The sequence below is a fragment of the Scaptodrosophila lebanonensis genome, unplaced genomic scaffold, assembly GCF_003285725.1.
Source record: "Scaptodrosophila lebanonensis strain 11010-0011.00,11010-0021.00 unplaced genomic scaffold, SlebRS2 tig00000098-arrow-pilon, whole genome shotgun sequence".
Taxonomy (NCBI): domain Eukaryota; kingdom Metazoa; phylum Arthropoda; class Insecta; order Diptera; family Drosophilidae; genus Scaptodrosophila; species Scaptodrosophila lebanonensis.
Window position 1 is genome coordinate 129,749 of NW_022060568.1, and position 257,623 is coordinate 387,371.

The following is a 257,623-nucleotide window of genomic DNA, read 5'->3' on the forward strand; positions in this document are numbered from 1 at the left end:
ATAACAGATCTCCAGGAACTGATGGAACTTGGCCGCATCACTTAATCGCACCACCAGATCCTTTTGTGTGAATATATCGCGTCCGAACTCTCCATCACAGTGCTTATGATTGATCTCGATAAAGAGGCGGGCCTCGGCATCGGTGATATAGTAGCTGCGGACGCAAGTACAGCTGCTATAGATGTCCGGATGCAGGTAGTTTAGGTATTTGCACAACAGCTTCAGTTCGATCATGCGCACTGAGCAATATTTCTCTGATTGCCTATATATATAGGGTATTGAGACCTTGCCGAACTGCCACCAGCCAAAGTGACCCTTGATTGACTCCTCGTCGCAGGGCCCCGTATTGGTGACAGACGTTTTGGGTATTGTGATGGATTTCTCGTTGCCCTCGCTGGATATAATAGCACCATTGGCGCGTCCATTGGATGCCAGTGCGGGCACAACTTGCAATGTGCCATTTGGCATCTTTTGATGACGCGACAAATAACTCATTATGTTAGTCTGTCCATTGCCATTGGTCATGGGCGGTTGCATGGCACCGGCTCCACCGCCATTGGCATGCTGCATGGCGGCCTGACGACTCGCCTGTTGGGCGGCCTGTTGCTTCTGCATCTCCTTCATTTTTGCCGCCATTTCACGTATTTCGGCGTCATCCTGACGCTCCTGCTTAACGGGAGTAATGATACTCCCGATACTTGTGCCATGGATCGGCAGCTTCTGACCATTGCCATCCACAACGCTTGTGATCTGTACATCCTCAGTGGCGGAGGCGGACATGGTGGTGACTTGTTTGTTGTGTGGCGGGGCTGTTGCTACTTCTTTCACAGTGCACACTGCTGCTGATGTTGTTGTTGCCTCCTTGCCATCCACAAACACACAAGCACACGCTCACGCTCCAACACACACGAACACCGGTGTTTTTGCTTCTTCTTCTTCTTTGTTGTTTTTTTAATCTTCTGCCAATGATGCAGTTGGTGTTACTGCCGTGGCGCAGCTGTGAAGCTATTGTTGTTGTTGCTGCTTTTGCAGTTTGATTTTGTGTTTCTAATACATTTTGAGTGAATGTGCTAAGGAATAACATGAATTAAACAAAACAGCAACGCACAGAGCACATGCACACACACGCAGGAAGCCAAACAGCAATCGCAAAAAAATTTGGACGCATGTGTTATCGGCTGCAACTCTTTTCTCTCCCCCGCATTTAATACTATGTGGCAACACTGGCCAGCCAACGGGCAAGCCGTGATAGACGCGCTCGCTTCCACCCACGGACACACACACACACTTCACTTAACAAAACCAATGCGTTTGTGTTGTTGTTGCTGCCGCTTTTGGGATTTATTGTATATCGTGCTATTTCTTTCGCGCGCACTTCTTGTTGTTGTTTGTTTTGTTGTTGTTGTCCGCTGTTATTGTTGTTATAGTTGTTGTATATTTTTGTAGCAACTGCGGCAACCGTACAATGTTTTTTATTTGTGCCTTTTGCTTTCGGTATGTTGCGAATTTCTTTTCATGCTCTTAATAACATAATAAAACTACGTATATTATACGCTTATACACTATTTGTTTACACTTACAACAATTGAATATTATCATGGCATTTAATCTTGATACGATTCCAAGATTATTTGTTGTATTTGTTTCGGCTCTGCTAAGGCGCCTGTTATTTTATTTTAGATTATTTATTTATATTTTACACAAACCGCCGACGCGACGACGCTAAAAAAAACGCTCCGTTGTCCGCGCTGCTTTTGGTCTCCGACTATACGACGACGTCCTCCCGTCTTCGCAATACACAAACGAGTGTGATCGTTGTTACGAAAATTATTTCAACGAAGTCAACTGAAAAATGTGTGCGGCACACATACATACACATACAGAGCGCGCGCAGCGTTGACGCCAGCAGCGCAGCAGCTCGGTATATATGGATGTATAAACATACATATCTGTGAATAATACATACACACAAGCCCCGCATGCACATACATACGTGCATATATATATATATATATATATACATATATATAAATGTATACATATATATACATATATGTATGTATATATGAGAAAAGAAAAACAAAATATTCGTAGTCAGTCAAACAGACACTGCAGCGACTACAACAACAACAGTAGTAGCGGTGGCAGAGACGCGACGTCAACGTTCGGTGTCAGCCCAGCGTGCTGTGCTGCCATCCCCCTGTCTTTCCCAACGTCCTTCTGGTCTATCACACCCATCTTTACGAACATGCAACCGAACTTTGCCGAATTGTCGATTTCTGTTGCTCGTGTTGTTGTTGCTTTGTTCGTTGCTCTTGTTGCTGTTGTTTTGCGCCCACCACCTCCGCCCGCTCCTAACACCTTGCAACCCCATTGTGCACTTCTATCGACTAGCTAGCTAGCTAGGCAGACAGCGACAGTGGGGCAACAATTCTGATTTATAGCTAAGAATATATTATTGATAAATTACGGCATGTAGCTACATGCATACATACATATGTTCCCTAATGTCTAATGATTTTCATTTGACTTCGTTTAACCATAAATTTGAATTTTTTTTATTTGTTGTTACTTGAATATTTTTAAAATTGTTTCAACCAATGTCTTAAAAAAAAAAAATACATAATTTGTATCCGCATGTAGAATATGTTTTATGTAAAAGCCGGGACCAATATTAAAAATTAACATTTTAAACAAAAATTATTCCACAGTATAAATAGTTATTACAATAAGTATTAACCAATTTTCTCTTATTATTTTCGACAAATCCATAAGAAGTACAGGGTGCGCCATCTTTTATGTCGGTGTGTAGATATTGAATGGCTTTGTCATTAGTGAACCGATTGACTTGAGTAGACCAGTGTTGAAAACCTCAGTTCAAGAAATTGTACAGAACCAAATTAAATAAAATATCTCATACTTGAAAATCGGTTGTTTATTTTCAGATATTCAGTGTTTACATACCGACATAAAAGATGGCTCACCCTGTATAAAGTTTTCCTTTTTTAAATGTACATTTGCTAAAACAAATGTGTGGCTTCCATTTTTTTATTTCATTTGATCATTATAGTCAAAGGGGTAGTGTCTACAGAAGTAGAAGCTACTTTTGGCCCGACTGTACTTCGGTAGGCGAGAGAATAAATCCCTACCTGAATTCAGGTAGTGAAGTACTTTTAAACACAACTCTCTTTTATAAATAACAAATTATTACCGGATTCTACTCCCGTAATGACTACAACCATTGGCCCACTGTGCAAACGAAGCTTAAGCTATGTACACACACACATAAGCGCGTATGTATTTGTGGCTAGAGCTGCCGATGATGATGAAGAGAAGATGGCAGAGACGCTAACGACGATGAAAATGCCGGACGCTATTCGTTGTTGTTATTATTATTGTTGTTGTGGTTTGTTGCAGCAGCGCGGGTCAAAATGAGCCCGTATATGTATGTATGTATGTGGCTGTGTGTGCGCGTGTGTGTGTGTGCGGGCAGTGACGCTGCAAAGCCAGAGCGGGGGCGTCTCTCTATTTTTGGCAGTGGCTCATATTAACAGCCACACCTCCACCTCCACCTAAACATACATCCCAGCCGCTCACAGAATTCCATCATTGGCATTTTCAGTCGCGGCTTCTTCCTCTTCTACTACCAAAGCACTCGTGTAATGTGCGTTGTGGTACGGTGCTGGGTATCAACAGGGGGAAAATGTAGCTGCCAGCTCTCTCTAGTATAAATACATACATATATACGTATACATACATATGTATATATTTGTGTGTGTGTTTGTAAAAAAGAAGTTTCGTTTTTCGCGCTGTGTGCTCAAAGAAAGGCCCCGTTTCAGGCGGCAGACAGAAGCAGCAGCTGCCTCTGCCGTCGCCATATCAGACAACATAAATACATACATACATACATATGTATGTAAATAACACATTCTTCGCTCTCTCTCTCTCTCTCCCTCTCTTTTGTTTTTCCACTTCGTTATTCTCTTTACTGCCATCGCTTCCTCTCACACACGTCTAAGTCCAGCTTTTCATCTGCTAAAAACGACGTTGGCTAAATTTAGTCAAATTGTGGCACATACATATGTATGTACATACATACATACATACATATGTACATATGTATGTGTAAATGTTTAAAAATAGAAATATTTGTATGTATGTATGTGTATTTGTGGAACTTTTTCTGAGGTCTATACTAATTAGTCAGCTGTGTGGGTCTTCCCATATTCGAGCATTTAAATGTACATATACATATGTACATATGTATATGAGCTCCGCAAGGCTTTCCGCGTTCCCAAAGCACACAAAAGAACACGTTACATAAAAACATTTATACATACAAATGTACATATGTATGTACTATTAGCTTTGTTACTGCATGTGTATCTGTGTGCGCGTAACGGGGCAATCGCAGAGCTCAAAACACACGCACAGATAAGTGTTCCGTTACATCAATAGAAGCGCAGAGGCCCCGTTTCATGCACATACACACATTTGTATAAAGCGTCGCGCATGCACTCATATACATACATACATATGTACGTGGACATCCATATATGTATGAACGTGTAAGTCTATTATGTATATGCATATACATACATAAATAAGGTGGGGTTGAGGGAGAGTAACCCTAGATAATACATACTCTGGAATACAAATGATCTGAATGGGTCAATATTATCATCAGGGGATCTCACATCTACATATGTACACATGTATGTATGTATAAAAATTAAAGTCCTACCGCCGACCTTACCCTTCTACCTAATATCCCAGGCTCGTGGAGGTGGTGGTGAAGAGGGTCTGGGGTTTTCAAGAGGCCCGAATTTGTGCAACATTTTTTAGTTATTTATTTCATGGTATGTATTTAAAAAGCCCAGCCCACATTTTATCTTGACTGAAGTACACTCGATGAAGAAGTTAATATTCGGATTTTGCAATAAACCAAAAAATTACTGAACTATGAGTGATAGTGAACCCATTTATGTATGGTTTGTAATAGACTTGATCTAGATTAGATAACTCTACATATCAAGTATGGTGTCCCTAGCTGGTATGATTCAAAAGTTCCCGATAGACGGAAATTTGTATCGTCATGCTATTCACATACATGTATGTATGTATGTATGTATGTATGTATGTATGTATGTATGTATGTCAAGGGATCGAAGTGTAACATATGTATGTATTTACATTCGGACTTTTTAATAAATTCTTCCGATTAAAGTGTTCCAAAAAAATTTAGTTCAAGATTTGTCATACCCAGCATTTGTAAGTTCATTGAGGATGGCAAAATCAATCTAAATCAGTTATTGTTTTAATTTAGAATTAAACAAGAAAATGGCTAAATATTTACGTTAAGATAGTGTCCTTTTCAATTACTGCTCCTTCTTTATAATTCATAGGATACGTACCGAAACCGAACTTGCCACACCGCTAGATCATATAGCTGTCATACAATTGAATATGAGAATGTTGTAGTCATATCTGATAAATTTTTATCACTCTTAGGTGACCATTTATGACCAATTTGAAAATAAGAAAAAAATGCTCTCTAATAAATCATTAGATTAGGATCAACATATTAGTATATGGAGGAGTAAAGTGTTCACTATGAGGCATAGTAAGAATGTAAAAAGACGAAAATAACTCTAGAGCTCTATTCTAATTATTTTTACAGAAAAGTCAATTTAGTCCGTTAAAATGAAAGGATGTTGGAAATCATCAATAAATTTGCTTGAAATAAGTATTTATGTTATTAGTTGAAGAGCGTAATAGAAGAGCTATTGCCAATTTACCAATGGTGCAAGGAAATAATTATTACATTTGCAGTCGACTCCTGAAAACCATTGCACAGTCCTATTTATATCACGTTTATTTTTCTGTGTCCATACATATTGATTTAATACTGATTGTGAAATCTTATATACAAGTATATACGTACTATCTACACAAAAATACTTAGTATATAGTAAGTATAAAATAAGTAAGATTGTATGTTTTGATATAATCAGCCATCCATCATTGCTATTACAATAAAAGTAGCTGTTGTCGCTAGATGGATGCTAGAGCGCATTATATAATATAATAATATATAAGTATAATAGTCAGGTGGGGTAGGCAAAGACTTTTTCATATACCCACCACATGTATATGTGGGTGTATATACAGGGTGTTTGGCTAACAAACCGTTTATCTCATAGAATGTATCACTCGCTATACTCGTATTACGTAAGTAATATAGAATGGACAAATCTTTAGTAATACAGTAAAGTGGGAATTATTCACGATCATGATTACTATAATTTGTTTTCAGTATTACTCCTTCAAAGTAAAAATAAGTATTCATGACCAAGACGTTTAACGAATCACTATGCATATGAGTTTTTGAACATTTTTAGCATAAATAGAGTCCATATATCTTTATGATTTTATGGTTTTCTCGTTGAAGATATAGCATTATCCCATGTTAGCTTCAAAAGATTGTGAAACAGCCGGAGACTTTGAAGACCTAGAAAAATTTGTTAATGGTGGACCATGGCTATATAATTTTTAGTAGATTTTCCAAGCCGAACGCTTAACGGTAACTTACTAACATGTACATGAGAATGCCCCCTTTTAACCTTACCTAACCATTGAACTATTCGAGTCTTATTTATTGACATAATAAACAAATAAATGAACTAGAACTAAAGGATCTTTGGTAACGGCTCAAATTTTCCGGTTCTGATTTGCTAGCTTCTGTTGGGTTTGTATTTGATTAGGTATGATTATTGCATTTCAATTTCAGGAGCAAATTTGATCAATAAATACAAATTTTAAGTGATCATGGACTCAAATGATTGAATTATCTTTACTTTATCGAGCTGCTCTTATCCTTTCGTGTAAGTAGAGTTTTAGGATTTGTCCTATGCAAGTATGCATGTATTTCCGATCCGTTTTGGCTTAATATTCTACCAACCTTGCCCTTATTTTTGACCAATTTAGATAATTAATTAGATAGACTTTTTCGTATAATTTTAATGGTTACACATTGAATGCCAAAGGACTAATGTTGATTCCAGCAACATAGTTTTCCCTTCCCCCCCCCCGCCCCTACCCTTCCTAACCGTTTCACCTTCCAAACCAATCTTTGACCCTTTGCGCTTTGCTCATAGTTCATTACTTTCTACCTACTCTTTGTTGCCGTTGTCTATTACAACTTTTACAACAACTTTTCTGAATGTTGTTGCTGCCTCAGCTTCTGCTTCTTCTTCAGCTTCATTATCAACGTCGCATCTTTGCTTATCTTCAAGCTGTAGTTGTTGTTGCCGCTGCTGCTGGTGTTGCCATCTCTGCTGACGCTGTAATCTATGCAAATAGTGTGGCCCATTACAGCAACACGAACAACACCAACAACAGCACGTGCTTATTAAAGTTTGCACATACAAGCACACATGCATACACACATACATATGTATGTATAGACGCACATACACACACAAAGACAAATTTACTAGCCTGCTATGCATCTCCGTTTACTCGCTCTCCTTGCATTTCGTTGCAATAGCATTCGTTCGTTCGCTCTCCCTCACTCTCTTGCTTGCTCTCTGTCATTCTTTCCCAGTTGGGCCATTTGTCGGTCGGGGCCTCGCTAACTTGCACTCCTTACCACCCCACCCCAACTCACCCAACCACACACAACACCACACCACTCCACACAACTCTCATGATTGTTGGGCTTTGTGAGTTCCGTCGTCGACGGCGCTGCGGCAGCGTGCGTTGCTCATTTTTTGCTGTGTGTGAAGTATGTATGTATGTACATATGTATGTATTTACATACGTGTGTATTTTGGTTGTTGTTGCTGCTACGTACGTTTTTTTCGCACTTTTTAACACAAATTTTCGTGGGCAGCGACGGCGACGGTGACTTTCGCAATTGTCATTGAAACAGCAACTTTGTAAATAATTACATGTACATGTACACAGACTTCCACACAAAAATACGTACAGACATACATACATATGCATGTATGTATGTTTGTGTGTTTGCTGTCCTTCATATGTACATACATACATATGTATATGTACATGTAGTAGTAGTTATTGTTGTTGTTGTAATTACCAATGGACACCAGCTACGGTGCCCTTCGTTGCTACGTTATTGCTGTTGCTGCCACTCAGTGGCAGCATTGCAGAATAGCGCTGCCACCTGGCTGTGACGTCAGCGGCGTGGGCAGCCCTTGTCTGCAGTTGCTCGCCTCTACACCTCAACACTGTGCGGCATATTTCTTAATCGACACAACTTGACGCCGATGCCAAGTTTTTAGATTATAATCGCTAGAATCTTGAATCTAGAATATATTATATACATACATACATACATACATACATACATACATACATACTTATATTCTCTTCCCTAAGCCTTGAAGAGTATTTAAATATTTACACACATATGTACATTCTTTCTTATATTTCGAATAAATCGTCCTGATCGATGTTGATGATTTTTCGTGAAAATAGGTTTTTGCAACTGAAATTATATTGAGTGCGAGTGGCACACTGGACGTTTCCTGATAAGATTCGGTGACGTTTTTATTATTATATTTTATTAACAAATATTATTAACATTTTATTTGTAAATAAGCTAAATAAACTGTAACAAGTGCAAACATTTATGTGGACGATTGGCCAATTATAATTTTTTTTTACATGACATCAAAAAGAATGTATTGATTTATTGCATTTCTAATCCCTAATACATCTTCCTCACAGCCAAACATCACCGGGGAAGTGGGTCTACTGCATCACACAGGGTTAAAATATTATCATAAGCAATGAGTGTCCCTATGTTGCGCATTAATAAAGTCCCTATAGCCGCACAGCGCCAAATGCCGCGCGAACTTCTGACCCAAACAAACAGCAAAGGCGACGGCGATGACGGTAAAAAGACGCGAGAAAATAAATAAGAATATCATAAAAAATACGAAGAGCGCGCAAAAAGTAAGTAAGGTCTGCGTGTGTATTTATGTATGTATGTATATATGTATATACATACATACATATGTGTGAATGGCATTGGGTGGAGTTGGGTTGTTTTTTGGGTTTGGTTTAATTGATTTGGTTTGGATTGGTACGGATGTTCAGGGCGCTGCCAAGCCTAGCTAAGCAAGAAGACGAGGAAGAAGAATGACAAAGGCGCAAGCTGCACACATATACATATGTATGTATATGTACATATTATGTATGTATGTATACATTTTCAGTTAACCAGCGAAGCAGCCAACGTCGTCGTCATCAAAGTTCGGCATAACCTCACGATTCTGGTTGTCGTCGTTCGGTCTTTGCCTCATATTGTTTTTGTATGTATGCATGTATGTACATACATACATATATAGTATACAATACGCATACATATATGTGTGTATGTATGTACATACATATATTTTTGCTTGGATTGGAATGGCATGAAGATGAATGAGAGATGGGCATGGCCTGTTGTCTGTTGCGGCGTAGCTTCTTCTTCCCAATTACTTGTACATATACAAATATACATATATTATATGAACATACATACATACAAATATACATTCAGATTGGCTTATTTATACACACACACACATACACACACAAGCACAGTTGCCCGTCATTTTTGGGCTATGCGTGTGTATGAATGTTTGTATGTATATTCCCACTGTATGTATTTGGTGCTTTTTTTGTTCGTTGCGCGTTCGTTCGCCGTCGGCAGCGTCGTCGCTGCGCATATTTAAGCGTGTTGCATAGTCTCTTGCGAGGCCCTTGCCAGATGCCAGCCGCAGCGCAAAAGCAAGCATAGAGAGGTAAACGACGACGAAGCGTTGGTCGGTTTGTCGGTCCGTCGGTCGGCTTGTCTGTCCGTCATCCAAACACTGCTGTTAGCTACACACACACACAAACACACTCTCTCTCGCTCTCCCCGTCTTGCTCTCACGACCCATGCCCCCTGCCCCCAGCCGTAGCCTCGTCGTCATCATCGTTGTCGGCAAGCAACACACAAATTCAATTGGCCTCAATAATGAATTAACAAAAAAAATAACAGAAGAAAAAAAACAACAACAAAAGCTACAACAACAACAGAGCAACCACAGAGCATAGCGTGCGAAAAACAGAAAACTGGGCAGGAGGGTGCGGCGACAGCAGAGGGCAAGAGATAAGCGTTTGGTGTAAATTTTTGTGTGTTGCCTTAGCGCCCCTGCATATAAATACATACATACATGTATGTACATATATGTACATATGTACATATGCATGTATGTATACATATATGTACATATAGTACATACATATGTATGTATGTATGTGTGTTAGCATGTTGTACGATAATTTTTGATGAATTTCTAAATTTGTTGTTATGTCGATGTTATACTCTGTACCCGTGAAAGGGTATTCGTCAAATGCGTGTAACCGGCTGTAAGAGGCGTGGTAGACCCCATGTTTACAAAGGTACACAAACATATAGTATATAAAAGCACATGTACATACATATGTATATATACATACATACATATTATCATAAGTAGTATGATCATAGGTGTGGTTTGTTGACAATGCAGAGCAAGTTTATTATACACGTTATCCAGCCTCATCATTTTATACAACTGTTTAAGGAACGATCGGTGTAAAAATCAGTCTTATCAGAATAACTTTTTTACAAGCTATTTAAAAAGCCTCATTGAAGCCTCATTGCATACACACATACATACATATGTATGTACATATGTACATACATACGTATGACAGGCTTTGGCAGTGAACTGTGCAGGGTATGCAAGAGTCGGAGTCGTGTGACTTTAACACTCTACTTGTTTTTGTTTAGCAACTTGTGTGCGCTGCTTTATTAGATTTTTTTGTAAATTTTTTTACTGTTAGATTTTTAAAAATTTTTATATCGTCCCATTCATGTGCGCTTTTCACTACAATCGTCGCCGCTGCTGCTGCTGTCTCTGCCGCCGCCAGCAGCTGCTGCTGAAAAACTTGTTGTGCCTGCTTGTAACGGGGCCTGCCTGGCCTGCCAGCTACAACAGCAACAGTCGTCCAACAATAACAACAACAACAACAGCAGTTTTGGGCTGGTGATTAAAGAGCAGGCGTTGCGCGTGAGTAAGCGAGCACGTTGCGCAAGGCCAGCAACGGCGGCAGTAGAATGGGCATTGGCAGTGGTAGCGGGTATGAGTGTGTTCTGTGTTCGATGAGTGTAGAAGCGGAGCGAAGTGAGATGCAAGGTATTGGTAATGCCAAAGAGAGGGAGTGAGTGAGAGAGAGAGAGAGAGAGAGAGAAAGCGCGCACGAAAGAGAGAGGGAGTGTTCGAGCGCATTAATGAACGGACGAACATGCTGTTATCGCCGTGAGCCTCGCCTGCGCACCCGCAACTGCGTCTTGCGACACACCCACACAGCAGCAGCACCAACGGCAAGAACAACAACAACTATCGTATTTAGTGATTGATGTCTTCATAAACGTAATCCCCACACACACACACACATACATACATACATACATGCATAAGTATTTGTGCCTTGGGGTTGGTGGGTGTCGAGTTTTGTTCGTTTTAGGCGGCTGCTGCTGCTGTTCGACTGGTCTCGTGAACGATTGCATTTGTTTGTGGGTGTGTGTGTGTGTGCTGTAAACTTAACTCGTTTTATTTGGCCAATTCGTTCCTTTAACTTTACTTCACTTTGAATTTATTCTTACATATGTATGTACGTATGTATGTGTGTACACACATACATATGTATATGATATGCTTTCTATATTTACATTACATATGTACATATTTACATACATACATATGTATGTATGTACGTATTTATCAATATATGTTTGCGATTTCATTTTCGTAAGTTCTGCCTAAACAGCGAATAAGACAAGTACAACAACAAACAGACAACCCGTTACGGGATTGAATTGGCGCGCTCGCTCTTACTCATGCCGTCAGAGCGAGTTGGGACGACGCTTACGTCGTCATTGTGTGTCTCTGACTGTTGTTTTTATTGTTGTTATTGCTATCAATGTTATAGCATTGTCCGCTACGCACGCACCTTTAGGGTCGTTCAGTTTCCTACAATAAAACTGTATTACAGTTTTTTGTTGTTGTTTATGTGCGCATTTACCAAAGTGAAACAAAAGGTACACACATACATACATATGTAGCTAAGTATAAGTATTAAGTTCAATATTGAGGTTGAAAAGTCAGAAAAGGAGTTTAATAAATACCTTTAAGGCCCCTGTACTAAAATTTATACATACATACATACATACATATATACATACATACATGTGTACATTTTTCGGCGACAACATTTTTTTTATTCAGACCAACTTTAATCTAAAATCTGCAATTCAATTGATGATGCAATTTTAAAAATATGCATGTATGTACATATACCGTACCGTATACCAAAGTTTAAAAATGCTTTTCGACTGTGAGACAATATTTTAATTTCTATGTTAAAAAATGCACCGTACTTGATATACGACCTTGAGTCGTAGCGCATGTGAGGTGTCTGGTTGGCCGGAAGCGAGCAAAAAAAAAGCGTAGACGTAGGCACGAGCCCAACTTTCTGCAATTGATGACTGACTACGTTGAATGTTTTGTTGCCGTCATTGTCAATGCATTTTTGTTGCTGTTGTTATTGCTGTACTACGTCAAAATGAGGGCTGGCGATTCCATGGGCCAGCTGTTGAATTGACGCATTAATTCAACGTTATATGTATGTATGTATATGTACATAGTATGTACTACATACATACATACACATACATATATACATATGAAAGTGTGTACATATAAATATATACATACAAACATATGTACATATATATACATATGTATGTATACATACATATGCATGTACATATGTACATACATACATACATATATTGCAAGCTTAGACTTATAAGACATTTCAGACGAGCGTAGCCGATGCGAAAATATCAATTGAAGCGCGTCGTCGTGGATGGCGCCAATAAACATTTTCCCATGCACATAAAACACAACAATAACAAATAGCAGCAGCAACAACAACACCAACCATTCGATGCTTCCGCATGCTATAACCAAAAGCACAGTTATAGTGGGCAATGTCTCAGTGTACGCCAGGGAGAGCGAATAAGAATGTGTAAGCGTGTGTGTGTGAGTACAGATAAGAGGCATCCACACTCACCACACACACACAGACATACAAATACATACACCCAACGAACAAGTGTCGGGGCCACATGATACCTTTAGTTTTTAACTTGATATTTGATCGCCTGTCAACAGAGCGAGGCTCACACTAGCGCCATCTACCGGCTCTGTCTGTGTGTGCAACTGAAGTTGCGTGGGCGCAGGCAGCGCTGCTTTTAGCTTTATGTCTGAATGCTGTGTGTGTTTATGTGTATTTCACAAGCAGATTAGAAACAGCACAAAATTTCACAAACGCTGACGCTGTCAGCGACGTCGGCGCACCCAACAAAGCACATTTTTACTTTTATATACATATGTATGTATGTATATGTATTTCTATTACTCTTTTTTACATTTTCGGTGCGGTTGTTTTTGTTGTTATTTCTTTCTTGCCAATTCATGTTGCTAAATTAGCGGCGTGGCAGCTTTTGGCATGTGGGAAGAAGCAGACGTGAAAGAGTTTGCCATGTAGAGAGGGGAAAAAAGAGAGAGGGAGAGACTGACACTTCAGATGATGATGAAGTACAGTTGAGCCATCGCCGCAAGCGGGGCCTGCACGCCTGTTGTGCTGTACTGCTGCTTTGCTGACTAACTGGGTGCAATATGGCGATCAAGATAGAGTTACAGAGCTGCCAGTCCGCCTGTTATTCAGCTTGGGGTGAAGAAAAGTGGCATTCTTAAAAAATAGTGCTAAAATTGTTTTGCTGATTATCCCACCTATGTATGTACATAATATTGTAAAAGTATTCCCTTAAGCTTAGCCTTGTGTTACATTTTTTTTTTTTTAATTTACATGTACATACATATACATATGTATGTATTTCAAAAACAGCATTCGAAAGAATTTCCGAATTTTATTATTTTGGAGTTTTGTTCTACAACAAATAGTTGTATATAAATACTATATTTACATATGTATGTACGTACATACATATGTATATGTATGCTTTAGCTTAGTGAGAATCGACTTTTATACATACATACATATGTAAACGATAGATAATAAGAAAACTAATATAATAAATAAATTATGCAGAATTTTGTCAATATTGTCCACAAGTCGAAGTTAATTATCAAACTTTGATTTAAATTTAATCAGAATTGGTCCAAAACAATTGTACTCCAGTACTACGCCTACAAACTGCTCTTCTTCTTCATTTTGCTTGTGCTATGTATGTGAGCTGATAACAACACATATAAAATAACGGCGGATGTTTATTTGGGTACAGAGTATTTCACTCTCTTGTTTTTCCAGAAAAAGGAATCGGACTGCTTCATTCGTCATAATACAACTGATTATACTCTCTAAGAAAGAATACAAACTATACTGCATTTTAATTGGGGCATCCCAAAGTTTAGATCCAGTATAATAATGATATTTGTATACATATAGCCTGAGCTAAATCTCTTGACGAGTTCTTGACATATAGTTATCAAGGTCACGTCAAGGCCGCAGTTTGCATTCTTTTGATGAGGAATATATGTATGTAGGTCGGGCTTTGGTAAGTGATCTGGCCAGATAGCTGGCTTTGCTATACATCCGCTGGTCAGGTTGCAACTGGATGCTGGGCAAAAAAGGGGAGCTCCCCTATCCTGAAATCAACAAACACCGTGATATTGCAGCACCAAACCTCACACACGGCCTCTCTCATATACATTTAGTTTAACTGAAATGAGTTCGATAAATTCCCCCTCATTCTGGGAAAAAACTGAACGGAAACGGGAAAAGCACGAATTATATACATTCTGTTTATTTATTTTTTAAAATTTTTGTAACTTCACAACTACTGGTATCAAATGGGTCCTTCTTTAAGGAATTTTTTAAGAGTTAATACTGAACAAAATTCGAGAGATTCCTTCGGAAATGGAAAAAATATGTAATATGCTGCAAAAATATGTACAAAAGCACAGATTCGGTTGGTAGATTTTTCAATGTTTTGTACTTCATTTCAAAACTATTGATATCGAAAATGTTTTGTAAGGAATTTAAAAAAACGGCAGCTTTCCTCATTATTTTTGTATTATCCGTCGATTCTCTCAATTGGTGAGTGCGACCCAGTGTGGCAGCCAGCACTGCGGGGAATTCCACTGGGTAATGGACCTTTAATTACATCTTCGTGACGTTGACAACTCTGTATACATACATATGCATGTGTTTCGGAAAGGTTGTGGAATTAGTTGCTTATTTTGCATACGCATGTATAGAGTACATACATATATATGTACATATGTATGTATGTGTGTCAATACTATAGTATTTATATTTGTGCATAACAGCGTGTGGGGCGTACATGCGTTTTTGTTTCTCAGCTGTTCATTGTTACAAGTAGCTGGGCGTGATTCATCAATTCTGCGTATATATGTATGTATGTGTGTGTGTGTGTGTGTGCATGTATATAGTACAGTCATGTGTATATGTATGTACATACTATGTGTATATACACGCCATTGCCGTTGTTAACAATTTGAGCAACGAAACCGGAAATAAAGCTTAATTAACATGCGTGTATGTGCACACTCATACATATACATATTTACATACATATGTATGTACTTATATGTATGTAGTATAGTTGTGCGAATGTGTATTAATAACAAATTAAGCAATGCTGTCAGTTGTAAAATTATGGCCACACACACAGATAGCTTCCACAGAAAGCACCTACCAAATACATACATACATTTTTACATACATATGTATGTATGTAAATAAATGTACACACAACTATACTATACATACATACATACATACATATGGATGTACATACGAGTATTCACTCACATTACTCTTTTCGCATGCATTTGCATTTTCATTTACATGCAAATATCATAGCCTTGAATCACCCACTCTATCATCTGATATGCACGAACATACATACATACATACATATATCTATATATGTCCATATGTATGTATGTGTATATGCCTTATGAATTGCTGGCAAAACTTGCTATTATTTATTGGTTCTGTGAAATTTAGCGCTATGCTGGCATTTCGACTCCAAAAATTTACAAGGCGGTCGAAATTCAGCATATACGGGCCCGGCGCTTTCAACGCAATTTTCAGAATTTCCCATGCCCCTTCCCCCCCTCGGTGGGTCACTACCTATATTACAGAAGCTCAGCATGCCCTCTGCGCTATGATTATGTCCTTAATGCCCATTAGTTAGCCCATATTATCAGATACAAGGTAGTCGTTACTTGATCTCGGAATGATTTTTGTGTCCCTTTTCTCTCCAAATACTGAAGCGGTTGCTCATCATGCTTAGATACCTAATTATTCCAATGACGAATCCATTGGCAGATCGTATCGTATATGTTCTTTTGTAAGTGATAATATCCATTGGGATATTGGGGATGTAGTTTTAGTTTAGCTTCCATAAGACAGCCTCCTGTTCCATTAATCTTGCACTTTTATGGTTTAAATATCTGTCCCTCTTCTCTCCAAATATTGGGCCATTTCCATCAGTTAATGTGAAAAAAAAGCGCTTTCTTTTCTTAACAATATAGTACAGTGAAAACTTTCTTTTGTCCACCCAAGAGGAGTGTCCGCTTAAGGGGATACTTAAATACTTTATACACCGATCGAATGTTGTAAGAAAAAGTGCCCGTCGAAGAGAGTGTCCGGATAAAAGAGGGGTCCATTAGGGGAGTTTTCACTGTATATAAAATATTAAAATGTTTTGATTAAATAAAATATGCATACCAGCTCAATGCATAAATTTGTCGATCTAGATGACATGTCAATGGGTCTACCACCACAATTCTTTTATCCATTAACAATACATTTCATTTGCTTCGTTTAGGTTAATTTTTGATTAAACATACTCATTACCTAATCCGATGTAAAACGTGGAAATACAACTGTACTTCAGCAGCAAAAATATGGGAAAACAGTTTTTCAAAAATGTTATCTCAAAATATAGTAAAAATTTGGATGCCCTTAACAAATTCTTTGGCATTGGTTCTAATTTGTTAACTGGTTTTTGTAGTTAGCCTTTATTTTCACCCGTTACCGAATCATTTGAGCACTTCCTTCTGATGTTTAAGCCTAGGCGAAAATATAGTAGGAGCGAGGATTGGTAAATCTCGTTTTTCTGGCAAGTGCATACAAGTATTCGAAGCTAATGTTATTGATTTTTAAACTTTGCAAACACATTTCGTTTGAATGCTATAAATAGTATACAAGTCTTATATCTGGACAGTTCGTACATATAGTATATACTCGTATAGTATACTACTTGTACTTTCAACTTATTTTGCGCCTCTCTGGGTATCGCTAATATGGATGCCAAATAGCGAGTTGCCAGCTTAGATAAATAAATAAAGAAGCATTAAATATCCATAATACATGTGCATATGTACATATGTAGATAAATATGTGAGCATATAGCCTTGCATACATAGAGACATAAGTACATATAATTTTACGTATTTATAAACGCACATACACTCCGCGCCACTTGAATAAAATTTGCTAACCCACAGTCTTTCTAGGCTTAATATGTGCTTTGTTTGTTCTTCTAAAAAAATTGTAATAATCAAGATTTTGTAGCCAGTCCTGGATTAGATGGTAAGTGATCCCTGCTATGTAGACAGCCAAGGTTATAGGTTTCCTATCTAAAATCGTAGATTTCAAAATACTATAGCGAGAGCTCCTTTATCAAACTCCTTTCTGAAAAGCATATCGATGTCATTCTGCAATGAGCGCGACAAAAACTGAGGCGCTGCGCCTCCCGGACAGCATCGAGTGGAGGCTTCCTCCTTATTTGTAGTCTCTTATTTGCACAGGTTTCCAAATAACACACCGGAATCACGGGAGTCTGATAAATGTTGCTTAAGAAATTAGAAACGTAAATGCGAGGTTTAAGGGTGGGTTATTCGAGTGTCGCGGAGTGTATTTCCGTCTATAATTTATTTAATTTTGCACTACGAATGCGAAGGCAAAGCAAAGAGCGCAATAGTGAAAAGGCAAATAGAAGGCAAGTGAGACACAAAAGCAGCAACAACAACAACGACAGCGGCAACAACAACAACAACAACAAAAACATTAAAACAAATATTGCTTTTTTCTGGTCAAATGCCAAAAAGTCGTTGAACCAACATCGACTCTCGTATGCCGCCGACTGCAAAGCGAACAAAAGAGGCTGCTGGAAAAAGGAAAGGAAAATGCAAATGATAGCTCGCACGAGGGCCCCGTTTAAGGACCCGACACGGATGTCTGCAAATGTCAATTGTTGGCCACTTGTTGCTCATGTGGCGGACTCGATTTGTGCATTTCCAGACGTAGTTGCAAATGGAAAGTCAGGCATGTCCATATGTATATGTTTGTAGAAACTCCACAGATATATACAAAATATGTACAGCTATGGACACGAGAAAAGCACAAGAAATCAATTTATTATTTTATTTATTTTTAATATAATATATATTAATATTAATTTTTAATTCATTTACTGGAAAATCTAAACGCCGAATGTATGTATCTATGCAACAGAAAGCAGAAAGGCGCTGCAGATATGATCAGCGTCACGAAAAGTCATTCTTACTGTCTGTCCATCCGTCTGTATGAGCGCCTGAAACTTTTAAACTACAACAGCCAGGGACGCAAATTTTTGTATGCAGACAAATTATTATAAACCATATATGGCCTCATTCTTTTACCACAAAATACAATGTACCAAAAATACGATCACATATAAAGTTAGTTACAGAATTACGCCGGAATTACTTTATTAATGAATTGCTCGAAAACCATCAACTATTTCATTCGTTCGAAATAGATAACTAGAGTTGTTTTTATACTATTTATTTGTTTCTACTATTTATTTTGCCATGGCTGTATGTGGTTGGCAGCTCTGGGTTATTTTTCACAGGGCAACTGAATGCGATTGCTTTTGAAGACGTTGTCTGCGATCCTTTCTCTGGCATCTATAGCAATTTTATTCTGCCAACTTGGCGCACCGAAACATCACCTGAAACTTGAATATTTATAACTCGGCAAGAGTTCAGACAAAAAAGGTAATTTACTACCTTTTTGGTAGTAACGGCATCTTTCTTCTATTCATTCTTTTACTAAAACAAAAACCCATAGGCATCCAAAAACCAAGTTTGGTTATTTTAGCTCTTATACTTTCTGAGACAGACAGGCGGACATGGCTATATCGACTGGACTTGTCATACTGATCAAGGGTCTGCCACACCTCCTTCTTTAGTGACCCATAGAGCTTTTCAGCTGGCTTCTACCAACTTTTACTTCGGTATAAGTAGTTGAATTCCGGTTCGGGTTCTTTAATATTGATTTCACAAAGCTGCTGAAAAAACATAGACTTCTTCAATGCATGAAAAATCCGAATCCGGCAATTGCCATAAAGATGGAATAAAACGGTATCTATATTTTAAGACATACATTTTTCCTAATTGGCTCACTATCTCGATCGATTCGATTCAAATAGGATCATTGCCTTTAGTATAAAAAGTAAGTACTCCTTTCTGGCTGCGATTTGTCTTAAAAAGTGAAGTTAATTGATTGTCGACCTGAGATTTTTAGAATCTGATAGTATAGCAGTACAGCTACTACACTGTAATGGACAGCTGATGGTGAATGTTCGAGTATCAGTTCTCAATCATTGCTCGAGGCGGCTGAGGGTTTTAAATGCAAGTATAAGCTCAAGGGACTTTGTCAAAATCCTGATGTTACAACCTTCTACAAAAACGTGCAATACTGAGCTGATTTACTTTCGTTCACAAAATCTGCTTACAGTCCAGCTAACAATCAGCTGAGCTTACGAGAAATGGGCTAACCCCGCATTCTATAGTTTTTGCTCATTGTGTTGGAATTCGGCCGATCTGTTGAAAGCAACATTGTACTGCTGCTGTAGCTAGATATGTACATACATATGTATATCGAGGGGCTTTGGTGGTGTAGTGGGAAGGTGACTCGTCTGTATTTAATTTTCTACCTGATGTCTATTTTATTTTAGCTTGACCCATTGGTTTTCTGCGCAGCTTACGTGTTTCTAAGTATTTTTGAAGATCTATGGTCTTGCAATTTGGAGATTAGGGTGGCTTCAATTTATTCGTATAGGGTGTGAGCACAAAAAAAGAGCGGAATGCAAGATCTGATTTCGGGTCATGATCCTGCTGGCAGTTCCATAGCAACAGTTATCTGACTTCCTCCAATATTTGAAGACAAACATGTTGGTCCATTATTTGTTTCATCTCAATATATGTACATAAGTAGAATACTTGTAGTTCCAAAAAAGGAGAGAATCTTGTTTTTCTTCGAAAACTAAACTCTTAATTGCTGCAGTGCTTTTTTTTCCACCACCACTGTATGTGTGCATGTGCATGTATGTATGTATGTATGTATGTGTGACGCATTGAAAAGTTCAAGATATAGCGGCAAATTAAGTCATAAAAATCGTAGATAGAATACAATAAAAACGAACATTTTGGTATCTGAGTACATGCTAATGCACATACATATGTATGTATGTATGTATGTATAAGGTGCTGCGAAATACATGCATATACATACACACATACATACATATGTACATATCTACATACTTATTATAATCTGCAATGATCTGTTTGCGACGCGGCGTCGAGAAACGCGAGACACAGATACACACACACACACATACAGACACATAAGAACAGCAACAGCAACAACCACAGCTCAAAGTCTCTTGATGGGAAAAAAAGGTCAAAGTATCTCAAATATACTTATACAAACATACACACAGACACATGTAGATATAAACAAACAAACAAACAAACACATACAGTTACAATGTGAACGTATTGGCAGCATGACAACAACAACAACAACAACAACAACAACAACAATAACAACAGCAACTTAAACTCACAGCTGCATGGTTATATGCGCGCACACACTCTCACAAACAGTTACACCCATACATACATACACCAACACACGCACAAGTACATACGTACGCACATGTATGTCTGTACGCCAATATACATACATACATATGTATGTATGTATGTATGTTGTGCCACCGGCGCGTCGGCCACCAAAGTGATGGCCACAGCAACGCAACGCGCGGCAGCGAAGGTCGTCGCTGCTGTTGCTGCTGCCAGCGTCGACGTCGACGCCACCAATGGCAGCGCCGTTGGCAGCAAGAGAGTTTCACATAGAAAATCGAGAAAACTGCATTAAATTTTCGTATACAAACACAGGCACACAAACACACACATATAGTACGTACATACATATATAAAAATATATATACATTCAAATATACATATATATATGTATATATATGTATGTATGTTCATGTACAAAAAGATATCTTCGCGAGGGCTGCTTAAGTTGTTAGCAAAGAGATCTTGTCTTTAAAAAATAACGAACAAATTTATTCATTTGAAAAATCAGCAAAAGCTGACAATATTTTCTATATTCCGATTTCAATATTCGAACGGTGCTGAAGAAAACTTCGAGGGCTGTTCGAGGGCATGTTAGATTTGATAAAATTTTACAAAAGCTGATTCGATTGACAATGTACAAGTAGAATAAACCCTAATTTGGAACAATGAATATTACAGAATAACCATTTTGCTATTCGAAGATTCAGAAGAGAGTTATTTATGCTCTAAGTCCGTGAAAAAATAGCTTCTGTCTCAAATGTTGACAAGAACAACGAATTCACTATTCGATAGTTTTAAATAAAAATGTAAGCTGTTAATCAAATGTAGACTATTTAGTAAAAGAAAAGGATATTTTATTTAGAAAACAAAAAAAAAAAAAGTAAAGATTCCAACGCAAGTTTCGCGGGCTGTTTAAGCTGTTAATCAACAAGAACTTTGTTTTAAAACAAAAATATCTTTATTAAGCATATAATAATAAAAGGGGCTTTAATACAAAAAAGTAAGAAAATATAGAATGTTCCAAAGAAAGCTTATTTATTTGTATTTAAAAAAAAACATATGTATATTAAATATATGTATAAACCACATGTATCAATAGCTTGTGTGTTTTTCCCCATTAGTGATAGTGCTCGTGACTCTTATAAGTTTTCTAAAGAGAATAAAAACGATCAATATTGTAGAAGGCCAGATGTGCCAGCTATTAACTCAATAGGTTTAATTTTTGGGATTTCGTTTCAGGCACTCATTGTAGACATTCTCGTTCATACGTGAAGACAAGCAAAAACAATTTTTAACATTGTTACCCAAGGGCGTAGGCAGCTTCTACCAAAGGGGGGGCCAAAAAATTAAAATTTTCATTAAATAATGTACGATGCATTTAAAAAATAACTCATGCATATGATCAAAGAAAAAACTCCAACAAATCCAACTCAGATCCATTTTAAGGCGAAATAGTGCGCCATAATAATGAACGTGTGGTCGACTTTATATGGTAAAATTTTTTCTGCCTACGCCCTTGTTCATTGTAGAAATAGAAATACTTAACTTTTCAAACTTCAAACAATTTCCTGCCCTTGAAAGATTGTAAACTGTTTGGGAAATGCGTAAAACCCTTCAGTGCAGAGCATTAAAATGAAATTATGTGCTTCTAAAAATATCCATTCTAGCTTCAACCCCCACACACATAGCCAAATAAATGGCATTTCTATGTACAGCAATTTATCGATGCTCCCTCGTACATAAGCGTTGTGTTTGTTTGTATGCCGGTTGGTTGTTGGGTCGGTCGGGTTTTTCGACTGTCCGACCGTCCGTCCGTCCGTTCACTCGTTCGCTCAAAAAAGCTACTTACATAAATAAATAAATAAATACATACATATGTACGTACGTATCTGTATGTATCTGTATGTTTGTATGTATATACCCCCATAGATAATAATCCTATAGATACATCAACAATTTAATGTTCTTCGGAGTGTTTTATTTATTTGTTTGTTACGTTGGGCAGCTTTGGCTTTAAGTTTGAAAGCAGATTAAATGCCAGAAAATGCCTTGGCAGGATGCATGGCGGGGGAAGAGGGGGTGCGTGGCTAGATTGGTAGTGGCAAGAGTATCGGAAAGTGTCGACCTGGAAAGCAATTTGAATGCGCGTACCCAAACTATTTACAAAAATCTGAGAAATTTTCTGTTCTACCGTTCAATAGTGTATACTACTCGTACATGCATAGTTAGAGAGAAATCTGATGGGCTGAGAAATACGTTAGCTGCGGTCCTACAGCCCCCCTCTACTTATACTATATGTATACATCTATATGATACAGAAAATTTCTTTCATATAAGTGTACACTATGTATAAAATATATAAATTGTATGTATATTTAACAACAGCACAGCTTCCATAAAAGAAATTACATTTTCGAGCTAAACAAAGGGTTCCATTGCTCGGTCGATTCTAATGCAGTCCAGATGAAAACTCTAAATATTGAACATCAACGGATCCGTTCTGTATCCCTTGACCATTTTTAGTAAAAAAAACAAGTTTTCTTTAAGTGAAATTCTAAACTAAACTTATAAAAATTGATCACTAAGTTTCTTTCAAACTCTATAGCAGCAAAAAGAAACCTCTCCTAGTAAGCTCTTTCCTTAAAGTGAAATTCTAAACTAAACTAATAGAGACACCCCTAAAAAATTGATCACTAAGTTTCTTTCTAACTATATAGTAGTAAAAGGTACAAAACTCCTCTCCTAGTAAGCTCTTTAGGCAGAGGAATATCAGTTATTTCATAGTGTTGAGCAACATGCCTTTCCTACGTCTTTAAATATTATAATTGTATTAAGAATTCTTATTCCTTGCCTTGTAAATGAAGACCTTTCCAGGCGAGAAGTTTGTTGAGAACTTCTTTTTTCTAAGCTCTAAATCCTTCGCTAGTTGGTCCTATTCATTAAATTGTATATCAGGAAACAAATGAGTGGACCTAATAGGTGTTATTAAGAGGTTGCGCTTAAACGAAAAAATAATTTTAATTTATGGAAGAACATACTATTTATCTTGCGGAAACTAAGAGATCGCATTAAAAATGAAAATTTCCCTCATTTATATTAGTATAAACATTTTTTATGCTTCATTATAAATATGTAGCTAGAAGTTAAACCCCTTTCGATGCTGAAAATATAGCACCAACAAATGAGAATTACCTACATTTAATGTATTTACATATTTTGGACTGATCCAGTCAATAACTCGAATGGAAAACAAGAATTTCTTAAAAGCGAACTCTGAAAAGTGAACAGTATGCAGCTAATACTTATAATCTACATAAGGGAATGGATGATCCAATTTTTCGACCTCATTATTTTTGAAAAAGTAATAAAATTCTATTTCAATTCGAGTCTAAAGAAAACTTTAAACAGTATACAAATACTGAAATATAATCGAGATACTTATATCCTAATTATAATAAATTATTAATTGCAATTATTATTAATTAATTATATACATATGTATAACTAGAAGTTCAATGTAGGGAAGTTGAACTGTAAGCATACGTACATATGTATATATGTATGTATGTAGTATGTATGTATATAAGTAGCTCCTACAAATGCAGCCACTGCATGTGGCTGACGACGAACAGGGCGAACGAACCCAAGCCCGAGCCCGAACCTAGACATCTAGCACCTTTTCCATACCTCTCTCACCCCCTTTTATATCCTATATAGCTTGTATACATATACATACATACAAATGTATATACATATGTAGTATGTGTATGGCTATACCCGTCCGTCCATTTAGCTAAATGCTGGCAGGCACAATGACTGGCCGTGGCCACATTTTGGGACAAGACCGGGGCGCTGTTAAAAGGAAGTGTTTATATTTGTGTGTGCGTGTAGCGTGTGTGTGTGTGTGCGTGTGTGTGTGTGTGTGTGTGTGTGGGGAGGGGGTAGAGTGTTAGAGAGTGGTTTGGCCAGAAACGCCATAGCTACGCATAGCGTCATTTTGGCCAGAACTATAACTTTCTCAGTTCCGATGTGCCTGCCCGCTGCAGTTCTCTCGCCATCAAATAAATCCGTCAATGGAGTATGAGGGGTCGATTACATACATACATACATATGTACATATCAAGTATATAAGTATGTTTGTATGTCTGCATGTTTGAAAGCAAATTAAAAATAAATTTCGGTTGGCACTCAGACAAAAAAGCAGAAGAGGAAGAAGAAGAAGAGAAATGAAATGAAAACGAACAGCATTCGAGTACGAAGAGTGAACACGAAGTGCAAAAACCAATGCACGAAGTGTGGAAACTTCCAATTGAAAGTTGATGGGCCCCGCCCCGATTCCACCCACAGCTGCCAGCCGCCCTTGGCTATGTGTGTAACTGTATGTGAGTTTGTGTGTGTGTGTCTGAGCTGCCAAAGTCGTAAGTTGCGCGGCAGCGTCACCGCCTGCCACCGCACCCTGCACCCCGACTACGACGACGACGATGTCGTTGTCGTCTACAAACGTCATCGGCGTCGTTTTCTGCCTCTGCCATGCCTGCCGCCTACCTACCTACCTACTTAGTATATTGTTTGTTGTACGTCACGAAACGAGGCCTCGGCAGGAGACTATGCCATGTTGTGTGTACTTTTTTTTTCTGCTGCTGCCGCTGCTACTTCTGCCGCCGCTGCCGCCATTGCTTTTACGCTTATTTGGGTTTTGCTTGTGCGTTTGTTTTGACGTAAGTATGTGTGTATGTATGTATGTATGTATGCATGTTTGTAAGTATGCCGGTTGTTTGAGACAGAATAGAAACGCTGCGCTCTTGTGCCACATGATTTATGCCCATACACACATACATACATTTGTACATACATATGTATGTACATATGTATGTATGTAAGTCGCTGCTTCAATTGGTTTATTTCTACGCATCGCTCATAAGGTTTCAAATTACTCATTATTTTTCCTAAAATGTCAACTCTTCCAGGAATATACATACATATGTATATGTACATATGTATGTATGTACATATATGCACATATAGTACATATGGATATGTAACCGATACCAATGAGTAACTGCTTACAAATGTTTCTACGAATGTTTGTTCGTATGTTTGTGTGTAAGTTGCAGCACACGTGTCCCCAAGCAAAATCTGATTGCCTGTGCGGGCTAAATGTTATTGCAAAAATTAGGGCGAACTTATTTCATTTATCCATTATTTGTGGAGCAACAATTGTAAGACTTCCAGTTAACAAATTGACGAATTTTCTCTATTAATAAATTTCCGTGCTTTTCTCTGCTTTTGAATTTTTGCGTTTTCCGCCAAAGCCAGTGTTGCTTGCAATCAGTGTTCACATTTTCTTTTTTAATAAATTTCCGTGCTTTTCTCTGCTTTTGAATTTTTGTGTTTGCCGCCAAAGCCAGTGTTGCTTGCAATCAGTGTTCACACATCAGAGAAATGCTTGCAATTACTAACAAAGTGACAGTGCTGCCAACTTTTTTCCAAAAGGAGCGCGTAACCTTTTTTAAAAAAGAAATCGAACAGTGCACAGTGTTGACAATTTAATGACAGCACTGGAGTTAATCAATTACCGAATGCGCGAATTTAGTATTTCAGAAAAGAATCGTGCATGAAAACCTTTCTTCCTTTATTTTTTCAAGATATTGGCTTCAAATTTGGACTTTGAAGAGCTGACAACACTGAAAAGCTAATTTGGTTTTAGCTCTTTGCGACTTTGCTTGACAATCCAGAATTGACGACACTGAAAAATTTAATTTATTAGCTATTTGCAGCTTCTTTCTGATACTGGAGAATCAACAACACTCTAAATATATTTCGTAAGCTTTTTTGACACTTAAGAATTGACATTACCTTTTTTTTTTTTTGTTTTTTTGTGCATTCAAGAGCACTGAAAAAATGATTTCGGATTGAAGTTTTGTTTAAGACAGAAGAATTGACAATGCTAAAAGCATAACTTTCTTAACTATTCGTCACTTTTTCTGAAAACGAGGATTTGCCAACATTGACAATATTTTCATACCATTTGTGCTTTGTTTCGGCCGAAGAATTGGCAACAGTTTAAGGCTATTTTCTCAATTGCTGATATGAAAGAAAGCGTTTGTGTTTAGTTATCAGTATTTTTCATTTTTATTCATAATTGTTTTGCAGGATCAATTATTAATTAATTGTTCTGTTTTGTTTTTGTTTAATTATTGACTTTTAAATATTTGTTTGCTTCGTTTGTTTGTTTACTTTTTAATTATTATGCAGTTTAATGCGAAAGTTTGACGATTTCTTTTAGTGCAACAATTAGCTGCTTTTCTGTTTCTCTTTTTTTAACATATATATTCACTTGTATGTGTGTGTGTGTAAATTTGTATAAACGAACTCGAAGTGAAGTTTGTCGAGTGTCCCCTCTCTTCTGTGTTGTGTAGTGTCTGTCGCTTACGTATGCAATTTGTTATCAATATTAGTTATTTAATATTACAAAAAAAAAAACAACATCTCTTTGCTTCACATACATATGTAAGTATGTACATACATAGATATAGATGTATGTATGTTTGTAGTTCTGTATGGGACAAGTGTCTATAATTTATGTGTTTATACTTATATAGGTTTTGTAATTGGTTTTGCGTTTCTCAATTTTATTGAATACATTCATTTTTCATTTTGTATCTCTCCTATAATTGTTATTATTATTCTTATTAAATTTGTTGTTTTTATATTCGTTTGAATGGTTCTGATTATTGCTTTCGTTTTCTTCTTGTAGTTAATGTTGATGTTTAAAAATCGTTCATAGGGCAGTTCACGTTCTACATACAAACATCGCCTGCAATGGGTTTTACTTTTTTTTTCTTTTTCTTTTCTTTTTTCACATGCACTAAAGTAAGTTTAACAATTTCTAAGCAAAAAAAATTTCATATATAGTAGATCTAATGGCTATGTATATATATTGTTTTTTTTTATTATTATTATTTTTTGTTTACATATAAAGTTCGGTGTCTGTTATATGCCGAATGCGTGTCGACGCGTTTAGAAAGTTGATGATCCATACGCGAGTTTTAGTTGGGAGTAGGAAATCGAATAATCAGCTATACTATATGACGAATAAATAAAGCCGCCAAACTTAATGAGAACAAATATTCGTAAATAGTTGAGCAGACAACAACAAATGGCGGGAGGAGGTTAACTTGTTTGTGAAGTTCGGGAAGGTCATCAAATTAATCATATAAAACATTAACTGATGAAGATTTCGATTTAAGCGTAACAGAACTGCCGTGGGAATATGAATCTAATCCAGAAAGTTATCTAGACGAAGAGCTTTTTATGTCAAAGAGAAAATAAAGATTTCGTTTACGCCTCAGTGAGTATCGGAACAAATAGTTTTAAATATTATATAAAGATTCTTTGCTCACAGCATCCGAAAATGAAATGAATTAAAGTTTTAGTTAAGAAATACGGTTGCCACACATTTTAATTTCGGATTTTTGAAAGCAGAACTCTCAGGGAACAGGTCACTGTAAAGATTATGAGTGGTTTACGCTCTTATTAAGTTTATGCGAGCACGAGAGCAGGAAATCATTTCAAGATATGGACAGAAAATGGCAGGAAACTCTTTATTTTGAACGAATGAAGAGTAAAATGGAGAACTGAAAAGCTTTCCTATAGACTTGATTTTTTCCAACTATTCATCATTTTTAAATGCTTTCTTTTATTAAGGCAATCAGCTGTGCCACTCTCTCATAAAAAATGGAGCACGGATGACAAGCAATTCGAGAAATGACAAGAACAGACAGAAACAAATTGCAGTACCTGTTTGAATATTCTGTATCATTGTATTGGACTCGAAAATGAAAAACCGCGGGTCGTTACTAGCAGTTTTTAAATGAATATTCTTCCAGTATACAGATTTATGTGAAGGGCTGCCTTTAAAATTTCGAACTGGAGAGACTAATTTCATGCAAGATGTGTGCTTTTGAGTCTCGGAAACGTGAACTGAAACCGAGAATACACCTGTGGTTCAGTAGTCTGAGATTCATATACGATCGGAATGACGTCTTTTTTGGAAAACTGGGGGATTACAAAAAAACAGCAGTCCGTAAATACTAGCAGTTTTGGGTTTGCTGATAAATCTTATATGAAATAATAGATGTGATTGGAAAATAGTTTGCCATAACGTTTGACCTTCCGCTCGCCTCCTCAGGAAAGCGCAAAATGGTTTGTTTAGATTCGATTTTCTCACACAATACATACTCGCATTGTGTGCTCGAATTCAGCGTTCAACTGTTAAAAATTTGTTAGTTTTTTTTTAGTTTTTCCTTTAGTTTTAGTTAATTTGCTAGGCATTTCATATTCTTTGGTTCTCTGGCTACTAACTGACAAAAAAAAAAGTACATTATTTATATTTAGTTTAATAACTTGCTCAAAAAAATGCTTCGTTAATGCGCTGTCATGTCTTTAGAAACTATTTTCACTAATCAGTTTTGAGGTTCGATTTATTGTATAATAAATATATTATTAGGTATATGTGTATATAAAAATTGTTTATCCTTTCGCGCTTCTCGCTTGTTATGCTATAAATTTGTTACTTATGCTAAACAAAAAAAATTTATGCGTATTTTTCTTTTGGTTTCCTCTCTGTCTGATGCATTATAAAAAGATTTTAATTCTAGACATTCATTTATGTATGTATACAAAAAAATTGAAATTTATTTATAAAAACCGTATATATAATATTCTCGTTTTGTTAAATATATATTTATTTTGAACCACATTTAAAATGTTATGCAAGTAGGTTTGTGACTTTCATTTCTGTACGTTAAAAAAAAATATAAGTGTGATTGCGCCTTTTTCTCATACTTTTACCAAAAAAAATACAACAAAATTAGCTTGGCTGCTTATGTTTAAATAAAAAAATGTAATTTTTGTTGAGAAAAAAAAGACGATTTGTAATTATTTCTCTCTCAAAAAAAAGTATCTTACATTGGCTTTATAAAAGAATTTGCACCACCATAGCGATAAGTGGCGATATAGGCGCATTATATATGCATGATCTATATAGATGTTGATTATTGAGATATTCCTATTTATTATAGACGAACTTACAGGCTACTAGAGTTTCTAAGACATGCGTGAGTATTATTTTTTAACTTGATTGGTTGTTTTGTAAAGTTCTCGCATAACTATTATCTATGCGATCATGTTTTTTTTTAAATTTCTTTTTTTTTTTGTTTAACTAAGGCCAACTATTTGTTGTTCTTGAGATACCCGATTAGTTAATGGAATGTGCAGACTCTCTATATATACTTGAAATGTCAACTGATGCTTCACTGTACGCGTGAATTGTGAGGGTCCGTCCGGTCCACCCACAACAAAGCAAACAGAACTTTCGAAAATGCAACCAAATCGTCAAATCTGCAAATTAGTGAGTGTATTCATTATTCGGCCTTTCAATTACGTTTCCATTCATGCACGCATTCATTTGAAGATACGCAGAGAATTGTTGTCATAGAATGATAGTTTCGATTCGATCTGTAACATATGGCGATCGTGATGTCCGTAATGTCCAGAGTTCTGCTTGCTTTGGCTTAAGTCCTTTATCTTATCTGTTATCTGTGGTGTTACGACTCGGCATAATAGTTCAGAGTAAACTCTTGTATATTTTGTTGTCATTACTTAATGAGTACCTATAATTGTGCAAATTGTTGTTGTTCTTCTTCTTGTTTTGTTTATTTATATTGTTCATAATTGTTTCGTTCTATAATAGTCAGCACAACCAAGCTGTTCGCAATAACGCTCTTATCTTCAATATATGTTTGGGTTTTTGTGTCTTCATTTTATTGGTTTTATTGTTGTAAATATATATATATATATTTATATATTTATGTATATATATATATATATATATATGTAAATGTAATTCGTTGATGCAACTGCCTTTACATATTGTATTCGTTATACATAAGTCAAAAGGGGGGTTGGATTCTGGGGGGGTGTGTGTATGATGATTTCAAAATAAAACAAAATCGTTTAAAGTTGGTTTGAAGTGTTTATTATAATTTTGTTTGTTTAGTTTAAGTGCCGTATGGGACAGTAATTGCTGTGTGTGGCATAAAATTAGAAAACATAAAACATAATTCTGATATAATAATTCAAGGACAAAATAAAAGTGTCGTACATTTCGAATAGTAGTATAGTATAGAACATATATAATGTATTCAGTGTTTATACAAATTTAAGAAAAATATCATCGCACTGCATTTTAATTTCAGTTGGAAAATGTTCGAATAATTAAATGGGGGAAACTTTCTTATATACGCACCTACACCGTTTCATACTCCTGCTCTATAAATGGTGGCATGATAGTATTACCATATATTGTAGCGGCCTCTGGAGATACAGAAACAAACTCGAAACAAACTAAAAAAAAGGGCAAACTAAATGGGGAATCAACTAAAAAGCGTTTGCTGCGAATCAAATAAATAATAACAAAGGGGGTTAATTAAAATCAAATCAAATATCTGGGTTTTTTAACTTAAAATAGAAGTAGAAAACAAACATTTCAAACAAATTCCGATTTCAGTAAAAACGCATTCAATGGCCACGCCCACTCCTACTCCAAATCCTCCTAGATCTACTTCTCCTCATTCCACTTCTCCTCCGTATCCCACACAAGCCGCTACATTAAAGTTGAGACTGTCTTTACGATTTTCGTGCTTTTTTTCTAGCTTTTCTCTCGTTTTTGTCAGGCATTTATCACTTTGTTTTTCTTCTTACGTTTCTGTATTGTTTTCTGTCGTTCCTCTCATCAGTTAAGGTTTGTAAATCGTAACATGCTCAAGTGAAAAAAAATTGGTTTATGTGGTACACAAAAAAATCGTTATAGCTATGAAAAAAATGATTTGTAATTCCGTCTTGTTTTGGTAGGTCTATACATAGGGCGATACTTTGGCCGATTTGCTGGATGCCTCTGTCGGCCAAAGTGTGCCGCAAACTTCTTTTAGCCTATATACAAAAAAAAAAAAAAAACACATATTCATTACAGCCTGAACTCGAGCATGTTACCTTCTTCATCGTCATCTCGTCATCATAATAATAGTAATATAATAAAAAAACTACACATTCATTTACTGTTTCGTATAAATTATGAAAAAAAATCTTGCTTCGCTTCAGCCATAAATATACATTGTTATGGGGGGCGGCGGGGAAGAAAAAAAACAGAGCTTATGCCTTCCTACTAATGCTATATATATTTGTATATATATATAAATATATGTCGATATAAATATACGAAAAAAAATGTACTGCTTCTAATGTATCTCTAATATAATTCTTTCTTCATCATTAAGTTTAAGAAAAAAAATCTCACTATCAATACCTTATGTGTGGTTTTTCCTTTCCTTTCTTCATAAGTTTATATACGTCTTGTTGTGTGTGTGTGTTGTGTTGTGTATGTCTAATGCTATAGACGCCGGCCTAGTGCTCGGATCGTCGTTGCTATTACAAAAAGAACTTCCTCCAAAAAAAGCACAAAAATGAAAAAATACGACAAACAAAAAGATTACTGAGGAACATTAAACAAAAAAGCGAAAAAAAAACCTCAAAAAAAAGTATTTCCTATGCGAAAACATAAAACAAAAATTGCTATATCGTCGTGCTTCACGTGCACAAAAAAATTGCTGAGAACATATGCTTGCGATGATGTGTTTATGTGCTCCGATGATCCATGGATGATGCGCGTTTACAATATATGTATGTATGTGTGTTTGTTTATATATATATGCAAGTATTATATATCTTTATATATAGGATTTCGTTAAAAAAAACTTGATTCATTTCTTGTGTAATATTATTATAATTTTTTTTTGCATTTTTTAAATCTTTTTTTTTCGTTGGCATTATACGTGCTTCTTCTTCTTCTTTAGAGGTATGCCATATATGTATGTATATATATAGTATAGTATATATATCGTATGAATCGTTTGTTTTTTGTTTGTTTGTTTGTGAGTTGAAATCATTTGCCATTTCGAGGTGATTATTATGTGCGCCAATCATAGGTTTTTGTTATTGCTGTTGAAGTTGAATCCGATGTTGCTGGCAATGTTGCTGTTGATGTGGTTGGCAATGCTGTAATTTTTAAAGCTGATGGCAACACTGCTGGGCTGTATTTGTGTTGCTGATTGGCGTTGGAGTTGCTGTTGTTGCTTATGTTGTTGGTGTTGATGTTGCGTGGCATGTTGAAGTTGCTATGATTGTGTTGCTGGGTGGTGGGCTGTGGGCCGAAGTTGCTAAAATTGTTGGGAACATTGATGTTGCTGATGTCCGTGTGACTGTTGTTGAAGTTGCCGTTGATGTTGCTATTGAAGTTGTTACTGATGTTGCTATTAATGTTGCTATTGATGTTGTTGTTGATGTTGTTGTTGATGTTGCTATTAATGTTGCTGTTGTTGTGGCCATTATGACCACTGTTGCTGATGCTGCTAATGTTGCTCATGCTACTGATGTTGCTTATGTTGCTATAGCTGCTATGATTGCTATGACTGTTGCTGTTGTCAAAATTGTTATACTGTTGCAGTTGTTGACGCAACAAGTTGCCATTAAGTTGCGATTGCAATGGCGATTGTTGTTGTTGTTGATTGGAAGTAGACGCAGCAACAACATTACTGCTCTGGCGTTGTGCATGATTGCTCCAGTTGCTAAAATTGTTTAAGCTGTTGTTGCTACTGCTGTTGCTGTTACTGTTACTGCCGCTGCTGTTGTAGAGCATCTGATAGTTTTGAGCAGCAAGATCGAACAGACGTTGCAGTTGGGCGTTGTTATGCTGATTGAAAATGTTATTGTTGCTGTTGTGAGGGGAATGGTGGCTGCTGTTGCTACCACTGCTGTTGTTTAGCTGCTGGGGGGATTGTTGCTGATGGTACATGATGCTGTTACTGTTGTTATTGTAGTTGAAGCTGCACGCCAGTTGTTGTTGCTGCTGCTGCGGCGACAATTATAAGTAGGGATAATGGTACTTCTTACGGTACAATCCGTCGAGCAAGTCGGCAAAGTTGTCACCTAAAGTTGTTTGAATGCAAAGTTGGTTTTCATTTGTGGGGGGAGCACAAGAGAGAAGCAAAAAAAATATAAATATATTAGTAAGTATGTCGTAAACAGAGCTTTCGAGGCGTCTATTTGAAAAAGTTTCGCTTCAAATTGTATTACGTTCTAGTTTATAACTAATTTAGTCTCTAGGCCATAATTATAATAATCTCACATCTCGCATATCGTTACTGTTCAGTTACATATTGGTTTTAGGTGCTATTTAAAAGAATGTACTAACTTAACTAACTTAGTTATTCTTTTGGTTTCTTCAGTTTAATTTAAGAATATTTAGAGTGGGTGGTGTGTGTGTTTCTTCTCTTGTTTAGTTAACTGTATGGGTTTAGGTGTTAGTGTTTATTGTTGTTGTTGTTTTTGTTGTTGTTGAGGCAAAGATTTTGATAGTTTTAGAGTTTTAAAGTTGTTAGTTGAGGTTTGTTTTTTTTGTTTGTTTCATAACTAAATCCAAGCACAAAATTAATGTCCCCTCATCAATGGATCATCCCTTTTTGTTTGTTCTTTCTTTTACTTTCAGTTTTTGTTCTTGTTTTTTGTTTTGTTTCTCGTAATTTTCGTTTTGTTCGAAGGTTAAGTTTTCAAACCATTTTCAATTGTTTGGCAAGCGTTACACAAAGTCTTTAAATTGAAATTTAATTGTTGTTTACTTTCTTTCATTTATCGTGCCATGTTTTTTTTTTTTGTGTTATTATTATTGGGAAAGTTTTGGGATCAAGGGGTTTGGTTTGGAGGCAAAAATTCTGGGATAATTATTATTCGGTAAGCAAAATAAAAGCGCAGCTTTATGAAGTGTCTGTGTGGGTATGTGTGTGTTGGTGTGGTGTCTGTGTGTAGGTGTCTGAGAGGTAAGTTTCTTATGATCTTGTGTGCTATATATATTATTATATAGTAGATATTTGTATTGGTAGAACACACACAACAGAGTGCGTCAAAAAACATTGCAGGCAAATCATTACAAAGTAAGGCGCTAGTTAAAAGATTCAGTAACACAATTTTTATAAACGCATGAAACAATTTAAGCATTGATCGGGCAATTAAGATGAGCATAGATGGAAGGAGGCTGGGAGGGGTGGGGGGCATACTGGGGATCAAAGCATAACATTCTCCCTAAAAATGTTTGAATGTCTGGAATGAATTATGTACAGAGGGATCAGTAAACTGGTTTCCAAAAAGAGACAAACTAACATAGTTTGTCCAGCAAGAAGATCTTTGAATCTATTCAGGGAGCTAGTTCATTAAAAAATCGATCATTGGTTTTGTTTTCCCTCACATCGTTCGATTAATCGGAAAACCATTTGTTCCCTCTAAGTTATTAAGCTACTTAAAGTTTTGCTGCGCTATTTCGACTGCATTATCGGCGGGGTCACTATTTGTGGGACTGCTTGTGATTAGTGAGTAGCGGCAGGCGAGGTGAGGTGAGGGGATTAGCGGGCACTGCTGTCAAAAAGCAAATTAACTATACAGTTACTTAAACATTTAACACATTTAAATTAAAATTATTAAACGCAATTAATTTGTACTCTTATGCTGTTTGTTTTTTGTTGTTTTGTTTGGTTTGGTTTCTTTAAAGCAAATCAAAGCCTGGCGAAAAAGTTTGCAACTAGTTTTGTAAACTTTTTGGCGCACTGCATTTAAGGAATAATCTGTTGTTTGCTTTTGGTTCTTTAAATCTATAAAACATTTATATATTTGCATAAATATTAGCTGGAAGTACAATTTGTTCTGCTTAAAGCTGGCAGTGGGAACTTTTTCAAATAGCGCTCGAAATTTCTTTATGAATTTTGATTGGTTAAGTGATTGTTTTTCTTTTCTTTTTTTTTTTGAGAGAAAAATAAAATGATTATTGTAGCTAGTAAGTAAGTAGTGAGGATGGAACTGTCTGTCTGTCTGTCTGTTTTTCTTTCTTTTGTTTTGTTGACAGAATGAGTTTGGAAACGAAAAAATGATAGTGGAATAAAAAAAACATGGCACGTATTGAGAAAGTCAATAAACAGCATGAAATTTTTGAGAACTCGCATTGATATTGAAACGAGAAACTGAGGAAACATAAACATATATATATGTTGTATGTATATCGTATATATATGTATGTATATCGATCGAGCTGCGTGTGTTGTATGATGTTGTTGTTGTTGCTGTTGTCATGTTGTTTACAAATACAGAGATAGAGAGAGGCATGTAAATAGTAGTATGTACTATAATGTCTGTATGTTTGTTATGTGCTCGTGTATGTCTGTTGTTCTCTAAACTACTTAAATAGTTAAAAGACTGATTTCTTATGTGCTCTCAAAAAAAAAAAAAAAAAAAAAAAAACAATAACCAACAATTATTGTTATGATTATAAAATAGGCGTAGTAGAGAATAAAAAGGAATAATTACTATCGAGACCAAAGATAGCATCGCAAATAGCATCGAATAATGAGCGTATTTTTTCCATAGCTCCGTCTAAAAAAAATACGAAGAAAAAAAAATTGTACAACTTCATTAGTTGTTGTGGCGCAGCAGTTGGGGTTTTGTATAAATTTTGTCTGTTTTTACAGTTACTTCTTTATTATTTTCTTTTTTTTTTTAATGATTTTTTTTTGTCAACAACAAACTTTTAGTAAAAAAGAAAACATAAACAAAAAGGAAAAAGTTGTAGGCATTGTTATGAACTATGAATTCTTGGGGGTTAATTTTCAGTTCCTTTCTCGGGGTTGGACTGCGCGCAGAGTCCCAGCAAGAATAGTGTGCCCAGAGGCCACACATTTCACAAATTTCCTGAGACTCTGTCACGCTGTCGGCGCCGAGAAATTCAATGTTAGTGCTTTACTACGGCATCGAGACAAATAGAGGTACAGAAAGAGTTTAGATTTCAAACACAAACTACTGGAACACAGAAACGAAGTTTTCTATAGTTTCGAATGAATGTGAATAATGCCTTAAATAAAACCTAAAATATGTACCAATAAACTGATAAGCAATTCTATAACCGAATACCACTTTTAACATAAAATAGTAATTGCCGTCAACCCAGCATTAGACGTGTAGTAAAGCGATTTAGGGATCTTATCATTTGCGAGTATTCCTGCGAATCTCACATTCGACCGATTTTTAGGAGAATTCCAAACAGAATTCAATGAAAGCACAAATGTAGATATTCTGATGCTATAATTAATTGATAATGTCGAAGCTTTCCCTGTCTGTCTGTAATTTTTCGTTTTTCAACGCAATCAAGATCAGTATTGCCTGAATCTCAAACAGACCTTAGTAGAAGAGATCAAAAATGATACTCTTATTCCATAATTGATTAATAAACTTACTCCAACATTTGTTTAAAGAATCCAGTATTTCATTCAAATAACTTCAAATTTGAGAAAGAATACAAAATTAACTGTTTTTAGAAATTTTTCAAAAAAAAATAAATTAAAATATCCCGTTGTCTGCTATTTATTCGATTAGAAGCTACTCTAAGCAGTCTCAACAGGTTTTTGTAAGATTTCAAATGGAGAAGCTCTGAAGTCGGTCGTTAAAGAACTAAACTCATGAAAATTACACGTCTAAGCTGGGGATTGTCCTAACTGCTGAAATAAACTAAAAACAATATACTATAAACTATAAGCAATTGTGACGTTCGTTTTTTTTTTTTTTTTAAATAAAAGGTAGAGATAAAGGTAAACAACAACAACAAAAACGTCTAAAAATAAGATAAGGTTGAACGAAATATCACAACTATGTACAAGTTATTTGTAAAAGATATTAAACAGATATGCAATATAATTAAGTTTTGCTTATTTTCATTAAGTTGTACAACTTGTTTTAAGCTCAGGTGCTCGGTATTCGTATCATTCGTACGATTTATGATTATTATTGAAAAAAAAATGTAAAAAAAAATGCCTTTTATATATGTATGTATATATATGTATGATGTCACAGTAATCATACAGGTAGTTGGCAAGCACATGAAAAAAATTTATGAAAAAAATTGTATACGCATTTGTTCTTCGTTTTCACTGTTCAGGTTCAGTTCAAACATTGAATGAATGATGATAGTACAAACAGTAATTGTATAAAAAAAATTAAAAAAAATTAGACATACTATATGTGTCTCTTTTTTTGATTCTCGAGCGGGCACTTTCACTTAAAAAAAATATGCATAACTGTATTATCGTATATAGATAGAATGCTTTATGCATGAAACACACGCAAAAAAATTATAAAAAAATAGTATTGCTGATATTTGTTTGCTTTGATACTTTGGAACATTTAGCGCTGGAACCGATAAAGGGGTGTGGTAGCTTTTATACTTCTTTTTTTTTTTTTTTTTTTTTTTTTTTTTTTTTTTTGTTAACACATTCCTAAAATTGCTACCGGTTGCTTGGATTAGGCACATTTTTGCGGTAAAAAAAAAAAAAAACAACAGAGATTGCGTTCACTTTTATAGATAAGGAAAAAAAGTTATAAAAAAAAGAGTTACGAGTTACTTGTTTTTGGATATAGCTTTGGACTATTCACCCCGTTATCGTTTCATAGGTGCGCGCATACTTACCACGCGCCACGCCTCCCATTTCTATAGTCTCTCTCTCGAGTTCGAGTTCGATATCGATTGCGCTTGTCAAGCCTGTGAACAAGAAACCTTTAAGGGCGCCCCCAGAATCGCGCAAACACACACACACGCACGCACAAAACTCTCGCTCTCTCTCTCTCAGCACAATTCAATTCATAAATAAAGAAATGAAAAACTGCACACAGAAAAAAAAGTGTAAAAAAAATTCGACTTCTTCCCACTTGGTTGTGATCATCGTTGTTGTTGGAGTGAAAAAAAAAATAAACAAAAATATTGGTTTAGTTTTGTTTTGCGTTTACGTATCGACTTTTTATTTTTCTGTATACTTTTTCTTTGTAAATTTAAAAGTTGTTCTTCTCGTTCCTTTAGCTCTCTCTATAAACAAAACACTTGCGACGACGCTTTCTCGTTTGCTCCTCAAATTCAGATTCCAGATTTTATATGTAGGTATATATATATGTATATATGCATGTGATTTCTGCTCATTAACGCACTACAAACTAAATAATTAAGAGTTAACGCTATTCATAAAGTTAGTCATATACTCAAAATATATATAAATATATATATAGGCTGGATTTATATATATATATTTAAGAAAAGCTGTATGAGATAAATGATGCCATTTACGAAATTCCCTTTTTTCGTTTTGTTTGTTTGATTGTTTTTTTTTTTGAACACTCATGAGTTTAGGATTTTTTGTTTTGGGGAGAAAACAAATAATGCTGCTGCTGCTGCTGTTGTTGTTGTTGTTGGTAGCTGTTGTTGTTGTAATTGTTGCATATGGAAAAATCATAAGGTGGATTGATTCGATTTTCATCGTGTGTGTATATCAGAGAGGCCAGGGGGGGGTGAACAGAAACAGAGAGTAAGCAATGAACAGGCAACGCTTTGCTTCATAACCATTGAAATTTTCAGATGATTTTTCATTCTTTTATTTATGCTTGTTTATTGTTTTCATACTTTTGTCGTTTTTTTTTTTCGTATATTCTTTTTTGCACTATCTTGGAGATTTAAAAAAAAAAACAAAAAACAATTGCACAGTTCTTTTTAGAGGTTTCGCTTTTTGCTTTGTTAGATACTTTTGTTTTGTTTCGTTTCGTTATTTTCGACTCAGTCCATTTATTTTAGTTTTCTGTTATGTCTTGCTTTAATATTACACACAACATTTACGATTTTGTTGTTGTTATATATTATTATATTCAGTTCTGTTGAAAGCGCATTTCGTTCAACAATAATCATTAAAAAAATTGTTATCATTTGTGTAAAATATTCTTCAATTCAATTCATTCGTTTGCTTGCTTGTTTGTTTGTTTGTTTGCTTGTTTGTTGTGGCTTGCCTGACAAACTAGACAACTGTGTACGCTTCCTTATCCTTAACTCAACATTTGTTATCTTTAAGGATATATACTATAAATATATTTGTGTGTGTGTGTGTGAGTGTGTGTGTGTATTACATGTAAAAAAAAGTGAGACACTCCTGAGTTTGTGAGTTCATGTTGTGTCTCTGTGTGTGTGTGTGTAAGTACAATATTTAGACTTTTGTGCTGCTGCTGTTGTTGTTGTTGATGGGGTTTGTGTGTGTTTCTGTTTCTGTTGTTGTTGCAAAGGTCGGCTTGGGGTTTGGGTGCTTAGGATAACAAAAATTACGCATACGCCACATTGGCACAAAACTAAACTAAACGAAAACATAAGCTAGACAAGAAATTTGTTTGCTCTTCTCTCGATCCTTGTTAGTAATTAATAGTTAATTAGTCGACTTATTAATTGTGTTTACAGAAATAAAACAAAAAACAAAAAAATATACAATTCAATAACTTGAATTCAAAATTGAAATGCACATACCAGGTATGTGCAAACGGATTTCATTAATTTACAATCGAAACATTTAAATTTAAAAGCAAGAATTTGCATCACATTGTTGTTGGCGCACGCCGCACACACAATCAAGAAAGAATTGAACAATTTTAATTGAAATTGCAGAAAGCAGAGACTAGTGGCAAATGCTGAACTTTGTTTTGTATTTTCAGTGTTGAATTTATTTTCTTGTTGTTAGAAATTAGAATTTTAAGCCTTGAAGGTTTAAGTTAAATGTCAAATTTATGTATGAATTTGAATTTATTTTCTTGTTGTTAAAAATTAGAAATTTAGGCCTTGAAGGTTTAAGTTAAATGTCAAATTTATGTATGTTTATACATGTATATATAGTCATCGATTGGCCACAAATATATATATATATATATATGTATATATATAGAAATGTGTGTGCCTCTCCCAGCAGCTCTTTATGCGCCACAATTAAATGTGAAACAAAAATAAACAGTAATAACTAACTAAAATAATAAAAAAGCTAACTAAAATTGTAGGTTTTTTCATTTTTGTTTTGTTTGTTAGTGTTTGTTGTTGTTGTTGATTTTTTGTGTGTGATTTCTTCTGCTATTTCTTGTTGTTGTTGTTTGTCAAAAAAATTGCATTTGATTGCTGTATGTACATATATAGATCGACAGATATATACAGATATATATATCTATATGTGTGTAAATATATATGTACATAGATATATATATATATATAATTATTGGTCTGTGTTTGTTGTTGTTGTTTTCTCTAAATAAACTTCGCATCGAAATAGGGATGCGTCTTTTGGAAGCGTTGATTTTTTAAAGATCTACCTCTGTGAACCATGTTATTGAAGCCCGCTGACATGGCACCCGCATTTGGGGCATTCATGTGCAAGTGGGGTGGTGGCGGTGGTGGTGGTGGTACCGGCGGTCCCATGCCCATTTGCGACATAAAGTGCGCCGCCTTCGCCTTTCCATGCTCCTCGGCCAAACGGACCGAGAGCGGCTGGGATCCACCCTCTGGTATGACATTATTGAGCGCCGAGATCGCCTCCTGTGCCTCCTCGCGTTTGTTATAGCTGTTGATGGATTTCAATTTGATTTGTCATGTGTTGTTGTTGTCGGTGGTGGTGGTGGTTGTTGTGGTTGTGGTTGTTTGTGGCGTTAATTATGATGATTGTGTTGTGCGTGTGTGTTGTGTTGTGTGTACATGAAAATGAGAATGATGAGTAAAAGTTGTAGTCGAAATCAAAACAAGAGTTCAAAATAAAATGTTTTATAAAAGTAAAGCTAGAAAATTGGACTTGATGGGCATTTGAGAGGCGAGCAGATGGCATGGAACGGCTATAGGCTGCACACTCAAAGCAATAAAAAAAAGAAGATCGATACTGATCTTTCGAAAGTTATTTATTGGTCGATGCTGATCAGGGCGATAAAAAGTGTCGATCACTAAACGATACTGATCCGTCAACAGATCTTCAACGATCGACACTCTTTTTCTTACTCTAATTCACATACGATCAATAATGATTGACTTATCGATGCTGAGCAGTGCCGCTGATCGATCACTTTGCGGGATATTGATCGCACTCTCAACATGGTGTTAATAAGGGGAAATGAAAAGCTATACATCTAATTATATATAGGAATTTGCTAGACCAGTAAAACTTACCGCACAAATGCCACACCACGTGGCCTGCCAGTGAGCTTATCACGCAAGATGTTTTTCTGCACAATGGAACCGTATTTGCCGAAGATCGTGTCCAGCTGATCGTCAGTTATTGTACGCGGCAGATTGGTGACATACAGATTGGTATCCTTGATCGATTCGCCGCCAGGACGTGCGTATGAAACCTGTGATTGCATGAGTAATAGTTATGATCATGGTTATAAACGGTTCTGATCGGTAATAGTAATATTACTATTTGATACATACCTTTAGCCGTTTGTTGCGCACTGTGATGCCGTTCAAGCTCTTAATAGCACGCTGTGAGTCCATTTCCGATGTGTAGTCCACGAAAGCATACCCAAAACTGTAGCCAGTCTGTGAATATGATCGAGCCGCATTAGCATATTTATGTCTACTATATACATGTATGTATGTTTTTGGGATCTTACCTTATAGTCTCTCATGATTCTGCACGTATTAATGGGACCAATACCGCGAAAGAGTGCATACAGCTCACGATCAGTCATGTCTTGCGGCAAATAGTTAACAATCAGATTCGTGCCATTGACACGCTGATCGTTAACATGATCATCGCTGCCACCGCTGCCAATGGACATGCCGCACAGATTGTTTAACGAATTGTTGCTGGCCGTTGGGGGAACATTGCAAATGTTGCCGCCCAACGAATTGGCGCTACCGCCATTACCGCCAGGGAAATCATTATAGCCGCGCCGAGACGAGGAACTTGTAAATGGAAATTCTGTGTCCTGTGGTGAGAACGCATAACGTGACTGTAATAAATTAACCATACAAAGATATTCTAATGTTGAGAGCAGGCCTCATTAAACGCTGGTTGTTTCAATAGTTTCTTATTTTGGGGTTCGTCCACTCGCAATGCTGATGGATTGGATTCGACTTATTGATTGATGGATTCAATTATAATATCCGACAACTGTACTGAATTGTTCAGAAGATTTGTTTCAATTGGTTACTGCTATAGCAGGTGCAAGCAGCAGCAACAACAATACACAACTCAGTTAACTCGTAAACTCTTATAAAATGAACAATTATCGTCAATATCGTCATCATCATTACGATTATGATTATAATTATGATTAGCATTATTCGAACTCAGAACTGCAGTAAGAAAATCGAATTGAAATTGAAAAGTTTTGCATAGCAAAAATAAATGTGTCAGAGATTAGATTGCTTTTAAATGCGAGAGAGAGAGAGTGGGTCTTTGTATGTGGTGAGTGGTGAGAGTGGAGTGAGGTGTGTTTGGGTGTGTGAGGCGTGCTGAATGTTATGCTAATTAACAGTAGCATGTTAAGTTAACAGCGCACGACGCTGGTGCAGCCTATTTCTTTTAAAATTTTTCATATTTGTTTTTGCAAAATACATTCTTTACAAATTCTCTTGTTGTTGTTGCTTATTTTCTCTTTAGATAAAACTGCAAACAGTTAACGGCATTCAGGCGTTGCATAAAGAAAAAGCAAAAGAGAAACACAAAAATGTGTAAAGAAAAACCGACAAGAAAATGAAAGGAAAACAGTACTTTTAAGCGGCTTATTTGAGCATAGGTGTGTAACTGCGTGTTGTGTTGTGGTGTATGTATATATGTATGTGTTTAAGTATGTACGGGTGTGGGTGTTGGTGTAAATTGTTGATATACACTTTCGGGGGGCGGAGGACTGACTGACTTTGAAAACTAACATGAAAGGCGTAAGCGCTTAAAAGGAAATGGAAGTGTGCAACGCCCATGGCCGCCAAGCCATTGATTTTAAGGTAAAGGGAAGTGCTAGTTAGGAGGTGGGGGTGGGGCATGGGAATTCTTTACATGGTAAGCATGACATTGGGCTTTGGTATTACCACTATTATACTGTAGAAAAGTGCCTCAACTCGTTTATGTGTGCCAAATAAACTAATGGAATACTATTCTAGATTTTCAGGATGTTCGACAGTATGAACCTGGAGATCTTTTCAGTCTTGGATGTTGGAGTCATCAAAACTTGACACATTGGCTCCATTTTTTGATATGATTTTTAAGTTTATGTCAAAACACAAGATTTTAAAAAAGGCTTTGGTCCTATTCGATCAGAATTTAGCATTTGGTAGTAATAAGTGATACGCTGCAAGCCTTTTTTGCATTAGGGGAAACTATTATTTGAAAAAAATCTACATCCCCCATTATATACGCAACAAATTAGTCTTTGTGGGAAATATGTGCAAGTGTTTCAGTTTAGGATAGTTTGATAGTCGAATGCAGCCGTCTAGAGCTATTTGTTTTAATGTTTTCTTTCGTTGCGAATGTTGTATTTATGTTTTGTTGATTTTTAACTGTTTGTTTTATTGTTGTGTTGTTGTTGTTTTAGTTTGCTGTGTTTATTGTTTGTTGTTGTTGACTTTTGTTTGTTTAAAGTTGAATCTTTTCATTAAATGCAAACTTTTATTCTGATATTTATTAAATAAGTAGAATATTTATTCGTTTCGTTACTAAAATTTCAAACAAATTTTTCAGCATCCATTAAAAAACGTTTTCGGAATTCAAGCGTGTGCCCCAGAGCGTTCATGAGACAAACTCAATAACATACAACTATTATAGATAAACTATATATATATAAGAAACAAAGACTTGAATTCGTTGAGTAAACATACAAACAAAATACGAATTTCATTTCAATAAATGCAATATTTTCAAATGTTCCGATTGATTGTTCTTGTTTCTTGGTTTGTTTTTTTTTTTTTAATTTTTATTTTTTTATTTATTGCACATGCAATGAAATTTAATAATAGAATAAAGTTGACTTCTAGTAAGAAAAAGAGTGTTATACGAACCATTCCGGATGGCAGTGAATGGGACATGCCAAATATGCGCCCACCGCTGTTGTTGATTGACGTTGATTGAAGAAAGAAAAGACGGCAGCAATTAGTAATTTATAATGATTGATGTAAAAGTATTTGCAAATTGCAAAAAATAATTATAAATAATAAAGTATTAGGCGCAAGTTTTATACTCAAATTGGTTTTCGATGATTGATTCAAAAAATGTAAATGCATTGATGATTGTTTTGTTGCTTAAAGCTAACCTAGTATTTTACGTAGATCTTACAGATAGACTTAGAATCTAAGCAATCGTTGCTGTTGCTTGATGAATGGACAGGGCTGGAGATAGTTTGGTTTGTTGGGCCCCTTTAAGCCTTTCTTATCAACTTCAAATGCAATGCCCGGCAATCATCAGTGCAATGCAACAACAACAATTGCTCTGTACTCTGAAAATGTGACTTAAGAACTAAACAAGAAATAACGCCATCTCATGGGCGTGGCTAAAATCGTGTGACGACAATTGTGGTATTTTTCAACTATTCATTGAAAAATACAAAAGAGAGAAGATTCAAAAAAAAAAAAGAAGTAAGAAACGGGCATGAATTGAATTGTTGTTTTTGGAATTTCACAACACCGGCTGCACTTTATAGCTGTATGGGGGAAAAACTGGATGGAGCTCTTTTAAACACTTGGCATAATTTTGCCGTTCAATTTAACGCACTTAAAAAAAATATTTCACTGAAAAAAATTCATAATTTTGCACTGAAAAAAAATTTAAAAAAAAATTAAGCCTGTGTGTATGCAACACTTTACAAAAATCGGAGACTTTCGGGCAAATTTATAGGCCACTAAAAAAAATTGTAGATTTAACTTTTGACACTTGAAAAAAATCGAAAAAAAATATGTGGCATGTCTTCCGACTTTCACTTCACTTGTATTTTCAATTCTCTCTATTTTACTTTTCAATTCCCACGTTGACAGTCGAAACAATACGGCTGTTGTTGATTGTAGTTGTGAGTTGAATGTTGAAGATGTACAGATATGTACATTTTAGATTGTAGTAGTATGCTAAGTCTATTTTATGGCATAATGCCTTTAAGCTTAATATTGCATGAGTTATTAAATAAAATGTTTACGAACTTTCAAATTTACTTACAGGCGCTGTTGGCGTTTCTGTTTGATGTTCATTTTGCACCAGAAAAAATTGTATAAAAAAAATTATAAAATAAAATATGTGGTTCGTTTTCTTTAAAGTTCCTGCTTGGCTCGAACCAATATTAAAGGTTCGGGCATGACGTTGCTGTTCTTGTTGATGATGTGCTTGCTCTGAGGCTGCTTTGGCTGTGGAAAAGAGATGATGACTACACAAAATTAAATCAATGGCAAACCAGAGTTAAAGATTATGAGAGCATTACTAGTGGCGTCATCGCCAGCTGCTGTTCTGCCCCATCTTCCTACACACACCATGCTTGCCATTTTGTAGTACTCTTAAAGTTGTTCGAAAAAAAAAAACAAAAACAAAAAAAAACATCAAGCTCATATTTTTAAAGGCAGGGCGCCCATTTGGCTGCCAAGCAAGATATACAAAACAAATCCAATGTCACATGGCTTGGCTTGCAAACAAAGGGAAATAAAACAAAAAAAACTTTAAGGTCACAAAATGGCGTCCGACTCGCAGTCGCTGCACATGATTCATGGATGCTGCTTCATGTGCCCAGTTTGTTGGTCACATGGGGCAAGTTTATTTCATTTTTTATTTCACATTGTTTCAATTGGGTTGCGTACCGGCGACGTTGGGGGGCCTACATTGTCACAGTTCAGCCCGTTGCTGCACGCTGGTCGAAGGAAACGGCTATTCCATTGGTGGATAGCTGCTGGCTAGCTAGCGTCCCGTCTGGGTGGTGTGGGGTGTGGCGCTCCTTCACTCCACTAAGCTCACAACAAAAGGTCAGGTTGGCCATGCCACTTGCCTTTAGGTGATGAGTTGACGTTGACGTCGTGCTAGGTTTTCATCACTATTTCCGTTATTGGTGTGAATTCTGCTGCTGCTGCTGCTGCTGCTGCTACTGTTGATTGTTGACAATTGTGATTGATGTGTGGGGTTATATTCATATGTGTGTTTGTGTGTTTTTTTTTTCGTTTCAAAATTGGATTGAGCTTGTGACAGGACTTTACTGCACGCTCCTGCCACATGCTGTATTGCTGCTGCTGCTTCCATTACATTTTCATATGCCCAGACAATAAAGTGTTGAATTGTATAATAGATAATCGAGGGAAGCTTAAGCCCAATGATAAGTGCTAAATCGTATGCATTACAACTATATAGGCGGCATTTGTACAGACAACCACAGCCATAGCCCTAACTGCTTAGCCACTAACATACACTTCAAGTTGTATGACGTATGTATGTATATTGCTTATGCTATGTTAACTTAACAGCGCACTGTTACGCGTGCACGAGTGCAGCTGCACTTAAACGTCTTGTGTCATTGTATGTCAAGGTCTTGACACAATTTTCACCACAGCACGTGGTCTTTGTTGTTGCTGCTGCTCTTCTCTCTGTTTACATTTTGGCACTCGGCGGTATGTTGATTTAAAGAGGCGTCATTGAGAGGCCCCCCTCATAAAATACTGGCAGGCGCATTGCCAAGTCAAATAAATATGCATGTGTGTATGTAAATAATCTGCATGCAATTTATATTGTGTTTGCTTACCTATTCTTACTATGCACTCGTCTCGCACTTTTAATTAGCGCATGTGTAAGTATGTTATTTATTATATTAGCAACCATAAAAATGTCACTTCTATTGATGAGGTCAGTAGAGTGCATAGTAAGAAATAAAGAGTTCAATGATATTGACATTTGCATGCATAAATTACACATACATAGTTATATTGCAATTATTATTCTGTGACTATTGTTACTATTCTTTAAGGTCTTTCCGCTTCCTCTTCGTAGAGGTGAAATGCGGCAACAATGCCACGGCGAACTCATGCTATACTGCTAACAACATTTTGCTGCATACTTTTGTGCTGATGCTGACCCAAATTCTTGCATTTGTTTTGGCATGAAATGCAATCAAGTTAAGTCATTAGAGCAGAAAAAGGCCATGCGACCATCATCATTGTAAACAATGCTTTCGTGGCCAAGTAACAACAAAGAAAATGGGTCAATTAAACGCCAGCTAGCTACGTTTCTAGGTATAGACTGTACCCACCACACAATTTTATACTCGTATATAAGGTCGATGTAAACTGTAAGCTTATACATAAGTAAAAATTATGTAAACATTTCCTAGACGTTTGTTTGTTTATTGTAAACAGCAAAAAGCAGTCACATTGGTGCACTTAAGCTAATACTTAGTTCCTAACTTAGAGCAGTGTCTGAATGTCGTGTTCAATGGTGGATGAGCAACAAACAAAAGCAACAAATGAGCGTGTTTAACTAATAAGCAAAAGTCTTTGTGGTAGTGGTGGAAGTGTAACTGTTCTTTTTTGCTTTCTATAACATTTACCGGTACATAGTGAGACTGTTTAGGTTGCAAAGGCCGCACGAAAACGTTGTTAGGCCGTTCTATAATCCTGGTGCCACGAATAAAGTTGAGCGCAACGCGTAAAGAGCGTTGCGAGTGTAGAAAATATACAAAAAAAAAAAAAATAAATAACCCAACAGTATTACGGCAATCAACCGATGATCGACTGGATGATCTATATCGATGAATTTCTTGCTCTGTGCAGTGCGGCCAGGCAGGCAGAGCGGTAGGGCGGTCGATCGTTTGGTCGGCTGCAACGGAGGCGGCGGCGGCGGAGGCTGCTGCTGCTGCAAAACTGACTAGGCTTGGCAATTGTTACATGGCTCGTAGATTAAATGCAGTTTCTGTTTCCGTTTCTGTTTTGAGATTTATGATCGCAAGTCTGTTAAATTGATTGCTTGACGTACTTGTTATTGTTGAATGGGATAACATGTGTTTAAGTTAGGATGTTGCTTTTGTTTACAATTTTATCACATATATTTGTTGCAGACGCTGCTCGAAAATTAGGAAAACATTATTTATAAATACATATATACATATAACGTATAACGAATTGTTAGTACGAGGAGAGCGACGCGATGCGAACGAAGCCGAGCGCGTTTCAATTTTTAAATCAGGGCGTGACGTAACGGCGTAACGTGACATTTGACACTTGTGCGTTTTAGGCATTTACTTTGGTTTTGTTGTTGCATTGCAAAATACGCAGACGGAAGCGCATGATGTGCATATGTATGTACATATGTGGGAATGCATGTGTGTGTGTTTGTGGGGTTGAGCGTGACGCATGAAAGTATGCAATGAAATGCACACAGCACACGCAAATGTCAAATGAGCAACGAGACGAAATGTGAAGGGACGAAGTCTACACCACTACATGTTCGTATATGCATGTATTGTTTAACATTTGTGTGTGTGTGTGTGGGGGGGCGTATGGGCGTGTATGTGTGATGAGAGCTAACACTTTATGTTTAAAGTCAAACTAAGGCGTTTAGCGTGCCAGCAAATAAGTAAAGAAAATACATAGTTAATTTAATTGGAATAAAGCACAAACACACAAACATACACACACATATACATATAGACATCCTCCTCATATACTCATGGATGGTATGAATAATAACAAAAGAGCATGTATGTATATTTAGATAAAATATATATAGATATATACATATATAATATTTATGTATGTATAATCAAGCCAGAAAGGGCTTATTGTTAACTGCTTTTTGCTGTTACAATTAACGTAGCATACTTCTAGGTGCCGATGCTTGAAGATCTCTCTAGTTCTTATTTAATTAGATGCCACTACCTTATTTTTCCGCTTCGCCTTCGCTTCTTGTCTAGTTAATAATACTTGTTGTTCTTGTGTCATTGTTGTTGTTGTGTCATTATAATTATTATTAATATTATTATTGGCTGTGGCTGTGGTTGTACGTCGTTGTTATGCCACTTGAAAGGCCTGAAATTATTTTCGTTCGCCTTTTCGTTTTGCTGCTTTGGCATTATTTCAATGCAACGAGTAGGGCAGAAAAAAGAACTAAAAACAAAAACTAAACAATGTATGAGTGGGTGGAGAAAAGGGGGGTGGTGGTTCTGTTGGTAGACGGAGCCAATAGGCTTGTGTTGCTTCAAGTGTATGTGACAGCGAGGCAGCAAATCAATATCAGGAAATGTAGAAAGACTTGGAATCAGAAGTGCAGTCGAATCCCCGACAATTGAGAATTGAAAATATGGATTCGATCTGGTTCCAAATTAATACTAAATGCATTCCTTCATTGCCGCCCTGAATGTCACAAACACCTGCACCAACTGTACAATGGCCCTTCCCCCATATAGTTGAATGCATATTCTTAGGCGCTTTGAAAGTTGGGCTAAAGCATTGTTCACAGAGATTTAAAAAACCATAATAATAGCCTAAGAGTAGGCAGCAAAATTTTGCATTTGGCTGACTGAACTGAGAAAGTTCATGTTTATGTAAGCGGACGATTTTAAATTTCTTAAAATATCGTATAATAATTAATATTCAATCAATACTGGGGTTTGGAACGTAAAAAATTGTCTGGGTTATAAAAAAAAAGTTTCTGGGTTCAATGTAAAAAAAATCTCTGGGTGCGTAAAAAAAAGTTTGTGTCTGGGCCAGAAAAAAAATGTCCACAATCAGGTTTTGGAGTGCTGAGCGTGGAAAAGGGAATGTTTAGTGGGAGTTGTGGGATTTTTTTTTAAGGATTGATTGATTCGGGTTTGGACAGGATCGATGATGCTTGAAAAAAGAAAAACTCAAGTACAAATTTACCTCGCCTTGTTGTAACCGTATGGGGGATAACCACCGTTATTATTGTTACTACCCGAATTATTGTTGCCGTACATATCCTGAGAGTGAGAGCACGAGTACTTTTTTCAAAATACTCTCTGTGCTGCTAAACTGCTTGCTCACTTCTTAGCTTGCTTGCTTGGATTGCTTGATTTATTGGTGATGAGGCGGATGGGATGGATAAGCTTGAGCTTGGTGTCTCTTTAGTGCGCGATCGTTGGCGCTCAGCTGCCTGCTGCTGTTTGTTGTTAGTTAGTGAGATAATTCTGCTCTTCCCTCTCTCTGTCTGTCTGTCTCTTCTCTCACTTGTATGAGTTTTTGGTGTGTGCCTGCCACATGCGCTCACAGAACGCTCGGAGACATTCAAACTTAATGCAAATCGTATGCCAATGGTTTGGTTATGTTGTATGTAATGGGGATTTGATTTAGCCACCTCCTTCCTTCCTGCCACAAGAGTATCAATTGATGTTATGGCGTTGTCTTTTTGTATGCTGTTCTCCCTCTTTCGATCTGTCTCTCTTTCTTTTTGTTTCTTTCTCTTTTTTAGTGAAGCGCTTAGCAGTTTAAGTGGTACTTGTTCTTGTAGATTTTTTTTACAGTTGGTAGTTGTGGCTTTAGTTTGTTGTTGTTAGGTGTAAGGAAATTGGTAAGGAAATTGATGAGAAAATTTGTGGATATATTGTTGTTTGTTGTTGTTTCTGTTGTCGAGAGTAGTTTGTAGGCTGCTCTCATTCGTTTATGCTATTCAGACATAGCATACAACAAATCTAATTAATAAGTTGGCAAAAATAAAAACTGAAATAATAACAGGCGTTGGATAGCAAGAGTAAGTAAGAGAAAGCAAATAATATAAAAGATATTGCGATAGTAATTCAATTAAATCAACAAATCATTATTAAATTAATAATGTTGTTATCTTCTTCTACATGTAGAGTATGTAGAGCTACGGCGATATGACAAAAACGTGACGTGTGCGTGCGTTTGTTTTTAAATTCTCATCCTTCATTTAATATAATGTTATGCGGCGAGTGATTACTCTTTCGTAATAAATGCAGTCAGATAGCAAGACACTTAAGCAGTATTGTCTAATAATTTGTTATACGAGTACATATAAGAAAAACGATTATCAAAATCCCAGCTCCCGAGCAAAGAAACCCAAAGCGATCAAAATCGCTCATCTTAATTGTTTAAACAATTAAATTTCCTTACACGAAGAATCATCGAAAACCAAGTGAACAAAATTGCGCTGTCAGCTAATATTCGAAAGTGCGATATAATTATCGCTTGACATACCTTGCCAGCTTGAAGTTATAATAGGACGACAAAGTCGACGAAGGCGCGAATGTGCTGTAATCAAAATCCATCGTTTCACTATTCATCGAATTTATCACAAAAAGTTTTGGTTTTTTTTTGGTAAGACGCAGAATCACAATATATCTGAGGCACAAGTTAGACTTGACACGAGTAGAACTCAACTGAGTCATGATTGTTCAGATTCGGGCTATTTAAACATTCAAGATGTCACAAGATGTCCCCGAAGTGGGCGGAATGAGCCAGCACCTAGGTAGTGATGGTCTTTGGGCTCCTGGGCTCGGAATACTAGCAAGGTGCGCGTGCCAGACGCGTGCACTACCTGAGCGGCAAGGTGTTTCCTTGATCTACCAGGAAGTGTGCCGAACGGGCGTATTTTTTGGGTGGCTTTGCCGGCTGCAAGCAGACAGCCAAGAAGGCAGGCAGGCAGATGTTTCGCCTTCTCGGAAGCTCAAGCTGGCAAGGTGCTTCGAGATCGCAAGGTGCTAGCTGCATGCTGCTGGACATGTGGAAAAAAGCGAAAGGTGGAAAACTCTGGACACACGCAAGCTGCAAAATTAATTGTCGATTAGTTTTTACTTAGAAGCAAGCTGCAAATAGTCTTCTTTTTTTGCCAAGCTCAGACGATCCAAATATACATAGGCTAGGACCTTAAACTGATACTGCATCGATTGCACCCATCATTTATGTAGCTGCTTATATCCAAGGAACTGAATGTCTTTAATATTATATTCATCAACGCAGTTAAGTCAGTGTCGATTCGATTACTGCCCAATAATATTATGTGTATTTTAATTAAATGTGTTTATTGGTAATCCCAAATCGATTGAGGTAATTACAACTACCATTAATACGACAATAGATGTGACATTAAATTCGCCACTGCTTGAAAACCTATTATCCCTCACAACCCTATAGGAAGCATCTATTCCAAGTAACAAAACACAAAATAGAACGCTTCTTAAATAATAAGAAGACAACAGACACACAAAATTGTGATCACATCCTACCAAAATCAAACATTGTAGAAAGCCTATTCTGTTTTTGGAATTAACCATGAAATTTCAACTACATGATGTTGTCCGTTGATTGAAATCTAATAACTGTAAGATTCAATCTACGCAAAAATGAGAGTCTGTTTGGCAAAATAATGTTTGAATAACTAAAATATTTAACAATAATCTCGAGACGCATTCAATCAGCTGAAGATTTTAATCAATTGATAATTAAATGAGATATGCTTTGGAAATGGAAAGCCAGAAATTCCAGTAATCTAATATTAGAGAACATCAACTATCCGTGTCTATAATATAGTTATGGGTCTTTAATGTTGGGTGACATACTTGGTAAAGATCCGACCGAAACATGCAGCTGCCTTGACCTGAGCCTTGCAAGCTGCAGTATGAAATCTGTAGCCGGCAGGTGAAACACAAATTGACCTTTCGCTGGACGGGCCAACTTAAAACAGCTAACCAGCCAACAATCTTTAAAGGATTTAATTTTTGCAACATATATATATATTTTTTTTAATAATAAAAATGTATGTATGTTTGCAACTTTTGTATTTTAGATGGATTTGTTGTTAAATTTCTAGATTCCTTTATCATACAATCAGTGCATATGTAGGTGTATAATGATGTGCTGCGATTAAAAGTTTTGCACTTTTTATTTTTTATATTTTTCAAAATTATTGCAAAAGATGTATATAATTTTAATTTGAACGTTTAGACTTGAAAACCCCAAGGCATACAAAGTATCTGATCTATAAGTGACAGTTTTGTTTGAAAGCAACCAATACTGATATTTTACTACTTACTACTTATATCTATGCACATAAATCGGTATCAAGCCTGGACTGGAAAACTGGTATTAGAGATTTGAGAGTCGCGTAATCGCAATTGCAATGAGCGCAAGTTCCACTTCAGAAGCGTAGTTGCAAAACGCACAAAGTGTCATAAAGTAACGACGAAAAGAAGGGGAGAAAAATAACAGCTAAAAAGAATCGGGGACATAGCACTTTGGCTCTGGCACTAATGCCATGTGCTAGGGCTGGACAATCTCTACTATGGATGCATGGGTGGTAGATATGGTGGTGGTGGTGGTGTTGTTGTCGCTCCTCTTTTTGTTGTTGTACACGCGTTTGGGTGGGTGGGCACTTGACGGGTCGTGGGTGGGGGTGGGTGGGTTGCTTGATTCGTCCAGGCAGCTGGCTTTTACATATATACCAAGCAAAACGCACACTCTATGTATGTGTATGTCTGCCAGCTGCGCACGATGTGCCCGAAAATACTGTAAATACATACATATATACTTATATGTATATACGTATGTACTCATGGGTCAAAAGAAGAGCTCAATGAGTATATAAGACTGAGAATTGGTGGGCCATACGAAAATGTGGAAAACGGCACAAACATTATTTGCACGCCCTGCTGCCTGTTAGGTGGCATGAGAAAGGTGGCGTATAATCAAAGTACAAATCGTGGCGTCTGCAGAAAATGTACAAGCTTGCTGTTCATGCTAGTGAACGTTGGTGAAAGCAAGAGACACAAATTGAAAAAAAAAATAAAATAAAAGAAAGTCAAATTTTAACTAATCCCTAAACACAGCTCAAGCGGCACGTTATGACAAGCCAGTAACAAAATGCCGGGAAATTTGCACGCTGAAAATATACATAAATACATACATATGTACTTAACTAGAACACATACACATTCTCGCATATGTATTCTTACATATGCAAATGACTTTAGTCAATGTAGCAGCTGATAACAGCAAACTTAATAAACAAACGAGTAGGTGAGAGCGAGTAACTGAGAGCGACCTACTCAATGAATTGTATGTGGTTAGAGCACGAAGCCAACCATGTTGGCAGCATTGCCATATAAGAGCAATTGAGAGCAGCTTATATACATATACTCGAATGTACATACATACACATGCATGTGTATGCTGTGTGTTTATGAGAGCGCAGCAGCGTGAGATCGGCATTGGGCAATTGACAAGAGTGAAGAGGGGTCGCGTCATTGTTGTTGTTTGCACGTAAATACGCCAAGGGTATCCCTGATTAGGATTCCATTTTGTTTTAAGTGTGAATTAAAACTTGATCGAAAAACGGGACAGCACCTTTTGCTACTTTGGTGATTGCTTAAGTGCTGCAAATGATTTGTATATATGTAAAAAATCTACCCTGCTTTCTATGCGCCAATCGCACTCACCATGCGTGCAAAATGCAAATAGAACATATACTGCAAAATGGTGACCCTAGCAACATAGAAAAAATCAGTTTTACAATCTGCCCCTAAGGTGGTTTTGGTTTTACAATTAATGTGCTCTTATTTCGGAAGCTTTGTTGGTCACATTCACACGCTGTTAACAGCTGATCGCGAAAATCGAATCTCGAACAGCCCTATTAAAAAGTTTATGAAAACAAATCTGGAATGCTGCACTTTCAACTGCTAACAATATACAATACGAAGCAATCGATCGACGAGCATTCTGGCAACAGCAGGTATAATCCATACATATGTACATACTATACAAATGTACGTATATATAGAAACAAACAGGGGTAACGCCCGGCAAAGGAAGTGTGGAACGAGTGTCGGGGAGCCAACAAATGCACAAAGCAGAGCAGAGCACAAAAAAAAACAACGCCACACATACAGCTGCAGTTGTGGTGATGTTTTGTAGTGGAGTGGTGGTGGCTGTGAAGCAGCTGCTTGAAAGTGCTGTCTGGCTGTTCTCGTTACTGTGGCTGCTTTTGCTGCTGCTGCTCTACCTGCGTGAGAACGCCGGCTGATGCAGGCAGATAGCAGACGAGAAAGCTCACACACTTACCTACAAAATGCACCTTTTCTTCAATGGAAGATCCGTCATAAAGACGGGCGCGTGTCCCAGCTAATATTGTTTGTATTACACATCGCTTGTCAATTTTATGGACGGCTCCTAATGATAATCAGACATTTTTCATATGTACATACATAGATACTACATGTATGTATGTATGTCTATGTACAATGTACCAGCGAATGGCACGCGCTAGGCAATAAACATTTGCTGACTGCGCTGACTCTTTTTACATCGATAAGGCATTGTGCGTGTGCACACATATGCACATACATTTAAAAATATGTATGTATGTATGTGCATATGTTGGCACGCATCAGTAGATCCGACATCGAATTTAAAAAATAATAATTACAGTTTAAGCCAAAGGGGACAGTTGGGAACAACAAGCTGACTCACATAAGTTGGCAGCGGCTCGTTGCAGTTTCATAGCCAATAAAAAGTCAATAATACCGGCTTGCAGTATTACATGTGACATGCTTCTTTATTTACGAAGATTTGCATCGTTGCTATGTGTAGGTATATTCCCTCCAGATAAAAATAATAACACAAAAACACCGTGGCTGGTGATAATAACAGCTGGCAACACTGTCGACGTCATGTGGCTGGCTGCACAGTCGCATACCGAAAAAGTATTGCCAGTTGCATTTAATAATTACTTTCAAGATATTAATGAAATGGAGAATGAGATATTATTAAAAATCCCTAAAACGACTTAAGCAACTCTCTGTTTAAAAAAATTAAATGTTCCTATACTTTATCCAGGCTAGAAATCTTAACAGATAATCATGTTTTATAAGGCCACATCCATAAATCCGAAATACTAGGATACAAACATATAAAAATATGTCCACACATATGCATGTATGTGAATGCATGTTCGTGCAGCTAAACTAAAAGTTAGATATCGAAAACGAATATCTTGTGTGTTTGCCGTGAGTTTCTCCCGGAAATTCATTGCGGAAATTTCCACTGTTTTTCGGCTAATCACAAAAATGTCCAACGAACAAACTATAGCCTTGTAGAGACAAATGTATGAGAAGACTTTACTGGAAAAATATTTAGACAGGAAGTTCGGGTGCTAGCCAGGTAGCAGCATCGAAATATGTATATACACATGTACATACGTATTATGTATTTCAAGGCCGTATGTACATACTATATGTGCATGTATTCATACATATGTATGTATACGAAGATTAAAAATACAAATTTTAAATATGTACATTCATATGTATGGGAACATTACGGAAAGTAACTGCGCATTATCGTTGAACTTAATGCATTTGCGATGACGCGTACGATGCAAAAACACCCCTTTAAAACAAGCCGGTAAAATTCATATTTAAGAAGTAGGTAGAAAAACATGTACAAAATGGAATACGTGACACACTATTACCAACTGCGACTGTAAACACAACATGACAGCAGCGATAGAGTCTTCATTGCAAGTGTTTTTCGGCATATGTACATTCAATACACATGTGTGTATGCATGTAAATACAAACGTGTTTATACGATATATAAAAAAGCTATGCACTAAACAAAAACAAAAATTTCACTGATTTTCACACAAATTGATCAAAATAAAGAAAACCCACAAATACAAGTACTAGATTTTTTCAAGGTGTTTGTGGCCATTGCCAAACAAACGAACCTACAAATACATATTGTATGTATACAGAGTTATTAGACAATACTGTAAGATGCTTGCTATTAACCGCTTTAGTATAGTTACTGTTGTTGTTTGTTGTTGTTGTAAGAGTGGTACCAAATTACTTACTACAATACAGATGCAGCGAGAGCTTCAAGCACTGTTCAATGTAACGGAGTTATAAAAAAACAGAACATAATACAAAAACCAACCGCATGAATAACGAAAATAAAATACGTTGTGAGTGTGGTACGGCAATGATGGCAAGGCAACGGTAGTAGACAGGCAGAGACGCTTGTACACAAAATTTTACACGCACGCACACACACACACACGCACACATGAAAATGCGGTTCACTCACACGCATTCGTCATCGACGAATACAACAGCAAAAGGCAACGCCAACAACGGCGGCAACGAGTGGAGAGTGGTTTATAAAGCGGGTCGCACGGTAACCGACGAGGAATAAATATGTGAATGCCGAGCTTTGTGTGTATGTGTATGAAAGTGCATGGATGTGTGTGTGTTTTCAGTGAGTACGCGCGTGGATGTTGTTGCTGCGGCCCGACCGTCGTTGCCATTTTTGCTGCTGTTGCCGTTGTTGTTGGTTGGATACATACAGTATGTTGCAAAAATATTTTCCCTATGCCCTGTGATAACACACAAGTTTTAACAGACATTTTTGTGAATAGAATTGACTCATATTTGGTTGAGCCATTAAGAAATAAACAAAAACAAAATTGTGTACTAAGCGTCTACGTTACCATTTGGTAATCGCTGCATCATACTTTTTAAACGCACTTTATAAAGCGCTCTCAGTTTTACAGTGTGTATGTATATTATATGTATATACACACTTATGTATAAATATATGTAGTTGCGCTGCTACTATGCTAATATTTTTCCACTAATATGCATAGCTGAAGTTGGTAGAAAATTGCTTTTTAACTGTAAACATTCACCACATACTGTTAAACGTTGTGAACATGAAGTATACAAAAAAAACTAACACTTATGCAGCGCCGCGAAGTCTACGAAAAAAAAACAACTCATGAAAAAAAAACAGTGTCGCTTGCATTACTTTACATATCAATGCACTTTTACTTAATTTCGTATTAACTTTTGGATAGCTGGCGCTGGACATTAACTTTGACTTCCGTCAGTTGGGCCCAAGCGCGTTTTACAACACCAACAAACAACAACGAAGAAGACATACATAGGAAAAAAAAACAAAACAGCGAGTAACAGCGCAGCCAACGCGCTACGGCTGCCTGCGCTTGCTTGCTACTCGCTACCTTCTCGCCGCACATACATAGATGGATGTAATGTGTATATAACTTGACAAAAAATAAAAAAAAAGGAACCAAAATATAGGCATTTTTCGAACTACATAAAATGCAAGAAATACGCATGTAGTTATAATGATATTTAAAACTTTGCTTGCTTAGCATTAACAAAAGTTGTTTGCGCATTTCACAATGTCTGCGTGTTTTGCTATTTTTCATTTTCTCTTTTTTTCTTTGAAGCTGCTTTATATATTTTTCACGTCACGCTATTGTACAAAGAAATATTCACGTTTGTATGTATATTGTTTTTCTCAACTTTTTCTCGATAGCACATAACGTCTTTGTATTGTTTTATATAAAATTTCGATTAAACGTTTAGGAAATATAGCGCTATTTGTTATTTATTGCATATCAGTAGTGTGGAAAAAATTACCAGAAAAAAAATGTACTGCGCGACGGCGCTACAATTTTCATTCACAGCCGACAAAATGATACTGAAATCCATTCATCATCGATACGCGTAGAGGTAGACATGACGTACGTGCGATTAGTATTTGGTGTATATCGTAGCGTTGAGAAGCGATTTCTACAGGGTTGAGCATCGATACAACATGTATCGAAGTTCCACCACATCGCTAAGAGATTTGGTTAAATTGTTGAGTGAAAACAGCGCCTAATTTTTAAACACGGCTGGAACGCGCCCGAGATGCATGGCTGGTGGCCAGCGCGGTGGCCACTGCTGCTGTTTGTCCTCCTGCACGTATTTCGAGCCAACGGCAGCCTACTGCAGCCGCACAACAGCAGTACCAATGGCAATAGCATCAGCAACTGTTGCCAGCGCCGGTTGTTTTGGCAAAGATCGATGCACAATACCTGCCCACTTGGGATTCTACCACTGCGTGGCACCGTCTATATTCTCTACGATGTAAACATCTCAGAGGGCTTCAACTTGCGACGTGATGTCTACATACGCATGGCTGTTTTTGTGCGGCGCTTGCGTCGGCGTAAGCGTTTCCACAATGTCCGTCTGGTTCTCCCGCCCTGGCCCCGCCTCTATCATTGGCACTCGCACGGCCTGGAACAGAGCAATTTACTATGGCGTAACTTCTTTGATTTGGACAGCCTGCGTCGCTATGCACCTGTTTTGGACTATGATGAGTTTCTATCGGAATATAGCATGTTTGGCATGCCAGCCCTTCCGCGAGTACACATCTCACAGGTGTTCCGCCTGACGCATTACGAGGTGCTGCTGGAGCAGGGTGTGTTTCGCGACAAATACGAGCGTCTATCGCCAGGGGAACAGACATGTAATGAGCACTCTTTCAGTGGTGGGCCGTTGCTGCAGCAACCATTGCTGCATTACGGGCGCTATCACTGCGTGCGCTTCCAGGGCAGTGCTGGACTACTGGAACGAATGCTGCGCGAAGCTTTGGATGAGGATACATCGGGCCCAGAGGATGTGGACGACATGCGTGTTTATGCCGTTCTTAGTGCGGAAACTGTGCTGCACGATCATTGGGGCGATGAGCATTTTTGGCGAGCACGTCGGTCCATGCGTTTTGCTCCAATGCTCAGCAAAGTGGCGTCCGACTTTCGGCGCCTGGCACTCAGCACGACTGACACGTCTGCTGGTGTGCAACGACCTACCATGTGGGAGCTAGAGCGGCCGAAGCGCGATGCACGTGGGGGCGATTACTTGTGCGCTCATTTACGGCGTGGAGATTTTGTAAAGTCCAGAGAGTCGACCACGCCCACACTCAAGTCGGCCGCGCAACAGATAAAGCAGCTGTTGAGGGCCTTTAATGTAACCACCGTGTTTGTGGCTACTGATGCCACGCCCTATGAACTTCTGGAACTTAAGGAGCTGTTTTATAGATTTCGTTTTGTGCACTTTTCGCCTGAGTCTGCGGACCAGCGAAAGCTACTGAAAGATGGCGGTGTGGCCATTGTGGATCAATTGGTTTGTGCATATGCTCGACATTTTGTGGGCACCTACGAGAGTACGTTTACGTATCGTATTTACGAAGAGCGCGAAATTCTGGGCTTCAACAAGGCTAGTACATTCAATACATTCTGCAAGGCCTTGGGCGGTAATTGTGCGCGAAATGCCGTTTGGCCTATTGTATGGGACGACTAGGAAGGAAGGGAAATAAGAAGAACGCGTTGTACTGATTTTCATATTAGCGTTTTCTATTTGTACGTGTTTTGTATAACATGTGACCCAACTCACCTTTAGTTGTAATTACTATGTATTTTTGTGAGATTATTAACTATTCCAAACTCTGCCAAAAAATAATAAAATCGTTGAAAATGTTATCGTTAACGTATTTTTCATTTGTTTTCAAATTAATATAATAATCATAGCAGTCAGCTTTTGTAAGTCACTTCGTTGATTTATCTGGCAACGTTGACAAAACAGCTGCTAATTTGTGTTTCGTACTGCACGTGTTGTCTAAATCAAATTTTATTTTAAAAAATAGTTTAACGCAAAACATTCTAAGTAACACAATAGAAATGGGCAAGAAGAATAAAGATCTTGGCCGTCAATTGATCAAGGACCGTTTTGGTCACACCCCACGTCGCAAGGTGGACAATGAAACAATGGTGCGTAGTTTGTTTAGCTGCTTTGCTAGAGTTGGCTGTTAAATCATAATTCGTATATTGCCTTCTCTTTTAGTTACACACAACAGAATTACAGGATGGTTATGACTGGGGCCGTTTAAATCTTGCCTCTGTCACCGAGGAGTCCTCATTTCACGATTTCTTACGTACCGCCGAATTGGCTGGCACTGAATTCCAAGCTGAGAAGCTAAATATTACATTTGTGAATCCCAAACAGCGTGTGGGACTTCTCAGCAAAACACAGGAACAGCGCATGCATCAGAAGCATCATGAGCACAGAGATCAGTTAAAAATACCGCGTCGTCCCCAATGGACCACAGAAACCACTCCCGAGGATTTGGCAGCCGCCGAAAACGAAAGCTTTCTCAAATGGCGTCGCCAGCTAGCTCTACTACAGGAAGACAATGAAATTCTTATGACACCTTATGAGAAGAATCTAGAATTCTGGCGTCAATTGTGGCGCGTCGTCGAACGCTCGGACGTTGTTGTGCAGATTGTGGATGCACGCAATCCGTTGCTATTTCGCAGTCTTGATCTGGAGCGCTATGTAAAGGAAGTAAATCCAGCAAAAATGAATGTGATTTTGGTAAACAAATCAGACCTGTTGACAGAGGAGCAGCGCAAGCATTGGGCTGAGTATTTTGACTGTGAGGGCGTACGCACAGCCTTTTTCTCAGCCACACTGGCCGAGGAGAATCTCAAGCGTGAGGCGGAGCTGGCCAAAGAGAACGAAGATGGCAAACCATCACTATCGTTGCTTGAATTGCGTGAAGCAGCCGACGAGATACAGCAATCATTGGACGTTTTGGAGCAAACACTAGAGGTCATAGAAAGCAAAATCCAAACTGGTCCCCACACACTGCCCAAGAATAAGAACAGTCCATGTCTGCTGTCGCGTCTGGAGCTTATAGACTTTTTGCGCAACATCTATACGGGACCACGCAATACGGAAGAGCATGTGACCATTGGCATGGTCGGCTATCCAAACGTAGGCAAAAGCAGTACCATAAATGCTTTGATGACACAAAAGAAGGTGTCGGTATCGGCCACGCCGGGCAAGACCAAACGCTTTCAGACGCTCTTTCTTGACCGGGACATATTGCTGTGCGATTGCCCCGGCCTGGTCATGCCCAGCTTTGTCCTAACCAAGGCAGACATGTTGCTTAATGGCATATTGCCCATTGATCAGATGCGCGACCATGTGCCGGCTGTGAATCTTCTCTGCGAGCGCATACCGCGCCATGTGTTGGAGGATAAGTATGGCATTGTGATACCCAAGCCGCTCGAAGGCGATGATCCGAAACGTGCACCCTTTTCTGAGGAGCTACTACTCGCCTATGGCTGTAAGTGACTGAATTATGACCTGCCTGTATATTTTATATTATTGTATATTTAATTTGCAGACAATCGCGGTTTTATGACCTCCAATGGGCAGCCAGATCAGGCACGTTCTGCCCGCTATGTGCTAAAGGATTATGTCAATGGAAAGCTGCTCTATGCCATGGGTCCGCCCTCGGTCGTGCAGTCCGAGTATCACACCTTTCCCGAACGCCAACGCAAGCCCGTCGAAGAATCGAAGCTGCCCAACCAACAGCAGCGCGCTATGCGTGTAAGTTCCTAAATATTCCATAATAGAACGAGTAGAAAGTAGATGTAAATAGTTAACTGTCCCATGTAGGGGAGTACATATTTAGTACTTATAGTGTTGGGATATTTCTATTCTTATTATTATTGCAGACTTGAATACAATATGTCTTCAATAGTTTTTGTGTGTGAGAGAGAAACGTTTTACATAATTCTAATAGCTTAAATAATCTTGTAATTTAATAGATTATTCATCTATTGATTATTCATCCATTATTTGTGATAAGTTTAATGTAGTTACTTTAATTTCTTTTTTCGCTTTGTGGAGCAGCCTATATTGCAGCATATATTATTGTTTTCGTCTCTTTTTAACATTTCCATGCATTCCATTCGCAGATTAACAAGAACATGTCACAGGAGCTGGATAAGCAGTTCTTTGCTACACAGCCAAGCCATGCCCATGTGAAGGGGCGCACCAACTTTCCGCACCTGCGACTGGCCAACAATGGTAACGTTATGGTGAGCAGTAGCGAGGAATCGGCTGAGGCCAAGCCCTGGCGTCATGTGAAGAAGGAACGTCGTGAGAAGCTGCGTCGCAAGTTCGCCCATCTGGACGAGCACTAGATGATATATGCGAAACAGTTAAGTCAAGGCTTTTCGTTTTTTTTGCTCTTGTTATTTAAGCATCGTAATGTTGAGTTAAATTAAAGTAATCTTAGAATAAAGGAATACCATAGGGCGCTTGATAGGTGTTCGAAAAATGTATGCACTTTGAGCGCTGCTGATAAACGAGAAGTGTAAACAAATGCGTGTGTAAACAAAAATTTGCTGGCAACGATTGTCGGGTTGTATTTGGTGTCGGTAGGCGATGGGGCTTTGAGCCCCAAGAAATACGATCGCCTTATTGTATAGAGCGACAAGATCTATCTACAAATTACGTAGAGACAACGACCCACAGTGGTACATATTTCTTCATTGTGCTATGGATTTATTAGTTTGGTCAGATGTTGTCGTTTATTCATACTTTTGCTTAAGAAACATACATTTTTAAGACTCTAAATATATATATTTTTTTAATATCTATAAGATTTTATTTAATGTACAGCCTATGAAAAATTATTGAACTTTTTTTAAAAACATTTCTTTAACAGAATTAAAGTTAATTTTCGAAAATAGCTTTTCGTGTGTGTTTTTTTTTAATATTATTTTATATTTGGGAATCTTTTTATGTTTGGGAATCTTAAGGAGTTTGAAATACGAGTATTGCTTTGATTTGCTCAAAAAATAGAGTAGAAAGAAACATTCCTTAATTGGCTTTATTTTACTGACGGACTTGTTTTCCAGAGCTGTTTTTAGGAGGAGCTTTGTTAATGATCTGTAGTTGTTTTGTTCTATTTATCAAACTTTGATTTGCCTAAAAAATAGTTTGAAACGAGGAGACAATTTATATTTTATGAGGGGTATTATGTATGTCTCTGTAGAGTAATAATATTTCAGCAAAATTTTAAATAAAAAAATAAAAATAAAATTTTTACACGACGAAACGAATTCTAAGAAGTAACCAAACCGTTTTGAATAGGTATTTCCTTAGTTCCGGTCTGACTGGCAAATAATTTGCACACAAAGTCGCTTTCTTTCACAAGTCATGTTGTTATTATTTTATATATACAATACAGGAAATGGGCTTTTAATTAATTAATTAATATACATACATATGTACGTCAAATTTGTGTGCAAATTATTTGCTGTGCTCAGACAAAATACATATGTATGTATTTCTACAAGGAACTTCTTTGGCATTTAGTTTTAAAAGTATTCATGAAAATAAACCAAAATTTGTGTGCAAATTATTTGTTTGTCTGAGCATCAAAACAAACTTCCTTTGCAGAGGGTACTTTCCAAGTCCTGGCCTAAAATGTCGTTAGCCGAGGGACGGTTATAGTTTCAAAGAAACTGAAGTAAAGACGATTTAGCAACCACTGTGCGGCATTCGCGTCATCAGCGGCAACATTGAGAGCAACGAGGCACACTCTTTGGGCTGCCACAGCCAGTCGTTGCCCCATTGCAGACATGAGTGCAGGTGCTGGAGTCGCTTCGGATGGTGTTGCTGCTGCCGTTGTGGCACTGCCAGTTGGGGGCGTAAAGAAATCGTATCATGAGCTGATCGTGCAACGTCGGGGCGCTTTAATGACGATCCAGTTCAACCGTCCGGCCGTTCGGAATGCCTTGCGACGTCGCACAATCTATGAGCTGTTCCGCGCTCTGGATGCGGCCAGCGCTGATCCTGAGGTCAACGTCATCGTCTTGATGGGCAATGCAGAGGCTTTTACAGCCGGCAACGACCTGTCCGATGTGGCTGCAGTGCAGAACAAGGGCTTGGACGCTCTCAACGTCTACTTCCGCGCCAGCAACTATGTGATGAGCTTGCTGGTCAAGCGTATGCTCCTCTGCCGCAAGGTCCTGGTCGCTCTAGTTCAGGGCGTTTGCGTGGGCATGGGCGTGACTTTGTGTGCCCTCTGTGATGTCGTCTATGCCACGGAGACGGCCCAGTTCTGGACTCCGTTCTCCAAGCTGGGCCTTTGCGCCGAACTCGGCTCCAGTTGGACTCTGCCCCATCTGCTGGGGCGCTCGAAGGCGGCGGAACTGCTCCTCTTCGGCACCCGCATGGATGCTCAGATGGCTTTGCAGCACGGCTTCGTGGTGGCTGTCCTGCAGGAGGATCAGCTGCAAGTCCAGTTCTGGCAACGCATGGAGGAGCACGCTCGCCTGCCGGCAGCTTCTTTGTTGGCCACCAAGCGCCTGCTTCAACACCAGTGGCGTCCGAACGTGCTCGCCGCTTTCAGTGAGGAGTGCAAGGAGCTGGCGTCCCTTCGCCGCAGATCCACCTATTTGGGGGAGTTGGCGGCGTTTGCCGGACGCGCTAAACGTTCCCAATTGAAAAGCAAGCTGTGAGCAGAGTGGAAGGGAGAAGGAGGGAAAGAGAGAGCAAGTCGGTCTACAGATCTGCTGCATATATACATTCATACGTAAATCATTTGTAACGAAATTATGCGTACATATGTACGTTCCAAGCGATCGGGCGAAGTAACCGAGAATAAAATCGCTTGGTATTTAAATTTAATGTACGTTTTAATTATAATTATAATCTGGAGTTTACTTTGCAAACGGCATTACTTAGAAGCTGGAAATGAGAAGCACAGAGAACAGCTTTTAAAGAGTTTTTTAAAAATGAAGAGAGAAAGAATGTCACTTCTATTTTCAAAGTACAGGGTATACACTTAAAATGTTTATTTATGGGTGATGTATGTACATATATTAATTGCAACAACAAGTTAATATTAAAGAATAAAAATTAAATGAAGCATACATTGAAATTGAAATTAAATTTAAGCAAGCAGGGAGCCCATTTCAAAAACCAAGGAATATCAATTGTAGTTATGATATCGTAATAAATAAAAATAATGATTGGATAAAACGTGTGAATTTTGCACCGATAGTTCCTATGGCAGCTATAGCATATGTATAATCGACAGAACTCAATAAAACTACTGGCTAGAGCAGAGCATTATAAACAAACAAAAAATATTACATTTGTTAAAAAGCGTTTGGCACTAAGAGTGATGTTTGTTCCTATTATGGCAGGTTTTTGATAAAACCTTAAAGCAAAATGTGGGATTACAGAAGATGCATAAATGCCAAATTTGGTTGAGATAAAGTGATAAACAAAAAATATTTCTTATAATAGCTTTTCGGACCGGCTAATAAATCGTCTCTGTTTCGTTTCTACGATAACATAATATCAAGCTTCCTTCATTTTAGTTTGTACGCCCATTATACATAGTTTCTCGCTTAGCTTTGAATAGTTTAGTAGTACCAATCGAATCGTGTTCAAAGTGGAGGTCACAGGTTTCTCAATGCTGATCTACTATATGGCGCATCGCTGGCAGCTTCAAAATGCGATCTCTGGCAATTTCTTCCCGGTTTATTGGATTGCCTGTTGCTTTGTCAGTCACCCTGTTTTTATACAAGTATAAGTACTTATGTTCATAAGTATATTTGTATGTAGTATGTAATCGTGCTATAAAAAGTGCCAGTTAATCAAGTCTTCTGGCTGCTGCTGCACCCATTGTGCAGTTGTTGCTGTTGTGGTGTTATTATGGAGGTATGGAGGTAAACCCGTTTACAGAATTCGATCGGAGTATGCTATAAATAGCGAGGACGCCGTCTCCCTCCCACTCAGTTGAAAATGGAGCGTTGGCGCGATCGGGTGGCGATAGTAACGGGTGCCAGTGCCGGCATCGGCTGGGCGATAGCGAGAGCCCTCATCGAGGCCGATCTGTATGTGGTGGGCTTGGCGCGTCGCCATGAGCGGATGTTGGAGCTGCGAGACTCGCAACTGGGCAGTGAGGAGCAGCGAAAACGCTTTACAGCGATCGCCTGCGATCTCAGCGACTTGGACTCCATACGAGCCGCCTTCGAGCAGGTGGAAAGATTGCCCTGCAGCCGAGACGGCGTCCACGTGCTGATCAACAATGCGGGCATGGCCAGCTACTCACGTCTGCTGGACGAAGGCAATGAAAAGGCGCTGCAACGCACCATGGACGTCAACCTGATGGGGTCGGTGCATTGTGCCAAGCAGACGTATCGTCTGATGCAGCCGGCCTTGGCTGCTGGACAGGCGTGTCATGTCATTAATGTGTGCAGCCTGCTGGGGCACAGGATTCCCCCCCACATACCTGGCTGTGGCTTCAACCTCTATCCAGTGGCAAAGCATGCATTGCGGGCCCTCAACGAGGTGCTGCGTCGAGAGTTCCAGCCCCATAAACTGCTTTTGCGTCTGTCGGTGAGTGGGAAACGTGATATTTGCCCCAGAGCTAATAAATAATGCTAAAGTCATGCCCGCCCTCCCAGCTGTTAGTTGTATTTTAAGATGGATTCTATTAACTACAAAATAATTCCAAGCTTTTTTTTCTGAGCGTGAGAATTGAAAAACTGAAGAAACTGCAACAACCAGTCATTTTTTCTCACACAACGATGAGATTCTTTCACATACATACAATATGAGATGATGATGAGATATATGTATTGATATATTCGATCCAGTGGCTTGCCAGCACAGTGCCTATTTGGAAAGTCAGCCTATGATAAGAATAATAGACAGACATGCTAGCTTAATTCGTTTGCTTGGTTCAAATTTGAATTCCAAAAAAGAGATTTTAGGCGCTTACATTATTTTAAATAAGTTCTTCACTTACAGGCTTACAGAAATCATGCTTATTGGCCAGATTAAAAAACAGATAGTTTGAATTTGAAATGTTTTAACAGATTTCCCCACATTAACGCCATTTTTTATCAGAATGGGTCGACATTACTTGTACAAACCTCTTCTATACCTTCTACTTAGCTTGGTTGTTATATTTGTTTATCTATTTTTAAAAATCGGTTCTACAAACGGGAATTAGACAGCTGTGGTCTTGGTTCAATATGATTCTCCCAGTCATACTTGTAAGTTATATTTCATTTAATACATATGTATATGTATGTACCTACATATGTAAATTGTTGCGTGTTGACAAGAGTTTTTAATCTTTAGGCTTTGTAGATTTATTGTATGCTGTATTTTAGGCAATAGATAATAATAATAAATACCCATTTTAGTGCAATCAATACATTTCATATGGGCATGTCGGTCGAAATTCCACCTTCAACTAATTAGATTTAAAAAAATGCTACCGTCCAGTCTATGAGAGTTGAACTGAAAACCTTTGAACTGAAAATTTCACACCCAAACTAATTATAAATAAATTATTATTAAATGAAATATTCTCATTTAACGAGTTTTTTTATATTCTAAAATATTTTCATTAAAAACGCATTTTATTTTTTACAGAACATTAGTCCCGGCTTAACGCACACGGAGTTCAGCGAGGCAGCATCCAGGAATAGCGAATCTACGGCAGAGGCTACACCGTCCACCAAACAAACAACTTCGACTTCTGTATCTGTGCCAGAGTTCGGAGGAGCTTGGCTGCAACCGGAGGATGTGGCGCGAGGCGTGCTCTTCATACTCGGCTCCCCCCAGCATGTCAGCGTCGCAGAATTGCTGATGGTACCCACGTGCGAGGAGTACTGAGAACAGGATGACTAATTCTAAATAGCATAAGTGATGGTGTCTGGGACTTCAGATATTCAGATATTTGCTTGGTTGTGCACACAGTAGTTTTAAAATAAAATTTTGAATATACCTTCATATGTGGCATATCGAAAATTTATGTATACACCTGTAGAGTAACTCCAAGACACATACACAACTTTTATATTAAGAGGACCCATAGGGATTGATATGAGTAGCGATCAGGAGTCTAGCAAGAAGGCAGGAGGGCAGCCGAGGAAACAATCGAAAGGGGAACTGGCAGCTCAGTCAGGAGAATGCCAGGAATTGGATTCGGAGTGCAATGTGGTGTCTGAACTGTCAAGGGGTTCCAGCGGCAAGTCCAAAAGCACTTATTCCGAGCACAGGCAGAGCGAGGCGCACGAAGAGCGTCCGGAGAGTGTTGATTGCAAATCACAGGCATGTCGTGCTCCCGATACTGCCGAGGAAATGCACATGGAGGAGCAAGAATTGAGCAGCGCGAATTCCTCAACAGTGGGGAAAGAACATGATGTAGATGACCGGAAGAAGAGGAGGAACAAAAATAAAAATAAGGTGAGAGAGGGAAACGAGAAAAAGGTGCTCAGCAATACCAGTCTTTATGAGGCGAATCGTTTTTGGAAGACCTTCTCCGATGAAGATTTCAGGGACATCAATCCAATGTCGTCAGCGATATGCAACGTGCCAGAACGTTCCTTTTTCACAATCACGACCCTCAGCCACCAACCAATTACCATCGCCAATATACCGCCCAAGACCTTACTGCCCGAACTGCTACGCGATATGATCGAACACAACAAGGGCGCAACCACCCAAATAGTCATCGACTCCATCCATTTCGAGTGTATGCCGACACTTCTGAAATGCTATTCGGTGTGGTTCGCCAATCGGGACTGGCGCCTGACTACGTTCAAGTTTACCGGTGAGGATGTGCCCGCAGAGGGATTCCGGCTCGTTTACGAATGGATGCGTTTCCAGGTAAGACCGACGTACGATACCGTCGTGCCTATGCTGCAGGTGGCGAAGCACCTACAGGTTGATATACTGCAGGACCAGTGCTGGGACTTGCTGGCCGATGAGTCCATACGTGAGAAGCGCGGATTCCACTTATATCTGCAGTCCAAGGGCATGCCGGCTCTGGATGATGTACGAGATCTAATGCTGGCGCGTCTGCGTTTCTACTTCCTGCCCTTGGTCGGCCATGATGATTTCCTGAATCTCGACGTGGAAGACGTTGTCAGTTTGCTGAAGCTCGACACGATTGGCGTCAATTCAGAGGTTGAGGTGTTCTTTTCCGTTTTACGTTGGCTAAATAAGGCGCCGGAGCAACGACAAAAGCATCTCCGCAAGCTGATGGCCTGCGTGCGATTTTGTTTCCTGCCGATGTTCTTCTTGTTCAGTTTGAAGCAGGGATGCAATCGCGAGGACAAACGGGACCTTTTTAAGGCCGATCCTATGCTGCTAGCCTTTCACATGGATCCCCAATCGCAGGACTCCTTGGAGAAGGCCATTGCCTTTGTGGGCGTGCGCTGTCAGTATTCCGATAATGAGGAGTTTTATGCAGTCTGCGGCGAGCATAATATGCACGTCGACTATCCACGTCGCTGGATCAAATACCACAAATGTCTGTACCATACGACGAACATGACATATCCTTTTACCCATAACTTCACGGCGACAGATTTTAGCGACTTCATTGCTTCTATACAGGCGGATTGGGTGGCCGATATGCCGGAGGGGGAATTTGCCATAGACATTAAGGTGGATGAAAATAAGGGAACTAAGGAAGGAAAGAAAAAGAAGAAACGGAAGGCGAAGAAATTCAAAAACATTGAGCCCATTGGACATGATAATGGGTATGCTGATGATGTCGATGCTGGAGCGGGTGATTGTGATGATATGTGGTATGACGGTGGCAGAGGTGGCGGCGAGGGCTAAATCGTTAATAAGACTGCCGGATTAGGCAAAAAACCGCCCGACGCCGCAATATAATATTTTCTCATTAAAGTTTAAAGATCTACCTCAAAATTTCGATGTTATTTTCTTTTCAACCGTTAAAAGGTTGTGCTAGGATTAATGAATATGGGCAGCACTGCACACGTTTCACACACGATTAAGTGGTTTCGCTAACAAAGTCTGCCTGCTATGGCATCCAACAGACTGCTGTTTGAGCATCGACGTTGCCATGTTGTTCCCTGAAATCAGCTGTTGCCTTGCCGGCGCGTGTTTTGCGGCTTTTGTTTAGTCAAATTTCAAGTTGCAATTTATTTACTTGAATAAGTTGTTTATAATAAATGAAATAAATGCAACATACGCGTTTCTTACATAATTTGTGCCTGCGTTTCACGCGTGTTGGCCAGCTGCGTGCAGTGTCGGGGGCATACAAATACAACAGCTTACATTATGCAACGACAACGACGACGGCGACTGCTTTGGTCAACGCTCATGCCTTAGCTAGAGCTCATTATGCCAGCATAGCGGCACGCCGGCCTAGGCGTACGGCACAATCAAAGACCAACAATAATAATACTGGCAGTGGCATCAGCATTGAAGAATTGTGGACGCACTTGGAGAGCTACTACAAACAACATGGGTTGTTGCACTACGAACAATGCCAGCGAGTGTTGGAACTATTGGAAAACAGTTCAGGCGGCAGCAACGGCAACGACAAAGACGGCAACCCCGATGTGCCTGTTCATTTGACTGGCGCCCAGCTGCATTTTCTTCTTGGAGCATGCGTGCCTGAGTTGTTGCCCGCCCAGAGCGCCAACGAGCGTCTGCAGTTGTTTCAGCGTCTGTGGGTTCAGCTGCGACGTCGGGAACAACTTAAGCTTGCACACTATGAAACACAGCTACAGATGTTGCAGCAGAATCAGTTGCCATTGGCCGATCATCGAGCGCTTCTGGCGGACATAGCGGTATTTAATGGGGACGCGGATGCGAGCCTTTACAGGATGCTGCTGGATGTAGCTTGTGCCAATGGCAGCATGCGGCAAGCCACCGAGCTGCTGGCCGAGATGCGCGAGCGTAACTTTGCTCTCACCGAACACAATTTCCATGCGCTGCTACTCGGGCATGCGAGAAACGGAGATCTGAACGGCGTGGAAACGGTGTTAGCCAGCATGCGCGCTGCGAGCATTGCGTCCAATCCCACCACACAGGCACTGCGTATCGTTGCCTATGTGGAGAACGAACAACCAGAGAAGGCCCGTGAGCTGCTCCAAAGCCATAGCGGCAGTTTTAATGTTCCACATCTCCTGCAAATGCTACATAGTGCTCTGCGAACCAAAAACGTGGACAGCGAGCTGCTCGAGCAGTTGGTCCGTGAACTGCCAAAGGATTATGTGAGCAGCGTGGATGTGCCGCCTGCTTTGCGTAGTCTATGCATCGAGTTGCTGCACCATGGCCGGCAGTCGGAGATGATGCAATTGGTGGCGATGCTGCCGGCGCCAAAGTACAACGAGAATCAAAGTGTCGACAGTTATGGTGTCCTGCTTCTGCAGGAGCTGTTTCGGGCACGTGTTCCGCTAGAGCAGACGCTGGACTTTGCGCGTGGCTTGCGCGAACGTGGTCAGAATACGCGTGCTTTGCATCTTGTCGCAGATATGGCGCTACGTCGCCAGCCCGCACTGGCTTTGTCTTTTTTCGAGGCGCTAATTGCGGCCAATGAACAACTGCGTCCCCATTACTTCTGGCCCCTGTTGCTGCATCATCGACAGCGCGATGGCGAAAGCGGTGTGCTCCGCATCCTTGACGAAATGAAACGCCTTCGCGTCGAATGCGATGACGAAACACTGCGGACTTATGTGCTGCCCAATCTCTGGCAGACGCTGCAGGATCCGGTCCAGGGAATGCAGAAGTTGGATGCCTGCGGTGTGCGTGCCTCCCAGGTTCTGGGGCTCGTCCTCGCACAGCTGCTGCAGCAACAACTCATCCTACCAGCAATGGAGCTACTGCAACGCTATCCCACGCGTTTGGAGCTCTCTACGCTGATGCAGCCGCTGACAGCCGTAGCCGTGCATGTTAGGGCGACAAAGCGGTATCAGCAATTCGCTCAACTGCTTCAGGCGCTGACTCAGCATGCCTTGCAGCGCGATGATGACTTTGTGGGCGCGCTTCTGCTGCAGATGTGTGGACCACAGACGCGCCTCCGCCAAGATGCGGCTGCTCTTCAGCGCTTTGTGCACGAGCTGGCACGTTTGGGCTTGCAGCTGTCCCCGTCGGCGGCAGACGCATTGGTAAACATCGCCAGGCAAGCAACCGGCACAGAGGAGGACCTAAACACACTTGCAAAAACGTTGCATAAGATGCGTTTGGATACTCTAAAGCTGAGCAATGAGGTCAGCGGCTCTACTGTCACTGGCACTTCCTTTATCAAACATCCTCGTGATATGACACTGGACGAACTTGAGTGCCATCTAGTCGAACTGGAGGCCAAGCAGCTCAACACACGCGGCGTTCTGCGTCGCCTTCTGCAGCTGTGTGTGCGCGACAACCGTCTAGAGCGTGCTGTGGAAATCAAAGCCAAGTGCGATGAGCTGCGTGTTCAAACAAGCGCCGGTATGTTAGCGGCCATATTCGATCTGTACATCAAGCTAAAGGATCTGAAGCGAGCGGATCAGACAAGGCAGCTGTTGGATCGCACATACCCAGGTAAGATAATACATATAAACGTGCATAGAATCAAATATACAAATGATTACTACTTAAATTGTTACCGTATTGTGCAGGCTTTCTCATTGACGAGCATAAACTTATTGACTATGCGGCGCTGTTGGTTCATGGAGAGCAGCTGGAGGCGGCCAAGGAGCTGCTACAGACACGCGCTTCGAAGCACAGGATTAATGGTGGCGACTATGTTATCAAGAATGTTTGGCAATTGCTGACAAATGTGGCACAACTGGCGGCCAAAACGGCGCCTGCAACGCCGACGACGACGGCAGGAGCGACACGTAATCTTACTTACGAAATCTTTGAGTTCCTACGCCAGCTGGGCTACTGTCAGGCGCACAATGCGCTGCTCGGCCCCATTGTGCGTGAGTGGCTGCTGCGTGGAGACATCGATGCGGCCGTTGTCGAGTTCCAGCGTCTGGCTGCCAAGTACAAGCACACGCCCTTGCAGTACGAGCTGCTGTCGCTGCTGGTGCGATTGAGCAATGGCGATGTCGATGAGCTGGCGCGCTTCGAAGGATGCACTGCTGCCGCTGCACAGCAACACCTGGCCACGGTCACAGCGACGGTGAGTCGGGTGCACGGCACGGCAAATATGAACAGCGCACTGCTGCTGGCTCTGGCCGAATCGGGGACGGAGAAACAGCTGCGGCGATTAGTTATTGATCCGCAGTTCCGCATCAATCACGAGATGTTGCTGAAGAATTGCGAGCATTTAGGTCAGGAGGGGGCGGTGCGGACATTGGTGCGTTTGGGGCGTGGCGTGCGGGGCATGCAGCGCACCATTGATGAGCAACGCATCTACGATCTGCTGTTGGCACAGTTTTCCAAAACGAACAACTATGAGGCAGCGCTGGATCTGTACGAGCGACTGGACGAGGATGATGAGCTGAAAGTGTCGCAGGACTTTCTGCGTAATCTCGTCAGGTTGTTGCAACTGAACAATGTGGATATACCCAGCAATATCGCGCTTCGTGCGCAGATTATATAAGATGTTTATATTAACTGTTTTGTTAAATTCTCTCCATAATTATTATTATTTTTTTTTTAGAAAATTAATTAGCTTTATAATATTAAAGTTGAGCATATTTTTACGAGTTCAGAGCGTATTATTCAATATGTATTCCTTTATGCAACCACCCACTGTATCTGATGCATTTCGGTTGGTCTCTAATGATGAAAATAATTGTTTATCATGCTTCTATGGACTTTTTGAAAAGACAACTGGGAAAAGAAAGAACAAAACAAGAAAGAACAAAACTGAGTTAAGATCCTACCATTATTATATGTACATATGTATAATCATGAACCCATGGAAATCGATACACATTTTAATCTAAACAAGTTAACTTGCCTACATCCTAGTAGGCCTGCCATTCAACCTTCAGTCAGGTGCCAGATAAGGCACACACCTAATTTAAATAACACCTATATATGTATATTATTTAAAAGTTAAAACTTGCAACTTTTCAACGTCCGTTAATGTCGAAATCGAGCCACAATTGTGCGTTCCAAATTTCAGTAACCAACCTCATCCACTCAAGACTCAGGTGAGCATCGAGGACCTCCTCTCAGACATATCCTTCCAGCAATAAAACTGCTGCAGAAGCTCACAGGGGTCGCCCGATACCACAATGGATCAGCAGCCGCTTCAGGAATGCACTGCTGCTGATTCCACAAAGCAATTGGCCATTGACGAGCACACAAACGATGCGAAGCCAACAGAGCGCCTCGCCGGCCAAAATCTATTTGAGTTCATGAATGGTGCCGGCAACGCCGGCACAGACTCCAACACTTCCGCATCCAATAAGACCGGCCTCGTTGGCGATAATGCAAACACAAACACAATTACAGCCACAAACATAAATACAAACGCACGCAAAAATGACACAAACAATACAGACATTGAGTCGAAGGAGCACATGCCCAAGGTCATGCCCAAGGAGGAGGACGCCGCACAACAGTCCACCACAGCCACAAGCGCAGCCATAAGCCCAAACGCAACATCGAATGAGCTTTCCAATCAAGCCACCACCACCATTGATGGCTTAAACAGTGTGGTAGCAATCAGTCATCGCAACGAGTTTGCGAAACTCTTGATGCGGATGGGCGAGGAGGGCGATGGGGATGCCAATCAGATAGTAATGGAGCTGTTGAACACCAAAACGGAGGCCGACAAGACATCGGTTATCGAACGCGTCTCGGAGAATCTCATGCATGTACTGCGCGCTCAGACCTTGATCGATGCTGGCATCATAACTGGCAACGAGCGCTATCGTTGCTTCAAGTCCGTCATACAGAACTATGCGAAGCTCCATGCGGCCAAAAAGTTCATTGAGAAGTTGTCGGGTCTGTCACCCGAACCGGAAGTGGGTGGTGAGCAGAAGATGCTCGCTCGCATGGTGGCCGACGAAGTTCTACAAATACCAGAGCTGCTTCGCCAACTCTGGTCCTCCCTCGAGAAGATGGAGTTCTTCAACGAAGACACAGCCTTCAAGGTCTACTTGGAGGCCCGAACCCATCCACAAGCCAAGATATTGCGCGAACTAATGCTGACTCGCATATCTCGCGTCTTCCTGTGCATCGTCAGCTCCACTTCCTTTCTCGAGTTCAGCGAGCACGAGCTGGTTCATGTCCTCAAGAACTGTTATCTGAGTGTGAACTCTGAAATTGAGGTCAGTAGAAGATCCCAATCAGCCATTGCCCTCGCTTCTTTATTCTCCGCACCTCTTGCAGATCTTTCTCTCGGTCGTGCTGTGGTTGGAACACAACTGGTACGAGCGCAAGTCTCAGGTGGAGCATGTCCTGAGTGGGGTCCGCTTTAGCCTGATGCCCACCTGGTACCTCTCGACCCTGGACCGCACCAACAGATGCAGCCACTTTGCTCGAGTTACCAATATGAAATGCGTTCAAAATCTACTCGACCAAGGTCTTGCGTGAGTATCCCCATGAGGAAAATTTTGGATGCTGTCATTATAAAAACTTTCTCTTCAGAGATGCAATGGCACTGCGTGGGAACATGTCACATTTCTCGTTCACCAAGAAGGTTGAGAAGCCCATGCCACGTGATTGGATTGCCGACCCCGAATGTGGCCATCACCACAAGGTGCATTGCGAGCGCTTCGTCTACCCTACCTATGAGGTGTTCAAACAGTATTTGGTCAAGATAATACGTTGTGCTCCCAACTATTGGCGTACCCTGCGACCGGCACAGGAGATCTATCGCAAGGTGCTCAAGTGCTGTGCTCCTCCGCATTATTACTAAAGACAGTGGTTGATCCTCAAGGAAGTCAGTTTTCCTTTTTAATTAAAAAACAACAACAACAACATTGATAATGATAACAATGACAACAAAAATGAATGTACTACCTAAATATACGTTTAAAATGCTTAAATAAAATTATCGTTATAGCAATTATTCGGTCAAATTGTTTATTAATAATGCGGGAATTGTCTTATCTTAATTGTCTTATTAGCCAAGTTCCGGAACTCTTTGCGGTTTCAGATATATGTACATCCAATTTTTATCAGTATAGCCTGAGAAAGATGTTAAATAAAAACAAGAGAGAACGCTACAGTTGAGCAAGCCCGAAAGTAATACAAGATGCGCTGTACCCAGACAAACTTTTGGCATTGAGTTATACGCCCATAGCAGCAAAAAGAAGAAGAACAGCGAAATTGATGCTGCAGTTTTAGAATAGACCGCTTTGGATGAAATTTGAAACGAAAGTAAATAATTTTATATACTTGTAGATTACTGGCGCCAAGTTTGATTTATGTAGCTTTTGGAATGTGGACAGTGTTGACGGGGAGAGCAGAGAGTCAAAAATGAAAAAAATTAAATTGTGTTGACGGGTCTAGGGTCGTCAACATACCAAGTTTGGTAAATGTGTCCAGGTGCTCAGACGGGCGGACATGTCTAGATCGATTTCTCTTCTTTCTGCCAGTTAAATACTTTGCATTAACCTTATATACCCTTTTCACCCGACAAGTAAAGGGTATATAAACAATCATGGATATCTAGAATAGTCCACAGTTTCGAGGAATATACGAGTGCTTTTCAGCTGCACTCGAACAATTGAAAATGGCTGAATTATAAAGAGCGCAAATATCCCAAAGAACTAGTTTTATTATTATTTTGCCTGGGTTTAAGTAATGTATTTTAGTATATACTGGGTGGATGGTAGGTGGTAGGGTGCACAGGTAATTTCACAATAAACAAAAGTACAGTTGTGTTGCCAATGTCAAAAAGGCATGATCATGGTACCAATGTGTGCCTCAGCTCAAATGTTAACTTAAGAAAACGGCAAAGGTGGAACGTTGAGTATCAGTAGTAGCTTGGCGGAGAACAGCACTTGAGCACCTTGCGATAGATTTCCTGTGCCGGTCGGAGGGTACGCCAATAGTTGGGAGCACAGCGTATGATCTTAACTAAATATTCTTTGAACACCTCATAAGTAGGGTAGACGAAGCGCTCGCAATGCACCTTGTGGTGATGGCCACATTCGGGGTCGGCAATCCAATCACGTGGCATGGGCTTCTCAACCGTCTTGCTAAACGAGAATCGCGACATATTCCCACGCAGTGCCATTGCATCTCTGAAGAGAAAGTTTTTATAATGACAGCATCCAAAATTCTCCTCATGGGGATACTCACGCAAGACCTTGGTCGAGTAGATTTTGAACGCATTTCATATTGGTAACTCGAGCAAAGTGGCTGCATCTGTTGGTGCGGTCCAGGGTCGAGAGGTACCAGGTGGGCATCAGGCTAAAGCGGACCCCACTCAGGACATGCTCCACCTGAGACTTGCGCTCGTACCAGTTGTGTTCCAACCACAGCACGACCGAGAGAAAGATCTGCAAGAGGTGCGGAGAATAAAGAAGCGAGGGCAATGGCTGATTGGGATCTTCTACTGACCTCAATTTCAGAGTTCACACTCAGATAACAGTTCTTGAGGACATGAACCAGCTCGTGCTCGCTGAACTCGAGAAAGGAAGTGGAGCTGACGATGCAAAGGAAGACGCGAGATATGCGAGTCAGCATTAGTTCGCGCAATATCTTGGCTTGTGGATGGGTTCGGGCCTCCAAGTAGACCTTGAAGGCTGTGTCTTCGTTGAAGAACTCCATCTTCTCGAGGGAGGACCAGAGTTGGCGAAGCAGCTCTGGTATTTGTAGAACTTCGTCGGCCACCATGCGAGCGAGCATCTTCTGCTCACCACCCACTTCCGGTTCGGGTGACAGACCCGACAACTTCTCAATGAACTTTTTGGCCGCATGGAGCTTCGCATAGTTCTGTATGACGGACTTGAAGCAACGATAGCGCTCGTTGCCAGTTATGATGCCAGCATCGATCAAGGTCTGAGCGCGCAGTACATGCATGAGATTCTCCGAGACGCGTTCGATAACCGATGTCTTGTCGGCCTCCGTTTTGGTGTTCAACAGCTCCATTACTATCTGATTGGCATCCCCATCGCCCTCCTCGCCCATCCGCATCAAGAGTTTCGCAAACTCGTTGCGATGACTGATTGCTACCACACTGTTTAAGCCATCAATGGTGGTGGTGGCTTGATTGGAAAGCTCATTCGATGTTGCGTTTGGGCTTATGGCTGCGCTTGTGGCTGTGGTGGACTGTTGTGCGGCGTCCTCCTCCTTGGGCATGACCTTGTGCATGTGATCCTTGGGCTCGTTGTCTGTATTATTTGAATCCTTTGTGGTGGTGAATGTGGTTGTGCTTGCATTATCGCCAACGAGGGCTGTCTGAACAAGATTGGTGGCGTCCACATTGGCTGTACTGATTTCTTCCATGAATTCAAAAATATTGTTTTCATCAGCGAGCAGTTGTGGCGATTTCATGTCGCTCTTGTGTTCATCAATGGTCACTTGCTTAGTGGAGTCAGCAGCAACGCCTTTATCGGCTGGCTGCTGATCCATTTTTCTGTTTGGGGACCTCTGTGTGGGGTTTCGGGCACTGGTTGGGAAAATTCATTCACCTGCGAACGCTGCAATGCTCACCTGAGTGGTGAACAGTTGGTTTAGTATCTTGAGCACTGAAATTTGGATTTCGTGGTCGTTTTTTGGGCTTGGCATAAATAAACTTAAAAATGCCCTTGTTATTGATTTTTCGATTAATTTGTTTGAACGTGAAGTACTTGAACGCTTGGCTAGGGCTCTGAATCAGATGCCTAAGCCTACTGAGGGTACACTTTTCCGACATAGTTCTGTGTCTTGTAAAAATGCTTTTGAGTTTGTGTTAATAGCTGTATGGTGACGGTTTGAGGAGACAATTTACGCTTAAAGCGAACCAAAGTTCTCACTCATATGAAATTGTATAAGAATTATCAGGTAGGTTGTCGTTGCACCCACAATCTGAAATGCGGTACTATGTTAAACCCATACCTTCCGAGTCATCTCTTTGCCAACTCACCGTATAAAGTAATGTACAATCGACAGTGAAGAAACCGGCGGCACTGAAGGTAAGACGTTGGTGTACTAGCTGCAGGGAAAATTGGGTGACCTGCAAAGATAAAGGCGTTACTAACAACGGACCATAGCGATGGACTAGCAACGGACCAAGGCGTTGTGATTATCGTTCTCAAGATCCAACTGGATTCGGTGTAAGCTGACGGCCAGGCGTGTTGGCTGGAAAGATTCCGAAACAGTTTAAGTATTTACTGACACATAAAAAATCGTTGTTAAGATCGAGAAATATGATAATGCAAGGAAGACAATTATATCATTATATATGTATTTGGAAACCTATTAATGGGTTTTTATGAAATCTTTTAATATTTCTGCATATATGCGCCTAGCCCGAAGTATTTCTGTAGGGGTCACTATATGATTGGCTTTCTGGGGCTTCGATTCTTTGTCGAGATTTCTCCATTAGTTGCACTTCAGGTTTTATGGTTAAGAGGAAAGCCACACTGCAGCATAGGATAGAAGGGTTGTGGTCTAAGGCAATGCCTACTTTTCTTTTTTCCCACTTCTACAAATTAGAGTAATGCTTACTTACATACTGTGAGGCATTTTCACACATCAGAGCCAGAACCAGGACATTAACTAGATGCGGCGCAGACCAAAGGGTGCTCGCAACAACCTGCAGAAACTCCACCGGTGATGAGGTGAACTTCTTGAAGTTCAGAAAGATCCAATAGCAGTTGGATGTGATGGCTAGAAAGTCGTTGCCTACTTGGAACAGCATAGACAGACCATAGCACCGATTGAGCAGACCGACCAACCTCCACAGGTGCTCATAGAGCTGACGTACCACCAGCAAGCGACGAATGGCAATTAGGCCCACGGCATGGGCATCGCCATCGACGCTTTTAGTCGGCTGTGTCCTTAGTCGCAATTTTTCTAGTACACGGACCATCAGTTCCAGGCGCAGGCGAACGATGAGCACGGCCGTAAAGATCTGAAAGTATCGCAGACCGGAGACTAGCATGGGCAGCAGATAGCAGAACCAGTAAACCGGAAACTCTGGCGTTGATAACAGTATTTTGGTAAGCATTATGAAGCCCTGGCTGATCGCATAGCAACAGAACATAATTGCAGCACGTCGTGTCGTGAGCCGTCGCAGCTTTTTATTCTCTGCACTTACGTTAAGTGCGTCATGGAAGAGGCGATCGATCACTTGGACTTCGGCGTAGAAGTCGCGCTTTGTGGCACGCTTCCACACCGTCTCGAGCAATGCAACAGCGTGAGCGATACGCATTCCCAGCAATTGAATGTCGTCCATTGTGTAGCCCGCATCGTCTGCACTCTTGGTGCTGCACACGTCCTCGCCGAATATCCCATAGGTGGTGTAGACGCTGGCCAAGCCCAGCACTGTCCAGGTATAGAGCTCCAGCCAGCGGGAGCGTTGCAAACGATGCTCATGCTGGCTTATTCGCCAAGCTGTCAGGTTGCACAGTTGGCAGAAGTGGTTTAGAGGCGCCAGCGCGTCTAAAATGTCCATGGCAGTGGCTTGTGAGACACAGTGGCAGTGGCAGGACAGTCAGAAAGTTGATTTCGATTAAGCACAGGTGGCAATAAAAGTTGTGGGCCAATTAATTAGGCATATAAATGCAAGTCATATCGCTTGACTTTAGACCTTGGCCTTGTGACACATGTGTATGCAGGGAACTCTTTTACCTGTAAGCGAATGATTTGACACTTCAGCTCTTTCAGCCTGGGAACTGTTCTGCGAAAGGAAGTCAAGGTCCAACTGACTGCATTAGCTTGTTGAAATACAATCGATGGAAATCTGAGTTAAGTAACTGACCACCACTACTTCTTTTTTACCGTCTACCTATCTAGCTAGGTACTAGAACTGAAGACTGAAAGCTCTGAAAAACCAATACGAAAAGAAGCGATAAGGAGTTGCTTTACAGTCCCAGCCCAATCTAAGCTTAATTAGCGAAGTGTCCTAGATGCTTTGTTTTGGTGACCCCTTTGTCATTAAATAGTAATGTGTCTGCTTACTAAGTATGTAAATGCCCGTAATAATGCCCATTAAAACGATTGCACGATTTGGCAATTTGGTAATAGAACCATCCATTAGACCTATGTACGCGTAAGCTACGAACTGCATTTAATGAAATCCTCAGATTGTGAAGAAAAAGTCTTGTAAAGTCATGAAATGTATTACAGGCAATGAAGTTACGGTTAAAGCCCAGTCCAGCCTAGGCTTATTAAGCAATCTTTAGCTTTCATATTTTAGCAGCCGCTTTGCCATTCTTTTGAATCTGTAGGGTTTCTTAAAAGCTTTATTATCTCCAACTTTACTCATCAGACTAATACTTTCCAAACGGCTTGAAGCATTTTTGCGCAGAATTTCCAAAAATATTTAAGGCTTTACAGGTCTTCCTTTGGTGAGGATTTATTTACTTACTGTCTGGCCGTAGCAGCACCGAAGAAGGACTAATTTCAGCACATACCCATAGTGTAGTGTCTGGTATGGCGAACCATCAATCAGCCATCAATCAACCATCAATCATGCGATCAATCAGCTGGCTGTCCATTCGCGTAAATGAGAAAAAATAATTGAGTGTGTTTCACATAAATACCTTTATTAAGTTTTGTATTTTGTTTTTCTTGGGAATTTCATATTTTTAAATAGTTCTTGAGATAAGCTTGATTTGACTTTTCGTAAAATGTAATACATATATGTATATTAATTTTTTCTTTTGCTTTAACATTTTCCTCTCTTTCATTTCCTTTCCTTTTCTTTGCGTTGCTTTGCTTTCCTTTCACAATACTTTTTTGCTCTTGCCTAGCAGCATATTTTATTTTTTATTTATTTTTTTTTTAACTTTTTTGACTGCCTATAAGTGTGTGTGTGTGTTTGTTTGTGTGGATGTACCTTTCTATTCATTATTCCATTCCGTCTATTGTTTTCCCTCTTGTTGTTGTTGTGTCAGCATCCCTATATCTGTTTTACCAGTCAACAATCTGTGTTTCTGTGTGTGTGTGTGGCATGCTTTGCTTTACTAATCAATATATTTAGTAGTTATACATAGATATATATATATATATATGTATATATTTGTATATGTAGGTATATTTGATTTAAATCGAAGCTGCTAATAATTAAAAGCAAATTCATACACTTATGTTGCAAATTTAACAAACAAATTTTATTTGGGTACATTCAAATACATATGTATATAGTATATATACTCATATATAGATATACGTATATACATATGTTGTTGCTTGGATAAGGCAATGGAAATCTGATTTTTATGATGACGGTGACACATAAAAGAACGTCTCCATATATTCTCTCTTGTAGTAATGTTTCATCGTTTTTTTGTGTGTGTGTGTGTGTTTTTTTAAATAGTTTTACTAATCAACGCAGAAAAGGCAAAATAAATTTGTTGGTTTGTCAATTTTTTGTTGTTGTAGAGTTACAAGAAAACATTCATACGTTCAAGTATAGTAAATATTTGTATTCATATATATGTGTATATATATATAGTTCGATACATATTTAGTTAATGCAATTAAATATTATATGCATCCTCGATTTAGCACTTAACGCAAAAACATATAAATTATTATTAAAATTTTGCTCATTTCATATTCATTTTCAAAAATTTCTTTAAAGATTTTGCAATTCGCTTTTATATGTTTGTAAGTATGCATATACTATATATGTATATACTATATAATTGTTAAAAATTCAAAAGAGTAGAGTGCATTTCCATTTAAAGTTTTCATTTGTTTTATATTTCTGTGAATTAGTTTCAAATCGAATCTTGATTGAAGAATGAAGAATTGGCTCAACCCCACCACTTGACAAGTCCCAGACTAGTTGAAACTAGTTAGCTTCCCTTCTTTGCGCTTCTCAGTCCCAGTTTTGAACCAATTGATGGAACATGTCCAGTTCGAAGGTAAGTACTACATTTGAAATTCTACAAATCACGGCTCAGTACATCACCCATTTTATTGAGGTGTTTCAGACCTTTTGTAAATTATACTTTTCCTTGCACTACTGGTGATTGGCAATATACAATCACTGGGGACCACTGTGCGACTGATTTCTGCGGCACTGTAGGGTTCTGATTAAGCACTTGGCTAAATGAGAACCACTTAGATTTTGTGAATGAGTTGGATCGGCAGAACTTTAGGGCTGCCAAAGAAGATCTAATTGGGACTAGAACTGTATCCTATTTTTTCCATCATTATGGGTTTTCTTTTGCCAATTTCCAATCTTCGATATCATGCACCATACACATACTATACTATATATCAGCGTAATTGCTATTTGAGCACAGAAATTAGAAATCAACATTTTTGAAACACTCACAGATAGTTAATCCTTTAAGCATTATAACTGGATTATCGCATAATTTCGAGCATTACTTTCGTTAGTAATTGCTGTGAGTGTGCTTAGCAAACAAAATGCGAACAATTGTGGTTCAAACATTGTCATAATTATTATATTCGATCTTAATGTCAACTTTCAACTTAACGCTTATACATATAATTTTTGTTTTTTCTATTTATTATTTAAAAAAAAGGCGTTTAATTTTTAAGCTTTTTCAAAGATATTCGCATGGTTTTTGGTTTTTTTTTTGTTGTTTGTTAGCTTAGTGCATAGTTTTTATTATGTTTATGAAATTTGGTTTTAGTTTCTTATAGTTGTTGGACCATTGGCCTTTGAATTTGAATTAAGTTTTGCTTTATAAACATTTATTAATTTCCTTTATTATTAAATATGTAAATCCCTGTCTAAAGCTGTTTTTAATAATCATCAAATAATTATTTTATATATTGTTAAACAAAAAATGCTGTTATTGAATTTCTTTAAGCGAACCCGAATGACAAACTTTAGTTAACACAAATAATGCCCTTGTTTTTGTTTAAAAAATGTGTCTTTTATATGTATATAAAAAAAAACTATCACATACGCGCTTGAATCCTTCAAAAAGTGTATGAATTTTGTATATAATTTGTTATAAGTGGCTTAATTGTTTGTATACCTTTCTTGCATGATATTTATCAAATTTTGCATTGTTTTCACTTTTGAAATTTAGCTTTTTGTTTTTGGTTTTTGTTTTTTTTTTTTTTTTGTAGACTGGACGGTTGCCAGTTTGTTCGACTGTTGCGCCTGGTTTGTTGTTGTTGTTCTTGTTCTTTTTGTTGTTGTTGTTGTTGTTGTATAAAAAGCAAGCAACAAAATATATGTATGTAGTTGTCGAAAATGCAACGAAAAATATTTATTGAATATTCATAGTATTTTACTTCCATTTAATTGCGCTCTATAAAATTGTTTGAGTATGTTTGCGATTTAAATATATGTATGTACTATATGTATATTTATATACACATATATGCATATACATACATACATATATGTATATACGTGTATATATATGTATATATATATATATTAAAAGTCCGTATGTCGAATATCAATTTGCAAATTGTAAGCAAAAGTCGTTTTTATACCATTTTATTTGTTAGTTTTGTTGAGTTTTTAAATGTTCATTATTTTCTCTCATTTCTTTGGACTGTTTTCTGTGGCCCAGAATTGTTGTTGTTTGAATTTGTTGTTCAATATTTATGTGAATTGTGTGCTTTTAGTGGCGTTATTAAATCGTATGTGTTTATGTACTCGTATGTATGGTAGTACTATTTATTATAATTATTAGTATTATTATTTAATATTTGTTTTTGTTTTTTGTATTTTTTTTTTTTGTAAATTTGTTATTCTATGACTATGAAAAAGTAAAAAAAATATAGAAAAATAACCTTCACTTTGTGTACTTCATCTTTTTTTATTACTTTACTTTAGTTGTGTTTCACAAATTCTGTTACGACACCCGATCAATCACTGCACTCCTGACCGACTCCCCAGACCAGCTTAAACCTTATATAGTAATATGTTGTGTAACATCAGCATTAACATCACCATTATCACCAACAACAGACCCATTTTCAACTTCCTTGTAATCGTATCGCATCCTCCTTATTATCATCGTCTTCAAAACACACTTACGAGTATCAATGCTATTTCAGTTTCTTCATACCCCAGACTTCCAAGTTTTCCAGTTCCAGTAGAATTGTATGTATACTCGACCAGAACCAGTCCTAGACTTGCTACAACACTAAGACCCAATTCATGCCCCTTTATAAGTAGTATACAATATGTATACTCTTCGCACCCAAACATCGGTAAGTCGCTATCCCTATCGCTATCGCTATCGCTTACGTTCGTCAGTTTTTCTGCCAGACTTTTGTTTTTCTATATAAAGTGTACGTATATCAACTTGCGTGTATGTACTATAGTTTCTTTATAAATGTACGCTTATCAAAACGTCAATTGGTTTCAGTAAGTCTTTCAGCTGTCGGCATCGATAAAAATAATCACTAAGAATCAAAATTAACAACTTGATCAAAAAAAAAAAAAAAAAAACAATAAAGTGATGAAAAATGAAATCAATACCTAATTTGTAATTAGTAATGCTCTTAAAGGTTTTCTTTCCGTTTTATTTGAATGCTTTGTAAGTATTGTTTGTTAGTTTGGGAGGCACATTTATTTAAGGTTGTAGGTATGTATTTATTTTTATATATTTGTTTTTTGCATTTTAAAAGGTCTATTCTTTTATTGCTTTATATTTTGAAGTTCTTCAAATGCTTTGCCATTCGATTGCATGTTTTATAGTGTTATTGTTCCTTTTAAATTAGACAATTTCATTATCATTTATCATCATATAATTATATACTCTTATTTAGTTTATTATTTATGTGAGTTATTTTCCGAGATTTTCTCGCTTTATTTGGCGTTTTTAAATTTGTTCTTAACACACCGTTTTGTATTATGAGTATTTATGATCTGACCTTTTATCATTTATCGATTGATTTCATTTATTTGAGTTAAAATTCAAATATACGATCTTGTTTCTTAAAATTTGTTCTAGTATAATAAACATGAATTATATATATATTTATGTATACATAATTTTATTCTCAATATATTGTATAATTTTTTAAATGAATACTTCAATTTATTTAAGTTTCTGTTTGTTGTATACTCGTACAATATTTATGCTATGCGGGTTTGAAAACTATTTTGATCTTTGGGTTACTATGCAAGGTAGCTTGATGTTCAATGAAAGCACAAAAGAAACATTGTTTTCATTTTCAATTTGTTGTTCTTTTTTTGTGGCACGTGGCACTTCTTTGGTATATATATGTATGTGTGTGTCAGTATGATTTTTTTTTGTTAAACATTATTTTTGAAAATATACTTGTGTGGCAAGCTTTTGGCTATAATGGCTTGCATCGTTTTCGTAATTAATTTCTTGAAAATAAATATCAATTAATTACTTTCTCGCTTCGTTTTGGAAATGAAGAGCAAAAAGCGCAATAGACGGCATTGGCAAACAAAATGGCGTCATCCATGTGACCCGTTACTCCGCCATATTTAGCTTTTTTGTTTTGTTATTTCCTTTTAATTGTAAACTGTGTTTTCCACACGGCATTTTATTGCATTTCATTTGTTGTTTTCGGTTCTTGTTGTCAAGCTTTCAAAAGCAATTTGCAGCTGTTGTTATTGTTGTTGTCGTCGTTGTCGTCGTCGGCAAGCCTCTTAACGTTGCATTTGCATTTGTAAGCTGAAAACTTGGAAGTCATTGTCGTCGTCGTAGCTGTTGGTGTTGTTGTTGTTGTTGTTGCTGTTTCTGGCTAGCTGCTGGTTAGTCTACTATATAAGATATCGTTCGATACGTTACCCTCAAACCAGCTCGGTGTCCTTCAGAGTTGTTGTTTAAACAGTTTGTGTGTTTTCCCATTATTTGTCGATTACTCGTTGAAAAGTGCTTTTAAATTGTGAGTTTAGCGTAGTTTAGTCGTCGGAAAATGCAATAAACAAGCCCGTGGCCTAGAATTCCAAGCGATAGGCGGAGCAGGAGGTCTCATGATCCTGCAAATTAATTGTGCAACGTGAAGCAGATGGTGAGAGGTCGATGTGATATTTCGCCAAAAGCTCTTCGTTTTCGGCCACCCAATAGCCGAGGACATCGGTATCGTAGGTTGGTATAATGGTCACCTCTGCCAGGCGAAAAAGGATTAATTCTTAAATATTCGATTAAAGCTAAGGATCAGTTAATATCTCTTACCCAATTCCTTATCCTCCCAGGTCTGTTTGGCCTCAAGCAAGGCGTCGTAGACCTGACGACTGGGCTCAGTGCCCGAGAAGACGTAATAGCGTGCACGCACGCGCTTGAAGAACTCAACATGCGAGTAGTAGGAGTTGCCATTGTGCGGTACGTAGGTCAGATCGACATAGACCGGGGCCGGCTTCTTGGCCTTGCTGGGCGATTCGGAGCGCCTGCGCAAGTTTTTCTCGTTGTTGAGACGCGTCTTGGTTGCCACCAATCGGCGTTCCTTCTTCGGTGTGGTGCGTATGTCACCACCCTCGACGGGAAGTGGTGCCGGTGAGGGCAGTCCCAAGGGCTTGCCCCATTCCTCGAGGCGATCCTTGGGTTGTGTACCAGTGGTAAAGGCTGTGCTGCCACCGCTGGTACTGCTTGTTGTTGTAGTGGTAGTAGCGGCTATGCCCGAAGCCGCTGCCGTACCACTTTGATGCAGTGTTGTGGCTGTGGTAGACGCTTCGGCGGCAGTACTAGTGCCACCGCTCGATGGCGTCGTGGTGGTTGTGATGAAGCTCGTCAGTGCTGTCTCGGCTGTGCGCAGCTTCTGCACATCGCTTAGTGGGAAACGCTGACGTTCCGCTGTGCTGCTTACGATGTGCTCTACTTCCTCGGCCTTGGATGGTGAGTAGGAGTACTTGGCGGTCACGGAAGACATTACCTCAGCGCCACGCACTTGCACATGCTCATCAAGTGCCTTTTGGAAGTCCATGTCAGCTTCATGTAGAAATTTGTGCGCCGCATCTGTGGCTGGCTCCACCTCGGTGACGCCGCCGCTGATCACCTGGCGACTGGCCCATGTTTGGCTGGTGCTCTCGACGCTCTCCGATGACTGGCTGGCAGGCGGTGAGTCCGTGTAGGTGCCTGCATGTGTGGCAAGTATGCTGTGTGCAGAGGGCACGCCTCGAATGGGTATGGGTTCTGTGCTCGGCTTCGGCTCAAAACTGTCGGGAAGTGTGCCATAGAATGAAGTGCTCATTGGATCTGTGGCTTTGTGCGGCAATATGGTGCGCGCGGCCGAGTGCTCTTCGCTGCCATATTGTGGCGGTATATCATCTTGACTATCATCGGCATCGAAGTCCGAGCGCTTGCTGACGCCTGAGCTGGAGCGTTGTAGATCGTAGCTTGCGCCACCATGTGAAGATGCTACGCTGCGGGGGGATCCGGGAAGTTCGTCATCGCTCATGTAGGCAGCTGCCAGGCGCTCGTCCTCACTGCCTGGTGTTGATGAACGATGGTAGATGCCGCGCAGCATGGCCACCTCTTTGGGCAGCATCTGGTCGCTTTTCTCGCTCTCACTAGTCGTTCGCGTGGTGGTGACAACAACTTTGTCACAGTCCGGTTCTGAGGAGTCTGTAGTTGTGACCGTTTTTTCCTCGGTAACTATTTCCTTGCCATCCGATGAAATCACTTTAGTTACAGTGGTAATAGTTGTGGTGATAACTTTCTCGGTGCTGCCACTTAGCGCTGTAGTTTTCTCAATACCGCGCAGCTCGTGAAGCTCCGACAAGGCTTCGCCGGATGTGACAAACTCACTGAGCTGTACGGCGGAGTCGACCTCAGAAGCACCTGCATCGGCCACTGTGCTGGTACGTTCGTGTGAGCTTAGTTCAATGCCCGAGGACACTGATTTCAGTTCGTCTTTGGTGACGCGGGGGAATGGCGATGTGGGCTTGGGCGATGACTCTGGCGTCTCCGTGTGCGACTCACGTCCTAACGGTGTTGGTATGGATTGACTTTCAGATGTTAATGCACCAGGACTAGACTTACCGCTTATGTCTTTGGGCGAAAGTGGCCCTGATATTGAAGCAATGCTGGCTGCACTGGACTCACTCTTTGCTGCGGTCGCTGCTGCAGCCGCCGAAGTGGATGTTGCAGTTGCAGTTGATGTCTTAACGCTTGGACTAACCGGAGCTGTGGGTGGCGTCTTGCGATCTGTGGTATCGCTCTCTTCCGTTTGTGTTAGTGTAATGGACTCAATTTTAGTTTTGCTTTCTTCCGTTTTTGAGATTAGGTTGCTAGATGTCGCTGTGGTTGAAGTAAGTGTGGTTTTGGATTCCTCCACATGCTCGGTTTCTTCTTCCTCTAGAGTGGCAATAGTTTCAGCTTCCTCAGATGGTTTGTAGATACTTGTCATCATGATTGTTGCAATAGATTTGGAGCGACCTTCCTTGAGGCTAATGCGGTCCTCTTCATCAGCTTCATCGTCTTCAGGATCGCTATGTGTCTGACGGCTCTCAGACGTGTGACTTAAAACCGATTCACGCCGAGATTCATCTGTACCCACAAATAGTGTCTTTTGAGATGACGTAACACTGGACACTTTCTTTAAACTCTCCTCTGCTGTTTTGGTGGCCTCAACGCTAAAAGTTTCCTTGGCAGAAACAATTTTCTCTGTTGCCAGAAATTCTGCAACCGTTTCTTTCAGGCTTTCTTTGCCATCCTCAGTGGTGGTGCTGGTAACGGTTTCTGATACAGACTTGCTTGCTGTTTGACTGGCAGGTTTCTGGGAATGCTGTAATGTTGTCTGAATTTCACTAACAATAGACTCAGAAGAGCATTCCTCAGATTGTATAAGTAGTTCTTCCACTTGTGAAGCAGTAGTCTTTTCGATTACTTTACTTTCCTCTTTATTAATTGTTGTTGTTGATTTTGTAGCATCTTTATCAGCTACTAGACTGGAGAGGGACTCGCGTCTCGAACCATCCTCAGCCTTAAGGCTACTGCTTAGTGATTCGCTGATTGACTCTTCCTTTAAGTGTGTTTGGCTCACGATGGACTTGGAAACTGTTGCTGTTTGGGATTTTTCTTCTTTTTTGCTTTCTGTCACTGATTTAGTAATTAATTCGTGTTGGAACTCACTTGAAGAGGGGCCCGAATCATCTTTGCCAGAGATTTGGGACTCTTTGGAAGCCTCAGTTGTTGATATCGGAATGCCTACATCTTTACCGCTGGTAACTGATCCTGGGCGAGAGGTATCCTTTGAAGATTCTGGAGTTGGTGATTTTGTATCTGAAGGTGCATCCTTTGCACTGATATGAATGGCAGTTGACTCGGTATGTTTTAGCGTTGTAGGGGATTTTCCGTCCTTTTCCCCTTCATCGTCTTTAGCACTTTTGTGGCTGGCAACAGACGCCGGTCGCGATGTCTCTTTGGATGATATACCAGGTTTCTCCTCTTCGTTTATGCTTATATGACTTGCTGCTGACTCTAGTCTAGATAGAACTGTGTCCTTAGTGCTTATGTGACTGGCTGCTGATTCTGGGCGTGAAGAATCCTTGCTTGTTTCAGCTTTTGATATTTCCCCGCGCAATTGTGCTTTTTCGGACTCTTCTATTTTGTCTTTCTCTTCAATTGATATAGGGCCTGATTTTTGGTCAGGAGATGACTTTTCAGATTCAATATCTACCTTTATCACTTTTATGTCTAAGCCGGTTTCTTTCGTTGGTGTACTTTTTTCAGATATTATTTCTGGAGTACTTGTTGGGGTGTGTTGGGCAACAATTTTATCTGAAGTTTCAGAGCCATCTACTTCAACTGTAGTTGTTTTCAGTTTTTCCTCTAATTGTTTTTCGTCGAAGTCTGGTATAATTTCAGTGATATCTTTTTCCGACTTTAATACTTTTGCAACATCAGCAACAATCTTGAACACTTCCTCTTCACGAGGTGACAGCGGGCGCACGGGCTGATCAGATAAGATAGAAGGCTTTTCAGTTGGTGGAGAGAATCTGTGCTCTTCGTCTTCTTCTTTAATATCATGAAGAATGGGCTCATCACGCTCACAAATCGTTACTGTAAATTCTGGTGAGCCAACGGTTGTTATATGTGTTTCGCGAAGCTCAGAAAATCCACTTAACTCTAAAGAGCTTTTAGCATTGGCATCATCCACAGTCTCGCTTATACTTTCAGTAACTACCTTTGTTGCTTCGGAAACATCTTTTAATAATGCCTCAGACGTAGAAATTACTTTATCCACAATTTGTTCTTTAGTTTCTTGCAGCTTTGTTTCAACTATTTTTTTCACTTCGGTAATTGTTGAAGACGTCTCCGAAATGTTGGTATCAATTAGGGATTCGAGTTTTGTTATTTGTGTTGAGCTTTCTTTGCTCACTTCTTTTATTAATGTTTCCGACGCTTTCGATATTTTTTCATCAACTACTTTCTTTTGTACTGTATCAGTCATCTTTGATATCTTTTCTTCACAAACTGATGTGACAGCATCAGATTTCGATGAAACTTCTTCAATCAAGGATTGTGTTAAGTCCTTTGATTTTTTTGTCAAGCTGTCGACAACTGAAGAAACTTCATCTTTGGTTTCTTGAAGATCAAGAAGGTTGGTGAGACCGGCAGTAATAGATGTACTTTCTTTAGAAATGATATGTTCATGATCTCCTTCACTTGCTTTAAAGAGTTCAAATGCATCATCCACTGGGCTTGATGCTGTTTCCGTTGCAGAAGTCTTTGAAAGTTCAGCAGGCTTTATGGACGTGGTTGGCTGAGAGAAGGCCATTGCTTTGGAAAAGTCACCTTCTGCAACATCTACAGGGCTTGACAACGTTGGCAGTTTTCCTTTTATTTCTCCAGATTCTAAGTTTAAGGATAAATTGGCTTTTTGGATAAAATCTTCAACAAATGCCGGCGCTTCTTCTATCGGTGTCGAAGCAGTTTCACCTAAAACTCGGACCGTTTCTTGACATTGCACTGTTTTTTCACCTTCAGAGACTGAAGCTCGGTGGGACTCATCTTTTATGCTTTCGGCAACTGATTCTGGGCGGGATGTTTCTTTTGATGCAATCGGGGATTTCTCATCCTTTAAGCTTTCAGGCTTCAAAATTTCCGTCACAGACTCACGACCAGAAGATTTCCCTGACTCATCATCAACTTTTTCACTTTCTTTCTTTACACTCTCAGTCACTGATTCCGGTCTGGAGGTTTCCTTGGACGGGCCTAATGATTTATCATCTGTAACGCCATCTAGTTTAACATTTTCAGCGGTAGACTCACGTCGCGAAACATCTTTCGATTTGTCATCAGTCTTTTCGGTTTCATTTTTGACACTTCCGGCTACAGATTCCCGTCGAGAGGCTTCTTCGGATCTTTCTGGCGACTTATCATCTTTAATGCTATCGGGCTTAACACTTTCGGCTACACCCTCAGGTCGAGATGGTTCCTTGGATTTATCATCTGGTATTCCTATCACATCCTTCAAACTTTCGGCAACTGATTCAGGTCGTGACGCGTCCTTTGATGAGGTCTCTTGTTTTTCGTCTTTATCCTCCTCAGACTTAACGATCTCAGTTATAGACTCAGGTTGGGAAGCCTCCTTGGATTTATCATGAGGCCTTTGGTCCTCCTCTTTGACACTTTCGGTTGCAGATTCTGGTCGAGATACTTCTTTGGATGGAACTGGGGACTTTTCATCCTTGGCGATATCAGGCTTAACACTTTCTGCCACTGAATCCCGACGAGACGTTTCCTTTGACTTATCATCAGCCTTTTCTGTCTCGTCCTTCATGCTTTCTGACACCGATTCTGGTCTAGATGATTCTTTTGAGGGAGCTGTCGCCTTTTCATCCTTGGCGCCTTCAGGTTTGACGCCTTCGACCACAGATTCTCGACGGGAAGTAGCGACGGATTTATCGCCAGGCTCTTCTTTCTCGTCCTTTACACTTTCGGCTACAGATTCCGGTCTAGATGGTTCTCTTGATGGGGCTGCGGACTTTTCATCCTTTACGCTTTCAGGTTTCACACTTTCGGCTATCGATTCACGACGTGAAGTTTCCTTTGACTTCTCGTCGGGTTTTACTGTGTCATCTTTGAAACTTTCGACAACAGATTCTGGCCGGGATGCTTCTTTCGATGGAGCTGCGGATTTCTCATCCTCAATGCTTTCAGGCTTTTCCAGTCCGATTGCTGACTCTGGTCGTGATACTTCTTTGGATGGAACTGGAGACTTCTCATCCTTAACGCTATCAGGTTTAACACTTTCGGCTACTGAATCACGACGAGACGTTTCCTTTGACTTATCATCAGCCTTTTCTGTCTCGTCCTTCACGCTTTCTGACACTGATTCTGGTCTAGATGATTCTTTTGAGGGAGCTGTCGCCTTTTCATCCTTGACGCTTTCAGGTTTGACGCCTTCGGCCAAAGATTCTCGACGCGAAGTAGCATCGGATTTTTCGCCAGCCACTTCTTTCTCGTCCTTTACACTTTCAGCTACAGATTCCGGTCTGGATGGTTCTTTTGATGGGGCTGCGGACTTTTCACCCTTTGCGCTTTCAGGTTTCACACTATCTGTTACCGATTCACGACGCGAATCTTCCTTAGACCTATCATCATGTTTGTGTACCTCATCTTTGACACTACCGGCTGCAGATTCTGGCCGGGATGCTTCTTTTGATGGAGCTGCGGACTTCTCATCCTTAATGCTATCAGGCATAATACTTTCAGCCACTGAATCACGACGGGAAGTTTCTTTTGACTTTTCGTCAGTTTTTTCTGCCTCATCCTTCACACTTTCGGCAACGGATTCTGGTCGTGATGCTTCTTTCGAAGGAGGTGTGGACTTCTCTTCCTTGTGCGTTTCAGGCTTTTCAATTCCACGTGCAGACGGTGGTCGAGAAGTTTCTCCAGGCCTTTCTTGTTCCCCCTTCGCACTCTCAGATACAGATTCAGGTCTGGATAAGTCTTCGGATGGAATTGTGGTCTTCGCATCTTTAATGCTGTCAGGCTGTACACTTTCGACTTTGGATTCACGTCGGGAAGGTACAATTGACTTATCGTCAGCTTTAATTGGTTCATCCTTCAAGCTCTCGGCTACTGATTCTGGCCGCGATGATTCTTTGGATGGAGCTGCGGACTTTTCATCCTTTACACTTTCATGTTTCACACTTTCGGCTACCGAATCACGACGTGAAGGCTCCTTTGACTTTTCATCATCTTGTTTTGGCTCATCCTTCAGGCTCTCAGCTACTGACTCTGGTCTGGATGGTTCTTTCGATTGAGCTGCGGGCTTGTCATCTTTAATGCTTTCGCGCTTTTCAATTCCGACTGCAGACTCTGATCGGGAATCTGGTTTAGACTTATCATCAGGTTTTTCTGCTTCATCTTTGACACTACCGGCTTCAGATTCTGGTCGTGATACTTCTTTGGATAGAACCGGAGACTTTTCATCCTTAACGCTATCAGGCTTAACACTTTCGGCCACTGAATCACGCCGGGAAGGTTCCTGTGACTTTTGGTCTGCCTTTTCTGTCTCATCCTTCACACTTTCGGCAACGGATTCCGGTCGCGATGCTTCTTTGGATGGAGGTGCGGACTTTTCATCCTTTACAACTAAAGGTTTGACGCCTTCGACCACAGATTCTCGACGGGAAGTAGCGACGGATTTATCGCCAGGCTCTTCTTTCTCGTCCTTTACACTTTCGGCTACAGATTCCGGTCTGGATGATTCTTTTGATGGAGCTGCGGACTTTTCATCCTTTACACTTTCAGGTTTCACGCTTTCGGCTACTGACTCACGACGTGATGGTTCCTTTGACTTCTCATAGAGTTTTTCTGATTCGTCTTTCACACTCTCGACAACAGATTCTGGTCGGGAAGCTTCCTTTGATAGACCTGGTGACTTCTCATCTTTAAGGCTTGCTGGGTGGACACTTTCAGCCAGGGACTCACGACGCGAATCTTCCTTGGACTTATCATCAGGCTTTTGTGCCTCATCTTTGACACTACCAGCTGCAGATTCTGGTCGTGATACTTCTTTGGATGGAACTGGAGACTTCTCATCTTTAACGCTATCAGACTTAACACTTTCAGCCACTGAATCACACCGAGACGCTGCCTTTGCCTTTTCGTCAGCCTTTTCTGTCTCATTCTTCACACTTTCGGCAACGGATTCTGGTCGTGATGCTTCTTTGGATGGAGGTGCGGACTTTTCACCCTTGACGCTGTCGGGTTTTTCAATTTCGGTCACAGGCTCTGGTCTAGAAGCTTCCTTGCTTTTAACTTCAACCTTTTCTGCCTCATCTTCTACACTACCGGCGGCAGATTCTGGTCGTGATACTTCTTTGGATGGAACTGGAGACTTCTCATCCTTAACGCTATCAGGCTTAACACTTTCAGCCACTGAATCACGCCGAGACGCTGCCTTTGACTTTTCGTCAGTCTTTTCTGTCTCATCCTTTACACTTTCGGCAACGGATTCTGGTCGTGATGCTTCTTTGGATGGAGGTGCGGACTTTTCATCCTTGACGCTGTCTAGTTTTTCAATTCCGGCCGCAGACTCTGGCCGAGAAGCATCCTTACTTTTAACTTCAACCTTTTCTGCCTCATCTGTTGCACTACCAACGGCAGATTCTGGACGTGATACTTCTTTGGATGGAATTGGAGACTTCTCATCCTTAACGCTATCAAGCTTAACACTGTCCGCGACTGAACCACGCCGGGAAGGTTCCTGTGACTTTTGGTCTGCCTTTTCTGTCTCATCCTTCACGCTTGCGGCAACCGATTCTGGTCGCGATGCTTCTTTTGAGGGAGCTGTCGCTTTTTCATCCTTTACACCTAAAGTTTTGACACCTTCAGCTACAGATTCTCGACGGGAAGTGGCGACAGACTTATCGCCAGGCTCTTCTTTCTCGTCCTTTACGCTTTCGGCTACAGATTCCGGTCTGGATGGTTCTTTTGAAGGAGCTGCGGACTTTTCATCCTTTACACTTTCAGGTTTCACGCTTTCGGCTACTGACTCACGACGTGATGGTTCCTTTGACTTCTCGTCGAGTTTTTCTGATTCGTCTTTCACACTCTCGACAACAGATTCTGGTCGGGAAGCTTCCTTTGAAAGAACTGGTGACTTCTCATCTTTAAGGCTTGCTGGGTGAACACTTTCAGCCAGGGACTCACGACGCGAATCTTCCTTGGGCTTATCATCAGGCTTTTGTGCCTCATCTTTGACACTACCAGCTGCAGATTCTGGTCGTGATACTTCTTTGGATGGAACTGGAGACTTCTCATCCTTAACGCTATCAGGCTTAACACTTTCAGCCACTGAATCACGCCGAGACGCTGCCTTTGCCTTTTCGTCAGCCTTTTCTGTCTCATCCTTCACACTTTCGGCAACGGATTCTGGTCGTGATGCTTCTTTGGATGGAGGTGCGGACTTTTCATCCTTGACGCTGTCCACTTTTTCAATTCCGGCTGCAGATTCTGGGCGAGGAGCTTCCGCACTTTTAACTTCAACCTTTTCTGCCTCATCTTTGACACTACCGGCTGCAGATTCTGGTCGTGATACTTCTTTGGATGGAACTGGGGACTTTTCATCCTTAACGCTATCAGGCTTAACACTTTCGGCCACTGAATCACGACGAGACGAGTCCTTTGACTTATCGTGAACTTTTTCGGTGTCATCTTTCACACTTTCGGCAACGGATTCTGGTCGCGATGGTTCTTTAGATGGAGCTAGGGATTTTCCGTCCTTTGCACTTTCAGGCTTCACATCTTCGGCAGCGGACTCACGTCGGGAATGTTCCTTTATTAAGTCATCTGCCTTTTCTACTTCTTCCTTTATACTTTCAGCAACGGATTCTGGTCGGGATGTTTCTTTAGATACTGCTGGTGATTCCTCACCTTTAGGCTTAACGCTTTCGGCAATAGACTCACGACGGGAATCTTCTTTTAATTTTTCTTCAAGCATTTGGGCTTCATCCTTTACATTTTCGGCAACCGATTCTGGTCTTGAAGCTTCTTTGGATGGAATTGGTGACTTTTCATCTTTAATGCTATCAGGTTTAACGCTTTCGGCTACTGACTCGGGTCGGGAAGCTTCTATGGACTTATCATCAGACTGTTCTTTGTCATCCTTTGCGCTTTCAGCTACTGATTCCGGTCTGGATGGAGTTGCGGACTTTTCATCCTTTGCACTTTCAGGTTTTGCACTGTCGGCAACGGACTCACGCCTAGAAGTTTCCACAGATTTACCATCTGGTTTTTCTGTGTCATCTTTGGCGCTTCCGACGACAGATGGTGGTCGGGAAGCTTCTTTGGATTGAGATGGTGATTTTTCATCCTTAGTAACTTGTCGCTTAGCCCTAACGGCTTCTGATTCCTTATCTGCGTCATCCTTCACGCTTTCAGCAACAGATTCTGGTCGAGAGCCTTCTTTGGATTGTGCTGGTGACTTATCATCCTTAATACTTTCCGTCAAAGATGCAGCTACCTTGACATCGATAACGCTCTCAAGTTTCTCTGTTTCATCTTTTACACTTTCGGCATCGGCATCGGACTCTGGCTTTGATGTTTCTTTGGATAGAGGGGTTTTGTCTTTTATGGCTTCTGCTTGTACAGTTGATTCACGACGAGACGTCTTTTCATCAGGTTTTTCTGTTTCATCCTTTGCAATTTCGGCGGTCGGTTCTGGGCGTGATGACTCTTTTGATGGCACTGAAGCCTTGTCGTCGTCCACACTTGCAGGTTGTGCGCCTTCTACTGAAGGATGTCGGGAAGGTTCTTTCGACTGGTCCACTTTAACATCCTCAGCTTTTTCTTGCTGAACAGAATCCCTTTTGCTCTGTTGTTGAGTTACCTGCATTTCTACTTCAATTGCTTCTTCAATTGTAGCAGGACTCTCTAATGAAACTGTGTCCTCTCGATCTTTGAGCTTAGTAGGAGCTGCTGATGGCTGGGCAATATTCGCAGGCAGCTCGTCCTCTGACGTTATGTCACTGGCTTCTTTTTCGTCTGGAGTACTTGCGGATTTTTTCGGCTCTTTGCCAACTACCTCCTCTTGTTTAACTTCTGACTCTTGCACTTCAATTAATTTTACTTCTTCGGTCTCGACGGTTTGCTTCGTTTCCTGTATAGTTATAGCCACAGTTTCAATTTCATGTTCTTCAGTATGCTTCTCAGTCGAAATAAGTTTTGAAGTTACTTCTTCAGATTCTGTTGGTTTAACTGCTTCTTTTTCTTCTGCTACATCAACTTTTTGGTCTTCTTCTGAGTCGGCTCCTATTTCCCGTTTGTCTTCAGTTTCTTTTTCCTCCTTTGCGGTTTCCTCTTTCTGAGAAATGCTTTTTGGTCCGGTGTCTAAACTGTCTTTATCATATAAGCTCAGGTCAGCCTCTTCATGGACGGGCAAATCGGCAACTTCATCTGGTGTTTTGATAACGTCACGCATTAGATTCTGCTGGGCTTCAAATGTCATTTTCTTTGGCAAGACGCGTTCACCGGCTTCTAAGTCAGTGACGGCAGGTTTGGCGGTTACATCAGGTTTGGCTTCTTGTGTCACCACAACAGCTGCAGTGGTTATTTCTACGGTAGCCACTGCAACAGCTTCGACCTCCTTTGTTTCTTCTTTCACATATTTTTCTTCTATGACCAAATCTTCCTTGATTTCATCCAGAGGTATACGCTCGTCTTCGGGCAATGTGGGTGCTGTGGTAGCCCCGGACTCGATGGTTGCCGAAAATTTCTCTTCAGGAAGACTTTCTTGCAGATTAACTGGCAATGCCTCTGGTACTTCATTTGGTTCGTCCTTGGTGTCTGAGGTTTTCTTAGCACTACTGACTTTTTCCTCCGGTGTTGGAGATGAATCGTCTTCCTCTGCAGGCTTTGCTAGCAGGTCATCTGTACGGGACTTGACAATGTCTTTGGCAGCAGCTATAATTTCGTGGACTTCTGCTTTAATTTCGGTTGTCTCAGCCGATGCCAAGTCATCAACTGTTTTCGGCAATTTTTCCGGCTCGGCAACTGTTACACGTTTTCCCGCTTCAGCTGATTCGAAGCGGGCTTTACGTTCTTCAGCCTCAGCTTTGGCTATCGCTGCCTCGATTTCCTCTTCAGCGCTCTTTTTGCGCTTCTTTTCAGATTCCTGTGAGTCTCGTTGATGTTTTTGTATTTCTTCTTCCTTAGTCATGCTGCTCTCCTGTTCGATAATTGAATCTTCGGTATACTGTTCAACCTCTTCCTTTTCGATTATCAGGTACTCCTCCTCTTCATCGGCCTCCGTAGTGCTGTCCTGCTTGGCCATTTCGCGTAGTTCCGCCTTAATTTGCTGCTGGCGTTTCATTTCATCGCGACTAAAGACCGCTTCAATTTCTCTCACTACTTCTTGCTCCTCCTTAAGGTCATCTAGTTCACGCTGCTTTTCGGCATCTAGTTCCTGAGAAGCTGTTAGGTCCTGCAGTTTCTTGGCCGCTATTGCGTCATCAGCTGACGGCGTGGATACCAGGCTGGAATCTGTGGTGCCACCCTTATCCAGACGCGACTTCTTCAAATCGGCCTTTGGCTTGGCTGACTTAATGGGGCTACCCGGTGCTCGTTTTGAGGGCGAGATACCTCGAGGTCTTCTCGATATAGGTTTGCGTTGTGCGGCCTGTTGTTGACTTTGTTGTGTTTTTGTTTCACGCTTCTCAATACTACTCGTAGTCGTCGTGCGCGAAACTTCGCGACGCGTAGCCGACGTGGTGGTTGTACTTGTGTGACGCGCTGCCTGCTGCTTCGACTCCAGAACCTTGCGATTATTCGCCTCTTTCGCACTCTTCGCTGGCGTGTTACTGGGGCTGACTCGGGTACCACGCCATAACACCTTGGGTTTGGCGTCACGCGTGGCAGGTGCTCGCGATGCTGTGCTGTCCTGCTTGCCCGGAGTCGCTGTTGGTGAGCTCTTTTTATCCGCAGCTGCTTTGACAGCTTTACGATCCATTGATCTTGGTGGCTTGGTGTCAATACGAGATCGTACTACTGGTTTGACTTCGGCACGTGGCTTTTCGGCTTTGCCTTTGCCGGCCTTTGTTGGCTTGCTCACTTCTACTACTGCGGCATCAACGGAATCTTTGGCAAGTGCCACCTGCTGCTGTGGCTTTACAATCACCACTTCTACTTTTTTCTCCTCCCCAGCTTCCTTATTGTCCTGCTCACCGTTTTCAGCTATTGCAGCGACGGGCTCTGGCGCGGCTTCATCGCCGGTATCAGCAGCTAGCTCATCTGTGTCTACAGAATCGGCCTTGGCACGTACAATACTCGATTCGTCGATGACTTCACTGGCTGGCTTGGCAGGCTCTTCGCTGGTAGCAATTTCTGCGGCTGTGGCCGCTGCAGCTGCGGCAGCCGCTTCCTTGGCCTTATTGTCCTGTTGCACTGCGACAGCGGCTGTGGCCACCGGTCCGAATTTGCTGGGCCTGTAGGGTACACCCACGGGCGCCTCTATGGCTGACTTCAGCGTCTTGCGTGAGGTGGTCATGGTTTGTATGGCCGGTGCAATGGATTTGGCCGTGCAGGTTGAGTGTTTCATAAACTCTAGGTGCTTTAGTTTCTCCAAGCCTTCTTGTATTTTGTAGTCAGGCGTGCTGCCGGGGAACAGTATGCGCGTGATGGTATCTTCCGGATTGGCGGGCTGCCACACAAGCAGTGCACAAATGGAGACAAGATTTTGCAGTGGGAAGTTAAACTCCTTAGTGTCACGTGCTGTAAACAGACGTTGGTCTCCAGAGTTCCACTTTTGCAGAAAGTCTTTCACCTCCTTCGAGTCACGCGAAGGGCTTATCACATACATATCTAAGGTGCCGTGACCCACCTTGTGATACAGATTGATGGGCTCCTGATTGCGATAGCAGGACTGCGGCTTTAAATCTAACGCCTTCAAGTCATTGACCAAGCCATGACCCCGCTCAAACAAATCAACTAAGAGGGGATTTCGGTCCTTGTCTCCATCGGGGCTAGGTAGGCCACCCCTGCGATCGGGTACATTGCAAAAGAAGTGACCGATTTGAGGGTAAACGTGGGCATCACGCTTGCGTGCAACCACAGCTCCAAGTCCCTGAACGTTGCTGTTATTCAGGCGGGTCATAAGGACCGCATCCAGACGGTCTAGATGGCGGGCAAAATCCCAGAAACACGCCTTGCGATTAAATCCGCCATCAACTGTGAAGAGTTATAGCAATGATCAACCTGCTATTAGATGGGATTGATTGACTTACCCAACATGTTGAAGCCGTTGATACCGAAGAGTGCGGCATCGCCCTGACCTCCGGGAAACACATAAAGTGTGGGATGCGTAAAGCGTATGTTGCCGACAACATCCGAAGTCTCGAGCAACTCACGCAAAGATGTTGGTACCACCATAGGTGCCAAGTAGTCTGCAAAGATCAACAGTTAGAAGCCATAGTGATACGTGACCGAAGTCCCTGATACTCACCTATAAAGGCATTTATGCTCTCACTGCTCGTGTCGAGTACATCTACCGGATTGATGCGGATCTTGCATAGACGCGCAAAGCTCTTATCCGGCAATGTGTGCCACAGACCCGCATCAGCGCAATGAATGTTCATAGTGATGGTGTCTGCATAGGCCCGAATGACTCTTTGTACATCGTGCTCCTGAAATGCCTCCGAGAAGTCGGCTACAGAGAATGTGCCATCCTGCAATATGTTATTGGATAGACATCGCCATCGAGAATTGTTCAGCATTCAGGTAACGAAGGCTCACCTGTAGTATCCAGGAACCGTTACCGGTGAAGGTGTATCCTGCATGTATGATGTGCCGGTGACGCGTAAAACTGCTGAGCAGGTTGCGCATACACTGTATGAGCGTGTTGTATTGGGGATGTATGAGAACCTCTGTCACTAGATTCTCGCTAGCGTACTGTATGAGTCTTTCGCCTGAAAGAAAATGATTTAATACTTTAAGCTGAGTGGTGAAAGGATAAAGGATAAAGGCTGCCGAACGAGGGACAACATATTTGGTATGTGGACTTGGTCCTATCCATAAAGGGAACAAGTTTATTTCAAATCATATAAAGCCTCTTTTTATATAATCTTCAGTTTCCACGGCTTACTATATCATGTAGCTGCGATTGGAAGGTTAGGTTTTTTTTCAGGTGCTGTTTTTCATTTCACGGAGGCTAAGAGCACTAATGAAATGCTAATGCGCATCCAAACACGCATTGCCCTCAAAATTCAAATGGCTGCTAAAATGGTCACGCGTCTGCCAACCTCCAGCATTCCGGCATACGGAAAATGACAAACGCACCCACGCATTCACGCATCCACGCACCCACTTGACACACACGCACAAAAACTGAATTCAAACTGTGCCGCCAACTACGCGAGTATGGCATGATACTCGTATAGTGCCAGTATACGAGTAGTGTGTCTGTGCAAGAAAAAGGCCAGCTCATAAATACAATATGAGAGTTTGAGACTTGGCCACACTAATACGCATATGTGTGTGTGTGTTCCGTATACCCCTATATATTATAAAAATAACACACACACACGCGCACGTGGGTCGGGGCGACATAAACTCGAAATAAAGATTATCATTTACAAAAGCACTAGGGATGTGCCAACACACAGGCTTGCACGCATCCAAAGCCGCAACGGAAGCGTATAGAAGGAGAGAGAAAAATGGAAAAAATGGCAAAAAAGGAAAGCGCCAACAAGCAGCGACCATGTTGGGAGGGACGACTTGTGTACTCAGTGCTCGTCCAGCTGGACAGGCCTCACCGGCAGCTGCATGGACTGACAGGCCCAGCCAATAGACTGACAGTTGGGAAGCCATACGCAGAGGCCTCGGATACTTGGTATGCCTCCGCCAGTCCATCCCTCAGTCCGTTCGTCCGTTTGCTGTTCATGCCGCTGTTGCTGAAATGCCAGCGGTTCGTTACTTCCTCTACGCACATATGTATGTGATTCGCATATACATACATATGTACACATACATGTAGGTGTACGTGACGCGACTTTTTTTCCTGCTTTTGTCAACGACTATTTAGTGCAGAAAATTTGTAAATTATTTAGGTATACGGCCATAAAAACATTTAGTGCTCAGCATGGGAAAGTTGTGCGTGTACAAGTATTCCGCCTGGCATTCCACCCACGGCAGATGCTACGCTCTCTATTATAAAATTATAAAATAAATTCTTTATAAGTTGGAGCAGAATGTGACCCGAAATTTATTGAATTGACTTGTGATCGATTAAATTAGTTACATATACTATACTACTTGTGAACGTTAGCTTAGCAAGCGTTCTGCAAATAAAAATGGCCTGGGATGTAAATTATTTGCATTGCCTATTTACTTAGGGGCTTAGTGAAGGCCCTTCCCCTCTCAATATCAATACTTGTGGGCTATCAAATATTTAATTTATTATTCAATTGCTAGCTGATTATGGCTTTATGCCACTAAGCTAAACACTAGATTATACATTTAGTTTGGCTGCGCAAAAGAGACGCTATTAAGTGCAAAAAAGCGGATAAAATCAACAGCTCTGGGACTACTTATTTACACATCTTGCCTTAAATTGAAGTGAAAGGGCCCAAAGGGCAAAACATCCTCAAACAGTTGAAGCCAAATTCTGCTATAAATTTGCTCAGTTGCTAAGGAGGCTTAACGAGCAGTGGGAGGAATGTAAAGCTATGGTCAGTTCGTCATCTTTACTTTGATATGAATTCCATATCGAAATAAATAGCAATATTCTTCTAAAACCCATTTGAAAAATATGTGCGATAATTATTTGTAGTACGTCTGGCTGTAGCTTATGTTAGATCTATTTATTGCAGAATAGACAGAAGGTTAAAGGTTTAGTGTACTGATGGATGAGGGATTGGTAATAAATATTACAATTCGATAGGACAGCCTGCAGTCGACCCAATCGCACTGCCCTAGTTCTATAGAGCGTTGTCATACTTCCGTCAAGGCGTCCAGTCGAGGTCTGTGGTTGGTCTTGTGTGTTGTGTGCATATAACATTCTAAAAACTAAAGTAACCCATTTTGTAAAGGTATTCTAATCTTTCGATAAATAATTAAAGCAACTTTAGAACCCACTAAATAAAGTACATTTGTGTAAAATTAAAAATAAATTTATATATTTAAATAAAATACATTTGTGTAAAACACACATTATTTAAATATCTGCCATAATCACGTCTTGTGCTGTAAACCTCTTTCAGCATTCAAATAGTTAAAAAAAAAAACTCTTGAAAAGCATTAAAAGTAATTTCCCTTGATCTTATAATAATAATCTGACCATAAATAAGAATGTCAATTGAAGCACATTTACAAATGTTTGGGGACAAAGTTGTTCTTCCTCTAAGGCTCTTGAGCTGAAATGTAATTACAGTAAATGAAATAAATTGAAGCTCAGTGTCTTTATGTTGTGAATAATCACGAGAGATAATCTTGAAATGAAATTGAAAGTCCGGCAATTCTCATTATGGCTGCATCACTCACAATCTGACAGTTTTCAAACAATCTACACAGCCATGGGGCAGCTCTTTCCCCCACTGGCGAATGACAACGCAGAATGTTGTATCTACATACTATACGTATATGTAGCACGTAAAACGCACGTGGCAAGGTCATCCGCAAGGGCGTGCATCAAATTCGTAGCGAGCGAAATTCGTGTGCGGCCCACAAACAGGCAAAACTTAATTAAAGCATAAAAATTAAAGATTTATTAAATAATTTTCACTCGACTGCATGCCCCGTGCATGGCCATTGTGGGTGCTCCCCTCCACATCACGAACCACCCAACCACCCAACCACCCAACAGGCGACTGCCTGTCCATTTCTCGTAACTGCAGGGCAGCTGGACCTAACTCGCCCAATGTCTGACAATTTAAAGCCACTTGATTCCGTGTGCGTGCTTAATGCTCTAGCCTGGATTCAAGCGTTTGGTAATCCAAGCCACTTGAGCGTATGCCACTCGACGTTTTAGCTATTCATTAGTGCTGTGGTGCGGCTGCTGGTGTGTTGGTGTGTTGGTGTGTGGCACATAATAAAATCTTTTGCGTGGCCAACAATGTGGGGAAGAGAGAACGCAGAGAAGGCAAGTCTGGCATGTCTGGCATGTCTCGCAGTCGGACATTGGCGTTAAGCTCGCTGGTCATTAAGTTATGCAAAGCAGCCAACTGAATGCTGCAAGCTATTTTCCAGGTAGTATACTATATAGTATAAGTAAGTCGCATGTACATACAAGTATACTCGTATATATTTAATATTTATGCCCGCACGTTCAACATAATCAATGGCAATCCGACGTGCACATAAAATGCTGTCATTAGCCGAAGCGACTCCTACCAGGCCAATAACAATGCCTTTCCTTACTCACACACACATGCATACGAGTATACCTAGTAGTATGTACTAGTATTGGCCAATGGATTTAGTTGTGACCGCACGCCGTTCTATTACGTGTTCAATTTCGCTTCGAAACTACAAATGCCACTTAAGAACTTTGTTGGCGAGCGCCTACAAAGCGACAAAACTATAAAAAACGACTACGAAAAAAAAGTCCCATCCAATAGTGGAAAACAACCCAAAAACCGAAACCAAAAACCAATCCCAAACGCATATCCACACCAAAAGCTAAGCCAAAGAGCGCAGCACTTCAAAATTGAAAAAAGGAGCCGAGTGGGCAAAGTTTGAAGTCCCCCTGACACCCTTCGAATACCACAAATATAGAGACAACTACATACAGACACGGATAAAGATACTAAAAAAAAAGAGCTCCGCAGTCCAATAAATGTTGAATGCTGCGCTTCAAGAAGTGGGCGTCTCCCACTTGATAAAATAATGGCAAATGGTGCAACACAGCAGCTATGGGATACCCTATCCCATCACAAACACTATATACCTATATTTATTATTTCATTATAAGTGTGAAATGAAAGAAAGAAAAGAAACATAATTAATAAGAAATCGATTCTGATTAAATTTGAATGTACAGTTCTTTGACAACGTCTTCCATTCTTAAATCAATTGAACACATATATCAGTTCGTAGATATATCGCTCCTATTATTTCTACAGATTAAATGTTAAACGATTAATTGCTGGAAGTTACTTTTCTGAGGTGCTTTTATTGTCGTATTATTGGAATAACCAGCAATAGTTGCTCAGTTTTTTGTTTAGCTCAGAACATGGAGTTTTGGAGTTTACAGAGCACACAGTTTGTTTTTGGCTTAAAGTCAACAAATTGTTTGGTTAGTTAATGTTTTACAGATCCATTGACTTTAAATTGAATTCCCAAATCTATTATTATTGTAAGGGAACATAAGACTGTTCGAAGAACGAAGAAATGCTTTTATAAAATCTTAAAATACAAATCCAAATAATAAATGATCTAACAATAATCGAATGCTTGCATCAACAAATAATGATATTGAAATATAAATAGGTACGGAATTTCTCTAATTGGTCTAAGTCCGAGTTTAAAATAAACCCAATCCGCATTCATGCTTTGAAGGCGTTTTCATCGAATGACTATATTATTTCTGCGGGGGATAAAATAGGGCTCCAAATTGGTGTGGGAAGAGCAAAGGCTTTGTATTCAAATAGACTCTTGCTTGCGTATCTCAATGGAGTAAAAATATATTTTTATAATAAGCCCGAATACAATGGAATATTGATTGTAAGGGCGTTGATGATCCTGCATTCTTTGCCTCTCCCACTAACTGTTGCATGCTTTGTTGTGCAATTAATATACCCTTTTAAGGGGGTGGTGGGAGAGGGTGTTAAAAATGGCAGCCATTTTCAGCGGCAGCTGCACTAAAAGTTGCGCCACTGCGTCGCTTTGTGTGAAGTGCACTTTGTTGTGGTCGTTCAAAAGTTGGGGAACAGCAGCGCCACCAAGCGGGCGGTCGGCATAATTTAAATGCTGGCTTTGCGCTGATTAACTGTTAATAACCGTGCCTTAATGCCCGGGAAACAAGCGCAAAAAAGCTTAGTGAGTCTGCCCCCATGTGTGGCATTTTAAAGTTTACAAAAAAATTTGCATTACAACTGGCCCGGAAACTTTGTTTTTGGCTTCTCTTCTCTTGCTTTTTTTCTGGCGCAAAGTAATTACAACTACCGTAAGCTGGCACTGGTTTTGGGCATTCGTTGTTTTTGTTGCTGTTGTAGTTGTTGTTGTTGTTGTGGTTGTTGCTTTTGGTCAGCAGCAGCAAAAAAGTTGGCTGTCAAGCCGGCGTTCAAAATGGCGCACGTGTAGAAAGTTTGCAATGGCCTTTCCTTTATTTTTTGTACTCGTAGTACTATGTTCACTTTTCATTTTTCTTTCTTCTTTTTCGTGTGCGTGTGCGTGTGCGTGTGCGAGTGTGTGGTTGCGATGGTAAAGGACGAGCACTCTTGGGGCTTAGAAACAACAGCTGAATCAAGGCTACCTTTGACGGAGCAGAACTGAGCAGACCTGGACCCGACTCAACTCAACTCAACTCAACTGGACTGGACTGGACAAATGAGCCAAGTGATTGCATTGCTTTGCCTTGCTTCGCTTTCATCAATTCATCATCGGATTCAAGCAAAGGGGCTGATAGCACGAAATCGGTAAATACCTTTGGCATTGGTTCTGTGATCCATTGAGCTGGGAACGATATCAGCACGTGGCCATTTGTGCGCACCAAAGCATACTATTTACGGTTCTATTTTCGTTCAATGCGACAAAACGACAAGGATGTCAAATGAAAATGATTTTTGTTTGCTCGCATTAAACAGCATATTATGACACAGATAGAGGGATAATTAAATGGCATTACACAGCATTTGCAAACTTCCACTTCCCATGCTCCACCCCTTTGCGTTCATTCAGCTCGAATCAAATAAACTACTTATATATTACATTTCGTATGATTAGTATTGATTAATTTTTCAGCTGCATTCAAATTATAGTAAATGTGTTCCTTTGTACTTCGCATTCAGCTAAAACAAATTCGATTTGACAGTGCACATTTTTTTGTTCATTCAAATTGAAATAAAATAAGTGTAGTTTGGTGGAAGGTGGCACAAACCAGTGCACCCCTTAAATATATATCTAATATTTTTTCATTCAGATATGGAAGTTTGGGGAACAATATGCTCAGAATAGTTCTAGCCACCTCACAGGACGAACGAATTTTCCTAACTAATACTTAATACTAATATAATTCATGTACACAAGTAATGTTAAGGTACAAAAAGTTTTCAACATATTTCTTCATTTTTGTAGCTCAAATTAATTAAATTAATGGTATTCACTATAGGCTTTCCAGTTACCATTAATCGATTCAAATAATTCTTTTATGTATACAAATATATGTATATATATAAAAGTCAAAGTTCATTTCAATCAATATTTAAATGATGCTGTTCGGAAAATACTGCATAATTGTAATTTGGACCAATAGATTGATGACCAATTTAGTTAATTGTTTTAAGCGCATAGTTTCGTGCTTTGGCTAGAATTGCAAATTTCTATTTCTAGATGTCGTCAGACATAGAATTCAAGTTGAATAAAAATGAATATTTTGATGTTTACGACCAATTAAGTAAGTGGGTGCTGCCATATTCCATTGCCCCCCTTCCTAGTCTATGTCAACTTATGACCAGCTGTGTGAATAAAACGCCGTGGGCACAACTCATCCGAAGTGCCTCCCCTATTAAGTGCATGAGCAAGCTCAGTTGCATTTCGCATACGCTTGACCATTAATTGGCTAGCTTTTTGAATCACACATCAGTGCCACAGCGTTGACGGCGTGCGGCTTAGTGGGGCAGTTATGAACAAGCTGGTCGTTGTTCGTTGTTTGTTGTTCGGCCGGTTTTTATGCTCGAGAGACGCCCACATGCTGTTAAATATCGCATGGCGTAATTTGAAAACACTTAATGGGTGGAAGAAGAACGCCGTCATTTTTTTGTTAAATGCTTTAATTAGCATTTAAATTAATTTATATGGCATTTTGCATGAATGTCACATTAATGTTTGTCTGTGTGTGCTTTGTGTGCGTTTGTCGCATTTATCAGTGCCCAGGCACACGGGCATAGACACAGGCACAGGCTCGGGCTCAGGCTCAGGCCCACACACATCATTAATCAGGCAGTGGGGCGCATAAAAGTAGGCAACATAATGGCACAAGTCGTGGGTGTGACATGACTTTGCTTATATAAATGATCAGAATGATGAGAATAACGACGATTATGACGATGACAATGATGATGATGTATTTGTGCAATTGTCTGACGACTATGGCTGATGTAAATGGCAGATGCTGTCGTTGTGTTCAACAAAACCAATAACATGTACTAAACGTCAAAGGCGTGTGGCTGGCTGGCTGGCTGGCTGGCTGGCAACTAGCCCAGGAGTGTGCGATACCAGAGACCCTAATGTAATTAAAAGCGCGACTGTGGTCTGAGACTAAACTGACTTGCAACGTACGAGTATTTCTCTGCGTCAGCTGTTCGTGTCATGTGCCGCTGATAGGCACTGCTGATATTAATTGACAGTTGTCAGCATGTTTGATGCTTCGCACATTCCACACACACACACACACACATACATGGATTGACACCAGGGAATGCGTTCTCCCTCTTAATCTGAATGCATAGTTTTTGTTCAGTCAACGTCTTGGTTGCTTTTAAACTATGCTTTTGGGGTTATGCGGCTTGGCTCGGCTCGTTTCGTTTCGCTTCGCTGCGTTTCGATTTCAAGTCGAGCGTGTAGTTTCCTAGTCCCCTTGTATGCAAATCATGTCAATGCTTTGGGTTATGTCTGCCCGTCGACCCGTCTTCCTGTCTGCCAGTCTACCTACTATTTGCCTAACTTTTGTCTATGCCAACTACCGTTGGCGTTGTCGCTCTCGTCTCATTGTCTCTTATAAGCAGGCTGTCTCCCTTGCGCTTTCTCTATTTGAATTATGCATGAGTTGCACGCACACACACACACACACACACGCACACGCACACCCACACACTCATACACAATACGGCCTTGCGTGTGTGTGTGTGGAATTTGCCGCTCGTATTTATTTTGCATTCTTCTACAGTATACAAACGTCGCTCTATCAATTTTGCATACGGTTTATCTCAAGAATTTGTATGGCTTTAAAGGTTATATTTGTTTGCTACTTCTACATCGTTATGAGTGTTCTGAGAGCGGTAGAGCGTGCGTGTGTGTGTGTAGAGGGAGGGAGAGCGGGGGGGGGGGGCGTGAATTTGTATGCTTACAAAGGATTTTCATAGATTTAACATGGCGTGCAAAGCTCATCATAAATCGCAGTTTAATGTTGCGCTTGAGGAGCTCTATATAGATTATGACGAGTAACAAGTAGCTCGAATAAGTAGAACGGCACACTGCAGGGCAGATCTACACAAGTGCCGAGTAGGCAGCAACGAGTGGATCGAATTGAGAAAAAATTCCTTCTTTTGGCTTTTCGTTAAACTAGGATTCCAATCTTCGTTTGCCGCCTTGCTCAAGCAGACTTCTTCTTCTTTCTTCATTGGCTAATCGGAGGACTGTCTTCGGTGCTATATTTATCCACAAACTAATTGTCGGTAATGTTGACTCTCCTTTTCTTCTAGTTCCTCTTTTTCTCAGGTCCTTTATTAATATTCAAGAATACGGAAGAAAGTGCAATAACCAAGTCTGTTAAGAAGCACATCTATAGTCAACGGACTCTAAATACCGTGTGACATAAGCTCTTCATTTGTCCAGCCATTCCATTGCAGCCTTATTTGGTCGTTTGCCATCATTGTTATGTCTTTAAGCGGTTCCGTGTTATTTAACCGTTGTCAATGCGTCGGGGGTCCGGGCTTCTTCTCTGCACCAACTCACAACCCAAACTTGCTTGAACTTTGTTAATTCCCACAACAAAACTTAAGCAAAGTGCATCAAATTAAAATTTTAAGCCACACAATAGCGTCGGGCAGAACTTTTTGAGGGATAATGACACAGCAACGCTGCTGATGAAAAGTAAACCATAAAAATTAAATGCTCTGCTTGTTAACACATTTTTGTAATTGCACAAAGTTGGAAGGCCCCATGACAGGAAGAGAGGATGGTGGGGTGTGGTGGGGTGGTGACTGGCTATCAACAACTGAGGTTAAGATTGCATGACAATGACGACAAAGCCTCTATACAAAAATTAAAAAGAAGAGCCGAGAACTTAGCTGGCAGACGACTGACACGGCCAACAAAGCGGCGACCAGTTCGGCCAGGAAGTGCAGGGCACCTGTCGCGCCTCAGGCTCGTGCCAAGCTTTTTATTGACTTGACAGCAGCAGTTCGGCCTATGCCTACGACTAGGGCCCAAACAACTTCTCGACTGCACCCTGGCCATTGTCAAATTAGAGTCACGGGCGTGCTAAAATGCTGCCGAGCATCGAGTGCCAAGTGCTGCCAGAAATCCTCGACGGAGGACACACACAAAGCCTCAACTGGGGCGTGCGCATTTCAATTGCATTTCAACTGCTTTGCATTTTCCATTCATCGTGCACCGTTCAGCACTCACCACTCACAGCTCACCGTTTACTATTCTCTATTTGGTATTTTCTATTTGCTATTTGCCAGGACTTAAGCGTGGGTGTGGGTGTGTGTGTGTGTGTGTACGTGTGGTGCTTGTTTGGCCTTCACAAAAACTTATGAAGTATTGCATAAGAATTCTGCATATTTTGCATCATTATTGAGCTTTTGTGCGTGCCAGTCGTGCACTTTGGTCTACCACTTCAGTGTTTGTTCAAGAGGTTGTTGTTGCTGCTGTGACAGTGTGTGTGTGTGTAATGGCACCCGCAAGTAAATAGTAGAAAGTCGCTATCAGTTTGCCGGACAATGGACAAAGGAGGCATTGGGCGCAGGTGTTTGCATTATGCATGCTCCAAGGACAACCAGGTAGAGGACAGGAAGGACTTTTCGCGATATACTTGTACTTGCAAATGTAAATACACACAGCTACATACATACATACATAGGTACGACTAAGAATGCCAGTGCATGTGCTCCTATAAGTATGCTATAGATTTCTGTTTGACAATATGATGGCAGTAGGTGAGTAATGCTTGCTGTTATACATATCTAGGTTATATTTATATTTTTTTCACACCAACACAAATGAAATAATAGTAATAGAGCAAAGGAATAAATAGGAAGACATTAGCTCCTACATATGAGTAAAACAAGTAGGCAATAAAATACATAACTTGGAAAACAACCAAACATGAATATAATATGGTAGTTATTAACTAATATTTCAAATCTTTTTATAGAGCAACATAACTGCCACTACTCTACCGTAGTTCTACTGTAATGGTCTACTTATTATAATGGTTTTGTTAGAGCAATTCTTTTGGATCTCAGGCTGCAGACTGCCTCTACCAATTTTGCGAATGAAGTGCGCGTTAAAGTCCATTAAAAGTCCATTAAGCTCTCAAACGAAAAAAAGAAAAGATGCCTTTAACTCATGTTGTATGAACCGTTGAAGTCTGCTTCAGATATTTGGGGATTTGGATGTTAAGCCACCAAGTTCAATTTCGACGACAACTTATGCAACATTTTCAGAGTGATAACAAATCCGGAGGAGCGGTGCTAGAAAATGTGCCCATCAGAAAAATGCAACCACTCGAATGCATTTCCACAACCTTTCAGGCTAATCCACAAAGACAACAATCAGACAATCTGGCTGGCTGGCTGGCTGGCTGGCAACTTACACCAACACTTGCTCATTGCCTGCCATTGCTGTTGCTGTTCTTGTTGTTGTTGTTGCTGCTATATGCGAGAGCTCTGCCTCGCCCAATGAAAATTGCCGCGGCTTTTGCGCCCGGATTTATTACAAAAGCCAACAGCGAACAGAGAATAGAACTGCACCGAACCGAACTCAACTGAACAGATAACTGAGCCGAGTCGGGCTGAGCTGAGCTGAACTAAAGGGTGAAGGGTAGAGAGCAGAGGGTAGAATGAAGAAGCATTTCGAGCGTTGGGCTTTGTGTTTTCAATTGCAGTTGCTGTTGTTGTTGTTGTTGTTCTTGTTGTAGTGTAGTGCTCTCGTGTTCAAAGACAATTGTCATAATCTGTTAGCATAACATTTGCAATTTGCTGCTCGTGTCGCTTTTGTTGAAGTTGCCTTTCAATTTGCAGCTCATTAGCAGCCGATTTATGATACACATCATCAACAGTCTACGATGTCTGACCAAAATAGTATTTCAGTTTAAATTTCTATGCCAACCAACTGCCTGAATGAGGTTTCATATTATTTATACGATTTGTATTGCATTGCATTGCTTGTATGGCAGTTCTTCGATTGAAATCAAAAATCATTGTTAATCGATCGTTTCTATGGCAGCTATGTAGTCTACTAAACTAGTCCAATACTATTCAAATTAATATGCCTACTAACTTATTTGAGAACTACCCTTTCTAGCAAATCTTGCAAATCTTGTTATGCAGTCTGGTTCCCATATCTTTAGAAATTAGATTGCTTTTGATACAAAAACTACCTTTAAATCGGATCAGTTGCATGATCTATATCCGTCTATATCCGTCAATTAGAAGTCACGGCATATAGTTTCAATGCGATAGCTCCATAACTGTGGAAGGACTAATGATTGAAATGGACGGGTGGGCAGACACATCAAAGACGCCTTCTTTTTTATTTTTATTAAAGGGTATAAATATGGATGACAATTGGATGGGGATAAACATTGACTTGGGGGGAAAAATACTCGGACCTATGGTTTCGCAATTGTTGACCAATTTATTCGACAATGCTCTTGCTTGCTTTATCATTTTAATGAAGAAGTCTGTAATATCGCATCACAGCACTTGCCAGCTGCACAGCATTCTCCAAATTAGTTGTTTCCTCCTTTTCTCATTTTGTTTTCTCTGCGCCGCACATTCACTGAACAATTTCGTTTCCTTCCTATACTTTGTGTTGATGACAAAAACAGAGATGAGCGAATGGCAGATTCTGAAGCAACAACTACCTCAGCTAAGGATGGAAATGGCTTAGTTTTCGACTTCTTATAAACATTTCTAGACGCTCCCGGATCCATTGCCCTTTCTAGAGTAAATGAAGAAAATAAACAAATCTATACTTTTAACTTAATTCGCAAGGTATGTGCCCATTAAATAAAAAAAAAAATATTGTGCTGAATTATTGAACATTTTTATAGCGACAATTACGATTATTGAATTGGGACAAACGATAATGTGGACTGGCTTTTCAATGCTTCCAATAGTAAACAGATATGTTGGAATAAAATAAATACCTAAGTTAATTTAATTTAGTAAAAGCTGGGCTCTGGTTGAAGATCTTCGTGCTCTTATCTCAACAGTTTTATCACACAATTGAGGCAAAAAGTCTGTTGTGGATAAGTTACGGCATATCCCAAAATAATTAAAGACCACAAAATTATTTAAATAAACCAATTTAATCTTAGTCGCACAATTTATATAATATGTAGTCTAAAGAAAGGGTTATTTATTTATCTCAAAAGTCCGCACTAGGTACAAATATCTGAAATGTTTAATTTGTGTGCGATTGTTGTAGTTAAATATTTGGAAACTCGGACATAAGTTCTTATCCAAATGAAATGAAATTCAATTAAAAATTAAGCCATTTCTTTGAAAGTTGTCTGTATGTCCGAAAATTGCAATTACAATTACAATTACAAACTATTTTGTTGCGTCTGCCAATCAGTGCACATTGTTGCAGCACACCTGAATGGCTGGGTATGTTGCAATCATTACAGTTAGTTGGCCAATTCCATTATGCCCATGCGTATTCGCATAGGCATCCCGGGGAGATGTTCGGGCAACTTTTCAGACGCTAGCATCAAACGCTATTAAATTAATTTGCGCCATTTCAATTAGTGCCCTCGTTTTTTGGCCAACTCGATGACGCCATTTTGCACTGGCCGGCAACTTTTCAACTCTTTGGCCCAACTCTGGCACCCATAACAGCAACAAAAACAACAAAAAAAAAACAACAACAACAACAAAAAGCGACAAAAACAACAGCCAACAAATTTCACAGCTGAGTTGCCATTAATTTGCATTTACTCGTAGTTTGGCGAGCAACTTCACAAAATATATATATATTTTGTTGTTTGTTGTTGTTTTTTTTTTAGCTTTCTACGCTTTTGTGTTAATGAGCATTTAGTCAGTTAGTCAGTCAGTCAATTGGTCAGCGCTCTGTGCCAATTAATTTTAACGTCGGGCCTTTGGCATTTTTCTTGATTTGTGTCGGAGGCGCCGCCGACATTTTGTTTTCTTTTTAGTGGCAAGCAAAGGGAAAAGTACGAGTAGATTTCCATTTATTTCATTCATTTTGTTATGCACAACAATGTGCGACTTACCGTGACGCGCCTCCTCGCCCTCGGGTGCATGTTGTGTAATTGTTGAGAGCTCCTCCTCCAAATCGACATGACAATCAGAGACGTCCCAGGAGAGGAAACCTGCAAATGACAAGAGCACAAAAATGTTTAGAGTCAGTCAATGGATTGGACGATTCGACGATGGGACGGCATGAAAAGTCAAAAATAGAGCATGAATGTGACACAAAATCGGGCACAATGGTTAATTACTGAGTTGGCATTAATGGCGTTAATTGACACACTTAATTGCGCAATTTGGGAAAACATTTGATAAGTGCAGGCAACGTAATTAAGAGTTCGAGTACAATAAACCTTGTCTGTCAATCTATTGTAATTAGAAAAAAACATGATGCCAAAAATACAACAAATTGAATTTCTTACGCCTTTCTTATGACAATTACAACATTTTTGTTTTGGGAATGGAAATGATTCGAGTACGAAACTTTGATTCGCAGTTTATTTTTCAGCCAAGTTCAAAGTTTGAAATTCACAATTCAAAGTTAATGCCAGAACCATATCAAAAATGTATTGTAATTATCAGAATGATGCTAAAAATAGTGTTGTGACAATTACAACATTTTTGGTTTCAGTTTGGGAATGGAAATGATTCGCAGTTTATTTTTCTGCAAATACACAATCCAAAGTTAATGTCAGAATATGGTTCACAAACGTACTAATCATGATTTTCTTCAATTAAATTTACTTTTCCACAATATACATTCAATATTTAGACAGCGACTAAGTTTGTATGGTTTTAAATGCACAATAAATAATTCATTGAACTGAAAATAAATCGCTCGGGCTTTCATTTCCGATGTTACTTCAATTAGTCAGAAATCAGATACAAAATGAAAAAATTACCCACAAATAAGTCAGAATGCAGACAGTTGATCGTTTGCTCATTACTTACTATAAATAAATGCTTTTCAAATATTTAAATTGCTTTTAGCAAAATTGCTGGATTTATTCATTGACACCCATTATTTACAGGATAAACACTAAATTCAAAATGATTAAAAAGTCAATTTATTATTATATTTATTGGAGTAAATTTAACATTTTACCCTCAACATTTTCTTGGATTAGCTGGAATGCCTCAACGATATACTGATTATCCAGATGCTTGCACAACATGAAATGTTATTTCAACAAAAAGGTAACCCAACTACTTGTTGTTGCTGTGGTTTTTGAAAACTGTGTTGCCATTCAGCTCTTTTTCCTATTTTGAAGTTGAAATACATTTTACTAAACAGCCTAATTTACTTAGTTGTACATTAAAGGCGAATACTAAAATTGTCCACAGTGTAGATCTATAGGATTGCACCTAAATCTGTGTAACAATACAAAATAGTACAAATTATTTACAAATTACTATGGAATATAAAATATACTTGAAGATATGCTGTACTTTATTCGAGGACCCATTCAGCTCGATTGCTGTAACTGCCTTGGAAACGTTTTGAATGATGAGTATTAAGCAAATTGCTAAAAACAGCATAAATTCGGAGATGCTCGGCTAGCGCCCTTATGTGCATGTATCATATGACTTGCATCTGTGTGTGTGTGCGTGTGCGTGTGCGTGTGTTTGTAGCTCATTCATCATAGCTTTGTGCCATGTTTAAATGCTCGTGCGCACATACATTTTTCATTAATTTTATAATTACGCAAGTGTCGCGCATCCGCCCACAAACAACGGCCACCACTAGAATAACAACAGACATTTTTTGCCATTTTGATAAATGGTCAACGCACACAGCAACAATAGCCGCCACAAAGCCTTCAACCCGCTTGCATACACATCAGAACACACTCACACACACGCAAATATGCCAGCATTACGCATACGCCCTGATGTACAACATACATTAAGTGGTTTTAGTGTCGCTTTTGCTGCTCCTTTATGCTGTTGGCATGTGTCTGTGCCTCTGTCTGTGTTTGTTTGAGTGTCCAAGTTAGATATTTATTTGGCTATGGTATTGCGGTACAGTCCCCTACCGCCCACACCCCCTTGCTGCGCATAACACGACGAGTAGGTTATGTTAGGTTAGGTTGAGTGGTGTATTATGTCATTTAGCAAACAAATTTAAAGCTTTGTAGGAGTGTGTGTGTGTGTGTGTGTGTGTGTGTAACTATCATCAACAACTTTACTTGCAACTCTGGCCCGCTTTTCCAGCTGTTGCGTAAGTATTTGTAAATAGCTCCCAGTGCCCGGCATGAGGCGCCAATAGGGGCGTGGAGGGCATCATTAGCATTTTTTCCAACTATGTATACACTATTTCTGCCAGCATTTGTAACAAACGGCAAAAGGCAAGCCAAGCTATGTAGGTTCTTAGCATTTGTTTTAACGAGGTTTCAGATTCCCATTCCATTTCCGCTTTATCAAAATGACAAACAAACAAAAAAAAATGCAAGGAAACTATGTGTGTAAATGGAGCGGAATTCGAGCAGCCTTTGGGACCTTTGTTTCACTTCCATAGAATTACTTAAAATTGCTAAAAACAATGTTATATTTTTTATAAAAAACGTTCATCAACCCTGGTAGCTGTCAAAGTGACAAGTCGACTTTTTATTGTGCGCTCCGTGAAAAATTGTAGTAAATTCCTCTTTTTCAATTATTTCGCGTATAGTGCGTTAAAAAAAAAAAAAAAAAAAAAATCACCCGGAAACCTAGTTTCACCTTGGCTTTTTGGCAATCGTTTAGTATCCTTATTTTCTTGGATTCCAATCAACAATTAGTCTGCTGTATGGGGCTGCTCTGCTGACGTATACACGTCATCAAAGCAGAGACAGCCCAGAATTTTTCTTCTTTGCTTGTTTTTGCAAGTCATCTTACCTCACGTAAATGAATGCTGATGAAGACTCGGCCGCTCTCGGAGCAGCTGAGGAAGTAGTCAATAAGCTGCCGAAGTACGTGGAGATGAGAAAAATTTCTGGTAAATCACCTTCGGAGCTGAGAGCAAAAATAACCAAGGACTTGCATATGTCAATGGGAAAACCATACTTAAAGCCGTCAAGCTCAACCAGTAACTGGATTGCCTCAACCACTTGTACATCGACTACAAGTACCCTAACGTTTTCTGTGGTGAACTCTCAATCAATGTATACTACAGTAGCGACATCAAATGGCAGTTTGTGCTCCACACCCGCCGTTGTGAGTACACCGGCTTCAATCACAAACTTAGTTGCAAATCCAACTCTGGACAAATTTTGCTCGTTTCAAATGTCAGTACCCGGTATTAATAGGAAGCGGAAAGGAGCCGTCGAGTCACTAAAATCGGCTCAAAAAAATAAGCCAACTCCTGTCAATATAACCCAGGGACAACGAACTGCGTCCTCCTCTCCGCCAGCGCTTCAAAATAATAGATTTGCAGCCCTTTCGGAAGAAGCTGATTCCATTATGGAAATGGAAGAGCCAGATTCCGAAGATCCATCGAGCCAGCAAAATGAAGCCAGCCGTTTCCAGCAGGGAAGTAGTATTCCTAAGCCTCCTGCTATATGTGTGCCAGAAGTTAACAAATTGGATAAGCTGGAGGTGGCGCTCAATTCTGCTGTCTCCCCTGACGATTACGACATACGCACATCGAAATCTGGGATCTCGCGTATTTATACGAAGAATTCGAATGCGTTTCGTGCAATAATCAAATTATTGTCCAATCAAAATTGTCAATTCTGGCACCACCAGTTGAAGGAGAACAAACCCTGCAGATTGGTGCTCAGAGATATTCATCCCAATGTACCCAGGCAATTAATAGAGCGCACCTTTACCGACAAGGGCTTTACAGTTTTGAATATATATTGCCCCAGAAAACCGGACTGGCGTAACATTCAAATTAATGAGGAGGATGGTGAGGACATAAATAATGTCAAAACAAGACAAAATATGTTTTACGTTAACCTCCAGAACGCACCCAACGTTGCTGAGGCACTAAAAATAACTCAAATTGGTAGACACAGGGTTACAATATCAAAGGCCAAACAGAGTAAAGAGCTGGTACAATGCTTCAGATGCCAAGATTTCGGGCACACGAGGAACTATTGCCTTAAAAAGCCGGTTTGCGGTAAATGCTCGGGGGACCATGATACTGGCTCAAAATCATGTAACCTGAATGATAATGGGGAATTTATATGCGCTAATTGCGGCGAAGACCACATGTCGAGCTTCAGAGGCTGCAAGGTAAGAATTGATCTAGCCAAAAAACTTAAGCCAGCTGTGAGGTTGCCGAGAGATGGTCTAGTCATCGGTAGCAATAGGAGTTACCCAAACAACCAAGGCAATAAAGTACAGTTCATCTCAAACTCTGCTGTTAAGAGTGGCTTCTCTTACGCTGATGCAGCAAGGCCAATTGAAGGAAAGCGTACAATCGCGCCAACAAACCAAAACTCGCCCCGGGCACACATTTCCGCTGAAGATTGGCATCTAAACAATAAATTTAGTATGCTGGAAAAGGCGATTTTTGATCTAAACGCAAGAATGGATCAAATGTATAAGCTCATTCAGGAAAACATGGATTCCAATAGAGCCTTCCGTGACTTGGTACAAAAACTAATATCCAAATGTTAAATCCGCTGTTAAAAATCGGATTATGGAACGCACGGGGCCTGGTCAAAAACAATGATGAACTCAGGCTTTTCCTAAGTTCAAACTTGATCGATATCATGTTAATAACCGAAACGCATATGCGTCCTGGCTTGAACGCATATTTGCCAGGATACGACCAGTACTACGCTAATCATCCCAGTGGCACCGCTAAAAGTGGTTCTGCAGTCATCATTAGATCAAGTATCGCTCATTCACAGAATGAGCCAATTCTAAAAACAAGCATCCAAGCGGCCAGCGTAACTATAACGACGAATGGTGGAAGCATCAAAGTCTCCTCCCTATATCTTCCTCCCAATGAAGCTTGGTGCAGGGCCGACTTTGATCTATTGCTTGCAACCTTAGGAGATAAGTTTATTGTAGGCGGTGATTTTAATGCAAAACACCAATGGTGGGGTAATTCCAGATCTTGCAGGCGAGGAAGGTGTTTGCAAGAGGCCATAGCTAGTACTACTTGCCAAGTTCTTGCTACTGGAGAGCCAACTTTCTACTCATACAACACACGGCTTAACCCCTCTGCACTAGACTTCTTTATTGTCAACAGGATTGCCCTAAACAGACTCACCGTTGAAACAAAATATGAGCTCGCATCGGATCACCTTCCAGTAGTAGCGACGCTACATCATGCACCGCAATATAATCCCAAGAGGGAATATATTCTACCACCTGGCTCCCGTATTGATGTTTTTAAAGCCGATCTCGAAAGAAGAATTAACCTGAACGTCGAAATTAACAGTCCAGAGGATATCGAAGACGCGATATCAATCCTCATGAAGAACATTTCACTGGCTGCGTCTTCTGCTGCACCGAAAACTTTACGCTTGCCAACCCAACATAGTCAAGCTAGTCTACCACCAACGGCTGCTGCGCTCTTAAGCCTGAAAAGAAGAGTCAGGAAAGAATATGCAAGAACTGGAGATACTCGCATTCATCAAATCTACAAAAGACTGTCCAATCGACTGCAAAAAGAGCTTGCTAAAATCAGACAAGGCAGAATTGATGACATATTGGAAAGTGCTGGTCCAGATGCATCATTTAATTACTCGCTCTGGAAGCTTACGAGGCGATTCAAGAGGCTGGTCATCCCTAAGACTCCAATTAAGGATCCTACAGGTGGATGGAGCTATTCCAGTCAGCAGAAAGCTGAAATTTTTGCAAACAGCCTAGAGGAAAGATTTAAGCCTTTTGACTTTACATCAGCAGATAGGCGAAGGGTAGTCGAGCTTAGGCTGGAGATGCCATTCCAAATGGCCTTGCCTGCAAGCCCAGTTACACTGCAAGAAGTGGTACAGCAGATAAAAAATCTAAAGGTCAAAAAAGCGCCTGGAGAAGACCTTTTAGACAACAGGACTCTGAAACTGCTCCCCACAAGGGCTCTGCTGTATATTGTTTTGCTCATGAATAACATACTCAGGCTGAGGCACTTTCCAAACTGCTGGAAAATGGCGCTAATTACGATGATTCCAAAGCCAGAGAAACAGCATACTGAAGTAGATGGATATAGGCCGATTAGTCTGCTACCTGCCCTCGGGAAGATGATGGAACGCGTGATTCTGGACCGGATTCTCCAGCTCGAAGCCGTGACGCGCAGAATTCCAAAATGGCAATTTGGATTTCGAAGAAGTCACGGAACACCGGAACAGCTCCACCGTGTGGTCAACTTCGCCCTGGAAGCCATGGAGCAAAAGATGTACTCAGTGGCTGTGTTTATGGATATTAAACAAGCTTTTGATAGAGTGTGGCATGATGGTCTCCTCTGCAAATTGAAAGGCATGCTAACTCCTCAATTGTTTCAACTCATCGAAAGCTTTCTAAGGGACAGAAGCTTCAGAGTTGCTGTTGATGGAGTGAAATCCACGAGGCGCTCAATTTGTGCAGGAGTGCCCCAAGGCAGTGTTCTGGGTCCTACCCTGTATACATTATTTACTGCTGATATGCCTGCACCGCAAGAGATCCTTGGAGTAGACAAGGATGACGCACTAATAGCTACTTACGCAGACGACACTGCGGTGCTTACCAGATGCAGAGATATCGATGTAGCTTCGGAAGCCTTACAGCAGTATGTAAGTAGTTTCGAGAAGTGGGCTCTGAATTGGAACATTGGTATCAACGCCAGCAAGTGTGCGAATGTCACATTTACAACAAGGCCGTCGTCATGCAGAGATATCACAATGTTGGGGTCCACGCTCAGTCATACAAATTCGCACAAATATCTTGGTGTCATTCTGGACAGAAGACTCAACTTCAGCAAGCATACAACAATGGTCAAGCGATCGGTCATGGCAAAAGCCGGAAAGATGGCATGGCTGCTTGCACCCTGCAACAAGCTGTCTCTGCACAGTAAGGTGACAGTATACAAGTCCATATTAAGTCCAATATGGAAGTATGCGCTACCAATTTATGGCATTGCCGCTGCATCGAACCTAAATAAAATAAGAGTTGCGCAAGCTAAAATACTCAGAAAAATATGCAACGCTCCCTGGTATATGCGCACTAGGGACATCGAAAGAGACTTATGTGTCCCCAAGGTTGGCGATGTCATTCAAATGCACGCAAGCAATTACGAGAAGCGACTCGGCAGTCACCCCAACGCACTAGCGAGGCGGCTCCTGTCCAAACCTAAGAAGAGAAGATTGAAGAAGTGCCATCCAAAGGATCTCCCCACAAGATCCCTTGTATAAAATATATAATATATATCATAAAATATAATTTCATTTCTAATGTAAAACATTGTAAATATTGTATATATGTACATAGATATAAGTGCGTCCTATAGATGCTTACTATAGACAACTTTTGTATTCCCTAACTTTCAACTAGCTTAAGCTGCCATATTGGTAGTAGAAAACTAGTTTAATAAATTGTATATATGTAAAAAAAAATATAAAAAACGTTAAAACAAAGCGAACAAATTGTTCAGAAATATAAAAATCAGAACCGAACACAGAAATGCTCGTTGAATTGAATTTAATTTATTTATGAATGCAAATTTTATTGAGCAGCAAAAGTTGAAAGCATATTTTTCTGTCGCGAATAAAAAATGCAGCATTTGTGAAAAGCTTGAGGCATTTGAGACATCGGTCTTAAATTTAGTAACCACCCATGAACTTGCGACTGAAATTCTTGCTAAAAAATTTGTAATGAGCGACCAAAAAGAAAAAGTATCTTATCGTAAAAGATGCTTTGAAAATAAATAACATATACATAAAAATGCAAATATACAGACAGATAGATATACCTAGGCGAGGCATTGGAATGGAAATTGCATTTTGATTGCTTAGTCTAATGTGTGTATGCAAAGAACAGGATTGAAAGAAAAGGCAATGGAAAATTGAAAGAAGAAAGCTTTGCTGGATTGAAGGCAAGTTCGTCGCTTATATCGCTTTTCAAAATGAGTTTTTACAGGCTAACGACACTTCTAATCCGCAACACATTAAAGCATTATTTTGTTGAGAATTGTGTTTCATTTACTATAAGTAATGGGTTAAACGAATAAATTAGCAGCAATCGCAAGTAACCTACGATGATCGCTATTCATAATGCATACAAGTATTTGCATTTTGAACGTCCAGAATTGAAAAATGTTCAACAGAAAAATTAAGAAGATAATTGAAAAAGCATAGCACCGTGCCAGCGTGAAGTAATTATCACACAATGTGCTGCTATAACCTCTTTCCGTGAATGCTCGCCGTTGTTTCCCTGCCATTGAGCAGGGCTGAGCAGAGCTGAGCGCATTCCGCAGTCGAGCAATGGTGCCTCGAGTGTGCTCGCTTATTTCCTTTTATTGCATACACTATTTAATTGTTGTTGCTCCTTATTTTATTTTGTTTTTATGTAAGCCCTCAGTTTATTTGCTTGAGAGTTTATTTATGTGCTTTGTGCGAATGCAGCACACCGTGTAACGAGCGCATAGCTGGAGGTCCTGCAGGATGGAAATGGGGGGCTTTGGCATTAAGTTGCATTAGTTGGCTATTTAAAATAAAAAAGCAATACGTTTTTTGTAATGCACTTCAAGTAAATAAATCAATCGACTTAATTATACTCAAAGCTATTGTTGTGTTGTTGGTGTGGCTGCTGTAAGGCTGCTGTTGAGGACTCAGCGGTACGCAATGCTTTGCATGTACGGCAAGGATGCATTTTCCATTTGCCAGAGGGCTCAACTATAGTACATGATAATTTGCCTGTCAGATGCCCCAACATTGTTGGCTCTTGTAATCAGCCCTAATCGCCTCACATATACATATGTATATTTGTGTATATATATGTGCGTTTGATTTCTTTGACAGTACTTTTTAAAGCATCTACCAGATAACGACTTAAATGTTTGCCTCGCCTTAGCCCTAACTTTGCGGCCTTTTTCGTATGAGTTGAGTTGAAAATTTATTTTTAGCTTCCATTATGCTGTCGCAGATTAATGAGCAACAGCTTTGGGTGTTTCTAAGTATTGTATGTATATGTATGTGTGTGGCGCTGTCCTGAATAACTTATTATAATGATGTCTTAATGAGCGCCAAACATCCATTTCTTTATCGTTTTTTTATTTTGTTGCTCTGCCTCGTTAATGATATGGAAATGCGTGTGAAGTGAATCGTCTGAGAAATCCATTGATACGACTCTAATTGCATTTTTAATATACATATGTATATATCTATACGACAATATCTGTTATATATAGTATGTGCGAGTATATAGCTGGGCGGGCATGTAAAAGTGATCAAGTGAGGCCATTGGTGGAGCCATTTGTGTAAAGAATTTTGGGCCCCAAAGAATTGACATAATGCATTTAATTTTTTGGTTTGACGCTGAGTTGGGAAAAGTGAATTCTACATAGACTCGCGAGCGAATGTCTGGAATATTGAACTAAGTATAACGCACCTGCCTTTGTTATATACTACAACAAAAGAGCGGAACAGCTCTTCTTTTTAGTCAAAAGACGCCTATTCTAAAGAACTTTTTAAGTATAACTTCCAAAGACGTTTAACCTGTTGCTTGAAAAGAGAGTCCATTTCCACAAAAAAAAAAAAAAAATGCACAATGTTTAAAGCGATCCAAATGCCTTTTCTGCATCTGCCCTATATTATCAACCTGTTCAGCATATAGACATGATCGCCCCATAAAAGCAATGCCACCATAAAGATAGATAGCGCCCACAGAATTGCCCATAAAGTCCAAGTTCAGCTTTACACTTTTGTTGTATGGGGGACAAAAAAAAAATTTAATAACGTTTCCCTTTTTCTTTTGCTTTTTATATTTCCTTTGCCTTCACTTTTCTTTTTGTTTGCGCAGCACACTTTTGAGCAATTTGCACAAATGGCTGCCGTGCGCTTTTGTTGCGCTTGAAAATCAACAAAAACAACAACAATAAAGGGCGAACAAAAAATGAGAATATACCCAAAAAAAAGAAGACGAAGAAGAAAGTGGCATAAAAATGTAAAATCTTAACACTTTGCTGGCACACACACACACATATATAAGTATATATAGACTTTTATATAAACATACCAACCGGATCACGACATTGTGCAGGCAAACAAAAAGGTAAAACAACAATATGGCTTGTGGCAGCCGAGGAGGAGAGGAGGAACAAGAAGAAGCAACGGCAGCAGCACCAGCAAAAGAAGAAGAATATGCAGAAGGAGGTGATGGAAGTGAGCGGGGAAGTGGGAATGGAGACGGTGAGTCTAAAGCGCCTACAGCGATTGCACAAAAATAATGAGGAAACGCTCAGATATGCGACGCCACACAGTCGTGCTCTTTATATGCATATGTGTGTGCGTTCTTGCGAGTGTGGATGCGGGTGTGGGCCTGTTCTGGTTCTGGGCCTGGGCCTGGGCGTGTGTGTGGAACGCCCTCTTGAGCAATCATTGGGCGAATGAAGCCACTCAGACGTTGCCAGCATGACCGTCCTCGTCCTCGTCGCCGCCTCCGTCGCCGTCGTCGTCGGAGTGTCTGTTGCAGGTGGCGCCACTGTAGCGCACAACTGAGCAAACAAAATGGCGCTGCCTGCCAGTGTGTACATATGTCGGTGCGTGTGTGTGTGTGTGTGTGTGCACATTCATTTCGTATTTATGCGTTGATATCTGCTTTAGTTGTGAGACTGAGACTGAGGCTGAGACTTCAATTTAGCCAAGGAAAAAAGCCAGCGGCGCCCTACTGCATAAATGCATGCATGTGGGTGTGTGTGAGTGAGTGTGTGTGTCTGTGTGCGTGAGTGAGAGTGTGTGTGTGTGTGTGCTTGGGCTTATCTTACTTATTTATATCATTTTTTCTTGTGCTACTCTCTGTCTGCTGATGCTGCGCTCTTCATTGTCAAGTGTTTAATTTGTTGCCCGTTGCCTTTTGGCAACCATTGCCTTTTTGCGCTTTACGGTTTCGTTGCCAATCGAAGCGAATCAGCAACAGCAATAAATAAGTTAAATGGCAGTAATGCTACAATTTGTTCAATCTAATACTGCTCTAAAATCAAATAAAGTCACCTAATGCTGTGCTGAGATAATCCGGCTTGTTACAGTTTTCAATTTGTATTGAACGATTGAATTGTTCGCCTTCGAAAAGTTCCGGCTTCGCGTAAGCGAAATCACAAGTAATTGACTATTTCTTATTAATACTTTTCACCTTTTTCTTGATACATCTTTCAAATTAAATAAATCAATCTAGTTGTGTGTGGTGGCTGACTTTCATCATGATTTTAATTCGAACGAACAATGCAACTTTGTAGAGTAAATTTAATTATAAGATTTACAAAATCTTTAGATAATACACTACATTTAATCTCTATTACAAAAGTACTATAAATCCAAGTTGAAGAAGCTTCAAATGGAATAAAAGTTCCTGGATTTTTTCAGCAAAGTATTTGTTATTCTTAAAATTTGTTATTCTTAAAATTTGTTATTCTTTAAATAAATCGAGCTAAAGCTGCAATCATCTCTATTGCGAGGATATCACAAGTAGCATTAGAGCTTTAAAGTTTGTTTTCTCATTCGAAAATCAGCTCTCTAATTATTATTACACGAGCATCATCTCTCTGCAATATCATCATTTTTCACACCATCACTCACATCATCATCATCTCTCACATCATCATCATCATCTCTCATGATCATCACCATATTATTATCATCACAATGGGTGTCATAGGCATCGGACCATCGATAACCAACTCGCTGCTCAAAGAGACGTCATCTATTGTCGGCAGCAAACAGAGAACAGTGTAACTGTGGTTGCCTGTCAGCAGACCGAGTCAGAAGCGTTGACAGGTGCATGTGTTTGCACTGATTGAGTTGCTGTCATGCTCGTCGTGAGCGTCAATGTCGTTGTCAGCATTTAAGCAACATTGACAAAGGGCCCACTGGGTGGGGGAGGGAAAGGAAGAGACGAGGAACTTCACTTGTTTGCACAAATAGTTGCATAATTTTGTGCAACGAACAGCGGCGCTAAAAGCCACTTGACGATACTGAAATGGCTGAGGGCGTTCAGTGCATGTTGTAAGGGGGGTAGAGAACACAGAGTACAGAGTAGGGGATAGTGGAGAAGTGAGCGGGTGGATGGGTAGGTCGGCGAATTGTGGGTGTTGATTTTGATGTAGCTAAAAAGCCACTTGTCGTTTGTTGGCACTACTTGAAGTTGAGCAAACTGCGCGCGTTGAAAAAGTTTGCATAGCCAAATGAATGTGGACCCCACCGGCCCTGCACCGCCCTGCTCCCCAATATATCTGCCACATCCGCTTGCCGTCCACTATGAGCTGCTGCTGCTGCTGTTCCTGTTACTGTAAAGGGCCAAATGTTTACTAATGCATAAATCAACACATTAAAAAGAAATTAAACACTTGCTGTCGTTAATTGTGCCATTTTTGTTATTTCTTATACTATTTATAGAACGCTTAATGCTAATGAGAGTAAATTTGACCGCTAGGACATAAGATAAGTGAGATTGCTAAGGTAAAACTAAATGTCTTACGAAACGCAAGACAGTGCCTTTATTTTCCTTAATTATACTAGTATTCTGCTCTTCACATTTCTTGTGAATAAATTAGGAACAAACAATCTCTTCGATTCTTATTCTAAACTCAGTTTTGTATCCCTTAAGGATGAGTTTTCATTTAATTCTTACAAATTCCCATCTTTCTTATTAACATAATCTGCTTAATTTTCTATTCTCGACCTCATTATCTTACCTATAGTATATGGTGTTATTATACCCTGTACCCGTAGGGTAAAAGGGGTATATTAGGTTTGTGCAAAGTATGTAACATGCAGAAGGAAGCATCTCCAACCCCATAAAGTATATATATTCTGAATCAGCATGACGAGAGAAATCGTTCTAGACATGTCCGTCCGTCTGTCCGTCTGGATGAACGCAAGGATCTCAGAAACTATAAAAGCTAGAATAACCAAAGTTGGTATCCAGATTCTCCTATGTTCGAGAAAGGACGAGTTTATTTTATTTTTTGGAATTTCCCCCTTCCCCCGCTACAGAATTTCGTCAATAGCGTCCACATTTCAAATGCTACCACACATAATTTATATATAATTATCTACTGTTTTTTAAAATTTTATCCAATTCGGTCAATTCTAAGAAAAGTTATTAGCGAAACAAATTCTCGCCAGTACAACCCCCACAAACTGCAGCGACAAGTTCGCTCTTCTTCTTTCTCTTTTTGCTGCTGCTTTGGGCGCATATACCTCAAGGTTGGAAGTTTACCTGGGTACAGGGTATTACACTGTCGGGCTTGCTCGACTGTAGCGTTCTCTCTTGTTTTTCTTCTATGCATATGCCGATACTTTTCAAATCTATTATGAACGGCTTCAGTATGGGCCACGCTTGCCAGTTTATCTGTCAATTGGTGACAATGTTTCCATTGTTCCTTCATGGGGACTATATGTTCTCTATGTGGTGTTCGTTTTCTTTGAGTTGAGATTCACGCCGCTATCACTCTTCAAGTGGCAACATATTTGTGGCAGTCCTTTTTTCACGACTGTGAGAAAACTGCAAAGCCGAAGTAAATACGCAAATACCCAACTGTATTACTCTCTTCACTTTAAAGAGTTATATTTATGTATACTCATGAACAATAAACCGACTTGTTTAATTCTGTCACACCTTCATCACGCCCTATAATCGACTGCAACATGATCCCCCCCTTTTTAATTTTTGATCAGATATGTAGTTCCAGCGATAGCCAAGCAAGCAGTTCTATTATGTAAATGTATGCACTGCTTGCTACTCTCAATGGGATACGCACTCATGTAGAGAACATACATAGATACATATGTACATACTTGCACATACATACATATGTACATATGTATATCGCAGACTAAGGTTAAGCCATTGACGTTTTCTTATCCACACGTTTCTATCGCTTGACATACTGACTAACTGACAAACTCATGTGTAATACTGACTGACACAATGCCAGCATACATCCACACGGACTTACACACACACGCATATCTCAGTATTGTTGCAATCTTTGCAACTTGGAGCGGATTGCTGCACACGCTCACACAGAATATAAATATATTGTGGGAAAAAATGTGCCCAGCTAAGAAACTTTGCCCACAAAAGCAACAACACAACAGAGCGGCTTAGATAAAGAGAGAGCCAGAGTACTGTAAAAGGAATGCGTGAGAGCAAGAGAGATGGAGGGAGAGATGAGGTGGTGGAGGGGGTTGGAGAACGAAAGCGAAAACAATGCTTTGCTTGATTGGGCAGCGCTGATAAGAAGCACCAGAGACAACAACAACAACAGAAACAACAGAAACAAAAGCAGCAGCTGGGCGAGAACAAGAATGACGATAACGAGGATGATGATAATGATGTTGTTACTGCGGACAAGGCAATTAAAATAACAAGCCGAGCGAATGGATGAGATGAAGGAGGCAATGGTCAGTGGTGGGGGGGGGAGGTGGAAAATTGCGGCATCGATACTTATAAGCAGATAGGCAGTGTTATTAATTGGAACGCGTGTAATTTACGACGCAAACATAATTGGCAAGGAAGTAGAAGAAGTGGAATGAACACAGGAAATTAGAGGGAAATATGAAATAGTGCACGCCCAATACTATTTTAGACGAATGTAATGAATGGTGCTGTCAATATCGCGTGCGCATGTATTTATTTAGCAGTCGAGGTTAAGCGAGACGAGAAAAACTGATTTTAGACTGAGAGTCGATATCCGATTATAAAAATATGTAAACTGAACGAGAGAGAGTGTTACAGCAGAAGCAAAAAGAAGAAGAAGAAGAATAATAGTTCCGAGAGTTGATAGATTTGGATGAAATTGTAAGAAATGATTGAAAATGATTGATTGAGATTTGTTTTTTGTAGCTGTATATAAATTTTGTCTGGTCATGCAGTTTAAGAATATATGTATGTACATATGTACACCTAATTCTGTTTTTACACGGTTGATTGATTCCAGAAAAAGTCGTGTTAAAAAAACCGTGTAAAAAAAAGACATTTATCACATGTTATTTTGAATCGTGCTAAATGGAATAATATTTAAATAAATATATACAATTTTTAATTTTCAAACCATGTTAAGCCAAAACCGTGTAAAAACAGAATTAGGTGTATTTACATTGGCTGCTTACATAATTTACACAAACCAATCAAATGCTTTTTACCATAAAGGCACAGCTTATAAAAATGTGTGTGGACATTATTTGTCTGTCGTATCAAAGCCTTATTCTTTATGGGAGTATTAATACTCCCTATTCCTATGTTTATTTTTTTAACAAAAACTCTATGTTCAAAATGAAATATATGTGGAACCGATTCAGCAAGCTTTCAAGATATCAATAAGCAGGAATTCCTTATAAATTATTAATTCTTCACATAAATAATTATTATCTATAAATGCTAATTCTCTTTCTCTATCCATGACAGAGCATAAAAGTTAAAAAGTTCTTAAAGCCAAGCGAATGGAAAAACTTGTTGACAAGGTCGAAGAGTTCTTTGAGTCTTTGTTCCTAGTCCATCAATTTATTATGAGTATAACATTTTCCGTTTTCGATGGCAATGAAAAAGTGAAGCAATCAAATTGAATTGAAATGAAATGAAACCGTTCGTCCAGCTGTCAATATTCTTAGCCATTGCATCCGGCTTTCAAATGTCAAACGGCAGCTGCCAATTGCAGTCGCCAGAGGGCGCAACTGAGTGGCTTATGATTGCCAATTGAATTGTTGTCGGTGCCACTTTTTTGTGCCATTCTAGCCATTGTTATTAATGTTGTTGCTGCCCACCCGTTGCGGCCAAAGGCGTCAATTGGCACTGTTAACTTTTGTGGCAGGTAGGCCGCAAAAATAGGAAATAAAGAAAGAAAAAAATGCTTGCAGAGTAACTTTTCCGCTATTTTTTGTGTTGGCCGACCACTTCAGTATATAATTGCAGAAGTTTTGAGTTTCAACCGTCGCTTCCCATCTGCCATCCTTCTGCGCTCGCAATGCTGCTTGCTGCTGTCCTTCTGCCGCGATTTTTTGCCAAAAAACACAAAAAAAAGAAAAAAAATTGCGTCAGCTATGCGGCGATGCGTCATGGGGCATTGAGTCATTTTGATATTTGAATTTAGTGTTGTCCTTCCGCGCTGGCTGTGTCGGATCGGATCATATGACGTATGCGCAATATTAAGAGTGCCTTGGCCTCGCAGGCCCAGAGGCCCCTAATGGCTAATCAATGTTTATGTCGGTGCACAAATTTAAAAGAAGCCGTCAAAGCAAACACGGACAACAAGAGAAGTTCAAATAAAATAACTTTATGTGCGAATTTTCGTGCTTCTTCGTTTGTGGTTGTTGTTGTTGTTGTCGTTTACCGTGCTTCTGCATAAAAGAGGCCACAAAAATGTGTGAAGCATTTGAGGTTGCCTGTAAGTGAGTAATTGAGCAAGTATATATAAATACTATATGTATGTGTGAGCGTGTCGGCGAATTATTAGCAAAATTTTATAAGCACACAAGTCCCGAGAAGCAGTGCAAGAAAAACTTTTCTCATTTTTTCTTTCTTTTTCTCTTATTTTATATTTTTTGTTGCTGCGACTGACAGCGAAACGCGAGACCTTCCATCGTCCTGCCTTCATCTCAGTCCTGTTTGCCGCATTGAAACATGAAATACAAATGCTAAATGCGCACATTTATTAAAATTACACACACACACGCACACCCTCGCTAACACTAACACATGCCACAAAATGCGAACGCATAAAAAACAAAAAGTGGCAAATTTTCTCGCACGCGCAGTTTGTTGGCACGCCGGGTGCCGGGGAAAGGATGCACATATAAATATTGTAGGAGCTGACAAAAGCACAAAAAAATAAAATAAATAAAATGTGCGGTCCGGTTACACTCTGGCACACGCAGAAATTTATTTATACACTTGAAGGCACACACATGTTAATGCGAGTCCCCATCAGTGAGTATCCTGCCTGAGTTGTTGACCGTCAACTTCTATTAAGTTGATTTTAAAACTTCCCCAGAAAGTAAAACCATTAAGTTTGGTTTCTTTTTCTCGACAAGTCATGTTTTTTTACGATTAACCGATGAGTGAAGAAAATGCAGCTGCTAGCAATATATTGTTGTTGTAACTTGTTTATCTATTCATTACCAATATTTAATTCGTTGTGTGACGAAAGCGCTTTTTTCTGAGAAAATTGTGACAAAGTATCCTTTAAATACCTATATCAGATTAGTTTATTATTTCCCTGTTGCCACTCATATCCAAAATAGCTTTGATATCCAAAATCTATGAATTTATTTATTACCATTGGTACTATCTATGAGTAATGAAGAAATAAAATATTCTTTCATATTTTATTATAGTATAGTGCTGATTGGCTGCAGAAACTCCGATATTAGCTGGTGTTTTAATCTTAATGGTACAAACTTGTGTCTAATTTGTTTGTGGCTTCTAATACTGCATCTATAGTAGAATTGCTTCATCTTTCACTTTAAACCTCCCAAATACTGCAAAGAGTTTGCTGTTCAACTATCGATCTAAAAAATAAAAATCTTGGACCATTTCAATGGTTTCTTCTGCCATTTTTTGCGGTTTTGCGTTTTAGAACGAGCATGATAAAAAAAGAGTAGTATGTTTTAATAAACGTTTCATGCCATAAATTTACTTTTAAGAATGTTTTTTTTTAACCATTTTTTTTTTGGCTTGAAAAACGGTTACTTGTGTGTCAGCCCTCGCACATACAGACATATTCGAGGATATATATATAAATGTGTGTTTCTGTGTGTATGTGTGTGTGTTGACTAAAAATGAAGCAATGCTTAACAAGAGAAGATGACAGCGCTTGGATAATGCCTGCATAAGTATAGTATATAGGGAGGCAACTCGCATAATTTATGCCGCTGTATCGATTTGCAGGGAAAACAACAACAACAACAACAACGACAATAACCAACAACAACATCGATACAATCAAGAAACAAACAATAAGATGGAAGCACATTTTATGAAATCTTTCATATAAATCAAAATTGTTTTCCTTTTCGGTTACTCATACGCCGTGTTGTGCAAGCACAATTCGATTGTCTTCGGTTAGAGTTTTTATGCGAAGCGGAGCTTTACATTAAATGCAAAAATGATGCGCTGATCAAAATCTTGACAGGTCTTCACAATTTTATGCTGAAAAAATGTAAATGTAAACTTAAACAGAGACTTAAGTTGAATTTAAGTGATCAATCTGTCTGAGTCTGAGCAGAGGCAGTGTTTTAATTTAATCATACAATTAAATTTTGTTGGCCAATTATTTACATTGCTACTTTCTTATCGATTCATCATCTACTTTAAAGGTGTATCTGAATCGATCCATCAATGTAATATGAATTGTGTAAGCTCTCTCGTCTAAGTGGCTTAACTGTCGTCTTGAGGGAAGGAGGCTATATAGGCTGCTATAAAAGCAGCGCTCGAGTTTTACAATTTCAAGCCAGTGTTAGAGAATTGCAACAAAATGTAAAATGTGAGCAAATTTCTAACTTTGTTGGCTCCATCCCAACTGTATGGCCCCCTTATAACTGTATTGACCCTTTTCTATACTCCCTTTGCTGTTTGTTTAGTCTACAAATCTACCATTAGCTCAAAATTAGTTGAGTAATCATGCATTATAGCTAAGGACTCTCTCGATTAATCCATAAACAAGCTTGCTCCACTTAAAAGCGTGGCTTGTCATCATTTTTTTCTTGGCACATTTAGTAATTTACGCTTTGGGACAGTCGTTCCGTCTATTAATTGAGCAAACACTTAATCTTGTGTTTCAACGATCCATGACTACGTCATCGACAGATTTATCCACCTATCCCTAATGGCACGAGTACATGTATATTCTTGCACCCGTACTTACTCGTATCTTGTATGTATGCTTGTAGTTATTCAAGCTGTGCAGCACTGGCAACGAATTCATTTGCATATGCCATGGCCATATACCTTCGTACACCTTATGGTTAACAATTTGAGTGTATTGCTGCTGCCATGGACAACAACGCTTTCGGCTGCAGTCGCCCCAGCACCAGCACCAGCACCAACCAGGCGGAGCAGTCAGACAGAGACCGAGACCGAGGCGTCCGAGCGCCAGGATCCCTGACAAACCGAATCTAGTTCAGAGCCACATGCACATTTCGATTGCAGCAGCGCATAAATCACAACACTTTACAACACGAAAAACAACAACGAGGAAGAAATAGACTGTGCTGCCTGCTGTCTATTGTCCTATCTGCCACACGTGTCACGTGTTTCTGGTGCCCGCGCCACCTCCCCGTCGGCCACTTTGTTTATATTCCTTCGATTTTGCTGCCAACATGGAAGTTTCGCAAAAGCGAAATGGCAACATTTTTCAGAAATTTCTGACAGACAGTCACACAGACGGACAGACAGACCTGTGCCTGTCACACCAGCCACTAGTCCATGTGTCAGTCCGTTCGTTCGCCCATCCGTCCGTTTCTCCATCTGTCCGTCTGTCATTCTGTTCCTTGTGTTTGTAGCTCATCAAACCAACCTCAACGTGGCACAGTGGCAGGAATTAAAAATTTTTATGACATACTCGTATAATCGAAGGGGTTTTGAAAACCAGGAAGTTTGAAGTTGAAGAAAATTATAAAATTGTAATTTAGGGAATTAGCTCGAAACTTGTTTGTACTTATAACACATTTTTGTAAAACAATATTACAATTTATTTATTTCAAACTGTATTTCATTAATAATGTTGATTGCTTTTGATTATTTTGAATTCTTTGATAATATCAAGCAATATCTGCTTGGGCTTTTCATTGTTAAAGGCAGTTGTGTTGTAAAGAAAGTTAAAAAGATTGCTTGAATTGGATGCTTTACAACAAATAGTTGGGTAAATCAAAATTTTTAAATATAGCTTCTATCAGGCTTCTGCTATGAAATCTTCCATAATTAGCAATCCGTAGGACTGTTCTTGGTTTTTATTGGTTTTATCGAGCAGGCGGGCAAACAAAATTGTCCCAATGTAGACATTGTTGTACTTCTGCTCGAATAGTTTAGAGTTTAGAGGCTTTCTTGTCTTTTGAGTTGAAATTAAAGTCTATGTCGAAAACGAATCTTTGTTTAGGTTTTTGTTGAAATGAGGACAATATTCAAAATAAAGCGACTTTTAAATAAACGAGTATAACTTCATATATCTCGATATAAAACGTTTGGGTGTACATCTCAGCTATTGTTCTATTTCATGTGTTGTTTTACTAAGGCTTCATTTATGCAAATAAGCTTTTAGTTTAATGGAAAAATTAACATAACGACATTTTATTTCATTTCTAAAACATTTCCATTTCATGATTTTTTAGAATTAGAACGAACGGCATTTATCATTCATGCAAGCTTTCGATTGAAATGTGTTTTGAGTATTCTATCTCTTGTTTAATCGGCGAGTCAGCCAGAACTATATATCTGTTTATACAAATTTGTATAATGTTCAGGCAGATTCCCCGCCACTGTGCTGTGCGGTGGCGCCGGTAAGGGGAGGGAGGGGAACAAAGCACTGCAGTGCCATTGCCGCAGAGTTACTAAAAATACATTTGCATTGCGCGACGAGTCGAGTTGATTTCGGTTCACAACAACAGCCACACACACACACGCACACACACACCCACCAGCACCCTCATCCTGCACACCTGCAGCTGAAAGTGCAACCTCAACTGCAACTGCAACTGCAAGTGAAAAGCAATGCGACAATTTCTTGGAAGTCATGCCAGTCATGCATTCGTGCATTGCCGTCTCGGTGAGGTGCTTTTTTGGTTCTGGCACAGCTCCCCAGTGGCCAATGGCAGGAGCATGGCGGACGGAAGGATGGATAGATGGATGGGGGCTGGGAGCTGGGAGCTGGGGGGTGGAGGAGACGCCCCCGAAAACTCGGCAGACATAGCTGACTTATCTGCATACACACATTTCAAGTTTAGAGCCAACGAGCGGCAAATTTTGTAGCTGCAGTTCTTGTTGCTGTTGACAACTAAAAATACATTAAGAATTTTGCGATGTCGTACGAGCATTTGAAAAAGTTTGAAACTATTCTGTTGTCATTTTATTTTCAGCGGAACATGGAAGGGCAGAGTTAGGGTTTTGTGAAAAATACTCGTACTCGGTCTGGAGCAATATTCATTCCGATGGTTTGCGAAATAAATAGAATAGAACGTACTTGCTGGTACGTCTTAGAACCCAGAGCAGCTTCAGGCTAGCATTAACAGAATTAGCAGAGCAGTGTAACTAGCCGTCGAGAGGCCCATTGGAAGCATCTTGTGCGCTTTATAAAACAGCTCCCAAGCAGCCGAGTTCCTCGTAGAATGGTTTGCCCAAATACTAAGCTAAAATTTAAACTCTATGCTAGCTTACAATTTTAAAATTAAGCTACCTTAATATTTAAATAAATATATTAACAAATACTGATTTCGTTTTCTATGCTGGCGTTGGATGCTTTCTATATCTTGCTCATAATCGCAATTGCGGCAGAAGTCGCTGTGGGGAGCACGCTTCCTATCCGCAACTTGAAATGTATTTTGAAATAAAAGCATTTTATCTTTAATATTAATCAGCAGAGTGAAAGGCTTATTTGTATACGTCCAAGAAGTCTATCTATTGGGAAAGTGCGTCATAAAACCTGTAATAAAACCAAGCAAGGACCTCCATTGCTTCACGTTGAACAGAAAGTCGAACCGAATTGTCTTATTAAATAGAATTTATGTTATCTGACTTCATTTCGGCGTCTTCTAATAAAAGTGTTACTTCGCTTCTTCTCTTCCAAATGCAATTTCTTTCTCTATTGCTTGGGTTGTATTTGAAAGAGCCAGATAGTCGTCCAGCACTAGCGGTTGGCCAAAATAATCGCTAGTGGCACAACTTTTTACGCTCATTTATATCGCTATTTAATTAGCAGTTACTGAACTCTGTTGTAGACGATTCAGTTGCACTTTCAAAGTCTATATAGATTTGTTTTGTAATGCAAATCCACATGCTATTTTATAGAGATATAGTATACTGAAATGTTGAGTTCAACCGCTGTGGGTCAGCAGCAATGAAGCCATTTATTTGTGATCCGCTCTCTTTATGCATTGAAATAAAGTAAAAATACCATTTCAGCACTGCTACTGTTTGATGCTTTGGGCTTTCTTTTTCGAATTTCAAGCCGAAGCGTACGAGGCATTGAACATGATATACAAGTATTGTGCAACGTTTCCATTAATCGCAATCAGCCCATCTAGCGCCCGCTCTGTGTTTCGAAGCGAGCCACAAATGCTGGAAATGGTTCAATTGTTTCACTGAAAACATGAGGCTTTTGGGCGAACTAGGCATTAGTCAGTCATTCGATGGCTTGATCGATTCGCAGGCACCACATTTCTACATTTCTACATTTCTAGCGCAAAGGGGGCCAGGCAGTTAGAAAATCGTATAACAAAGAGGCAGCATCGATCCAAATGAACAAGGGAGGCAGTAGCTGTGTCTGTGTGTGTGTGTGTTGATGTTTGAGAATTATGCCCGCAGCATTTATGTTAACACACACATGCACACACGCACTTACACACCTAAACATACGCGTAATAATCGTGCAATAATGTTGCTTCGAGTGCGTGCTCTACAATTATTGCTTTGGTAAGTTTCCATCTGCATACGACTGCGTGTGTGTGTGTGTGTGTGTGTGTGTGTGTGTGTGTGTGTGTGTGTGCTTGTTTGTTTGTTTGCTATTTAATTTAATTTTCAAGTTGGCTGTTCTGTTGTGTTGTGTTGTGCAACGTTTTAATTGCAATTTGAAATCACAGCTGCTAATTAGCAAACAACGCCCGCACAAATGAACGCCCTCAGACATTGAGACATACATACACATACACATACATATATATACACCTGTATACACCTACTCTTCTTCTTCTGCTGCTGCTGCTGCTGCTGCTGCTGCTGCTGCTGCTGTCAGCCTTCCCATTTTTCACCCTCCAATCTGTTTGCTGACGTTTTAATTCAGCTTAATTGTTCCCTCTAAACGCCGCCCGACGCACTCGTATTTCCATGCCGCGCCGCCTGCTGAAAATATTGCAGGCGCCCAGAGGGACACTGAGAGTCTAGAATTTCAGTTGCAGTTTGTCTCGATTTCTATGTAATATGAGCTCTACTGAACTACAGTTGAGTCAATAGCAATTTTCCCTCAAATTCGTGCCAACAGTTTCTATTCTCTGCAGGTATTCTATGATTTTTTTATCACAAATGTTTTAATGAATTAAAGCAAAATTATGTTTTTCCTTAACAATTGTTTTTGCATGAATTTTAGAGCGTCGTCTGTGAAAGAATCTTCTCAACTTCTCAAACCAATCAATCAAAGGATTTTGAGCTTCCGCAAGTAAATGAAAAATAGTTTGCAACGAAATGGTAGACAAGGGACAGCTATTTTGGAATACACTTGTACACCTAATTCTGCAAAAAGAGACATTGATCATATCTCTAAAGAATTATATATGCAATTTTTAATTTTCAAACCGTGTTATTTCAAAATCATGTAAAAAAAGACCGTGTAAAAGCAGAATTAGATGTAAACAAAAAAAATGCTGCCTTCTGCAATACAAAGCATTCATTTGAAATACCTTATGCTTTAATCCTTTCTCTGAAATCTTTTAAACACACAATTTAATGCAATCGTAGATGAACTGCAGAGACGAACTTTATAAAATACCTACACAAAACTCACATCAACATCTAGTATTCATAGAGTGTAATACAATCCTGAACTTCGAACAATTAATGGCCCCCAACAACCTTTTCCTTCTTTCTCAAATATTTCTCTTCTTTAACGATAAACAGAAACCCAACTTCCCACATCTCCTTCCTCAGACTCAGGTCTCTCCGTACAAAACGTTACAAATGATCGATATCAACTAATTGTTCAGTTCTGCTCATGCAATTAAATGCACTAATAAACAAATGTTAGCTTAAAGCCCCGATAATTTAGTTTAATGTAGTTTGTAAATAAATAAACAATTATAATCACTCATGGATGGGCACTGATGAGAAAGCAGACAAATATTTGTAAGTCAGAGCTATAGTTACAAATACAGCAGATAATAGGATTTGTTACTTTCTTGTTGGCTTCGTAGCCAGTTCTGGATAAATCTCGCCAAATCACTGGAATGGAAAATTCCATGAATATTACACACACAAGTGTGTAAGAGAAGTTGAAGTAATATACATTGTTCGCAATGCTCCACAAACAGGGTGCCGTTAAATGAGCGTCCAAACATCAACAGGCAGGTGATTACAGGAAGAAGAGGACTAATATGGTTAACAATAGAGTAAGATAGCTGCTGCCTCAGCAACAAGACATTCAGTTAAGTAAAAAGGTCGAATTTGCAATGCCAAGTTCGACTCCACCAGATATTTAGTGCTTATCTATTCGGTTCTATTTTGATAGAAAATCTGGATAATATTTGCCGAAATGGAACTCGTTTTGCTGTTAAAAATAATTTGGAAATGGGAGGAAAAAATATAATGAATGCCTGTACAAATAATAATATATATACTTATATATATTTTTGCCAACCCAACTAGGCAGCTTAAAGGTATTCAACTTTATAGTTTTAGTGACGAGTAAAGGCTTTGAAAAGATTGGAAAGCTGAAATATGTATTTTTTGTTTATTTATACAATTATATTTAATGCTAGCTTAAAGTTAGAAACTTACAGCTAACAGGGTTTGAATAGCTATGGCTACCAGGATCTTAGGCTATTACAATCAATGAAAGAGTATGTACAAATAATTAAAAAAAAAAACAGGATACATGTGTAGTTTTTTGAAGCACGAATTAAAGACATTAACTTAAACAGTATGTGTTATCTAGTATTTATATTAAGTAAGTAGCGGCATAACTTAAAGAGTAAGATTTAAATTTTATCATAAATCTGAGCTTTGTGAAGGTATTTAATTGAAATATGTCTAATATTCTTGTTCATGTACATGTGTCGTATTAATGTTCCTTTATTGGCTATAAAGCTATAATAGAATTATAAATGTAATAACTATAATTAATAAATAATTGTATAAAGACACATAAGTTTTTGATTTATTTTGCGCTTCAAATCAATGGTAATTTTTCTTGCCAGTCAGGCCGAATTATCAATGCACAATAAATACTATATTTAAATAGCAATAGATTATCAGTGAACTACATGCAACATCGGAATTACAGCAGATTAATGCCAGACAATAATAATAATAGCATTATTATAGAATCGAAATACTAATATAATGCAGCATCAAATGGAATTTATTTGAGCAGAAACATCTCATTTTTCCACTTGATAGAGTCACCTTTTTCGTTGTAATGAACCGGCTTGATTTTCATTAGTTTACTCGATTAAGTATTCATCTATATGGAATGCTGTATGCTTTAAACATCGTGTTATTTGAATGAGTTGCTAACAAGTTTGTTTGTGAGTTGTGGCGTCGTGGCTGAAACGAACTTAGCCCCAACTAGCGCTTATTGTGAGGCAGATTTTCTCAAGAGATAGTCTGGTCTGGCTGGGAGGCGAGCAATAAAACACGTGGCTAAACGAGCACAGGAATAGGCAAAGGGATTGCATTATAAATTTCAATTTCATGCCTCACTAGTGGATAAGGCTGGTGAAATGTCAAGGGTTCACGGGCGTGTTCACAACAATGCTCTCCAACGTTGGGCTTTGTGGTCGCTTATCTTGCAGGCGCAGGCGACCACACACACAAATAATCACATACACATACAAATACACACATACACACATACACAGCACACATACATACAAACACCTATGCAAATGGGCGTTGAAGCGATGTAACGATAAATAGTATTACATAGTTGTGAGTTGGCTTCGTTGGCTTCGCTTTTCCAGTGATTTAAAGTCGAATTGCAGGGAATTGCACTGAAAGGCTGGCAAACTCATATTGACGATGGAAAACGGCCCACAACAGAGAGACAGGCAATAGACAAATCGACGAATTGACAAGCAGACAGAGACAGACAGACAGACAGACAGACAAACAGACAAACAGACAGACAATGCCAATGCGGGTCCAACAGCTAGACCAACAAATAGGAGACAAAAAGTCACACTGACTGGCAGACAGACAGACATACGGAGAGTCAAATGGAGAGAAAAATGGCTGCTAAGATGGCGATAGATTGAAGAAGAGCGAATGGTGGAGTGGGGCAGTGGGGAGGCATTGGAAAAGGGGCAAAGAGTAGAATGCAATTTGTCAACGATTTTTGCTATTTTCATGTAAGGCGAGAAAATTGAATCTAGCACCAACCTTGCCAGGACGAGCGCGCACATACACACACACACACACACACACACACACACACATATATATATATATATACACACACATGCACCTCCATCTAGTGCCATGCACGGCGCTCGATATTGTGTGAGTGGAAAATCATGCCATGAATTTCATCATTCATTGGCTGACAGGAAATTGCAAATTTAGCCGCCGCCTCAGCCTTGCTTTCAATTTGCGTTTTTCTCTGCATATTTTATGCTAGCATCTGGCTGCTTGTTATCCTCTAAACCACCGCGCCACCTCGCCACCTCGCCACCCAACCACAGCCCAACCAGTCTGCCGTTACACCTTTGAGCGCGTTTTGTGGCAAACTTTAATTGCATATAAATGCATTTTAATAGCCAATTTCGCTGTCAACTTAAGCGCTTAATGAACGATGCCAAGCCGCAAGTGTTCATAAAAATACACACATACTCGTACAATTATGCACACACTTGTATGCTGCCAATTCAATCGACGCCCGCAGGCAGGCAACACTTTTTTGCACACAGAAATTAAAATAAACGCGCACTCTGCTCCCCCAACGACCAACTTCCCTGAGATTCCTATCGTGCCGTGCTGTGCTGTGCTGAGCACCACAAATAAATTTAGCTAAATATTTACATATTTATGGTAATACGGCGGTGCCGGCTGGCCGCTCAAGTCGTTTCGGCCATAAATTCTTGCACATGCTGCGGTACACCACCAGAGAATAAATAAATTTGCATAAGGCGCTCGGGCATAAATCAATTTCAATTTAAGTGACGGAATAGTTTAATGTAGTTTCGCGTTAACTGCCTGCCCCACAAATTGCAGGCATAAGAATATGAGAAGAAACCATGTCAGGCAGGTGCAAGTAAAAGATAAACTCGCAGCATGTCAGTTCTAAGCCGCTCGCTTAGCATCAAGTACAGATTTAAGTGCAGGGCATGGCAAGAAGCTTGCTGGCAATTTAAAATTCTAGTTAATACTTGTACATAAAGAAATAGAATCACCATTAATAGCAAACTAAATTGAAGGAAATTGCACTTCATTTAGGATAGCTTGAGATCAGGTGGAAACGATCGTTACTATTTATTAATTATTTTGCAATTCATAATCAGTTGTGCAGTGGGAAATAAAACCTTTTTGGCATGCAAGTAACTGAGCAATGAAGATGACCTTTTCAGCAGAAGAATTTGCAATCCATTTGTGGAGGAACATATGGCACCATGACCAGCTCTGCGATAAATCAGCGACGGCTGATAAATAAGCAGCAGTTAATCGCTGAAGAATTAATTCTTAAATAAATAAAAGTTGAAGCAAACAATGAGCAGAAATTAGGTATTCGAAAATTATTATTTTATTATTACTATTATTATTTTTTTTAATTTTAAATTATCAACAAATTGTGCTTTCGATACAGATTATTCTATACCATGTTTTATATTACATTAAAATATATTACAATAAAGATATAGAATTATGTTTCCAATTCTAACATTTTATAGTAAAGTTGTTTATCAATTAAATAAAATAATGCAGATCTGTTGTTAGCTCCGAATTTTCTAGTCTTTTCCTTTAAATACAAATGGGAATTTTACTTTTCAGCATTAAATACGATTCTTATTTTAAGCACAGCGCATTCCAATTCTTTCTTCCAGCTGACTGAATATTAATGCCAACTGTTATTTTACTATCTTTTAATTAACTTATATATATTATTATATATTAGTTGATGAATGCATGCAACAATTATTGGAATTTTGTCGAACCCGCAACTATACTTGTTGCAAACTAAAGTATGAAGATATTTGAAAATTTTTGAATACAAGACACAATCGAACAATTCAAAATGTATGTTCCCATTACGAAGAACTATTTTGTTGGAACAATAAGCCATTGAGGGAAGGCCGTCATGAAACGGAACGTAAGTAGTGTATTGTGCAAAGTTTCGCTTTGAAAACAAGTTCTAAAGTCAAATTTAGCGCCATAAAAATGCGCCATTATGTCAAATACTAAACACTAATGGAAACTAAACCCAACTTTGGATCATTGATTATGCAGATGACGTTATAGAGCCAGCTAGAATGTGAGTGAGCTTTTGGCCATGTGGAATTTTGGCAACTGGCCAAAAACAACATTATGATTATGTAGTGTAGCAGGCGGCTTTTAATTTTGCAAATGCGTCCAAATGCAGGCAAAGGACGTGAAAATACAAAATTAAACAAATCACCAGCGAACACAAATAATGCGCCCAAGGTTATAGACGAACGAACGAACAGCTGGACGCTGGCTGCCTAATCAAATAAAATTACTCACAGTGTGCCCAGACACCGGTAACAAGTCCAACAACAACACCAACACCAACAACAACAACAACAAGTACATCAGCAGCAGCCATAAAGGCGCAAATAAAAATGAAAACCTATTGCAATTCCTTCTTTGTATTGCGTAATACCAGGGGGCTGGCTTTTTATTACCGCTTGAGGGCGTCGGAAAATGGCAGTAAAATAAAAAAAAATAGATTAAAAAAGAAAGCAAGGAAAACGCCACACCAGCAAGCAAGCAACAAATAAAATTTTGATTTTTATGTGCCCAGCACATATCTAAACATATTTGTACATACTTGTACAGTCGGAGAAATATGTGCTTAGAGCACAATATCAATATTTATTTAAATTCCCAAATTCATCATTTGATTAACTCTGAGTTCGGGAATGCGGTCCAGAGACAAGTCTTTATAGCTTAAGTTATTTTAGGCCATGTGCTTATTGGTCGCCAAAGCTGTTTGATGTTGTTTGTAAATGGTTATGCTTTGTGAAAGCTTATGGAATATTCAATCAACCGCTTGTAGATTTGTTCCGATTCGGATGATTCGGTCCACCCGCTTTTTCGAAATGTATTCAGATTGGTATTTCTAGAAATAGGCCTGTGCTCAGTAGTTTTGTGAAAATGGCTTTTACAAGTTTTTCCTGGTTTATTACTTTCAGTTAAAATATTGCAATTTAAGCTGCAACGAAGACTTAATATGAAATTTTGTACTTTCTTATAAGAAAGTGTTCAGCAGATTCTAATCTATAGCAGCCTCCCCAAACCTATCTTTCTATCTTCCAGATCACTATTAGGCGGAAATTATAGCAATATAGGAGGTCTCACGACACCTATTCCCAGTTATTGAAGGATATGTCATTAAACTCTCGACAAATGGGAAACAAAAGGAATGCATTTTATACTTGCTACAAAATATTATGAGAATTAAAAACTTAATCATGGCTATATTAATATCCATGTGAGATTAAATTTATTATATACTTGTATAGGAATACTTTTTTTCAATGAAAATGTTGTATTTAAGATCTAGACCTAAAAGGACAACTATTAAATCAGTTCATTGACAAGATTACATGAATTTTTCGAAATTCATTTGTTGAAGTAATATAAAATTAAACAAATAGCAAAAGTAATTACAAGAAATTGATCCGATTGGAAAGAATTGTATTTTCTTTTGTGATGTAAATTATCATTTAGCCTTGTACCAACTATTTTAGATCCGTTTGACCAATTTATTAGATTTTTCAAAAACATTATTACAAAATAGAGGCAAAACAGTTAATGCAAAATCTATAGAGCATGGCCGCCACAATTTAATTTAAGTATCAAACCTATAATCTGTGAAGACGATTTAATGTTTTCTGTAAAGTAAAACCATTTCGAAGGCGAACGAAAGCCTTTCCAGTTGAATTGAGCTTTCTTTATTAAGAAAACATAACCAAAGGGGATAGCCAACGTCTCGAATGCATTATTAGATATTATTATTATTAATTATTATTTAATTTTTAGGCTCTGCCAGCTTTTAAGTGGCAATTATGACCAATCGAACGAAATCAAATATAAACACAACTCTCACTCAATTATTTTTCAAAGTGTAATGTGCAAATATATTTGTGGGATTATTGCATGAAAATGATTTGGAAATTTATGTTCAGTGCTTGGCAAACTTGTCGCCGGCGGCAGAGGCGGACAACGGATATCAATTGATTTCGAATGTTAAGGGGAAGTCAGGGAGGGCGGATTGAGGCGGTCACCCACCTGAACTCTCAGGGAGTCGAGGAGTCGGCGAAAGGCTGTCTGTCACTCTGTCTGTGGGAGATTGCAACTGTCGGCTGACATTTTCATGTCCCCTAAGCCCAAAAGTATGCTACGACTTTCGCAGCTTTTCCTGCATTCTTTAATTGTGTTTTTTTTGGGGGGTTTTTCTGTTTTTCTGGGTGGGAAACGTTCGTGCTGGCTGACAAGGAAACTTTCAAAACTCACAGTGACAGCGAATTTATGAGAGCGCCGTCAGCTGCAGGCAGCCAATTAATTGCGTTTTCATGTTAGACAGGCGAGCTACAGCAACAAAAACGGCAACTTATCGAGCATACTTCCTAAATTAAAGCATGCCCCTAGGCACCAGCAACAGACAACAGCCAAGAGACGACAGACGACGGACAACAACAATAGCAACAAAAAAGCAATCAAATAGGTCCATGTTGACTTAAATAATTGAGGTGCGACATGAAATATTACTGCTATTGGCACCTGCTGCTTCCTCAAAGGTGGCGGCCTGGGAAAGAGAAAGAAAAGGCGAGGGAACAAAAAAAAAAGATAGCAGCAAGAACTGCTCAAAAGAACTGTTTGAAGTTACACGTGTGTGTGTGTGTGTGTGTGGCACAATAAGACGTTGACAAACATTGATTTCTGTTTGAGAAGCCCCGAACAGAAGGACTTAAGCGGCGATAATGAGCATAAGGATAATGGCAGTGACGATGATTGCCAACCAATCGTGCATTTGTATGCGTGTAATTGCTTTTGCTCTGATTGAAAAGTTGTTGGAAATTAATTTCAGGTATGCATGACTGAGTTTTCAGCTTTTGTGCGCTTCTGATGCTGGGGGGATATCCACAAAGAGACATAATGAGCAGTTCGCTTGAAGAGATAAATATTTAATATTTGATTAAAGTCGTCATTGTTTTTTGTTGCTGTTGTTGTTGTTGTACAAAGAGTTCAAAGAGTTTGATTGCATAATGAGCTCGTAACACAGCAGAAGCCAAACTAATTGACAGCTCTCATGATAAATGATAAAAGCATTGCTGGGCCAGACACGAAAATGTCACGCAGTTTATTGATTAATGTGATGCAGATACTCGTATGTTCAATTAAAGTACTATATGCTCTGATCAAACTCATGGTAAATCAGGTTTATTCAGAACTTGTGGGGAGAATGGAACTGGTTTGTCCGATTTTTATACCCTGTACCCGTAGGGTAAAAAGGGTATATTAGGTTTGTGCAAAGTATGTAACATGCAGAAGGAAGCATCTCCGACCCCATTAAGTATATATATTCTGAATCAGCATGACGAGAGAAATCGATCTAGACATGTCCGTCCGTCCGTCTGTCCGTCTGGATGAACGCGACGATCTCAGAAACTATAAAAGCTAGAATAACCAAAGTTGGCATCCAGATTCTCCTAGGTCCAAGTAAGGACGAGTTTATTTATTTTTTTTTAATTTCCCCCCCCCCTTCCCCCGCTACAGAATTTCGTCAATAGCGTCCACATTTCAAATGCCACCTCAACCAAACTTTGCACACATAATTTATATATAATTGTCTACTGTTGTTTAATTTGTTTGTTAAATTTTATCCAATTCGGTCGGTTCTGAGAAAAGTTATTAGCGAAACAAATTCTCCCCAGTACAACCCCACAAACTGCAGCAACAAGTTCGCTCTTCTTCTTCCTCTTTTTGCTGCTGCTATGGGCGCATATAACTCAGTGACGGAAGTTTACCTGGGTACAGGGTATTACACTGTCGGGCTTGCTCGACTGTAGCGTTCTCTCTTGTTGTTGTTGGATTAGATGAAGGCACTATACTTAAGGGGGAAAGTTTGAGGGCACATGACATGAGTCCAATAACTAGCCGTCTAACAGCTTTGAAATTACTATTGCACAAATACTGACCGAATCGGAGCACCCTAGGCCTACATAAGATGTTGGTGACCCCAACCTTATTATTTGTTTCGTCCAACTTAGTGCAACCAATTATTTGGCATAGCTTCCGCTTCAACTTGCTCCGGATCTAAAACTCAAACATTGGCAAATGAATTGCCAATGAAGGCAAACATTGGAAACCCCAACAAAATGCGATGGAAAAGGATAGATATACATTAAGAAATTCAAATACGAAACACATTTCGTGATCAAATTGGCTATTAGAGAAATTAAACATGTGGCAAGGAGCAGGGCGCAGGGGCAGGTGTGCAGGGGTGTGGAATGGGAATGGAAACTAAAATGAGATTCAATTGCCGGCGGCACAGTTGGCAAGACTTCCGTTTGACCGAATTTGTTGCAACGAGTTTGAAGTTGAAAGCAAAGGAGTTGAGCCGGAGGAGGGGGGACTGCGCTGAAGCTTGAAGCATTCTCTGGTGTGCCAAGTTGATTGCTGGGCTGCCAAATATTTGCATAAAGCAAAAGACAAGCGAAAGTCTACAGGAAATTGTTCATATGCCTGAAAATTCAAAATGGCAGCCGCGCCACTTCTCACTGCTCAGAATTTTTAAATATTAATTTATGCACAGTGCGGCGAAGTAAACAGAAGAACCAGAAGTTGGCGTCACTCTCTGGACGACATCTGCGTGCCTCAGCAAAAACAGGCCAAAGAACGCAGATTGGCAATTAATTTTCATGATTGTGTTGCCCATTTTTATGAGGCTGAATGCGGCAGAAAAAATAAATGAAGAAAATATGCCAGTTGGCAATTTAAACGCCCCCACTGCCCGGCTAAGCCTAATTGGAAATTGTCCTGTGGTCCGATCCCCACTTTACGAGCCGCATCAAAATATTTTGTCAGCCGTTTAGCAAACAACACAAGATGCGTAAATCAACCAGAAAACGGCTGTCCAGATCCAAGCCATAACCCCGCAGCTTAACAAACTGCTGATAAACTTTTAACTTGCAGAGGGAAGTTGAGGCAATACTTAATAACAAATTCGATAAAACTATGCACTGATTACAATGATTACACTTGACTTGAGTTTGTGAAACGAACTAATGAGCAGCAGCTAGATGTGATAAATAGAGCGGCGAGGTTATTCTCTAAAGAGGTCAACAGGGTCACCAGCAGAGTTGTAAATTAAATATTCATTGTAAACTTTAAAAAGCAAGTAGAGGATATAGTAGAGAAGGAGTCTTGAGGTGCTTCTAAGCAGCAGTTGTTGGCATTGGCGAGTTTTCTTTTATCGACACCATTCACCACTTTTTATGATTTCAGCTAAATTTAAGTTGTTTTGTGATTGAGCAGCAGTCCTACAGAGCCTTCAAACAGTCATCAGTTCAATGGTAAGAGACATTAAGAGGTCACCAGTAACTGTGGCGTAATTATTTTCAAGTGCTCTTCGTTATTAATTTTATTTATTTGTCTTTTTTCTGCTGCGAATCGGCCTTAACACGACGATTTGTTTTATTCACATATCGAGACTACTCTTACAGAAGTTTAAGACTGCAAGTAATTTTTTAAATCATGCTGATTGGAAAAGAGTCATAATTCAGGAAGCAACTCAAATTGTGGGATTCCTGCTAGATCCTTGAGCTATGCCCAGCTCCATTAATATATAACTTTTCTTATATGCACACCTATGGAGAATAACTCAGTAAAGTTTCAGGTCTTGATCACAATTTTGTGTCTGATAGTTAATTAAAAAGATTAAGCACTAAAAGGTTGAGTGAATGGTGAATGCCATCATCAACATCATTCTGCCAACATTCTGCCCTGGCAGATTTAAGATTAAAATATCCACGTATTCCCATTAGGAAAGCGTGAGGTATAGGCGCAAAAATTGGTGACCCCGACCCAGTTATGATCGAAAGGTCACTTATTTTCTTAATATTCTTCAAATTCTAGCAAATCAAATACTCGCACCTTTAAGAAGTTAAGCTTGTAACACATAAATAATTAATAAATAATTGTTGTAAGTAACAATCATAGAAATGTGTACAATGTTTCAACCACAGAGCTGGGTTTATCTATAGTTTTACAATAATAACAATAAAAGCAGATCTGCTTCTGCGAAGTATTACAAATTATTCTGCTGCCTTGGTGCACAATTGAAGTTTTGAGTACTTAGGGGAGGCCATACGTATCGCAGCAGCAACCACCGACTGGTCTTGGGGCAACACCTGATTCGAATTCGTGTGCTGGGCACGTGCAGCAATTGCATTATATAAACATTTCATTTCATTTCATTTCGCTTCACTTTAAACTGTGGGAAGATAAGCAACTTTTATGTTGGCCAATACTTTGCCATATGCATGGGGGAGGGGCCGTGGGCGTGGCATTTGGTTCAATAAACGTAAACTAGCACAGGCATTAGGCGAAAACTTGCTGAGAAACTTTACGCCCAAATAAAATGGCTGCCAAGCAGGCTGCCAGGCAGCCAGACAGACAGACAGACAGACAGGCAGACAGCCAGTATGGCAGCAAGGCAGAAAAGCAGGCGCATTGCAAAAGTTTTGCCAAATACCGAAGCAACATTTGAGGCCTCACATGAAACTAAATGCATGTGCTAAATAAACGCATTAATGTATATACACACATGTAAGCAAGGGGCATATATATATATATAACTACATACATACATACTTGCATTTGAACTATGAAAAAGCAGCTTAAATTGCATCGACGATGAGAATGAGACTGAGGATAAGCACGAGGACTGTGGGCAAGACTCTGGCATAACTTGGGCCAAGCGGCACAAATGGTTTGTTGTAATGCAATGCTGGTATTTGAGTTTATTTTTGAAACTATTTGATTGCCGCGCTGTCTATTATAGCCATTGAAATGCATGGCAAATAGCAAGTCAGTAGCGATTCGAAAGTAACAAATTTTATGCAATTGAAAGTTTCTAGGAGGGATGCAATTTTCTGTCAATTCAACGAATTATTTGCTGCTCATCAGCTACTATGCTTTCAGTATATTTTGTGTTAATCAGTTTAATGAACGAATATTATGGCTATTATCTAGTGCCAAAGCATTGCTATTGTTCTCAGTAGGATTCTATTTATTTCATTTCATATTTTCTTCATAGTGTACAAAATATATTGTATTTTAAAACGATTAGCGTCCCCCTCTGCCTGCCATAGTCAGCTAATTAATATAAACTTTGTTGCACATAGCATTCTATTTACATAACCTTCAAAATATGTTGATATTATGGACTTGGCTTAACAAATAAAAACATAATGTAATTCTACATAAAATATTTTCCCATCTATCGTTCCTAGGGTAGCTTTATCAAATACTAAAAAGTTATAATATGCGATTTGTAATAAACTTGTTCCGCATATGGATAAGGCAAGCCTATATACAAAGTTTGGTGTCTCTAGCTGTCATGGCTCGAAAGAACTCAGGGTTCATACAGACGAACAGTCGAACAGACAGTCAAATCGGCTTGTCTCGTTTTGCGAGGTCCGTCACACCTAAACGCGTTCATCCTTATAGAAAAGTCATACAAATTGGTTATAAAAAATGCATTCCTTATGGGAAATTTATAAAAATTGATTGCACTGATTGCATTGGTTTTTAAGGCTTTTCAACCAGCACTTGTCAAGCGTATTTTATTTTTGTTATCAGCGAAATAAACCAGCAAGAGTGTCTGGCGAGATAAAGTCAAGATATACCAAAAAAAAAGTTTGGGGCTGTGACATTGTTTTATTAAGTGAGCAAACATTTTTCGGAGCTCCTAATTTCTCATTAATTTTTGCGACCTTTTGCCTTTCATTTCTCACTCAGACTAGTGCTGTCTCGACCTTTACTAATCCACTTACTCGTACACGACCTTTGACACTCTACTTTGTGACATGGAGCTCTGGTCAAACGATTGCGTAAGCGATTGCCCCCAAGTCCGTTTGGTTTTTGGCCAAGTTAGACACTGCCTGCAGACGGAGCCGTTGACATTTGCATTTGATTTTGGAGAAGTGCGGTTGAAAATCGGGCAATTATCATAATCATCAAACGATTACCAACTAATTAAGCACATGTCCGACCCCTTTCAACACTGACTCCTCATCCCTGCATTCATTAGGTAAACAAATTTTCCTACGCAAACAAAACTTTCAGGCAACAAAAGGAAAGAAGAAAAAAATGGTAGAAATAGTTAAGAGCTCTCTCAAAGGCTATGCAGGTGCTGTGGGGATTTGAGTTAGACATACGCCCACAAAGACACACACACACACACACACAGACATATATACATCTGAAGAGCTTCATTTAATAACACAGATTTTGATTATTTTCGTGGCTGATCAAACAACAACAGCAACAACAACGTTCAGGTAAACTCAAATAAAAAAGTTTTCTCTCTCACTGCCAAATTGTTTGCAGTTGGCCAACAACTCTAACCTTTGCCAACTGAACTGTGCTGGCAACAGCCACAAAAGCACCACCAGTGGCAGCAGCAGCAGCAGCAGCAGTAACAGTAGAAGTTGCAGCTCAATCAGCCACAGATTTAGTTTCACAAAGCAACTTTGGACAAATTGCTGAGCTGCATTCCGCAAAACTGACAGAATGCAACGAAGCCTTGCCTTCAAGTTGTGCGGCAAGCTTTTAGTTGCCCCCAAGTGTTGGCTTCAAATTAAAGCCGCTCATCAACTTATGGCAGTTTTAAAAACTACTTGTACAACTCTTGTTTAAGCCCAAACCCAATAAATAAACATTTTGCAGCAATTTAGTAAATCCGTGAATGAACACAATAGCTGCAAACTACAAGTAGATTCGAAATTTTTCAATTTTCAAAATTGATTTGTTCGTTGTTTCGATGCAAGGCTGCCAACCAAATATTGGGAACATATATGTACATACATATGTATGAGGTATGTGTATTGTTTATAATTTTTGAATAGAAAAGGAATTATCGCAATAAAATCAGTTCAATATTTAAACTTTTACGAATGGAATGGTGTTCTCATTTGGAATCCCCTTAAAATATACACGAATTTAAAACATGATTTACAATAATATTAAAAATAATTTTAATAATAACACAAATAACAACCCAAAAGCATATTATTAGTTCTGCAAATTTAATGATTAATATTGAGTTTTACTTTAAAACCTTACTAATAATCATTATTTAAAAGCAAAAAAAAACTCATAAAATAATGATTATTCTTTGAGTTTTATTTCTTTGATCAAAAATAAACACCAAGCTATCATTTTGCCTAAAAATATATTTTACGGAGGTTTTTTTTACTATAGGGGTTCGTCTTGGCTCTTTAAGGACATATATAAATTTTATTATTATTAAAAATGTAAATTATTTAAATTAAAAATTTATTATTATTCTCTATGAAAAAGGCAAGAATTGACGTTTATTTTTGATAATAAAACAATTTGTTAACTCTTTTAGCATTCCAATTAAAAATGTTATTGAAATTCAATGAATATTGCCATGTAACTAGAATGCCTTTTAATTCCCGCAATAAACTGTGATTACGGGTTGCACTTTGAATCGAAGGAAAGATAAAGTTCTCGTCTCGGTCCTTCGACCCCCCACTAGTTGGTGGACAGTATCGGATTTCATTGTTTAACGTACACTAATATGCTTTTAATTAGATGCAAGGCGTTGCCATTGGCACAGGTTAACGGTAGCTAACAACAACAACAACAACAGCAACAGAAAAAAGTAGCACAAAATTAAAATAATTGCAAATTAAATTGCAAGCTTAATGACATGAATGAATAAATGAGTAAGTGAACGAACCAACGAACGAACCAGCGCAGTGGGGGCGTTTGCTGTGCTGGGGAGAGGGGAGAGGGCGGGGTGAGGGCGGGGCCAGTGACTGGTCGTAGTTAAACTAAAACTAATTAAAGTGCTTTTTATGTGAAGAGGCGCGTAACATGAGCCATTGGGCCAACGACCACGAGTCCATCACATGATCTAAAAAGACACAAGCACATACACACACATGTATATACGAATGTGTGTGTGTGTATGTGTGTATGTTCATATACACATCGGGCTAGGTGTGTTTTATGGCTAACTGACGACTGGGCAATGGCCAAAGGTAACCAGCGATGGCGGCCTCTAATGCACTTCAAAGCAATTAATTTGCAATAAAAGCATTTTTAATGCGCTCTGTTTGTGCAGGTGTGTGTGTCTGTGTGTGTTCAGGTGTGTGTGTGTGTATGTGTGTCGTTTGCGTCATCAATCGGGCACATATGGAGAGACATGGTTCGTAACCACAGTAACTATTGCCGGTATTGCGTAACTGGGCCAGCAACTGCTGCAAATCGATGACAGAAACAAAAAAAAACAAAAAAACAAAAAAAAACATTGCGCATACGCCACGTTGTGCAAATGGCATGCGAGCGGTTCCTGCTACTCTTGGTATTTTTGTTGTTGCAGTTGCCCCGTTAATTGTTAACAAGCACGGCACACAAACAGAGAGACAAACAGACAGACAGACAAACAGAAAATTCGCAAGTGCGTTCGCAGTGCGGGTTAAAAGGTCATTGCATGTCCCCAGGAGCGGTGAGTAAGCTGCAAAAATCGCTAATGAGTGGCTATATATAGTATACATACACGTATGGTGAGACGGTTTCACACCGGAACAGAAACTGTAAACTTATCTAAGGAAAGCATAGCCAGGACACAGAAATTTCAGTCTCTATCAGAGATGCGATATGGACATCGCATGTCCATTGACATCTGCCTCGAAAATAGCAAGCTAGCTAGATAGTGATGGACTGGAGAGCCATAGATAGTATGGAAAGTTTCGTCTTTCAGTTACTATAGTATAGTATGAGCAAGAGAGCTATATATAGTACTGAAATATTTGGCATTAAGTAACTATTGTGGAGAGAACGACTCGAGAGCTATATATAGTATTATATATAACTATACCTAGTTAAAAGCCGAAAAAGAAGTATCAATCAAAGCCCCGCTTTGCAGATTCTTCAAAGTTTCTGCAGCATTTGTTTTCTCAAGGAATTATATACCACTTCTTGATTATTAATGGTTGAAAACCAATTACCTTCTATTTAACTTAAAACATTAGATCTGTAGGGAATGCTATTAGTTGGATCAAATATTGCATAATACCTTTGAATTTATTTATTTAAAACATTACAGAAACAATTGCTTTTTTAAATTCGATTTTAAAAGTAAGTATTTAACATTTACAAAAAAAAAATTAAAAACCGATTGTAACAGCTGACAGTAACTTACTATAACTGCATTAAGTAGAATTTATAAATAAAATCCAAAACATTTTGGGAACTGTTTGTGAAGATCTTGAGGAACAGGTTGCTGTTTTTTCTTTACTTTACATAAGTTATTTTTCTTCAAAAGCACATTGAACATCCTTTCACTTGGTTAAAAGCGAACCTATCATCAAGAATACGGTATTCAACAATTTCTTTGTAATTGTATGTTTAAATCGAAAGTATTGTGCAGTAAATAAGTTGTAATTAAGGTTATTGTCATACAAGCTAAAGCTCTTTCTTCTATATATTGCGATAACAATAATACATATATTAAAGGGCTAATGGTTAATTTGTAAAAGCTCTTCATTAGAAGAGTTTAAAAGTTAATATAAATTTGATTCAAAGTCATTTAGAATGTTTGATTATTTTTCATACAGGCATTATTTGAAATTAAATAATAAATAGATTATTTAAACTTTAAAAAACCTAAAAGAAGAGTACAAGCTTAGTCAGTTAATTTAATAATAAACATTAAAAAATCAATCAAAATTGGAATCATGAGAGAGCCTAGGAGTGCCGATAAAGTTATATGCTGGCTACTTTCCAACTCGACAAACGTATGTTGAATCGTTAAAGTTTGGTGTTCTCGAGAACAAACAGTGATTAAATTAGTTCGGAATTAAGAATATTTAACAAATTCAATTCCGCATTGCTTAGACGAATTTGAAGCCATTAAAGGCCATGAAAGAGAGGTACAAATGAATAGTTATATAGTCGTTCTTTTCTAATAATTTTATTGTTTAATGTAGAAAAAAGTAAGCTTTGATTAATTGAAAATTGATTTTGAAAGGTAGTTACAAATAATTGACATACAAATTAATATTTCTGTTATCTCGCCCAATCAATAGGGAGAGGTGTGACTATTATCGGCATTATTGTTGGCATTCAGCAGCTCTGGCTCAGGCTAAGAAAAGCTGACAGCTTCAAATGATTAGCTCACATGCATACCTACAGACATACCTACAAACATATCTACACACATACCTACACATATACACACACACACACACAGAGATCCGCAATCGTGCATGCAGTCGGGACAGACAAAAAAGCAGCTTGCAGAAGTTCGTGCCATGCATTCTTGACATTTTGTAGTCAGTTTGTTGCAGTTGCTTTTGAAAATTGAGCTCAACTCCACACCGCAGACACACACACACACACTCTGTCAGCTTGTGTGTGTAATGGTGTATGTCCAAGTCCGTGTTCTGCGCCTGATGTGATGTGCCTGGCAACGAATCAACGAACCGAAGCAGTCGCGAGGCGAGCAACACACAGTCGCTCCTTTCTAAATGGTCACGTAGCAACCCAACAGCAACCCAACACCAGCCCAACAATAGCAATAACAACAGCGATAACAACAATGTTAACAACAGCAACTACAACAACAAATGTGTCGCCACCATTTTTTGGCTTAAACACTCAACATTGTAGTCGAAAGCCTGAAGCCGGCAGCTGTCGCTCCAGCTGGCAGTCAAGTTTAAATTTATGAGAAGCAAGGTGGCCAGCACCTACCTCCCTACCCCTACGCCTGTCCAATGCAATGGCCACCTTCATCAACATCATGATCATCATCATCATCATCAGCATCATCATCATCATTATTATCATCCATGCATCCTCAACCAGCTGGCTAGCTGGCTGGTTTTTTCACCCTTTTTTCAGTTGACCTCCAGGCGACAGTCGCAGCCATAAATAGCAACAAAATCGAAGCGCGCCACGCACTTTGGGGCAACTTTGTCTTTTGTCCCCCCCCCCCCCCCCTCCACCACCACCGCCCATGACAACCCTATTTGTTTGTCCTTTTTTGGCTCTGCTACGCTGTCTTTGTCGTTGTCTTCTTATTCTTGCTCGTGTCGTGTCGCGTCGCGTCGCATTTTCTATTTTATTTGATCGATTTTTGCTTTAACACATTTTCATGCTACTTAAAATAAAAAGAACAAAATGCCACGCCCATCAACGACCTTCTTCCCCTCTTTTCCACCAAGACCTATCTGGCAGTCGTCATAATAACGTTATGTGAATGGAACGTGCCCCTGGCTCATGTTAACCTTGAATAATGCTCTTAATATTGATTTCTTTTTAAGTTAATTAAAAAGCGCAGGCAGCGAATGAAACTCATAAATGAGGCAGCCAGATATGTAGGTGGGGGGTCGTGATGGTTATGGGTGTGGGGGTGCGGGTGGAAGTGGAAGTGGGTGGGGGTGGGGGTGACCCATAGGGTGAGCAGGTGAGCCCGAAATTAGGCTAACAAAAGCGACAAAGTAATTGAGCAAACGTAATTGTCATAATGAAGTGGACGCGCAGTCGATGTTAAAACGCAAGCTGAGGTGCTAAACAAAAAGTATGGGGAACTAAATACCTTAAATACATATATATAGATGACCTTCAAATGGGGGCACGCGCTTCAAATCAAAATGGCAGAATGACAACGAAGTGGAGAGGAAATAAATGATTGCCTTCAGACCTGCTTTAAAAGTTTAGACAGCTCATGGGGCAGATGGAAATGAAGGTTTGCCTCACTCTAAGATCTTTCTCTGTGGCTTCAAATAATTTTTTTTGCAAAATGATGAAGCTTGATGAAGCTTAATGCCAATCCCTTAACATAATTTGATTCGTCAGTTTAGCTTCTTTCTTCAACAACATTATTGGTGGTTCATTTTTCATGACAAATAAAGTCGCTGCCAATTAATAACTAAGAACTAATCTTAAGTGAACTGATTCTAACATTACGCAGCCGTTTAGGGGGAAAAACGTTATCTTCAAAATGTTTTAGAAATCATCTCTGATTCTAAGCAGCAACAATTTAAATAAATATTCTTTTTTTTTGAATCTTTGCTCATAAATTAGAACCATTATCTTTTGTCAAGTAATCGGGTTGGCCCCTACAGTCATCTTATCTCTTGTAGCTATTGTATCTACGCTTGCAAGTCTTACATGTACAGCTAATCTCAATTGTTCTCTCCCCCCTCCCTCCCTCCACCAACCTATTTCCACCGGCTTTTGACCACACCTGGCAATTTTTTTTCGCTATTTTCAGCAGTTTTTTCGCATTTATCGGGCATGTCACAGAATCAATTAAAAAGAGAAAAGGAAAAACTTTTGTTTGCGCAATGTAAGCAGCAGCAGCGAGCGCCGGCAGTCCTAAGCAAATATTGAATTTTCGCGACGTGGCCGAAAAACTAGTGCAAAAACAATTACACGCCATGGACGTCGCCCCTATCTCCTATCCCTCCCCCACCTCCTCCAGCCAATTTCAGAGCTAGCCACGCCTCGAGGCACAACCAAGCCAGTTAACTAAGCGACTAATTTTTGCGCGCACGTGGCAACTTTTTTCATTTCCGGTCGCGATTTTGCGACGGCACAGACAAAGGTCGTTGCTATCCACTACGGCGACTACTGTTCGGCAATTATGCCAGTTGTTGCAATTGTTGTAATTGTTGTAATTGCTGTTGTTGCTGTTGCCACACCCACTATTTGGGTGTCACTGTCTGGCCGGAAGGCAGACGCCGTCTTTCCGCATCCGTCCATTTTTGCCTGTTGACGGCGCGCATAAATCAAATATTTGTTAATAAGCTCACACACACATACACATATACTCACACCCATAGTTACATATTTCGACAAATTGTCTGCTGTGCACAATTTGTGCTGCATACTTGCAGGCGCCACACAGTGGCCTACATTTTAAAGACAAACAGATGACAGGTCCTGGGAACCGAGGGCAACAACTCATGGCCGTACGGAATGTGCATGAATATCAGAAAGAAGTCACTATAATGGATGGGAAGGTATATGAGAGATTATCGGAACTGAAATTAACCAGACGAAAGCGCATCATTTGCTTTCAAAAATCTTTACTTTTCTAAGTAGACGAGAATGCGGGTTTAGCTGGAATTTGAAAAATGCTTTTCTGTGGCAAAATAAAATATGCATGGCCCACTGTGCCGCACTGTGAGCACCGACGGAACCGTGCTCTTGAAAAGGGTAGACGCATGCTATACTCATTCGCATTGCATCGTTTGGTGACATTTCGGGAATTGCTGTTGATTTTTCACATTGCAGTTTCCCTTTGAAAATGTTTGCATTTCTCTGCTGCGGCTGCCGCTCTTATTGTTGTACGCCTATTGTGTGCGCGTGTGTGTGTGTGTGTGTGTGTATGCTGATCGAATTGCTTTTTTAATGAAATCAACACAAAATATAATTACAATTAAAAACAAGCACTGCACCACACACTCGACGTGCATTGTTGTTTGTTTGTTTTCTATCATTTTATTTTCGTTATTACATTGCACTTTTTTTCCACCTCTCCCTCTCTCTCTCTCTCTCTCTCTCAATTGTAATTAAATTGCAGCTATGTGTGTGAAGCACCGCCAGCGCATGTTGCCTACTTTTATGCGCAATTTATTTAAATCCAATTATGTAGAAGTAAAAGAGGGAGAGCGAAAGGGAGTGCGAGAGGGACAGGGGCATGTCAATGCAGTTGTTGTCGGGCATTAAAGCACGTCCAGCTTACATATGTATGTACATGCGAGTATATAGTGGATGTGCCCATTCACAGTCGGGCATACATTGGACAAATTTAATGCATATCTATTTGATTTTACGCTTAATAGACTTATTTAATATTATTTTCATTGCCAATTTTATGTACGTATTGAGCTGCCAGAACGGGAATATGATATACCCTATATATGTATATAGCTATATTTATAAACAACTGTTCTGGACCAAAATTTCAGATTCGATTCGGTTTTTTTTAGATCGTCTTTTTGGTAATTTCAGCCAATCAATGACATCTAATAGGAACGAGTTTTTTTTTTGGTCTTTTTTTCATCGATATTCCATATAATAGTAATTCATTTCATAAACTTAGAAACGTTTTCGAAAGAGATACGTCGAGAAACTTAAATAATTTAACATAGGACACCAAACTTAGTATGTAGAATTATCTCATCGATTATCAGAGCAAGTCTTTTACAAACCATATATAACCTCATTATTTTATATAGCTGTCATAGGATCGGCCGGTTTTTAATGCCTCTCCAAAAACTAAAGCGCCATCAAATTCGATTTTTTTTTTTCTGTTTAATCAAAGCAATGAAGCCGTGCATTCAGATTAGCACCTTAACAATACATTTTTACAAATATAAAATAGCCCAACCTCAAGCACTTACGCGCGAGGATTAATAATCAAATTCGATTAAAGTTATGTTTATTTTAGTTGATTGGCTGTAGCGCCGAAAACGGAAGGTACGGTAAGGTAATGTTCTATTCGATTTTTATATACTCCATATATATGTTATTTTAATAGTTATATAATAGTTAAAACAAGATAAATATAGTCGATTGATTGATATAAGAGCATTTCTTATTAAAACTCTTCTGTCTCTATCGACTTTCTTAGATGGACAAAAGTGTATAACTAAGTCGACTGAGCTCGCTATGCCTGCACCGACATGTCCACCTTGATGATTGCATATCCGATTCCACCGCCAATACGCCCTTTCAGGCCTTCGATGATGAATATAAAATTGAGTTGACGGCATTAAAAGTTATTTTGATACAATTGCTATGTGTTGTAATTTGTATTTTGATATGAAAATTGTAATTATAGTTTCCATGTAACACTTAAGCGGCTTTAATTACGATCAAAAACCAATAAAGTTTTTCATAATTAAACAAATAAATGTATTTTTAATGCATTTTCTCTTCAATTGTCAAATAGTATGTGCCATTTAAAGGACATTTACCACGACATTTAATGCAGATTCAGATTTGAAGTCTGACAAGAAATTATCTCTTCTGTCAAAATGATTAAGAAGGCATATTTATCAATGGCAGAACAGGCCAGAAAAGTTGACTGCATTTTTAGTAGATATTGTAGATAAAGGAAGCGCGTGCTCGATATTTGGATCTGCTCCCAAATATGTCTCACTTATAACTCCCCATTCACCTCAATTGCTTGCAGGCACTCCTCAGAAGAAAGCATTTGCCGATAAAAGTAATAGCAGATACTGATGGATATCCCTGTTGAAAGTATTATAAGTTCTAAAGGAGACTAGAAAAAAGGGTGGTTACTATTGTCTACCTATAAGCAAACATTATTAATTTCGAACAACAATTAAACTATCAATCGGCAAAGCTAGCGATCCAACCAACCTGCTCCTTCTATGCCTCGTTCTATTGATTGAATCAATGGAATGCTGACAATCTCCACTTCAATCATTTTCAATCTGGCATGATTAGCTGTAAGTGCTTGTCCTTGTCCTTGCCTTTCTTCATCTATGTCCATCTATCTGTTTGCCTTGTCCACAGATCGAAATTAACCAGCCTTGACTTGACATAAAGGCCGTGTCTGTCGCAATTCTTTGGCCAACGACAACAACAACAACAACAACAGTAAGGGGCAGCCTTAAGCTTTAAATAAACTGTACGCTTCTTAATTGCTGGGCAACTCAAAATTAATATATATATATATATATATATATATAGTATAGTATGTAGGTATGTGTGGAAGGGAAAAACTGTGTATTCATTAATTGTATGCACTTTGAATAATTACGAGGCGTTGTGAGCTGTAAAAACAGTGAAAAAATTGTAAACTGTGTCAGCATTCTGCTCAATGCCAAGTGAAAATGAGTAAGTAAGTGACTGGGCGGCGGAAAATGGAAAATTGAAAACGAGAAATATACAAACATATACCCATACTATACGACTATAAGTCGAAGAAGGAAAGCCAACTAGCGAGCCAAGCCAAACCAAACCACAATGGAAAATGTGGCACATAGCTAGAATTGGCAGCATTATGACTAAGTGGTTGCCCGAGTTGCCTCAGTAACGCCAACTAATTGGACAGACTATGATAAAGAAGAAGAAGAAGAAGCAGCAGCAGTAGCAGTAGCAGTAGCAACGGCATTAGAAGCAAAGAAGGGGTTAAGGAGTGACGAAGAAGGCACAACGCTTCGACCAGACACGTCAACGCCAACTAAGTGTGAAAATGAGCGTCCAAGTGGGTGGATTGTTAGATTGCTGAATTGCTGGATTGCTGACTGATGGCTTGCCTTCAATTTTACTCGATTGGCCAGCACTGACCGTCGCCGGTTTGGGCACGCGACGCAATTTACTCGACCATATAGCATTCGCCGCAACAATCACAACATTAACAGCAGCAACAACAATATGCATTACCAATATTTTTTATTTTGCGGCTTACTATAACTGGCTGCTTTGGCGGCCAACGCTAATTTGCATACGAAGATTGCCGGCGTGCAACTTTCTAACACGAAATTTATGCTGATTAGGGAAACGCTCGACTGCGCCTCCCTCTGCCTCTGCCTCTGTCCCTGCCTGCGTGTCCCTCTGTCCGTCTGTCTGTTTGACTGTTGCCTTTCATCAAAGGTATGCCAAATCAAATTTTTATTTCAATTGGCGGCGGCTCATGAATTTTTGACACACACCCGCCGCTTCCACACACGTCCGCATTAGAGCTGCTGCTTGCTGCTCGGTTTAATATCAATTTGGTCTGCCGCCTAAAAGCGGGCTGCAAAAAAATAGAGCAAGAGAGAGAGAGACAGAGTCAACAACTGGGCGGCATAGCCGAATTAGGATAACCTATCCCCAGCAATAGCATTAGTTCTGTAGCTCCAAAATAGACAGTTTTTAATGAGTCAGTTGCAATGAGTTTTATTTTAAGCAGAAACTTATGGCAAAATATCATTTAAAAAGAAACTGTAAATTGTTTGATAAACTCACCAACAAACGTAAAAATGGGCTTCGAATTCGATCAAATTATGTGGAATCGAGAATTGGAAACATCTTTTATAGAATCTACTATTTCATTAGGCTTCTACTAGCCATTTCTAGATTCTATAAAACAATATAAAATATGAATATGTACATTTATTAAAATATTAAATATTATATTAATATTAAAATATGAATACATTTATTTGTTTCATCGAGGTTGTCGCAAAGTTTTCGTGGTAAAAAAAAAAACAATACAATAGAAAACTTAAACTAAATACAACTAAAGAATAAAAAAGTCCAAAGAAATTACAAAAATCGGTTAATTCAGTTTAAATTTCATTAAAACATTTGGCATAATACATATATAAGGAGAAACAAACAGGTATCCTTGTTTTTAATATCAATTAACCTAGATAGCTCTTGTGTTAAGTTGAAAATTCTACCTATAAGTTCGTTTTCAAAATCAAAATAGGTAATTATAGACCGGTTCATATTGTGGGTCATTAACTTTAAACACGAAATCGTTGGAAACCCACTTGAGATGTCAAACTCAGGTAGGAAAAGTATTTTAAAATATTAAATACAGGACGACAAGAGATAATATAATTTGTTTTTATTTTTTATTATTATAAATTGGAATTTTTTAATTTTTATGCAGACGCGTGTGTGTGCTTGCTTACATTATCTTGCATCTAAAACATAGCTGGAATAATGCATTATACTGTCGTCATAAATACTTATAATCCAGAATGTTCAGTGTTACCAGCATTTTAAAGACATTACCACTTTCATAAATCAAATGACACTGATTATTGTATAAATATAGTAAGAATTAGAATAGATTTGAAATTATTTATTTACAAGTATTTCATATGTTGGATAAGAGTGATAACCTTTATACAGGGTGCGCCATCTTTTATGTCGGTATGTAAATATTGAATAACTTTGTCATTAGTGAACCGATTGACTTGAGTAGACCAGTGTTGAAAACCTCAGTTCAAGAAATTGTACAGAACCAAATTTAAAAAAAATATCTCATACTTGAAAATCGGTTGTTTATTTTCAAAGATATTCAATGTTTACATACCGACATAAAAGATGGCGCACCCTGTACTTATAGCGCGATATTCCGAGATATCAAACGTATGTTCAGGCAAAACGTAGCATCTCTTATCTCTTATATTCCCGCAGATTAAGACGTTCATACGCACAAACAGACAGAGAGAAGATGGTATGTTACCTACGATTTTACAAAGCGTATATGCCCCTCTCTATGTTTAAATTGGGAGCATCAGAGAAGCAAAAAGTATGTTGCGTGGGCTATCAAAATGTTTATGCCCGGCACGTAGCCGGCGGCACGTCTTTGATGTCTTAAGCTATGAATGGGGATTTTTTTTTGTGTTTTTTTGTAATGCTTGGTCACTTACCCTTCAGCAAGTGCTGCAAGATGTTGTCCTTATGCTCCTCAGAGTGCGGCTCGCCAAGCACAATCAGCAGATAGCAGCCGGTCAGTGGACTGGGCGGTCCAACCATGCCACCAGCTAGACTCGAGGGGCCACCACCATCCGAACAGGCCGTGTCCAGTGGTGCACGCCCGCCAATTTCCGATGGCGGCAACGAGCTGGCACCCGCATCGGTGGCCGCATCATCGCCTGCATCCTGACCAGCATTGCCACTACCATTGCCTGTAGCGACGCCAGCAGCATCGGCAGCAGCATCCACTGCTGCTGCTTCAACTGGAGCGTCGCCGTTGGCAATGCCATTGGTGGCACCACTGACGGTAGCGGCGGCAGCGCCGGCAGCGCCACCGACGGCGGTTGCAGCAATGACCGTGTCCGTGGCCGTGGATGAAGGACCACCGTCTCCATTGCCATTGCCTTTACCGTTACCATTGCCATTACCGTTGCCATTGGCCGTGCCATTGGACTCTTGAGTCGCTGCCATGGCACCTGAAGTGGTGGCTGAGGCGTTGCCTTCACTGCTCGTTGTTGTAGTAGTAGTTGTTGTTATAGTTGTTGCTTTTGGCTGATCTCCCATCACAGTTGTTGGCGTTGGTGTTGCTGCTGCTGCTGCTGCTGCTTTGGCTGCTGCTGCTGCTTTGGCTGCTGCTGCTACCGTTCTTGTAGATTTCTCTTTTCTTTTTTGTTGTTTTTTTTTGTTTTGTTTGTCACAATCACAAGTTGGTTGGAGGAAAAAAAATTGATTTGCCGTTACACTTGAAAAAAAGTAACTGTTTTTCTTGGCTTGCCTTTGCGCTTTCGCTATTTTTGTAGAGTTTTAGAAACTCTACACAAACTCAGTGGATCGCACTCTCTCTCGCTCTCGCTCTCTCTCACTCTCACTATGCACTTCTCCTGACGCTTAGCTGGCGCAAATTTCTTGGAAATTCGCGTAGAAACGTCTACTCAGTCTTTTCTTCTATCGCTGCTTCTGCTTCTGCTTCTTCTACTACTGCTGCTGATGCTGTTGTTGCTGCTTGCGTCACTGTTGCGTCGCTGCTGCCGCAGTTTTTGCTTGCAACCTCTCAGTTGCTGCGTTGCTGCTTCACAACACACGCGTTGCAGTTGTTCTTGTTCTTGCAGTTGTTGTTGTACTTTTTGTTAATTTGCCGCAAATTTGCCGCCGTTGTTAAATTTTTTTCATCTGTCTCTCAAATTGTTTGTTTTTGTTCGCATTAATTTATAATTGTTTAATTAAATATTTTTGTTTTGTTTGTGGTTGGTTGTTTTTTTGTTTTGTTGTTGTCTTTTGTTGTTGTTGTGCACACTTTGAAGCTGTGGTAATAGGTTTTCTGTTCTTATTAAAATTTAAATTATTTATTTTAATTTTTGCTGAAAGGTTTTTATGCGTTTTGCGCTGTGTTTTTGTTTTCGAGAAAATTTTGCGGCAATTGGCGTGTGTTTTAATTTATTTGTCTTTTGTTTTGCTTTTTTTATAATATATAATTATTTATTAAATATATGTAGATATATTTTTTTTTAGTTTGCTGTAGACTTGGACTAGCTTTTACTTTTAGCGATGTTTTGTGGGTGTCTTTTGGTTTTGTTTTCTTTTGTTTTTTCTTTTAATTTATGCTTTAGCTGTAATTAGTTTAATAATAATTGTCTTTGTTTTTCTTTCTTTGTCTAAATTTCAGAAAATGTCTTTGGTTTTTCGTATGAGTTGCGTCTGATTTTTATTTAGTTTTTTTTTCCTTTTAATGTTTTTGTGACTCGTTTAGATTATATCTTTGGAAATGGTTTTATAAATCTCAAGATCTGCAAAGGAAAAGAAGTTAAAAAGAGCAATATTAGCGTTAATTTTTAAAGAGTGATTCGGGGATTTTTAAAAAGAATATAAAAAATTTTATTATAATTTGATATTCTTTATGAAACAAAATAACAGACTTATTTGGGAGTAGTAACAAAATTTTATCATTAAAATCTTTAAAAATCTTTTGGATCTTTAAGGCTAACTTTTAAACAATTACCCGACCCTATTGCATCCTATTTTAATGAAACTTCAGGAACTTCCAGATTTTTTCTGATGTCTCCATAAACAAATAAAGCTATTGTACTAAGAGAGATTTGTACACCAATCGATGCTTTGGCAGTTTCATAAAAAATTATGCTATATATGGTTTTAAAAAACTGTTTTTACATATCGATAAGACAACTATATTTAAGTCGCTTATCCAATACACGAAACACCACAGATTACGAATATCTTGAAGTGATTTTTGGTGATTGCCAAATTATATCGTTTAAGCTATTCTGTGAAGATCTCTTAGCTGAGGCAATGCAAATCCAATAAGTTAAGGAACATTTCCATAAAATAAAGTGACTATATCTAGGGTTAGTGTACAAACTCTGAAGTGGCATTTGTCAACGAATTGCTAAACTCTCTTTTGATAGTTTGACGGGATCATCCAGGGCGACCACGTCATAGAAATGGCTTCCATTTGGAACCGATCCTTGTTAGCTCACCCACTCATCAAGCGTTGTTTCGTCGTTTCCCGACAAACCTGGCAGCCCTAGCAGCCCTAGCCGCCCTTTTACAGCTGCAAAGTCGTGAGCTATAAAAAGGCCGTCTCTGCCGAGACAGACGCGTATATAAATGCATTGAACTTTGCCCGTTGCTGAAATAGAACAACAACAAATTGCACACTCCGCACACACACATACATACAGATACAATCGTACACCCGGCCCTACAACGCCCCAAGAAGATGTCGTCATCGCGGCAGGGCGAGTACCATGGCAACAACAACAATAACACCAACAACCGAGTCTACATCCATGGCGACAGCAACGACGCCGACACCGACGCTGACGCCGATGACGATGACGACGTCATCATCAGGCCCAGACCTAGGAACAGGCCCGGCGCGGCCCGGCCCAGGCCCAACGTCGTCGCCGCTTGCATGCAGAAACTATAAAAAGCAGCGCACAACTCCTTTGATACATATGTACATACATACATATATATTGTTTTATTTTTTCCTTTCATTTTTTTTGTCGCCCTTTTTGTAGTAATCCTTCAATGTGCCCGACTCTTGTGGTTGCTGCTTTGCTGCATTGAGCGACGTGGTCGCGTGCCCAAGTCTTTATACCCGTTCCCATCCCCATCCCCCCTGTACGGCCCCAATGCCCTCCCCTGTAGTTCTAGCCCATGCCATGCCCATGCCTTGGGGGTTCACTGCATGGTGGCAGTTTCTTTTGTCCCTTTTTTGCCGGCCCGATGATTCACCATAACTTTATATGCAACCATATACGCGGCCATATCTAGATAACTACATACAAGTATATAAATAAGTATGTACATACTTATAAGTATTTGTACAGTTGCAACTGGAATTGCGCGAATTAGACAATTAAAAAACAATTATGGAAATTGACTCGAATTGAAAAAGTCTATTTAAGCAATGAGAGAGTCAGATTAAAGTTGTCATGGTCAGACATGCAAATAATTTGTACACTAATTTGTCGAACATCATTAAAATGTTATTTCCATAAAGACCAATAGGATTTGCATGCATAAATGCAGTTTTCTAACAGATAAAAATACTTTCGCATTTACTTTTCATAGGCTATTTGAAAATAGCATAAATTGTGGAAAAATTATTTGCATGTGTGACCACCACACCTTCGTGATTACTCAGCTATGATTTCGTAGCTTCCGCTTTATTGTCTGCTCCCATTTCTTTTTCCGCTTGTAGCCAAATGCCTGGTGAATTTCTTAGGAATTATCCTTAGGTAAATATCTAATTACTTGGCCTATGTACCAGTAGCTAGTGCATGTGAAATAAAGAAAACCCCACATGCAGCTCCAATTGCTTCTACCAATATTAACCTCTTCATATGGTTTAAAATAAGTCATCTATTTACCTCACTAAAGAGTCAAAATGTTCCAAGCCAATAGAATAAGCACCTGACGAGCCTAAAAAAAAACCATTTGAATGAAGTACTTCTTGATAATGGGAAAAATGAACGCTAGATTTCAGAGTAGATATTAAACGAGCTCATTTATTCGAAGTCCCACTGTACTATATCCTATATGGATAACTGCAGTTGACAGATGAATGTCGGCAGTGCCGCCAAACTGCATTTTCAACCGCCGTGGCCTGCGTTTAACCAACAACAACAGCCACAACAAAAAACCGAACCAAAAAAGAAATATAGAATGCGGAAAAAGGGAAAATCTTAATCAAATTTACATCCTCCAGCACTCGCTATATCTTCTGGGTCTCTGTTTCCGTCGCCATCGCCGTCTCTGCCTTCGGCATCGGCCTCAGGCTCGGTGTCGTTGTCGGTGTCGGTGCGTGATTTTGATTGATGAGTTTTGCTATTTTTGGGAGGCGCATGTAGCGCCGACGGCAGCCATGGAGCCAACAACTACAACCACTGCAACAACAAAGTGCAAAACACAAAACACGAAGTAATCATAAATAGCAAGTGCGTGTGCACACACATTTGAACGTGTTTGCATATGTAATGGGCGTTAGTTTCTTTTTCATTGCTGCCGCAGCTGTTGCGTACTTTTAAAGTCAAGAGCACTTCGAGGACTCGAGGACTGTCTTATGAATTGCATTTTGCTTGTTTGAGAAGCATTTAGAAGCCGTTTAGTTTGTTTGTATTACAATTTTCTTAACAGGATTTTCGCAGCCCATGATGATGGAGGCCAACAAACATCAGTCGCCAAACATCAGTCATCCGACACGTTGGTTATGCTTGGATAACACAACTATTCAGTTTTGGAAATAGTCCAGTTTAAGACATGTAACTCTATTTTTGCTCATCTTCTCACACGAGTATATGGTCTATGAGGGTCACCAAACATCACGCGTCAAACAGCAGTCTTTTGAATCGAATTTTATGTGTGGCCAAATGTTTCATTTGAGAAGCATTTTAGAGGAATTCTTAATTTCTCTTTACGAGACTTGTAACTTTTTATTCCGATATTTTCCCATAGAGATGATGGGAGTCCCCAAATATTAATCGTCAAACAGCAATCTTTTGAATAGAATTGTGTGTGTGTGGGTGGATGCACAAATGTTTCGTTTTGGAAGCAATTCAGTTTTTATGCTACTTTCCCAGGCATGTAGCTCTACATTTTATTTCAATCAAACAGTTTGTTTTGTACCTTATTTTCGCATATTTTCAAACAACGCCGAATTGAACTTAGAGAGGGGTCACCAAATATCGCCTTCAGGGAACTCTTTTTATACTTACAGCTCTGACACAGAATTATACTTCTAGTGCTGTATTAGTCTGAAGAGGTCGAAAGTATCGGCTAAATAACTGGTGTGTGGCATTCTTCTAATCTCACTCTGCTCAGCACCGACTAGGTGCCTTTAAGATACATTTTCTATAAAAACTGGCATAGAAACCTTTTAAATGATAACTTCATAAAAGTTTGATTGTTACGATAGTAAAATATTACTTTTCAAAGTCTATATCTATGAAAATATAGAACAACATGCTGAATCCACAGAAAAGATTTTTCATTTGCAAAATGCTGTTAACTTCTTAAACTCTTGTCAAATGTTCTTTGTAAGCTCCCCGCAATAGGATTTTGGGGCAATATTTAAAGTCATTTTATGCATTTTTGATATAATTGGTTGAAAAGTAAATTTACAAATTATATTAAATATTTACTAATCATTTGTTGACACTAGAAGGACACTCCAGCTAATGTAATGATTTCTCTACACCTATACAAGTATGTATGCAGTGTAATTAAATAATTTTTTTTTTTTTGTCAAATTAGAAAACAAAAGTCTGAAAAAGACCTTTTGTGCCAACTTTAAGTGTTTGTCATTTTAATCATAATTTTTTTAAGGAAAAAAACTTTTGAGCGTATTTATGATACTTAAAATTAATGTAAAATTACATTTAAGTAGTTTTTTTAACTTTACCAGAATTTTACAAATTTAAAATACAAATTTAGCATAGCTCGAAGAATAATCAACTCCTGTATGTCCAACGCCTTAACTTTAAGTAATTTCTCATTTTTGTAAACTATATGTATATACAAGTATGTATATGCACCTTTAGTGGTTAATCTCACTGGACAAACTATTCAGTATATCTATGATTCGGTTCAGATGTATAGAACATCACATGAAAATAGGCAATTTCATCAACATTTCAGAAATGGTTTTTGAAATCCCTTCCTGTCATTACCCTCAGAATAATTGTATGTATGAAAAACTACTTTATTGAAATGCTGCTCGTACTGAAAGAACTATTGGATATTATATCCTTGTTCTAAAAGTTAAAACAAAAACTATTTTCAAAGCATTTATACCTTTTGATGGAAAAAAATAAACCTGATACAGCATTACAATTTAAACAAATTTATAAAATATCAATTTTGAGGACATTATTCCAACGACGAAAAGCACCAAAAAGTATTTTTTTAAATAGTTACACACTTCATTTTGGGAAAAAAAAAATAAAACTAATAGAATATTTTGTAAATTTAATAATTAATAATTTATTTTTACTTCCCTACCGATATTATATTATATTATTGTTTCAAGAAATCTATTGCACTGCCCTATCTATGAGATGCTTTATTTGGATTTTAAGTGCAATTCGATACGGAGTTCGGGGCTAGGATTTCATATAATGGTGTTAAGGTTTGTGGTTTGAGAATGTCAAAGCTACAAAGCTGATCGTAATGACTATATAACTATTACGATTTTTTTCACACTTATTTTAACAGCCGAAGTCCACGATCCTTATACAAGATGCCGGAACCATTTGAAAACTTGAAAGCTCTAAATATTTTGGAGTATTAAGGTATCAATTACTCTATAATTGTAATAAACTACCGAAACTTGTGGGCCCCTTACTAATCTGGTTGTTGGGACAAATGTTGCCATATAACTATTACAACCGTGTTCAATCTTATTGCAGCAGACAAAGCCCTGGATCCTTGTACGAGTTGCAGGATCGATGCAAGGAACCATTTGAAAAGTTTTAAGTTTTAATTATAGAGGCGGCGCCATCGTCGCGTTACTTGGCAAGCAAACTTCAACTGCGCAAAGGAAGTTGCGGAATCAATAGGTCACACACACACATACACACACTTATACACACATACACATAGTGGGGGGAAGGTGAGGAGCCAAAAAAGGACACGCGAAATGCAAACACGTGTTGTAGTTGTCACTGTCGTTCGTTTTGAGGAGGCCGTTAAAGTTGCTGCGAAATTGGATACGAAGACGACGACGGCGGCGACGACAATAATGACGACGCCACAACGGCGGCAGGCTGACAACAACAAAAACAACTATTTGATATATGATATCACTTAGTTTGGCAACCGCAGGAAGCGGCCAATGAAGCCAAAAAAAATTTAAAAAAAAACCAACACCAGTTAAAAAAAATTTAAAACCATTTACGCATATTTTGAAACAATTCTGTGTCTCTCATTTTTGATTTTGTAAATAATGTTTGCCAATGTTGTTCCATTTAACAATTTATCTTCATTTTGTAGTTTTCAGCACTTATATTTGGGACTGCTCAAATACCAATGAATAATCCCAACAACAAAAAGGTTTCAAAAAAAAACTTCTCCTTGCTTAACTGTTCTTCAATTACTTTTGCTGCTGCTGCTGTTTCAGCTCTTCGCTTTGTGACTTCTTCTTCGTTTGTTGTATTTTGTGTGTTTTTCGTTTGCTGCAAACGTTTTGAAAGCTCGACGACGACTGAATCTCTGGCCGGAAAAACTCGCAGCACGAAGCGGCAGCAGCAGCAGTAGAAGCAGCGGCAGCATTGGCAGCCGCGACTGCACGACGCCGGCGTTGCTTTGCTTCGCCTCAACTCACCCTCACCGGCCCGTGCCGACCCCCCTCGGCCCACATCGCTCGGCTGCACGACAACTCCATCCATCGGCTGGCCAAAATGTTGGCGTGCATTGGAAAACTTTCCACACCATCTAGAGTTTCCAGTCTAAAGTGGCTGCCTGAGCTTTTCACAACGGCTGTTTCTTTTTGTTGTTGTTGTTTGGCCGGCCGCCTGACCGCCCTTCTCACACACAGCCAAACAGCTGGCTTAGGAATAAAGAGGACCGCCCTCGTCCACTGCACAACCGCCTGCCCCCTGCTTCGACCAATGCGCTCCCATGCTCACTCGTTCGTTTTGTTTGTTCGTTCGTTCGTTTGTCCGTTTGGACTTCCAGTTCGATTCAGTTCCGTTCAGTTCAGTGCGGTTCGTTTCCTTTCGTTTCATTTTGTCGCAACACATCGCGTTTCGTCACATCACATCGTTTCGTCGCCGTTTTTGGGCCTGGCGCCAGGCTTGCCACTTCGTCAATCTATCACTTTGTCCTGCCGCCTGCGGCCGCCGGTCGTTGCAATTTCGCCAGTCATCGTCATCGGTTCCCCGGGTGGCGGCAATTTTCAAAACTTAGCCGGAACAACCATTTTGACACTTTGACATTTGAGCCCCCACAACTATTTCCTAACTCTGCATGACTCCACAAACAGCGCAATTTTCCTTGGGTCTTACGTCTTATTGCCAGTTTCCTTTTCCCCCAGACAGGCCCCGAATTAATCTACCTATCGGCCTAATATGTGATATTTTAATTAAATTACAACTGGTAATTCGACATTTAACGATCTGATACAGAAATGACCATGCACTTAACTGAAATCAGCAAATGGATAAAAGTTATATGCTAACAGATGTATTTGTGGAAATAGAAACAAAATATATGCCCTTGTTTACCCTTATGGCCTATTTAAAACAGAAGTAGGCCAAACTATTTCCATTGCTTGCAGAAAATACTCTTTCGATAGAGTTAATACGTTTCTGAAACAAAATTTGATCTACATATACAACACTACAATACAATTAGCCACAAAATACATACAAAATGAGCCGACTTTTATGTTATTTTGAAATTGGAACATTTAGTATGTTGTATGCTCATAACGCATTCAACTGACATTTACAGAGGAGAAGCTGAGCTTAAATACTATGCTATGCTTCATTTTTACATTTATGTATGCATAAGTTACGCTACTATTAAATAGCAGTTTTCCAATTAGTCTGGTAGCTTTTTCCGATCAATCAGACCTTTGAACTCTTTAGTGAAGTGCTGCCAACTTATCCACAAAATCTCACAAAAAGAACATATGGAAACGAAACACAATTAATCTACTGGTTAACTAACAACGACTTTGACAGGAAAGCAGGGCTAACTCTTTTCCACATTACATTTCCCCGTTGTTATTCAGTTTTAAAGGTCTTTTCAATGTTAATAAAACACCAGAATGGCGATTTGTGCAATTTTTACAATAAATAACTCAACTATTCAAAAGTAATCCAAAGGAGCTTGACTACCACTTCTCAATGACCTCTAAAGGTCTGGACAGACAAGAAAATAAAAGAACCCTATGAAGATTTCCATTTCGATAACTTCTTGTAAAACAAAATCAATTTAAATGCATATTATTTGCCTCTCTGACTGCAGCTTTAGCATTCCCAACAATTAAAATTTCGGTCTGATTTGTTAAAACAAAAAATTTAAACATGTTCGGCAAAAAGTGAATTCTTTTTATCAATAGATCAAAAGGCATTATTATACATGGTGAGCTTAAAAGAGACAAATATTTTAAGAAATTTACGCAGGGAGGAAGCTCTTAGGAATGCACATAACAGTGTGCGACTTAAAATTACTAGCAATGATCGAGTTCATAGAATCTGGTACAGTAGAACTTTATTATCTATTTCAATCAAATTACTGACAACTAAAATATACGAAATAGAAGGTACAAGAATTACTGATCGTTATCTTGTTCCTATTAGTTATTATTTCATGAACAAATTAAATAAAATCGTGTTCGCAATTTGTAATTAAAATTTCATCAGCTCGATGGAAAATCTATCGCTAATCTAAAAAGTTTTATTAAATTAAATTTATTGTATTTATATTAAATATTTACAGTTTCACGCATCCAGCGCGTCTTGCGGCCAGCTATAGTTGTGGTTTTTTTTTTTGTTGTTTTTTGTTTTATTTTGTTTAGTTGTTGCTGTTTGTTGTTTTCGGCTTTGCGCCGGTCCTCAATGAGATAGCTAAGCGGGCCTGAGCTGCAATGGCGTGTTTAACTGCACGAGACACTCAAGACAACTGAGGAGCAGACAACGTGGCGGCTGGCAGAGCTAACGTACCATCGCTGGCTCGGCTGCAACGGAGCTGTCGGCTCTGGCCGACTGGAATGCCGAAGATGCAGCTGTTGTGAGCCGAGTGGGCAATGCTAATGAAATTACGCAACTTCCAAGCAGTGCCACCGGTAACTGGAAGTATCGAAAGCTCCATCTGGACATCTGGTGCGATCAGGTCTGCCGAGTGGGGAGACTGAAGGCGACTGAAGCAGTGGCACCAGGCCCGAAAATCCAGAGCATAGGGAAATTTCTTTGGTATATCTTATACATGTGTTTGTCCAGTAAACAGTAAAGGGCGCGATCATGGCGCTTCGGATTAAATGGCAACAAGCAAATATGTTAGTTGTAGTTGTATTGTCCCAAATTTCTGATTTATTTTATACATAAATGCAAATTGTTTAACTATTTAAGTTCAATAGAAAGCCATTGAAGATCTTAGTTGCCGGCATTTCCAAAAGCGCACGCATACACACACCCATAAGTAGCCTTCCATCGTGCGAATAAAAAACATCGCCAACAGCTATTCAGATTAAGCAGCACTGGAGAGTAACGGTAACACCGAACATCTGATTTTGCAAACACACTACAAGAACAACAAGAGCTGCGAAACAGCTGCCAAAGGGAAGAGTAAAGTAAATATTGATTTTGCAGACGCCGCTGTTGGGCGCCGGCTGTATGCCCAAAAACAGCTGTGCGCGCTCTCCGAGTCGCCTGTCTCAATGTGTCGCCTCTGTGAATGTGCGCGTGCCTATGTGTGTGTGTGTGTGTGTGTGTGTGTATTGGTGTTGTAACTTTAACGCTCAGCTGTGCTGAGACTAACGGCCAACCGCGGCAAACATGTGCTGTAATGTTCGATTTTTCCAAAAACTACACATCGAACGAAAATAAAGTTAGTTATAGCGTAGAGCACTGAATAATCCAGATGTAATGCAGACTTTAATTACAAAATAAAACATGTTCATTAATTAAAATTTTAAGGTAAGGGTTGAAAATAATAAATGAAAGTACATTAAAATGTTTGCATTGTATTTTTTCTAGCCGGTCATTGATCCGCAATTATTGATTGGATTACATTTTAAGCCGACCTATGAGGGCTTTTTGCGAAACAAAACTTAACAGCTTAAGAAACTTTTGGAAAATAAGACAAGAATAGGAATACTTGAGTGGAACGGGCCCAACCCTTAAGAATTTATCATTCACTATGAATTTGGATGAAAGACAGTTCCACGCGTGTGTGGTGTGGGGGCTGCTGAGGGGGAAAACACAAACTCGATCAGCTTAGAGCTCAAGGGAATATACTTGTATATATAAATAAAAATTCCCTACATATTTTCTGGATCTAAGTAACAGGCGGTAGTTCTATCTGAAGACCTTCTTTAGGCAGTATAGCTGGCAGGCCGATTAAAAGGCGAGATTTCTTTAAGATCTCACCACAACACTATAATCTGAAGTTTCATCAAAATAGGTGCACCATATCATAAGACGATTGTTGTAGCTAGACCTTTTTTACAATATTGAATATACGGTTAAAAACCGTATAAATATTATATATTATATAAATATACAAATATTGTATTGTAAAATTGAAAGGCTTCTTTGCAGCAACTTACCCGGTTGTATAGATTTTCATAATACGATTCCTAATATATTTATAATTGTTTGAGTATTTGAATAAACATTCATTTATTTTGGAAATTTTTATTTGTTTAAAGTATGTGTAAATTTCTTTAATTTGTCTTTATATTGATGTTGTCTTTTATCAAACTTGTCAAACTTTGCACTCTGGATGGATCGTTTTTGGGTTTATTTACCTTATCTGTGTGCTAGAGTGGTTTTGTAATTATATTACTTTGGCGCTGTGTGTAATATTGTATTGATATTGTAATTAAGCTTAACACAAAATGGACATTTCTGTTTATTATCAGACGTTGCATGTAGACTTAAAAAAAGCACAATATATTTGCTTGTCTAATTATAGAAATTATCGCAGTCTTGCAAAAAGCACAAACCTATTTGTATGCATACATATATGATGGACTATAGAAGCATAGTATTATTTATGAGTTATTGGAGTTTGGTTTTTGTTTTCAGCAATTATTCGATTAATGCACAATATTTTGTTGTTGTTTTGTTTTTCTTTAATGTAGTTAGGAAGTTTTCAACGCAGTGCTATTTCTTTTTGTTTTTTAAAACTAACTGAAGCAACAATTTCTGATCGTATTTTCTAGTGAACTTTTAGGCGCTGCTGCTCCGTTGTTGTTGTTGTTGTTGCTGTACTTCTATGCTGCTTAACGTGCGAACTTAAAGTATTTTGTTGTTATTTCTCGAGTTCTTGCTTTGGTTGTGTGAAACCGAAATAAACTTTAGACGGATATTGATTTTTTTCCTCTATGCTGCTGCTGCTGCTTCTGTTGTTGCTGTTGTTGTTGCTGTTGTTGTTGCTGCCTGTGTTCGCAGGTGTTGCCAGTTAATTGATTGATTGATTCATTGATTGCTTAATTGATTGCGATGCACTCCTTCACTCAAAGCAGCTGCCAACTGTTTAATCGCAGTACAAAATTAATAGTTTTGCATATGTTTCCATGTATTTATGTGCGTGTGTGCGTGTGTGTGTGTGTACGGGTGTGTATGTGTGTGGTGCTGGTGTGTGTGTGTGTGTGCCCTCAATTTTGGCGTCGCAGCAGCGACGTCTCCAATGGGCAGCAGCCTCAGCCAAATTGTAAAGCGATTTAAGCGCTGATCCAAAACTCTTTTGGCAATTGCACAATCTTTTCTTTTTGCTGCGTTCGTACAGCTACTACAAGTAGCTGTTGTTGTTGTCGTTGTTGTTGTAAATAATGCTCAATTTTGCCAGTTGGATATTATTTAACCGCTTTTTGTTTATTATTTGTATTTGTTTATTATAAATCGTCAGATTGGGCCGCTCGCTCGAACGCACGACTGTAAAGTGAAAAAATGTCGATGCGGCGCCTAGTCCACATTTTTCCAATTCTCCGCTTTCCTCTAAATTTTCTTGGCGGCCGACGACGACACCGACACCGAAAACGACAACAACGACGACGCTGACGATGACGATGTGCCTCGCAAGCACACTAACACACATTTATTTGCCTGCCACATTGTTGCTGCTGACCACGTTTTTGCTTTTTTTGTCATTTGTGGCACATTGGAAGCCACATGCGATGTTTTTTCTGTCTTTGCAAAGTCAGTTGAAAGCTGAAAAATCGGCCGAAACATGTGATGAAGTGGCGGCTGTGGCAGCTGTGGCACGCGCTTCCAATGGCGCAGGCGCCCCATCAAATCCAACACTAGCCCCAGCAACAGCAACAACAACAACAGCCAGCGGCAAATGCCAGACGACAACGCCAGCTGACAACAGCCAGTAGAGCAGCCAAAGGCTTCAACAGCTGATTGCCACAAAAGGCAGCGGCAGCAGCAACAGCAACGAGCCAACCGGCTTATGGCTCACTGGCCATTTGCCGATATAGTTACTTTATTTATTTAATTTATTGTATTTATTTACTTTATTCATTTGTTTTATTTATTTCACTTATTTTATTTGTTTGTTTTATTTATTTTATTTATTTGTTTTATTATTTTCTTCATTCTCTTTTACATTTTCAACTCAAATAGACCATTTTATTTTTCTATGTATTGTCTGTTTCTTTGTTCGACTGTCCGTCCGTATGAACACTGATAGCTCTTGAACGACAACGGCTAGAAACAGCATTCTTGGTATGTAGGCTCGTCCTTTTCAGAGCAAATTCACATTACTACAAGTAATCAAAAATAGCCTCATTATGTTATAAGACCGATCGGTGCAAAAATCACTCCAAGTGAGATAACTTCTTCGTTCATAAATATAGCTTGAGAAAATTTATCAGAATCTAGTTTTGTTTAGTACCTCATTATTATCAAAAGACTTATGAGAATCTTTTCAGTTAACAAAAATCCATCTTATTACTACAAATGTTTCTGTTTATATTGATATGGATCGCACACAAATAGATGGCGTGTTTTCTGATTCAACGCTCACCCTTAAAAAATCTGGTTTTTGGCTATATCGAGTTTTAAAATCTGTTCAATTTTAAGCTCATCCAATGCAGAACATTTTTATACTCTGTACATGAAATGTACAAGAATATATTAGGTTTGCGCAAGCTGAAAAATGTAACAGGCAGAAGGAGGCGTCGCAGACCCCACAAAGTATATATATTCTTGATCAGCATGACGAGACGAGTCGATTTAGCCATGTCTGTCTGTCTGTCCGTCTGTCCGTCCGTATGAACACCTGGATCTCAGAGACTATAAGAGCTAGAGACACCAAATTTTGCACAAAGATGCCTTATGTGTGTACGCTATACGAGTTTGTTTTATTTTTTTGATTTTCCCCCCACTTCCCCCCTATGGGGGTTTTCCCGATTTTCCATTCGTATAATCGCCTATATCTCGGAGACTATAAGACCTAGGAACACCAAATTTTAGTCCCAGATGCCTTATGTGAATACGCAAAAAATTTATATTTTGGAATTTCCCTCCCTCCCCCTCTACCCCGCAAATCGTAACTCCCGTAATTCTTGGAATTTCGAACGATTTTGGAAATACACCCAGTTGGTTATTATGTGTCCGTATGCCAAGTTTCACTATGATAGACCGATTTAACGAGAAGTTCTAGCCATAAATATATTTGCTGCTGCAGCGCTGCTCAATACACTCACACAGACGCAATTGCTATGTAAATATGCAATTATATACCCTTTACGTGAGTTCGAATACCGAGAAAGGTAAAATCGATCAAAAATTTTTTTTTTAATTTTCTTAATTTTTTTTATTTTCTATAATTATTGTAAACATAGTATGTACAGAGTATTTCAAAGTCTGGACACCCGACTTTAGCTTTTTTACTTGTTTATATTGCATAAAGATATAGGATATAGATAGAAGATTTACTTTTTAAATTATATTTGTTAATCTTAATAAATATTTGACTCTGTTACTTGCAATGAAAATCGTTCATTAATTGTATTTAACTTTTTATGGACAACAGATTGCCGGTCCCTGGAGCTTATTTTTCGTTTTAATTTGTTATTAACTTCATCATTTTGTTGTTCATTCTCATGTTGGTAGTTTGTTTAGATCATCGGTTAAATCTAATCTATTAAGTTACTGCACTTAAAAGACAGTGTTTTGAAATTTTGTGAAGAGCTCTCTTAAGGCACAGTCAATCAATAGGTTGTCATCATCATTTGGTTAATTTATCTAAGCCTGGACTGGATTTCGTCTAACCCTTAGCAGCTGCCGACTTCACACCCCGTCTGCCACTCCGTTGGCTTCTAATGAGGCAACTCCCGGAGGCACGCCCGCTTTTAAGTCAACAACTTGCTGAAGGGTATATGAAAATGCTATAAAAATGCCTGCTTACATATGCAACAACACGCACACACACAGAGGGTCGGGTGAGTTTCATTTAATTATGACTTAACACGATATAGTATTGCATATACATACATATGTACTATATGTATATATGTATAATTATACTCGTATTCTCGATGTCGGTGCTTCTCGACCAGCCGACCAAATGCCTTTGCTCTTTCCGAGCTTTCGGGCACGAACAACGAAACATGCCAAATATTGAAATGTAATAAATAGATGGAGTGTGCCCCACACACTCACACATAGCTGTATGTATGTGTGTATGGGAAGGCTGCATTGTTGATATATGTGTATTGGTATTTTTCAGCTATTATTGTCGGGGTCCTGCCGTTGCGTCGCCTTTCAAAGCACCTGCATCGCGTGCACAACACATTTAAGTAGCACCCGCAGTTCCCCTTCCCCTTCCCGACCACCACAACTAACCCATCTCATTGTATATAGTCTCGTACGGCAACGTCATTTGCTTTTTATTGTGGTAATAAAAATTGTAGAAAAAAGGAGCCCAACCGAAATGCTATGGAAAATTTATGAATGTGGTAGTGGAGTGGGGAGGGGAGGGAAGGCGAGGGAAGGGGAGTGTGCGCAAAGGGGGCGGCAATAAAGGGCAGACAAGCTTTCTTACCTAGCTACCTATCTGTTTGTATACATGTACTCATGCTGTGTGTGTGTGTGTGTATGTGTGTCTGCATGCGTTTGTGTTTATAAATAACAGCGACGCCTTGACTTATGCAATTGATTTTTATTTCTCTTGTATTCCCTATAATATTCATATAATTACGCTCATTGGCATTATGAAACTGATTAATATGCATACCTTTTCTTTTAAAAACTCTAATAAGCTTAAACGGTTTCACTTTAACAGTAGACACTCTTTATAATAAATAACAATAATTCTTTATAAATAAAACAGTTTGTCCTGACTGAGTGACTGACGGATTGACAATCAATGCACAGCCGAAACGGTAAGAGCTAGGAAGCTGAAATTTGGACACAAGTTTCCTTTCACAGTGAAAGTGAGCACTAAGAAGTTGGGTTTTGGAAAATTCGAACGCCAAAGGGGGGAAAACGGACTCCAACGTTTGTATGAAATATCTTCATTTTTCCACCGATCAATATCGAATTTGGTTTTTATAATCTATAAAAGAATACATATGTTCAACAAATATTTCTGTCAAATTTTAGAGCTTTTAATCATACTACATTAATATACATACACACATATGATGTTTGATTTAATTTTTGAGAAATTTCACAATTTAATTCTCTGTTCGCCAGCGCTTAGGTACTTGGTATGAACAATCGCAGAGAAGGCGTTCACAATATTTTTATTAAATTTATCAAAAATTTCAATATTTAATTCCACAATATTATTATTGCATTTTTCAGAAAATGCACAATTCAATTCTTGATTTGCCAGTGCTTAGGTACTTATTATGAGATTCCCAGAGGAGGGAATATTTGTATTTAATTTATCAGAAATTTCACAATTTAAATCCACAAATTTATCATTTAATTCTTAGAAACTATTCAATTTATTTATCGATTTGCCAGCGCTTAAGTACTTGGTGTAATTTAATTTGTCAGAAATTTCACAATTAAATTTCAGAATATTGTAATATAATTTTTTTTTAAATTACATACATACATACAATATATATATGTATGTTAATAGTACGTGTATAGTCAATTGGCAGTTCCTTTAGAAACTTTAGAGAGGGTCAGAAGAGAAATGGCATTTTGAAATAAACTTATAATTGGAAGCAAAAACTCTGAGCCCATCAAAGACGGTCTAGTAAATTATGATAAATCAAAATGTTAGGAAGGAAAATAGGAAGAAGAACAGGACCAAATACATTCTCTCACGTTGGACGAATTTTGTTTGCGGAAAAACATCATCAAGCTACTCTTATGTTGAGGGGTATTAATAGACTGTGGACCCTTGGTGTGCATCGATTAGGGTTTCCTTAATTTGTTCAATCAAACTCAACAAGAACAATAAAACAACGAGTTCCAGTCCAACTCTTGAATACCCTGTACGCAATCTTTTAAAATACACTTTTGCTGAAAAAACTCATAAATGCACCATTTGGCTACGATATCTAGACAAAAAAACAGTAATTGGTGTTAAGACTGATTTTACAGGCTACTACATATAGATTAGACAAAACAAAATATTCTCAAGCTATATTTATGAACGAAGAAGTTATCTGAGTTAGAGTGAATTTTGCACCGATCGGTCCTTGCCCTGCATGTGAGTAAGACAAGTTTACACACCAAGTTTGGTGTTCCTAGCTGTTGCCATTCAAAAGCTATCAGCGTTCATACGGACGAACAGTCGAACAGAGAAACAGACGGCCTGACGGACATGTCTCTTTTGATCACGCTGATCATATATAGCAGGAGAATACACCTACCTCCATCTGCTTGTTACATACATACATCTGGCGTTTAGACTTTCCAGTACAGCCTTTCCCCCCTCCTTTAGGTGTTAGCAAATTTTTATTGTAAGCACATGATGAAGCATAATTGACCTATCGCCTTGAATGTCTACTGTAATAAATCGAAGGAGCCACCCACTTGTCCGTTGCTTTTCGCTGGCATCCACTTCAGGGCGAAATTTCCGTTTTGCATTTGCTGAGCGCAGAATGAAATTAAAATGAATGTTGTGCCAAAATAAATAAAACCCGAACAGGCGCCCACCTGGCAGCCCCTGGCCACAAAACTGGCCAACAACTAATTACGTTTTATTAATCAAGAAAGGCAGTGGCGGCGAGGTAAAGCAAAAAATACTTACATTCAAAGCTAACGACCGAAATGTGTAAAAGAAGAAGAAGACGTAGAAGAAGAAGAAGCAGAGAAACGGCAAGCTCGCAAATCCAACGCATTGCAATGCCATATAAAACACAACAACAACAATAATGCCATGTAATGTATTAGATTAATTTTGCGCACTTCCTACGCCTCCCACAACAAAACCCAAAATTGCCAACTTGGTTGTCGCGCCCCCACCCCCCCCCACCCTTCCCTTTCGCCACAGCTTCGAATTTAGCGGCTGTCCTTTTGTGTCGTCCTTTGCTGCAGCAATCCTAATAAATTTCCAACAGTACAGCTACAAATGTCAGACGCCAAAGACGCCAAGAAGAAGAAGAAGAAGCCGAAATTGCGACTTGCCAGCCATTTTCTGTGTTATGGCACTAGGACCCACAGCAAGACGACGAAGAAGAAGAAGAAGCAAAAGGCGCACACTCTGATCCTTTCTTGTAAGATATTGATTTGGAACTGCTTTGCGGTCGCGAGAACTCCGATTGTTTTCAATATCGTCGGGTAAAAAGTAAGTCTACTTATAGAAACAAACAATCTTACAATATATTTCACAAATATATATATATATATATATATATTGTGACTCAATTTATTTTGATTTAATTTATAATCAAAACAACAAATTACATCATTTTTGTTGTCTGAAATAAAAAGGGGTATTCAAGTAATCATTTAAGTATTTATATCAAGCTGTAAACAAAAATATCTCAGAAATATGCGATAATTTATTTGCACTGGAATCCCAAATCTGACTGCTAGATAGTGCCACACAACTTAGTTGTAGACTTATATATATATGAAAGCGATAGCTGGCTAAGGTTCTCTACAAATCTATTATTTAACAGTTTTATAAATACTTTGAAAGGTGTATGATACATTTCTGAAGCAAATAAAGTCTGTTTCGGATGAAGTCTTTAAAATATAGCTTTTCTTCTCCACCTACTCCAATCAATCGAACTCCTTAAAATTCTTGCTTAGCTCAACTACGGAAGAATCTTTGAACACACTTCGCTGGGAGTTCGGTTATAAGTACAAGTAGATTACAAGATTGGATATATGTACAAATATGTTGGATATTTTTTGATTTGGTTTTTAATGCTCAATCAGTTCGATGCCATTTTAAATTCAAAACACTCTAATCGGAGCTATTTGCTTCTGTAAATTAAAAATAATTAATATATATCCTTTACTGGGATACATTTTCGGGCACCATATGTGATCACAAAATGTGCTATTTATACTTAGTATCTTGTTGCTTATCACAGAATAGTGGCTTTTTTTGGAACAAAACAAATTTCTGCACTTTGCAACACTGTGCTGCTGTTTGATGATGGCCGGAAGCTCTAAGTGGCGTGCGTTGTTGTCGCTGTTGCAGCGACCTTAAACTGACATTTAACCAGGAGTTCTCCTTCTACCAGTAAGCAAACCCCACCTCACCCCCCTTCCAACTCTCCAGCTGCACTTTTCGCTCACTTTTCGGGCTTGGAATCAACGGCGGAAACGGAAATCTTGCCTGCAATGCATGCATTTGTCAACATGGCCAAACAAACGTGTCGAAAAGTTTACAATTGTGTTACTACCTAGTTGTACTACCACTATTTGCTGCCATTTGCTACTTTTGTTGCTCCCTCGGTTCTTTGTTTTCGTTTTCGTGTTGTTGTTGTTGTTGCTGTTTGGCACATTAATTAAAAACTTGTCATTTAACAAGTTGCTTGGATAGCGCAGCAAAGTTTTTAATACACATGGACGGCAGCTTAGTAAGTTACAAAAGCCAAAGGCATCAACAATAACAACAACAACCAGATGAGTAAAAACAGTAACAGCAACAACAATTGTGGCGGACCTAACTCCAGAGGCGGTGGGTGTGCTGACAAAATATTGCGCATACGCAATGTGGCCTTCAACTCAAACACAACTTGAGGGTGCACAATATTTTCGCTACAATTCATATCTGTGTGTGTCTATATATTAAAGAAATGATTGTATATTAGTGTATGTGTGTGTGCGCGTATGTGCGTGTGTGTGCGAATATTAAGAGCCTCTTTGTCTCGCTTGGACTGGCGCCATTCGATTTAGCTGCGAATGTGTGTCATAATTGTGACGTTGCTTTGCGGACTGGTATTCGAATGTAGCGTGTCAGGCTTTAAGGATCAGACAGATAGCGCCTTTTTCAAACCACAAATGGCTGTATAGTAGGTCAGGAATTGGTCAAATACATTGCTTATAACTCTAATCTCTAGGCATTAAGCCTTGTGCGTCATTTTCAAAGTTCAATGTTCGCTTTTCCACTATTACTTACAAAGAATGTTCTTTTTATTTATTATATTATTTATTTTTGAGATTTTCCTTTTTCCTTTTCTGCTCTATTCTTTATCGTGAAAGCTCTTGAGTAGAATTCATTTTCTTCTCTATTATCTATACTGTATCAGACCACATATGGCTGGCCAAATGGCAAATAAAATTCTCCCAACGTGTCAAAAGCAATAATAAACATTTCTTATATTAAAGCTGAAAGTTGAAATTATAACATAATATTAGTTTATTTCTGTATTGCAATTTAATGTAAAATAACCAGGGACCGCAAATAATGATTAATTTGTTAGTTAATTAATTTCTTACTTTGAGAAAGCGAGGAGTTTACAGATATCTTTTTTTAAGGACTATGCATATTCACCATGATTTATAAATTTTAATTTTTATTTGACAATTTGACAATCGCTCACAATTTATTTCTATTTTTGATCAAAACAATAAAACTCAAAACATAATCATTATTTTAAAAGTTTTATTTTTTGCTCATCAATCGTGATTATTGGTTAATTTTTAAAGTAAAACTCAAAATTAATAGTTAAATTCCTTGAAAAAACCTTATATATTAATCTGTATCGACAGCACAGTTTGTTGATTTATTAAATCCCTGTACCTGCATTAAGCTGCGGACCACCATCTATTAACTCCATATCAAAAGTAAACAATCTTTTAAACCTGTATTGTCTAGTCGATTGCTTCAAGAATTCGCGAAATTACAAATCTTCATCAAACAATAACCGAAATGACGTTCCTCTCAGCATTTTCCAATTCCCTGTAAAGCCAATCTGATACGCATCGCGTTTTCGAGCCAAAAGTCAATTCGTCGCATGTCACAATTGAGTGCTTAATGTATTTGTCATGATATGCCTTGACATCGAGCAACTCCCTAGCACCCCCCTCCCCCTCCCCATTTCCCACAGCATGACTGTTTATCAGAAAATATATGACCGCTGCCTAATTAGCCGCAGATACTTGGCCTGCCTGCCTCTTAGTGGCAGTTCTCAGGCCATTTGTTGTGATGTTTTGTGCAGCCAATTGTAACCGTTATATAAGCCCAAGGTCATGTCTAAGAGTGTGGGTGTGTGGGTGTGTGGGTGTGTGGGTGTGTATTTGTGTCTGTGCTCTCGTGCTCTCTCATTATCTTACAAAACTAGCCATGAAATTGCAAAACAATAAACCGAAACTTAAGCACAACAAAAAAAATATATTTCTTTACATAAGTACATATGTACAGCATCTACATATATACGTATATATGTACGTATATATATATATATATATATATATATATATATATATATATATATATATATATATATATATATATATATATATATATATATATATATATATATATATATATATATATATATATATATACATATCTATATATACTCGTACAAATGAAAGTAAGAGCGAGTACAACGTTAAAGTCGCGCCAATCAGACTCGTTTATACCCTGTACTCAACTCTTCCTCCACTACAGTCCCTCAACTAAGACTTCCCTGTACGAATCGTTTTTGTGAGTCCACCTTTTTTGATCAAACCTCAGATTATAGGGAGGGACTTCAAAGAGGTATTCATGCCAAAGAAATATGCTTGTGCTATTAATATTGAATATTGCACCGATCGATCCTATGACAGCTTTATGATATAGTGCACCGATTCATATTTGCCAAATATCCTGAAGATATCTATCTTCTTAAACGAAAAAGTTATCCAACTAATCAGCGCTATGGCAGCTACTTAAAATAATGAGGCAAGTCTACGTACCAGATGTTATGGCTCAATAGTTGTGGATGTTCATACAGACGGACGGACGGTCAGACGGTCAGACGGACGGGCATGCGTATGTACGAGTACGTCGACTCGTCTCCTCATGCCGGCCACATTGTTGCCAAACCATGGAGTCTGTCATGGTGTATAGTATACCTTTGCACCCCTCCGATTACAGGGTATAATAATGCTGGTTTCGTAGTGCGGGCTGTCGCTATAGGGCTGTGTGCGTTTGTGTGTATTACATTTATTTTTATGAGCCCCCTTTACATCTCCCATCCACAACATTTTGTGCCTTAGGTTTTGATTTTGTGTTTCTTTTCTCTCTGTTTAGCCCCCGCCCCGGCAGCATTTTTCTGCATTCCCCCTTTTGCTTTTATTGTTATTAATATTTCATTTCCTCTGTGGGAACAATTTCGCTTTATTTTCGGTGCGAAATGTGCGTGTGCAACAACACACAACAAAAGGCAGCATATTCCGAGTCTCGTAATCTGTGAGGTATTGGGAAGCGACGGCAACGTCGTCATTTACTTTAACATGCCACACTTTGAGGCATTTTGTTATATTAAGTTATAAATTTCAAGGTCGCCAGGAGGCAGTAGGTAGATCGGCTCGGCAGAAGCCAGTCAGCTGCTTCACTTGGCCACGCTTTCAAGGCAGTGCCGCCTCGGTTTTGGGCGTTTGGACCCTCGCACAGTGGGGTTGAAGAAATATTAATAAGAAATAAAAGCAACTGCTTAAAGAACTCTAGCTCTTTTAATTTTCAGAATATAGGAAAGCTTTTTAATAAGAACAATTAACTTTTCTCTACACTACCTATTAAGTTAGGCGACTCTAGTTCCTTTACTTTTCGCGCTCTACGCGTTCATACAGTCAGACGAACAAATAAGCAGAGTAAAAAACTATAGAATAAGACAAACTGGTAATCCATTTATGTAGTTAACTACGCAACACGCACTTCTGCGAAATCGAAAAATCCCGTTCTTTAAGCTCAGCACCTAACACCCCACTGTGCGTTGTTGTTGGTGCTGTTCCGTCTCCGGCATTAATGCTAACTAATTGCTTGGTTAAATGACATCTACGCGCGACAATTGCCGCCATGTGAGTGTCACCACACCCCCTCTCTCTCCTCTCTCCGCTCTCCGCTCTCCGCTCTACTCTCCCTGTGCTCGAGCCATTTGCCACTAACGAACAGCGAGGCTAGAGCTGTGCGCGTGACTTAATTTCTTTTTGTTGTTTATTTCGCTATTCATGTGTAATTTATATTTAGTTTTCATTCTTGAGCCTCAAACAAGACTTCGTTTGCTTTTGAATTCATTTTAAAATTAAGCTTTCAATGTTTTTGCCGAAGCATCGATGATTGTCGATGTATCTCGTTCAAAAAAAGATCGGAAAAATCGAGTGCTTTTTATCAAAACATCGACGATATCAAAAAAAAATCAATGTTTTCTTACAACCCTAGCGTCTACCAAAACAAGGACCTGTGAGTAGCCTGGTTGGGAGTCTGCATTCCTTTCAGTGCAGTTGCAGGAGTTTTCAGACTCTGTTCAGATGATGTTGCAGTTGTAGATCTGTAGCTGCAGTTTGCTGCCCTTTCACAGCTTTCAACATATTGTCCAAATAGTATTTCAGTAATCAGCCGTGCACGAATTCTTGCCCATCTCTAGTGGCGGCTCATGTGCGTGTGTGTCAACTGAATTGCTTTTGGGGTGCGTGTGTGTAAAATTGCTGATGTGGGAAATGAAATCCATGCTTAATATTATGAAAATTTAATTTGATATTAAAGGGCAAGCCCAAGAGCCTTTTTTCTGCCTTTTTCTTGTCAGCTCAGCACTCTGTGAGTCTTAGCCTAGTCTTATTTGGCTTTAATCCTCTAATTTACCAACTGGAACGCACAAAAGTAGGCAACAGTATTTTTTTAAGTATTTCTATAGAAACACTTTCCTTATTCATTGGACTGGAAATACAATTTAAAGGCTCTTAATTAAGTCGGCAAAACACGTCAGCAAAAAGGGCCAAGCGATGTTGTTGTAATTGTTGTTGCTGTCTCTGCTCTCCACTGAGACTTTGGGGCAACACCTGCTGCGTTGCTGTGGCGCCACAACTGTTACGATTGCCTTAATGAAGGCCTTGCCCAGCACAATTATAAATTGTTAATGCCTCTTCTAACCGATTTCTGAGGTCAAATTGCAAATGCAAATGTTACGAGTCCTTGCGAGGCCAAAACTTCATTAAATGTGGAACTAAATCAAAAATGTAACCAAACAATTTGTCGTTAATAATAATTAATAATAAATGAAGCGACAACAAGCTTATGAATTCAAATTACATGCAATGCTATATACAGAAGCTGAAGTGTGCGAACATTAAATTTCATAGAATATGTATTTATGATCCGAGGTCTTCACATGAAAAGTAAAATGTAAACAAATATTTGAGTTCTGCAAAAAAGAAACTTTCTATTTGTTTACTTTTTGTGATTTTCCGTTGATGCACTTTTTCTTATTTTGTTGTTTATTGTTGCTTGTTTATGTGTGTTGCTACAATTGTTTACATTTCTCGAAAGTACGCTTTCGTTTTAAAATTATTTTTGGCCCAAAATATATGCACGCACTAGAACTTTAAATGCATTTTTCAAATTAAATCAATTAAATAATTAAAACATTGAAACATGCATTTTTTATGTAAACATATACACTCTGGATTATCAGATGCTCTTGTGTTGTTGTTGTAGCTAAACGACTATTCAAAGACGTGAAAGGATTGCAATTTGAGAACAACAAAAAACCTAATGTGGCTGAAAGGGAAATGCTCGGGCCAGTCCACTCACCAGACTCCAATTGACTTGTAATAGGAAATTCTGGAAATGGTTGGTTCCAAAAATCTGCAAATCCACAAAACTATACAAGTATGTCTACAAAGCAGAACTACTGGATTGTATTAGAAATCTTAATAGGTTTCTTATAACCATATTCAAAATTTCATTACAAATCGGTGCACTATAGTTTCTCTTGTAGTTTTTATTATATATTTCGTTTTAAAATGCGATTTCATATTAAAGTTGTTATACAACTTATTTCAGTTGCAGGACTGTGGAAAGGAAGATGGAGTATGGCATTATTACTAGTTACATATTTTTAATTATAGTTTTTTATTTTATTATATTTTGTAAGTCAACAAACAATGACTGTTGACTTTAGGAAAATTTATAAAAAAAGCCGTATAAGCTAGGAAAGCCGAAGTAGAAGAAATCTAATCAAATTCTAATCCGACTCGATGGGGGAACATTATGTGCCTCTCGGGGCGTCATTGAATCAACCAAATAAAAAGAAAAACTTAACAGAGAAAGGAAAATCAAATCAAAAGCCCCCAGCCAAATAAAAAATTACAAATCGATCGACACCGTGCTTAATATTGGAGAAATTTAAATTCACTAAACCCTTCTGGACTGCTGCCACAAGAATTGACGGTGAAATTCGGAATTGCAATCGTGCTTTTGAGAAATTCAAGCCATGTGCAATGGGACGATGCTGCTTATTAAGGAAAATAAAACATCAAATACAAGTATATTTTACAGAGAACCTCTGACCCAATAAAGAATAACAAAAAAATCTAAAAACGAACAAAAAATCATTAAAATAATTGTAATGTATTAATGATTTACACGCGGTCTTCAACATTATGCTAGGTCTTTATTCATTGCCACTTCATTCCGTTCTCTCTTGCTGCTTACATTTTCTCTTGCTTATCAACTTAACTTAGTGTGGCAGTGTTGGTTTTACTTAAAAACGGCAAACAACTCTTAACATCCAACAATAATAATATCCAAAATAAATTTCACTCCTTCTTAGTAACTCATAGCTAAAAGAAAGGTGTATGTGTGTCAAGTGTGTGTGTGTTATAAAAAATTTGTGTAAAAATACCCGTGCGAAGCAGAGGCAGGACGCTAGTAGATTATAAATATATACCTAATATCGACATGTTGCCAGCTTCTGATGTTATTCTTAAAGATATAGTAGCCTTAGCAAAACCTTTTATCTATACTGTCAACATTTAATTGGCATTTTTTTGTTTTTAAGGAGTAAAAGTTATTTTTTGATCGTTTTTGACAAAAAATGAAGCCTCAACGGGAAAGTATGTTCGCAACATGTCCTTTCTCTAGCGAGCATCGAACTCTCCGCTATCTACTGTGGAGGCATATGCAGTATTGTCCTGAAAATCCTGACAATAAGAAGTTGGAGAATGAGAAGCCATCGCATACTAAAGAACTCCAGCTACGGGACAGCCTGGCTGCCCAAAATTCTCTTGCCTCATCAAAGTCGGCAGAAGAGAACATTCCGACGGCAAGGAACACCATAGAACAGTCATCGGCACCACAAGAGAGTGAAGAGGAGGGCTGGGATGCAGAGCCACCTGCACCCCCAAATGTGTATCGTTCGAATCTTAAGGCAGACATAGTCGTAGGTGCGGTGGAATTCTCTGAGCCACGACATAGTCCAAAATCTGCAGAACATCTGCAGAAGGGAGCACAAGCGGATTCGACATCATGCCCTGAGCCGCGGCAGCGTCCTCCGTCTCCATACCCGCCCCTGAGAGAGAGTGAAGAGAACTGGGATGCAGACCCACCTGCACCCCCATATGTGTATCGTTCGAGTCGTAAGGCAGACGTAGTCGTAGGTGCACTTAGTTTCAATTCTAGGTCATTACGCCGCCACTTTACAGTAGGTCATCAGCTATACCCCAAGAAAATACTTGAAATTGATGAGCGTTTTAATGCTTCAAATGAAGACGCATCTGAACTCTAGGTAACTACGACTACTCTTTAAGATAAGTATTTTTATGGCTTATATTTTTAAATGATCTGTGTTGCAGAAACCATACGTTCTATACCCAAATCAAGCAATCCAGAACACACAACTATGGTTAAAACAGAAGACACTGATATTTCCAGGAATCAATAAATTAATCATTTAACAAAAGTAAGCATAAATGCACCTTTTGTAATCCGTATATTAATACGTTGCTTTCCAGATTACGATCATGAAAGTTCGTATATACTTTAAGCACTATTTATTCCGTGTCGAGACCTGAGACCTGTTGTCTCTAAACACCTTTCAACAATCAATTAGAACACTTGAGAAATTCATACCTATATAAAAGACTCACACAAGATCTTCACTTATCACAGGTAAGTGTACGAGTACAGTTTCGGTCTTACAATTTCACATTTTTTATATGCCCAAAAAACCGAATAGGTATTTCAAATTGATCCGACCTTTAAAACTATTTCCAACAGTTGTTTTCCAGATTACTATCGTAGCCAAGTATGGTCCAAATGTATCCGAACTATATATCTGTGATTCGTTCCGAGACCTGAGACCACATCAAGAACCAAAAACTCAATAACACCTATAATGCTATGAAACAACAGCAGAAAACTGAAATAACTCACAATTTCAACGGATATTGAGACTGTTTTTATATAATTCTTCAATAAACAAATAACGGCTGGTGTTTAAAAAACACTCTATACACACATACATACATATATCAACTATTTTCGGGTTTTATTTTAATATCCAGTGTATCCTTTCATTTAATTTCTTCTTTCTTCTTTTCTAATTTTAATTTTAATCTATAGCTTTTTATCCGTCCTTATCGCTTAGTCCACGAAATCACATTTCGTCAATAGAGGGCAGTACTTAGTAAGATTTTCTGCAATCTACTCATCCTGCAAATGGTTGATTTAACCTCACTGATAAAAGATGTATGTATGTATATGAAAAAAAAAGAAAAACAGGAATGAATTAAGATTTTGGAGGGCGCATCGGATATACATACATACATATGTACTTTTACGAGTATGTAGATTGATTAGCCTTGTATCTTATATATCTTGTGTATCTAATATATCTTATATATCTTATGTGTCTTATATATCTTATATATCTTATATATCTTATATATCTTATATATCTTATATATCTTATATATCTTATGTATCTTATATATCTTATATATCTTATGTGTCTTATATATCTTGTGTATCTAATATATCTTATATATCTTATGTGTCTTATATATCTTATGTATCTTATATATCTTATATATCTTATATATCTTATATATCTTATATATCTTATGTATCTTATATATCTTATATATCTTATATATCTTATATATCTCATATATCTTATATATCTTATGTGTCTTATATATCTTATATATCTTGTGTATCTTACATATCTTATATATCTTACATATCTTATATATCTTATATATCTTATATATCTTATATATCTTATATATCTTATATATCTTATATATCTTATATATCTTATATATCTTGTATATCTTATATATCTTATATATCTTATATATCTTATATATCTTATATATCTTATATATCTTATATATCTTACATATCTTATATATCTTATATATCTTATGTGTCTTATATATCTTGTGTATCTAATATATCTTATATATCTTATGTGTCTTATATATCTTATGTATCTTATATATCTTATATATCTTATATATCTTATATATCTTATATATCTTATGTATCTTATATATCTTATATATCTTATATATCTTATATATCTCATATATCTTATATATCTTATGTATCTTATATATCTTGTATATCTTATGTATCTTGTATATCTTATGTATCTTATGTATCTTATATATCTTATATATCTTACATATCTTATATATCTTACATATCTTATATATCTTATATATCTTACATATCTTATATATCTTATATATCTTATATATCTTATATATCTTATATATCTTATATATCTTATGTATCTTATGTATCTTATGTATCTTATATATCTTATATATCTTATATATCTTACATATCTTATATATCTTATATATCTTATATATCTTATATATCTTATATATCTTATATATCTTATATATCTTATGTATCTTATATATCTTGTATATCGTATATATCTTACATATCTTATATATCTTATATATCTTACATATCTTATATATCTTATATATTTTGTATATCTTATGTATCTTATATATCTTATATATCTTATGTATCTTATGTATCTTATATATCTTATATATCTTATATATCTTACATATCTTATATATCTTATATATCTTATATATCTTATATATCTTATATATCTTATATATCTTATATATCTTATATATCTTACATATCTTATATATCTTATATATCTTGTATATCTTGTATATCTTATGTATCTTATGTATCTTATATATCTTATATATCTTATATATCTTGTATATCTTATGTATCTTATATATCTTATGTATCTTATATATCTTATGTATTTTATATATCTTGTATATCTTATGTGTCTTATATATCTTATATATCTTATGTATCTTGTATATCATATATATCGTATATATCTTGTATATCTTATGTATCTTATATATCTTATATAGTCCAACACAACTACATCACATGTCAAGAATAATTGGGAATTAATTTAAGATTAATCTAAGCGGACCAGATTTGCAAACAATTCGCTCGCGAATTTGAAAAGTATATCGCAAAGTAGTTGTTTGCAGCAGATACGTATGTTTTAGAACAGAATGCTTGACTTTGTTGAAGTAAAGTACTATTTTTCCCAAATTGGAATCTCTCGTACCTTCGCGACGATACTCTTTAAGCTGCTTACACAAAAGAGTTCAACTCTAAAGCAAGACTCCATTCTACTTGCTTGCCATTCGCTATGACGCCTAAAAGCAGACTTTATGCAGCAGCAACTCAATATATATGCGGTCTCAGGAGGGGGCAAGCCACAGGGAATCCAAAGAGGAGCAAAAAAGAAAAAAGAGTGCTTTAAGCGCACGCACTTCCTAGCTGTTGCCACCCATCTATTTTATTTATTTTACTGCTTTTTTGACACCAAATGCTGTTGTTCTTCGCAATTTTGTTGCCCTCTTCAAGTGTCACTTTGGATTTTGTGTCTGCCTCGTGGTGTGTGGTGTGTGTGTGATTGTGTGAATGTGTGTGCCGCATTGACACGTGGCTGCTCGAAATTGAAATGTTGGTGGTTTTGGAGCCGCTGCTCATCTTGCCGCAGCACAGCTATTAGGCGTGGAAAACTGCCCCAAGTGGCACTTAGCAAACGCTTAACGAGAGACCCTCGTATGTTTGTGAGGTTTGTTTGGTTTTTTTTTTTCATATTTGGAATTTTTTCGCTCTGGCCCTAAGCCCTTTAAGATGTCGCTCGACACCATCATCGCTGGCCACCTGCTGTTTTAATGACCAACGGCATTGGGTGCTGGAACATCGCTCACAAATCGCTCGACTGTCAGAATTTTGGTTGGAGCAGCCACCCCTTCCCTCTCCCTCACTCCCTCTCTGTCTCTCTCTATCGCTCTCATTTCCAAAGCTACACATTTTAAGAGCTTAGCATCGTCATCGCCATTAGAGAACTGCATGACGGCATTCATTTGCATTGGAAAAAAGGGTGCATTCTCTTTTTAGTTACAACTTTGGAAACCACACCGACGAAATGTACTCTCTCTCTCTCTCGCTCTCTTTAATACCTAGTTTTCTTAGAGTATCTTAATAAACAAAAGTTGTTCCTATTAAGCGCGAGTTTTGCAATAATCCTTCCTTTCGCAGCTATATAATATAATGAGGTCTGAAATAAACTTTCCCCATGTTTGCATAAGAAAAGTCTACATGCATACCAAGCTTGGTATCTTTAGGTATTATGGTTGCAAAGCTCTTGAGGTTCATGCGGACGGACAGACGAACAGGCCGATATGTGCCTATAACAGGGAGGTCTGTCTGGGAGCGCATAGACTTTAGAGGATACCCTATAAACCTCGGGGTACAAGGCATCATTCAAATGCAAGAAAAAAACATTCATTCATTCAAATCTACACAGTACAGTACGTACTCTGTAGTAGCAACTAAATGAAACCAGGGTAGTACCACTTATCGAGTTGTTGTTGCTAAACTTAATGTGTATTAGAAAAAAAAAGTATTTAAACATACCATATTTCTGGGAAATTTTTAAAATACCTCCCCTTTTTTTGATTCGTGTAATTGACTTAATTTATCTGAAAGAGGAGAAATCTTGGCTTTATTGTTTAGTTTTAATAAATTTTTTTCATAAAACACTACCGCAGTGTCCGGAAATAAACTGATAATGAAAGATAATTTCTCTAATGTTAGGCAAACAAATTCAAATTTGCAAAACACTCAAGAATGAAACGTAGGTATTCGATTATAAATTTACAATTATAGAGAAAGTTTTGATTGAGAAGTTGCACTTGTAAAGCTAAGAAGGCTATGTTTTGTTGAGTCCCCGAGTTCGTCCTATACTATCATTCATAGAAATCAAATGACTCAGCTAGGCTTTTGGAGGCATTCGTGCAGCACTCTAATGGCCCTCGCCAACGCTATCGTTGGTAACGTGAAGTGCCTTTACCTTACAGCTTACATTAATATGCATATACGTGTAAGTCTGGCACTATGTGTATGTGTGTGTGTGTAAGCGTGCTTGTATGTATGTGTGTGTGTGTGTGGGTAGCTAAACACATCGTAATGCCAGCGTGTAACTAAAAGCTTAGAGCGACACATAAAGAGTGCAGGCTGGGGGCCCGACATGTCGACAGACATGCATTAAAAATAATTAAATTTCCCAGCCAGCGAGTTGCATAACAAGTTGACAAATGACGGCGGAAATTTGACAGAAAATTAAAATCTCCGAATACAAAAAACAGGCACTAGAAAAAAGACCAGAGCAAAAATGTAAAAAACTTTTTAGCAACACTCAAAACAATAGCATTTGTAGAATTTTGAAAAACGACTTAAAGCTAGGGACTTTAAGACTATTTAAAAAAAAATTGGAAATATATTTCTTAAATTTAAGCTTCTCAATTTTAGGAAAAGCTTTTGTCAAATTAGAAAAAAAATGTTGCTCAAAAAGGACCTTCTGCTCATCAGGATTCAAGAGCTTTAAGATAAATTGAAAATTCGTTTGAAAAAAAAAAACAAAAGCGAATAAGGCAGAGCTTAAAAAAAATTAAATATTTTAAATCAAAAATTAACTTATTTTCGGAAAATAGATTGGACATTTGCGAAAGCTCCAGGGCAGAATTAAATAATATTATATAATAAAACAATTGTTTTTTCTCAAAACTACAGCCAATTACTTTTCTTTGTAATTTAAGGCAATTTTCTAAGTTTTTTCCCCGAGCGCATATATTAAGTGATGGGATTTTCAATAATCTTTATAAGATGAATCGTGATTTAGAAAGCAACTGGTTTAAGAAAAGAGTTGTCTGAAAAATTATTATTTTATTGGAAATTACTGGATGTTGGTTAATGCTTAAGATGGATCACTTACCAATGATATGGCAAAGTTTTAATCGTATCGGGCCTATGTCTATAGATTAAACTTAAAAATTACCTTTGTGGTAAACAACAATATATTAAAAATACAAACTATTTCTCATTCGGAATACCACATAAAAGAAGACTGTCTCAAAAAAGACGTGTTCAGTGTAATTCCAGGGCGAAGCAGTTCATTTGCAAGGATATATAGTATAAGCTTCGGAATCGAGAACTAACGTACTTAATGCCATTTTTCCTAAATGCTTGATGAAATTTTTCCCGCTTCGTCCATTGTTTGCATTGAATACGAAAGGCAATTCACAGAGCTATAGAACGCTTCATTGTTTGTTTGCTTTTTTGTTTTTGTTTTTAATTTGTGAAGAACTTCTCAGAAAGTAATCGATGCGTCTAGTTTGTCAATTGCTTTTGGCATCTATTTGTATTTAAGCTAGTCATTTATCTGGGCCCTCCACACACACACACACACACACACACACACACACCTGCCACTCACGAGACTTGAAAGCTGAGCATAATTGGCAAATCCCCGGGCTAGCCTCGTCCTGCCGTGCCTGCCAGGTAGGTATGAGCTCAAACTTTTTGTCCATTGTTTGGCTGTTTATTGATTTGCAATCCTTTCGTTTTTCATGGCATGCAGCAACGGCAGCTTCTTCTCCATTCATATGCAAATGTGGCAAGTCGCCCACACACCCAGCGAGACAATATTGGATGCCATTTTTATGCTCTTGTTCTTGGTCTCGGTATTGGTCTTGGTCTTGGTCTTGGTCTTGGTCCTCTTGTCCTCTTGTCCTGACGACCAGCCAGCCAGGCAGCCAGACAGCCAGACATCGGGATTGTGGAGCTGACTAACCATGATATTGTCACATATGCATGCTGTCAACTCTTTCTAGTCTATTCTATTTTTCGATGGGTGGGGGAATATAGTAAGTGTCTGTCAGAGACATAAAATGGCAGGCATTTGGGGTGGTGGGGTGGTGGCGTGGAAAATGGGGGGAGGGAGAGGGAGATAAGGAAAATTTAATCAAGTCAAAGTCATAGCGTGGCTTTCTAAGCCGAGCCCTTTATATTGGCGCATGATTGTTGTTTTGGCCGAAGAATCGATGCGGCTCCATAGCCAATGACCAGCAAGTGGCACAGCCAACAACTGCAACAAACAACAACAACTGCAACAACAACAACAACAACAGTAATAATAACAAGAACAAGTACCGCAACAATAACATGAAAGCCAAAACAATTTCGAGCTGTTGCCAAGTAGCCTCAGCGTTTGTTACAACCACTAGTCATACAGTGTGAGTCGGTCATTCAGTCAGTTAGTCAGTCAGTCAGTCATGCAGTCAGTCAGTCAGTCAGTTGGCCAATTAAACAGACCCAAAAGGCTGCGACAACGACTGCTACAACAACTGGCAACTAAACGAGGACACACATTAAAGCCAGCTAAGGATTTATGTGGTGCGGCACACACACACTTGCACACACACAGTCTCGCACACACACACACACACACTAACACACACACTAACACACACACTTACGCACTTGCCTGCCAAGTGTTGTGGCATTGCCATCAGCGCTGGACACACAAAGCGGCCCTTCTTCTTTATGTGTTTATTATTGTCTGTCTCTGTGTGAGTGTGTGTGTGTACGGCCTCAATATTTATTAGCTAAACTATAAATAAATAAGCAACGAAATGGCCAAGCATAAAGTGGACTGACTACCAGATATACAAGTATATACATATAGTTCCCGATTGTTCTACTTACACTTCTAAACAAATGTGTGCGAACCAAAATTGAGTTCTCCCGTCCACCGCAAATCAAAACAATTTAATCAAAACAAAACAAAACAAAAGTGAAACCTGCACTCACCTGCAACCGAGTACACACATACTCTATAGCCATAACCATAACGCTTTCCCATAAAATATGCACATCCCAGCAACATGAACATGAACGTGGACGTGGACGTGAACATGAACATCAACCCAACAAAGCCCCGGTGTCAAATTTATCAAGCATTGCGCTTCATCATGCAAATCTAAGTACATCATGCATATTTCAGCGGATATTCTCCGATTCGTTTGACTCTGGAATGCACACTATATATGTATACATAGTATATACATACATATGTACATCTGTAAGTGGAACTGTGGGGAAAGCAAAAGAAAGAGCGCTAGAGCACCACAGTCAATCGAATTGAATGCATTTTTTGTTTACTTACACTCTTATTAAATGCTTATGTTAAGTGTTGTTAACAAAAATTATGAATAACAATTATTGAAATTCATTTAACAAAAATTTGCAAAAACAAAACGAACATGGTGTCACGAAACAAAAAAAACTAATAAACACCAATTTTGCTTGCCCATAGCCTTGTCAACAAAAAAGTAACTATACTGAGCGATTGCACTAATCCATATTTATATAGCAGCTACATAAATGTTTTAGAAATTCTGGCAAGTTATGATTTGTATTAAGCATGTGGATAAGACATGCTTACGGTTCCTAGCTGTTGTGCTTCAAAAGCTATCGACGTTCAGACAGACAGACAGGCGAACAGCTCTACTATATTTCGATTCGTCACGTCATATATATACTCTCTCCTCCTGCCTGTTATATGTACACCTTCGGCTTCAGGACTTTCTGCACCCAAGAATCTCAAAATAGCACCTAAATGTTAAATGTCAGCCGATTTTGATGATATGTCACTTATTTCTTTCATAACACATTCGACTTCGGTAAGCCCACAAATCTTTTATTTTACATTATAATTATATTGCTTCCAAATATAATTTTTTGGGCTATTTTTTAATTTTAGGGCTGTTTTCTAAAAGCTGGAAGAGCTACTTTTCTGAGTGTAAAGAGTCAAGACTCCAGTCAAAGCGCAGCTTAGAAGCTTAGAAGTACCTAAATGAAAATAAAGTAAAGTAAATAAAGTAAAAAAAACCCAAATTTATTTAAATTTACGTATAAATAAAATGTATCTAATAAAAATAGGTTAGGTAGGCTAATCAAATCACTTTTCATTTTATTATCTAAGGAAATTTTATTTTTGTGACTTGTGCATTCATTTATAAGAATCTTTCTTGTCGCACTAGGCACCAATAATAAATAAATAAATAAATAAAGTTGCCTTTAAGATTATATTATTAAATATTTTTGTAATTTGTATAGGCTTTTTTATTTCTTTAGTTTTATTTAGTTTAAGTTCTCTATAGTATTGATTTTTTTTTATGTACATCGACTGCATTGTTTGTCGATGAAATAAAATAAATAAATATTTCTACAAGCTCATCCATTTATTTAGTAGCATTGCAAGTTTTTCTTTAACTAAATATTTCAAATATTTCAATGTAGATAATTCTTCGAGAACTCTAAGTATATACACAACTGACCATATTTAAAAAAAAAAGAGATTGGCTTTCATATATATTTAAAATTTTCTTAAAGAATAAGTTAGCTTTCAACACAAACGTAGTTCAGCGTCAAAACAAATAATAAAAGGCTTTACAAATTATAAAAACTAACTTAACTTTGGGTTAATTTATGAAAAAGAGATGTTTTCGGTTTTGTGTTTGACAAAAATGAATAATAAATATTGCATTTTTTTTTCAAATATGCTCACATCTATTATTCTGTCCAGAGGTGTATGTGTTTGAACTTTAAGAAGACTTTTAATTAGCATCAATGTTCTTCGCTTCCCGCTTTTACTGTACTCGACTGAGGAGCTGATGCCTGAGCACCTTCCTCTTCCTTCCTCTTTCTTCCCTTTCTACCGCCCGCCTCCACCATCACACCATCCATATTCGCTCCTCCTCCTCCTCATCCACATACATATATGTAGAATGCAGCCACAATGGCGAATTTGCAAAAACATTATTGGTCCGTGAGTCTGTGGGTCTGTTTGCCGGCAAATATTGAATGCATGCTTGATGAGCGCATGAATGATTGATGCACCGCTAATGGCTGCGACAGATTGCTTGATGCATTGATTGACTGCTTGATAGAATGACTAATTAATTAGTGATGGCACTGTAATAAGTACAAAAGCACTGTGCAAAGTTCAAGTAACAAACATTGACATTTGCCAACTGTAATGATTGAACAGAAAATTGTGATGACACAACAAACCAAACAAACCAAACCAACCAACCCAACCCAACCCCGCCCATCCCATCCCATCCCGTTTGGGACCAACCTGGGCGAAACGCATTGCAGCAAATTGTAGGCCTGTTGTCGACTATAATCTTTGTACAAATTCACAAAATTAGAGAGCACACTCAGCCATGGCCAACAAGCGATGCCAAATTGCTGCGACAGTCGACAGCGAGCCCCAAAATTACGAACAGACCGAACAGACCGCTGTCCATAATCAATAGCCTTTGACGGCCAGTCAGCCCAGCCCCTTGAATAGATAATTAAAAAGAGTCGAGTGATGCAATTGTGTCGCATTCTATCCTATCAGCTCTATTATCGGGAATTTAAGCGCCTTGTGAATACTGGAGGTAAAAAGTTGTAAGAACCTCTTGACCCTAGGGGTTAATTAACCGACTTCAAAAAAGGAGCAGGCTTTCAATTCGTCTGTATTTTATTTCTGTTTGTTGCTTCAGCACAATCGACTGGGTGAACCGATTGCGATGATTTCTTTACCATTGGAAAGCTAGTGCTTTTTGAATGGTCCCAACCGATGTCGAAGATTCATTTCTATTGAAAAGGATGTACTTCAAGGCTACTTTGAAGAGAGTTTGGTTACGTTCTGCAAAGGAGAACGTTCCCAGCCCCTTGAATAGATAATTAAAAAGAGTCGAGTGATGCAATTGTGTCGCATTCTATTCTATCAGCTTTATTATCGGGAATTTGAGCTCTTTGTGAATACTGGACGTAAAAAGTTGTAAGATCCTCTTAAAACTTATTACGCCTAGGTTTGTTGTTTGTCCAACATGCCTCACGGACAGGCTGTCTTCAATTTACTGCTCATTGCGGCTAGCTGCTGTCATGTATAGTACAACTCCTGCCGATAATCCCTACGGATATATTGCCTTCTGTTTTGTTCATGGCATGTTGGGCCTAGTCCGTGCCTTTTGCAGAGGAGCCGGACGAGTGTTCGCGCGTCTTCGTAGCATCGGTTAACTTTATCGGGGTCCTACCACTGCCATTGGCCAGCATTGAGTCCTATTTTCTCGCCCCTAAAAAGGGCGAGGTTCAATCAAAAGACCTTCATTATTGCAATGAAGATGCACGTTTCTTTACATTTTCTTTTAAAATACAGTTTCTGCACAGTTTCCGACACCTTTCTGGACTTAGTAAATACCTTGAAGTCTGTCTGAAGTCTTTAAGTCTGCCTATTAATAAGATCAGTTTACATACGAGTTCAAGACAAGTCTGTGCCCGTTCGTTGGCTTCAGGAGGTTGGCTAATTTTGGGACCGTGGTTGGTGGTAACTTATGCAATAAGTGACAAGAAAGTATCCTGCTTGCAAATGCCAAAAAAAAGGGATAAAGGGACAATAACAACAATAAAAGTTGCAATTGTCTCGAACTTTTGCTGGGCCAGCGACAGGCCGAGGATTGGAGGAGTGGCTGACGAACAGTGGTTCGAAAGCCCCGGAAGGTGGACACACAACACATGAGACGAAAGGGACAAATAGGTGGGGCCGCTCTGGAAAGTGTTAAAAGGCCTGCTGCGAGAAAAATGAAGAAAATGGCGTGTGGCCCAAACACTATAGAAAGTACGATATAAAGGGAAACTACAAAAGGAAAAGCACAAAGCATGCTAAATATTGCGGGTGGGGTGGGGTGGGGTGGGGCTGGTTGGTGTTTAATGCAACCGAACGCCCAAGGGTGTGAATGGCGAGGTGGAGGGGGGAGTGGAGATGTTGCCCCAAAGTTTCCCATTGTTGCAAAGTTTTCGAGCTTGTCGTGCATATACTCGCAGTATAATGCTGGAGTACTCGTACATACTTACATACATATGCATATAATGTTTGGTGCAAGTTTGCATGTGTTTTGCGCCGCCTGTGACGCCGTTCCTTGTTTCGCATAATTAGACGCACTGCTGAAGTCATTTGGGGAATTTCCTACCTCGTTTCCTTGAACCCATTCCCTCCCATCCCTCTGGAGGCTTCAAGTATTTCTGTCTTCAGTTCAGTTGAAATACCCTCTCTATTTTTTTTTTCTTTTTACTCGCACGCACTACAGAGCGTAGGTACGTGTGTGTGTGTGTGTGTGTATGAGTGTAGGTGTGTGTGCGTGTATGTGGGAGAGCCCTACAGAGAGCAGAGCGCTTAACGGCTTGTTGGGCCGCTATTGTGTCGCGACGACCCTGCAAGGGAGACGACAAAATAAAATAAAAATACAAATACAAATAAAAACAACTCGAAAAATGCTGGCCCCAAAGTGGAAAAAAACGCACGCACCAAATGCCAACGAGGGCTGCCAGAAACGATTCAGAGATTCGGCCCCTAAAAAAACTTTGCAACAACAATTGAAAACAGCATCTGTGCAGTTCTAGAATGGCTCGAACTGTCCATATAGAAGCCCCTCTTGACGAGGTCAGAAGCTTAATGGCGAAATTTAGAGACTGCAATTTAGAACAGTTTTAAAAAATATTAACCAACACTACTACGCTCAGAAAAATACAGGTACAGTGAATGGACAACTGTTTTATCCGGCGGATACGTTTTCTAGATGATTCGTTTTGGTGTACGAGCACTCTATTGACCCCACACTAGTGAAAAATTTAACTGGAAGTTATAGCCTTAGCACAGCACGCAGCTGTTGTTGTTGTTGCTGCTTTGCACGGGCACATGAGACATGCACAGACACACACAAACACGCATAGACACGCATAATTATGCTACACATATGTATAGAGTATTTCTAAGTCGGAACACCCGACCTTAGCTTCTCCACTTGTTTAACTTAAACTTTCGGCCAACCAAAGAGATATCCATTATGTCCGGTAATTTGTGTGAAAACCCCAATGAAGCCCAAAATTAAGGGCTGCCTTTCATTAACCGAAAAATTGAAATTTCTTTCTTCTATTCCTCTTTTCCAAACATTTTTCAAAGCACACAATTTTATAACAAAAATTTTTATGTCCGCTCGATACGATGTTCGAGAATAAGAATATATCGAGATGCTTCCAAAGGCCTTAAATTTCAAAAGAGAAATTTCTATTATTAATGTGAAATACAACTAACGAACGAGTAGAACTCATACTGACAGAAGTTCGATTGAAGAACAGGATATAGGTTTCCCAAACGATTTCTGCTGCAATCGTGCAGATGAGAAAGAAATCATCTAATACCTTCTATGCGACTGTCCTGCTCTTCTTAAAAAACGTATTGGAGTGTCTCTAGTTGTAAGGATTCCAAAATTATCGGGGCTCATACGGACACACAGACAAACGGACTCACAGACGGACATATCTATATCGATTTGTCTGGTCGTGTTAATCACATAAGTAATGCCTATAACTTTGGGACGTATATCTGTGCAGGAGAGGGTTCAGTACTTGGAAAAAATTGGGCTTCAGTGGTGCGGACGACCAGATCCAATCCTAGCCTAACAGGCTTTTCCACCAATAATGTAATATAGGCTGAGCCCTTTCCTAAATCTAGATGTTCAACCAGATAGACGGACGGACGGACGGATGAACATGTCCAGAACGATATTTCTCGTCATTTAGACATAATTTAGAATAAACGGGCATATACTTAATGAGATCGAAGATGCCTTCTTCTACTTTGTCAGAAACATAACTCTTTTTCGGGTAAGGTTTTTAACCAAGCCTCAATATTTTAATAACTTTTTTTTGGGTTTTTAAATATGCTGTTTTATTTATAACTTAAATTAAACTTATAGTTAAATACAAATACGACTTAAACTAGGTGTTTAGTCTTAATTAGAATTTAACATTTATAATTTAATTTCAGTCTTCTCACTATTCTTATTCCTATATTCTAGATTATAGATAATTCTATTAATTTTTGTGTTTTTCTTAGTAAACATATTTTTTTAGTGTTTCATTACGGTTTGTCTTCTTTATTTTAATTATACTGTTATATTTATAACTTAAATTAAACTTATAGTTAAATACAAATACGACTTAAACTAGGTGTTTAGTCTTAATTAGAATTTAACATTTATAATTTATAAAAAATCGGTTGCCAAGGTCTTCAGCCTCCTTCTCACTATTCTTATTCCTATATTTTAGATTATAGATGATTCTATTAATTTTTGTTTTTTTCTTAGTAAAAATAATTTTTTAGTGTTTCATTAGGGTGCGGTTGTGGACGCAAATATCCTTGGCAACTATAGAGCTCGACAACTAGCTGCGGTTCGTGCCCAACTCCGGCCACACTTCAAGTGCAATATGCAGGGGCACAGGTGCTGAGATCAAAGCACATTACATAAATAAGTTAAAAATTATACTTTAAATGCAGCAACACACACTATATACATACATACATACATATGTATGTATGTATGTATGTATATGTAGTTGGCCAGCCTGCCATTAAAAATATTTATATGATTTTGCGCCAAAGCGCCAACAGCCAAACCGTCAAGCAACGAACCACACAAATAACCAACCAGCTAACCACACAGCCCCCCAATCGCCCAGCCACCCACGAGCGCCGAGAAGTGCACTCGAAAAGTATAAAAAACGAAAGCAAGCCAGCAAAAGCGCACCACACATATACACGCACATATGCTGTGTGTGTGTGTGTGGGTGGGTGTGTGCGTGTGTGTGAAAACCATTGCAGCATTTCAGGCGTCGCCGGTGCTGCGGCAATTCTTAAGCCCCGACCATGTATTTAGTTGTGGGGAAAAAAAATAAAAATAAGAATAAAACGAAAACAAAAATTCATTGCGCTCCTTGGGACTGTGGAAAACGTTGCAATTAAGATGATATTTAATGGATGGCATGGTGATTAAAGGCAGCATTAGAAAATCCAATATTTAATACCGATATTAAGGATTGCAGTCAGCTGGGAAATTGTTTTTCCCTTCACCTTCAGCGTGCTGGTAATGGGCAAATACTTATGTGGGAGTAATTATTATTTGATTGATTATTAATCGATTTTTAAAAAAAGAGTATTTATTTCTTCAGTCCTTCCCTCTCACGCGATTCATTGTCCTTTTGCAGAAGCTACAGTGTTTCATAGGAGATAACCAAATAATTTTGTGAATTTTGTAGGACATTGCGTCCAACAATGAGTGATCATCATTTCAATCAATCAATTCCCTACTATTGTTCAATCACAATCAAATGTTTCTCATGCTTGGTGAGGAATTAAAAGTAAATTCATGTTCATTTCCGAGCCTTTTTGTAGATAAAAACAATAGTAAAATTGTTGGAAAGTCGAAAACGCTTTTATCTGTCTCTGCAAATAGCTTCCCAATCAGTTTATCAATAAATTAACCGTTTGATTGCAAACGTCCGTTCAATTTCTTGTAGCTGCAATCACTTCCATTTACATTTACACTTCCCTATTTAGTCAATCATTTTTATTGCTGGCTTATTCACGTCATAAATAGTTATGTTTTGATCGAGAAATCAAATCTGTGTCAATCAATTGTTGCCTTGACTTATATCAAAGGTTTAAGATGTAAGGCAAATTCAATTCCTTTGAATATTCCTAATTAATTTGTATTCGACTTAACTTTGATCAACAATTGCCAAAATTTATAGATTTTGTCATTTTTGGAAAGCCATTGAGGTAGGAGCTTTGATGTTTGAGTTTTATTTAAAATACTTCACATTTACCTTTTAAATAATCCAAGTACTGTCAATCAATTTTAGTAACATTAACTTTCTCAACTTAAAATGCATTTGATTGATTAACATTTGGATCAATCTGGATAAGAGTGAAGCGAAATTATAAATTTTTAAATTAAAGAGTTGTTTGTTCAAGCTAAATTGAAATCAACACCTACAATTAGTCGTCAATCAAATCGTCAATCAATTGCAATTAATGCTCATGCTACCATGCTTTTCAATCAATCTGTGTTACAAACCCTTTATTTTTCAACTTAAATGCTCGAATTGCTTAATTTGTTCATCGGACTGTTAGAGAACTGTTCGTGTTAGTCAATCAATGCCTCAATCTTGGGTGCACTCTTCCAATCGCAATCGATAACCATGCTATCTTCAGCTCTTCTATCTGCCAACTTAGAATGTTGCCTGGTCATCGTATAAAGCCAACGGCGACACAAAAACGATTTGCTACCACTTCAGTTACCATCCATTTCGCCTTGGCTTACCAGTGTCTGATCTGAGCGACGACAAGTGGCATATGTAACTATATATAGTATGTATACTTATATACGAGTATATGCATACATATGTACATATATTCAAGTATACACCTACATATGCATGCATACATATGTATAGTATGTTGGCCCTTGCCATCCTGTCAACGCAATCGACAATGTCGACGACTATGTGACCACCACCGCCCACAGCTGTTTGGCATTTTTCCGGGCAAGCTTCGTCCATATGTTTTGTTTTTGCTCTTCGAGCTGAAAAGCTTGCGCTGCGCTTCCAACGATTTGTGCATAGACGCGAAGCTTCCAAAGCTGGAATTGGCACGTGGCCAGAAATGGGGGCCTGGAAGCAGTCGGCATTCGGCAATCGCCAGGCTGCAAGCGGTCCCCAAAAAGCTGTGGAATCTGTGAATCTGCAGCATGTGGAATGCCACAAAAAGCCGCAAAGCTCAAGCAACAACTTTGTTTGGGGAATGGAAAACACCTTGCCAACGAAACTCTCACAATATGAGCACTTTCTTTTGGCCAAAAGCCGCAGCGTCTACCGAAATGGAAGCCATAAGAATCAGTTTTTATATTAAAAGCAGACACACACAAACACACACACACATACATGCATACAAAAGCACCCTGCGGTACTCAATGAGTCAATTGGCGTTTAAAGTCAGTGATTTGCTCGGTTACTAGTGGTCGGCTCGGCTCGAATCAATAGAGTTTCCAAATTATTAAGCAACGGAGCAGTGCTGCAAATTTGGCTTTTTCCCCGTCAAACCTTTTTTCAATCAAACTGCGGAACAAAGTTGCGGAATTATGCAGGAATTATGGCTTTTTGTGAATTTATGTATTCATTATCATTATTTTTATCAATATTTTCCAATTGCAGGACTATTACTTTAAACCATTTGTATCCCAAAAGTGCGCGTTATTTGTAAAGGTGCGCATGCGTTCATGCCGAAAGAATGCAAAAATGCCAAGATGCTTAGCTCAAAGAAAACAAAGAAAAACTAAATTTTGATTTGAAAGTAATCGGAGCAAGAAGCTTGTCTGTGCCTATTTGCCTCTCGGCAAAAAGCATAAAGCAATAGCGTAGTTTGAGCCCTTGAGCAATTATTGCCCTACCTGTTTTGAAGCCACATACGACGACCCGGAACAAAATGCGCGCATATTATTTAAAATTTTCACCAAGCTTATAAAAAAACGACGAATTTTTTGAAAGTGACAAAAGTTGCGAACTGTTTCTGCTGGGGAGCGGACTAAACGGACCTAAGGAAAAGAATAAAATTATGGAAAATAATACATTTGACGAGCCGGAACAAAATGTGCGAATATTTGTAATGGTCGCCTGCATTAAAATTAAATTAATGTTACTTTTATCGCAGCTCGGTGCTACAAAATTAGCACTTGCGATAAAAAGGGCTAATATTTGTCCCAAAGCTTCAGGCCCCTATCAGCTGTATTACTCTGAAAGCTTTAGTTAGTACAACTCTGGGTTTTGGTTGGAATGTAAAGCGCATCTAACTTTACGCACTTCAGTAGTTCCCTGGAATTAGGTGTTATCAAAGGCCTGATCTTGCTAAAACCGACCTCTTTTGTTCATTAACTTTTGGATGGCCAAGTTCTACAAAGTAGCCACGTCCGTCAGCTACGCCTAACACGTGTTTTGGGTGTTATTCACTGGCCCAAAAGGAAAACGGCTTGACACTCTCGAACCCAAAGATTTTGTCCACGTTAACCTGGACCTTCCTCGAGTGTAAAACCGTGCGGCTGGAGACGATTTGAAGACCCCCCCAATCTTTATGCCTATTAAGGGCGCTGCCAAGTAATCGGTGCGCATCCGTCACGAGATTTGCGACTAACCCCTTGTCGCTGCTGTATTGGGTGCAGCCGAATCAAATAACTTCGACATAAGGGTTATTTCCCGGCGGAATTCAAACCGCAGTCGTTGTTTACACTTGGACGAAACATTTGGTTCCAACCGGCAAAGTGAATTGCCGTATGCTACAAGTCCGTCTTCCAAAAAGGAGCTTGCGAACATGCGGGATATATCTTTTTGCTCTGGGTGTCGAAACGTCATTAGCCCAACCTGACCACCGCCGACTTCCCTCTGCCGTAGAAACCATTGCCGCCACCACCACCTCAGCGTTAACTACATAAAATGTGCTACTGCTCACAAAAAGAGCCTATATAGTGTCTAAGTTTGAAAATCACAGTTTCAAAATTGAAGAGAGTGTGTGTACAGTTCCTAGAAAGGGAAATGCCTTAAAACCCAATATAGTGCATATACTTATATGTACCAATAGGTACAGTTTTTTTAGCAGACATGTGCATTTAATTTTTTTTGCTATTGTTTTTTTTCGTGCCCAAGATCAGTGCATAAAAGCTTAAACCGAAATAAACTCTCGAAAAGGCATGTGTACAAATATATATCATAATAGCAAAAGAAAATGAACCCGAAAAAAAATATGCCTCGAGATAAATAAGACAAATTTAAATAAGCCCAAAATTAACCCATCCATATAATAACACACCATATAAATATGCATTTGCATATCAATGTATGTGCATTGAATTAATCTGTACATAAAACAACGACTACACCTCGCTGGAGGGCCCTTCATCGCTGGAGTCTGTACGTAAGTCTGTATTTATCATTGCTATTGCTTTTGTTTCTTATCTCGTTTGTAAGCCGAAGTTAAATTGATATAATGTGATACATACATACATATCAATTTTAGTATAGAGCTTTTGCTCGACAGTTATCGCATGTCAATTTACTTTCGTCTTATACTAACTTTTTCTCTTATACTAATATGCCTTTGAGAGAACATATGACAATAACTTAAAATGCGGAGGTCAATGAACCCGCAAAGAATGCGCTGATCTGCAGCACTGACCTACCTCACTATCACTCATGTGAGCTTTTAGTTTAGTTTTGTTTTTTTCATTTAATTGCCTTTAAATAAACTGCTGCTGATTCAGGTAGCGAAATTTTGAATCGACGTTACTTTAACGCATAAAGAATAACATGAAAATAAATAACATTAAGCGTATATGCACACACACTTTCTGATTGCACAATCAATTTTTTCCAATTTTTTTTAGACTATAAAATATTCAGCCTATGTTCTTTGAATTATATATATAAATAACTACTTGGTTTAAATTTTTATTTTTTTTTACTCATACTAAATAAGTTTCTTCAATGAATTATACCTATTATGTTTGCATTGTCATAAGAATTTATCCTGCTAATAGATTTATAATTTGTTTGCTCGCCGATGTATATCTTTATAATTAATAATGAGTATTATTAAATTTTGTTTAAAATGAATTAGTAAAGTTTTATTTTCTGGTGACATGGTGACGTAAAACTAGCTAGAACATTTACTTTAGGGGAACTCCATAAACAATACTCGCATTGGAGCTCCATGGTTGGGTGGGTATAGAACGCGAGCATCGACTTCCATCTCAAGATCTCGCAAAATAGCTAGACATATTTTCTGATGCAAGAAGCTATCACTTGTACCGTCAGTTTCCCTCTCCCATTTAATTGGCCTTTGATTTGTTTTAGTTGTTTTGTTGGAAGTAGGCCTTCCAAAATTTAGTTTCAGCAGGGACTCTATAATAATTTAATTTATGTACTTAGAGTCTTCAGGACACAGCAAACCCACCCCACCCCGAAAGAGCTAGGGTATCAAAGGGTCCCGACCTCCGCTGTGACACCGTCGGCTCACGCTATCTGGTTTTTGTTGTTTTTACATCTAGCCAGGATACTTCAATGAGTAGTTTATTACATAAATTTTTGGGCGCCCAACGTGGGGCAAAAACTAGATAGCGTTTTACAGCAATGATTAGTTTATTACATATTATTGAAAATGTTCACCAAGTTTATAAAAAAACTACGAATTTTTCGTATAAAGAAATGCAGCTTTTTTACGCTGTTTTGTAAACATTTATAGCTTTGTTTCAAAAAGCTGGCAGCACTGAAAGTGACAAAAGGTGCGAACTAAGAAAAAGAATATAATTATGGAAAATAATAAAAACTAATATGCAATTAATATTTTGTATTTTACGATCATGTACGAACGATCGGCGACTGTCGAAGAGCGTCGTAAAGCGCTGATGCCCATTACTAACGGGTAATGTTTGTGAGCACACACACACACAATAACAAGAAAATGCCGGCTGTGCATGTGCCGTTAACGAGCCAGAGTGTCGGAGAGACTGAGCAAAGGGAGCACGAAAGCGTGCAGAGAGTGGGGAATAGGCAGCAGAGACGGAGAGCAAAATATTAGTTACTGTCACACACACACATAACATACTCACTGTGCACAAGGCACCTATATTCGCCCCCTCTCTCTCTCTCTCTCTCTCTCTCTCTCTCTCTCTCTCTCTCTCTCTCTCTTCGCCAACACCCTCTACCCATTGCTTTGACCGAGCGAACTCTGTGCCTGCCTTCTTTTACTTGCTTTCTCTTCGTGCGGCAACAACGACAAAAAAAAAGGTGGAAAACAACAATATGACATAATGTCATTGCTGGTTGTTGTTTTTGTTGTTCCTGGTGCTTCTGCTTGGTGCTTTTGTCAAGCTGCCTTGTAAAGGATTTGACGCTATTAAGTTATGAAATTATGAATTATGCTTGATGACTTGATGACTTGTCAGCGGCAAAAACAATGCCCGACATTTGACAAGCACGATGTGGCTTTTGCTGTTGTTGTTGTTGTTATTGTTATTGTTGTCGTTATCTCTAATCGCTTGACAAATGTACTTCAACAGGCATTTCGCTAAACAATGCACTGGAACTTTAAGCAAGTGGCAATTATTTAAGCTTTAACTTTAATGTGCCCTTTAAGACAACAACTTAAAATATCAGCAGACCCCCACACACACACACACACACACAGAGCCACACATGCTGAGAAATGAAAACACAACGACGAGAGCTCTAAACACTTTACACACACACTTACGCACACTTTATTTTCTACATCATCGTACTGTACTATGGGACGAGCTTTCGAACGAATATTATTAAAACGTACACAGAAACTTGTACAAATGTTTCTATTTCCAATTTAAAAAAAAAACTTTATTTAAAAAAAAATGTGATTAAAAAAATTTCCTTTTTTAGAAATAGTACAAATTTAATTTAAATAAAATAAAAATTTCTAAAATAAGTTATAGTTTGAACTAATTTAAACTTAATGTTATCTTATTATTCGATTCATTTGATTCGAATAGATCAACCAAATCAAATTAATCTGATTCATTTAATTAGTGTATGTATTTAAGTAAATTTATTTACTCAATTTTAATTTTTAATTTATTAAATTAAACTTAATAATTTGATTTATCTAAATTATCTAACAAGTCCATCTAATTAATCTAAGATATAATGATGCTTTTGATTGATAGTCTTTGTGTCAATCAAAATGTATGGAAGCACATTTTCAGAACTAATATTCTGAATTCAAATATTCTGATTTCAAATAATGCGGACATAACGGGAATTATCGCGCTTCGATTGATTTGCGAAATTTTCTAAAGTAAGACATTCTTCACAAAGTTTCTTACCTCGTCTTAGAACAAACGATTTTAAGTAGTAATACTGAGTCCCCTAAAGAGATCGAAATCGGAACTTTGATGACACTGTTTATGGCATACTATAATGATCTGTAATTGCCAAGGTTAAAGGAAATAGTATTTGAAAATATGCACAAAATTTCTAGCATATGTGCCACTGTAAAGTTTGATCGCATCAGGCGCTTAACACTCAACAAAAATCCGCTTAAATGCCACTTCCGCTTTTGAATAACAGGCCCAACTGAGTGCTGTCTAGGCGCTCGAATGGCTGGTATGTGGTGGGAGGGGACTTGTGGACTGCCATACAAAAGTGTTGCATACTTTTGCGCATTTTAGCCAGCTGTGTGCGACACTTGCTTACCATAACAGTGTTGAAGATAAAAAATGTCCCCCAAAATGAATGTCAACCGGCTCGTCGGCGTGAATAGGGGGAGGGGTGCAATACAATGAAAGAAGGCGCGTCCACAAAACTCAGTAGCTATAGTAGCAGCCGTGTTCTCGCTGATGATGACCAACCAACAACAACAGCAGCAGCAGCAACCACAACAACAACAACAATAGCAACACCCGCAGGCAGGCAATGACATTTAAATGGAACGCCAACAACATGCCGAGCGTAAGAGCCGCCATCAGTCTGCTTTGCAATTCACTTAAAGACACACACACGCACACACGCACACACATACAACACACACGTTTGCATGTTTGTCATATCTTTTGTTTGGCACTAACTTGACTTTAACTGCCTGCCAAGCGCCCTCAAGGCAGCTGCAATGCAGTTGCCATATTTTCTTTCTTTTGAGCCCATTTTGTCCAAAACTGCTCCTCATGCCCAGTGTCCAATGCCCCCACCTAATCTGTCTTTGCACACACACACATGTATATTCAAATATGCATATATTTGTGTGTGTGCTTGTGCTTCGGTGCATTGAAGCTCAAATATCAACGCTTGACACTCGCCACTGTCAGCGGCTGTCCGTCCAGACCGCGCACTTAGCTCGTTTTTGAAGTCCTAGGACATGTTAATTGCTTGGCCAGCACCTTTCGGCGCACAGTGGGCAGATGCAGAATAACACTGCCACCTAATATATAATATAATATAATATAATAATAATATATAATAATAATCCATCTAAGCCGATCGATTCACATTCATTCAATTTTCTTTCTTTTAAATAATAATAATAATATGTAATAAAACAGTTATTTACAAACAAATTAAAAAAATTAAACAATATACATTTTACATTTACATTTTACATGTACATCAAATGGTTTGGTTTTATATTTTATTCTTTTTAATCGCATTTTTATTTTTTTTTTAATTTTTTTATACTTATGTTAAATTTGTTGTTTCAAATTTGTTCCTCCTACATTTTAGGCTATTTATTATGGTGTTTTTATTATTTTGTATTACTTCTTAAACTATTTTATCTGTTATATTTTTAATTACACATTATTTTTCAATATGGACATATTTTTATTAAATCATTAGTTTTTTTTTTCTTTATATTTTATAGTTTTTTATAATTATACATATATGTATGTACATTTTGTATTCTTTTTTTTATTGAATTTTTTTCTTCTATTTTGTATTATTATTATTTTTATTTTATTTTTATCCTATTTTATATTTTATTCTTTATCTTATTCGCTGTATTTTTTATGGATTTTAGTTGTTGGAAAATAGGTTTTTATTATTGATCTACTTAATTTGTACCTATTAAGTGTTTGAAGACTAGCAATCGCTCATATGTTTCTTTGTTCGAAGTCTGAATACCTCCATAAGTGTGGTAGTACTTAGTTATCGAAAAGCTCTTTATTTTCTCACTTTAAGTATGTACTTGTATGTAAAGATAACTTTTCAAAATTCTTGCAACATCTATTAAAAACTCTTTGTCTTTGTTAATTAAATGTTAACTTATGAAAAAAAATTTTCTTCTTATGAAAAGACTTCAAATTATATCTAAATTAGTAAACAAATTAAATTCACTGAAATAAAACGACCGATTACATATGTATAGGACGATTGAGTTAAACGCTCTTGAAAAGCTGGCGGATATTTGTTTTGTGTTTCCAGAATGTTTGTAAAAAAATTAAGACTAGAAATATAATATAATATAATAATAGGTTGACTATGAAGATGCAAAAGAATTGCAAAAAAAATGAAAAATTTACAAATTGACAATAAACAAAAAGAATCAATAACTACAGTGAAAACACCCTTAGTGGACACCTCTTTTATCCGAACACTCTGTTCGGCGGACACTTTTTCTAAAACATTCGATCAGTGTATAAAGTATTTAAGTATCCCCTTAAGCGGACACTCCCCTTGGGCGAACAAAAATTGGCTGACCCTGAGTGTCCGCCCAAGAGAGTTTTCACTGTATTATCACTTGTTATCACTGTTTATTTACATACGAATACATATGTATATGTAATTGGAAATCCACAAATGCCTGGCTGCAACCGATAATTTGTTTATTCATAGCGAACATATTGCCTATAGTATAATAACCATGGGCACCATAACAAATAGCCATTCGACCATTCCGGTTAATAGTGTTCTCCTATGTACATAGGAAATTATTGTGGTGTCCAAGCCACATAAATACAAGCCAGCTACGTGGCGCCTGCACTGCAATTCCTTCCTCACCTTAAGTGACAAATTGTTGCTGTGCTCTCCACTCTTTGGTCATCGGTTTAGAGAGCTTTGGGTTCTCACTTGCTGAGAGCTGCATATACAAGTATCAGCACCGTTTGTTTATTGTTGATGCAGTGTCACAACAAGAGCAGCCAGCAACAAGAACAACAATAACGAGAATATGTGTACACATAAAAGGAAAATGGAAACAACAAAAACGCCAGAACAACAAACTCTCTCGGTGCATGTGGAAGCAACTGACAGACGCGTAAGCATGTGTGAGTGAGTGTATGTGCATACATACTTGTATGTGTGCTCTGCATCCCAGCTGGCCACGCAGTCAGTTAGTCAGTCATTTAGTCAGATAGGCAGACCTTCTTCGATGCTGCTCTTTGCGCTCCATTATGGTCGCCTGGCCAAATTGGAGCATTTATTGTGTTGTACCAACAAAAAAACGCGAGCTGAGTTTTCGCAGAAGCTGTTTGTTTGTTTGTTTGCGGTTGATATTCTTTTTACTTGACTTGTTGTTCTTGTTGAGATTATGTGCATGTGCGTGTATGCATGTGTATACAAGTAGATGTTAATCAAGTGTCAACATAGAAAACTCATTTAAAACGAAATTGCTGAAGGCTGACTGTGAGATAATAAGAAATAATAATACTTTTACACATATGTACAAGTATGTATGCATGTACGCCATTTGCTTCTCTATTTATTTATTCAATTAAGATGGCAGCTTGCGATGAGCGATAAGAAGCTCGAGCTCTGCATTTGAATACTTTTCAACAGAGTTCTCTGCCTTTAAGCTAACAGCAATCAGAGGGAATAATTGGGTATGTAATTTAAATTTAAAATTTAAGGAAAAGACGGCTGAATATAAGGAAATGTAGGAATGTCTATTTCTTAAATATATTTGTTGAAATAAGTTACATATATACGCGAACGGCCTATTTTAAATACGTTAATTATCTCACATGGCAATGCTAACATTCTACTCAGGGAGCGGGAAGATCAATACTAGCTCGTTGACCAAAAAAAAATTCACGAACACGGCGCAATTAAGCGCGGAAAAATAAATATATAGTGCATATCTGTAATCAATAGTTGAACGAACTATTTTTTTTTTTTTATTACTTACCAGATAGGAATAATTTCCCGATTCTATGTTTGGTAATAATAAATATTATTAACATAAGGTAAATGCATTCAAAATATTAAGAAATATAAATTAATATTTCACTAATAATGATAATTATTAATTAAAATTAATAATAAATTTATTCTAAGAAAATAGGTCGGTCGTTCAGCTAAGACTTGGCCACAAGATAACAGAGATACAATACATTGAGGCACAGATGGTGACAAGGGCGTAGGCAAGAGGGGCCGCCCCCCCCCCCCCAAATTTTTTTGCCATATAAAGTCGTTCATTATTATGACGCACTATTTCGCCTTAAAATGGATCTGAGTTGGATTTGTTGAAGTTTTTTCATAAGTTATTTTTAAAATGCATTGTGCATTATTTAATCAAAATTTTAATTTTTTCGACACATAAATACATAATATTATATTCCTATTAAATATTATTTAATTTTTATTATTTCTTATTTTTACTTTTTAAATATTTTTAGTACCAATATAAAAAATTAATTATTATGTATTAAATTAACAATTTGAAAGCTTTTGCTAATCAGCCAAGACACCTACCAGGCCCAGGCAGTCAGTCAGTATTGCGTGCACTTTTCGTTTATGTTGACAAACTGAGAAGTGACTTGCCACACGCACACACACTATCCATCTCGCTCCTTCACTCTTGTTCGCGAACAAGTGCTGCGCGCTGAGATAAAGCCATCGTCGATGTTGCGGCAACCAACACACCCACCTATTCACACCCATACATTGCCTTGACTTGTTTTCTTTATCGACGCGCGCGCCTTTTATTTTTGGATTCGCCCCATGGGCGCACATTTAGGTCGTCGCGCTGCTGCCGTTCGTTGAGCGCCTGTTCCCGCATCTAGGGCAAGTTCCTAGAATGTTCATTCCAATATGCGGCTGAGAGTGTGCGCCACCATAGGCAACGGAAAATGTGCAGCTAAACACAACTGGCTGGGGCCAAACAACAATAAAACAACTGGCAAAAAATTCATGGCATCAAAATTCGTAGAATTCACCCGAAGTTAACAGGCGCACAGCATCGCCAGCAGAGCTAAACACTCAGTAAGCCACTCAGTCAAGTGAGCCAAGCGCCATCAGATACATATGTTGTGCATATAGCCGACTCTTTTGCACTCAGACATCAGCAGGCCAACATGTTGCGGTGATTCTCTTCGTCACGCATGCACGTAGCTAGGAGGGGCTAACGAATATTCATGTATTCATACATAAGTTTTAAACAATGCCTTTATTCCATATTTTGCAGCAACCGATGTACGAGTACTTAGCTCTAAGAAATATTTATATTTGATTATATATTCATTCCATTCTATTCATATACATATGTACATTTCAGTTGGTATTAATGGATTTATTAACATTTCTTCTCTTACAATTTCCTGTAGCATGCTGAATTTAAATTGGTTGTCTACGCCTATGGCCGATTCGCTTCATGCATGATGGTGTGTGATACTTGAGTAGCATTTGCTAAGTGAAGACGTTATATGTTGCGACACATCCAAAACGCGTCATGCGCGTCGCAAATTCAGCAGGCGTTCAGAGACGTGCTAGCAGATAGAATGGCAGAACAGCAGAGGTGATTTTTGGTCTTTGTCGCATGACAACCCCCCAAACACTGAGCATGTGTGTGGCCATGGCGGACAAGGCAAGCGTGATGCGGGCTCCACATACGACCAACGATGCTCCACTTCACGCATACACACACGTAAACACATACACAACAGAGCAACGCGCGCTCGCTCACGTGTTAACACTTTCGTTTTCTTGTTCCAACCGAACGCTGGCCGCTAAATAGGCGCCCAGCAGAGAGCAGCAGCGAGTTGCCAAGCAACCAGCCAACCGGCAAACACAGATGAAAGAGTCAAGCAGCTGAGTGCCAGCCAACCACATTCATTGAATATATTGTTGTCTCACTCGCCTCCAACAAGTGGTGCTGTTAGTGAGAGAGTGCATGGGCTTAGCTAAGGGGTTCTAAGATGAGCAGTTTTACCCCTCGAATCCGAACAAAACACAAATATTATTGCCTATGAAATAGCATTCGTAGTTTTCTCGTATATATTGCCGAAAAACTCAAAAACTATTCAAATTATTTTTAAAAAAATTGCTTGCAACTATGTAATAATTCGTCTTTTTCTAGCAAGTGAAAAGACAGACCAAATTATGTCTCCTTACTCCTTTTCAATATTTCAATGTATGTATATATTCATTCCTATGATAACTCTTTAATATTATACCAATGTTTGTTGCTTACAAAAATTGTCAGCCATATAACAGCGAATTTATTTGGAAGCTCCATAATTAAGTTGTATTTTGTTTCCATAACATTTTACCGCCATTTAATTAACATGGGAAAACCAAGACATTCTGCACTTCCCCTTACCGGAAATTACTTAACAAAAAATAACTTTTTTAAATGTAACATATAGTGCTTATCTTTCCCCCCTGATTAGATTCTGGCTACGGTTATGGTGGGAGAGCGGCGCTGTTGGCGCTGACACTGTTTCTGCAACTGCTGTGTTGATGGCAATGTCCTTGTATAAAAAACAGTTTTTATGCACAGGCGCACAGTTTGCTGGCAGCAGATGCCACGCCTCAATTTCGCAAAATATTTATTAATCTCTCATTTGTTTTTGAGTGTTTTTTTGTTTGTTATTTGTTTGTTTGTTGTTCAGCAGCACTCCGCAACACAATCTTAATATGTGCCATAAATGTCTGGCAGCATGTTGCTAAGAGCTTAATGACAATGTTGCAAATGGCAAGTGTTGCCGCCGTTGCTTTTATATACCCTCTAGCCGAAGGCTTAAGTTGGCGTATTAGGATTGTCCAAATGCATGTAACGGAAAGGAGGAAGAATCTTCGAACCCATAAAGTATTCATATTCTTGACCAACCAAATCGAGTCAGCTATGTCTTTTTATCTAAATCTTGGTATGTTGACTTTCCTTACACGTCTTTCTCTTCTTTTTTTATATTCCCCCTTCCCCAGCTACAGAATTTCGTCCACATTTCAAAAGCCGTTAACGAACTAATTCACACCTTTCTATAGAACAACATACAACAACAACATAGAACAATAACGTATGTAATTATATACATAACACAGAGGCGAAAGTTTATGGTTTCCGCTAGGTGGCGCTTATTCAAACTTCTTATTCACAGCCCTGGAGCGGTAATTCCGCTTAGCGCCGATGACAAATTGATTTTCTTCGATCTAGGGATGCGCGATGTTGAATAAACCACCAATGTTTGACTCCGATATAGCTTCGAGCTTCCAAAAACTATTTAATATAGCTTATAAATGTTTGACAATGGTGGCCAGCTCTTTGAAAGGTTTTTAAATGCTACACAGGTCCTAACAGAACGAAGAAACGGTATACCAGCCAATCCGAAGTCAACCAACGCGTTACATCTAACATCAATTTAATAATAAAATAAATAACAATTAGCTCACTTGATCCCACGACAAAGCCGCGTGAATGAATGAAAATTTGTCCGTAAAGTATACTACATTTTTTAACAGCTATAATTATTTCGATGTGCTGCATCCACTTTTTTGTCCTGTATGCTGCCTAACTGCTCTTTTTTTTAAGCATCCATTAATATGAAGCCATCAAACTAATTACAATTCATAATTCATCCATAAAAATATTACAAGAATGTTTACGAACACAAAAGAAAACATATACAGAGAAAAGCAACAACACGTAATATATGTACATATATCTGTATGAAATCAAGTGAAATGGAAAGCAGATTTTTGTGATTTTTGATTTTTATGGAACGAAAAAGTTAGACATGAAGAGGCGAGAGAGAACGAAACTGTTCAGCAGAGAACATAAGACAGACAGACTTCATTTACACAGCAGCATTTCCAGTACACAATCGAAAAATAAAACTCAGATTGAAATAAAAACAAGACAATGGAAACACCCACAAAATTCAAATGTTGTTGCATCGTCGTTAAGGCGGGGAAAGAAATGCCCCTCCAGGGTTGGAAGCATGGCCGAGAAACGCCATCTAGCGGCGCCATCTAGTAGTAGAAAAGAGCTGCAAACGGGCAAATAGAAGGAAGAAGTTAAACGGAAATAGAGTTAGTTGGCTAGTTGTTGGTTGACAAAAGACCGATTGATGGAATACTGGACTACGTTTTCGTTTTATAGATATATTGGGAAAGGTACATGGGTACGACAAAGTTTATATTAGGTGAATGGCTGAAGCAGAGAAAATGTGGGCACAGGGTATTCAAGAGTCGGACTGGCACAACTTAAAGTTCCACTCGTTTTTTCCTTTCTGCTGCCTCTACTGCCTCGTACATATATACATACGCACGTACAGTGGAGTCAACGCTAGAAAATGTTCTTCCGACTGTGCGGAGCAGACACCAACTAAGCAGCTCTGGGCGCCTGTTCGAAAATCGACTGACTGAAGGCCCCTGAAATCGTGAGAGACTAACGACGAAGATGACGACGACGACAACGATGACGATGACTATGATAGCGCCTTCGTCGTTGGTTGTGCCACCAACGCGGACGTGGCGAACGGTTTCGTTTTGCAAAGCATTGGCAGCCACAAGCTTAAGGGGCAGCACAGCAACTGCAACAGAAATTGCAACTGCAACAACAATTACAAGAACGGCTCAATAAAAGTGGTTTTAATTAACACGCGTTGCCAATTAGCAGCAACACATTGCCCTCAGCCCACCCCACTCCACCCCACCACCAAGCAGCACCCACAACAGCCAATTAGTGGAAAATGTTGCACCCCTCTCCCACCCCCCCTGGGCCAACAGAGACCGCAACGAGCTGTTGGAAATCCAATGGCCGACGCCTTGCTCATTAGCTGCTGCAGATTTCGACCTACGCTTTTTGCAGCGCATCTTCTTCTATCCTATTACGCTAACATCTTCTTAATTAAAATGCTGAGAACATGGTCGTCATGGTAGCGTCGCACGTGGCCGGCCCCCCGATGCCCGCCTCTACAGACCGAGCAACGGCAGATTTTTAATTGCCTAATTGGAATTTGCAAAAGTGGGGATGATGTGTCCAACAACAACAACAGCAACAATAACAACAACAACAGCAAAGGGGAGGCGGACCGTTAATGTGTGTTTGTGTATGCATACAGCCGTCCCGCTCGCACATTCATCCAATGGCCCGTTACAAATAAGTAGTCCTTGACTCGCCCACCGACTACTCGATTCAGCAGAAGGTGTGGCAAAATGTGCGCAGCATCCAGACAAAATACTCACACACACACACACATGCGCTCATAAACACACACACACACACACAGACACTATGTGTAGCGCGTGCAGCGGAGCCCCGTGTGCTGAAGTCAAGGTCATGCCTTGCCGCTTACAACCAACCACCACGCCCTAGATACGCCTCAAACTCAGCCGACTGAACAGGAGCACAGCACATTCTAGCAAGCTCGCAGGATATGATGATGATTATGATGATGATGATGAGGAGGACGACGCTGAGATTTAATTGACGGTGGTAATGGGGAGGCTGCTGTTCGCATCCTTCGGCACGGCTCGTGAGCGACGCCGCTGATGCGGCTTCGTATCAACGCAATGTGACGAAAGTTTACGGTAACATGAAAGCTCGCAGGCAGCAAGGACCAAAAGCATCATTTGCAACAACTACCATGTTGTGGCAGCCCTAACTGTCGGTGGAAGGTCAGAGCTTTTGAGTGCAAGCTCTCTGAATGCATTCATTGCGAATTCCTACCAAATCATACCATTCTCTGAATGCAGTCATTGTATATTCAGAACAGCTTTAACAACCAAATCATACCATTCTCTGAATGCATTCATTGTGTATTCAGCACAGCTTTAACAATCCTACCAAATCATACCATTCTCTGAATGCATTCATTGTGTATTGAGAACAGCGTTAACAACCAAATCATACCATTCTCTGAATGCATTCATTGTGTATTGAGAACAGCGTTAACAACCAAATCATACCGTTCTCTGAATGCATTCATTGTGTATTGAGAACAGCTTTAACAACCAAATCATACCATTCTCTGAATGCAGTCATTGTGTATTCAGCACAGCTTTAACAATCCTACCAAATCATACCATTCTCTGAATGCATTCATTGTGTATTGAGAACAGCGTTAACAACCAAATCATACCGTTCTCTGAATGCATTCATTGTGTATTGAGAACAGCTTTAACAACCAAATCATACCATTCTCTGAATGCAGTCATTGTATATTCAGAACAGCTTTAACAACCAAATCATGCAATTCTCTGAATGCATTCATTGTGCATTCAAAACAGCTTTAACAAGCAAATCATGCAATTCTCTGAATGCATTCATTGTGTCTTGAGAACAGCTTTAACAACCAAATCATACCATTCAGAAGCATAACTCATATGCTTTTTCGTTGAATCAATTGAATCTAGCTAGAAATAAATGCATTTAATCTTTCGAATCCATTCACTCGACTACCGTAAGTAATAAATGCATTCATTGTGTATTGAAAGTACCTCAAGAATCAAATACACATCCAAAAAGATTTGATTGCAATGCCACTGCATGAATCTATGTAACAAGAGATGCATAAAAACACTTCAAATGAATGCAGCTATATAAAATAATGAAGCTATATATGGTTTTCAATAAACTTGATCTGCATATGGGTATGAAAAGTTGATATGCCAAGTTTTGTGCCCCTCGCTGATATGCTTTAAAAGTTCTCAGTGTTCATACAGACGGACAAACCGACAGATTAACATCTTTGAATGGATTCGTCTAGCCATGTTGCCATCCTGCGGGCACACTATTTCCAAAATACTAGATATCTGAAATCCGCTTTGAATAGTTCTGTAATGTCCAACCAAAGTTAATAAATAAGGAAGTCAAATGAACAGGTCTTTGTTGTTGCCATAAGTTTTATTGATCGCATTCGTCTAATGCATAAATCGTAGGTATGTATGTATATTTATGTGTGTATAATTGTTTACTTTATGATATTGTTCATTAGCTTTTGCTCTCTAACTTTCATGTACTATGTATACGTATATATAATATGCATGTATATTTTTATTGATCGGTTTTTCGGTTAATATATGTATATGTATGTATAGTATATATAACTTTTAGTAATATATATATATAGACTCGCATGTGTATGTTTATATAAACTTAGTTAACATTGTTCATCTTTATCTTCTCCTTGTTGTTGTTTTCTCATTGCATTCCACGATTCTACATACAATATTCTCTTTGAACTCAGCCTGCTCTCAAATGCAATCCAATAATTGTATATAGTATGTATATATATATATATATATATATATATATATATATTTTATATTTTTGTATAAATCAATAGCTTTAATACTTCACACAAATGTGTATGTTTCGCATGCCAGTTCTTTTTTCATTTATTTATACATACTGTTGTGGTTTTTTGTTTTTGTTTTCTTTTTCAAGTTTCAATGTCAGTTGTTTTGTTTAAAAAGCAAACTTTTTGTAAATAAAAGCAAATTAGTGAGTTAGTTAAAAGTTATTAAACATGACGACGACCAGAGTTGTCAGCATTGTTGCTTGTGCTTAGCAATGTTTGAGAAATGATTTAGGTAAGGAAATTAAAACTTAAATTAAATCGAGTTTTTAGTTTAATGCTGCTGGAGTCTTTGGCACATTTTTCGTTGCTTTTGCAAATCGCTTTCACTGAATTCCGAACCAAAACATTGCTATTGAAATACATTCACAATCGAATCTGATATGTAAAGGCGCTTTAAGCCCAGTTCTCACGACAATTTATGACACCAAATGTTTAGCGAAGAAATCAAACTCTTTGATAAACATTTTACAAACATGAGGTTTATCGAAACCGTGTGAGCCAGACTGAGATATTTTGTGCGATAAAACGGGGTAATTTTGTAAAATCTAAACGTTATTTTGTTGCTAAACGGTGTTGAATGAAATGCTTATATTATCTGTAAGTCCTCCTCAAAAAATAATAACAATAGTGAGGTTGAAAAAACCTTGCTGTTTAAGTATTCGTTCAGTAGTCAGCCATTTCAATCGATCTAAAACTGATGGAGAGATACTTGGATAGAAGCGTTCACTCTTCAATTTCTGGCAAACACTTTCGCTAAACTTGAATTCAGAACTTTTTTAAGAGGGTTTTCGTCTGTAAAATTTTATTAAACTATGCGTTTTAAAGTGGTTTTAGATAGATCGATTTGAAGCTGACGTGGGAGCCTTCTATCTGTTTACACGGAAAAGCAGTCTAAAAACAAATGAGCAGTTACTGTTATAGAATCTGTTCACTCTTCTATTTTTTTATAATTCAATTTGCATTCGAAATCATTCTAAAAACGAATGAGCAGATATTATGAAGATAGCAGATATTATCTCTAGTACTATCTGGTTCAAACAAAATTTTCAGCGAATCTGTGACTCTTTAAACTTTATTTGGGACCTCTCTTCTCAACCGCAAAATTGTTTAAATAAATACAAATATGTTCATAGAAAGTTGTGTTCGCACGTAAATAAATTAGTTTGTTGTTTGGCTTGCATCTTCTTATTATTATCAATATGTTTATTTTAAAAACTCGTAAACTGCAACTACCAACAATTTGCTCTCCTTTGCTGTTCTTTGTTGTTTTTTTTCTGCATTGCGCAAATGAAAATATGCTTCAGTTATTTAGTTTAACAACAATTTTTGGTTTGTTTAAAACTTGCGGCTAAAACACTTTAAAGTTAATTCGATTTACCGATTATACTATATTTGTCATCATTTCTATTTCTCCTCTTCTTTTTTGTTTGCAATTGAAATTTCTAATAATTCTTTAATAATTTATTTAACAAACAATGCGCTAAGGCTAAACATTCGCTATTTGGTTGTGTTTGATATTTTGCACGTATTTTCGCTAATTTATTTATTTATAAGGCCGCTTAGGGGCAACTGCTATAAAGGCATTAAGCACTAGAGAGAGATAGACTGTGTGTGTGTCTTAGAGAGATAGATAGAGAGAGAGAGAGAACATCCGATTTAGTTTAAGTTATTGTTGCATGTTAACATTTTGGTAATTCTACTTATTGTGTTAAACATGTGGCAAGTCAAAAATATTTAGCGGTAACGCTTTATACCCCAAGTACTAGAAAAATAGTATACTTTTTAAAAATGTATTGAAATTTTCTAAAAAAGAGAAAGGAAAACCATCAAAACGTATTTGAACTTAATATGAAGGACTTATGTTTCAATTTAAAAAGTTCTTTTTCGGTATTTCCTGATTTCTCAAACAATTCTAAATAATTCGTTTCTGAATTTAGAAAAATTTGATCGCTTTCGATTTGGCAATTTCACAAGTTGAGTGAGCTCATCTAAAAAAATTCCTTTAATCATTGGCCTGAAATGACTGACTTTGTATAAATTGGAGAATCTCAATTAGAACTTGAATAAGTCCTTAATATTCGAGATTAATAAACTAACTAAAATTTGGGGTGTAAAGCGTTAATTGCACATTCCAGATTGAACATCAGATCGGGCTATATGTTCAGCAAAATATTGCCAATGGTTTATATCTTTTAATTCGCAGTTTGCACATAAAAGTGATTTCACAATTGAAACGCCGGTTTTTGTTGTTCTTTGTAAGGTTGTGTGGTCTAAAATGTTCCACAACAATAAAATTTCAAGCATTTACAAATTCGCACCTCATTGGCTTTATCTTATAAGATGCTTACAGACATTTTTCGGTTTTAATATTATATTCTTTCATATATTTGTTTTGGTAATCTAAATTCATAAAACTCACTCGTTCCGATCTAAACGGCACTTTGGCCAGTTTTTGCACGTTTCGTTCTTTGGAACATTTCCATATGTATAGGGTATGTTTATGGATATCTAATATGGGGATGCACGCATCTCACTTCAAATAACTTTGGCGCTTGCTAGTCAAGCCTAATTGGTTTGGTCATATTCCCTCTTCTTCGTTTCTATTTAATGTAAAATAGTCTAAGTCCGTATTGTTTGTTTTGTTTTGTTTTGTTGCAAGTGCAAGTTTTTCCTTTCTTCCTCATAGAATTTAAGTAGAAGGCAAAAAAGCGGAATAGAGTCGACGTACTTATATTAAATTGTGAGCACATAAATACATATACTTGTATAAAAAAATAGTAATTATAATAAATATAACAACTTAGTAGCAATTAAATTAGTGAAATATTTACAGCTTAATAAAGAGTTAAGTAACAAACTGGGAAATAGACAGGATGGAAACAAATATGGTACAGGGGGTGCGGGAGAGTGCGGAACAGAGATGACATTCGAAGCCTTAATCCCTAATAGACGAAATAATAGATAAAACACAGGTCATCTAAAATCATACCACAAAATCAATCAAATGCACTTCATGTTAATTGAACCGAGAGGTACGTGAGGAGCGAACGCTCTATTTTGTATCGCCGCTGCCCGGCGTGGCCGAAAGCGCCATTTTGGAGAGCGTGGCCAAGGAACGTTTTGGGAATGAATTGTTACCATCCGGATCCGAGAAGAGCTTGCGAAAGCTGCAGGAAATATTTGTATAAATATATGTACTATAGTAGGATAGTTTTGAAGATACGTCTTCGCACACACACTCACAATTTACGTATGCCCGACTCGGAGCTCTTCTTCCAGGGCGCATCGTCTGGTTCGTACGGCAACGGTCCCTGCACCGGCGCATCATGACCAGGCGGACTGTAAGAAAACAAATTATTCAATGTTTTCTAAAATTTATAGAAATAAATAATATTGATGGCAGAAAACAATACTATTGTAAAAGAAAACTGACTATCCATTTAAAAATGATGTAATTTGAAGCAATTGCTCTAACAAAGCTATATTATATTTTGAGATAAGCCCCACAACTGAACAAAATCCCCTAAAAAAAAAGAATTTAGGAATTATATTTTTTAAGATGTACAACACTTTACAAAACTCGAAATTTACACCAAGATGTGCCCCTCAGTGGCATATTTCTGGATGTGTTGACACATAGCCTATATAAGGCAAAAATCTCATTCGAAAGATAAGGAATCACGAACTATACTACCAGACCAAAATAAATTTGATTGGGAACTGACTAACCACTTAATTATATTGCAAAAAAATCTCCTTTTTGGTGTTACGAGCCTGGTGGTTTTTTCAAAATTCAAGAAACCTTTTAGCTAAACTGATTCCAACATGTTGCGCTTATTTAGCATTCATCCAGACCCTCTAAGCAAGGTTCAGTTTGATAAAGATTGCTTGTATCAGTGCAAAAACTGACGTCCTTAAAAAATCTGTAATTTGCTATTATACTCTATTGACGAGCAAGTGGCGAAGGAGTTTCCTAAAGTGCATTCCTCGCCTTCGAAATTAAAAGTGCTTCCCCCCCTCAATCACATTTGGAACTACATTTTGCATTGCCTGAACGCAAAGCTATTGATAGTCGTAGAATCTTATCAGGCATAATATAGAAGTTAAAAATGCAACGTACGTTTCGCCTGCTGCTGCCGCATCGTCGCCCACATCCGCCTCAACGCCGTTATCCTCCTCATCATCCTCGTCGGCGCCATGTCCGTCATCAGCATCGTCGTCATCGCTGTCATCGGAGCTGGAAATGTGGCGTGTGCGTTTTTTGTTTGGCGGCTTCAGCTCAGCCAGCTGATCGTTCAAGTTGTAAATGGTTGTGAGCAGCTCATCGCGTTCCCTAATCAGCTCTTTGAGCTCACGCGTTGTGTAGCGCGGCCGATTCGGATCGTTCTGGTCATCGTCATATGATTGTACCAGATCCTCGTTTTCCTTCTCGGCCAGGCCCAGACGCTTGCGCAGCGAGTTAATCTCACGGCACTGATCCTGTAGCTGAGCCAGAAAATCGGCGCGCTCTTCGCACAGTGTCTTCACCTGCGCCTGCATCAGCTTGTGCCGTCGCCTCGTGTCGCGTTCCGAGGCCTTCAAACGTTCCGCCTGAATATTGAGCTGGAAGGTGGATCAAGGGAATCAATAAAGATAAACAATTGTTTGGATAGTTAGACTTGAGGCTTACATGATCCAGCTCGCTATATTTATCCTGCAGTTCACGCTCGCGCTGTTTCAGCTCATCCCGCTGCTTATAGATCTGCTCCTTCAGACGCTGGAGCACCTGCGTATCGGACAATGCACTATGCAGCTCATTATTCGTCATGCTAATAATGCTCTCCGTGAGACTGGCACCAAGGCCTGAGCTTTGTGCCGACGATGACTGCAGATCCTGTGTTTGTTTCACCAGACGCTTGTTCTCGTCCTGCAGCGAGGAGACCAAATCGACTAACTCATTTGTCTCGCTGCGCCATTGCTCCTCGATGAGCTCCAGCTCCTTCTCGAATCGTCGCCGAAACTCTGCCTTCTCCAGCTTTTCGCTTTCTAGTTGCGCAATCTTATCCCGTAGCTCCTGTATTGTGGCATTCTCACGCTCGTTCTTTGTGGCCAGTGCCTCGAGCAACTCGAGCGTATTTATTATTTTTGGCATCAGACCGCTCACCGAATCTGTGCCATAGCGATCCATAATGCGTTCATATTCCTTGCCAATATCAGAGGCCAGATCATAGACATCGACCACGCCAATGTCGTCGATGGCGTCCAAGACCATTTCACCCATTTCATTGAGGTGGAAACCGGGCATCGAGTGTTCAACTAACAGCTGACAACTGACTACTCTTTTTGGGTTTGTTTTCCTGAGGGAATCCCACGCGCAATAAAGCGCACGCCTTACGCTTTTTGTGTACCTGTGTATATAAGCCGATTTTGTCCGGCGTCGCTACTTCTGGCAGCAAGCTGCAACGTCTTTGATATCGCTTGAATTTAGTAAAAGTGTACACGAACTGCTGCTGCTGGGAACTTATCCTCCTACTCCGGTTTCCACAATTTGTAAATTGGCACTCTGTTTTCCTCAGAGACAGGCACACCAAAATTTACAGTTAACTACACTCCCAAGAGTGTCGCTGGCTGTTGCTATTGTTGCTGCTGCTGCTGCTCCCACAACGATTCCCACACATAAACAAAATATGTAAATAAATAACTTGGCACGACCGCAAAAAATCACAAGCTCAAACTTTCGATGACTGCATGCATATACAAAGCGGATGATGAGTAATGAAATTTGCAATCGCAGCAGCTGGCAAAAACAGCCGAGTGCGAGTGAGAGAGCGCAGCGGGGCTTGTACACATGCGCGTGCGGGGCAGCGTTGACAAGCACTACTTCACAATATATTTATTTGTATGGTCAACAAAAGTGTCGGCCACTTAAAAATTAAATATAATTATTAAATTTGTGCGGCACAAATTAAGTGACGCCATCACAGGTTCTCTGCGACCGCACTTCCCCAACTGAACTATTAATTCGCAACAAGCTGGCAGCACTCCAATCTGACAGCTGTTCTTCGGGGCGCTGCATAACGCCAGGCTTTATTAAGTAAACATGAAATTTACCATGAGGTGGCAGCACTAAAATAATCAGCAGTGCTGCGCAACGCCAAATATTATGAAGCGCGAATCTTGAAATTATAATTTAAAATCAAAAGGTCCTTGTCGTTTAATAAATTAAATATTTATTCGTGTTTTGTTTTTTATTTTACAAAAATCGTACAAATTATTGTAAATTGTGGTTACATTAGGCTTTCTCTTTATTTTACATGTACCGTCATATTTGTATGCAATTTATAGCTATTTTTTGCAATATGCATTTACGTTAATGCTAGACTAATAAAAAATACGTTATGCAGCGACGACTAGTAAATTGTATTTTTTTCTCCTTTTTTTGTACAGACACATCTGAAGCAACGAAGAAATTCGGGCTTCAGAGTTTATAAGTACAGTAATTAGCTACATTTCTTTGGATGTGACTCGCGTGGCACATTTGAATTGACGGGATGGGATGGGATCAAATCGGAAGTGGGTGTGGATGAGATTGTGGGTTTGACTGGGCTGGGTTGTTTTCATATACAAAAATACATCAATCAGATGGGCTATATGTGTATGTATGTATGTAGGTAAGTAAGCAGTACGTATATGCATAACAATTTCGTTTTGTTTTGAAACAAGTTTTTAGGACTAGATTAGGAACCACATTTGTACAGTTTATGTTATCATCGTTTTCTCTTCATTCCGCTACTTACAGATGAAAACTAATTTAAGGTAAATTTACAATGACAAATGACTTGCAATTGGGCAAAATAAAAATTATATGTTTTTGGTTTGCAGCTTCTCTTTGCATTGAAAAAATAAAAATAATAATAATAATAAACCTTGATGCTTCCGCAACACATATGAAGTTTAAAAACAAATTATTTGTATGTATATGTAACACAAAAATATGAAACAAATAATGATAATAAATATGTGCTTAAAATTAAATTTGGCAAGCATTTTGTTTATGGGCACATTAAGCATTTTGGTCCTTTTCCAATTAATGGTTTGTTTTAAAAACTATATAATTACGAAGAAAATATATAGATATGTTGTTTTTGTTTTTTGGCACAAACAAACTAAGCATAAATAAATACTAAATTGGTGTAAAACTTACAATAACAATAATATATCGAAAAAAAAAAAACAAAAAACAAATTTTTTATGGCTGGGCGGGCAAGTGAGGGCGCGAGCTGAGGATGTGTGGAAACCAACATGTGTTACGCTTATGTATAAATATACGAAATATATTCTAAAAAAAATACTAGACTAGCTACCATTAAGACTAACTGGGCCTAACCTCACGTTTGTGTTTTTGTTGTTGTTGTTGTTGTTGTTTGCTGAAGTTGTGACGGTTGTAGCTCCTTTTTTTGATGTTGTTGCTGCTGCTGCTGCTGAACCGGCTGCGCTTGATAAAGTTTTAAAAGCAACGCCGACGCCTCTGCTGGGGGCTGAAGCAGCGATATATGGCGCCTGGGATGCTTTAATGGCGGCGGCGATAAGGCAGAGATATTCGCAGATTCAATATCGGGCGGCAGCAGACCACCGACCACGCTCACATCCCTGGCCAAGGCATCTTGTGACTCATCCTCGTCTAGCGTGAGGTCCGTGACAGCAACTTTCTTCATATCCGCGATGGAGATAACAACGCTGCTATAGCTCCCATTGCCACCATCATCCTCACTGTCCGCAACCTCGCTCTGATCTTCGTCATCTTCATCAACATTGACATGAAAGTCCACTTCATCAAAATCCATGTCATCATCATCGTCATCATTATCGTCGTCCTCATCCACGTCCACGTCCGCGCCGTCGCCGTCCCCCTCCTCGTCATCATCCGCTTCGGACTAGCTGCCACTCGCCTGCGTTTGCAAGACACCAGTGCCACCGGATCCGGCACTACCGGGAAAGTGACACGCACATGAAGGTGTTGGAAAATGTCCAGCCTGCCCGTCCAACTTCTTAGTGAGCGTCTGCCAATACTCGATTTGTGCATTGAGCAGCTCAATCTCACGCTTCCGCTTCTCGATGGACAACGTCATCATGTACTCATTGTGCTGACCTCGGGTGCTGTTCCCGCTGCCTGGACCGCCACTGGTGTTGCCGCTGATGTTCGCATTGCCATTGAAACCACTGTAGTTTCCAGCATTTCCATTGGAGTGTGTTTTCGGCTCCCGCTCCTTGTTCCCCTGATGTCCATTGAGTATCAGTGGCAAGCCATTCACTGTGGCAGCGGTCGATGAGGCGTTCGTGTGTCCACCACCACCACGTTGTAGGCGTGGCAGTTGCAGCGTTGACGCTGTCAGGCGCGCACTGTTCGCTCCACTGGTCGCTGCATTGATGGCCGATTGCAGGGTGTGGTGTGGCGGATGGACGGCAGACAGACCTAGGCCATTGAGCAGCAAATGTTGCTGCACTTGCTCCGCCGTTGGTGGCAAGAAACGGCTATTTAGGCCGCTCCCATTGCCATTGCCATTCGCACTGACCGCTCCGTTGGAATGGGCGCTCGGACTGAGCGCCGGCTGAGCCGAGGTGGCTCCAACGCCGCCACTAACGCTGTTATTGTTGTTTTTGGCATTCCCATTCTGTTGCACATTGTTAATATTGGCAAATGCCCCAACACGTATGTTCGGGATTGTGACCTCAGGCTTCGGCGCTGCACCCGACAAATAGCTACCTGTGGAGGACACCGAAGTCTTTGTGGAGCACACTGGAGAGCTGGCAGCACGCGGACCAATGGTGGCACTGCCATTGTTGTTACTGTTCCCACCAACACCACTACTCGATTCGCAGCCATTTTGTGTGGGGCCTAGGCTGTTGGCATTCATGTTGTTGCCCGATTGGCTTGAATTCTGTTGCTGCAGCTGACGCAGGTCTGTGGCATAAAGCACATCCTCGTCCACCTCGAGGCACACTTCGGGCGCTTTCGAGCTGAGGCAATCGTCGTCATCATCATCATCTCCACAATCCATGCCATTGTCGCTTTGCTCATGATCGCTAAAGGTCTCCGACTTCACCAACACAACTTCATCTTCCAAGGCATCGTACATCTGTAAATGGAGGGATCAAAAAAATCTGTCAGTCTGTGTCGCTGAGTCCTCTATTCGTTCCTTCCTAAAGAAACTGCCTAACCGAATGATTTGTACGAGTATGCTCTTCACCCAGAAGATCTCTAGGACCACAATTTATAGATAAATAAATAATCAGCATGGCGTGAACATTTTCGAATCGGAATCAAGATGTCATCTGTTCATCCTTAAATCTGTGCGCCTGTCTTGTTCTGCTTCCTTCTTCTAATCTTTAAATCGAATCTCACAGAGATAATATAGTATGTCAGATCTCCATATAAAATAGCTGTAACGATATCACTTAGAAGGTGTTTTTAGATCATCTGTGGGTCCCAAAAATGCCAAAGAAGATACATAATTGATAGTACGAACACAGTAGGGTTTATACAAAAAAAGTCCCGACCATAAAGGTTTTTTGAAAGGAACAATGAAGGTATACCTTCATTTGTCGCAGGCGAAAATAGCTTATTTGCTCCTTTTTTTATTATTGGCCCTATTCTCAATTTTATTCCCATCCTAGTACAACAAGCAGAGCTCCAAGGAACATTGTTAATGTTGATCTCTTTAATATCGGCCGCAAACATTGCTCAACTCCTGCAGTTCGGCTCTCTACATTACTAAAAGCTTTACAGAACTAATTCTCTGTAAGAAATATTTCTCGCCTACTCTCTCCTAAGAGGGTCTGTCGCGGCTTTTCTTTCTATATTCCTTATGAGTAGTGATGGTTGACAAATCAAGCATTTGTCTGGTTTGCTTTTTTGGGATTGTTATCAAGATACGTCTGCTGCAATATTTCAATATAGAAATATGAAGTTGAGCTTCCGGTCTTGCAGAGACAGATATACTTGTATTACTTCTGTCTTATCATATTGATCAGTAGCAATCAAGCTTCAAATTATTCGCTATAAAACAGATTGAACAGATAAGAATATAAGAGCCATATTCAAAATTATCAGTTAGCTCGCAAATTTAACTTTGAAGAACAAATCAAACAAAAAAGGGGGAAAGGGGGCTCTAAAGATTGCATTGAAAATCTGAATTGTTCAACCGATCGACTTCAAACTTGATTTCTCTATCCTAGTAATGAACACAAAACAATATAATTTTTGGAAATTTTTCTTGAGGCCTGATTTATTGAGGTAGGAATTATCAGGTTAAATAAAGTATTTGTTTGAAAAAGCTTATTTTTAAACAAACATATCGTCATCGAATTGAATATTGGAAGGGTTTTTGATGAAACAAGTGATTTTGAAAAGCTTAGGTCGGAGCGAGATTCTTTATCATATATATATATGTATATGAACAATCAGGCTTAAAGAAGTATTTGTATGAAGCAAGTTGAACGTTGGGATTACTATATTATAAATGTACCATAGGAATAGGATTTAGAAGAGTGTGTAAAACAGACTAGTTTTAAAAAAACTCATTTCTTCTGAAAAGCTTATGGGACTACTATATCATATAGCTGTCGTAGCAACGATCAGTTTGAAGGTTTTTTTTTATCAAAATACCTTTTTGTTTTTAAAGATATTGGAACGATTTTCATTTGATAAACTTTCAATCAAATCGGATTACGACTTCGTGCAACTGTCATATGAACGATCAAGTCTAGAAATTCTTTCTTTGAAAAGCTTGTTTGTTTATAACAACATGGGAAATTGGATATTGGGAAAAGATGTTGCAACGATTTAAACAAATCGGATAACTCTATCAAAAGTCATGAGAAATATATTCCTTTATATAGATATTAGAATCAACTAGACGATTTATAAGTGGAGGCATCGGACTCCAAGCCTAATGTACCTACTTTGTTGGATATAAATTCTTTGCTTAAGCACTTGTTTTGTTTTCAAGTGTAAAGAATGAGCAATGTGGTATAGTGAGATAGAGAGAGGCGCGAGCATGGAGCTTGTGAATATTACGGTTTAGTGTTATCGCACAACTATCTGCGCATTAGATATCGATCGCTTACCTTTGAGTCATCATAGTCATGGGACTGACGTCCGTTGGTGCCTGCCAAGCCGCCGACAGCGTAGGCGCTGCCGCCACCTCCGCTGGCGCCAGCACCATCGGGGGACATTTGTTCGGCTATATATTGGGCGACAGATTCCTGTTGCGACAATGTGTTGAGCAGATCCATGAAGGAACGATTACCCTTATCCTCGCCACAGAGATCCTTCTTCAGCAGCAGCTTCATATTCTTATACAATTGACGCAACTGTTTGGCACTGCGCTGGTGATAGACATGGGAGTTGAAATCCTTGGCTATTTGCAGCCAAACCTCGTCCTTTTTCCGATTCGATTCGGCATCCGTGCGTTTGTTCTCAATCACATCCTTGTACTGGGCCGCATACCCGAGCACCATATTGCGCTCCCGCTGTGTGTACCGGGGAGTCTTCTCCATTTTCAGCCGTTTGCAAGACGTCTTGAAGCTGTACGAGAAAAGAGAGATAGAGAAAGAGATAAAGAGAGGGGGCTTAGTAAGTCTGCATTTGATAGTGGCATCCTTTTTGCCGCTCACTTTCTATCTGGCCGTGCTCACACGTCCGGCGTTTTCAGCGACTGTGCGCAGCCAAAGCTCCCAACGGGTTTTGTTGGTCGCTTGCCCCGATTGTTGACGCACAGCGGCCGCTCAAGTCACCGGCGCAGCGACAACGCTGATAAAAACCATATAAGCGCCTAAATAATCATAGCACACTGCAAGCGATAAGTATGCGGTCCAACTGAGCGGTTCACCTGTCCACCACTTTTCCACACTTTAAAAATTATGGAAGTGACTTTTATTTAAGGATTTAGCTAGAAGATGAATAGATCTCTGAGTTGATTGCGCAGCTGCACCACTCTTTCTACAAATACCAATGGATATAATGGAATCTTTATAAAAGAGTTCGAAAAACTTATGAGCACGAGAGATCTTGGATCGCTGTGTCGATTTATTTGTCTCATTAGCTCTTCTATTTTAGGGATTGCTTACTCTCCCTCTTTCCCTTAAAGATTAGGCATTAGCCATTTATCGTAAGCCAAGCCCTTCTTTTTTTCTTCTTTTATTTTGATACCGAGACTTTTATTTAAGGATTTAGCTAGAAGATGAATAGATCTCTCAGTTGATTGCGCAGCTGCACCACTCTTTCTACAAATACCAATGGATATAATGGAATCTTTATAAAAGAGTTCGAAAAACTTATGAGCACGAGAGATCTTGGATCGCTGTGTCGATTTATTTGTCTCATTAGCTCTTCTATTTTAGGGATTGCTTACTCTCCCTCTTTCCCTTAAAGATTAGGCATTAGCCATTTATCGTAAGCCAAGCCCTTCTTTTTTTCTTCTTTTATTTTGATACCGAGATTCCTCTTTCCGCCAGAGAGTTACGCATTTACTATATTTCCTGGATTTTCCCTTAAATCTTAGATTTGTTCTCATATTTTCGTTCTTTTAAACTTTCTTGTTTAAGTGATTCTTCAGATCACTTGCCTCCATTCTGCTTCTGAAATTTCAATCAATTATTTGAAACATGTTTCCCTTCCAAATTGACTATTTTACTCTGCTCGTAAGCTTAGAGGCGTTCTTTATCAGAAACTCTATTCTGATTTTTTATTATCTCGCTTTGTATCTGTGAGTAAACTGATTCCACGAGACTGTAATTGTCCAAACATTGCGTACGCTTTGAGAACTGAAACCGAGTTGCGCACTTGACGCGCACAACCAACAAACCCCTAACCCCAAAGCCCCCTCCTTCTGGGCACCCTTCTTCAGTCCACTCACCTAGCTACATATTAGCCGCGCCATTCTTTAATTAACAATAAACAAAATTGACAAAAAAAAAATGCTTAACTCTTTTCCACACACAGACACACACACAAATACAGACGATTCAAGCGCAATGCAGACGACTCCCCGATTATTGATAACGATATATACCTAAACACACACACACACATACGCTCCCGTCTGTTTGTGTGTGTGTGTGTGTGTGTGATAAGCTCGCGACGCAGCTAACGACCAGGCCCGCTCACTGGTTCTGGTCTGGTCTCGTCTTGTCTCGCCGGTCGGGCGTTTGCTCACTCGCTCGCTTTTAAAACTACGTTTGTGGCCCCGCTTACCGCACCACCTGCCCCTCTTGGATATGTGTGGGTGGTGCTGGCGCTGGTGGTGGTGCTGCTGCTGGTGGTTGGTTCGTCGGCATCGTTGACGTATACGACAGCTTCGAGTTCTACGAAATCCTCGATAAATGTGCGTACTTACTGCAGGTTGGCCATAGCCCAGAAGTACAGTTACAGTTGGACGGGCTGGGCCCGAGTTTGCGATAAGCTTATCGTTAGTAAAACAATAAACGTATACGAATTGAGAAATGAGTTTATAACGTACATAGATACATATGTATATGTACATTGTGAGCTCAGTTCAAGTTAAATCTGGAAAACTGTTTATGTAGCTTGTAAACTAGGGTCACACAGGCAAATAATTTGCACATAAATTTGGCAAATTTTGTTACTTCAACTAAAATCTGAATTAATTATAATTCTATGCTATATAGTATACATATAATACAGTTTTCCGCTTCACTAAACTTCTTGTATGCAAATTATTTGCCTGTCTGAACGAAGCCGAAGCTAAAGAATATATCGTTATTCTCCTGATCTTTTGAAGACTGTTTACATGAGTAAGGCCTTTTAAAGTGCCACAAAGGATTTCTACTATTTTAAGTATTTCATAGGACAGATGGACATAGATACATATACTGAGAGAACTAATGATCATAAGTGACTCATTCTTATGAAAATATTTATAAGTTATACCATATAAATATATATTATTTAAAAACAGTTTCAAATATAAATTTACGATAAGTGAAAACCTCATTAAAAACCATAAAAATCATTTTTTTTTTTTTTTGATATAGACTAATATACATTAGTTGATTATTTGCAATCTGAAGAATCTTTTACTGATTGCAAATTGTTTAATTATTGTTTTCCTTTAGATAAGCATATTTTAAAATCACTTATGTATTTCCCTTCGATTGTTTCTTGTTCTTCCCTCAAAGTTAATTTTATCTGAAAAGCCAGCATACTTTTCTGCCTTTAGTGAGAGAGTTCGTTTCTGAATATCAATTCAAAAATCTTGCCATATGTTTGGCCATCATAGTTGAAGCTTAACACCTGAGCAGTAAGTTCAATAAATAAAAAAACAAAAACAGTCGAAACCAAAAGTTAAATTTGTTCGCAAAAGCAGGCCCAGGAGGGCAACAATAACAACAAAAATAATGCTGACTGCTTGCTTTATATCTAATCTCAAATTGGAGATTAGCGTGCGAGCGCATGATATGACACACACAAACACACACATACACAAATGCACACATACATATGTACTGCTTGCTACTCACGTTTTGAGGCCGCGCCAAAGCCAGCCAACCAGCCACCTTTCCAAAGAGCCAAACAAAAAACACAGAAAAAAGAATGAAAGCGAGGAGAAACCGTTGGTTCTGTTAGGGAGGCAGCTCCCACAGTGTAATTCGAAGAATGGGGGAGGCGGAACGAGTTAGAAGGAGAAACTGCGGTTAGATGGCGAAGATGATTGCAACAACAACAGTTACAACTTCACGAATGGCGGCAGCGCAGCGCACGAAACGAAGTACGAAGCTCGACTGAATTCGAGCAAATAATGATTGGCGCTCAGAAGTACCGTTGAAGTGCTTGAACTGCTGCAACAATTACAACAAGAACAACAACATCAGCAAAAGCAACAACAACAGCAAACAAAAATAGGAATACCGCGCAGGCCAACTGTGTGGCTGTTGTAGTTGTAGCCCCACCCTCCGCCGCCCCCTAAGCGCCCTAAGTCGCCATCACTGCTTGGCGACACGACGCCCGCATATAAAGCAGCAGCAAAAGCAGAGCTCCAACAAGAACAAGAACAACAACAACAATACGCAGCTGTCGTGAATGAGTTCGTTTGTTTGCTTGCCCGCCGCCTGTTCTGCATTCATATATATATATATATATATACATATGTGTGTGTGTGTGTTTGTGAGACGTAATTAAAGCTTGAAACCGAGTTTACAACAACAACCCCACTGTGGAAACGGAGACGCCAGCAACAACGATGGATACTGCGCATGTCTGAGCGGCATTCAAGGAGAGTCGAACAAAGAGAGTACGATTGAGGGAGCGAGAGAAAGAGAGGGCGAATTCTGCAGGGCGGCACAGGAGGTGGCCGACTAAATTACAAACTTAGCGAGTGACTGAATGACAGACCAACTCTCAGTCTGACTGCTAGAGTTGGGAAATCTGATTCACTTTCCAGATATATTTACGTATGTAGTTCAATAGTTCCTTTTCCGAAGGAGGTTAGTTCTTTGAAGTCGTAGTCTCACTTATTGTAAGTATTTCCTTTTATTTAGTTTAAAACGTTGGTTCATCGTTTAGTTATTTTATTTGCACTTTTGTTTTTCAACATGAATGTTCTATTTGAAATTAATTGAATTGAGCGATTACAAAATGTACAAGTAATGCAATGCAACTAAAAACAAATAATAAATAGTTAACTCTTCCGGGCAACTAAAGAATTCTTTCAAAAGATAATATTTGGCTAGAGAGGATGAGAATTGGATAGAAGAATTAAACCTATGCATAGAACTGCATAGGTATATAATCCTTTCATCCCCTCATTACTAGTCTGTGAAGCCGTTTGAATGATCTAGTCGCTAGACGAAGAAAAGGAACTGTATCCAAAGACCATAGAACTAGTTCGGAGCGCGCCAACTCAACTCTACTGGCTGCCAAGCTGGCTGGCTGTTTTAGTCACACGCTCGCACACACACAAACAGAGCCGCGTGTGGGACAAACAATGAGCGTAGTTTATAAATAAGCGCTCACACTCACTTGTAAACGCACACACACACACACACATACACACACAAGCGCAACTTCAGAATGTTAAGTTGGTGTTATGGTTGCTGGCAGCAACGATGGTCGCTATAACGCCGGTTTCAAGCGCGGCAACAAAGTAAGGGTTGACGACGACGACGACATTTATGGGATGAATAACAACGTCACATAACTACTTAGAACAGAAGACTGGCATATTAAGTCGACGTTCGATTTTATTATAAATACTATCTTGTGAATAGAAGTAACGTTAGAAGTAACTCATTGGAGGATTATTCGCATTCAGTATGACATGTCGATCAAATTATACAGAGCTGCTGCCGCTTCACACTTTAATAATATTTGCCAAAATCTTTTTACCTACGGATAGCCAGCAAATAATTTGCACACAAATTTATAATATTTTGGCAAAAGCTCGACTCAATAGCATGTATTGCACGATCAAGAAAGATTTCGAACGAGTGTTTTAGGCCATAGACTGGACGGCATATCCTTTAGATTACTGGAACAAGGCTTTAGAATGGCTTTAACGTCCTTCTAGAGCATTTTTTTTACAATATTTCGAAAAGGTTATAGTCTAGTAGAGAAAAATCAGACGAACATGAGAAATCGTTGATTTAAATCATCAACGATGTGGTTTTTTGTCAATAAATAAAACATAAGCATTGACTTCTCCAAACGACTTTTTATTTGACTCATCTTGTGGGATCGTATTGAAAACGACTGTCCGATTTTATTATTTTATTAGTTTTGAATGCTTTCTGCATTCTCTACATGATATTTCAATATCTATTGGCTTAGTTTAAGAATTCATTGATGGTCAAAATAGGTAAGGAAAATGTTTTTCGGAATCATATTCATTTAGGAGCTGGTTGTTAAAGTCAATTTTGTTTTTAAACAGGGTTTCTTCCGTTCTTAAAATTCACCTTCAATATGTTTTAGCCGAGTTGAAGTATTCGTTAAAATTCGTTTAAATATGTAACTAACGATCATCTTATAAGCCCCCAAAAACTGGAACTGGAAACGTTGTTTGTCAATGCTCGATGTGGGTATATATTCTTAGCTGCATATATGCATGTACGTGAATGTGTGTGTGTGTATCTAAGTTTGTGAGGAGAGCGTTAGTAACGCCAACGGCATAGACTCAAGTTTAAGATAAGATTAGAAAAAAAACCGAAACTGAAACACAGCGTGCAATATGAGAAACAACGTAAGAATTGGTGGCCCTAGTAGTTGTGTACACACATATACATGCATATAGTATGCATATGTTTGTGTACATATGTATGTATGTATTTTATTTTCTTGTTGCATTTGACATTGTTGTTGTGCTATCTATAAAATCCAGAGAGTTGCGGGCAAATGAACGCACAAATGACAAAATATAGAGGCGCCGCTTTTTGCTGAATTATGCAAAAAAAAAAAAAAAAAAAACACACACACAAATGCACACTTTTTTCTTTGTGTGAAAAGAAGCTTAGTTTTCCGTTGGAGTGCAAACCTAAAGCGGCAATGAAGGCTCAGCTACTTGGCTTGGAATCATATCCGAAGCATAGGTTGCGCTCTGACCAAAGCCGAGAGAGTCGGCAGAGCAAGCGTGACGCCAAGGTTATGAACGCGCACAACATTTACACTGAAAGAAATCGAAATCATTTCATTGAATGCGTAAGTGAGAAGATGAAGAACGTGGTCGGTGCTGCAATCCTTACTCTTATAGCTGTGCAGATTATCAGATTTGTTTACAAAAATAAAATAACCTTATGTTACTTAGGAACTGGAAGTTTGGTTAATGTGACCCAAGTCGTTTCCGAAATCCAGTCCTTCAACCAGACGAGTGGACAGACATGTCTAGATCGATTTGTCTCACTTAGAACATATGTATATACTGTATAGAATCGGAGATGCTTCCTTTTGCCTGTTGCAAAATATACACAAATCTAATATAGTCTTTGACGCTTCGGGTACTGGGTATTTAAATCTATATTTATGCTTTAAGGAGCAACGAATTAGAGGAGAGATCGGAGATGCTTCCTTTTGTCTGTTGCAAAATATGCACAAATCTAAAATACTCTTTGACGCTTCAGGTACATGGTATAAAAATCTACATTTATGCTTCAAGAAGCAACAAATTTGAGGCAATACATACATAAATATATAAGTTAGTTTGTCCTTACTAATTGGTGATGAACGCGCAGTTGGAATTTGGACTCCAAGTTGCCTTTTTCAGTGTAGGTTATGGAACAATTTTGTCTCCAAAAGGGGGAAAACGGGCTACAATTATTGTTTGAAAAATATGTATATTCAATACGATTACCTACACTGTGCAGTGAAGGTTAAAATTATGAAAGTTTTTTTTTTCTAGAACTCCACCCAATATTTTGTTACAGTGTGTAAGCGTTGCTTTGACAAAGTCAGCCAACAGAGGTAAGCAAAAGATATATAACTGATCCAAGCAAAGCGACGACAATTCAATTAAATTATCAGCGCACACACACAAACAGACAGACACACACACACACACCCACTTGAGCGTTACTCCAAGTGGTGGGCAAGACAGGGAGAGTGACGAGCGACAACTCCCCGAACCGTTTGTCCGAGCATACCAACAGGTGGAATTATTTACTGATAAGCCGCTGATAAGAACGAAGCGAACGATGTGAAGCGGCATGCCGAGCTCCGCAGCTGATGTTGAGGGGTTGAGAGGCAGGTGCTGGGTTTGGGGGTACGGTATTATTTTTTTCTTTCAACCGAAACGCTGCCGGGTTGAGCAAGTTTTAAGTTTTAACTGTTTGTTCTTTGATAAGGCTAGCGCGACAATGGCAGGGGAAAATGGCATTTTGGGTGTGAATGGGAAGGGGTGGGGTGGTGTGGAGAGGAGAGGGGAGGGGAGGGGAGGGAAGTCATGCTGGTGTGGCCAGTTATGTGACTGTTGTTTAACTGTTTTCGGTACATAAACATATAGTACTATATAGTGTGTGTGTGTGTGTGTGATATCGTTAAATGCCTCAAGTCTGCGATAAAGTTCGGCCCGAGGCCCACGCAACGCACCTGTGGCCCAAGTTCTTGTCGTCGTTGCTATTGTTGTTGCTTTTGCTGTCGCTGTTGTTTTTGTTGACACTGCCATTGTTCTTGGCTAGACGCTGACTAACACACTGACGCTTACGTCGTCGCCTGCCACTTGCCACATTTCTAGCCATCCTGCGAAATGTTCCGCCAGATTTCGAAATACAAATTTACTCGTATAAACGCCGCTTTGAATGCTGGCACTCTCTTAACTGCTGGCACCCAAAAAAGATGAATTTCTTAAGCAACTGCATCTGTCTACTTAGAGTATGGTATGTCTATATGTATTGGTGTCTGTGTGAGAGCGTATCAAACGCCATGAAGCGATTCGTGACGTTAACTTTTGAAATCGCCCACCATTCGTCACAAAAACGGCCAAAGGAAACAAGACAAAAAGTAAATTTAATTCAATAAATTTTAAAACGGGCTAACCCGTTAGTAACTAGGAATCAGAAAAGTTCTTGCTTATCAAGGACAATCGGCAATGTAAACTAACCTTAAAGATAAAGAGAACTCTCCAAAATAATTGAAACAGAGTAATAGAATGAGCTAGGATAATAGGGATTAAAAATATTATCCATGCCCCGACCAAATAAATGGATTCATAAAGCTAAACATCACTCATTCATCAATGCTAACGAGAAAACCATCCACAATAATAGAAACATGTTTTAAAATCAGTAAAACCCAATTAGCGTTTCCTAAGACTTTAGAACTAAAAGCTGAAAACTGAAACTGAAAACTTTAAAACTATATACTTATGATACATAGAAACCGCATATATGCAGAATCAAATATACTATATATATGATGCCACATAGCTTTAAAGCCGATCATAATTATCGAGAAAGCGCTCTAAAATGATCTGTTTAGGTGTAGAATCAACATACATTTTTATAAAAGGACAATTATTAACCAAACTCATGATCCAATTAAAGTTCATATACTAATTTTTAAAGCTAGTGTTCGCCAAGATAATGCCAGAGGTTGGGTGGTGTTAATGTATAAGCCCGATAATCTGAATCCCATAAATTCCACATATTTCCCACATATCTCCTACCTTATCAGGTGCCTCTCTGACCAGTTTGTTTTCATTAAATTGGATGTTTGACGTTTATTTTGTTAGTTTCTAAAACCTTAATATCGCTTACACTTCGAACTATCGGAGCTTTTGTGGATCTCAGGTGTCGCTTTATATTTTCGAATGCCTCATATTATTTATTGACTTATAATAATACTATATAATACTTTATAGATATACCCAGACCATTTTAAATTCTTAAATCTCTATTATACTTAGAATATATGGCTTACCTGAATTTTTAGCCGGCTGCAGTTTGAAAATGTGTCTTCTGCGTCCAGTTCCTGGGCGCCGCTACCTCTATGTCTGCCACGCCCACAACTTGAAGTTCTTAGGGCGCGTTCAAATACGAGTTAATAGCAAAGTGCCGCCCACTCAGCGCATTGGATGGCAAATATCTGTGGTTTATAGCCGCTGAGTCAGTTGCCGCTGCTCACACGGCGTATACGAGATTTCCGTTTTCACCAACAACGCGCTTGCTGGCCAAAAGCTGAATGCGCTCCTCTCTTTCTCTCTGGTTTTGCTGTGCTCTCTCTCCCGCTCTTTTTCTCTCTCTGAGACTTTGCCTCCACTTGCAGTTCGTTTGATTGCTGCTTTGATTACGTTTGTAGTTTGTTCTTTTTTTTTGCTGCTGTTGTTGTCGATGTTGTTGTTCTTGTTGTTATTGCTGCTCCTATTGTTGTTGTTGTTTCAAACCTTGGACTAAAATTAAAAATACATAGAAGTAAATTTTTGTTGGTACGAAATCACGCCAAATTGTAAACATCGCGCGAGAAAGCGTTATAAAGAGCCAGATACTCAAACATAGATACATATATACAGATACATTAATATATATGTATATACATATACTTATAAATATATATGTATGACTAAGCGAAATCAGACAAAGATTGGCCAATTTCGTAAAGAGCCCAGTCATAGCTTAAATGGCCATTCATATTTTGCTGATCCCTTAAACAAAAACGTCTACATGTGTTTTAATTTAAAGATACGGTTAATGTTGCAGTTGAAATTAAATGCTTAAAACGCCATTGTAAGAAGAATACATTGCAAGATTTTCGGCTAGAATTTCCCCTAGGCTAATAGGTAAGAAATATGTTTAAGAGATGAAAAGTAAAGACTTTAATGAGCAATATATTGAAAAATTCTTGGGAAGAGCTTGCCCGATTCTTAAAACTCGAAATTGCTCGCCTTCCAAATATCGAACTAATTTAAAGCTTGTCCGATCCTTATAACCCGAAATTCCTTTCTCTTTAAATATCGAATTCAGGTTCGTTGGTTGGTTTTATTCAATTTTATTTCTACATTAAAAAGCTGAGTTATTTTGCTAAAAAAATCGGTTTGTATTTTAAGTGCTGTTCAGGGATTCAAGCCTCCTACGAAATTAAGGACTTGCTTTTATTTTCCTTAAGACTAAGTGCTCTCGAATATTGAAACTCGCGTTCAAACTTTTCTCAGTAAATATGTCATTAAGATATATCAAGTACTATACAAGTAAACGAAGAGTGCGTGAAATGATTTCCCTATCTATTTACATCAAATATTAAGGTTTTTTCAGGAACTTAAGCTTTCTCAGCACTTCAATTCTACAATGAGGAGCTGGCTACCATTTTCCGAAACTTTCTGCTATTCATTGTTCAAACTACTTCCTTCCAAATAGAACTTTATCTGAAACTATTCTGGATTAGGAAGACGCGGCACATTTTAAGTTGTTTTCAGAAACTTACGCTTACTAGGAACTTCAATTCAACAATGAGTTGGGAAACATTTTCCTGAATATTAATGCTATTCAGCGCTCAAACTTCTTATTACATATGCCAGTCTAAGCTAATTTGTCAAGGAATTTAGCTTTCTACAAAGTCTAGGCTTGAAACTAGTTACACATCTTCACATAATTCTCGACATAAGAACTGAATTAACTTTCTTAAAAGAGTGCCACTTGAAGCTTGAAGCTTGGATGCTTAGACAATAGAAATGTGGTATAGATAATGATATTAACTTATGCTCCGCGATCACTATGAGTATAAGAATATCCAAGTTCCCATATAGAATACGTTAACCATGGCTTGAATATATCTAATCCTGCTTTATCCTTTGGGACTTATACCAATGACGCAGACGCTGTCGCAGTGGCTGTAAGACTACCTCGGCTAATGCCTCCCCCCTCCTGCGACGACGCCTTGAAGGCAGCTAAAACATTGGCCGTTGGTGCGACTTTGTTGCTATTTTTATATACATAAATATCGGCCGAGCGTGTGATGAATAAAGAATTCGGAGAACGAGCATCTGACGATGGCAGCAATGAGGAAAACAGAGCGGGCGGCCAAATTTACAAACAAACACAAGACGTTGGTGAAATGAGTCTGTGCGGCTGGCAAAGCCAGTGGGCCCTCCTCTCCCCACCTCCCCACCTCCCTTTCTCCGACTCACTCTCTCTCTCTCTCTCTCTCTCTCTCCACAGCCCTAAGCAGGCATTGCTCGACCCTAGTCCCACGCCCCACACCCCTTCACCACCACACGACTCCTGCTGGTAATTTGTTGTTGTAGTTGTTGTTGTTGCACGGCTGCTTCTTGCGTTTAAAAAAAAAAAACAAATCGGTGTGCGTCTGTCTGTGGCTGTGTGTGTGTGTGTGTATATATATATTTTCAAAATAGACACACAAGTGGAAAAGCTAAAGCGCGAACACAGGCACGAGCAGTGGCCGTTTACCGTCTAGATCTCGATCCGTTGTTGTCGGGACTCCGAATCCGATTCCACACGAAATAGTCGCAGTCCAATCGAATACTAAAAACTGAATTCAGAAAACCAACTCGAGTTGGCCGGCCCGAGCGTTACGAGCGGCCGAGCACCCATCGCAGCCTGTTGGCCGTTTGGCTCAGCGCAGCGTCGACGACGGCGATGGCGACGCAGTCGTTGGCTTTGATGGCGGCGGAGGCGGTGGTGGCGGTGTTCGCAGGCGCCGTGCGGTGTGGTGCAATCTGGTCCATATAGAGGTCGAAGCTGATGGTGCCGAAAAAACCAAAAAAAATAATAATAATAACGAAATACGCGATCGAGCAAGCAAAGAAAAGCCTCAGAGCGACACCGAAGGTCCCGCAATTTTGTGTGTAAGCTATTTTTTCCGCCCCCTTTAAACGAAACTATGACTCTGTATTATTCTAGGTGTACGCCTGTATGTACGCCTGTGTGTGTGTGTGTGTGCGTGTGTGTGTTGTTGTGTGTATCTGTGTGTGCCTTTGGGAATGTGGAAAGAAGAGAGAAGGCGAGAGCACAAGCGATCGCTAATTCCTGCTTCATCCAAATACTTATAGCCACATACTATACGAGTATAGTACATATCGTATTTTTGCCTTGCTTTAATTATTTCAGTAGTCGAATATTTCGGCTTTCTTAGTCATCTAGCTGGCATTTCTAACGGAAGCGATTCAATTCAAATATATTCCTCTTTACTTTCTATTGTGGTTACCCCATAAAAAAACAACTTCATGCCAGATTAGCGATTAGGAAAGCCGAGCTTTCTTGAATTAAAAATCATGTATACTTTCGATCCATACCTATCAACTGATACTACAAGTAGAACTGAAAGCTGTTCGCTTTACTAAAACTTACTTAAAACCGGGCTTGTAAATTTCCCAGCTGTACCCACCTACCTTTCTTCATCGAGTTTTCATTATAAATAAATTCTATAAGTTCTGTAAAACTCCTAAAGTCGCGCTATAAAGTTCCCGATAGCTGGTTTTGGGATTTGCAAAGTCTTAGTAATCATAATTCGTATCATAATTTATATTTTCATCATTAGACCGGGTAGCAGTCTAATTTCCTACCAAGTATGGTACTTGGATTTTGGAAATTACAAATTTATATTCAGCATGTATAAACATTTTTCCCAACTATCCTTCCTTTTTAAGCAAATCATGTATTTAGGACTATCGGAATCCAACTACTGATAACAGGTTTTGAGCTTTAATATTTTTAATACTTGTAGATTTGTAAGCGCTTCTACTCATTTCTTGTTATGCATGACTTTTTCAAATTACCCTTCTTGATATAATTCCTATTCAACTCTCATCTTGCAAAGTTCTTCGGCTTTCTTCAATTCAGCGATACTTAATACTTGGCTAATTAGTAAATACTTTTTGTTTACTCCAAATGGTATTTAGATAAATTTATAGTTGTAACCTGATCTATTGCCTTGTAGACAATATAGATTGATATTACTTTTACAAATGAGCAGGTTTTGGGAATCAATACCTTCAATAAAATGGCTAAGCCATTGATTGATATCGTCATTTATTTTTCTTTCTTTAAGTAAAACCCAGTTCTCCATTTGATTTAAATTCGGACTGGATGGGGCTTGGGCTATATAGGTTGGGTTCTACCTAGCTAAGGGGTTTGAAAAGGGTTTATTTGTTCTGAATCGTTCGAATTACGAGTATATGCATATTCTGTGTTCATAAAGCCAATTTCTTTCACAAGAACTGGGCTTATCCATGCATCCTCGCAACTGGGAATTCACGGAATCGCACCGTTTAATAGCATTTCTGCTAGCATGTCCCAAACCGAGCTTAGAGCAATATTCTAATGGGCATGCTCCCTCGGTATCAGACTGGGTGTAAGACTCGCGATCTTTGCCGATGGGGCATTAGTATGTGAGCGCGGGACTGTACTTGGTTGGCAGTTGGCAACTTGGCAGCTGAAATGTTTTTTCGACTTTAAAAATAGCCGGCCCAGGGCGGGACCGTGTACAGGGCATGCCTCCGATTTCAAATGTATACTTATAGCTGCACTCTGAGCTTTCTGGTCTGCGCATCTTATGATGAAAATTGATGGCACGCATTTCTGCTGCCAGAAGAAAGAAAGAAAGAACGAATGAACCAACGAGCCAACCAACCAACGAACGAACGAACAAACAAGCGAAAGAATGAAGAAAACACACAGTCGGACGCGTGAGTTTTTCTTCCCATTTTCATTTACAATATTTGACTCCGTTGTTTTTTGGAAACTCAAGACTACCTAATGAGGTCGGCGCACGTTGTATTTATATGGCAGCGGGCGTTGCGTCATGGCGTGGACATGAATATGAATATGGAGGAGGAAATTGCAGCAGAGTGCTGGACTTGGAAAAAAGGTGAAGCCGCAGAGGCAGAGGCAGTGTTGTTGGCGAGTGGTGAGGAGTGAGGGATGAGGGGTGAGTGGGTCGGGCACCCATCTACCAGTATATGCAAACATATTGGTAAACAACGGCACCAAGGGAAGAATGAAAATTCATAAACAACAAGTCGAGAGTGGAGCATTTTCTCTTGCGCACTTGAGCGCGCCTCGACACACACACACACACGCACAATTATCTGTGTGCTGATACACACATATACGTACATACACACATACATACACACATATACATATAGCTGGTGTGTTTGTATGATTGGTTTGGTTTTTCTTTGCGTTGGTTTTTCTTGGCACTCGATTTGGTTTTTCCTCATCTCGCCTTTGCCGCGATTTGAGTTCAAATTTATTTTTGGCAGCATCTTGTACTTCGCGCGCCAACGTCTCCTCTCCGCACGTCTCTCCCCCACCTAAGCGTATAGGCGGCGGCGGTTTTAGATGCTTACAAACACACACGCATACACACACACACACACACGCACTCGCACTTACAAACAGCTGCTTCGTCTTCTGCATTGACGCTACTACTTGGCCTGGAACCGAGAAACTAGGAACTGGGATCCCCCAACAGACGCCTGTGCGCCTGCGTCTCTGTCTCTCTCACTCGCCTATGTGTTAGTATTCCATTTGATATCAGTTTCCGTCGCTGTGTTTGTATAATTCATTTAAAGGTAATTGAACTTAACTTAAAAATACCTTCGCCTACCCTGCCCTGCCCTGTTCAGAGCCGAGCCGTGCCGTGCCGGATCGACTCCAACTGAACTGAACTGAATTGCTTCTTCAGGCAGTGCTCTCGACTCTACTCGACCCGACTCTGACGAGCTAAAAATATCCATTTAAAAATAGACGTAGTTAGCTTTGGGTTACACAGCATGGGATCGAACCAATTGATTGTGGTTCTGGGCTTTGGATAGCATCTTTACAAAATCGAAAACAGCCTCAAAATCTCCTAGATTTAAAGTTAGCATAAAGTCTGGTCGAAGAAACTTACTTGCAGCATATAAATCCCATATTTGATACAAAAATTACGCAGTACTTGCTTATCGATGGCAATCAGTGAAGGAGTTTCAAGATCTCCTAGATTTTAGAATCGTAAAGAGTGGGACCCCAGAGTCGTTCTTAGATTAAATCTTCCATAGCTATGGCAATTTGATAGAGCTCTGATACTTAGTATCGAATCGTTATAAAACCGACGGCAATCAGTAATGTAATTTTACGGTTTTCCAGATTTAAAATTGGCATAAAGTAAGATCTAAGAGCATTCCCTAAGAGCTTCAAAACTCTTAGATATACAATCAGTAGAGTCTTTACAAAAATGAAAAAGATTCAATTTCTATCGAATCCATAAGAATATGCTCGTATTTGGCTTGATTTTCAGATATTTTCAGACAAAATGAGTGCATTTTTCCAATTAAGTTTAGTATTGAACCTTGAAATGGAAATTTGTTAATTTACTTATCTCATATCTCTCGAATTTATATCGATTTGTAATCAGAAGAGAGAATCTATGCGAATATCTTAATCTATGAGAATATCTAAAGGAACAAGTTTTTACTTTTTTGTGCTGAAAAAGATGTACATTAAGAATAGGTTAAAGCGCTGTGTAAAGCTGTGAAATGCACAATGAAGCATCATTTTGTTTAAAATGTAACCGGAAGCAAGATTTTGCTTCATTTTGCAAGTATATTATTTATTTTCATTTTAAAGAAGCAAAATGAAATAGAAGGGATTAATAGAAAACATAATTAGGTAAATACATATTTTGCTATGTGGCTGCTATTAACAATGGTGTTTTTAGATCGAAACCTTTAAAAATCTGACCGGAAGAGGCGACTTTAATTCGACTGCTCTTTCTGGCTAATGATATTTTCAACTCAAGCTCTTTAAACAAAATGCATACCAAAACGAAAGCGTTTTTATCAATAAACATAAATGGCTAGATTGGTGCTGGTATAGTAATTTGGGCTTAAAAGACCTAAATTAAGAAACATTTTTATGCTAAAATACAAAGTGGAATCTTTCTAATTGTTCCTATTTTAAATAAATGAAACCACAAGCCGTAAAAGGGTAAGCTCTGAAATAAAAGTGTTAGCAAAAAAGTTTGTTTTTACAGCCGTGATATTATTTACAATCCCCACTTGATATGGTCACTCTAAAAGCTCTACATGTCTAGTCATTCCCTCATTTGCACACGGAGAATACATACATGTATATGTATGTTTGTATGTATACATTTGTCTGTATGTATGCCAAGCCAAACCGAGCGAAACACCCACTAGTAGTGAACAGCCGCGAGTCCTACTCAAATATTTTTCACTTAGACAATTTACTGCGCCGCTTTGTGCGATATTTTTAGGCCAAAGCATCATAAAATCATTTTCGTTTCGGTTTCTTTCTTGATTTTGTTGTTCTTTTCTTAATTTGAATTTTATCTCATTTCGAAAAAGTGGCGAGCATGAAAGCCGTCGACCACGGCAACGTTGACGGCAAACTGCGTCTGTTTTCCAAAATATTATCGAAATCAACGAGAATGGGAGTGCGCCATTGGCCAACGGGCTTAGCAGTTGACCATGTGCTCTCCCAAAATGTTGCCCACTCTCGCGATTGCAGTAGAGGCACTGATCGGACAGTGTTGCGAATTTAGTCGCTTTTGCGCAAGTATAGACTTCTTCAAATGCAGGATGCGGCAACAATTGTAAAATTACGGCTCGCGTTATTTAGGTCTCGGAATAGAAATCTACATGTCTTTCACTATAATATGATTTTCTTGATAAAGTTATAAGTATGGATTGTTAGAAACAATTGTTTTTTTATTCTTTTACAATCAGTTAACCTATCACCAGATCATGTAACCGTCATTGGACTGAGTCTCTTTTGTAATATTGTAATACAATAAATATATTTTATTATAGGGGTGGACGTCTTTAAGAAAAGTTTAACCCTAATCGACTACTCTTAGACTAATGGATCAGCATATTTCGGGGAATTGTAGAGCTCGATGCTGTATGGGAATGATAACAATATAAAACCTTACATCATTTCTTGAGCTACTACTTGTATATTTCTAGCATCTCTGAATTGTTGATCTAGCTGTTTTTGACACTCAAGAATCGGCCACGCTACTGATGATCAATGTGTGTACATTTCGTGGTTGCCGAAATGAAAAGAAATGGAAAATGAAGAGAGTCTGCCAATACACGCATACATATTTAAATGTGTATATATGTATGTACGAGTATGTTTGAATGTATTTCCGTAGAATGCAACGAGGTAAATCCAAGCCCCAATGACGACACCTTTGCGATAAACAATACCAAGTTAAATATTGAAGTCAATAGAGGGGGGGTGGGGGTGGGGGTGTAAATAATAACAAGAACTACAACAGGCGCAAAGTGCTCAAAGTCCAAGTCCTTGCAACAAATCGATAACAATTAATTTGAGCGACAACTGCAAATGATGTGAAGCGGGGCCTGGGACGCAGGCTGAAGGGAGATGTTGGAATGGTAATGGTGGGAGGGGGGCGCGGCACAGTGCGACAATTACCAAAGCCGCCGTTGGCTTTGCCGCCGCCGCCGCCGCCGCTGCTGGTGCTGCTGCTGCGAAACTAACGGCACAAACACGTAAGCGCTCTGCTTGGCTCGTTGTAAGCACGAATCAAACGGCAGGGCAGCCGAAGTAGCGCGTGGAAAGCGAGGCACGAGCTTTGGCCAAAGGACAAAGCTTTACTATGTATGAGTCTGTGTGTATGCCTGTATGGGTATCTGTGTGCGTTAGAGATGGGCATCGACACGACACGAGAAAAATATGAAATGTAAGTCTGAAAACGCACACGATGGAAAAATGCTTGTTGAAATTTATGAATATGTGACAAAAAATAATGGTTTTCAAACCGAAAAATGAGCAGAGTGGAAATAATATTAATTGTATATGTTATTTGTAATTGAACTTTCTTTCCATTAATTTATTAAAAGTACTCTTAAAGACGCCAAATCTGCATTTAGCTACAATTAATATAAAATCTTTAAGCACAGTTTTGATTAGCAGCCAACGAAATTTTATAAATATGGCAATAGGGACCGTTTTTCAAATACGACCAAAACACTAACAATAATATATCAAAAGTAAACAAAAATAGCAAAAATATAAATTAATTTTTTTTTTTGCAGTTATGGTCTAAATTTTGTTTGTCAATTTTTTTTATAATTTCTTTGCTCCCACCTACTAATTTTAAGCATGTTGAATCTCAACGCCTTTTTTAGATTTAAGAAAAAAGTAATTAGTCTTAAAAAAAAAGTAAAGTACGTGTTCACTAATGGCAAGATGTTTAGGTTATTTTCGTATTTGATCATGCTTGTTCGTACAGCGGCCACGCACAAACACGGCCCATGCCCACCACTAGTCTGTGTTTGTGTGCGTGTGTGTGTGTGCGTGTGTGTGTGTGGTTGTGTGTGTGAGGACAGACGCTGGGCGCTGGCACTAAGCAATAAGCGTGTGTTGATGTCATAAATCGCCGACTGCGGAGCCCCACCACCCAGAGACAACAACAACAATATCAGCAGGAGCAGTAGGAACAACAAATTCCAGTTCAGTGCGAAGTAGTGCATAAAGCAAACGACAGGATAATGCGATGCCTAAGCAACAGAGGGCAGAGCTGTAGAAGAAGCCAACAGCTGTGAGCCACCCACTTTGAAACACGTTTCAAAACGTTGAGTCCAGGCCCAGTCAGTCGGATGATGATGACGCTGTTTCGAGTTTTGTCGAGCCTGCCTGTCGAGCAAAGGGGGTTGTTGCTTTTGTTGCCGTCGTTGACTCAACACGAATCCGGCTCAAGGGAAGCTGCGCATTAAACTGCGAGCTACGAGCCGAGCTGTGGCCGCGTTTCGAAGTTGGCCGCCTGCCTGGGGTGGAAAACCGCGCGCACACACACACACACACTCACACTCACAAATACAAACAAACGGTAAAACTCCAATTGGATTTAAGCAGCAACTCACGCTTAGGAGGCTCCAGGGCCATTTTTAATCTACATAACAAACATACTATATATTGCCAATTGTCCCGTTACACATGCACTGAATACTACGCACATACATACATAAAGAGCTACGTACATATGTTTGTGTAAGCTTGTCGCTGCACTTTCTAATCTTAACTTAGACAGGAGGCGCACACATTGACACTTACCACTTGAACGCGTCCGTTTTTCAGGCACCAGACCATCAAACTTTTAACTCACGCCCGCGTTTTCTGTTTGTTTACCAAAATTTTGTTTTTAATTTACACAAATACACGGTATTATTAAATCTTTACGCCAACCACAATAGCAACAATATTGTTGTGTGTGACACACTCTGATAATAGCACGGCACGGCAATCAACAAAAACAAAAAAAACATACGCAGAAGAAATTTACGCGTCGACTGTTGTTTAGCTTGGATATTAATACGCACGGTAGTAAGGCGGCAGAGAGAGTCCGACGAGTAAACCGAACGCGTGTAATTGTTGTCGGCAAATGTGAGCTCGAGGCGAACGATTCCTTGCTTGCAACACGACCACCAAACATCGACACACACACAAGCGCATGTGTATGCGTGTAAGGCAGCGCTGTTAGGGGGACAGAATTGGGCGCGCGTTCAAGTTGAAAACGAAGAAAACTACTTTGTGTTTGTCAGATATCTCATTTGTTTTTATATTGAAGCCTGTGTTGTTGTTTCCTTACCTTATTAAAATATTATTTATTCCCTGATGTATATTACCATTTTCAAACCACTGCAAATACAAATGCATCAACTGTCATCCAAACGTGGCGCTACCACGTTTCTTTTCCTTTTTTATTCGTTTTGCACGCAAATATCACGCAACATCTGGCAGCGCTTTCTACTTAGTGTTGTGCAATGTTGTTCGTGGAAAGCGCACTCTCAAGAATCCAAAAGCAACAACAAATTTTAATTTCAAATTATATACAAATAATTATTTGTTATTATATTCGCCGACTTTTATATTTTGCTCATATAAACAAATATCATAATTTTTGCCATGACGATTAATCCACTTTAACCGCTTGAAGTACTTTCCCCTTTTCTTTTTTATATCATATATATGAGAATAAAAAGGTTAATGTTTGAATGTTCAAATGGTCGGTTATGGAAGCCGATGTGACCGAGCCGATGTGAAGATATTCCGTTATGATTAATTTTCGTTAGTTTTGGCTCGTTTTGTAAGATCCATGATTGCTGAATAGTTTTGGACTCATATCCATAGATCAACGATTCGTTACCTGCCACGATGTCATAGACATGGTTCGAACTTCCATGGCAATAGCTCATCAAAGTTTTAGAGCCGTTTCCTCCGTATGATTTATCTTAGAGGAAAGGAAATTATTTCACCAGCGTTTCAGGATGGCGAAGTGTGGACCTATTTTGAAAATCTTCAGAAATCATTGCACGAAAATGTCCACATGTTAATTTTATTCCAGAATTTATCACAACAGTGTAAAAATTTCACACTATTCCAATAGGAAAGACAAATCCCCTAATAATAGCAGGAAAAGAGAATTGATTTTAATGAAATGGTTATACTTCTTTATTTTCTGCTCTTTTTTAACGTTAAATTTATGAAAACGAAATAAATAATAGACGAAGTTACGCATTAACTATATACGAGAGCAT

General features: G+C 39.0%; 14 protein-coding genes and 1 long non-coding RNA gene across 24 annotated transcripts in view; 8 read left to right on the forward strand and 7 right to left on the reverse strand.

The window, feature by feature from the left end:
• LOC115627738 (polyhomeotic-proximal chromatin protein) overlaps nt 1-1,789 on the reverse strand; it is a 14,501-nt gene extending 12,712 nt beyond the window's left edge. The window contains 1 exon segment of the mRNA XM_030523508.1: nt 1-1,789. This exon segment is cut by the window's left edge and continues 786 nt beyond it. Within this exon segment, the coding sequence (XP_030379368.1) occupies nt 1-780 (780 nt within the window). The 5' untranslated portion in view covers nt 781-1,789.
• Nucleotides 1,790-33,995: 32,206 nt separating this feature from the next.
• LOC115628052 (protein sex-lethal) lies at nt 33,996-59,453 on the reverse strand. Of its 9 annotated transcripts, none has more exons than XM_030524003.1 (11): nt 59,433-59,452; nt 50,881-51,693; nt 46,840-47,120; nt 46,211-46,395; nt 45,067-45,112; nt 42,681-43,022; nt 42,499-42,606; nt 42,235-42,416; nt 41,394-41,641; nt 36,555-36,620; nt 34,003-34,133 (listed from the first exon to the last, which is right to left on the reverse strand). In XM_030524003.1, the coding sequence occupies exons 4-11, from the start codon at nt 46,240-46,242 to the stop codon at nt 34,069-34,071; spliced, it is 1,089 nt and encodes a 362-aa protein (XP_030379863.1). In that variant the 5' UTR covers nt 46,243-46,395; nt 46,840-47,120; nt 50,881-51,693; nt 59,433-59,452; the 3' UTR covers nt 34,003-34,068. The 9 variants fall into 9 exon arrangements, with proteins under 9 accessions (XP_030379865.1, XP_030379867.1, XP_030379863.1 ...); XM_030524004.1 differs by having other exon boundaries at nt 42,681-42,998; nt 59,433-59,451; XM_030524001.1 differs by lacking the exons at nt 46,211-46,395; nt 46,840-47,120 and having other exon boundaries at nt 59,433-59,453.
• Nucleotides 59,454-59,672: 219 nt separating this feature from the next.
• LOC115627817 (GDP-fucose protein O-fucosyltransferase 2) lies at nt 59,673-61,315 on the forward strand. Its single transcript, XM_030523647.1, has one exon. It carries the CDS (start codon nt 59,706-59,708, stop codon nt 61,134-61,136), a length of 1,431 nt encoding a protein of 476 aa, XP_030379507.1. The 5' UTR covers nt 59,673-59,705; the 3' UTR covers nt 61,137-61,315.
• A 129-nt stretch (nt 61,316-61,444) lies between these two features.
• On the forward strand, nt 61,445-64,306 carry LOC115627800 (large subunit GTPase 1 homolog). The gene is made up of 4 exons (XM_030523629.1): nt 61,445-61,603; nt 61,677-62,964; nt 63,025-63,230; nt 63,602-64,306. The coding sequence occupies exons 1-4, from the start codon at nt 61,514-61,516 to the stop codon at nt 63,827-63,829; spliced, it is 1,812 nt and encodes a 603-aa protein (XP_030379489.1). The 5' UTR covers nt 61,445-61,513; the 3' UTR covers nt 63,830-64,306.
• Nucleotides 64,307-65,270: 964 nt separating this feature from the next.
• On the forward strand, nt 65,271-66,157 carry LOC115627927 (enoyl-CoA delta isomerase 2, mitochondrial). The gene has a single exon (XM_030523821.1). It carries the CDS (start codon nt 65,276-65,278, stop codon nt 66,155-66,157), a length of 882 nt encoding a protein of 293 aa, XP_030379681.1. The 5' UTR covers nt 65,271-65,275.
• Nucleotides 66,158-67,451: 1,294 nt separating this feature from the next.
• LOC115627851 (farnesol dehydrogenase-like) lies at nt 67,452-69,455 on the forward strand. Its single transcript, XM_030523711.1, has 2 exons — nt 67,452-68,048; nt 69,096-69,455. Exons 1-2 carry the CDS (start codon nt 67,452-67,454, stop codon nt 69,336-69,338), a joined length of 840 nt encoding a protein of 279 aa, XP_030379571.1. The 3' UTR covers nt 69,339-69,455.
• On the forward strand, nt 69,449-71,372 carry LOC115627850. Its single transcript, XM_030523710.1, has one exon. The coding sequence runs from the start codon at nt 69,549-69,551 to the stop codon at nt 71,292-71,294; it is 1,746 nt and encodes a 581-aa protein (XP_030379570.1). The 5' UTR covers nt 69,449-69,548; the 3' UTR covers nt 71,295-71,372.
• A 243-nt stretch (nt 71,373-71,615) lies between these two features.
• Nucleotides 71,616-75,048, forward strand: LOC115627783 (leucine-rich PPR motif-containing protein, mitochondrial). The gene is made up of 2 exons (XM_030523593.1): nt 71,616-74,009; nt 74,087-75,048. The coding sequence occupies exons 1-2, from the start codon at nt 71,660-71,662 to the stop codon at nt 75,016-75,018; spliced, it is 3,282 nt and encodes a 1,093-aa protein (XP_030379453.1). The 5' UTR covers nt 71,616-71,659; the 3' UTR covers nt 75,019-75,048.
• A 387-nt stretch (nt 75,049-75,435) lies between these two features.
• Nucleotides 75,436-77,445, forward strand: LOC115627881. Its single transcript, XM_030523767.1, has 4 exons — nt 75,436-75,577; nt 75,634-76,702; nt 76,764-76,963; nt 77,022-77,445. The coding sequence occupies exons 1-4, from the start codon at nt 75,510-75,512 to the stop codon at nt 77,290-77,292; spliced, it is 1,608 nt and encodes a 535-aa protein (XP_030379627.1). The 5' UTR covers nt 75,436-75,509; the 3' UTR covers nt 77,293-77,445.
• A 713-nt stretch (nt 77,446-78,158) lies between these two features.
• LOC115627872 lies at nt 78,159-80,268 on the reverse strand. Its single transcript, XM_030523756.1, has 4 exons — nt 80,040-80,268; nt 78,945-79,976; nt 78,684-78,883; nt 78,159-78,625 (listed from the first exon to the last, which is right to left on the reverse strand). The coding sequence occupies exons 1-4, from the start codon at nt 80,112-80,114 to the stop codon at nt 78,355-78,357; spliced, it is 1,578 nt and encodes a 525-aa protein (XP_030379616.1). The 5' UTR covers nt 80,115-80,268; the 3' UTR covers nt 78,159-78,354.
• A 50-nt stretch (nt 80,269-80,318) lies between these two features.
• LOC115627929 (putative gustatory receptor 2a) lies at nt 80,319-81,984 on the reverse strand. Its single transcript, XM_030523822.1, has 4 exons — nt 81,040-81,984; nt 80,598-80,666; nt 80,452-80,541; nt 80,319-80,393 (listed from the first exon to the last, which is right to left on the reverse strand). Exons 1-4 carry the CDS (start codon nt 81,982-81,984, stop codon nt 80,319-80,321), a joined length of 1,179 nt encoding a protein of 392 aa, XP_030379682.1.
• A 5,559-nt stretch (nt 81,985-87,543) lies between these two features.
• LOC115627721 (microtubule-associated protein futsch) lies at nt 87,544-165,735 on the reverse strand. Its single transcript, XM_030523470.1, has 7 exons — nt 165,615-165,735; nt 116,754-116,852; nt 103,145-103,317; nt 102,855-103,077; nt 102,637-102,795; nt 88,637-102,580; nt 87,544-88,568 (listed from the first exon to the last, which is right to left on the reverse strand). The coding sequence occupies exons 1-7, from the start codon at nt 165,718-165,720 to the stop codon at nt 88,399-88,401; spliced, it is 14,874 nt and encodes a 4,957-aa protein (XP_030379330.1). The 5' UTR covers nt 165,721-165,735; the 3' UTR covers nt 87,544-88,398.
• Nucleotides 165,736-192,316: 26,581 nt separating this feature from the next.
• LOC115627981 lies at nt 192,317-193,720 on the forward strand. Its single transcript, XR_003995726.1, has 4 exons — nt 192,317-192,994; nt 193,062-193,168; nt 193,221-193,377; nt 193,486-193,720. It is a non-coding gene; the product is annotated as an uncharacterized LOC115627981 (long non-coding RNA).
• Nucleotides 193,721-227,594: 33,874 nt separating this feature from the next.
• Nucleotides 227,595-231,513, reverse strand: LOC115627780 (RILP-like protein homolog). The gene is made up of 4 exons (XM_030523589.1): nt 230,287-231,513; nt 229,738-230,219; nt 228,861-228,956; nt 227,595-228,784 (listed from the first exon to the last, which is right to left on the reverse strand). The coding sequence occupies exons 1-4, from the start codon at nt 230,899-230,901 to the stop codon at nt 228,670-228,672; spliced, it is 1,308 nt and encodes a 435-aa protein (XP_030379449.1). The 5' UTR covers nt 230,902-231,513; the 3' UTR covers nt 227,595-228,669.
• A 1,984-nt stretch (nt 231,514-233,497) lies between these two features.
• LOC115627768 (putative uncharacterized protein DDB_G0277255) lies at nt 233,498-248,538 on the reverse strand. 2 transcript variants are annotated; one of them, XM_030523564.1, is made up of 4 exons: nt 248,499-248,538; nt 246,019-246,487; nt 236,724-237,183; nt 233,498-234,733 (listed from the first exon to the last, which is right to left on the reverse strand). In XM_030523564.1, exons 3-4 carry the CDS (start codon nt 237,153-237,155, stop codon nt 233,531-233,533), a joined length of 1,635 nt encoding a protein of 544 aa, XP_030379424.1. In that variant the 5' UTR covers nt 237,156-237,183; nt 246,019-246,487; nt 248,499-248,538; the 3' UTR covers nt 233,498-233,530. The 2 variants fall into 2 exon arrangements, with proteins under 2 accessions (XP_030379424.1, XP_030379426.1); XM_030523566.1 differs by lacking the exons at nt 246,019-246,487; nt 248,499-248,538 and adding an exon at nt 237,273-237,328.
• Nucleotides 248,539-257,623: the final 9,085 nt, after the last annotated feature.

What these genes read in the sequence shown, in the direction of transcription:
- LOC115627927 (XM_030523821.1), top strand. Translation starts at nt 65,276, where the DNA reads ATGAGTGCAGGTGCTGGAGTCGCTTCGGATGGTGTTGCTGCTGCCGTT.
- LOC115627721 (XM_030523470.1), bottom strand. Translation starts at nt 165,720, where the DNA reads ATGGTTGGACCGCCCAGTCCACTGACCGGCTGCTATCTGCTGATTGTG. An exon ending in CTTGCAGCACTTGCTGAAGG is followed by an intron (nt 116,853 to 165,614) that starts GTAAGTGACCAA and finishes TGTCATTTGCAG; the next exon opens with GTTTCCTCTCCTGGGACGTC. An exon ending in GGGCGAGGAGGCGCGTCACG is followed by an intron (nt 103,318 to 116,753) that starts GTAAGTCGCACA and finishes ATTTTCTTTCAG; the next exon opens with GCGAAAGACTCATACAGTAC.
- LOC115627929 (XM_030523822.1), bottom strand. Translation starts at nt 81,984, where the DNA reads ATGGACATTTTAGACGCGCTGGCGCCTCTAAACCACTTCTGCCAACTG. An exon ending in ACGATAATCACAACGCCTTG is followed by an intron (nt 80,542 to 80,597) that starts GTCCGTTGCTAG and finishes TTATCTTTGCAG; the next exon opens with GTCACCCAATTTTCCCTGCA. An exon ending in ATTGTACATTACTTTATACG is followed by an intron (nt 80,394 to 80,451) that starts GTGAGTTGGCAA and finishes ACCGCATTTCAG; the next exon opens with ATTGTGGGTGCAACGACAAC.
- LOC115627780 (XM_030523589.1), bottom strand. Translation starts at nt 230,901, where the DNA reads ATGCCCGGTTTCCACCTCAATGAAATGGGTGAAATGGTCTTGGACGCC. An exon ending in AATATAGCGAGCTGGATCAT is followed by an intron (nt 230,220 to 230,286) that starts GTAAGCCTCAAG and finishes TCCACCTTCCAG; the next exon opens with CTCAATATTCAGGCGGAACG. An exon ending in GAGTCGGGCATACGTAAATT is followed by an intron (nt 228,785 to 228,860) that starts GTGAGTGTGTGT and finishes TATTTCCTGCAG; the next exon opens with CTTTCGCAAGCTCTTCTCGG.
- LOC115628052 (XM_030524001.1), bottom strand. Translation starts at nt 50,954, where the DNA reads ATGTACGGCAACAATAATTCGGGTAGTAACAATAATAACGGTGGTTAT. An exon ending in CGTGGTGTGGCATTTGTGCG is followed by an intron (nt 41,642 to 42,234) that starts GTAAGTTTTACT and finishes ATCCATCAACAG; the next exon opens with CTATAACAAACGCGAGGAGG. An exon ending in TGCTATCTTTGGTCTCGATA is followed by an intron (nt 34,134 to 36,554) that starts GTAATTATTCCT and finishes AAACAACTTTAG; the next exon opens with GTGACAACTTTGCCGACTTG.
- LOC115627872 (XM_030523756.1), bottom strand. Translation starts at nt 80,114, where the DNA reads ATGCCAAGCCCAAAAAACGACCACGAAATCCAAATTTCAGTGCTCAAG. An exon ending in GTGTGAACTCTGAAATTGAG is followed by an intron (nt 78,884 to 78,944) that starts GTCAGTAGAAGA and finishes CACCTCTTGCAG; the next exon opens with ATCTTTCTCTCGGTCGTGCT. An exon ending in CTACTCGACCAAGGTCTTGC is followed by an intron (nt 78,626 to 78,683) that starts GTGAGTATCCCC and finishes CTTTCTCTTCAG; the next exon opens with AGATGCAATGGCACTGCGTG.
- LOC115627800 (XM_030523629.1), top strand. Translation starts at nt 61,514, where the DNA reads ATGGGCAAGAAGAATAAAGATCTTGGCCGTCAATTGATCAAGGACCGT. An exon ending in GCTACTACTCGCCTATGGCT is followed by an intron (nt 62,965 to 63,024) that starts GTAAGTGACTGA and finishes TTTAATTTGCAG; the next exon opens with ACAATCGCGGTTTTATGACC. An exon ending in AACAGCAGCGCGCTATGCGT is followed by an intron (nt 63,231 to 63,601) that starts GTAAGTTCCTAA and finishes TTCCATTCGCAG; the next exon opens with ATTAACAAGAACATGTCACA.
- LOC115627817 (XM_030523647.1), top strand. Translation starts at nt 59,706, where the DNA reads ATGCATGGCTGGTGGCCAGCGCGGTGGCCACTGCTGCTGTTTGTCCTC.
- LOC115627850 (XM_030523710.1), top strand. Translation starts at nt 69,549, where the DNA reads ATGAGTAGCGATCAGGAGTCTAGCAAGAAGGCAGGAGGGCAGCCGAGG.
- LOC115627881 (XM_030523767.1), top strand. Translation starts at nt 75,510, where the DNA reads ATGTCGAAATCGAGCCACAATTGTGCGTTCCAAATTTCAGTAACCAAC. An exon ending in CTCATCCACTCAAGACTCAG is followed by an intron (nt 75,578 to 75,633) that starts GTGAGCATCGAG and finishes AAACTGCTGCAG; the next exon opens with AAGCTCACAGGGGTCGCCCG. An exon ending in GTGTGAACTCTGAAATTGAG is followed by an intron (nt 76,703 to 76,763) that starts GTCAGTAGAAGA and finishes CACCTCTTGCAG; the next exon opens with ATCTTTCTCTCGGTCGTGCT.
- LOC115627768 (XM_030523564.1), bottom strand. Translation starts at nt 237,155, where the DNA reads ATGGAGAAGACTCCCCGGTACACACAGCGGGAGCGCAATATGGTGCTC. An exon ending in ATGACTATGATGACTCAAAG is followed by an intron (nt 234,734 to 236,723) that starts GTAAGCGATCGA and finishes CTCCATTTACAG; the next exon opens with ATGTACGATGCCTTGGAAGA.
- LOC115627783 (XM_030523593.1), top strand. Translation starts at nt 71,660, where the DNA reads ATGCAACATACGCGTTTCTTACATAATTTGTGCCTGCGTTTCACGCGT. An exon ending in GTTGGATCGCACATACCCAG is followed by an intron (nt 74,010 to 74,086) that starts GTAAGATAATAC and finishes CGTATTGTGCAG; the next exon opens with GCTTTCTCATTGACGAGCAT.
- LOC115627851 (XM_030523711.1), top strand. Translation starts at nt 67,452, where the DNA reads ATGGAGCGTTGGCGCGATCGGGTGGCGATAGTAACGGGTGCCAGTGCC. An exon ending in AACTGCTTTTGCGTCTGTCG is followed by an intron (nt 68,049 to 69,095) that starts GTGAGTGGGAAA and finishes TATTTTTTACAG; the next exon opens with AACATTAGTCCCGGCTTAAC.